Genomic DNA, 288,358 nt, shown 5'->3' with positions numbered 1-288,358 from the left:
GGAAGAGGAAGGGTGGTTGGTAGCTTTCAGGTGACATTTAGATGATGTAGAAGGTTCTCAGAGGTTACAATGGGACATAGATACGATGCAGGGCTGAGCTGAGCTTCAATCCAGAAAAGTGTGAAGTGATTGACTTTGGAAGGTTGAACTTGAAGGCAGAATACAGAGTTAATGACCGGATTCTGAGCAGAGTGGAGGAACAGAGGGATTTTGGGGTTCACGTTCATAGATCCTTCAAAGTTGCCATGCAAGTTGATAAGGTGGTTAAGAAGTCGTACGGTGTGTTGGTCTTCATTAGCTGCTGGGGTTGAGTTCAAGAGGTAATGCTGCAGCTCAATAAAACTCTGGTAAGCACACTTGGAGTATTGTGTTCAGTCTGGTCACATCGTTATAGGAAGGATGTAGAAGCTTTAGAGAGAGTACAGAGGAGATTTACCAGGATGCTGCCTGGATTAGAGAGCATGTCTCATGAGAAAAGACTGAGCAAGCCTGGGCTTTCTCTTTTCAAAGACGAGTGAGAAGTGATCAAGATGAACAGAGACATACAGTAGGTAGAGTGGACAGCCTGCACTTTTCTCCCAGGGCAGCAATGCTTAATATCAGAGGCCAAACTTTTAAACTGAGTGGAGGAAAGTATAGGGGAGGATGTCAGAGGTAGTTTTCTTTTTACACAGAGAGTGGTTGGTATGTGGAATGCACTGCTGTGGATGGTGGTTGAGGCTGATATATTACAGGCATTTAAGAGGCTCAGACTGGCACACGAATAAAAGAAAATTGAGGGCTTTGGGTTGTGGAGGAAGGAAGAGTGGATTGATCTTAGATTAGGTGGGCTGAAGGGCCTGTACTGTATGGTATTGTTCGATGTTCTAAGAGCTTTCTTCAGCATGTACTTGTATTCCGAGGTCTCTCTTATTCTACAACACTTGCAAAGGCCTGCCATCCACTGTAACTTCCCAAAGGTTATCTGGGATTGAGGAGCTTGCCCAGGTGGGTTGGAGGAAGACACTGGCAGTGATGACGGCAGAGGAGAGATGGCCGAAGTTTCTGGGAATAGTTCACAAGCCGCAGGATAGTTGTGCCTTATAGAGGAAGATGTTCTCAAATGGCAGGGATAGGCAACTGTGGCTGACGAGGGAAGTTAAGGGCTGCATAAAAGCCAAGGTAAGGCATAGAAGGTAACAAATGTGAGTGGGAAGTTGGATGATTTGGAAGCTTTTAAATTCCAACAAAAGGCAACTAAAAAGTTATAAGAAGGGAAAAGATTAAATACGAGGGCAGACTAACCAATAATATAAAGCAGGATACCAAAAGTTTTTTCAGTTATATAAAGAGTAAAAAGGAGATGAGAGTTGATATTGGACCACTGGTGAGGTAGTAATGGGGGACAAAGAAATGGCAGATGAACTTACTGGGTACTTTGCATCAGTCTGCACTGTGGAAGACAGTAGCAGTATGCCAGAGGTCTGTGATTGTCAAGGAGTAAGTGCCATTCCTATTACAAAGGAAAAAGTGTTAGGCAAACTGAAAGCTCTTGAGGTGGATAAGTCACCTGGCCCAGATGAATTACATCCCAGAGTGCTGAGAGAGGTTGCTGAAGAGATAACAGATGCGTTGGTCATGATCTTTCAAGAATCACTTGATTCTGGCATGGTCACGCAAGACTGGAAGATTGTAAATGTCACTCCACTCTTTAAGAAGGGAGGAAGGCAAAAGAAAGGAAATTATAAACCAGTTAGCCTAACCTCAGTGGTTGGGAAAGTGTTGGAGTCTATTATTAAGGATGAGCTTTCGGGGTACTTGGAGACTAATGATAAAATAAGTCAAACCAGGCGTTGTTTCTGTAAAGGGTAATCTTGCTTGACAAATCAGAATTCTTCGAGGAAGTAACAAGCAGGGTGGACAAAGGAGAGGTAGTGGATGTCATTTACTTGGATTTTCAGAAGGCATTTGATAAGGTGCCACACATAAGGCTGCGTAACAAGATAAAATCCTATGGCGTTACAGGAAAGATATTGGCATGGACAGAGGAATAGCTGAAGGCCAGGAGGCAGCGAGTGGGAATAAAAGGGCCCTTTTCTGGTTGGCTGCCAGTGACTAGTGGTGTTCCTCAGGGCTCAGTAATGGGACTGCTATGTTTCACATTGTTTGTCAATAATTTAGATAGTGGAATTTATGGCTTTGTAGCAAAGTTTGCAGATGATATGAAGATAAGTGGAGGGGTAGGTAGTGCTGAGGAAGCAATGCGATTGCAGCAGGACTTAGACAAATTGGAAGGATGGACAAAATTGTGGGAGATGGAATATAGTATTGGGAAATGTATGACAACGCATTTTGATAAAAGGAAATATTATCAAAAGAAGTGTAGACTATTATCTAAATGGGGAGAAGGTTCAAACATCAGAGGTGCAGAGGTTCTGAGGAGTCCTCATGCAAGACTCCCAGAAGGTTAATTTACAGATTGAGTCTGTGATAAAGAAAGCAAATGCAATGTTGGCATTTTATTTCAAGGTGAATAGAATATAAAAGCAAGGAGATAATGCTGAAGCTTTATAAGACACTATTCAGGCTGCACTTGGAGTATTGTCAACAGTTTTGGACCCAATATCTCAGAAAGGATGTGTTGTCATTTGAGAGAGTCCAGAGCAGGCTCACAAGGATGATTGTGGGAGTGAAGGGGTTAACATACGAGGAGCTTTTGGTAGCTTTGGGCCGACACTCACTAGAATTTAGAAGAATGCGGGAGAGAGTGATCTCATTGAAACCTACAGAATGTTGAAAGGACTAGATAGGGTGGATGTAGAGAGGGTGTTTCCTATGGCGGGGGTAACCAGAACTAGAGGGCACAGCCTCAAAATTGAGGGGCAACCCTTTAGAAGTGGTGAATCTGTGGAATGCTCTGCCACAAACTGCAGTGGAGACCATGTCCATGGGTATATTTAAAGCGGAAGTTGAGTGTTCCCTGATCGGTCAAGGCTTCAAAGCATATGGCAAGAAGACTGATGTGTGGGGTTGAGTGAGATCTGGGATAAGCCATGATGGAATGCTGGAGCAGACTCGATGGGCTGAATAGCCTAATTCTGTATATTTCAAGGTAATTAGGCAGAGAGATAAAGATATGCAGAAATTAAGAATCTAAGTTGAAGAAAATACCATTTCAATATCATAAATGAGACTGAGGGAAACTATTTGCAGGTGTTTCTGTTAAAATGAAAAGACCAGTAAGTCAAAGAAATTCTGAATGATTATGAGGACTCGCAGTCCCCTCTTATTGTTATTTAGTAATGCACGCATTAAGAAATGATAAAAATGTTTTTCCAGAATGATATCACGAAAACACATGACAAACCGACTTAAAAACTAACAAAAACCACATAATTATATCATATAGTTACAACAGTACAAAGCAATACCGTAATTTGATAAGAACAGACCATGGCACAGTAAAAATCTCAAAGTCTCTCGGAAGTCCCATCATCTCACGCAGACGGTAAACCTCCAGCGCCGCAAACTTGCCAATGCAGCATCCCGGAAGCATCCGACCACAGTCTGACTCCGAGTCCGTCCGAATACTCCCATCCTCCGACCAGCTCTCCGACACCGAGCACCATCTCTGCCGAGTGCTTCAACCCCGGCCCTGGCAACAGGCGATACACAAAGCTGAGGATTTGGGGCCTTCGTCTCCGGAGATTCTCGATCGCACGGTAGCAGCGACAGCGAAGCAGGCATTTCAGAAGTTTCTCCAGATGTTCCTCTGCGCTTCACGGCTGTCTCCATCAAATCCAGATTGATGCACGGCCCCTAGTTACAGATATCGATATTCATTCAGAATGGCCGTGCGCGCTGCGTCGCGCCGCCATCTTCTCCTCCCTCCTACAGAATGTCAAAGAAATAGAGGATTTCAAGTTCAAATTTCCAAGTAAATTTATTATCAAAGTTCATATATGTCACCATTTACAATCCTGAGATTCATTTTCTTGCAGGCAATCACAGTAAATACAGGAAAAACGGTAGAATCAATGAAAGACTGCACCCAGCAAACAACTAATGTGCAGAAGACAACCAACTGTGCAAATACAAATAAAAATTAATAATATTAAATAAATAAGTAATAACTATTGAGAACATGAGATGAAGAATCCTTGAAAGTGAGTCCATAGGTTTTGGAACACTTCGGTGTTTGAGTGAAGTTGAGTGAAGTTATCCCTTCTAGTTCAAGAGCCTGATGGTTGAGGGCTAATAACTGTTCCTAAACCTGGTGGTTTGGGTCCTGAGGCTCCCGTACTTTCTTCCTGATGGCAGCAGTGAGAAGAGAGCATGAACTGGGTGGTGGGGGGCCCTGATGATGGATGCCGCTTTCCTGTGATAAAGCTCCATATAGATGTGCTCAATGGTGGGGGGAGCTTTTCCTGTGATGGACTGGGCAGTATTACACTATTTTCTGCAGGATTTTCCATCCAAGGGCATTAGTTTTTCCATACTAGACCATGATACAGCCAGTCAATATATTTTCCACCACACGTCTATAATCAAAGTTGTAGATGTCATGCCAAATCTCCGCAAAGTTCTAAGAAAGTAAATACACTGCCATGCTTTCTTTGTAATTGTACTTACGTTTTGGGTCCTGGACAGATCCGCTGAAATGATAACACCGAGGAACTTAAAGTTGCTGACCCTCTCCACCTCTGATCAGGGACCTCCAGTTTCCTTCTCCTGAAGTCAATAATCAGCTCCTTGGTCCTGCTGAAATAGAATGGGAGGTTGGTGTGGTTGTGGCACCACTCAGCCAGATTTTCAATCTCCCTCCTATATACTGATTCGGCATAACAGTGCTGATGGAGACCGTGGAGGAGTGTTGTTGCCAATCCAAACTGACTGGCATCTGCAAGTCAAGGACAATTGCACAAGGTGGTATTGAGGCCAAGGTCTAGGAGCTTATTGATTAGTTTTGAGGGGATGATGGCATTGAATGCTGAGCTGTGTTCGATAAAGATCATCCTGATGTATGCATCTTTGCTGTCCAGATGTTGCAGGGCTGAGTGAAGAGCCAATGAAATGGCATCTGCTGCGGACTTCTTGTGCCAGTAGGCAAATTGGAGTGAAACCAAGTCACCTCTCAAGCAGGAGTTGACATGTTTCATCACCAACCTCTCAAAACACTTCATCACTACGGGACAGTAGTCATTGAGACAGGATACCACCGTCTTCTTAGGCCTGTTTAAGAAGAAATGAAGCCTGCTTGAAACAGGTGGGAATCTCAGACTGTCCAAGCAAGAGGTTAAAGATATTGGTGGACATTCTAGCCAGCTGATCAGCACAGATCTATAGTACTCCATCTTGGCAGGATGCATTTTGTGGATTCATGCTCCTGAAGGATGCCCTCATGTCAGCCTCAGAGACTGAAATCATAGGGTCACCAGGGCACTGTGGAGTTTGTGATATCTCCTGCATATTTTGATGGTCAAAGTGTGCATAGAAGGCATTGAGCTCATCTGAAAGCCAAGCCCTGTTGTCACCTATATCACTTAGTTTTACTTTTTAAGAGGTGACAGCATTAAAGCCCTGCCCCAGCTGTCGAGCATGCTTCAGTGATTTAAGTTTAGTCCAGAATTGCCACATCACCTATCAGTTGGTTTTCCGGAGATCACACCTGGACCTCTTGGTCACCGGACTTGAATGTCTCTGATCCGGCCCTCAGCAGATTGTGGATCTCATGGTTCATCCAGGGCTTCTGATTGAGGAGGACTCTGAATGATTTTGTGGGAACACACTTGTCTTTGATTTGATGAAGGAACAAAAGTAATCACATGGTACATAGGGAAATCTGATAACAGGGAAGACCCTTAAAGAAAATAGATCATACAATTTTGTAAAATGGTAAGCAAGAGGGGACAGACAAGATTGAGGAAAATTTTTAAATTATTTAAAATGTATTAAGTGCAAGAGAGTGACAGATCTCATTAATGGCTAAATTTCTTTGCTAAAAAGCCAAAGGACATTGGTGAGCTCGCGAGTGAAAAATTCTTATCTGTATTCGCTAAGATGAAGGGCCCTGTAGTTGGAGACTACAGAGAGGGAGATGATGAAATTCGAGAGTAAATAATTAAAAAAGAGAAGGTGTTAGGTGCATTAGTGAGCTTAAGTTGGATAAGTACCAAGGGTCTGATGGGATGCATTGGTAAGACTGGCAAGACAATGGTAGATGGAATTTAATTTTGATAAGTGATAAGTAGCCCGTAATTTAAATCTGAATTTCTCCTTGCAGAGGGTAGTGAACCTCTGGATTTCTCTGCCCTGGGAGGGAAGGTGAGTCATTAGAAGCACTTACAGTGGAGGTGGATATATCTTTAATAGACTGAGAAACAGGGAAGTATGGAGAAATGGCCAGAGTAGGTCTGCCATGATTAAGGTGGGGCCCATTTGAGGCATCTAACGGTCTACACCAGCTCTTATTTTCTTCTATTTTTGGTTTTCTTATGTTCTTTGATGCACTTGGAGGGAATTAATAAAGGTAGTATATTCATAGTAGATGGCAAGCCTAGAAGCCTTGAGGAACAGAGGGATCTTGGTGTACAAGGATCCCTAAAGATGGAGATGAGGTGGATCAGGTGGTGAAGAAAGCATCTGGATTACTTGCCATGACTTAGCATGACCAGAGATGCCGCAGTGAAATGTTCTGAAACACTGTTAAAGTCACAGGTGGAGTACCGTGTACAACTCTGATTGCCACACTGTACAAAGATGTGATTGCATTGGAGAGGCTGCAGAGGAGAATCACCAGGATGTTGACTGGGAAGGAAATCTTCAATTATGGGGAGAGATAGAGGGTTTGGATTTGCTTTAATTGTAGTGGAGGAGGCGGGGGTGGAGGGAGTGTTACTAAATGAGGTGCACAAAATTATAGGATCATAGGCATAGATAGGGAAATCAGGAAGACGTAATATTTAAGAAGAACCTAAATGAACCAGGACAGAGAAGGCTACCGAATAGTGGAGGTAAATAGTATTAATCTGGATGCTCACTTCACGTTTACACCTTGGGCCAGAGGGCCTGACTCGGAGCTTAATGATTCTTGGAAGTATTGGATGAAATCTGATGTCTTCCATGACCAAAGGTGGGTGGGGTTTGGAGACTCACTTACAAAAGATCTTGGATAAAATGCAGGTGTGTTTCCTGGGTGGGAAAAGAACCTCTTGGGAAGGGAAGGGCAATTGTCAGTGTTAAAGCTGAGAAAGAACAAGAGACATTTTACTGTGAGGCGCTCTATAGGATTGAGAGGAATTTGTGACATTGAGCCTACATTGTAAAACAGAATGTTCTCAAATTCATTATGAACAATGTGACAGAATATTCACTAATATAATATATATATTGTTTAAATTCAAAATTAAACATTGAAGTGGGAATTACTTTCAAAATATCCAACATATTTTCACCATACACTCAGAAATTCAGTTAATAAAGTGGAATAGCCCACAATCACAGCACATTTTCTTAAAGTGTTTCCATAATTTTTCTAATATGAAGGGAAGATATATCAGAAGAATTGTACCAGGCAACGATATCCACCAGCGCTCTCTTGCATAACTGAGGCTCAGATAACAGGCAATTAACATTCGGTTGTTTGCTGAAAACTGCTCTTTGGTTCCTTTATTTCTTTCTTCTCACTTTTTGTTCAGTTCATGCAAAAAAAAACTTTTAAAACACCATTGCTGGCTGATTTAAGAATCTTTTTAATGAAAGGTAATGTTTACTTTTTTTTAAATCCTTAAAAGTCTAGTATAAAAGATTAACTTCTACTGTCTTTCAGATGAATGGAATACCATTTGAGGTCGCGTGATAGTAAAATCATTTTTTGAAACTGAATCTTGAGAAGATGTTTGCAGGCCTGAAGGCACTATAATTAAAAGTTGTTAATACTTTCAGTATTGTTGGTGAAATAGCACCAGCTTTACAATCCAATCTGTGCCCCAGGTCACGACATATAATAGTTGTAAGTTTGCCTTAAAACCAAAATAAACATGATACATGTTGTGTGGAAAACTACGATACGATGATTATATAAAAATGCTAAAGATTAAGAATGGAAAGTAAGTTCTTACAGATAATGTTATTGAAAATTTAATTAAAACTGGATACCAGAATATTCTGTACTATATTGGTTAGTCAATAGAACTCTTGACTGCAGTTGCTGGTCAGGTAGAGGGGTACTGTGAGATTGTATCAATGTGCAAGTATACTGTACGTTTATCTTTGGCTGCCTCTGATAATACTATCTGGCAATGAGAACTTTTACAGACAGGTTCTCCCGAGGGCTCTGACAATAAATGTAGATTTCCAAATCACTCCAGTTAATTCCCTGCAGGCAATTTGTTAGCTGCCACCAAGGGCAGCACTCATTCAGAGCCACAATCAGGTTTAAAATGTCGTGAAATTTGTAAACTTAGCAGCAGCAGTACAATGCAATACATGCTAATCTAGAGCAAAAAAAATTAAAAATTAAAAATTAGAAATAAATAAGCAAATCAGTAAATCATTACAGTAAGTATATATATGTGTGTATATTAAATAGTTAAATTAAAAATAGGGTGAAAACAGAAATAATATAAAAAAATTTAAAAAGTGTGAGGTAGTGTTCATGAGTTCAATGTCCAGTTAGTCATTCCAGGAAACCATAAGATTCAAAGTATACATTTTATCAAAGTGTGTATGAGGTATACAACCCTGAGATTCCTCTTCACGTCAGGATCTGTGGTCCTCAACTCTGCAAAGTACTGAATTTTGTTAGAAACTGCAGCTATCTGGATGACAAGTGAGCCAGAATCGGGCCTGGAATGTCACACATTGCCAAAATCATCATGACACTCAAAACTCAAGATTATTTAATGTCATAGATGGAGTGATGTAGCATGGAGGCAGTCCATTGAACTCATGATATCTGTGCTGACCTATCTGTATTAATCCCATCTTCCAGCACTTGGCCTCAAGGCTTCCTGCGCTTGGTCAGTTTCCATGCTCTGCTACACACTCAAGTGTTGTCAGTGACACTGCTTCCATAGTCTGACAGTACTTCTTGTGAAAACTTCAACATGAACAAGTTTAGAGACTTTGTTCAACAATCTATGTTCATTTTGAAATCATAATGGCAGGAAAGTCACACTCAGAATGTCCACTATTCAAAGGTCATTTAAACAGTACCCATAGCTCCTGATCTTCACTCTCATTGTTACAGGAGTGAAGGTTCTCTCCCCTGCAGTGAGAGAGGACCTGTTGAGATACCGTAGTGCTGGGTTATGGACTGGAGCTTCTGATGCACTCTAGATCCAGATCTCCTTGCTGTGCTTTTGCTATTGTTTGCATGGTGGCGAGGGGGTTCAGTGATTCTGCTGGTGCTTGCACGTGGGAATGGGAGGGGGGCTTTGGGGTTCTGGTGTTACTATCAATCATTCTTGTTTCTTGGATGTCTGTGAAGAGTAAATAAATAGGCATCCGTTAGTCTCGTGAGACCATGGATTTGCACCTTGGAAGGTTTCCAGGGCGCAGGCCTGGGCAAGGTTGTATGGAAGACCAGCAGTTGCCCATGCTGCAAGTCTCCCCTCTCCACGACACTGATGTTGTCCAAGGGAAGGGCATTAGGACCTATACAGCTTGGCACCAGTGTCGTCGCAGAGCAATGTGTGGTTAAGTGCCTTGCTTTAGGACACAACACGCTGCCTCAGCTGAGGCTCAAACTAGCGACCTTCAGATCACTAGACCAACGCCTTAACCACTTGGCCACGCGCCATCTGTGAAGAGTAAGAATTTCAAGTTGTATACTCTATACATTCACTGATATTAAATGGAACCATTTGAACTATTTGAAACATTATTGAAGATGCTCTTTAATTGAGATCATGGAAGTAATCGTTAAACACTGATCTGTGTCTTCAGTCATTCCTGGCAGAAAATCTGAAGGGTGGGGTGGGGCGGGCTGGGAAAATCAGGATCCATGTGTTTGGTCTTTAAATGAACTATGAATAGTGGACAATCTGAGAGTGACTCTTCTACTGTTATGATTTAAAAGTAAACATATATTGCTGACAGAGCATCTAATCTTGTTCATAACTACAAACGTGTATTTATGTAATATTTACAGTAGATAGCTGCAATGATAATTATGGACATAGTGGACTAATGGGTTGTGCTGGGCTTGACTCAAAAACTCTGTATTTTAAATCAAATTGAGGCAGTCGATCTATGGCACCATCTGTGATAATATTCTGGTGGTGGTGAGGGACGGAATTTACACATCAAAGTGTAGTTGCGGAGCTTGTTCTATCCCTGTCAAACACAAATGTCAACTCTATTCCTCTTCAGAGATGCTGCCCGACTTGCTGAGTTCCTCCAGCATTTTGTGTGTGTTACTCTGGATTTCTAGCATCTGCAGAACATTTTGTGATCTTCAAGTAGAAAGTTTCCATTGGCAATGTAATTTGCTTCCTCCAAACCACAAGAGTACAACAGACACTCTTCATCTCATATTCTCAATATTCATTTCTTATTTATTGATATTCTTTTTCACTCTCTTTTTGTACTTTCACAATTTTTTTGTTTCTTCTTTGCATATTGGATGTTATATGACATGTTGGGTGTGGCCTTTCAATGATTCTATTGTGTTTCTTGGATTTATTGTGAATGCCCACGAGAAAATGAATCTCAGAGATGTATGTGGTGACATATAGATACTTCGATAATAAAGTTTTTTTGAAGAGGTGGCATATAAAATGAATAGAATTTGTAGAATTTCACAAAGTGTATAGAATGTTGCTAAATGTAATAAGACAATAGACCATAAGACGTAGGAGCAGAATTAGGCCATTTGCCACAGAGTCTACTACACCATTCAATCATAACCGATCCTTTCATTTCCCTCCTCAGCTCTACTCCGCGTCCTTCTCCCTATAACCTTTGATGCCGTGGCCATCAAGAACTTAACAATCTCTGCTTAAATACGCTCAATGACCTGGCCTCCACAGCTGCCTGTGGTAACAAATTCCACAAATTCACCACCCTCTGGCAAAAGGAATTTCTCTGCATCTCTGTTTTAAATGGGCACTCCTCTATCCTGAGGCTGTGCCATCTTGTCCTGGACTCCACCACTATGGGAAACATCCTTTTCACCTCTACTAAAGACATCTACCTTTCAACATTCGAAAGGTTTCAATGAGATCCTCCTCATCCTTCTAAATTCCAGCGAGTACAGACCCAGAGCTATCAAACATTACTCGTATAATAATCCTTTAATTCCCGAAGTCATCGTTGTGAACCTCCTCTGAAACCTCTCCAATGCCAGCCCATCTTTTCTTAGATATGGAGCCCAAAATTGCTCACAATACTCAAGGTGAGGCCTCACCAGTGCCTTATAAAGCCTCAGCATCACATCCCAGCTCTTGTATTCTAGGCCTCTTGAAGTGAATGCTAACATTGCATTTGCCTTCCTCACCACTGACTCTACCTGCAAATTAACCTTTAGGGTGTTCTGCACAAGGACTATCAATTCCCTTTGCATCTCAGATTTTTGGATTTTCTCCCTGTTTAGAAAATAGTCTGCATATTTATTTTTTTGTACTGATGTGTATGACCATGCATTTTCCATCATTGTATTTCATTTGCCACTGCCTTGCCCATTCTCCTAATCTGTCTAAGTCCTTCTGCAGCCTACCTGTTTCCTCAACACTACCTGCCCCTCCACCAACCTTCATATCATCTGCAAACCTGGCAACAAAACCAACTATTCCGTCATTTAAATCATTGATATACAGCATAAAAAAAAGCAGTCCCAACTCCGACCCCTGTGGGACACCACTAGCCACAGGCCAACCAGAAAAGGATCCTTTTATTTCCACTTGCTGCCTCCTATTATTTGGCCAATGCTCTAAACATGCTTGTAACTTTCCATGGGCTCTTAATTTAGTAAGTAGCCTCATGTGTGGTACCTTGTCAGAGACCTTTTGAAAATCTAGGTACACAACATCCACCAGTTCACCTTTGTCTATCCTGCCTGTTATTCCTTCAAAGAATTACAACAGGTTCGTCAGGCAAGATTTTCTCTCAAGGAAACCGTGCTGATTTTGTCCTGTCTTGTCCTGTGTCACCAAGTATTCCATAACTTCATCCTGAACAATTGACTCCAACATCTCCCCAACCACTGAGGTTAGGCTAACTAGTCTATAATGTCCTTTCTGCTGTCTCCCTCCTTTCTTAAAAAGTGGAGTGACATTTGCAATTTTGCAGTCCTCCAGAACCATGCCAGAGTCCAATGTTTCTTGAGAAATTATTACTAATGCCTGCACAATCTCTAAAGCTACCTTTTTCAGAACCCTTGGGTGCAGTTCATCTGGTCCGGGTGACTTATGTACCTTTAGGTCTTTCAGCTTTTTGACCACCTTCTCCCTTGTAATAGTAACTGCACTCACTTCTCTTCCCTCACACCCTTCAACATCTGACACACTGTGAGTGTCTTCCACAGTGAAAACTGGTGCCAAATACTCATTTAGTTCATCAGCCATCTCCTTGTCCCGTTATTATTTCTCTGGCCTCAGTTTCCAGTGGTCCTGTATCCACTTTCATCTTTCTTTTCTTTTTATACCAGGGGTGATTGATAAGTTTGTAGCCTAAGGTAGAAGGAGATGAGTTATACAGCTCTCGTTACATGCACGTGCAGTTCAACTCTTTGAGTGAAAATGCAGAAAGTTTGAAGTTTCTCCTCATCTCCTTCTACTTCAGGCCACGAACTTATCAATCACCCCTGCTGTGGACCACTTTCTGGAGGTCCAAGATGCCGACTTCTACAAAGAAGGGGTCCGTATGCTTCACGACTGCTGGACTAAGTGTGTAAATGTAGGAAAAATAAATGTGCTAGGTTTTCTAAAATTGACTCCGTCTACCTTAGGCCACGAACTTATCAATCACCCCTCATATACTTCAAAAAGCTTTTATTATGCACTTTGGTATTGTTTGTTACCTTGATTTCATATTTAATTTTTTCCCTCCTAATAATTCTTTTAGTTGCTTTCTGTAGGTTTTTATAAGCTTCCAAATCCTCTATCTTTCCACTAATTTTTGCTTTATTGTATGCCTTCTCTTTTGCTTTTACATTAGCTTTGACTTCCCTTGTCAGCTGCGGTTGTACTATTTTGACATTTGAGTATTTCTTTGTCTTTGGAAAACATTTATCCTGCACCTTCCTCATTTTTCCCAAAAACTCTCACCATTGCTGCTCTGCTGTCATCCCTGCCAGCATCTCCTTCCAATTTACTTTGGCCAAATCCTCTCTCAAATCACTGTAATTTCCTTTACTCTACTGAAATACTGCTACATCAGACTTTACTTTCTCCCTATCAGATTTCAAGTTGAACTCAATCATATTGCGATTGCTGTCTCCTAAGGGTTCCTTTACCTTAAACTCCCTGATCACCTCTGGTTCAATACATAACACCCAATCCAGAATACTTGATCCCCTAGTATTGTGAAAGACAAACTGTTTTACGAAGATATCTCATAGGCATTTGACAGATTCACTCCCTTGGGATCCATTACCAACCTGATTTTCCCAATCTACCTACATGTTAAAATTTCCCATGTCTATCATAACACAGTCCTTTTGACATGCCTTTTCTATTTCCTGTTATAATCTGTAGTCCACATCCCAGCTCCTGTTGGGAGGCCTGTATATAACTGCCATCAGGGTCCTTTTACCCTTGCATTTTCTTAACTCAACCCACGAGGATTCAACGTGTTCTGATCTTTCTACTGATTTGATGCCATTCTTTACCAGCAGGGCCACGCCAACCCCTCTGCCTACCTTGCTATTCCTCCAATATAACATGTAACCTTGGACATTGAGCTCCCAACCATCCTTCAGCCACAATTCATTGATTGCCACAATATCATACCTGACAATCTGTACAAGTATAACAAGATTATCCACCTTATTTCTTATATTCCGATACATTGAGATACAACACTTTGATACTGAATTTGCTACCCTTTTTGATTCTGCATCCCCAATGCACTGATACTCACCCTGCTGGACTGCAAGTTTGTCCTATCAACTGCCCGCCCTTTCTGACAGTCTGACAGTCTGACAGCCTATAATCTTAGTTTTTTTACCATCTGTCCTATCCTGAGTCCCTTCACTATGGCTCCCATCCCCCTGCCGAATTAGTTTAAACCCTCCCCAACAGCTCCAACAAACCTTCCTGTGAGAATATTGGCCCCGTGAGAATATTGGTCTCCCCTGGTTTCAGGTGCAACTAGTCTCTTTTGTACTTGTCCCACCTCCCCCAGAAGAGATCCCAATGATCCAAGAACCTGAAGCCCTGCCCATTGCACCAGCTTCTCAGCCATGCATTAATCTACCAAATCGTCCTGTTTCTACCCTCACTGGTGCATGGCATAGGCAACAATCCAGAAATTTCTATCCGGAAGGTCCTGCTTCTCAGCTTTCTACCTAGCTCTCTAAATTCTCTCTTGAGGGCCTCTTTGCTTCTCCTTCCTATGTTATTGGTACCAACATGTACCAAGACATCTGGCTGCTCTCCCTCCCCCTCCAAAATGCTGTGGATGCAATCTGATATGCCCCTGACCCTGGCACCAGGGAGGTAACATACCATCCAGGTGTCTCATTCATGTCCACAGAATCTCCTGTCTGTTCCTGTGACTATTGAGTCCCCTATCATTTCTGCTCTCCTCTTCTCCCTCTTTCCCTTCTGTACCACAGATCCCTGCTCAATGCCAGTAACCTGGTCTCCATGGCATTCCCCTGGGAGATCATCCCCCACAACAGAGTACACAACGGTATACTCATTACTGAGGGGAATGGCCACGGGGTGCCTGTTCACCGTCTCATTCCTTCTCCTGACAGTCACCCAGGATATATCACTGAGGTCGAAGGTTGCTAAATATAATCCAACATGAATGTCAAAAATACCACACACAACTTCACAGTAAGGACGCCGTAAAAATCTTTAAAAAGTGTTGCTATCCACTCAGATAAAAGCAAGCAATTAAAGGGAGGCACGGTGGTGTAGTGGTCAGCACAACCCTTTACAGGACAGCTGACCAGGGCACAATTCCCATAATTGCCTGTTAGGGTTTGTATGTTCTCCCAGTGAACACGTGGATTTCCTCCGGGTGCTCCAGTTTCCTCCCACAGTCCAAAGACGTACCGGTTGATGGGTTAATTGGTCACTGTAAATGGTCCTGTGATTAGGCCCGGGTTAAATGGGTGGATTGCTGGGCAATGTGGCATGAAGGGCTGGAAGAGCCTGTTCTGTGCTGCATCTCAATAAATACAAATTAAATATATTTCTGTTCCAAGGTCCATTTGGGCAGAACATAAATGTTCATTTCATGTAATTGTTCTGCACAACACCCCGACTTTATGACAACGCTTCTTTTAAAAAAAAAATCTGCTTCCGAATATGAAGCTATAAACTTATGAAATTGGACAGGAAAGTCATGAGTTTAAAGCAGTGACACCTACTTTACTGTATTTTTGACGTGTCTAGGGTATCATTCGGCATAGCTTTGTCAGGAAGGAGGGTGTAAGAGATAATGTACGTGTTAAGATGGATAAAATCCCTAGGTCTTTCCTGATAAACTATGTGAGGCAAGGGAAGAGATTGCAGGGGTCCTGATGAAGTATTGTATCTCCATTAACCATAGGCGGGGTGCCACAGACTGGAGTATAGTCAATGTTGTTCCCTTCTTCAACAGGAAGAGTAGGGATAAGTGAGGAAGCTACAGGCCAGCGAACCCTACACCCTTAGCAGTGAGAGCCTTGCAAACAATTCTAAAGGACAGGGTTTTGTTCACTTGGAACAGTGGGGACTGATTGGATGGAATCTGCAGTGTTTTGTGCAGGGAAACCTTGTCTCACAAATTTGAGGAGTTAATTAATTAAGAAACAGATGAAGGGAGTACTGAAGATGAAGTTTACCTCAACACAGATGGGCTTTTGACAAAGTACCTCACGGGAAGTTAGGCTCTAAGGTACGTTGGCAAACTGGATTGAAAATTGAAAATAGGTACAGAGGAGGTGTCAGGGTAAGTTTTTTACACAGAGAGTGGTGAGTGCGTGGAATGGGCTGCTGGCAGCGGTGGTGGAGGTAGAAATGATAGGGTCTTTTAAGAGACTCCTGGATGGATACATGGAGCTTAGAAAAATAGAGGGCTATGGGTAAGCCTAGGTAGTTCTAAGGTAAGGACATGTTCGACACAGTTTTGTGGGCCGAAGGGCCTGTATTGTGCTGTAAGTTTTCTATGCTTCTATGTTTCTAAAATTGGCTAAGGGATCAGAGGCAGATGGTGGTGGTTAAGGAATGTTTTCTAACAGCAAGTCTGTAGTTAGAGGATTAGGAAGCTTTTAAAAACCACCAGGAGGCAACTAAAAAAGGCATGAAGATGGAGAAGATGGAATACAAAGGCAACTTAACTAATAATATTAAAGAGGATATCAGAAGCTTGTTCAAATGTATTGAGAGTTAGAGAGTTGAGAGTAGATATTGGACTTCTGGAAACTGATACAGCTGTACAAAACTCTGGTGAGATTGGACTCAATGTATTGTATATGGTTTTGGTCACCACAATACAGGAAGCATGTTGCAGCAGTAGAGAGAATGCAGGAAATACTCTCCAGGATTTTCCCTGGAATGGAGGTCTGCGGTATTATGAGAGATACTAGCATGGACAGAAGATTGGCTAACTGGCAGGACACAAAGAGTGGGAATAAATGGAGTCTTTTCTGATTGACTGCCGGTAACTCATGATGTTCTGAAGGAGTCTGTGTGATGTCTGCTAGTTTTATGTTATACACTAATGAACTGGATGATGGAATTGATGGCTTTGCAGCCAATTTCATGGATGATACAAGACAGTTGGAGGCACAGGTTGTGTTGAAGAAGCGGAGAGTCTGCAAAAGGACTTAGACAGATTAGGAGAATGGGCAAAGAAGTGGCAGAAGGAATTGTGTAGGGAAGCGTACGGTCATGCATTTTGGTAGAAGAATTAAAAGCATAGACTATTTTCTAATTGGAGAGAAAATTCAAAGATCTGAGGTGCAAAGGGGCTTGGGTGTCCTCATGCAAGATTCCCTAAAGGTTAATTTGCAGGTTGAGTTAATGGTGAGGAAGGCAAATGCACTGTTAGCATTGATTTTGAAAGGACTAGAATATAAAAGCAAGGATGCAATGCTGAGGCTTTATAAGGTACTGGTAAGGCCTCATGGAGTATTGTGAGCAGTTTTGGGTCTCTTGTCTAAGAAAAGATGTGCTGACATTGGAGAGTGTTCAGAGGAGGTTCACAAGAATTATTCCAGGAATGAAAAGCTTATCATATGGGGAGTGTTTGATGGCTCTGGCCCTGTACTCACTGAAATTCAGAAGAATGAGAGGGGATCTCTTTGAAACCTCTTGAATGTTGAAAGGCCTTGATAGAGTAGATGTGGAGAGGATGTTTTCTGTGCGCTGGGAGTCTAGGACCAGAGGGCACAACCTCAGAATAGAGGGACATCCATTTGGAACAGAGATGAGGAGGAATTTCTTTAGCCAGAGGGTGGTGAATCTGTGGAATTCGTTGCCATAGATGGCTGTGGAGGTCAAGTCATTGGATATATTTAAAGCAGAAATTGATAGATTCTTGATTAGTCAGTGCATAAAGGGTTAAGGGGAGAAGACAGGAGATTGGGGCTGAGGGGGAAAATGGATTAGCCGTGATGAAATGGCGGAGCAGATACGATGGGTCAAATGTCCTAATTCTGCTCCTGCATCTTATAGTTTTATTGGCCAAATGTTTTTGAAAATTTCCAGCACATCCTCTTTCTTGACGTTGGTACATTGTGGCATATCAGTCTGTTTACACAGTCCTCACAAATGTAAAGGTCCCTCTCACTGGTGAATACTGAAACAAAGTATTCATTAAGGTCCTCCCCTGTCTCCTCCAGATCTCCTCCAAATCCAGGCACATGATTCATCTTCTATCCCTGATTGGTGCCACCCTCATTCCCTAGTCATCCTCCTCTTCTTCACATCTTCACCAGGCAATGCCTCAAAAATGTGACATCTATCGTGAATCACTCAGGACATGAACTCCTCTCACTGCTACCATCAGGGAGGAGGAACACGCACTCAGTGATTCAGCAACAGCTTCTTCCTGCTGCCGTCAGATTTCTGGATGGACAATGAACCCACAAACACTACCTCACTATTCTTCCTCTCTTTTTGCCCTTCTTATTTAATTTAATTTTCTTTTTTATATGTACTTATTGTAATTTATAGTTTTTTAATTATTATGTATTGCAATGTACTGCAGACACAAAACACCGAATTTCACGACATATTACTGTGATATTAAACCTGATTCTGAGTCTGACCTCAGTTCCATGTTCATTATTCCCAAAATAACTCTCCACGCTTACTCTTAAAGAATCTATCCGCCTGTTTACAAGTCTGCTTTATATAACTGGACAGATAACAAGGATGTTTTCTCTCATCTGAAAGACAGTTTAACATTTTTTCTGAAATACCTCATATCTGAGAATGCAGAACTCAGAGACTGCTTTCATGATGTACCATCTTGGATTATTAAATTGGGTAGAGAGAGCCCACTTGCTGCCAGCTGGGGCTTCCTGTTGATTGATGTGTAACTCTTGTGGGATTCTCTGATTCCCAGGGTGAATCAAACCCCAGAATAAACAACAGAGAAACTTCAATAGAGTAATCAAATTTAAACCAGCTGCTGCAAGTCACTCACTCAGTGCTAAATGGTTTTCTCTCATCTGACAAACGTTTCTCTTCCAAGAAGGCCTTCAGCATTTACCCACTTTTTCTTTGCTACAAAGGCTACAAAATAAGAAATCTTGCATTTCATTTTGTCTGTTCCTAGTACAAGTAATCCCTGTGCAACATCTTCAATTGGAGAGTTCATGATACCACAGAATAAAGCTCAGTATTTGTAAGGTCAGTGATGTTGTGGGGATGGAACTAGACTCTCTCACGGTGGTGTTTGAAAAGAGGATGCTGTCAAAGTTGCATGCCATCTTGGACAATGTCTCCCATCCACTACATAATGTACTGGGTGGGCACAGGAGTACATTCAGCCAGAGACTCATTCCACCGAGATGCAGCACAGAGCGTCATAGGAAGTCATTCCTGCCTGTGGCCATCAAACTTTACAACTCCTCCCTTGGAAGGTCAAACATCCTGAGCCAATAGGCTGGTCCTGGACTTATTTCATAATTTCCTGGCATAATTTACATATTACTATTTAACTATTTATGGTTCTATTACTATTTATTATTTATGGTGCAACTGTAACGAAAACCAATTTCCCCCGGGATCAATAAAGTATGACTAAAGGCCACTTAATAATGCTGAGGCTTTATAAGCATTGGTCAGACCACATTTAGAGTATATGGAGCAGTTTCGGGCCTCTTATGTAAGGAAGGAAGTGCTGGCGTTGGAGTGGGTCCAGAAGATGTTCATGAGAATGATTTCAGGAATTAAAGGGTTAAGGTATGAGGAGAGTTTGATGGCTCTGGGCCTGTACTCCCTGGAGCTTAGAAGAATGAGAGGGGATTTTATGGAAACCTATTGGATATTGGAAGGTCTGGATAGAGTGGATGTAGGGAGGATATTTCCTATGGTAAGGGAGTCTAGGACCAGAGGGACACAGCCTCAGAATAAAGGAACGTCCATTTGGAACAGAGATGAGGAGGAATTTCTTTAGCCAGAGGTGATGAATTTGTGGAATTCATTGCAACAAATGGCTGTGGAGGCTAAGTCACTGGGTATATTTAAAATGGAGTTTGATAGTTTCTGGATTAGTCAGGGTTCAAAGGTTACAGGGAGAAGCCAAGAAAATGGGTTTGAGAGGAATAATAAGTCAGCCCTGATGGAATGGTGGAGCAGAGTTGATGGGGTCAATGGCCCAATTCTATTCTTATGCTTTATGGTCTTATGGTCTAATTCTTTACCCTGACTGGCTGGGGAGATTCATTTGCATTCCAAACAGATTTTAAAGGAATCAAGAGATTCAGTTTAGAAGATCAGTGGTGATTTTGTTGACTTGCAGAGTAGGCTGGAGGGTTAATTGCTCTTTTCCTGGTTCAAAGTTCAAAGTAAATTTATTATATATGTCACTAAATACAACTCTGAGATTAATTTTACAGTGGGAAATCACAGTAAATTCAAGAAACACAATAGAATCAATGCACCCAACAGGACAGGTGACAACCAACGTGCAAAAAAACAAACAAACTGTGCAAATACAAATGAAAGAGAGAAAAAGAGAAATAATAATAAATAAATAAACAATAAATATTGAGAATATAAAATAAATCCTGACTTGAAGACATCCCAGAGTCTACATAGTAGTGTGTATCACGCATCAAAGTTGCTGGTGAACGCAGCAGGCCAGGCAGCATCTCTAGGAAGAGGTACAGTCGACGGTTCGGGCCGAGGCCCTTCGTCAGGACTAACTGAAGGAAGAGCTAGTAAGAGATTCTCGGTACTTAATGCCTCTCACGCTTTCTACATTGCAATAGTGACAATATCTCCAAAGTGCTTGCATCAGGACTGCTGAATGGTCTCTTATTAGCTCTTCCTTCAGTTAGTCCTGACGAGGAGTCCCGGCCTGAAACACCGACTGTACCTCTTCCTAGAGATGCTGCCTGGCCTGCTGCGTTCACCAGCAACTTTGGTGTGTGTTGCTTGAATTTCCAGCATCTGCAGAATTCCTCGTGTAGTAGTGTGTATGTTCATATTATGTATGTTTCCTTCCTGAAGAATATTATGATAATCTGTTTGTTTAATGTTTACCATTACTGACCCTAGCTTTTTATTCTTTATTTATTTACTTGATTTTAAATATCTCAGCTGCCTTTGCATGATTTGAATTGATGTTTCTATATCAATAGTCCAGTTATCAGCATCATGGCTGAGTACTAGTGTAGTAGAGACTGTTTCTGATGTTGTACTCTATCGCAAGATGTGTGTGTGATATCTTCTCAGATCTTGGTAGCACTTGATTCTTTGAATATTATATGATGTGAAATTTCCATTTCAATAACACTGTCATAAAGCATGAGGGTAGATCGATAGTTTCTTCACAAATTCCGCATCTGTATAGGTTTTACACATCTCAGGGTTATGGGAACAGCAGAACTTGTTTGCTAAACACATCATTGCAGGAAGCAATGACTTCATTTTTATATTTATTTTTGTAAGCTTTTGTGTGTTAATAGGGGAGGTTTCAATACACTTTTTAAAAAGCATCTGTTCATCTCAGCATTAAAAGTTTACAGATTTGCAGACTTTAAGTTATTTTTGAATGACGATTCAATGACATTTGCTTGATATTTAATCAATTGTTGGATTTCCTTCAGACTTCTAGGGTAACTCTGCATTGTTATTTTTATCTAAAACGTATCAAAAAATCTCTGCAGTAGAATCAGCAATCTGTGCCTGAACGTTAGAGTTTCATGGCCACCCTGATACTCCAATATAATGCTGAAGGAATCAATCTACGTCAGTAAAAATAGAGTAACTCCTCATAATTGATCAGGTAATCCTACGTTATTATTTTATCTAACACATGTTAAAATCTCTCTGTAGTAGAGTTGGTAGTCTGAATCTAAACATTAGGGTTTTATGGCCACCCTCATGCTCCAATATAATGTTGAGAGAATCAATCCATGGCAATAAAATGTGGTTATTATCATGTTACATTTCATGAGTTCACGCTCGGTACTAAATGCCTCTCACGCCTCCTACATTGCAATAGTGACAATATCTCCAAAGTGCTTGCATCAGGACTGCTGAATGGCCTCGGCCTGAAAAGTCGACTGTACTCTTTTCCACAGATGCTGCCTGGCCTGCTGAGTTCCTCCAGCATTTTGTGTGTGTTGCTTGGATTTCCAGCATCGGCAGATTTTCTCTTGTTTGTCTCTAAAGTGCTTAATCAGTTATGAATCACATTCAAATGATTGGTGATGTCCGAATGCCAGTCATTTTGCACTGGTCTGATTATTGCTATTTATTAGTAAGTGTCAAAAAAAAGGAACGAGAGCTCCATGTGGAGGGGAAGATGGACGAGAAAGGGTTTTGAACAAGAATTCCAAGGTGTGCCTGGAAACATTGTCACCATTTGGAAAATATATTAAGAAGGGTTGAATAAGAGGCAAAAATCAGAGAGGAGCTTAAATTTATAATGGTTTTGTTGATGCACTGCAAAAGCTTCTTTTTACAATGTAGAACTAAAGCCACTAATTCCCTACTGCTATAGGCTGAACATGTTCAGAGAAAACCTACAAGGACTTTGCTGGGACTGGAGGACCTGAGTTATAAGGAAAGATTGAGGAGATGTGATAGAGGTATACAAAATGATGAGGAGTATTGATAAGGTAAATGTAAGCAGACTTTTTCCACTGTGGTTGGGTGGGACTACAACTAGAGGTCATGGGTTAAGGGTGAATGGTGAAAAATTTAAGGGGAACATGTGGGAAAACTTCTTCACTCAGAAGGTGGTGAAAGTGTGGAACGAGCTGCCAGTGCAAATGGTCCATGCAAGCTCAATTTCAATGTTTAGCAAGAGTTTGGATAAGTACATGGATAGTAGGGATATGAAGGACTATGGTCCAGGTGCTGGTTGATGGGAGTAGGCAGTTTAATGGCTCAGCATGGACTAGATGGGCCAAAGGACCTGTTTCTGCTGCTATACTTTTCTGTGACTATATTTCCTTTACAGGGAGTGCAGCTAAATCTGAGGCTGCAGGGTTCCGTTCCTGAGAACTCAAGTAGTTCACCAGCAGGAAGTGGTAGCTGCATTTTATTTAAATAAAAACCTGGGCCAAGCAAGGTCAATGTGTAGTAAAACCATGACGGATAATTCAACCATTTGGATATTGAATCAAACCCAGTTCCCACATAGCAGAAGATGCCTGTTGTCCTCTGCAAGTGGACAATCAATACCCCTGTTTCCCAAATGCTCGTTCGTATGTAGGGCATGTTTATAAGCTGGACAGCCATAACCAGGAGAGGATTTGTAGTTACCAGAAGTGCCATAATGGTTGTCACCCATGGTAGTTCAGTTTCCTTCCCATCTCCAACAGACATGCTGTTTCTTAAGACAATTGAATGCTTTCAATCATCCTAATCTAGGTGGTAGTGCAAGATCTTCTTCTTCTCAAGCCCTGGGGCATAGGACACCAACAGCAGCTCACCAGAGTCCTCTGTCCTGGGCCAGTCTTTCAGTCTCAGAAGGTGTAGCCTATTGAAGGTCCTTCTTCTCCCAGGGATGAGATCTTTGGAGCTTCTATTTGTGTTTCTGTAGCTCTGGGTTTTAATGGGATGGGGTTGCTAGCCCCACGTCCTTTTTCTTTCACAGCCAGGCTTGGGGCCGTCCAATGTGGAGCTGGTGGAAGTTCAGATGGGGATTATTGGACAAGTTTGAGAGAGAGGCTTCCTAGAGATAAGTAAGGAACTGGAATGATCTGAGAGCTATTTAAAGACTCAGTGAGCTGGATGACCTCATTGTAGGACAACAGAACCATATCATAAACCATATCTGTAGTATTCTTGACCAGGAAAGCAGTACAGGATTTCCAGCATCTGCAGACTTTCTCATGTTTATATTTCTCATTAAACCGTTAAGAGGTGACTGAGGTCCACGTTGAAAGGCAAAGATTGATCAGGGATCCTGAGCACGGCTTTGTGCTGTGGAGTTTCTGCCTCACCAATTTGATGAGATTATCTTGAAGGGGTAACCGAGAAGAGTAATGAAGGAGAAAACTTTAGGGTGCATTATTACTTCTCACTTTGCTAGTTACCGCCACATTGGTGTATTTGATAGATGAATCCAAAATTGAAAGAGCTGACTATTACTAACTATTGTTTTTAGCTATGGGTTAAGTGGGGTTTCAGACTGTGGAGTTCGAACCTGGTCATTGTTGAGATTTGGAGCAGACCGGCAACACTGTACGGTGTTGTCTCTGTGATTTACCTCAATTTTTTTTCCATCCATAACAATCATCTCCTTCTGAGCGTAGCTGCACCATTTCCTGCAAATATAAAACATGAACTGTGGTTTGCAGAATAAATCTCAAACTGAAATCGAATTGCATTAATTTTTAAAGTTCTTTCACTAACAGCAGGGCCATGTAAAGTATTTTATGTAATTGTGCCAACTGATACTTTACACAATTTGTATAGTTCTCAGTAAATGCAGTCCCCAGGATGCATTATGGCAGTTGGATTATCAGTCTCCTAGTTCTGTAGAAGTATTTGCAAATTTAATGTATCCCAAGCAATCCTGAACTCATCTCCCACTCAATGACCCCACAAGACTAAATTCAATGATGAAACTCTTCGATGTGTGAGTGCAGGGTTTGTCCCAGATGCTTTACCTTCTGACAGCAGTGAATTCTGTTCAGTTATGTTCCTGAGACATGAACAATCTGTAGCAGCCATTCCTGAAGAGATACCTCTAACTCTGTTCCCACTAAATCCTCCCAATCCACTTGTAGAATAAATTAACCAACGTAATTATTCTCTCCCAAACCAGTTCCAAGCACCAAGGCCCTCTTTACCCCTAATCTGCTCTAAAAAGTATTCAGCATTATTTGCCTGTCCCAAAACAGACATGGATGTCTGCGAAATGAAACCCCCTCATTAGCCGGGGATGGTCTGTACTTTAGATAGATTTTCATATTGTTCTGGGCATCTGTGAGCTATAAGAATCGGCAGCAACGTCTTGATGACACCGTATAAGTTTACCATGGTGGGTAACAGTAATTCTCAGCAGTGTCCCAAGTTGAGGTTTCCCTCTGGATTTCACGACTGTGTAGGTTTGACACACCTTGAGTTATGGGGACAGCAGGAATTGTTGGCTAAACACCACACTGAGTAAACAGTGCTCCTGTTTCTGCATTTTTTATAAAGTATAGAGCACAGATAAATAAAAAGGCTTTTATGCATCTGTCACAACTATCCAAAATGTACAGAAGTAACACATTTATTTATGCATCTTACCAAATATGTAAAGTTTAAATCGTTAATTTAAATCAGGGGTTCCCATCCATTTTTATGCCATGGACTCCTACCACTAACCGAGCCCAGGTTGAGAACACCTGATTTAACTGCATCTTTACTTGAACTGAACTTGTGCATTTGCTTTAGAGTAATTGATGAGCTGAAAATAAAGAGTTTTCAATATTCTTGAATTATATTGTGAAAACTTTCATTGGTACTAAACTGAAATGTAATTTAACTTATTGGAATTGCACGTAAATCATATTGCGACAAAAATTGATTGAAAGCTGAGTGTATCACATAGACCGCTAAGCTGAAACATTCATGACCAACCTCGACCAACAGGGGGTCTGTCAAGAAACATGAATCGGGAGTTCTCTGGAATTTCTAATGTTCCACTTCAGGTTTAGTTCTATTAATTTAATTAATACCAGGTAAATATTCAGATCATCACATCTGCAAACTACAAAAAAGAGCTTCTATTCTGTTTTGAAACTTGCATGCTAAAGTGACTGAAGAATTAAGAGGAGAAAAGAATGTAATTGAAATCTTGCTTCTTTGAACAAGCTAATGTTTACACGCTCCTGCTAATTTACAATTTTCTGTCGTTGACACTAATTTATCCTCAATTAAACTTCAAATTACATGTAGATTTTGAAGGCACACACCACTTTAAGCATGTAGGAGATTGAAGGAAGATTTGATAGAGGTATACAAAATTATGAGGGGTAATGCAAGCTGGCTTTTTTCACTGAAGTTGGGTGGGACTGCAACTAGAGGTCATGGGTTAAAGGTGAAAGGTGAAAAAGTGAAAAGTTTAAGGGGAATATGAGGGGAAACTTCTTCACTCAGAGGGTCATGAGAGCATGGTGCATGTGAGCTTGATTTCAATGTTTAAGAGAAGTTTGGATAGGTGCATGGATGGTAGGGGTATGGAGGGTAATGGTCCTGGTCCTGGTCGCTGGGGGTGGGCAGTTTAAATGATTTGACATGGACTTGGTGGACCGAAGTGCCTGCTTCTGTGCTGTGTTTGACTCTATGACTCCACTGTTGCAGAAACTTAAGTAATTAACCGAGTAATTGTTGGGATTATTCCAAAGGAACTGTGGAGAATGTGCTTGTCTGATACAATAATTTGAAATCAATATAAAAATGTTGTTATTCCTCTTGCTGTGTATTTAATATTTCAGCAGTATTTGAGTAATCTTGTACAGGTAAATATATTGCTTTATTAAGGATTCCTGTTCATTTAAATAATCACATGTTATATGTAAAAATACATGAATTGCATATGTAATCATACTACCATACATGCGCACTTCAGTTCAAGTGTACACGAAGCTAGACCTGCATTTCGGATCCCCGTGTCTTCCTTCATATTAGTTTAATGTTTTGAAGTTACAAAACATAACATCTCTGCTTTCATGTTGTCTGGGAAGTTGTTGAAAAACAGGGAATTGATTAGCTGCCAGTCTTTAATATATGCATTGGCCATTTGTGATAGATGTTTTCCACATGTCACCCTTCATGTAACAAATTCAATCTGAATAGAAAACTACTTTCTAAGAAATTTGTGAGTGGCTCTATGCTGCTTCATAGCTCTCTGAACAACATGGGTGAAATTCAAATCACAACAGTTTGGTTTTGGCTTTTTATTTAATTTCAAACTGTAATTTTCAGTTTTATACCTTCACCAGGTCTCTGATACTACACACATATTTTCAAAATTGAACATAACTCTTGTACATAAAAGCACAAGGAAACAGAAAGTAGGACAACCCCCCCCCCACCAAGCCTGCCCTTCTATTTAATACAAAAGGTCCAGATGAAGAGACTCAGCCAGTAGTGTTGACTGATTACTCTTCTCCAGAGATGCTGCCTGACCTGCCAATTTTCTCCGGCATTTTGTGTGTGTCGCTTTGGATTTCCAGCATCTGCAGAGTTTCTCATGTTTGTGATACTTCCATTCAATGTGATCAAAGTTGATCTACTCTGCCCTCAACTCCTTGTCCAAATTAGTTCCCCATAGTCCTCAATTACACAATCTTTCAAATATTTATCCACCTCCACTTTAAATACTTAATGATCCAGCTTCCACAACTCTCTGGTGTAGAGAACTCCAGAGATTCACCAGACTTTAAAAGAAAAAAAATATATACACCTTAGATTTAAACAATTGGGCCTAGACTTAAAATTGTTCCTCATTCCCTAACCCTAACCCAGCAGTGAAAATGTCCCTATATCTAATCTGTCATTCCTGCTTAGGATCTAACTTGTTAAACTCCAGAGAAGATAGAGCAGGTTGGGTAAACAAGGATTACATTCCAAGTGCTTTTGAGTAGATAGTTCCAGGGTTGATACTAAGAGATGATAAAGGAGCAGCAGCTTATTTTCAGGTCATCATGATGTGTGACTTGGAGGATACCCTGCAGGTGGTGTAGTTACCATGTGAAGTTACCCTTGAATTCATTCATGGCAGAGATCAAGGATTACCAGAACATTTTGTGCTGCTCAGTGGTCATCCTTTCCAACATAAAATTAGCTGGTGCTCAATGACACAGTCCTCCAATCTATGTTGGATACCACCAATGTAGAGGAAGTCACATCAGGAACACCGGATACAGTAGCTGACCCCAGCAGACTCAAGTGAAGATTTGCCTAATCTGGAAGGACTGTTTGGGACCATGAAAACCGTTGAGGTAGGGGCAGATGGGGCATTTTTCATGCTTACAGGGATAAGTATTGGGACAAAAATAAGTGGGGAGGGACAAACAGGTAAGGGAGTCATGTAGAGAGCCATCTTTGCAGAAGGTAGAGAATGGGGAGAAGAGAAAGATATGCTTAATGGTCGGATCCCATTTTTTCCTTAAAGTTGTCATTGCTGGGAGAGGTAGTGGGGATAAGTTCCCACTACTTATCAAAATGATCCCAATGGTGTGCACCTCAAATAGCCTCTGACAACCAAGTTCAGCTCCAGGCCTTCACACATGGCTTAGTTACTAAGCTCAGTGGAATTGCTTCTACTGTCAGGAAAAGGGGCAAAGGCTGGCTACTAGCTCCTTAAGATCAATTGTTCTGGGCAGATGGGGCTCATCAGCTATTGTTGATAGATCATCTAGGAGAAGGAAAAACTCTGATCTCAAACCTCTGCTGCCTTGCAGCTATACTCACTCATGGAGGAGGCTTCAGGGGTAAATCCCAAGGAAAAACCCTAATTTAACCCTAAACTATTCATGGATCAATTTACAATGACCAATTAACCTAGCTGGTACATCTTTGGACTGTGGGAAGAAACCGGAGGACACAGGAGAAACACCCACATTCCACTTGGAGAACGTAGAGCAGCTCCTTATGGAGGTTGTCGGGATTGAATCCTGAATTCCAACTGTAATAGCATCGCGCAAAGTTCGGATAGGAATGTGGAAGAGAGAGGTATGGAGGGCTATGGCCCAGATGCGGGTAGATGGGTCTAGGCTTAAAAACGGACTGGTTTGGCCAGAGGACCTGGTTCTGTCGTGTACTGCTCTATGACATGATGACTCTCAGAGGAGAGAAGACATCGGCAGTTCTGCAATCACCATCTTGAATGAAGGTTAGAGGAACAGAGGGATCATGGGGTGCAAGTCCATTGATCTCCCAAAGTTGCCAACAGTGATTAAGAAGACGTAGGGAGTGTCAGCCTTCATTAGTTGGGGAGGGGGGTGAGACTGAGTTTAAGAGTCAAGAGGTAATGTTGAAGCTCTATAATACTCTAATTGGACCATGTTTGAAGTATTGTGTTTAGTTCTGGTCATCCCACTATAGAAAGGATGTGGAAGCTTTGGAGAAGGCGTAGAGAAGATTTACCAGGATGCTGCCTGGATTAGACAGTATGCTTTATAAGGTTGACTGTGATATGGAGTGAAGGAGGATGAAAGGTGATTTGATAGAGGCGTATATGATGGTAAGAGGCACAGACAGAATGAATAGCCAGTGCCTTTTCCCCAGGACAGCAATAGATAACCTTTTAAGATAATTGGAGGAAAGTTTAAGAGACATATCAGTGATAGTTTTTTTTACACATGGGTGCATGGAACACACTGCTGGAGGGGGTGGTAGAGGCAGATACATTAGAGACATTTAAGAGAATTTTAGATAGGCAGATGGAAGAAAGAAAAGAGCGCTAAGGAGTTTTTAAGAGGGAAAGGTTAGATTGACCGTGGAGTGGATAAAAGGAAGGCACAGCACTGACGGGTTGAAGGGGTCATACTGTGCTGAACTGTTCTATGTTCTATATTCGAGGTGGGCAGGGTGGTTTATAACTGCTCTATTTTTCTTATACACTTCTGTCGTTGCTATAACTGCGCTGGAATAACGCGATCGGAGTTGGAAAATACACCTGGATTGAGACAGCACTGTTCTGGAGACAAATAATTGCCATTGCTTCATACTTTGTTGAGTCAATATGATGGATTTGATTGGAAGTTACTTTGAGATTTTAAATTGCCATTGTTGTAATTAACACTGCACAATGGAAAAGTTGCTATTTCTGTTAGATCATAACACCTGGAAGCATCAGGAGCATCAGGGCAGCTCTGAGACATTTCTGAGAGACCAATTACCAAAGGTGACATCACACTGGGCATCATGTGTGTTGTTGCTAAGAGTGGGAATTGATAAATGGAGCCTGAACTCTAATAGTGAGGCCTTCTCAGGAAGCTCATGTAAGTCATGAAACGCTATCAAAGGAAAATTAACACTTCCAATGACAGCATAAAAATATTTCACTATAGTGAATTATTTTAATTATGTTGGGGTATTCCCAAGAAACTATTTAATGTATTGTCCAAAAATGATTGACAAAAATAAATTTTTATGTCTTGTTTCTATATAGCCCCCCCCCACCCCCGCACAACTTGTAATGTGCAACAGTTTTTTAATCAATGTGCTTTCAGTTCCCTGGCTCTGATCACCATATTTTCACAAAAGACACCAGTCCCTAGACACTTCCATCCACCATCAGCAAGGCCTTAAAACTCTCTGGTTTTTCCTGGGCAACAGATTTAACCAGCTCCCCTCCACCACCTCCCAGCTCCATTCAACCTCTAACTTCTACCCACCCATCAATTTAACTTGGTCCATCTCCAACACATCCCTTCCTCTTCTTCATCAGTCTTGTTTCATCTACAGGGACAGATTATAAACTGACACCTTTTATAAACTCACTTCTCCTACAGTTACGCGGACTACATCTCTTCCCAGCCAGTCGCTTGTGAGGATGCCATTCCCTTCTCTCAGTTCCACCGTCTCTGTTGCACCTGTTCCTGTGATGAAGCTTTCTATTCCAGGATGTCTACGATGCCCTCTTTTTTCCAGAAAAAAGTGCTTAGCCTACATTGATATCATTGTAACCCTCAACCACATCTCCTCCATTTCCCTCATCGATGACTCCTGCCATTATAATAGGGGTAAGGTTCTGTTCTCCTTACCAACCACCCTATGAGCCTCCATTCCAGCACATCATTCTCTCTAACTTCAGCCATCTCGAATATGATCCTACCGCTAGCACAGCTTCTCTTCCCCCACCCACCACATGGCTTTCTGTAGGATCGTTCTCTATGTGACTCCCTTGTCCGCTCATCCTTCCCCACTGATCTCCTTCATAGTGTCATAGAACACTACAGTGTAGAAACAGGTCCTTTGGCCCATCTAGTCCATGCCAAACCATTAATCTACCTAGTCTCATCGACCAGCACCTGCACCACAGCCCTCCAAACTCCTCCCACCATGAACCTAGCCAAATTTCTCTTAAATGTTGAAATCAAATCTGCATCTACCACTTCTGCATCTCACCACCCTCTGAGTGAAGAAGATCCCTCCCATGCTTCCCTTAAACATTTCACCTTTCACCCTTAAACTCATGATCTCTAGTTCAAGTCTCACCCAATCCTCAGTGGAAAAAGCCTGCTTTCATTTATCTTATCTATACTCCCAGATAATTTTGTATACCTCCATCAAATCTCCCTTCATTCTCCTACACTCCAGGAAATAAAGTCCTAACATTTTCAACCTTTCCCTATAACTCAGGTTCTTGTCCCGGCAACATCCTTGTAAAGTTTCTCTGCACTCTTTCAATCTTATTTACATCTTTCCTGTAGGTAGGTGACCAGAACTGCTCACAATACTCCAAATTATACCTCACCCGTGTCTTATTCAATTTCAACATAACATCCCAACTGCTGTACTCAATACTTAGATTTATGAAGGCCAATGTGCTGAAAGCTTTCTTAATGGCCCTATCTACCAGTGACATACTTTCAAGGAATTATGGATCTGTGTTCCAAGATCCCTCTATTCTACCACTCAGTGCCATATCCTGGCTGATCCTACCAAAGTGCAACACCTCACACTTCTCTGCATTAAATTCCATCTGTCATTTTTCAGTCCATTTTTCCAGCTGGTTTAGATCCTGCTGCAAGCTTTGATAGCCTTCCTTACTGTCCACTACACTCCCAATCTATGTATTATCTACAAATTTGCTGATCCAATTAACCACATCATCATCCAGATCATTGATACAGATGACAAACAACAAAGGATCCAGCACCTGTCCCTGTGGAACACGACTTATCACAGGCCTCCAGACAGAGGGGCAACCATCCACTGCTACTCGCTGTCTTCTCCCACAAAGCCAATGTCTATTCCAATTTACTACCTCATCTTGAATGCCAAACATTGGACCTTGTCAAAGACCTTGCTAAAGTCCATGCAGACAACATCCACTGCCCTCCTTTCATCAATTTTCTTGGTAACTTCCTCGAAAAACTCAATAAATTTGATTAGACATGACTTACCACACACAAAACCATGTTGACTATTCCTAATCAGTACCTATCTATCCAAATACATATATATCCGGTCCCTTAGAATACCTTCTAATGACTTTTCACTACTGACGTCAGGCTCACAGGCCTATAATTTCCAAGCTTATTCTTAGACCCTTTCTTAAGCAATGGAACAACATTAGCAATCCCCAAATTTTGCGGCACCTCACCCACGGTAAGTTTGTTTTAAATATCTCCGCTAGAGCCCCTGCAATTTCTGCACTAGCCTCCCACAGGGTCCAAGGGGACATCTTGTCAGGCACTGGAGATTTATCCGTTCCTAATTTGCCTCAAGACAGCAAACACCTCCTCTGTCATCTGTATAGGGTCCATGAACTCGATGCTGCTTTGTCTCACTTTTGCAGACACTGTGTCCAACTCCCGAGTAAATACAGATGCAAAAAAATCCATTTAAGATCTCCCCCATCTCTTTTGGCACCTTGCTAGGATTATTACTCTGATCTTCCTGAGAATGAGTTTTGTCCCTTGCTATCCATTTGTTCTTAATGTATCTGTAGAATACCTTAGGATTCTCCTTCACCTTGTTTGCTAGAAAAACCTCATACCTTCTTTTAGACCTTCTGACTTCTTTCTTAAGTGTTCTCTTGCATTTCTTGTACTCCTCAAGTACCTCATTTGTTTCTACTTGCCTATATCTATATCTCTCAAAAACCAAGTTTCCTTAAACTGTTATCCTTGCCTGTTATTTTGACAGGCACGTATAAACTTTGTACTCTCAAAATTCCACTTTTGAAGGACTCCCATTTACCAAGTACATCTTTGCCAGAATACAACCTGTCCCAATCCACGCTTGCCAGATCCTTTCTGATACTGTCAAAATTTGCCTTTCTCCAATTTAGAAACTCAACCCAAGGACCAGATCCATCTTTTTCCATAATAACCTTGAAACTAATGCCATTATAATCACTAGATGTAAAGTGTTCCCCTACACAAACTTCTGTCACCTGATCTGTCTCATTCTCTAACAGCAGATCTAGTACAGTATCGCTCTCTCTCTAGTTGAGACTTTTATGTACTGATTAAGGAAGCTTTCCTGAACACATTGGACAAGTTCTCCCCCATCCAACCCTTTTACAGTATGGGAGTCCCAGTCAATATGTGGAATGTTTAAGTCACCTAATATCACAAGTTTATGTTTCTTGCAGCAGTCTTTGATCTCTCTACAAATTTGCTCCTCTAAATCCCATGGACTGTTGAGTGTTCTATAATATAATCCCATTAATGTGGACATACCTTTCTTATTGCTCAGTTCTACCCACTAAGCCTTACTTGACGAACTCTCCAGTCTGTCCTGACTGAGCACCACTATGATATTTTCCCTGACTAGTAATGTAACCCCACCTCCTTTAATCCCTCCCACTCTATCATGTCTAAAACTCACTAAAATGCCCCTTCTGCAACCAAGTCTCACAAATGGCTGTGATACCATAATTCCACATGTCAGTCCATGCCCTAAGCTGATCTGACTGTCCTACAATAATCTTTCCATTGAAATATACACATCTCAGAACATTAGTCCCACATGCTTGACCTTTTGAATCCTGACTTTGTATGTAGGTTTAATAACACCTTTCTCCACAACCACCCCTTTATCTGCCCTTGTGCACTGGTTCCCACCCTTCTGTAACTCTAGTTTAAACACACCCTCTCCCCCCACCCCCCGTCCCATGCAGCACTAGCAAACATTTCCACAAGAATATTAGCCCCCTCCAGTTCAGGTGCAAACCGTCCCTTTTGTGCAGGTCGCACCGCCCCTGGAAGAGGGCCTTCCCACCTCATCATTTCCTCGGCAGTATTAAGCTGTATGCTCCTTCTGTTTCTGGCCTTGGTAGCACCTGACAAAGGTAGCATCCTAACATCACCACCCTGGAGGTCTTGTCCCTTAACTTAGCACCTAACTCCCCGAACTTACTTTGCAGGACCTCGTCACTCATCCTACCCATCTTGTTGGTAACAACGTGGGCCGTGACCTCGTGCTGCTCACCTTCCCACTTAGGAATGCGATGGAGTCGATCTGTGCTGTCCCTGCCCCTGGCACCCAGGAGGGAACTAACCTGGCACTTATGCCTACAGGTGCCACAGGTACAACACCAGCCCCACAGACTGGAGACCACTTCATCAAGCACCTTCACTCTGTGCACCACAAAAGGCAGGATCTCCCAGTGGCCACCCACTTCAATTCAACTTCCCATTCCCATTCTGGTATGTTGGTCCATGGCCTCTTCTACCCAAACTCACGTTGAAGGAGCTACACCTCATATTCTGTCTGGGTAGCCCCCAAACTGATGACATGAGCATCAATTTCTCTAATTTCCAGTAGTCACTGCACTGGCTCCAACCCCTCAAACATCAGGCTCTTGAACCAAAAGGGATAACTTCACTTGCCCCGTCATTGAAATCTTCCCACAACCTATGGTCCCACTTTCAAGGACTCTTCATCTCATGTTCTCGATACTTATTGTTTATTTATTTATTATTATTGTTTCTTCTCTTGTATTTGCACAGCTTGTTGTCTCCTGCACTCTGGTTGAACGCCCTAGTTGGGAGGTCTTTCATTGACTCTGTTATGGTTATTTTTTATCGAGTATGCCCGCAGGAAAATTAATCTCAGGGTTATATATGATGATGTATATGTACTTTGATGTTAACAGTCCATGATTCACACATAAGATGCCCCAGACTTGTTACAAATTTGAGTTTCTATGAGATCCTCTCATAAACTTATAAAGTAGAGTCAATATGAACCCAATTTACCCCGTCTCTCTGCATTGTAAGATTGAACAGTCTGGTAAACCTTTCTTGAATTTTTCATGGTAAGAAAATTCTTCCTCAGATAAGGAGACCAAACTTCACACAATGCCCTGTACAATTGCAACACATTTTCAAAAGGGTCCTGAGGGGCAGTGTTTCCACACAGAGGGTGATGGAAATATGGAATGAGGTTCTGGAGGAGACTCTAGAGGAGTGGGCAATTACAATGTTTAAAAGGCATTTGGAAAGGTACATGGATCGAAGGGAAATAGGCTTATTTCAGGTAGATGGGACAAACTCAGGTAGACAACTTACTCAGCAATGGGCTTGTTTCCATGTTGTTTGACTCTGTGACTCTATAAGAAACAAAATTAATGGGGCATATTGGTGATAAACCAATAGTAAAAGTCACAAGATTATATAGTCTGTAGCAATTTAAGGTACATCATGCTCCAGTGATGAATAATGTTTTTCTTTTCTTTCAAATGCTAATACTGTGCTGGCTAAGCCAGGATGATAGAAGAGGATGGACTGAGCTACGTGAGACATTTCATAAGATCAGACAGGCTCAATAAAGAGAAAAAAAATAATTAGAAAAGCACAGAAACTGCAGATGTTGAATATCTGAAAAAATAACAGAACATTCTGGAAATACCCAGCAGGTCAGGAAGATTGAATGCTTTATAATATGAAGAGTGTTTGATGGCTCTGGGCCTGTATTCATTAAAATTCAAAAGAATGAGGGGTGACCTCATTGAAACCTATCAAATGGTGAAAGGGGTTGATAGAGTGGATGTGAAGAGGATGATTCCTGTGGTGGGAGAGTCCAAGACCAGAGGACACCGACTCAGAATAGAAGGGTATCCTTTGAGAATGGAGATGAGAAGGAATTTCTGTAGCCAGAGAGTGGTGAATCTATGGAATTCTTTGCCACAGGCAGCTTTGGAGGCCAAGTCTTTGGGCATATTGAAGGCAGAGGTTAATAGATTCTTGATTGGTCAGAGCATGAAGGGATATGGGGAGAAGGCAGGAGACTGGGGCTGTGAGGAAAATTGGTTCAGCCATAATGAAATGGTGAAGCAGATTCGATGAGCCAAATGGCCTAATTTTACTCCAATATCTTTCTTATGGTCTTTCGGAGTGGAGTAGTCATTCAGGGCTGAAGACTGGACAGTGAAAGCCTGGAATTATCTATGGGAAGAGAAAGATTTGAGCGGCAGGTCAAATTGGAAAGGTCAGGTACAGGCTGACTTGAGGTGGCAGGGTCCAGGCCCGAGAGCATATTGAAGTGACAGAACACGATGTTTGGATGATGATTTCAGCATCAGGCCAGATTGAAAAAGGTCAGGGTGTCGGGGCCTGTGGCGAGTGACAGGTTCTTTTGGATTTCTTTGTTTTATGGCTGCCTGTAAGGAGACAATTTGAACTTTGAACTTTGATATTTTCTTATAGACAAAGCACTTTGGGACTATAGAAACAGACAAATCAGTTATGATCTATTTAACTTGAAGGGTCAGGCAAAGGGGAAATAACAGCACTGTACCTTTTCAGATTGTGAAACATCAATGCCCTAGAATGAAAAATCCTACAAAAAGTAGTGGATACGGCCCAGTCCATCACAGGTAAAGCACTCCCAACTATTGAGCACATCTACATGAAACGTTGTCACAGGAAAGCAGCATCCATCATCAGAGACCCCCACCACCCAGGTCATGCTGCCGTCTCACTGGGGCCATCAGGAAGGAGGTACAGGAGCTTCAGGACCCACACCACCAGGTTCAGGAAGTTATTACCCCTCAACCATCAAGCTCTTGAACCAAAGGGGATAATCTAACTCCATCATTGAACTGTTCTCATAACCTATGGACTCACTTTCAAGGATTCTTCAACTCATGTTCTCAATATATATATATTGTTTGTTTGTTTGTTTGTTTATTTATTTATTATTTGTTTCTTTTTGTATTTGCACAGTTTGCTGCCTTCTGCGCTCTAGTTGAACACCCAAGCTAAGCAGTCTTTCATTGATTCTGTTATGGTTATTATTCTATAGACTTATTGAGTATGCCCACAAGAAAATAGATCTCAGGGTGACATATATGAAATTTGTTAATAAATTTACTTCGAGCTTTGATGGCTTCATAAAGTCAGAAAAAAACCCTTCAGTGGTAAATGAGTTATTAGCTGGTTCGCTGATTTCTAGGTGAATTATGACGAACCCCCACCTGCATGGTAGGTGAAGGTAACTGGTGGAATTATCCTACATCAGTGGGACGCAAACTGTTGGAGAGCATTCTGTGAGAGAGGATCTGTGAGCATTTGGCGAAGCATAGTTTGATTAGGGATAATCACCATGGCTTTGTGAGGGCAGGATATACCTCACGAGCCTGATTGAATTCTTTGAGGAAGTGATAAAACACATAGATGAAGGTAGAGCAGTCGATGTGGTGTATATGAATTTTGGTAAGAATTCAGCAAGTTTCTGTAGTCAGGAGGGAAACAAGGCTGTGTGGATTCAGAATGGCAGACGGTGGTTGTAGATGCAATGTTTTCCGTCTGGAGGTTGGTGACCAGTGGCGTCCTGCTAGAATCTGTTCTGGGACCTCCGTTCTTTGTGATTTTTATAAATTACTTGGATGAGGAAGTGGAAGGGTGGGATAGTAAGTCTGCAGATTTACGAAGGTTGGTGGTGGTGTGGATAATGTAGAAGGTTGTCGGAGTTTAAACTGGGACATTGATAGGATGCAGAACTGGGTTGAGAAGTGGCAGATGGAGTTCAGTCCAGAGACTCACTTTGAAAGGTCGAGTTTAAAGGCGGAGTAGAAAGTTAATGGTAGGATTCGTAGCAGTGTGGAAGAACAGAGGGAACAGAGTCTGAGGGACTCTGCCTTCAGACTCCACAGATCCCTCAAAGTTGCTGCGCGAGCTGATAGGATTAGAACATAGAACATAGAACATAGAAAACATACAGCACAATACAGGCGCTTTGGCTCACAAAGCTGTGCCGAACATGTCCCTACCTTAGAACTACCTAGCATTTACCCATAGTCCTCTGTTTTTCTAAGCTCCACGTAGCCATCCAGGAGTCTCTTAAAAGACCCTATCGGTTTTGCCTCCATCACAGTTGCCGGCAGCTCACTCCACGCACTCACCACTCTCTGCGTAAAAAACTTCCTTCCTATAGTGACGTGACCAGAATTGAACACAGTACTCCAAGTGGGGTCTGACCAGGGTCCTATATACCTGCAACATTACCTCTTGGCTTTTAAACTCAATCTCACGATTGATGAAGGCCAATACACCGTATGCCTTCTTAGCCACAGAGTCAACCTGCGTAGCAGCTTTGAGTGTCCCATGGACTCGGACCCCAAGATCCCTCTGATTCTCCACACTGCCAAGAGTCTTACCATTAATACTATATTCTGCCATCATATTTGACCTACCAAAATGAACCATCTGGGTTGAACTCCATCTGCCACTTCTCAGCCCAGTTTTCCATCCTATCAATGTCCCGCTGTAACCTCTGACAGCCCTCCACACTATCCACAACACCCCCAACCTTTTGTGTCATCAGCAAGTTTACTAACCCATCCCTCCACTTCCTCATCCAGGTCATTTATAAAAATCACAAAGAATAAGGGTCCCAGAACAGATCCCTGAGGCACACCACTGGTCAGCAGCTTCCATGCAGAATATGACCCATCTACAACCACTCCTTGCCATCTGTGGGCAAGCCAGTTCTGGATCCACAAAGCAATGTCCCCTTGGACTCCATGCCTCCTCACTTTCTCAATAAGCCTTGCAGATTGTTAAGAAGATGTGCAGTTTGTTAACCTTCATTAGTCAGGGGATTGAGTTCAAAAGCCATGAGGTAATGCTGCAGCGCTGTAATACTCAGGTTAGAGCAGACTTGGAGTAATGCATTCAGTTCTGGTTGCCTCATTATATGGAGAATGTGGAAGCTTTAGAGAGAGTTGCAGAGGAGATTTACCAGGATGCTGCCTGGATTAGAGAGCGTGTCTTATGAGGACAGGTTGAACGAGCTGGGGCTTTTCTTCTTGGAGCGAAAGAGGATGACAGGTGACTTGGTAGAGATGTACAAGATGATAAGAGGCTTAAACTGAGTGAACAGCCCATTTTTCCCATACTTCCCATTTTTCTATTTTCTATTTATGATTTATAATTTAAATTTTTAATATTTACTAATATTGACTATTTTTAATATTTAATATTTGTAATCCAGGGAGTGTGAAGCACAGAATCAAATATTGCTGTGATGATTGTACGTTCTAGTACCAATTGTTTGACGACAATGAAGTATAAAGTATAAAGTATTATATTATAGTCCACGGGATTTAGAGGAGCAAATTCATAGAGAGATTGAAAATGGTTGCAGGAAACATAAGGTTGTTACAGTAGGTGATATTAACTTTCCACATATTGACTGGGACTCCCATGATGTAAAAGGGCTGGATGAGAAAGAGTTTGTTAAATGTGTTCAGGAAAGTTTCCCTAATCAGTACATAGAAGTCCGAAATAGAGATCGTGCAATACCAGATCTCCCATCAGGGAATGGGACAGGGCAGGTGACAGAAGTTTGTGTAGGGAGATACTTTGCACCTAGTGATCATAATGCCACTAATTTCAAGGTAATTATGGAAAATGATAGATCTGGGCCTCGGGCGTTCTGGAAGAAGGAGAAAGGCAAATTTTGACGGTATCAGAAAAGACCGGGCAAGTGTGAATTGGGATAAGTTGTTTTCTGGCAAAGGTGTACTTGGTAAATGGGAGTCCTTCAAAAGTGAAATTTTGAGACTAGAGTTTTTATGTTCTTGTCAAAATAAAAGGCAAAGATAGCAGGTTTATGGAACCTTAGTTTTTCAAAAGATATTGAGGTTTAGAAAAAGGAGGTACATAGTGGGTATATGAAAGCTGGAACACAGGAGGTACTTGAGGAGTATAAAAAATGTAAGAGAACACTTAAGAAGGAGACCAGGAGGGCTAAAAGAAGGCATGAGGTTGCTCTAGCAGACAAAGTGAAGGAGAATCCTAAAGGATTCTACAGATATGTTAAGAGCAAAAGGACACAAGGGACAAAATTGGTCCTTTGGAACATCTGTTGGAGCCAAAAGAGATGGGGGACATCTTAAATGGAATTTTTGCATCTGTATTTACTCAGAAGACAGGCACGGAGCCTATGGAAATGAGGGACTGCAGCAAAGAGGTCATGGGTCATGTACAGATCACAGAGGAGGAGGTGTTTGCTGTCTTGAGGCAAATTAACATGTATAAATCCCCAGAGTGTGACAGGGCATTCCCTCAGACCCTGTGGGAGGCAAGTGCAGAAATTGATGTGTCACTAATAGAGATATTTAAATCATCCTTAACCATAGGTGAGGTGCTGGAGTATTGGATAAGAGAAAGGCTCTAAGAATAAGCCAGGAAATTATAGACTGGTGAGCCTGCCATGAGTAGTGGGAAAGTTATTGGAAGGTATTCTAAGGGACCAGATATATGCAGTAAGTATTTGGATACACAGGGACTGATTAGGGATAGTCAACATGACTATGTGGGTGGTAAGTCAGATCTAATTAATCTAACAGAGTTTCTCAAGGAAGTTACCAGGAAAGTTGATGAAGGCAAGGCAATAGATGTTGTCTACATGGACTTTAGCAAGGCCTTTGATAATGTCTCATCTGAGATGTTGGTCAAGAAGTTCCTGTTGCGTAGCATTCAAGATAAGATGGTAAATTGAGTCAGACGTTGGTTTTGTGGGAGAACCAGAGAGTGGTAGTAGATGATTGCCTGTCTGACTGAAGGCCTGTGACTAGTTGAGTGCTAAAGGAATTGGTCCTGGGGCTGTTGTTGTTTGTCGTCTATCTCAACGATCTGGATGATGATCCGGGTTAACTGGATCAACAAATTTGCAGATGACATCAAGATAGAGGGGTAGTGGACAGCGAGGAAGACTATCAAAGCTTGCAATGGTATCTGGACTAGCTAGAAAAATGCGCCATATAACTCTTGTCCCTCCATCCAATTCTTGTAAAAATATGTTAATATAGAACTCGTGCGTGAAAAAATCACATCTGAACTCGTGCGTGAAAAAATTGACGCATGGAATGTAAAAGGTTGGCCACCCTTGGTTTAGGTGATGGAATAGATGACTCTGTTGCCAAGTTTGCAGATGATATGAAGATTGGTGAAGGGGCAGGCAGTATTGACGAAGTAAGAGGGCTGCAGAAGGACTTAGAAAAATTAGGAGAATGGGCAAGAAAGTGGCAAATGAATTACAATATTGAAAAATGCATGGTCATGAACTTTGGTAGTAGAAATAAATGTGCAAACTATTTTTTAAATGGGGAGAAAATCCAAAAATCTGAGATGCAGAGGGACTTGGGAATCCTTGTGCAGATCAGCCTAAAGGTTAACTTGCAGGTTGAGTCCGTGGTGAAGAAGGCAAATGCAATGTTAGCGTTCATTTCATGATGTCCAGAATATAAGAGCAGGGATGTATGCTGAGGCTTTGTAAAACACTGGTGAGGCCTCACCTTGAGTATTGTGAACAGTTTTGGGCTCCTTATCTTAGGAAAAGATGTGCTAGCATTGGAGAGGGTCCAGAAGAGGTTCACAAGGACAATTCTGGAATTGAAAGGGTTATCGTATGAGGAATGTTTGATGGCTCTGGTTCTGTACTCACTGGAATTTAAAAGGATGAGGGGGGATCTTACTGAAATACTTTGAATGTTGAAGGGCCTAGACAGAGTAGATGTGGAAAGGATGTTTCCCATGGTGTGAGAGTCTAGGACAAGAGGGCACAGCCTCAGGATAGAGGGTGTCCATTTAATACTGAGATGCGGAGAAATTTCTTTAGCCAGAGGGTGATGAATTTGTAGAATTTGTTACCATGGGCAGCTGTGGAGTCCAGGTCATTGGATGTATTTAAAGTGGAGATTGATAGGTTCTTGACTGGCCACACCATCAAAGGATATGGGGCTGAGGAGGGAGAAAAAAAGGATCAGCCATGATTAAATGGTGGAGAAGACTCGATGGGCCAAATGGTCTAATTAAGCAGTTGGATCCAACACTGGCAACACTACACTTGGAGTATTGTTAAATTTTGGTTGTCTTGCTATAGCAAAGATGGAAATAATATAGAAAAATCAGCAGCATACGGTGATGAGACGTTTGCAAGTAAATTGCCAAGATCAGAGAATAACTCAATTAGACCACAACAGTGATGTTATTAAACTAGAAAGATGTAGAAAAGGTTAACAAAGGTGCAGCCAGGACCTGAGGAACTCAATTATAGAGAGAGGCTGGACAGGCTAGGCTTCACTTTGTTCCTTAGAGTTCAGGCAAGACTCAGAGATGATCTTACAGATGAGTATAAAATCATGAGGGGCATAGAGAGGGTTAATGAACTCAGGTGTGTTCCCAGAATTGGAGATCAAAAACAAGAAAGTTCACTTATAAGTTGATAGGGGAAAGATTGAAGAGGAACTTGAGGGACAGCATTTTTTTTACACAAAGGTTGGTATCCATGTGAAATGATCTGCCAGAGAAGTGGTTGAGGCAGGTACAATAACAATGCTTAGAAGCGAGTTGGACAGGTACATGGATTGGAAAAGTTTAGAAGATTATGGGCCAAACATGAGTTAATGGAACTGCTTTGGATGGGGCATCCTGATTGGCATTGATCATATGAGCCTGTTTCTGTGCTGTGTATCTCTATGAGACCAGAACTAGTTGTGTCAATGAGAAGACTTGGCCATTGGCCAAGTTTTCTGCCACGCCTTCTCATCCACCAATAACTGAATGCTTCCTGATATCCCCAGTGCTTAGAAACATACAAAAATGATGGAAAGTTGATTATTTAATTTTAATTGTTAAAATTTTAAACTCATAAAATAGCAAACCACTTTAAAACAAGTTCAGTTAATGAAACCAAATGTAAGTTCTGCTTCTTCGCACCTTGCCCATTCAAATGAGCAGCTTTGGAGTGTCCAACCCTGATATAACCTGTGTATGTTCAGGGGGCAGATTGCTCAGGAATCACATTCTCTTTCTCATTATTGGAGCACAGCCGGAATTTTGTCAGGGAGCCACACCCAGAAGGTTGTTTCTTGTCGAAATCTTGAACCTTCTGACACATGATATAAATCGGATAGTTTGAGGCAGGCCTCCCAGCAGATTCCGGTCAAGTTAGCTTAAGGAACGTAAACTTCTGGCACAACTAACTGTTCTTCAGCCTTCACCTCTGAGATTGCTGTTAATTGCAGAACCACGGCTTGAGAAGCAGTCAAGGTAACCACTGAGAGAATCCCAAATGACATCATGGACCAGAGGGTCTGCTTCTGTGCTCTGTTGTTCTAATGTTTCAAAATTAACCAGCCTATTGCAGAAACTTGGATCACATACTGTATATTGCTGTTGACTGTTTGAAGCACTTTATCTTCTATCTCCACAGACTGTTTTGCTGGCACCTTAGCTTAAACATTGTGTGGATTTGATGTTGTTACTGAAGTCCTAATCCAATGATGTCCTTCCTTGTCAAACGAGTTATGCCAGGACTTTACTGTATTTGCATTGTATTTTTTTCATGACCTAAGACTGACAGTAGGTACAGCTTATCTCACGCTAAGAATCATATTACAAACACACCTATTTCACATTTTTTCTGTTAACGTATTTGTGAATGTCAGCAGCACTTGAGTTTCTGAGCTACACATCATATAATTAGAAAACTGCCCGAGGGGACTGACTCCAGACTCTGGAATGACAGATGTTGAAATCTGCCCTACTCTGAAGAAGAGTTGAGTGTTACATACATGGGTGTGACACATTTAAAATCAGTTAATGGGTGTGTTGCTTTGTTCTTAACAATTCAGATTTTTTTTTAGAAGCCTCTGTTGATTTTTTAAACTTGGATCACCTACTGTGCAGTTTCAACAATATAGGCATTGAAACATGAAGGTTGCTTTCTTACCAATTTTAGCAGCTCTTACATTTAAAAAAAAAGATGATTCTTTAAAAATTATTTAAATAATCCTTGACTGCTCTGAAATATCTGTTTTAATTTAAAAATGTTTGAGTGGACCACAGATTCTGAGGACGGGGAGTGGTGCAAGTTTGAGGGTTTTTGGCATTTAGTCAGTGGATTCCTAGGATAAGTAGGGAGGAGGTTGCTTGGAAACTCAGCCAGTCTATCCAGGTTGGAATTTTGGCAGGAAAGGCAACCATACTGAGTTCCAGACAGGTGGACTATACTGAGAACAGTTGGACCATGCAGACAGACTGAGCCATACGGAGATCCAGATAGTTGGACCATACTAAGAAACTGAGAACAGTTGGACGATACAGTCAGACTGAGCAATACTAAGATCCAGACAGTTGGAGCTGGAGTGACATTTGGGACCCTAACCATATTTTGACACCGTCAGGAGAGTGTTGTAGCAGAGGGGAATTGCATTGATGGTAAACACCAAGGAAATTGAGCTTTCCTGCTACCTCAGACTAGAGCAGGGCAAGTTGGACTCCTTTAACTAAAGCCAAGGCACATTTCAGCTCATCAGTGTGGCTTTCTCTAAGGTGAAATGTCCATATTGTTCTTCAGTCTCCAATGTGCAAATGAATCAGGATAAGCTACATAGGACAGAGAACAGCAACGGGCCTATCAACCCACCACATCTATTCCACGTGATGTCAGCTTAAACTATTCCTATCTGCCTGTACTGTGCCTTGCCCATTTGTGGCATAAATGCCACTCTCATATTGATTTCTACCACCACTCCTGGCTACATGTTCTAGGTACTTCCTACTTTCTGTGCATAAAGCTTGAAAATTTCCTTTAAATATCACCCCTCTCACTTTAAACCTATGTTCTGTAGTACTTCTATCCAGGGGAAAATTCTGACTATCTTCCCTCTCTATGTCTTTCATAATCTTGTTTACTTTTAGTAGGATGTACAAAAAGTAGCAAATTTGTAGATGACACCATGATTAGGTGTGTAGTGGACAGTGAAGATGATTATCAAAGTTTGCCACAGGACCTGAATCAGCTGGAGAAATGGGCTGAAAAATGGCAGATGAAATTTAATGCAGGCAAGTGTGAAATGTTTCATTTTCAGAGGACAAACTAGGGCAGAATTTACACAATGAAAAGGTAGGGCACTGATGAGCGTGGTGGAACAAAGGAAATACAAGTCTATAATTCATTGAAAGTGGTGACACAGATAGGTAAGGTCATAACAAGAGCTTTTGACACATTGGTTTTCATAAATCAGATTATTAATTGCTGGAGTTGGGATGCTATGTTGAAGTAATCTAGTTTGAAGTATTGTGTCCAGTTCTGGTCACCTACCTATAGGAAAGACATAAATAAGATTAAAGGAGTACTGAGAAAATTTACAGTTGCGTTGCTGTGACTTGAGGACCTGAGTTAACGGGAAAGATTGAATAGGTTATGACTTCATTCCCTGGAGCATAGGAGAATGAGTGGCGATTTGATAGCGATAATTACAATTATGAGGGGTATAGTTAGGGTAAATGAAAGCAGGCTTTTTTCACTGAAGTTGGGTGACACTAGAACTAGAGGTTATGGGTAAAGTGTGAAAGATGAAATGTATAAGGGGACCATGAAAGAGAATTTCTTCACTAAGAGTGTGGTGAAAGTGTGGAATGAGCTGCCAGTGGAAGCAGTGGATGCAGGTTCAATTTATATAATTAAGTGAAATGTGGATAGGTACGTGGATGAGATGGGTATGGAGGGCTATGGATGATGGGACAAAGCAGATAAGTAACTCAACACAGACTAGGTGAGCTGAAGGACCTGTCTCTGTGCTGACTATGACTCTGAAGAGACAGATTTAATTAGGGAGCTTAAAGTAAAGGATCACTTTGGAGGCACCCTACAGTTTGAGACCGAGAAGTTGAAGTCAGATGTATCAGTATTACAGTGGAGTAAAGGGAATCACAGAGGCATGAGAAAGGAGCTGGCCAAAGTTGATTGCAAGGGGACACTGGCAGGGATGATGGCAGAGCAGCAATGGCTGGAGTTTTTGGGAGCAATTTAGAAGGTGCAGGATTGAAACATCCCAAAGATGAAGAAGTATTCTGAAGGGAGGATGAAACAACTGTGGTAGACAAGGGAAGCCAAAGTCAGCATAAAAGCAAAAAAGAGGGCATATAATAGAAAAAAAAACCTAGTGGAAAGTTACAGGATTGGGAAGCTTTTAAAAAAACAACAGAAGGCAACTAAAAAAGCCATAAAGAGGGAAAGGATGAACTATGAAGGCAAGCTGCCCGATAATACAAAAGAGTATGCAGAAAATTTTTAAAGATATGATGCTGGAGAGGTAGTAATGGGGGACAAGGAAATGGCAGATGAAGTTAATAAGTATTTTGCATCAACCTTCACTGTGGCAGGTACGAGCAGTATGCCAGAAACTTGAGAGTGTAAGGGGCACAAGTGAGTTTAGTTGCTGTTACTAAGGAGAAGGTGCTCGGGAAGCTGAAAAGTCTGAAGGTAGACAAGTCATCTAGGCCAGATGGACTACGCCCCAGGGTTTTGCAAGAGATAGCTGAAGTAATTGTGTAGAGGCATTAGTAGTGATAATTCAAGAATCACTAGATTCTGGAATGATTTGTGGGGACTGGAAAATTGCAAATGTCACTCCACTCTTTAAGAAGGGAGGGAGGCAGAGGAAAGCAAATTATAGCCCAGTTAGCCTGACTAGTGGCTGAGAAGACCTTGGGGTCCATTATTCACCATGAGATTTCAGAGTACTTACAGGTGCGTTATAAAGTATGCCAAATCACCTTGGTTTCCTTGAGGGGAAAACTTGCTTGACAAATCTGTTGGAATTCTTTGAGCAAATAACAAGCAGGATAGACAAAGGAGAATTGATGGATGTTCAAACAACACACATAAAAGTTGCTGGTGAACACAGCAGGCCAGGCAGCATCTCTAGGAAGAGGTACAGTCGACGTTTCGGGCCGAGACCCTTCGTCAGGACTAACCGAAAGAAGATTTCATTGGACCGGTGCAGTTACAGTGAAAACGTGGATGTTTTGATGGATCGATGGATGTTGCTTACTTGGATTTTCAGAAGGCCTTTGACAAGTTGCCTCACATGAGGGTGCTGAACAAGATAAGAGCCCATGGTATTACAGGAAATATACTAGCGTGGTATAAAGGGAGCCTTTTCTGGCTGGTTGCCAGTGACTAGTGGTGTTCTGGAGGAATCAGTGTTAGGACTACTTCTTTTCTCATTAAATATGAATGATTTGAAAGATAGAATTGATGACTTTATGTCCAAGTTTGTGGATGATACAAAGATAGGTGGAGGGGCAGGTAGTATTGAGGAATCAGGAGAGATGAGGAGAATGGACAAAGAAGTGATAGATGGAATGTTGTGTAGGGAAGTGTTTGGTCATGCACTTTGGTAGAAAGCAGGAGAATGGGGATAAGAGGATAGTAAATCAGCTATGATTGAATGGCAGAACAGACTCAATGGGCTGAATGGGCTAATTCTGCTCCCATGTCAGAGGTCCATCGACCCCAGGTTGGAACACAACATATGGCCTTCCTCATAGCCAAAAACCTCTAATCCAGACAGTGTCTGTCTGAACCTGTTCTGTACCCTCTCTAAAGCCTCCACATCCTTCCGGTACTGTAATGACCAGAAATGCACACGATATTCCAAATGTGCCTAAGAGCTGGGAAGTTATGTTGCAGCTTTATAAAACTCTAGTTAGGGCACATCTGGTGTATTGCATACAGTTCTTCTCACCTCATTATAGGAAGGATATTGAAGCCTTGGAGAAGGAGCAGAAGAAATTTACCAGGGTGCTGCCTGGATTACAGGGGATATGCTATAAGATGAGGCTGGAAAATCTTGGGTTGCTTTCTATGGAGTTGTAGTAGCTGAGCGGAGTTCCGATAGAGGTTTATAAGATTATGAGAACTGATGTAGACAGTCTATATCTTTGACATGGGATTGACTAGGGGACATGCATTTAAAGTGAGAGGAGATGTGCAGGACAAGTGTTTTACAACGTTGTGGGTGCCTGAAATACGTTGCTGGGTTGGTGATGGAGTCAAATATGATAAGAGGCATTCCAGAGGCACATGAAACTGTAGTGTTGGGTACTGTGTAGGCAGAAGAGATTATTGGACATTTGATTACTAATTGAGTTTGCCACAGTATTGTGGGTCAAATGCCCAATTCCTGTGTGGTACTGGTCCGTGTTCTATAGACTTTCAATGGATTCACTTGCTGTGAGTCCACTTTCCCGAAAACCGAGCCTGCAATCCACTGGGTCCTCGTGACCTGTCCACCTTTACTGCTAGCCCCACCACCAATGAGTTTCTCCAATAGTTCTTCCCTTGTAATTGTAAATTCTACCAGGCTACTTGAAATTAGCCTGTCTAATGCCTTAAGGATAACAGCAACACCTTCCAGGTAAAGACTGATGCCAAAAAAAAATCAACATTCCTGGCATTTCTCCATCTTACCTTTCTAAAACACCATAACTGGGAAACTCCACATTTATTTAGTTGCCCAGTTCTTATTGAAGTGTCCATAGAAGCTTTTACAGATTGTTTTTTTATATGTTTTCTCTCAAATTTCCCCTTTTCCCTTACAAGCTTTTTTACTCATTTGTTGCTGGATCGTAAGAAATTCCAGGTTCTCTGGTCTACCACCAGCATTTGCTACTTTGTGTATATCCTTGTTAACCACAGTCTGTGCCTCACTGAATCTCCCTTTTTGAATGGGGTATTCATTGTTTGACCCGGCTGGTGGCGTAGTGGCATCAGCGTCGGACTTCAGGACGAAAGGTCTCGGGTTCGAATCCAGCTGGCTCCCCTGCACGCTTTCTATCCGTGCTGGGTTACGAGCTGGTGATCTCTTTGGTAACTCACCCGGCAGAAGGCAATGGCGAACCACTGCTGTAACTTGCCTCGTACGCAATTCACCACTGCATCTGAGAGACATGGAGGGAAATCATCTACTAACCAGAGAAACTCCCGATGTGACGTACCTTTCCTTATTCATTGTTTAGTATTAGAGACCATCCATTTGAATATCTGCTACTGTGGGTCTGCTGACCTGTCTTTTAGCTTGTCTATCCAGTCTATCTATACAACTCCATCTTCCTTCCTCATACCATTATAATTCCCACACCCCATCCCACAATCTGTGGACTCACTTTCAAAGATTCTTCATCTCATGTTCTCGATATTTATTGCTTGAAGAAGATGGGACCTGAAGAAGGGTCTTGCCTCGAAACATTGACTGTTTACTCTTTTCCATAGATGCTGCCTGACCTGCCGAGTTCCTCCAGCACTTTGTGTGTGTTGCTATTGCTTACTTATTTCTGTCCATTTCCTTTTCAAAGTTTGTAAAGTTTGCAAAGTTTGTTGTTTTTTTTCATATTAGTTATTCTACATTTGTACACTGGCTGAGTGTGGTCTTCCATTGATTCTATTGTTTTTCTTGTATTTACTGTGATTGCTCGCAAGAAAATGAATCTCAGGATTGTATATGGTGACTTTGAGAATGAATTTACTTTGAACTTTGAAGTTTGAATTGCTCTTATTTAAATAAGACATGAGCGATGGACCTGTGGGGTTCATTCTCAAACTGCAGTTGGCATCCTGTCCTATTGTGCTCACTATGTCCTTGGGGATCTTTAACCACAAGATCCCTTATTAATCCTTCCTCATTACGTAAGAAAAAATTAAAATAGACTGTTATAACTTGCTAATGTACTGTTATAAAATAGTCTCATTATATCCCAAGAAGCTCTTGCAAAAAATAGCCATGCCTGTCTAAGTGCAATATTTCATGTAAATACAAGATTAGTTGGGTTGAATAACAAGGAAATAAGTGCTTGAACTGACTTCTCTACAGAAATTTATTGAAGTTAGATATACCCGGAACTACAATAACCTTGCAACTACTGAAATGTGATTGATTGCTCACAGCATGATTGATGGGGGTCAACCATGGATGATGTGTCCTAGCTGTCTATGTGAAACGCAAGCCTGGGCTATACAATATGGAGGGCAAGCTGTTATCTATACAGCAGGCTCCCCCTCTCCACACAGCTCATGAATCAATGAAACAGCAGAGCCTAATCCAGTTTGGCACCAGCAGCATCGCGGGAGTTGCCAGTCAGCGTTGAACTCAATGTAGGACTTCCTTAGAGATTCCAGCTCGAGGTTTCTCCTCAGGGTTTACTCCTGAAACCTTCCCCATGAGTGGGTATAGGCACAAGGCACCAGAGGTTTGAAATCAGAGTTTTCCTTCTTCTAGAAGAGCTTCCAGCCACGGCAGCTGGTTTTAAGGCACCGGTCACCTGTCTTTGCCCCTTCTCCTGTCAGTAGAAATGGTTCCGCCGAGCCTAGTAGCTAAGCCACATGTGAAGGCCTGGAGCTGGATTGGGTTGTCAGAGGCTATTTGAAACACACACCATTGGAAGCATTTAATAGATTGTGGGAGTTTATCACCGTTATCACAACGCACCCGCCCCGCCCCCCCCCCAATATAACAACCTTAAAGAGTGTCTCTCAACATATATTGTAGCAAACAGCTGATTCAAGTAGCAAAACAGGAAAAGGGAAGAGAGATGGATGAGACCAGCCAAATACTTCATGAGATCGATGATGAATAATGTTCACAGATTTTAACTTTTCAGCCCCAAACATGACATAACTTTTCACTGGAAGTCATGGTATGGGGCAGTCATAACACAGTGGACAGTGGCAAAAGTTGTTTAATGTAATTTTGATTGATCAGGGCATGAAAGGATATGGAGAGAAGGCAGGAGATTGGGTCTGAGTGGAAAATGTTGAAATGGCGGAGCAGACTCAATGGGCCAAATGGCCTTATTCTGCTCCTATATCTAATTGTTTATAGTTACAACAGGATATGCTTTGACAGGACAGAATTTGTTAGGTGCTTCAGAGAGTTTCTTGACATAATATGTACAAAGTTCAACCAAGGGAGGGCCCTTAACCTTCACACTCTTGAACCAGAGGAGATAACTTCACTCACCCCATCACTGAACTGTTCCCACAACAACGGACTTGCTTTCAAGAACTCTTCATTTCATGTTTTCAGTGTTTATTGCTGTTTATTTATTATTATTATTTTTTGTATTTTCTTTTGCACTTGCACAGTTTGCCTGTTGGGTGCGGTCTTTCATTGTGTTTCTTGGATTTACTGAGTAAATTCACAAGAAAATGAATCTTAGGATTTCATGTATGTACTTCTTTAGTATATTAACCTTGAATTTTGAACCTTCTCAAGTTTGTATTGGGAAATGAGAATGGCCACATCATCACTGGAAGAGCATTTTGGGAACAGTGATCAAAAACTTTGTAAGTTTTCAGATAGTTACGGATAAGAATACGATTAAAAGTTGGCGAAAAGTGCTCAGTTGGGAAAATTTTGGCAGTATCAGGCAAGAGCTGGAGAGAATAGATTAAGAGTGGCTGCTAGTGATTAGAGAAGATACCTAGGCATAGGATCTACTCTTATCTGGACAGCATTGAGTTTTATGGACAGTCAACGTGACTTTGTGCATCAGATAGTCATAGTCATAGTCATACTTTATTGATCCCGAAGGAAATTGGTTAAAAAAAAGGTTCAATATCCGGGCTACAAACACGTTCCTTGACCATAATATGACCAGGATTGCACCATCTGTTGTTAACCAGAACAGCAAGTCCCCCTCCTTTACGCTTACCGCTCTCAGTGCAATTCCGGTCAGCCCAAACAGTCTGGAAGCCCTCTATGGAAACGTTTTGATCGGGTATGTCCTCGTGCAGCCACGTTTCAGTAAAACACATAACGCTGCTTAGGTTATATGATTAGGTTCTTGAGGAAGTGATGTAGATAATTGATGAGTGTACAGCAGTGGATGTTGTCTACACTGACGTTTGTAAAATGAATGACAACATCCCTCGTGGTAGGCTGATTCAGAAGATAAGGGCAGATGGAATACACAGATTGCTGGATTGGAATCAATAATGGTTTGGATGTAGAAGAAAAATAGTAAAGTGTAGGATGGTATTCTTGCCACAAATGTGTGACCAGTGGTGCCATGCAAGGGTCAGTGCTGGGACCTTTCTTGTTTGCGAAATATATCAATGATTTGGACAAACATGTAGGTGGGCTGATTAGTAAGTTAGCAAATGACACAAAAATCAGAGTTGTGGATACAGAGGAAGGTTTGTCAAAGTATACAACATGATATAAATCGAAGTTCAAAGTCAATTTCTTTTCAAAGTATGTAGTCTATACACAACCTTGAGATTCATCAGTTGCAGATATGGGCAGAGACATGGCAGATGGAGTTTAATCCAAATGAGTTTGAGGAGTTGCATTTTGGGAGGTCAAATGTAAGAAGAATATAAATACAGAAAATGGCAAGATTCTTAGAAGCAATGATGTAGAGTATAGAGAGAACTTGAGGATTAAGTGGCAGCACAAGACAAAAGGACGGTAAAGGGGGTGGGTAGCATACAATTCTGGTTCAAACAAGATGCTGGAAATCCAACCAGCACATACAAAATGCCGGAGGAGCCCAGCAGACCAAGCAGGATCTATGGAAAGAGTAAACATCGACTGTACTCTTTTCCATAGCTGGCCTGCTGAGTTGCTCTGGCATTTTGTGTGTGTTGCTTAGAATTCTGGTTGTTGCATTACAGGAATGATATGTTCACGAGGATCAACCATCATCCTGCTGGAGGAACTAAGCAGATCAAGCTGCATCTGTGTGAGGAAAATTTATTTTGTTCAAGTGGTTCTTTCCTCCCACAGAGGCAGTTCAGCTCCCTGAGTTCCTCCAGCATATTTTTAGCTGCTCCCAATTCCAACGTTTGCCCTCTCCTCTATCTCCAGTTTCACCAAGCCATTGTTTCAGTTAGAGAGCTGTACCTATAAAGACAGGTTAGACAAATGTGGATTGATTTTTTTGCCTCTGGAGCTTCAGTGGCCAAAGAATGACATGATAGAAGGAAAATTCTGAGAGGCATAGATAAGGTGCATTGAACCTCCATGAGTTATACTGAGAGACTGGATAGGCTGGGGCTTTCTTCCTTGGGGTAAGGGAGATGGAAGTGTGGCCTAATGGAGATATATACTCCGTGGTTGCTTTATTAGTTACCTCCTTATGTTCGTGGTCTTCGGCTGCTCTAGCCCATCACTTCAAGGTTTGACATGGTCTGGGTTCAGAGAAGCTCATCACTGTTGTAACACGTGGTTATTTGTGTTCCTGTCAGCTTGAACCAGTCTGGCCACTCTCCTCTGACCTCTCTCATGTACAAGGTGTTTTCACCCACACAACTGCAATTCTTTTAAACTCTAGAGACTGTTGTGCGTGAAAATCCCAGGAGATGAACGGTTTCAATTGTCTCGATTTCTGTCTGTTCCCCCAGCTGCTTTACTTGGAGAGGGTGAAGAAGAGGCATCAAAAGTACTGCCAAATTAACTCAACTCCTCCAGCTGCATCCTCCAACTCCCTCCACTCCTTGCTCATACATGTGCCTGTCGAAGCAGCTCTTCCAGGTACCTTGTGCTCTCTGTGTATAAAACCTGCCCCATTTTGGCACCAGTGGCTTCACAGGAGTTGCCAATTAGCATTGAGCTCGACAATGGACTGCCTTAGGGACTCCAGCTCTGGAATTTTTCCTTGGAATTTACTCCCGAAGCCTTCCCCATGTGTGGGTACAGCAGAAGTTTGAGATCAGAGATTTCCTTCTCTGAGATGAGCTGCCAACCCCGGCTGATGAGCCCAATCTGCCCGAAGTGACTGGTTTTAGGGTGCCAGTGACCCGCCTTTGTCAGTAGAACTGCTTCGGCCAGGCTTAGTAGTACACATTAAGGCCAGGAGCTGGACTCGGTAGTCAGCAACTGTTTGAGATGCACGCCACTGGAAGCATATAATAGGTAGAGAGAGCTCATCCCCACAATGCCCATCTCAGCTATGATAAGCTTAAGGAACCCTAACTTATTTATGCCTCTCATTATTCTGTAAGTTTCTGTCAGGTCTCCTCACCCCACTGCCCCAGCCTCTGAATCTACGGAGAAATCTGTCCCAGTCAGTCCAACTTCTGCTTATGGCTCCTACTCTCAAATGAATACAGGGTGGCGGGGTAAAGATATGTCTTTAGGTGTAGGAGGTGTAAAGCGTTCCTTCCCTCCGCTAGCCTGCAGGTCACCCTTGGGCAAGGTGTAGCACCTGCTTAGCCCCCCCAATCAGGGTGATGTGAAACCATGGGAGCGGTTGGTGGATGGTCATATGAGCAGCCGGTCCATATCACAAGTCCTGGTTATGTGACCACTGACGCCAGGTAGGCAATCTTTGAGGAGTATTGATAATGGCTGGGGTCACCTGTTTTGTAAAGACAGTGCCCAGAAGAAGGCAATGGCAAACCACTTCAGCAGTAAAATTTGCCAAGAACAATTATGGTCATGGATAGAGAACAGAATAATAACAACAATGTCTTCCCCACTGTGGGGGTCTTCCTCACAGGCAACAATCAAATTAAGGACAGGTGGAAGGCCATGATCTCTCCCACATCATGCAACACGAGACATGGTGATGCTGATACTAGTGAATTTCTTATGTGCCCTGTCCAAAGACTTCATGTACTTCCTGTGCTGAGGTGACCAAAACTGCACACAATATCCAAATATGGCCTAACTAAAGTTTTATCCATCTCCAGCATGAATTGCTGACTGTGGTATTCAATACTGTGGTGTGTGAAGTTCAGCTTTATTTACCACCCAATCTACTTGTGTTCCTACTTCCAGGGATCCCAAAAGCTATGATTAAATAAGGAAGATGAAATTTAACTTCAACCCCTGATTGTAATGATTCCCTCTTCTTGACGTGTCTTTATACGGATGCTGGGTTATAGCAGAATCAGTTTGACTGTGGTGCCCATCTCCTGAGTATGACCTTCCTGAAGATATAAAGTTTACACATGTAAAATGGCCATTTGTTATGGCACACAAATTGGAAAAACATGTTCAAAAGATGGGAGAAAAACTGGCAACTTCCATTTAATTTTGTTTTCTCTTCGCTTTTGTACCGCACACAGAAATAGATGGTAAACAAAACTGGCAAGGCACCTGCTCTCCACCGTGGAAAATATGTTTGCATCATTGGGGTGTTGCAAGAAAATATTCTATTCACTGAATTTTGCTACTGTATAAAAATGACCAAATCTACAAGAAAAGATTATGTATGCTAATTACCATAAACTCTATTTGTGAAATTGTTTGTGAGACTATTCATGACATGTAGCACTTCATCTCTGGTGCTGTCCAGATACATGATTTTATATTAAAATAAATCCATGTTAATTATAATGAAATGGGTGAAAAGGGCAAATAGCTCTGGTGTGCCAAATATTGAATTTTCTCTGCTGTTGTGTGCTCAACCTCCCAGCTCCTTTTGTATTCAGCTGACTGAACCCTTTACTGTTGAGATAAGAGCTAGTTTAATTCAAGGGACCCACCTTTGTTTTACCAGTATGCTAATTAATATAGCTGAAGTTTCATTGTAATGTTCTATCTTTCATTTGAAACTTCATCATGACTTCTGCAGCAACAAAGCATCGTTAGTTTGCAATAAACTTCATTAGTGCCAGGAAAATTACAAACAGATTAATGTCTGGAAGTACACAGACAGCCATTTTATTCCAGGAAGCAGTTTGGCAACTGCAAACAAGCACAGTTGTTTCAAACATCGCATTTATGGTATAAAATGCTAGTTAAATCTTTGAGATTAAAGATCACAGTTCCTGTTTCGGTGACCTGTCTGAACTTGTCATCATGGAAGGTTATTGAAAGCATGAAATAATAGTGTTCTTATGCATATACTAATGGTCATCTCTTAACTTGGATATCAAGTTTTATAGAAAGAGTGTAACAAGGGAAAAGATAAATTGACTTCCTACAAAATATAGAATCCAAGTCAAGAGAATTAAATTAATAAATTTTTGACGGACCGACAAGCATCTTCAATTATACAGTTTCATACCTCATTGATAAACTTAATAGACTACATTTGTACACCTTGACTCACATCTTCAAATACTTATAGCATATTCTGCCTCATTCTAGAAGCAATTATTCTTAAAGTACAAACTAAAGATTCGAGAACTGTGTTTAAAAATGTCTTTTTGTTTTACCTATTTAGAAATATTTCAGGTACTATTAGTATTCAACAAATAAGTATCTGTGTACTTTTAACAAAGGTTGCATCAAATGTCATACAGAATGCTCCGAAAATATCCCTTTCCAGTTTTCATGCTTTTCTGGTAAGTCGGTAAGGTGTCTGGAATTTCTGCACTTGAGACTCATTCTCACGATATCCGTGCAATCATCACGCAAATGAAATTTGTTTTTAACCTATCACGGTGCCGAAAGGCACACCTGTCAACGGCCAAAGGCAAAGCAGATTGGTCTGAAGTAAAGAAAGCACCTGCGCAGGGGAGGGGTGGGAGCTGCATGTAAGTAGAAACTCCTTCGACGTTCTCTGTCTCTTTGCTTCTTCACCTCACCGCAGTCCAGTCACTTTGACAGACTCTGAGTTTCTGTATGTTAAAGAGCCAATGGTAGCCTTTATTACTTTTATTTTTTAAACAGCTTTAAATGAAGGGAAATCTTACTTTCTTATTGCTAGCTTGTTGCTTTTGATAGAATTCATCAAAGGAGACCTTCCTGGTCATCAAGAGGAGACATCAGACTACAAAGAAAATCATCTGTACTACGTCGTGAAGCCATGGCTTGTGAAAGTTTTCAGTATTTGAAGCAATTGTGGAGTGAAAGTTTAAAATGTTTGCAGGCACAGAATTAATCCGTACTGTTTCACCATCTTGCCGACCTTGAGGAACAGGTATATTGGTTAAAAAAAGAAGGTGGTTGGGAAACAGAAATAAGAGTACTTAGCTTTGTATTAGCTCAGCATTAAGTGCTATTTGGTAACTGGAAAGACATAATATAGATGGTGTCAGTTTCTGTTAGATTGGAAGGGCCAGCACATGAATTGAAACGTGCCACTTCCAACCAGTTTAACCAGTTGGGGCAGGTCAAGACAGCACGGAGAAAGCTGAGGATGGGGAACTGAAAGCCTTTGAAGTCGACAGTTTGAAGAACGGCCTTCTTTATAAAGTTGCATTGTTTAAAGTCATCTCAAAGTGAGGTTTGGATTATTGTTTTAACAACTTCTTTTAAAAAATGCAAAACAGAAAATATTTAAAGGAAAGTTAACATGCTGAAAATATAGATGAGATTGTACAATGATTATTAAATTAGAACTTTTGGTTAATTTTGAAACATAAATCTAGAGCATTATAAATATTTTTGAGAAGTGGCATTTAATATTGGCTAATTTGTTAATAAGACGTAAGTACGTAGTTAAGTCTAGTGTGTTTTTGGATTTTAAAGTGTGTATTCAAGGCCGTACAAAAACTTTGTACCTTTGTAGTTTCGCAAGTATCGGGTATGGTTCTAAAGATGGCAAGAAACTGCCACCTTTTTGCTTAGCCATGGAATGCTGCATGATATTTATGATTAGAAATGATACCAAGCACAGAGAATCAATTCTTTCATTTAGCTTCACAACTGGGGAACAACGTTTCATTTACTCGATACAAACATTTTAGCTTCTTTCTACCTCGTTGCGCTGAAGTGCTGAACTAAGATAATGAACAGAGTAATGCGTTCTTCAAACATTGGCCATTTTGCAATAGCTCCAGTTCTGTGGGTTTTTAAAAAAATAAAATCTGAATCCTTTAATTTATTAATTAGACAAATTTTCATTTTAGCTCAGTGAAAATCTTGATAATAATCCAGGTAGATTGAGGTGTTTATGTATTTTAACTTTTGACAATAATCATCTTAAAGTTATAGAGAATAACTTACTACCTCACAACAAAGTGTTACAAGGTTAGAAATCTGAGTGATTGGTTCAGCCATGTGCTGAAATTTTTAAATTTAAAATAATTTGATAATTAAAATTAATTTATTGTTTGTAATTTATTATGTTCCATTGGTTTGGCATCTCTATTGTCAAACAAAATTGAATTTTTAATTTAAACTAATTATAATTTCTTTCATTTTCTTATCAGTTGTGTAAAATATACCATGACTGAAAATTTGAAGTTTTGTAAACACTAAAAAAATTAACCATTTAGTTGAATTTAACAACTTAAGTACTGACAAAGTACAAATTTGTCCCTGAAAACTGAATTATCAGCTTGTTAGAAATCATTCACTTAACTAACAGCAGAGGAAAGTCCTTCAACCTTTGAATAGTCATCTAAAATTCCAGGCAGTTACAATTAAACAGTGAAAAGAAGATTTGTTCAGGAACTTTTTTAAAAAGAAGTTCAATTGGTATTAGATACTTAATTGTGCTGCATAACTGCTCATGTTATTGACTAATCTGTAAAATAACAGTGTTCTGGAAAGTGGATCCTTTGTTCCAAAGCTGGATGAATCAGTGCAGATCTAGTCCAATGTAACGCTTGCTACACACTAAACTCAGAATCATTATTTGAAACAGATCTGTCTTTATTAAGGAAGTTATGATTTGGTTACAAGTTCCTTCTCAAAGATTAGCGAGTAGTTTCTACCTGCACCTGCTGAGGGTAGAACTGATATATATATATATATATATATATATATATATATATATATATATATATTAACTGTTTTTAAAATTGTAGAAAGAAATCTAAAGTGTAGAAAGCTGATGAACTAAGTAGGTGAGACTGAGAGCACCATTTTGTGAAAGTGCTTTCGCTTACAATGTTTTAATGCATATGTGGAAAAAAAATAGAATTTGTTAACAAGTTCTCAATCAGTAAAACCCAACTTCTAACTGAGAGAATTGGTGTAACATCGTGTTTGTAAAACAAAATGCTATTAGTTAAACAGTGTTCTTTAAGGATGTAGAAAATAGGAGCATGCGAAGGCCATTGGACCGTTTTGCCAGATCGGACATTCAATATGATCATGAGGAATCTTTTATTTTAGTGTATTTTCCTCCACTAATTCCTTGATTTATTTGATAGATGGATATCTTTTGACCTTTTCGTTAGATTGTATCACCCTCAGGCTCCAGCACTGTGAACTTTAATAATGAGATTAAATTGCGCTGGAGTTAAATTTCAGTAGAAGAATTTAAATGTGTTTGTTAGGAAAACTTTGATTAGTGATACCATTGTTTAATTAAAAATCACCCACTTGGGCAAATATACTGCTCAACTGTAGATTTTATATTCCACAAAAACATTTTCTCTAATTTAATTTCAACATCTTAGACTTCAGTAATGAAGTTTATATAACTTTGTTATTGCATGAAGTAATTTGAATGGCTTTTGTAACGTCAACATTAGACATTCGTAAATTGTAAATCTTTCTTCTGTAAAACCTTTGTTCTTTCATTGATAAAGTGTGAAGAGTGTAAGTTCCTTTCTACCTTCATTCCCAAAATAGCACCTCAACTTGTTCAACAAGGGGAAATATAATCTTTTATGTCCCCCTGGACCCCAGGTAACCTTCTGGAGATCTGGCATTAGATAAGGTATAGTGTTTCATCTGACTTGTCCATTACACAATTGCTAACTATTGATTAAGATTCAGCCACAGTTAACTAACAAGTCAGTCTTCACATCAAAATTACATTCCACGGTGAAGCTGGAGATCTTTACACACAGTGGTAGGATTGCTTAAGATCCAGATTTAGAACGACCTAGACATTCTTGAATTCATCTGAACCTTGTCCAGGCGTTGGCTGAAAGGGGTGGGCACAGACGAAGGTAACACTGGTGGCTAATTGCTGGTATTACACAGGTGGGGAGCTGGTGTGTGCTTCGTTCTCTACATGTCTTATTCATAGTTTCCTTTCTTCCCAAGGCCTGCACATTGGTAATAATGCTGATGATTAACTAAATGAAGCCTGTAGCCAGGCAACCATTAGATGGGTTTTATATTTCAAGGGTTCAAAATGACCAGAGAAGCCACATTATTCACGAGTCGGGTAAACTGAGGGTTTCTCTTTGTGTTGCCTTTCTTGACGGTAAGATTACAGGTGTTACTTATTCCCATTCAAATTTTCTCCTTTTGCTTTCCTTGTACCCTCCCTAATTCTACTTTCCCATTCTAAAGAATTTTGTTTGGTATCTGCAGACTAAACTATGCTTCTTTTATGCCAACTATTTGCATATGATAAACATTCAAAACAGCTTTTTGTACATTCAAATCATTTACTTTGTTGAGAAAGTGTTTTGTTGGAGTAGTGAGTCACATTCAGGAACAAATTCCCTTCAGGATGTTTTATTAACCAAGTTGGATGTCTTTAATCTCTAGTTATTTTGTATAAATAAGTGAGAGAATAGTATCAGGGCACAGATTCAACTAACAAACTTTTCTCGTGTTTCTCCCCGTAATCCACATTTCTGTACTATCGCTGGTAAAGCTGGGAACATTTGTTACTAAACGGTAGAATGTTGTTAACATTTTTACACCAGTTAGACATTAATCAGAGCTTGAGAACTTGCGTGCTGCTAACATAGTCACTTTTGTTTTTTAATCATTTTAAAAAATTTATTTGAGTTCAAGAATATTCTTCCTAATTTGATGAATCTTGTGTAGTTCAAGGGTTAATACAGATGGGAGGTACTCTTTACCCTTTTATAGAACTAGGATTACAATGAAAAGCCAAGTACAGAAAGTTCCGGAATGAATTATTGCCCTCCGCAGTTCATCAAGCTGAACATGGCTTCCAAAACCAAAACTTTATGTGGCCTTTGTTTGAAACCTAGACAAATTCTGTTTAGTGCTGTTTGAAAAGGAAACCCATTTCCTTTTGATTTATAATTTTATTTTCTGCTAAAGCAATATGCAGAGTAGGGAAATTGCGAAAGTTATTGGGATATTCTGCAATAGAGTATATCCCCTCCAATTCTTCTGTTCCAGAAACCCTGATTATTGTTTGTTTAAAATAGACATTAAGTACCCTGAAAACAATCCAAATATTTAATTAATATAACGTAGAAATGACAGGAAAAAATAGGCACATTCAGTTACTGTTAGTAGTTATACAGTAACAGAGATGACATTGAACAACCTTCCTAAAGTGGACAGTACAAAGCAAGGCAACATCAGATTAATTTCTTTAAAGAAAGAAAAGATTTCAGAGAAATGTTTTTCTTTAGGGGGTGTTGCCAGATGGGTGGAAAACATCCTTTCTTTCTTTTACTTTAGTTTTCCAATGGTAACTGAACATTCGTGCATTTGGAGCCGTTGGTTTCCAACTTGTTCCTTTCATTTTCACTGAAGCAGTCAGTTTGCAGTTTTTTATAAAAATTGCTCATCTGTTTCATATCCTGGCTCTAGAATTATAGACAAAATATCTTCGTTCATACCTGGATCTTTGAAATGACCATTAGTGTAAATTTCTCCTTATTTGTTGAAGCTTGAATGAATTGTTATTGTTCCAAAGTTAATTAGTTTTCTTTGTGCAAAGATGCAAAGAAAATAAATGCAGAAATTGTGAAGAAAATGGATAAACTAGATTACTCAGGAATAGCTTTTTTGATGAGTCTGGATTACAGTCGCGTTTGTGATTACGTTTAATTTGTTCTGGGTAATACGTTGATATTAACTGGAAGTCGCCATGATCACAAATGTTAGATCAATTGATATGAATGTACAAATGCAGGATCAGGAAATGTAAGCCTAATCTAGTTTATTTGTTCTGAGTTCCTTAGCAGAGTTTAACAACTAACCATCATGTATAGTTTTGTTTTATCTCTGATATCAGTGACAGAGTTTTGTTTTGGTCAGTTGTGTCAGGAATTAGGACATCTTATTAAACATTACCCCATTCTAATTATGGAAATTATTTCTTACAGAAAAAAATAACACAATCTCTTTTCACAGCTTAACAAAATCGTATAATTTTAAATCATTGTTCTTCCAGTAAAATATGCTTGCAGGGGCTGTGTTACAAACAGTTGAGGGAATTTTTTAGTTTTTAAAGAAGGCAATCAAATGAATTCAGTTCTATGTTGCTTAAGTTGCTCTACTTTTGTCAGTTATGATATTTGAAGATGATGTGTCCGTGTTGCTGCGATGATATCTTCAAGTTTATTTTCATTACATCTATTGAGCTGTTTTTTTAGGACATTTTAGGTAATCCCCAAGTGTATATTTTATTAATATAAACATTGCTTACCTGAATATCTGGCTTATTTTTTAGATAAATCTCCAGCTCTATGACACTAACAAGCATTTTAATGAACCAATGTAGAAGTCTGCAGTTGCAGATTAGCCAGAATATTATGTTGAAGAACAGTTCTCACTCAGCTGACCACTTTGAAATAGATATTTTAAAACTATTTGAATCTTTCCAAAGGTGATTTTTAAGTTGGTGGAAGTACTTCTTTGTGTCAAAACTGGTTGTCAGACTGAATATTCTAAATGTCTTTTAAGAACTAAGTACTAATTTGTAATATCCATAGAGAGCATTTTATTGATTTGTATATGAAGAAGGTTTGAAACACATAAAAGTGGTCCTTTTAACAACCAGAATCAAACACATTTTATTGGTTATTTCTGATTAGATGCTCTGTTCGTCTGAATGTGACCCATAAATCAATAAAGGTTGAAAATGCTACAGACACACAACAGGTCCATCAGGGCTAGTGAGTAGATCAGACTTTCACCAGGGCTAAAAAAGGACAATAACTAACAGCTTGGAACTGAGTGTGATTGCGTTCTTGTTTGCATTTTAGCTTCCCTGAAAATCTTCAACTTTTCCTTCTATGCAACGTCTTTCAGTAATGCATCTGACAAGTTAGAACCAGTAATGTTGTGGGTTTTTTTTGGTCTGATAGTAGAGCTGCAGACTGAAAAGTCTTCATTAATTTGTGGTGTTCAGGAATACTGGAAGCCATTTTGCTGCTCCTTCCACAGCTGCCGTACAAAATGGTGGGATTAGCTCATGTCCCTGGAACCACAGGCAGCAGATGAAGTTTTTTCTTGTTTTTTTGCCTTTTTGCTTTAAGATTTAAAAGAGTTTGTATGAGAATGACTCTGCAAATTCTCCGTCGGTGGAAGCCTTTAGCATAGTATTTCATTCTAGGTTTTATGTTCACCTTTTCTGAGTGCTTTCATTTTCGACAGAAAACGAGTGATGTCACCTCCTGAGGCACCAAATCTCTGCCTATTTGGATCATGTGCAGTTACATAGCAAGTCAAAGCTTGAGTTTTAAATTCAGGCAGACTTTTCACAATGCAGCTACGAGTTTGTAAACCTTCATGGCTGAAGTTCCTGGTTTACTGAAAAAGAAGCTTCATAAATAGAGGTGCCAGTTTTTTTTCCTTAATAGAATAGGAAGGGGCTGTAGTAATCTATAGGATACATTGACTAACAGAATTTAAACTGTTTTAGAACAGCTTTTAAAAACTCATTGGCATATTATTAGTATACATTGGTAAGGACTCCTCACTTCATGTTCTCGATATTTATTGCTTATTTATTGTTGTTTTTTTTTCTTTTTGTACTTGCACGGTTCATTGTCTTTCGCACATTAGTTGCTTGTCCGTCCTATTGGATGTGGTCTTTCATTGATTCTATAGTGACTCTTTATTTACTGTGAATTCCTGCAAGAAAATGACTCTCAGGGTGGTGTATGCTGACATATGTGTACTTTGATAATAAGTTTACTTTGAACTTTCATAGTGGGTCAATAATGAAATTCAGAATAATACCACTTTTATATATTCAACCAGAAAGAATTACGTTTAAGTATCTGTGATATATCTGTATAGTATTGATCATTTTTCCTTTTGTAAGTGTGTTTGGATACGTAAAACTTTTCTGTGAAAGCACACTGATACTATAATTTATTTTGAACATTTTAATATCAAGATGGTTTATAAGAGAAATTGAACTTTTCACTCGTAGTGGGCGATGTCTGGTGGTAGAATTGTACCTATAAGACGGTGAGGGTGCTCAGTGGGAACTGTATCTGTACGATGGTGAAGATGTTCCTTCGCATGAATTTAGAAACCTCTATAACACGGGTTCCTAGACTTTTTTATGCCATGGACCCATACCATTAACCAAGGGGTCGGTTGGCCCCTGATCTATAAGGTCACTCCTAAACCTCCTATGCTGTAGGATAAAAGTCCAACCTCTTCACAGAACCCAAGCTTTCCAGTCCTGGTAACATCCTCATAAATCATTTTTACATCCTCCAGTTTAATGCTATTCTTCCTATAGCAGGACAGATAGAACTACATGCAGTTCCCTAAATGTGACCTTAGCAATATCTTGCAAAGCTGTAACGTAATGTCCTAACTCCTGAACTCAGTATTCTGAGTCACCACCCCATCTACCTGTGGTGCCTCTTTCAGGGAATAGTGTCCCTGTACCACTAGGTCTCCCTGTCCTACAGCATTCCCCAGGGCCCTGTCATGAGCCCTGCCTTATCTTATCAAATGCAACACCTTGCATTTATCTGAATTAAGCTAATTTGTTAACTTCATTTCACTGGGAACAGAGGATAAGGAGAGCTGAGTTTGTTTGAGGAACAGGGATGATAAATTTGGCATTCCCATAATGGACTGTCAACAGAAGCTTTTTAGTCAAAATGTAAAACTTTATGAAATAGTGATTGCAAGCAAAATGTGAATCCATGTCCAATAAAGACAAGGAAAATGTATACAATATCCAATAAATACAGTGAAAATTTAAACAAGAAACATAAAATTCACTTGAACCAAGTTATTTTTAACAAAAACTTGATTTAAATGATAAGAAAGTCAATGTACTTAATAAGAAACACAACAGTGTAACAGAAAGAAGAAAATGGCATATTTAGCAACTTAGAGCAGAAACGTGTAAGAAATGGACTTTGTTAGAAGTGAGGACAGTGATTAGAATACACTTTTATACCCTTGTTACCAGCAATTACTTTGAGAATGGTTGCTGGCAAAATGAGATTGAAAGAGTGCTGGGGAGTTATTGCCATCTTACTGGGCAGCATTGGATGTAACGTGTATTCTAATACTGCCTGGTAATGATGACGATGGCTTTCTGATTTCATCGGAGAAGAATTCAGTACAAACAGAAGAATAGAAGTTTCTGGCTAACAGACTCAGGGGGACCAGGTAAAACTCAGCAGTTGGTTTGAAAGTTGAAAGAATTGACCATTTATTATTTCATTCTTATGATAGATTTTCCTTAATGAAGGGGCGATGAGTGTACTTGTTTCACGTCTTTGCATGATCTCTGTAATGTTGCATTGATTTTCAGAGTACTGTCTCGGTAGTTCTTCAGCTGAGTGGCACTGTTAACACTGCTTCCTTTCACAGCAAACTCTCCCCAGCCAATAGGAAGTGAAAATGAAGTCATTACTTGCATTCGTAAGGTAGGGCATATTTTAGCAAGTTTTGTAGACTATCATAAGGCTACCTTTCTGTGCTAAAACAAACTTATTAGTAAAATAACAGAACATGTTTTCATTTTGTCAGCTTACAGCTGAAAGGAGAAATTGCTCGGATTTTTTCACTGGGATGATCTTTCATTCAGACCATCCACTGATCTTTGTTTCAATTCAGAATCAGAATCCGGTTTATTATCACCAGCAAGCTTTTATTTTGGATTTATACAACGAGAAAAATAAAGTTGAGAGGTTAGGATTACTCAGGAAGTGCAATTAATAAGATGCAATTGAACATAATCTAATTTATCCAGAAGAATAGCTAGCTTTTATCGCTAAAAGCAGGGCACAAATCCAAATTACTCAGGCAGAAAGAAGGTGATAATGAGGAGAAGAGGAAATGATGAGCAGGTGATACTGAGGAAAATTAATGAATGCAATCGTGAATTCCTGGAATAATATTTTCTATTGTGGCTCCACAAAATTGCAATTTCAACCAAATCGTTGCAATCGCTGTATTTTGGAGGAAACATCATAGGGCTGAGGTAATATCCCATACGAAATGAAGTTGCTGACTACTTCCTTGTACAAGTAGAACATCACAGTACAGGCCCTTCAGCCCATAATATGAATTCTGCTCTCAGTCTATGTCACTCACTCTTGTGTCCTTGACTACACAGTTCAGTTTCTCTCCCAGATGATATCAAAGGAAGAATAGGAGATCTGTTTTTGCTTTAAAGATATTATTTGAAATCATTGTAATTATGGACAGGTTGTAAAGAAGAACTTGCATTTTTCTAATACACTTTTCATTTCCTGGTTATAGCATTTCAAGCAGTGAGGGATCTTTTGGGTACGTGTTGGAACGTAGGCAATGATACAGCCAACTTGGAGATAGTAATCCAGCATCAAGCCGATGCTGCCTGAACCATCGAGTCCAGTGTTTTGTTTCTTGCTGGGGATTATATATTTATTTATTGAGATACTGCTCAGAGCAGGCTCTTCCAGCCCGTTGAGCCACGTCGCCCAGCAATACCCTGATTTAACACTAGCCGAATCACAGGACAATTTACAAGGTCCAATTAACCTGGTAACCGGTACTTGCTTGGAACTGAAACACCAGGAGGAAACCCACACAATGACGGGGAGAACATTCAAACTCCTTACAGGCACAGCAGGAAATGAACCCAGGTTGCTGGTACTGTAAAGCGTTGTGCTAATTACGACACTACCACGTCACCCCCAGCAGTATTATGTACACAACAATAACACGATGAATTTTTTGGAGATTTGTGTTGGGAGGTGACCATTGTTGGGATTCCTCAACTCCTCAAGATAGTGGCAAAAAATTCATCTGTTCCACCTAACTGAGCAGGCAGGATCTTTGTCAAACATGTCACCTGATACACAGCAATCTCTCAGCTGCTCCAGTGTGACAATGTGCTGGCATGGAACTAGAATTTACAACCTTTGCACAATGGAGCAGAATGGAGCATCTAGCCCATCATTCTACATGATTATGGTGAACCTACACTAGGCCTCCACACCTCTGCTACGCTCCTTCCCCATTTCCTCAACTCCCTGATCTTTCAGAATGTTATCTGCCTCCTCACTGTGATCTACCCTCTGACTTCTAGGATAGAAAATTCCAGAATTTCTCTGCCATCTGCAATTAAGATATTCCTATTCACCTCTGTTTTAAATCCCATCCCTTACCTTGTAACTATATCCTGTCATTCAAATCTCTCACATGGCTGGCCAGCAAGTCCTTTTTTATGTAAGGGGACCAAAATGTAGAAAGTTTTCCATCAACACTTGTACTATACTTCTCTGTTTCTGGACTCCAACCGCTTTGTAATAACAGCTAGTTAGTATACCTGCCTGCTGATGTTTAGTGAACCATCCATACGAATATGTCTATCTCCCAGTATTCATGGAGACAAATCTAACATTTTCTAATTAATAAATTCTGCATGTGTCTTCACTGGAATTTGAGTATTGACGTTTAATTGGTATCAGAACATGAAATATAAAGATTAAAATAGGCTATTAAATTGTACCCTAAGACTATGACAGATCTTTGAACCACTTCCTTGCTTTAACACCATGCCCCTTGATACCCTGAAATCCAAATATCCATTGATCTCTGCCTCGATGACTGTGACATCAGAGTGCTCTCGGACTCTGCATGGAGAAATTTCTTCTCTTTTATGTCCTGAAAGGCCCACCCTTATTCCAGATACCTCAGGGAAGGTTAGAATCAATTTTGCATTACCCCTCAACACAATTTTGTACATTTCAGTGAAATCACTTAAGGATTGTTTAACCTTTCTTCGTATGACAAACTTGCTATCCCAGGGATCAAACCAGTGAACATTCGCTGCACGTTCTTTATCACAACTACATCCATAAGACATAGGAGTGGAATTAAGCAAACAATCCATAGGATCGCCACGAATCAACGATGACTCGATGGAACTCAACAACAACTGCTGAACTTACCTTCCATTTTCAGTCATCTATACATTTTCTCACTGCTCAGACCGGCAAGACTATCTTTTGGTAAACTGACCAACTTTCACACAATATTCCAGATGTTAGAAACTTTGAAGAGTCCAGTCAACTTCAAGATCGAACAACACCGGAAACTAAATTTAGCTGCTCTAGCTGCTGCAGGCATCTTCATTAAATTAAATCTCTGTCATGGTTAGCACAACAATGTACAGTACAGAAGACCCAGGTTCAAATCCCGCCGCTGTCTGTAAGGAATTTGTACCTTCTCCCATGACCATGTGGGTTTCCTCCAGGTGCTCCAGTTTCCTCCCACAGTCCAAAGACGTAGCACTTGAAAGATTTGCACTATTTCTCCTGTTCCCATCTTTCCCCATATTTTACAATCTTTGCTATTTCATAGAACTTCCTTGTGTCTATAAACACAGACAAGATGCTTGACTCTGCATTGTGGAATTATTCTTTGAGTTGGTAAATGATTAGAGGAAAGATGAGGGGGAATTATTTCCTCCAGAGAGCTGTAGAGATCTGGAATTTACCATCTTCAAGGGAATACTTAAAAATGCTTCAATGTATATTTGAAAAGGCATGATTTACAGACAAAGTGCTGGCAGAAAGGATCTCTTTCCAGCTGACACAGCTACAATCGCCTTGTTGAATTTTCTTATTTTCTTTAATTAAATAATTTTAGGAGTTCAAAACCGTAATTTTTTTGTTCTCCGTTACGTAGAAGATCCAGGTCAGTAGCTACACCATTACATTGATGAAGATCATACAATGCAAAACAACACAAAGCAAAAATATTGAACTAGTTTTTCTTTTTAAATTACAGTCAGTAACAATACATTGGAAAGCATAATTTTATCAGAGGAATTATACGTGTACGAATTGTGAGACATGTTGTTTTAAGACTTTGAAATTACATATCTTGCTCCATTACATTAGAACAGGGTTCGCAAACTGGGGCCCATGGACCCCTCGGTTGATAGTATTGGTCCATGGCATAGAAAAGGTTGGGAAGCCCTGGTTTAGAATGAACAATAGTTGTTCAATTTAGTAAAATAATTCCTAAAAAAGATAGAGTATTATGACGCTAATGAAATACAATGAAGATATTGCGTCTCACAGTCCCAATCTTTACCTTCGCATATTTTGAGTTTGCTTTTTAAAGTTAGCCTCTGCAACTATCACTAAATTGAGAAGTGCAGTGTTACAAATGGTAATGGTTAGAGCATCACTGTTACAGCTTGGGGTATTGGAGTTCCAAGTTCAATTCTGGTGTCCTCTGTAAGGAGTTTGTACATTCTCCCCATGATCTTGTGGGTTTCCTCCCACATTCCAAAGATGTACTGGTTAGAAGGCTAACTAGTCATTGTAAAATTATCCAGTGATTAGAGCAGGGTTAAATCGGTGGGTTGCTAGCAGTGAGGCTCGAAGGGCCTGGTTCACACTGTACCTCTAAATAAAAATACAATTACAGAGAAGAAAGACGTTCCTCTGGTTCTGGTCGAATGCTGGTCCTCTGTGAGCATCTTACTAGGCAGTGCTGGATTGCATTGCTAGGTTCTAACACTGTCTGGTAACGATGTTTAAAGAGTGTGCCACAGTCAACAGCCAATGAATATAATTTATACATTGATGGTAGCAAAATCTTTGGATACTGGGATTAATTTCTAGACCTGTTGAAATACTCAAAATATTCGTACTGAAAGTCACACTATGTGCTGTAATCTGTGAGGTGAGACAAAGGTGCTCAGGAACACATCAGAATTTTTAAAAATAATTAATGCAAGATCTGCTGTTCTCAGTTCTGCAAATATAACTTTCTAAAGAATTTTCTGCACTTGCATTTCAATATACTGGAGTTCTGTTAAAGCGTGTTTGAAGACAGCAGTGTTAATGATTTTCTAGCACTTTCTGACAACCTTAATTTGTGGAAATGAATGTTCCCTGAAGCCTATAGACTTCTGGTAGTCTTATTTGAGTTTCTTGTTATAGGACCTCGGGATGGTGTTCCTGAGGACTCTCGGTCCCTCAGTATTTGAGTTTCTTGTTATAGGACATCGGGATGGTGTTCCTGTCACTGAGGACTCTCAATCTATACCATATCTATGGATGACTCGTTTCATACCCCACCCTCAGGTCACTTTTAAGACTTTCCCCCTTTATTGTAAACCAATGCCCTCTAGAATTAGACTCTCCTACCCTGTGAAAAAGACTGATTATGAATGTCTATAAAGTCACTGCTCAGCCATCTTCACTCAAGAGGATCCAGCCCCAGCCTGCCAAGCTGCTTCTCATAACTCTAGGCCTCCATCCTGGCAATGCCCCTGTTATTGAAGTACAGGCTTGACCAGTTATTTGATTTGCTGTAGGAAGGTAAGGGTTTGTCAGGAAATAGAAAAGTAATTCTGGGGTTTTCCATGAGGAACCTTATCTACATTTCCCCCATGAAAGACTCACCGATCTCTTCATCATCTGAAATAAGACCAAATCTTCCAGACCAGAAGGACCACTATTCCCTTCATTGTAGACATTACACAAACATTGCTTCATAATCATTTTAAAAGAGTTGTAGAGAAGTAATACTGGCTAATACTTAAACCATCTCCCCTCTTTTATCATTGCACCACTCATCCAAGAACCTGCCTTCTAGGAATCAAGAGGCTGAGTGAGTACGATTTAAGTTCCATGCATCTGATGTTACTTGGGTGCCGCATGAAATTCCTTCTTTTTGTTCATCAAAAATTTGTGAGCCAATAATAAAATACTGTTCACAGTTTGACCAACTGTAAAATATTATATATTTTGTTTGTAAGACGAACAAATTAGTAAACTACTGGTTCAATTCCTCATCACAGAATGCTTAAAAAAAGACGTGATACTTCCCTTGAAGCCCACTGCACACCAGTGTCCAACAATAATAGGTGAATTACAGCTGGCTTTTTCTTTTCTAGTCTAAACCCTGCAAATCTAGACCGGAAAGAACAAGCAGGTAGAGAAGTTTGTCTTGAGAAATATATATTTCTCCATATAAATGGTGCTGTAAATTAAGATATCTGGAATTATTAATGGTTATTAATGGCTAAAACTATTTAGTTATGATGTGAAATTATTAATGGTTATTCGTGACGCTGAACTATTTTGATTTGTTTGAAAGGTAATGAGGGATGAAAAGTAATTTTTCAGTAAAACATTTGAATTCTTTAGCACTAATTTCTGGAATGAAAGGAAAAGAAATGTGTAATATCAGGAAATGATATCGGAAGTGTTGTACACTGAGGTATTCTCTTATTCAGATTATAATTGCTAGTTGACGTAGCCAGTGGCTGGTTAATTCTTACCTGAAGCATTTCAAAGGGATTGTTGTCTCAAGGTGAACACAGGAGACATTAAACAGGTGAAGGTGACTAATACATAGAATGATTACCAATAAATTGAAGTTTATTATCAGATAATAGGGAATTTAATACTATTACTTTTTATTCTACAATAAATCTGCCACGGTAAGATTGGAGAAGCAATTCATCACTGGAATATTGAAATTTCACCCCAGTGGTGAATTTGTATGGGATAAGAACTGCAACTGACTTTCTAAGGCAAGAAAGTTATTTTTCCAAAGCGCTATATTGCAGGATCAGTCAGTATAAAGTGCCCAAACTTGTCCTCACTTTTTAATTGAAAAGAACAATATTCTTTCCACAGGAGACTCCACCTGTTGTTAAATTGTGAGAAATTAATAATCTGCATGAAGATAAAAGATTAACTTGTCTACTACATTATTTGTTAAGGACATAAGAACATAAGATATAGGAGCAGAATAAGGCCATTTGGCCCATTGAGTCTGCTCTGCCATTTCATCATGGCTGATCCATTTCCTTCTCAACCGCAGTCTCCAACCTTCTCCCCATATCCCTTCATGCCCTGACAAATCAAGAATCTATTAACCTCGCCTTAAATATACCCAATGACTTGGCCTCCAGAACCACCTGTGACAACAAACTGCACAGATTCACCACCTTCTATTTCAAGAAATTCCTCCTCATCTCTGTTCTAAATGGACATCCTTCTGTTCTGAGTCTGTGCCCTCCGATCCTAGACTCCCTCACTGTAGGAAACGTCTTCTTCACATCCACTCTATCTAGGACTTTTCAACATTCGATAAGTTTCAATGAGCTCCCCCCGCCCCCCCCATTCTTCTACTCACACAAGCCAACGTCTTGCAGTAGGGAGAAGGACGGGTGCTGAACAGCAGGTGTAAATATCCATGGAGAGGAAGGGGACCATTAAAAAAGCAGTTAGAGTGCGTTTGGATGGAAGCAGAAAAGCAAATGAGATGTGGCAGAGAATTCAAAAGTGCATAGTTAAAGTGAGCAGATTTCTGATCAGTGAACAGTGAAGTGGAGATAAGCACATTTACAATTGTTTTTCCTTACTAACTAAACAGGGGTGATCGCCAGCACTGGCAATTAGCAACAATAAGCCCTTAATCTGATTTTAAACTCCAAGCAGAAATTTACTCCCATTCTGTAATGGTGAATTCCTGAAGGGGGTCCAATTGCAAGGCCATACGGAGCAGGGAGTGGGGCTGATTAGACAGAATGTTCAAAGGGGCCTGCACAGGCACAAAACAATGAGAGGTCATGGAATCCTATTCCTGGAACAGTGGAGCGGAGAAAAGTGCCCTTTCAATTACCCCAGCCCCCAAACGCCTTTAAAATGGTGTCATTGAATTTTGTCTCTACCCCCACCCCCAGCAGTTTATCACCGATAACCACAGTCCTCCATCTCGAAAATCCTACCCTTCTGATCTCCTTCAAATTTCTCCATTCTCACTTTAAACGTGTGACAGCTAGTTTTATACGCCATTGCGCTGGGAAAACGATTCTTAACTATCTCTCCTATCCACACTCACACAATTTTATAAACCTCTATCAGATCTTCCCTCTGCCTCATCCATCATAGTGAGAGAAAGCTCAGCCCATGTAATCGGTCCTTACATTTACAGCCCTCCATCCCAGGCAATGTGCTATTGAGTCTCTTCTGCACTCTCCCGAGTTTGCTACCACATCTTCTCCTAAATCCATTACTCATGAGAATGGAATTAAACCATTCTGCTCTGCCATTCCATCATGGCTGATTTATTATCCCTCTCAACCCCATTCTCCTGCCTTCTTCCCGTAACCTTTGGCACCCTGACTAATCAAGGATCTATCACCTCCGCTTTAAATATACCCAGTGACTTGGCCTCCACAGCCATCTGTGCAATGAATTCCATGGATTCACCACCCCCTGGGTAAAGAAATTCATCCTCATCTCCATTCTTAAAGGACGTCCCTCTATCCTGAGGCTACTCTGTGTCGTCTAACAAAAAGTTTTGGATGCTGACAACATGGTGTCCTAAATCATGTGTGGTATTGTTTTAGAAATTTAAATGTTGTAGTTTCTATTTACATTTTATACAGGATCTCAGTAACAGAAGAAATATTAAATAATTTAAGTGACCACAATCAATTAATTTTGATTAACTGTATATATACTAATTTAGGCGTTTAAATCCCCTGCCTTTCCATTTTGAAATTCTGTGTTGTTTGTGTGAGGCCAGTTGCTCTCACACTAACCAGAGTGATAGTACCTCCAACTTCGAATTCTATTTCCCATTCTAACCAGAGTGATGGTACATCCAGCCACCAGTTCTAATTCCCATTTAAAAGTGCATCAGCTACCTAGCATCTCAAATGGAATAGTTTCTTAGACTATTGTAATGTCACCATTATAAAGAGGGAGGGTTTTTAAAATTTGTAGTTTAAAATTTTAAAAAATGAGGTAATTAAAGGTCTAATGTTGCTACAGTTCACTTCTTCAGGAACTGAAGGAGGGTATATGAACATAATTCCATTGGAGAGGTGTATTTATAAATGGTGTGGGGAAAACTGAGCAGTGAAATGTGTTCATTGTAAATTGCAAAGTTTTTCTGTTGTAGGTTTCTTTTATAGTTCAAATATCATGGTTTTGTTTGAGCAAAACTGCAACAAATTTCATGTGAATTAGAAAAAGCAATTGTTCTCTTTTACATTCATATAGTTTTAGACTAACCGCATAGGATTTTATTAAATGTGATTTATTGAAATGCATTCGAACTACATATGCTTGAATCTACAGGATTAATTAGTATTGTGTTAATACATTAGTAAGCAAAATGCCTCCTGACATCCACTGTGAAAATGGAATGATTATAATCCTCATTAGGACCACCCTGTTTCAGCACAAGGTCGGGGTCACAAAACACCCAGTGGTTAGATGGATGCTCGGGGTAAACAGAAAAATAGCAAGGGAAATGTTTGAAAAGTTAAAGCACATTGTTGGAAAAGAGAAATCATTCCATTTGCACACGTAATGTCAGAAAGGAGGACAGAGCTTTGTGGCATTGGGATTCAGGCAAAGATGACTGTGTTCAAGCTAATGGGTTAGCTTGTTAGCTTTACTAAGATGAGACTTTACCCCACCCTCAATCAATGTTGATAAAGAGTCCTGAGTAAACTGACTACAAAAGGCCTGGCTGATTCATGAAGTAAATGTGATCACCGTTTGTGCCAGTAATGTAAAGCTGAATATTACCCCTGTATTGTGCAGTTATGCCCTTTCAGTTATTTATTTCAGGTGGGATTTATTGTGGTTAACATCACAATGGAAGCCAATATTAACCAAGCTGATATCAGATGTCGCAGGCTGCACTGCCTCGCTTTTCCCAGAATGCCTGTGCTTATCTGTGCTTGGTTACTGGGTGTACCTATTGCGTGAGAAGTGCCTAATCCTTTGTTTAATATTAACTGAACATGCAAACAAAGCCCGCAGTCCATGCTGAATGAGAGTACTGGTCTGTCATGGAGTGAAATGCTGATATCTAACTCAAAATGAAATAAGTAAAAACTGGCCTTAGTTTCTTAACCTGGGTTTATCAGTAAAATGAGCTGTTAAATTGCCTTGGAATTTTACCTTGGCAGGGAGAAGTAACCCTTGGAATATGGGATCCTCTTGTGGAATTCTTTCTATATTGCAGATACAGTTTCTTACAGATGTACACAAGTAGACAACTAATTTTTTTTGACAACCTATTTCATAAAAGAAATCCAGATATTATATTTAAGCCAGAAGAGAGTAGTTTCCTGATAAGAATTGTGATTTTTTTAGTAGAGATTATTATCAACTATGGGAAGAACAGCCTTTCAACAACTGAGGTAATAATTGCTTCAACTAATTTTGAGATATGATTGTTCAACAACTATTTTGCTAAAAGAAGTATGCAAACCAAGTTATTACATGATTTATTATCTTTATCAATGTGAAGGAAGGCTAAAACTTAATAGAAAATTTCACATACCAGAAGGGTTTGGTGAAGAGAAGGTGAAGGATTCTGCATTATAAAACTGATCACATTTATAAAAGATTCCTTAATATATTTATTATAAATGTAAGTCCTTTCTTCCCAGATGTTTAAAGAGTCTATAGCTTTTAAAGTGACTTGGAAGAAGCTAGATTAATAAGATTCTGAATTCTGAATAATATTGTTCACAAGTAAAATGGATTTTGGATTAAAACGACCACTTGATTTTGCCGATTTGTAGCATCTGGCCGTGCAGTGTGTCTGTTACAGTACAAGGTATCAGTACACGGAGATCATTCTTTGAGAAGGCAACTGCGTATTAGTTTGAATGGAGTTTACTATGGGTTTTTTGCCTCGTTCGATTATAATATTTACTCACAGGGAAGTGACAGTGAACTTCTGAATTATTGCACATGGTAGGATTATTGCATGCGGTAAAATTACTGCAATTTTCTCCAAGCATTTTCCAATTAGAAGTTATTGCAGAAAAAAATAATTTGCCTTCTTGGTTTTGACATTTTTGGCCTTAGTTTCTGAAGAACAGACTCTTGGAAAATGAGCCTGACTCTGCTGGTTACATTTTCAGTATAAATCAGGGGTTACTGATTGCGTGTTGATTGACGTCTTACCAGGCAAGGTTAGATATAGCTACTTCAGTCTAATACTGTCTGGTAATGCCGTTGATCTCATGTCACACGTTCTTCGAGCTGTGGGAGGAATTCCAGCAGACCTAGCTATCAATTCCATTTTTGTAGATGAGGCCAGAGCAGGGGTTAAGCTATGGGCTGTGCACTGCTGTTTGGGCGTGTCTCTGAAGTCCACTCGAGTGTAGCAGTTCAAAGTGCAACTTTAATACGTCTGGCCTGTTAATATCTAACAGCTTTATTCTGCAAAAAAAAGAGACCCATACTACCACTTCTCAGAATTTATGCCCAATTATCTTGTAAAGGAACCAAGGCTACTGATTAACAGTTGCTCACCTGTACCACACAAAGATACTCGTCCAGTGTTGCTGAAATTCTCTTCTGCAATTTTAGATGACGCAACACTTCTATCCTATATACTGACCAAAGTTTAATCTGATGGATTACTAAAATTCATCCATATCTCCTTTGTTTATTTTTTATCCAAGCATGTTTTTATTTTACAACACAGGTTTGAAAAAGGACCAATGTATACTTAAACAGAGAGTTTGAGAAGTTTATGCAAGCTTAAAAAACTATTTTCTGTCATTATGTTTAACAAGAATTGTAACAATTTTTTGATACCTTCATAAATCTCAAGCTGGCATGCAGTTTATGGTTGGTTAATGCCTTCTCAATGTCATATTGATGAAATATGTGTTTATTGCTGTCAGAATGGAATTAAAAGAAGTGAACGTTATCGCATCACTGAAAGGTATTCCTTTACCCTATGATTTTGTTATTTAGATTTAGAAATGGACTATTCAACTATAGGTGTTCTTTTGGTTGACATAATGCATTTTATTTTAATAAAGTTTTATAAAATTTCAATTGTTGCACTTTAAAATACTAAAACAATTTTGTCAAATTCATAATCTTTAATATTTCATAATACCAGATATATAGAATTGATTGTGCAATATCTAGACAAGGTTTTGCACAGCTGAATCTTTATATCAGGTGAGACTGGCAGGACTGAGAAGGAGCGATTGGATATAAGATCATAAGACATAGGAGCAGAATTAGGCCATTTGTCCCATTGAGTCCATTCTGCCATTTCATCATGCCTGATCCATTCTTCTTCCCAGTCCCAATCTTTTGCCTTCACCCCGTATCCCTTCATGCCCTAACCAATCAAGAATCTATTAACCTCTGCCTTTAATAAATATAAAGACTTGGCCTCCACAGCTGCATGTGGCAAAGAATTCCACACCTCTGTCTGTCTAAAGAAACTCCTCCTTATCTCGGTTCTAAAGGGACACCCCTCTATTTTGAGGCTGTGTCCTCTGGTCTTAGACTCTCCAACAATAGGAAACATTCTCTCCACATCCACTCTGTCAAGGCCTTTCACCATTCAATAGGTTTCAACGAGGTCACCTCTCATTCTTCTGAACTCTAGTGAATACAGGGCCAGCGCCATCAAACACTCTTCACATGACAAGCCATTCAACCCTGGGATCACTCTCATGAACCTCCTTTGAACCCTCTCCAGTTTCAGCACATCCTTTCTGAGATAAGGGGCCCAAAACTGCTCACAACACGCCAAATGAGGCCTCACCAGTACCTTATAAAGTCTCAACATTACTTTTACATTCTAGTCCTCCTAAAATGAAAGCTAACATTGTATTTGCCTTCCTCACCACAGACTCAGCCTGCAAATCAAATACGTAAATCTCCACTTGTAAATCTTGTATATCTTATTTTTAAGGCAACTCATTTTTTTATTCTTTCTTACTTCTCATCTAATATTTGTACACTTGCAATGCACTGTGACACTGTAAGTATCTATCTATCTATCTTAACTTTCAGGGAATCCTGCACAAGGACTCTAAATCCCTCTGCACCTCAGTTTTTTGTATTTTCTCTCTATTTAGAAAGTAGTCGACCCTTTCATTTCTTCTATCAGAGTGCATGATCACACACTTCCTGACACTGTATTCCATTTGCCATTTCTTTGCCCATTCTCCAGGACTGAGAAGGAGCGATTGGATACAAGATCATAAGACCATAAGATATAGGAGCAAAATTAGGCCATTTGTCCCATCGAGTCTGCTCCGCCATTTCATCATGGCTGATCCAATTTTCCTCTCAGCCCCAATCTCCTGTCTTCTCCCCGTAACCTTTGACGCCCTGACTAACCGAGATCCTATCAATCTCTGCTTTAAATATACTCAATAACTTGGGCTCAAAGCCATCTATGGCAATGAATTCCACAGATTCACCAACTTCTGGCTAAAGAAATTTCTTCTCATCTCTGTTTTAAATGGATGTCCCTCTATTCTGAGACTGTGCCCTCTGGTCCTGGACCCTCCCACCATAGGAAACATACTCTCCACATCCACTCTCAGTAGGCCTTTCAATATTTGATAGATTCCAATGAGATTCTCCCCCCCCCCATTCTTCTAAACTTCAGCAACTACAGGCTCAGAGCCATCAAACACCTTAGACATTAACCTTTTCATTCCCAGAATCAATTTTGTGAACCTCCTCTGAATCCTCTCCAATGCCAGCATATAATTTCTTAGATAAGTAGCCTAAAGGTGCTCACAATATTCCAAGTTTGACCAATCCCTTAAAAAGCCTCAGCATTACATCCTTGCTCTTATATTCTAGTCCTCTTGAGATGAATGCTAACATTGCATTTGCCTTCCTCACCTCTGACTCAAGCTGTCCTTTTATACCAGACATTGAATTGTCCCTCAGGTGCACATCATTCTGACTTTCTAATGAAGAGTGATTGCTGGACAAACTTGTCATAATTCTGTTCACACGAGAGGATATCTGGGTCCTCTGGTATCAATGTTTCCAGTCTCTCAATCTGCTTTTCTATTCTTCTGTCCATCTACCACGTTCTTGCTCCTCACTCGATCCTCCTCGATCCTCCTCGCAGGCTTCTTTGTTTCTTCACAGCTTTACTTTCCCATCCAGCTCTGGATGCTGGAAGTTGGAAATAAAAGGAGAAAATACTGGAGATACTCAGCAGGTCAATCACCTTCCATGTTTTGGTTCTAAGGATGTTTTATTCTCCATAGATCCTCTTTAACCTTCCCAGTATATCCAATATTTTATGTAGATCCACATGGCCATATCTGAACCATTTGTATAAATTATAAATGGCTAAGGTCTAATTTCAGATTATTGCAATATTCTACTTGTTATATGTTGCCAACCCGTTTTCTATGTGTTAATCAATCATTGGTCCCAGCTGACACAACATTTCCCCAATCTGATGAACCTGAATTTAATTTAGTGCCTGAATACGACATGTTATCAAATGCTCCTTGGAAATTGGAATGGACTATATTGGTCAGTTTTCAAAAATCAGATTTGCTTGTAATATTTCACATGCATAAATTAGTGCTGACTCTGTCTGGGCAGATGTGCCTGTTGTTTAATTTTAATTGTCATTTTCTTTGCTCTTCAACAATTCTCTGCTTGTCTTTTAAGTAGCCTTTATATGCCTCCTTTCTATTTCTGTCTGTCTGTCTGTATCTTGTTTTACGGCGGTTGGCATCCAGCTTAATGGTGCATTACCGCCACCCTCTGCTCCAGAATGTGCACTAGACATACATTCTAAATCCACACACATATATATATATATATACACACACAAACCTACACTTCACCCTCCCATCTTTGACCATCCTAGTATCCTATTCCTGTTTATTCGTCATATTCTATAAAAAAACCCTGTACCCCTTAAAAACGCTAAAAATACCCGGACTTGTGCTCTCTCACCCATGCCCAGCAACCCTTTTAATGTGAATTCCTGCATCCCCAACTCCCTTAATTTATTTCTCATCATCTCTCTCTGTATCCCATACTTCCTGCAACACAAAACTACATGTTCTACTGACTCCTCTTCCTGACATTCCTCACACAATCCTGTCTGGTGTTTCCCTACCATTTTCAATGTTTTGTTTAATGCACAGTACCTCAGCCTTAACCTAGTCCACACAATTTCCTCTCTTCTATTTCTACCACCTACCCTAGTAACTGCAACACTCTTTTCTATTTGATATAAATGCCTCCCTTTCCCCTCCCTGTCCCATCTTTCTTGCCACATTCGGTTGACTTTTTCCCAGATTCCTTTCTATTTCATTAAATGAATGAGTGTTTTCTCATTGGTTAATTTTTGCTGCAATATTGAATAAGTATTTTCTAATTGGTTATCTCTTATCTATGGATTTGAATGGAATTTCTTTTATCTTGGGGTATAAATGTAGCTGTTTTACACTAGGGACTATCTTTCTTCAAGAAAACATGACCCCATCACTGTTCTGTACCTGTTGTCTTTGTTCTATCAACTCTTAATAAAATGATCATGAAGCAACAAGTTTTATGTCTCGTTCCTGACTTCTAAAAGAACCTCTATTTTGAACACCAGAATCAAGTATTGCTTTCATAGTCTGAATGTTAGATTCTTGCATTTTCCCTGCTGTTGTCTGTAAACTAACTGGCCTGTGATTCTCTATTGGCATTGTTCCAACGTACCTTAATCTGCCGACATTGTCTTCTCCTGGAAGATAAAACCAGTGACTGAAGTAGTGGACAGCGAGGAAGGTTACAGGAGGATCTTGATCAGCTGAATAAATGGGCCAAGGAATGGCAAATGGAGTTTAATTCTGATAAACATGAGATGTTGAAACTTAAATCACGGTTCGATTTTCAGAGTACTATCGGATCTTGGGAAATGTAGTGGAACAGAGGGATCTTTGAGTTCAAGTACACGATTCCCTAAAAGTGGAATCACAGTGATGAGAAAAGGTTTTTACATACTGGCCTTTATCAGTCAGGGCAGAGTATAGAAGCTGAGAGGTGCTGCTTCCGTTGTACAGGATGCTGGTGAGACTATACTTGGAGTACTGTGTTCAGTTTTGGTGGGCCTGCTATTGGAAAGATGGTAGTAAGCTGGCAAGAGTGCAGAAAATATTTGCAAGTATGTTGCTAGGGCTTGAGCAGTTTAGTTAGGGGAGAAGTTGGACTTGCTAAGACTATTTGGAATGTAGGATACTGAGAGTTGATCTTACTGAGGCATATAAAATCAGGAGGGGCATAGAAAGGGAGAATGTACTCAGTTTTTCCCCCAGAGTTTGAGAATCAAGAACAAGAGGGCATAAGTTTATTTTGAGATGGGAACAATTTCACAGGAACCTGAGGACAAACACTTTTTACTCAGAGTGTGGAATGTATTTGGAACGAGCTGCCAGAGGAAACGCTGAGGCGGGTAAAATAAAAACATTTAAAAGACGGTTTTATAGGCTCGAGGTTTAGAATCGTTTTGAAGGTGATGGCCAAATTCCATGTTGAACTAACCTGTACCTCTGTTCCCAGCGATCCCTTCATACCTCGACTACTTTTAGAATGGCATCCTTCACTTTGTATACCCTCTCTTCGTTCAGCCTCTCAAAATGCTTCTCTCACTTCACATTACATTTTATCTGCCAGGCATTCCGGTATCCTGTTTAAATTCTACTACGGTTTATTTCTAGCTCCTTCGTAGTTCACAACACCAACATGTTTTGTGTCAGCAGTTAGAAAATGCAGCTTTCACCCACAAACTTCAATCAAACAAAAAAGCAAAAGCCCTGGCCCACAGAAGTGCTTGTGTTCACCTTTCTCCCGTCCTTTCACCACGAGCCTCTGTTGTCTGTCACATGGCCAACTTGCTGTCCTGCTACTGGTAGCAGTTTCTGCCACGTGTTTCAACTTCGATGATAAGCCTGTTATGCAGCACATAATCAAAGGTCCTCTGCGACCCCCATGTGCACCACAGTGACTGCATTATCCTCATCAACTCTACATATTAAATAATCATAAATATTATATCAAATTGTTTCAACATAAAGCCACAAGGCCATAAGATATAGGAGAAGAATTATGTCATTTGGTCCATTGCATCTGCTCTGCCATTTCATCATGGCTGATCCAATTTTCCTCTCAGGCCCAATATCTTGCCTTCTCCCCATATCCCTTCATGCCTGACTAATCAAGAATCTATCAACCTCTGCCTTAAATACAGTATACATAAAGACTTGGCCTCCATAACTGACTGTGGCAAAGAATTCCACAGATTCACCACTCTCTGGCTAAAGAAACATCATCTGGCCTTAACAAGTCTGTTCTGCCCTGCCTTAGTTCATCCATTTCCTCCATGTATTTTGCTAATGCAGAAGAACAAGTGGCTCATCAAGTCTATGCAGTTCTTAGTGCACAACCAACAATCCCCCTGTAACCTATCCTTTGCACGCATCTACAAATTCCCATTCAAAATGCTGGGGGAGCTAAGGTCGGGCAACATCTATGGAAATGAATGAGCAGTTGACGTTTCGGGCCAAGATCATTCATCAAGTCTCAGCCCGAAACATGGACTGTTTATTCATTTCCATAGACACTGCCCGACCTGCTGAGCTCCTCCAGAATTATGCGTGCGTTACTAGGGATTTCCAGTATCTGCACCATTTCTCATGTTTACTAATTCCCATTGTTCCTTTTGGACTCAACCAGTCCAGGGGCAATCAAACACCAGCTCACTTATGTAGTTATAGTGCAGGATACACCCTTCCAGTCACCCCACCCCAGCATCCCAATGATTTAACCCTAACCTAATAACGGGACAATTTACAGAGCCAATTAACCTACTAACCTGCATGTCTTTGGCATGTGGGAGGAAACTCCTCACAGAAGACGTCTGAACTGATCTCTGAATTCCAACACCCGAGCTGTGATAGTGTTGCACGAACCACTCTGTTACTGTAATGCCCGTCACTGGGAAGAAACCACAGACACCAGGGCTAACTATTACACGCACGAAGGAAAACGTGCAAACTCAATACAGACGCAACGCCACCCAAGATCAGGACTGAACCTGAGTTACTGGAGTAGCGAGACAGGACCATGTCTACCGTGCTACGTTTCACTGAACCAAGACTCTTTGGGTTGATGTGAAACAATTTAACACTATTTTGAAAATCAGGAGATTCTTTCTTTTGCTTATTGACCTAGCTAATATTTATCCATCTCCAAAATCTGAAAGAGTGCAGCACAGGAAGAGGTCCTTCGGCCAATAATGTCATAGACAGAAGACTCTGTGGATGCTGTAATCTGGAGCAAAGATCAAACTGTTGGAGGAAGTCATTGTGGAGAGAGAGGAGTGGATCCTGTATGCTTATTATTATTTAGTACATTTTCTATCGGACCTGATGCAGAATTTCAACTGGAAGCATTGACCATCCCTCTATCTCCACAGATGCTGACAGACCAGCTGAGAACCTCCTGCCTTTTGTTCATTTAAATAGATGGTTCAGCATGACTGACCCTTACTTTTCAATATTGAAATCAAAATGAAAATCTTGGTTTTAAAGCAAAATGTTTGTACTGTGTGACAATTGATCACTAATTACTGTTGAAAATGGGCATTTGAACGTGATCATTTTTTAAAAGTTTAGTCCAAGGTTTATAGCTTTTCGTGGGACAGAAAAGCTATAGTGTGGTTGAGAACTGTACATGTACAGGTATGTTCCATCGGGATTCAGTGTTCCCACAAATCTTCACAGGTTTCAGGCATGTCATCCAAGGTTAGCTTTGAACGCGTGTCTGATTACCTTTGTAAACTGTGTGATAGATGCAGCAGGAGAGACTGGAAATGATGCCAATGATACCAAACTAAGACTGAATCTGGTTGTCTCAAAATAATCATTTAATTACTTAAGTTATTTCATAGATTGTGGCTATTTGAAATCTATTTCTGCTGACAGTGAAAAAGATTTATACATACTTGAAACAAAAAAAAAGAAAAACTCTTTCTTACATAGAGGTATTGATTAATGTTTTGGTCATTGATTGTGCCAAAGGGTCTGGGTCAATGTTATGTAAATTTTAATATATTTTCTATCATTGTATGTTTTTATATTTCTTGGTAACAATTCAACTATGGAGCAATGTATGTAAGAAATATGTAAATTTAATCCATCTAACATTCACAATTAAAAAATAAACAATTAAATTGTACTCTGCCTTTTCCTCTCCGGATGTTGTGAACGTGAACATGTTTTGCAGGATGGATGAATTTCAAATTCAGATGTGTCAGTCAGAATTTTGAAGCCTCCAACCTGTCAAATTCAATTTATTACACAACTGACACAGCCCAACTCTGAATAATTCAGTTTAAATGTGACAACATTAATGTTGAAATGGTTTAGACACGTTACATTTAGCAAAGGAGAAAGTATCTTGCTGTACGCGTGGGGTGAGGGGACATGCAGTGGGGAGAGTGGAAATATGATGGGGGAGATGGGGGAGTGATGCACGGTGGGGAGAGTGTTGAAATGATAAATATTTGAAATATCCAAATTTACTCACAATATTTGCAACCTGTAATTGGGTTTGAGATTCTCCCAACTGATTGAAGTACAGCAGCGTTTAGAATTACTCTGAATGCTTCCATCCCGACAGCTACTAAAACTCAATCAGATGATCTGTGCAGAACTGATCATCTCCATTTTGCATTTTAACATCTAATAATATGAAGGTATCCGGTGAGGATGGGATCATTCTTTTAAGATGATGCCCACATGATCTATAGAGAGTTTATTTGATTTATTTGAGCCCAGTCCATCATGGGTAAAGCCCTCCCCACCACTGAGTACATTTATACGGAGTGCTGTTGCAGAAAAGCAGCATCCATCATCAGCACATGCTCTCTTCTCAGTATTGTCCTAAGGCCAGAGTCAGGCTTCACACCAGCATATACAGGAACAGTACAACCAAAGTGGATAACTTCACTCCCCACAAATCGCCAATATGGGGTACAAACATAAGATTGACCTATGTGGGCTGAACTCTGGGTTAGTTAACTTTGTTTTGACAGATTTCAGTTGGTTTTGTTTTTTATCCCCCTATTACATGCTGCTACATCACACTTAAACTACCAGGTACAGTTTTGGACACCCTGTTATAGGAAGGTGTTATTAAGCTAGAAAGAGTGCAGAAAAAAACAATTATTGGAATGTTGCCTGGACTTAGGGTTCTGGGTTACAGGAGAGGTTGCATAGACTATGACATTATTTCCCGGAACGTAGGAGATTGAAGGGTGACCTGATGGTGGTATGTGTGGCGTGTGGCCAAGTGGTTAGGGCATTGGACTAGCAATCTGAAGGTCATGGGTTTGAGCCTCGGCCGAGGCTGCATGTGTGTCCTTGAGCAAGGCACTTAACCACACAATGCTCCAGCCTACCCAGCTAAAAACGGGTACCGGCAAAAAACGCTGGGGGTTAACCTCGCAATAGACTGGCCTCCTATCCGGGGGAAGTCTTGTACTCTCAGTTGCTTCACGCCATGGAAACTGGCATAAACACCAGCCACAAGGCTCATGACATACTTTAATCTGATGGTGGTATACAGGATCCTGAGGGGCACAGCCAGAGTGAAATTACATCATCTTTTTCCTAGCGAAGGAGTATGATGAACATAGGCTTGACATTCGAGGTGAGAGATTGAAAAGGGACATTAGGGGCAGTTTCTTCACACAAAGGCAGGTATGTATTTGGAATGAGCTGCCAGAACTACTAGTTGAGGCGGGCAGATTTGCAACATTTCAAAAACAAGTAATGATAAGTTCATAGATAAGAGAGGTTTAGAGGACTGCAGGTAGGTGGGACCAGCTCACTGAATAACAAACTCAGGTAAAGAAAAGATACCATTCAGCTGGAAGGAGTGCAGAGAAGATTTACAAGGACCCTTGGGGATTGAGTTATGGAGAGAGATTTAGCAGGTTAAGACTTTTATTCCTTGGTGCATAGGAGACTGGGAGGTATCTTACAGAGGTGTATACAACCATGAGGCATAGGTCTGAGGTGAAAGTGGAAAGATTTAATGGGAACCTGAGCAGCAATGTCTTTTCACCGAGGGTGGTCAGTTTATGGAATGAACTGTTAAGGCAGGTACATTCTTCTTCTTCATGTGCCTTGTGTGTTACACGCTTGGGTGATCATGGCTCTCCACATGGAATGATCCCTCACAGCGTCAACGATATCTCGCACACTTAGCTCTGTTAGTTCTTTCACAGTGTCCGTATATTTTCTTCTTTGCCTTCCTCTTCTGCGTTTCCCAGGCTACGGCCTTGTAATGTAAGGCATTCTATTTCTCCCTTTCTGATGACATGGCCCAGGAATTTAAGTTTCCTCTCATTTAATGTTCTCATTAAAGATCTTTTTGTATGGGCATGTTGGAGTACTGTCTCATTAGTTACCCATCTCTAGATGATATTTTCAGCATTCTTCTAAGAAACCACATTTCTGTTGCTTCTAAGTTTCTCTGGCGTTCTGGTGTTATAGTCCATGTTTCGGAAGCATACAGCAAGATTGACCAGATGTAACATTTTAGTAGCCTAAGCCTTGTTGTCATAGAAATGTGTCTGTTGGTAAAAATGGGTTTCATTTTTTGGAAGTTGGTTTTGGCACATTACATTAACAACATTTAAAAGATGCTTGGATAGGAACATTGATAGGGAAGCTTCAGACATTTGAACAGGGACATGGATAGGGAAGGGTTGGACAATTGGACAGGGACGTAGATAGGGATCAGAGGCACAGATAGGGAAGGTTTAGATACTTGGACAGGGATGTGGATAGGGCAGGTTTAGACACTGACAGGAAAGGTTTAGAAGGAAATTGACCAAATGCAGACATATAGAACTGGTTTAGATGGAAATCACATCTGAATGACCAGTTCGGCCGAAGGGCCTGTTGCCAAGCCCTTGACACTGTTCCCATTGTCATCTACTCTTGGAAAAAGTCTGTGACCACCCATTTTATCAGCCCGTTATGATTTAAGATTCCTTTGTGTGGTCACCCCACCCCCCAGACTCTTACCCTCCAGTCTATCCTGTCTGTCCTCAGTACTCAAGCTCTCCAATCCTGGCAACATCCTCGTGAATCTCCTGATTAATAACATCCTCCTGTGGTTGGTTAACCAGCACTGTGCACTGAAATCTAAGTGTGGTCGAAACAATAACATAAAATTCCAGCTCCTGCACTCAAATAATTGTGTTTCTGGTGAAGATACTCCCAGTAATGCTGTTTGGAAAGATAACACCAGAGTTCGGAACAAGAGGAGAATTACCTTCAGTTCTTAGCTACAGGTGAAGTGGGGATAGGCTCCCACTATCTATTAAATGCTCCCAGTGGCACGTATCTCAAATAGCCTCTGACAAGCAAGTCTAGCTCCTGGTTGTCCTGTCACATGTTTCTTAGGGACTAAGCCTGGCTGAACCATTTCTACTGACAGGAGAAAGGGCAAAGGTGGGTTACTGGTGCCTTAAAACCAGTCACTTCGGGCAGATGGGGCTCATCAGCTGAGGTAGGCAGCTCATCTAGGAGAAGGAAAACTCTGATCTCAAACCTCCACTGCTTGTGTCTACACCCACTCATGGGGAAGGTTTAGGGAGTAAGTCCCAAGGAAAATCTGGAGCTGAAGTCCCTGAGGCAGTTCTACATCGTTCAACACTGACTGGCAACTCTGGCGACACCACTGATGCCAAACTGTATTGGTCTCTGCCATTCATCAGCAGTGGGCAGGGGGGAACCTGCTGCATGGGTGACAGCTTGCTCCCAATATTGTACCACTCCAGCTTGCAAATCACACAGTCAGCTGGTACACAACATCCTTGGCCAACCCCAACCAACACAGGGCCTCAGTATGGTCTGTGACATGTTGGACAATCATTTCCCCATGTCCTGACAGAGGTCACAATTTGAAAGGTTCTGTCAGAGAACCCAAGGCAACTAACCACAGTGCATTTTGTAAATGTTGTACCTACATTGGAGTACAGTGCACAGACGTTGGATAAAGTGAATGATTGGGATTGTGGTTGGATTATCAAAAGGGTAGAGTTTTCTCTCAGATAGTTTTGAGCTTCTTGATGGGACAGCACTCACTCAAACAAGAGCAGGGTTATCCCATCACACTCCCAATGATGTAAAAGATGATGTCTTTGTGAACCACCTACTGAAGAACTCCCAGCCTCTCAGTTAATCCTGTAGCTATGGTACTTCTGACGGCTCCTGTTGTATTTGTGCTCAAAGGAGACCCTCAGGCCATTGATGGGTGGGGACTCTATGAGATGCTTGTACCTGTCTGGTCTTATCATCAAGATATCAGAAGAGGCATCAACTTGGCACTTCAGAATTAGAACTTTTCAATTTAATTGATAGATTTTTTGCCACAATTAAAACAACTGATTTTTAATCATTCCATTTAACTTTAATTTCAAGTTTCATATGAAAATCAATTTTATATTTTCAGAGTGGAAAATTTATAATCACCTTTTGTCCTTCATCAGCTGATAACAACATTATGAAGGGAAACCAACATAAAGCCAAATAAATTATTCAGAGGCTCAGTGCAGACAGTGTATAAACTGCGATGAACGAGTCCTCACATGTGAACAGGGTGCTTTGAAATAAAGTATTTTCTTTCTGAAAGAAAATGCCTGAAGTTGTTATCTTTGGCACAAAACTTCTTGCTGCTCATTTTGTTATTTGTTCATTTTTGTTGTGACTCGCAAACCAACATGGTTTTTAGCTGGAGTTTCCTGGGTGCAAGATGTTCATAGTTGTCAAACTGATCTTTGAATTTGAAAATCTGCATTCTTCTTGAGCGGAAGTTATTTGATGTGTAAGGATAAATTAAGTGACATTAATTTGAATATTTATAATTTGAATACTACTATGTGTCCATAGAACATGATATGGAGCAGGAACAGGCTATTCACCCTGTGATGTTTGTGGCAACCATAATGCCTGATTAAACTATATCTATCTGCCTGCACGTGATCCATATCCCCAACAACCCCACAAATTTTGTTTGTGTTTGATGTGTTTAGTCAATAAAACTACACCAGCCCAGAGAGAAGGGATTAAAATGGTGAACCTGGGGTTGCCCTTGGTCTGAAGAAGTGTGAGAGGGGATTTAACAAGAGTATACATGATCATGAAATATTCAAACTGGGTAGACTCGAGGGAATCTGTGCCCATTGGTGGATGGTTCAAGGACAGGAAAACAAATCCAACTGGAAGGGCAAAGGCACAGGAACTGTGAGTAACATTGTGCTGTGCAATAATAGAAATGATGTTGTTCAGGGATTTCCAAGGACATGTTTGGCACAGCTTTGGGGACCGAAGGGCCTGTATTATTCTGCAGGTTTTCTATGTTTCTAAGTGGGCAGGTAATTGAAAGCAAGTGACTTCTAGGGACTATAAGGAAAGAGGAGCAGAGATAAGCCTCTTGGCCCTACAAACTGTCTCATCTCCTCTTCATGGAACCATAGAATCACAAAGCACAAAACCAGTCTTTCAGACCACTTCATCAATGCTAACTGTAAATCCGATCTACTCTAATTGTATATCTGCATTAGACTCATAATCCCTCTGTCAGTACCTGTCGATGTGCCTTTTAAATGTTGTATTTATATCGGTCTCCACCACTTCTCTAGCACCTACTTCCAGATAAACATCATTCTATTTGTGACAATTTGCCCCTCAAATCTCCTTTAGGCACCAGGCCTTGGACTCGCCTGGTCTGGAAAAGAGTTCGGACTATCTATCCTATCTGAGCGCCTCAGTTTTATAAACCTGACTTCCAGGGGGGAAAACGTACCCTATCCAATCTCTACATAAAACTGCAGAGCATAGGAGCAGAATTAGACTATTCACCCCATCGAGTTTGCTCTAGCATTCTATCATGACTGATTTATTCTCCCTCTCAACCCCATTCTCCTGTCTTTTCCCCTTAACTTTTGACACCTTGACTAATCAAGAACCTATCAATCTTTATTTTAAATATACCCAGTGACTTAGCCTCCACAGCCATCTGTGGCAATGAATTCCACAGATTCATCACCTTCCGGATAAAGGAGTTCCTTTTCATCTCCTTCCTTCTGTTGGTATGCAACAAATAATGAAATCGCTCCACATCCATTCTATTTTGACCTTTCAATATTTGGCAGGATTCAGTGAGATCCCCCTTATCCTTCTAAATCTCAGTGAGTACAGGTCCAGAGTCATCAAATGCTCCTCGTTTGTTAACCCTTTCATTCCTGGGATCGTTCTCATGAACCTCCTCTGGACCCTCTCCAATGCCAGCACATTAGATATATGGCCCAGAACTGATCATAATACTCCAAATGCGGTCTGACCAATGACTTAAAGACCCAGCATTACCTTCTTACTGTTATATTCTAGTCCTCTCAAAATGAATACTAACATTCGCCTTCCTTACTAACGGCTCAACCTGCAAATAAACCTTTAGGGAACCCTGCACAAGGACTTCAAAGTCCATTTGTACCACTGATTGTTGAATTCGTTCCCCATTTAGAAGATAGTTTACAGCTTTATTTCTTCTACCAAGGTGCATGACCATACACTTCCCAGCACTGTATTCCATCGGCTATTTCTTTGCCCATTCTACAAATCTGTCTAAGTCCTTCTGTAGCCTGGTTGCTTTCTCAACACTACCTGCCCCTCCACCCATCTTGTATCATTTGTGAACTTGGCCACAAAGCCATCAATTCCATCATCCATAAAACTAGCAAACACAACACCAACCCCTGCGGCACATCACGAGTCACCGGCAGCCGACAGAAAAAGCCCCCTTTTTGCCCCTCTTTATGTCCTGCCAGTTAGCCAATCTTCTGTCCATGCGAGTACCTCTCATAATTCCAATCCTGGCAAATTCCTGGAGATTATTACCTGCACTCTCTGCTGTTACAATATTTTCCCTGTATTGTGGCACATTACATTGAGTCCAATCTCACCAGAGTTTTGTACAATTGTAACTTGAGATTTGAGTCTGATACTCAATCTGACCCCGATGACGGGTCTTGGCCTGAAACGTCGACTGTCATTTCTATAGATGCTGCCTGACCTGCTGAGTTCCTCCAGTATTTTGAGTGTTGTTCTAGATTTCCAGCCTCTGCAGAATCTCTTGTGTTTCTGATACTCAATGCATCAGTTTCTGAAGGCAAGCTTATCAAAAGCCTTTTCACTACCCTATCTACCTCTGTTATCACTTTGAGCAAGCTATGGACTTTCAGTCCAAGGTTCCATGTACATCAAAGCTCCCAAGGTCCTGCTACTTCTCTATTGTCCCTCCCAAATTCCATTAATCCATTAATTCCATTAATGTGATTCCATTAATCACACTAGGAAGGAACAGTACAACATAGATCAGTCACTTCAGCCCATGTCAATCCAGACTAATCCCAGATACCTGCACATGGTCCATATCCCACAATCCCCTGCTTTTTCATGTATTTGTCTAAATGTCCCTTAGGTAAAATCATAGAAACACAGAAAACCTACAACACAATACAGGCTCTTCGGTCCACAATGTTGTGCCAAAAATGTCCTTACCTTAGAACTACCTCGGCTTACCCATAGCCCTCTATTTTTCTAAGCTCCATGTATCCATCCAGGAGTCTCTTAAAAGACCCTATCATTTCCACCTCCATCATTGCCGCTGGCAGCCTATTCCACGCACTCATCATTCTCTGTGTAAAAAACTTACCCCTGACATCTCCTCTATACCTTCTTCCAGGCATTTTAAAACTGTGCCCTCTCATGCTAGCCATTTCAGCCCTGGGAAAAAAACCTCTGACTATCAACACGATCAATGCCTCTCATCATCTTACACACCTCTATCAGGTCACCTCTCATCCTCTGTCACTCCAAGGAGAAAAGGCCGAGTTCACTCAACCTATTCTCATAAGACATGCTCCCCAATCCAGGCAACATCCTTGTAAATCTCCTCTGCACCCTTTCTATGGTTTCCACATCCTTCCTGTAGTGAGGTGACCAGAACTGAGCACAGTACTCCAAGTGGGGTCTGACCAGGGTCCTATATAGCTGCAGCATTACCTCTCGTCTCTTAAACTCAATCTCATGATTGATGAAGGCCAATGCACCGTATGAAACATAGAAACATAGAAAATAGGTGCAGGAGTAGGCCATTCGGCCCTTCAAGCCTGCACCACCATTCAGTATGATCATGGCTCATCATCCAACTCAGAACCCTGTACCAGCCTTCCCTCCATACCCCCTGATCCCTTTAGCCACAAGGGCCATATCTAACTCCCTCTTAAGTATAGCCAATGAACTGGCCTCAACTGTTTCCTGTGGCAGAGAATTCCACAGATTCACCACTCTCTGTGTGAAGAAGTTTTTCCTCATCTCGGTTCTAAAAGGCTTCCCCTTTATCCTCAAACTGTGACCCCTCGTTCTGGACTTCCCCAACATTGGGAACAACTTTCCTGCATCTAGCCTGCCCAATCCCTTTAGAATTTTATACGTTTCAATGAGATCCCCCCTCAATCTTCTAAATTCCAACGAGTATAAGCCTAGTTGATCCAGTCTTTCATCATATGAACGTCCTGCTATCCCAGGAATCAATCTGGTGAACCTTCTTTGTACTCCCTCTATGGCAAGGATGTCTTTCCTCAGATTAGGGGACCAAAACTGCACACAATACTCCAGGTGTGGTCTCACCAAGGCCTTGTACAACTGCAGTGGTAGTTCCCTGCTCTTGTACTCGAATCCTCTTACTATGAATGCCAGCATACCATTCGCCTTTTTCACTGCCTGCTGTACCTGCATGCCCACTTTCAATGACTGGTGTATAATGACACCCAGGTCTCGTTGCACCTCCCCTTTTCCTAATCAGCCACTATTCAAATAATAATCTGTTTTCCTGTTTTTGCCACCTAAGTGGATAACCTCACATTTATCCACATTAAATTGCATCTGCCATGAATTTGCCCACTCACCTGACCTATCCAAGTCACCCTGCATCCTCTTAGCATCCTCCTCACAGCTAACACTGCTGCCCAGCTTCGTGTCATCCGCAAACTTGGAGATTCTGCATTTAATTCCCACATCTAAGTCATTAATATATATTGTAAACAACTGGGGTCCCAGCACTGAGCCTTGGGGTACCCCACTAGTCACTGCCTGCCATTCTGAAAAGGTCCCATTTATTCCCACTCTTTGCTTCCTGTCTGCCAACCAATTCTCTATCCACATCAATACCTTACCCCCAATACCGTGTGCTTTAAGTTTGCACGCTCATCTCCTTGTGTGGGGCCTTGTCAAAAGCCTTTTGAAAATCCAAATATACCACATCCACTGGTTCTCCCCTATCCACGCTACTAGTTACATCCTCAAAAATGCTTTCTTAACCGCAGAGTCAACCTGCATAACAGCTTTGAGTGTCCTATGGATTCGGACCCCAAGATCCCTCTGATCCTCCACACTGCCAAGAGTCTTGCCATTAATGCTGTATTCTGCCATCATATTTGACCTACCAAAATGAACCACTTCACACTCACCTGGGTTGAAATCCATCTGCCACTTCTCAGCCCAGTTTTGCATCCTATCAACGTCCTGCTGTAACCTCTGACAGCCCCCCACACTATCCACAACACCCCCAACCTTCGTGTCGTCAGCAGATTTACTAATCAGGTATAACTAATATTGCTGGCATATGTCATGAAATTTGTTGTTTTGTAACAGCAGTACATTGTAATACATAATAAAAAAACTACAAATTACAATAAGGAAAAAATATATAATTAAATAAATAAATAAGAGCAAAAAAAAAGAAAAATAGTGAGGTTCTGTTCATGGGTTCATTGTCCATTGTGAAATCAGATGGTGCAGGGAAGAAACTGTTCCTGCAACATTGAGTGTGTGTTTTCAGGCTCCTGTCCCTCCTCCCCGATGGTAGCAGTGAGAAGAGGACATGTCCTGGGTGGTGGGGGTCCTTAATGAGAGATCGCTCTCATATCTGCTTGCACCACATGCCCTGGCACATACAACTATCTTGTGTGAGACAGAAAACTTGCCTCATAAATCTCCACTAAACTTTCCCCCACTGTGTATCCTCTTTAGTATATGAGAAAAAAAGACTGCACCTCTCCTTGCAGATGACACCAAGACCGGAGGTGTAGTGGACAGTGAGGAAGACTATTGGAGACTGCAGTGGGATCTGGACCAGCTGAACAATGGCAGATGGAATATAATGCAGACATGTGTGAGGTGCTGCACTTCCATGGGACCAGCCAGGGTAGGACTTACGCTGTGAGCAGTAGGACACTGAGGAATGTGGTAGAACAGAGTGATCTGGAAATTCCTTGAACCTGGCGTCACAGGTATACAGGGTTGTAAAGAGAGCTTTTGGCACATTAGCCTTTGTAAACCAAAGTATTGAGTACATGAGATGGATGTTACGTTGTTGTACAAGACGTTGGTGATGCCTAATTTGGAGTATTGTTTGCAGTTCTGGTCACCTACCTACAGGAAAGATATCAAAAAGATTGAAAGATTGCAGAGAAAATCTACAAGGATGCTTCCAGGACTAGAAGACCCGAGTTACTGTGTAGAGAAAGATCGAATAGGTTAGGATCTTATTCCCTAGAATGTAGAATACTGAGGGAAGATTTGATAGAGGCATGTAGACAGGGTAAATGCAAGCAGGCTTTTCTGCTGAGGTTCAGTGATACTGGAACTAGAGGTCATGGGTTAAGGGTAGAAGGTGAAATGTTTAAGGCAGGGGTTCCCGACCGTATTTTTATTCCATGGACCAATATCATTAGCCAAGGGGTCCGTGGACCTCAGAGTGGGAATCCCTGATTTAAGGGGAACCTGAGGTGAAGCATCTTCACTCAGAGGTGAGAGTGTGGTGTGAGCTGCCAGAGCAAGTGGTAGATGTCGGTTCGATTTCAATGTTTAAGAGTAATTTGGATAGGTACATGAATGGGAGGCTATGGAGGGATATGGGCCAGGTGTAGATCGATGGGACTAGACAGATTAATAGGTCAGCATAGACTAGATGGGCCGAACAGCCTTTTTCTTTGCTGTAGTTTCTATGAATTCTGGCTCCACTCCAATTATGCCTCAGTTTTACAAACTTCTTTCCAGAATCCCCTCAGCCTCAGACACTCCACAGATAACTTCACTCAACTTCACTCGCCCTATCATTGAACGTTCCCACAACCTATAGACACACTTTCGAGATTCATCTCACGCTCTTGAAACTTACCGCTTCTTTCTCTTTCTTTTTGTATTTGCACAGTTTGTTGCTGGTTGCCTGCCCTGTTGTGTGTGGTCTTTCAATGGTTCTATTATGGTTAATGAATTTATTTATTGAGTATGCCCACAAGAAAATGAATCTTAGGGTTGTATATGGTGACATATATGTACTTTGATAATAAATTTACTTTGATCTTTGACCCTTTACTTCTTCCACCTTTCATCTCACAGCTTCTCATATCATTCCTTTCATTCTCCTGCCCCACTCACCTGCCTTCCCTCTCACCTGTACTCACCTGCCTTCCCTCTCACCTGTACTCACCTATCTTCCCTCTTACCTGTACTCACCTACCTTCCCTCTCACTTGTACTCACCTACCTTCCCTCCCACCTGTACTCACTTACCCTCCCTCTCACCTGTACTCACCTGCCTTCCCTCTCACCTGTACTCACTTACCTTCCCTCTCACCTGTACTCACCTACCTTCCCTCTCACCTGTACTCACCTACCTTCCCTCTCACCTGTACTCACCTGCCTTCCCTCTCACCAGTACTCACTGCCTTCTCTCTCACCTGTACTCACCTACCTTCCCTCCCACCTGTACTCACTTACCCTCCCTCTCACCTATACTCATGTACCTTCCCTCTCACCTGTACTCACCTACCTTCTCTCTCACCTGTACTCACCTACCTTCCCTCCCAGCTGTACTCACTTACCCTCCCTCTCACCTGTACTCACCCGCCTTCCCTCTCACCTGTACTCACCCGCCTTCTCTCTCACCTGTACTCACCCACCTTCCCTCTCACCTGTACTCACCTACCTTCCCTCTCACCTGTACTCACCTGCCTTCCCTCTCACCAGTACTCACCTACCTTCTCTCTCACTTGCACTCACCTACCTTCCCTCTCACCTGTACTCACTTACCTTCCATCTCACCTGTACTCACCTACTTTCCCTCTCACCTGTACTCACCTACCTTCTCTCTCACTTGTACTCACCTACCTTCCCTCCCACCTGTACTCACTTACCCTCCCTCTCACCTGTAATCACCTGCCTTCTCTCTCACCTGTACTCACCTACCTTCCCTCTCACCTGTACTCACATATTTCCAGCCAGCTTCCACTCCTCCCTCCTTCCCCACCTTTTATTCCAGCTCTGCCCCCTTCCTTTGTAGTTTTGATGAAGGGTTTTAGCCCAAAGTATCAATTGTTACTCCCACTCCTCAGTCTAAATACGCCACCGTGCAGCTGGGTGCTGGAATTCAGACAGGCAGGATGCGCAGTCTCTCCACACCAGTGCCCTCCAGGGCTGTGTGCTGTGCCCACTGCTCTACACGACTCACACACAACTGCACAGCCGGACACCCAAGTAACCACATTGTCAAGGTCGCCAATGACGCGACAGTGGTGGTGCTCATCACCAATAGTGATGGAATGACCTACCGAGAGGAAGTGGAAGAGCTCAAGACTTGGTGCCAGGCAAATACTTCTTCCTCAATGAAGCAAGACAAAAGAGATATGTATCAAATTCAGGAGAACTCACACCATTCTCACCTTCCTTTAAATTCCAGAAAGCTCACCAGTGCTGAAGAGAGCTGGACCATGCACGTCAGTTCTCACAACCTTCTACCGATGTCCAGTATCATGAGAAGCTGTGTCAGTGCATGGTACTGAAACTGCCCAAAGCATTACTATAGATAGCAAGGACATACAATCTATAAAGAAAGGTGCTGGAAAAGGGCCAGTAACATCATGAAGGATCCCACCCACCCGGTTCATGGGCTGTTTATCCCACTCCCATCAGGGAGGAGGCTACGTAGCATCCACACCAGGACCACCAGACTCAAAAACAGTTACTTTCCCCAAACAGTAAATCTGATTAGGACTTCACGTGTGGTTTAGCTACTAAGCCCAGTGGAACCAATTCTACTGACAGGAGAACGGGCAAAGGTGGGCTATTGGGTTACAGTCACTTTGGGCAGTTGGGTTTGTCAGCTCAGCTAAGAGAAGGAAAATTCTGATCTTAAACCTCCTTTGCCTAGTGGCTATACCCACTCATGGGGAAGGCTTCAGGAGTAAACCCTGAGGAAAAATCCAGAGCTGGAGTCATTCGGGTGTTGAGTTCAATATTGACCGGCAGCTCCTGCAGCTCCACTGGTGCCAGACTGTTTCGGTCTCTGCCATTCTTTTAGGTTCGTCAGCAGGGTGGAGAGCAGGAGCTAGTTGCATGGGCAACATATTGTACTGCTCTGATTTATGCATCATGAAGAAAGCACAGACAAAATATCCATGATCAACCCTGAACAACAGAGGGCCTCAAGGCTGAACAAAACCTCCACCCACAAACCCACTCCTCCACACCCCTCCACACCCCCCACACCCCCCACACCCTCCACAACCCCTACACCCTCCACAACCCCCACACCCCACACCCTCTACACCCCCCACACCCTCTACACCCCCCACACTCCCCACACCCTCCACAACCCCCACACCCCTCCACAACCCCCACACCCCACACCCTCTACACCCCCCACACCCTCTACACCCCCCACACTCCCCACACCCTCCACAACCCCCACACCCCTCCACAACCCCCACACTCTCCACACCCCCCACACTCTCCACACTCCCCACACCCTCCACAACCCCTACACCCTCCACACCCCTCCACAACCCCCACACTCTCCACACCCCCCACACCCTCCACAACCCCTACACCCTCAACCCCTACACCCTCCACACCCCTCCACAACCCCCACACCCCCTACACCCCCACACCCTCTACACCCCCCACACTCCCCACACCCTCCACAACCCCCACACCCCCCACAACCCCCACACCCCTCCACAACCCCCACACTCTCCACACCCCCCACACCCTCCACAACCCCACACCCCCACACCCCTACACCCCCCACACCCCTCCACAACCCCCACACTCTCCACACCCCCCACACTCTCCACACCCTACCACATCCCCCTCACCATCCACACCCCCCACACCCCCCACCCCGCCACACCCCCACACCCCCTACACCCCCCACACCCCTCCACAACCCCACACCCTCCACAACCCCACACCCCTCCACAACCCCCACACTCTCCACACCCCCCACACTCCCCACACCCTCCACAACCCCACACCCCCACACCCCTACACCCCCCACACCCCTCCACAACCCCCACACTCTCCACACCCCCCACACTCTCCACACCCTACCACATCCCCCTCACCATCCACACCCCCCACACCCCCCACACCGCCACACCCCCACACCCCCACACCCCCTACACCCCCCACACCCCTCCACAACCCCACACCCTCCACAACCCCACACCCTCCACAACCCCTACACCCTCCACACCCCTCCACAACCCCCACACCCCCACACCCTCCACAACCCCTACACCCTCCACAACCCCCACACCCCCACACCCTCTACACCCCCCACACCCTCTACACCCCCACACCCCTCCACAACCCCCACACTCTCCACACCCCCCACACTCCCCACACCCTCCACAACCCCCACACCCCCACACCCTGTACACCCCACACACCCCTCCACAACCCCCACACTCTCCACACCCCCCACACCATCCACACCCCCCACACCATCCACACCCCCCACACCCTCCCGCACCCCCTCACCCCCACACCCCCTCACAATGCACACCCCTCCACACCCCCCACACCCTCTACACCCCCAACACACCTCACACTCCCCTCATCCCCCACACCCCAAACACCCCCACACCCCTCCACAACCCCCACACCCCCCACCACCACTACTTTATCATTTCCTGTCAATCTCCTTATATACAGACGCTCCTGAGCCTAGCGTCACTTTATGGACATACAATCAATGAAAATTAGCTATCTAGTGTGTTTATATTTGCTTTTCATTATTGTATTCATGGTTTTAGTGTTGTTTTATATGCTGCAGTCAATCTGGAATAATAATTCTCTCATTCTCATTCACACTTGTGTACTGGAAATGACATTAAACAACCTTGAAACTTGTTTATTCCCCTCCATAGATGCTGCCTGGCCTTTGAATTCCTCCAGCATTTTCTGTGTGTTGTTCAGTTTCAAGATGCTTCTCCTGGGGGATTTATTTCCTCAATTTATAGAAAGTACCCCAAAAAGAAACATTCCAGCTAACAAATTAGTTTTCATTTTTACTTAATTTATTTCTCCCCTTCTTACACAAGTTCACCCAGTTTGAGAAAGGTTGCTGCTCTCAGAAAGCCCCTCAATTTATGAATTAATTTAGGCAGTGGGATGAACTTTTGAGCAGTTTGGAAATCTTGCCTGTGGTTATTAACTTGTGAAGCAGGTCTTGGCTTATGTCAACGCTTTGTTTTGGTATTTCCATAGCATTTTTATAATTAGCATTTGATAACTATGTATTTACATACTCCCTTTCAAACCACTTTTCAAAGAACGTGTCTCAGCCCAAAATGTCGACTCTTTATGCATTTTCATAGACCTGCTGCAATTCTCCAGCATTTTGTGGGTAATACTTTTAAATGCTTTGGTTTTGTGAAAATGTGGATCCTCTGTAAAACTGGTTTGTACTGTTTGGGCTACTGCATATGTAATCCTAGCATTTCAGAGTCTTCAATCATCCCTGTCCCTACATTGTCAATTACACAACTGATGCCGCATCGCTGTTCAGGAACTAGTTCCGCCTGCCTGTTTAAAAATGAGCCGAGACTGAAACTTGGACTCAGACCATTCCACCTCAGATCACAATAAGCTGAAAAAAAATATTAGTTGAACTATTTTGGAATAATGTATTAACTTTATGTTTAACTTTTCACATAAAGCATACAGGTGCTAATTGTGTAACTTTGAAAAACCTGTACTCTTAGGGTCTCTTAGAACCTCCAATGACCAATCAAAACTTTTCATTTTCCGAGATCTGCTGATGTCAGTCATATCATGATCATGAAATTAAATTTGCTGACGACATGACACTGATTGACCTAATCTCAAATAACGAGGTGGCCTACAGGGAAGAAGTTATCTCTCTGACACAGTGGTGTCAAGAAAACAACCTCTCCCTCAATGTTGCAAGAACAAAGGAGCTGGTTGTGGATTACAGGAGGAATGGAGATAGGCTAATCCCTATTGACATCAATGGATCTGGGGTTGAGAGAGTAAACAGTTTTAAATTAGCAATCTCGGGATTACTGCCTGTGCCACGCGACAGTGAGTATAGGAACAGAGTGCGATGGAGGATAAATGCGTGGCTGAGGGATTGAAACAGGGGGCAGGGATTCAGATTTATGGATCATGGGGACCCCTTTTGGGACAGGTGTGACCTGTACAAAAAGGACAGGTTGCACTTGAATCCAAGGGAGACCAATATCCTGGCAGGAAGGATGGCTAAGGCTATTGGGGAGAGTTTAAACTAGAATTGCTGGGGGCGGGGGGGAGTGTTGGGAACAGAACTGAAGAGATGGAGGAAGGGGTGGTTGGCTCACAATTAGAGAAAGCTCGTAGACAGTGCGAGAAGGAAGATAGGCAGGTGATAGAGAAGGAATATGTTCAAACCGATGGTTTGGTGTGTGTCTATATTAACGCAAAAAGCATCATGAACAAAGCAGATGAGTTTAGAGCATGGATCAGTACTTGGAGCTATGATGTTGTGGCCATTACAGAGACTTGGATGGCTCAGGGGCAGGAATGATTACTTAGAGTGCCAGGCTTTAGATGTTTCAGAAAGGACAGGGAGGGAGGCAAAAGAGATGGGTGTGTGGCACTGCTGATCAGAGATAGTGTCACGGCTGCAGAAAAGGAGGAAGTCATGGAGGGATTGTGTACTGAGTCTTTGTGGGTAGAAGTTAGGAACAGGATGGAGCCAATAACTATACTGGGTGTTTTTTATAGACCACCCAATAGTAACAGGGACATTGAGAAGCAGATAAGGAGACAGATTCTGAAAAGGTGTAATAATAACAGAGTTGTCGTGGTGGGAGATTTTAGTTTCCCAAATATTGATTGGCATCTCCATAAAGCAAAGGGTTTAGATGGGGTGGAGTTTGTTAGGTGTGTTCAGGAAGGTTTCCTGACACAATATGTAGATAAGCCTACAAGAGGAGAGGCTGTACTTGATCTGGTATTGGGAAATGAACCTGGTCAGGTGTCAGGTCTCTCAGTGGGAGAGCATTTTGGAGATAGTGATCATAATTCTATCTCACCATAGTACTGGAGAAAGATAGGAACAGACAAGTTAGGAAAGCGTTTAATTGGAGTAAGGGGAAATAAGAAGCTATCAGGCAGGAACTTGGAATCATAAATTGAGAGCAGATGATTTCAGGGAAATGTATGGCAGAAATGTGGCAAGTGTTCGGGGGATATTTGCGTGACATTCTTCATACGTTTCAATGAGACATGGAAAGGATGGCAGGATACAGGAACCGTGGTGTACAAAAGCTGTTGTAAATCTAGTCAAGAAGAACTTACGAAATGTTCAAAAACCTAGGTAATGATGGCGATATAGAAGATTATAAGACTAGCAGGAAGGAGCTTAAGAATGAAATTCGGAGAGCCAGAAGGGGCCATGAGAAGGCCTTGGTGGACAGGATTAAGGAAAACCCCAAGGCATTCTACAAGTATGTGAAGAGCAAGAGGATAAGATGTGAGAAAATAGGACCAATCAAGTGTAACAGTGGAAAAGTGTGTATGGAACCAGAGGAGATAGCAGAGATATTTAATGAATAATTTGCTTCGGTATTCACTACAGAAAAGGATCTTGACAATTGTTGGGATGATTTACAGTGGACTGAAAAGCTTGAGCATATAGATATTAAGAAAGAAGATGTGCTGGAGCTTTTGGAAAGCATCAAATTGGATAAGTCTCCAGGACCAGACGAGATGTACCCCAGGCTACTGCGGGAGGTGAAGGAGGAGATTGCTGAGCCTCTGGCAATGATCTTTACATCATCACTGTGGATGGGTTCCAGAGGATTGGAAGGTTGCAGACGTTGTTCTCTTATTCAAGAAAGGGAGTAGAGATAGCCCAGGAAATTATAGATATGTGAGTCTTACTTCAGTGGTTGGTAAGTTGATGGAAAAGATCCTGAGAGGCAGTATTTATGAACTTTTGGAGAGGTATAATATGATTAAGAATAGTCAGCATGGCTTTGTCAAAGGCAGGTCGTGCCTTATGAGCCTGATTGAATTTTTTGAGGATGTGATTAAACATGTTGATGAAGGTAGAGCAGTAGATCTAGTGTATATGGATTTCAGCAAGGCATTTGATGAGGTACCCCATGCAAGGCTTATTAAGATAGTAAGGAGGCATAGGATCCAAGGGGATCTTGCTTTGTGGATCCAGAACTGGCTTGCCCACAGAAGGCAGAATGGTTGTAGACAGGTTGTATTCTGCATGAGGTCCGTGACCAGTGGTGTGCCTCAGTGATCTGTTCTGAGACCCCTTCTCTTCATGACTTTTATAAATGACCTGGATGAGGAAGTGGAGGGATGGGTTAGTAAATTTGCTGATGACACAAAGGTTGGGGGTGTTGTGAATAGTGTGGAGGGCTGTCAGAGGTTACAGTGGGACATCGATAGGATGCAAAACTGGGCTGAGAAGTGGCAGATGGAGTTCAACCCAGATAAGTGTGAGGTGGTTCATTTTGGTAGGTCAGATATGATGGCAGAATATAGTATTAATGGTAAGATTCTTGGCAGTGTGGAGGATCAGAGGGATCTTGGGGTTGAAGTCAATAGGAAACTCAAAGCTGCTGTGCAGGTTGACTCTGTGTTTAAGAAAGCATACGATGCATTGGCCTTCATCGATCGTGGCATTGAGTTTAAAGAGCCGAGAGGTAATGTTGCAGCTTTATAGGACCCTGGGCAGACCCCACTTGGAGTACTGAGCTCAGTTCTGGTTACCTCACTACAGGAAGAATGTGGAAACTATAGAAAGGGTGCAGAGGAGATTTACAAGGATGTTGCCTGGTTTGGGGAGCATGCCTTATGAGAATAGGCTGAGTGAACTCGGCCTTTTCTCCTTGGAGCGGCGGAGGATGAGAGGTGACCTGATAAAGATGTATAGGATGATGAGAGGCATTGATCATGTGGGTGGTCAGAGGCCTTTTCCCAGGCCTGAAATGGCTAGCACGAGAGGGCATAGTTCTAAGGTGCTTGGAAGTAGGTACAGAGATGTCAGGGGTAAGTTTTTTTATACAGAGAGTGGTGAGCGCGTGTAATGGGCTGCCCGCGACGGTAGTGGAAGCAGATACAATAGGGTCTTTTAAGAGACTCCCAAATAGGTACATGGAGCTTAGAAAAATAGATGGCTATGGGTAACCCCAGGTATTTCTAAAGTACATGTTCGGCACAGCATTGTAGGCCAAAGGGCTTGTATTGTGCTGTAGGTTTTCTATGTTTCTCTGTACCCAGGTGTACATCAAGGCCTATGGCCCCCCACACACATGCCCATATGCCCAAGGGTATATCAAGATAATCTCATTTCTCAGCACTTGGCCTAATCTCTCTGTAAACTTGTCATCTATGTACCTTTCCACAACCGTCTTAAACTTATTTAATGTACTAGCGTCATGCTCCCTGCTGGCAACTGGCTCCCTGCTGCATAAAATAGGTACCCCTCAGATTATTATCGCATCTTTCACCTTTAACCTTAGAGTGATGTCATCTAGTTTGATTCCCCAAGCCTGGAAAATAAAGTCTATTGACCCTATCAATGTCCCTCATGGTTTTCTATATCTCCAGGACAGCACTCATACTCTCTCTGGCAGCTGGTTCTCTATATGTACTGCGTGGTGGAGTGGGGACACACCTCTACCAAAGGAGGTGTAAGGCACTCCTTCCTTCCGCTAGCCTGCAGGTCACCTTTGGAAAAGGTGTAGCACCCGCTTAGCACCCCAACCCCCCCGCCCTTGATCCGGGTCACGTGAAGCCGTGGGATCGGGTGGTGGGTGGTCGTACGAGCAGCTGGTGCGTATCACAAATCCTGGTTATGTGACCACTGACGCCAGGCAGACAATCGTTGAAGACTATTGATAATGGCAGGTATGACCCAATTTGTAGAGACACTGCCTAGAAGGCAATGGCAAACCACTTCTGTGGAAAAATTTGCCAAGAACAATCATGGGCATGAGACCATAATCACCCACGACATATGACACGGCACAAAATGATGATGATGAGAACACACCTCAGTCCCTTACACTCCAAAGAGTAAAGGTCCAGCCTATCTAACCTCTCCCTATAACCCATTCCCTCGAATCCTGGCAACTTCATTGTAAATCTTTTTGGCACTCTCCAGTTTAATCACAGCTTCTCTATAACAGGGCATCAAAACTGAACTGAATACTCTGTGTGGCCTCACCAATGTCTTGTATAATGGAAACATAACCTCCAAACTTTGACATTGTGTGCCCTGACTGACAAAGGTCAGTATGCCAAGAACTCTCTTCACTGCTCCGTATACCAGTGACTATGCACCCGTACCCCAAGGTCCCTATCCTGTATCAGGGCCCTTCTGTTCAATGTAAAATTCCTACCTTAAGTTGTCCTTCCAATATCATTAATAGACGTTATCATCTACTTACTACCTACTCAGACATTCAAGATCCCACTGCAATTCTTCATATTTCCCTTCACACAAACCATTTTGGTGCCATCTGTAAACTTACTAATGGTTCCTTCGGACTCCAGAATGAAATATCAGCTTGGTTTCTCTCATCGTTGCCGCCTGAATTGATGAGTGCAAAAGGCAGGCTTAAACTTGGAATCTTGGCTGCATGATCAGTGGTCACTGACCTCCAGGCAGAATATACTTTATCTACTGATATGAGAGTACTGTTTCTTTAATTTTTCATGCGATGCGGGGGTGGGGGAGTTGATGTCTTTTCTTTCATCAAATTCCATGGTCTTTCTGTATTTCATGGCTATCTGGAGAAGACAACTATCAGAATTGTATTATATGTGCTTACTTTGACAGTAAAATGAGGCTTTGAAACTTTGCTCTGCTTTCTTTGGACAAGCCAATTCTGAATTCACACAGCCAGGTTTCCCTGGATCGCAAGCCTCCAGATTTTCTGAATGAGGCTACCACAGGGAACCTCGTCAAATGCCGTACTAAAATCCATGTGCACCACATCCATTGCTCTACCTTCATCCATTTGTTTCATCACATCCTCAAAGAATTCAATCAGGCTCGTGAGGCATGACCTGCACCACATGAAGCCCTGTCGACTAACCCTACTCAGACTATGTTCTCCAAATGCTCATAAATCCTCTCCCTAAGAATCCTCTCCAATAGTTAGCATGGCACTTCACTTGTCTATAATTCGCAGGATTACCCGATTATCTTTCTTGAACAAAGGAATATTATTTACAATAATATATCATGCCTCTTGGGTCTGTGCTGATGCTGGAACAGAGAGAGCTTGGGATAGTGATGGCCTGGTCTGGCATGTACTGTGCTGGTGTGGCAGGATCAGGTGCATCTCCATATTTTCTCATCGGGAGGTGTTTGCAATGTCAAATTAGCTGGATGTGACTTTGGCATCTTTACTTTAGTGCCTGGGTGGATTCAGTCTTTCTAGTTTTACTATTTAGTTTTGAGATACTGTTTTTGATGCATTGGTGACCATAATGCCATAAGATCTTTACAAAGAGCAGTTAAGAGCTCAACATGATGTTGTGATCAGAAGTCATAGATCAATAAAACAGGGAAAAGTGGCAGATTTTCTTCTGTTAATGATACTGGTGAATCATCAACTTAATGGCATTTTAATGACGAGGATTTCTTCAGCGTGTAATGTCAACGTATCTATTATTTTAATTGTGTAATGAATTCTTAGCTACACCACACCCAGAAAACCCTTCTGCTTTAATACTTCTTGACTAAACAGGTTGAACCAGCATTGACATTTTAATTGTTTAGTAACTATCGCTGCAGTATACACTTCCCTTTGAGCATCACATCTGAACCCACTCCTACTGCCTTTGGTAGTAACTACGTTAAACTTAGTACAGAGTTCCGTAAATTCAGGAACTCACTGTCTGGATTTTCAGTTAATGGAATCATTTTGTTCTCTACCAGCATTGTGTCAATCAAAGGTATGAATGGCTTGTCTTTAATCCAAGGGTCTACCCTCCTGCCCTGTCCAGGGAGGTACCAAACCTCATTTTAAGCATCAAGGAGCCAATCCTAAACTACAGAGTAACATACATGAGATGCTGGAGGAACTCAGCAGGTCAGGCAGCACCTGTGGAAATGAATAAGCTACCAGCCTTTTGGGCAGAGACCCTTCATCAGGACCGGAAATGTAGTAGGAAAGATGCCAGAATGAAAAGGTGGGGGGAGGGTGGAAAGAGAACTAGCTAGAAGGTGATAGATGAAGCCAGGTGGGTGGGGGGGGGGGGAGGCAAAGGGCTAGAGGAGAGGAGACTAAAGTACAAGATCATCTCTATATCTTCACCCTCTGCCTGCCTGTTGGTGAACAAGGGTCATGGTGCCTGATTTCTGGGCATGTGCTGACAAGTGTAAGAAGTTTCTACATACAGCCTATGACCATATGCATTTTGTAAAGACCATAAGATATAGGAGCAGAATTAGGCCATTTGGCCCATCGAGTCTGCTCTGCCATTTTATCATGGCTGATCCATTTTTCCTCTTAGCACCAATCTCCCGCCTTCTCCCCGTATCACTTCATACCCTGACCAATCAAGAATATATGCGCCTCTACCTTACATATATATAGACTTGGCCTCCACAGCTGCCTATGGAAACAAACTCCACAGATTCATCGCTCTCTGGCTAAAGAAATTCCTCTTCATCTCTGTTCTAAAAGGACACTCCTCTATTCTGAGGCTCTGCCCTCTGGGCTTAGACTCTCCAACTGCAGGAAACATCTATATCCACTCTTTTGAGGCCTTTCACCATTTGACAGGCTTCAATGAGGTCACCCCTCATTCTTCGGAATTCCACAGAATACAGGCCCAGAGCCATCAAACATTCCTCATATGACAAGCCATTTCATCCTGGAATCATTTTCATGAACTTCCTTTGAACAGTCTCCAGTTTCAGCACATCCTTTCTAAAATAAGAGGCCCAAAACTGCTCATAATACTCCAAGTGAGGCCTCACCGGTGTTTTATAAAGTCTCAACATTACACTCTTGCTTTTATATTCTAGACCTTTTGAAATGAATGCAAACATTGCATTTACCTTCCTCTCCACAGACTCAACCTGCACAAGGACTCCCAAGTCCCTTTGTGCCTCAGCTTTTCTTTTTGAATTTTCTCTCCATTTAGAAAATAGTCAGCCCTTTTATTTCATCTACCAAAGTGCCTGACCATACACTTCCCAACATTGTATTCTATCAGCAACTTCTTTGCCCATTCTCCACATCTAAGTCCTTCTGTAGCCTCTCTATATCCTCTGTGTCCTCAAAACTACCTGTCCCTCCACCTGTCTTTGTATCATCCTCAAACTTTGCAACAAAGTTATCAATTCTGTCATCCAAATCATTGACATATAACATAAAAAGCACTCCCAACACAGACTCCTGTGGACCACTAGTCACTGGCAGCCAACCAGAAAAGGCTCCCTTTATTCCCACTCTTTTCCTCCTGCCAATCAGCCAAAGCTTTATCCATGCTAATATCTTTCCTGTAATGACCATAAGATATAGAAGCAGAAGTAGGCCATTCGGCTCATCAAGTCTGCTCTGCCATTCAATCATGGGCTGATTCAATTCTTCCAGTCATCCCCACTCCCCTGCCTTCTCCCCATACCCTTTGATGCCCTGGCTAATCAAGAACCTATCTATCTCTACCTTAAATACACCCAATGACTTGAACTCCACAGCAGCTCGTGGCAACGAATTCCACAGATTTACCTAATATATAAAAGGCCACATACACCTGTGAGTCGACTGGGGTGATATACTGCGTCCGGTGCTCCCGATGTGGCCTTTTATATATTGGCGAGACCAGACGCAGACTGGGAGACCGCTTTGCTGAACATCTACGCTCTGTCCGCCAGAGAAAGCAGGATCTCCCAGTGGCCACACATTTTAATTCCACATCCCATTCCCATTCTGATATGTCTATCCACGGCCTCCTCTACTGTAAAGATGAAGCCACACTCAGGTTGGAGGAACAACACCTTATATTCCGTCTGGGTAGCCTCCAACCTAATGGTATGAACATCGACTTCTCTAACTTCCGCTAATGCCCCACCTCCCCCTCGTACCCCATCTGTTACTCATTTTTATGCACACATTCTTTCTCTCACTCTCCTTTTTCTCCCTCTGTCCCTCTGAATATACCTCTTGCCCATCCTCTGGGTCCCCCCCCCCCCGTCTTTCTTCCCGGACCTCCTGTCCCATGATCCTCTCGTATCCCTTTTGCCTATCACCTGTCCAGCTCTTGGCTCCATCCCTCTCCCTCTTGTCTTCTCCTATCATTTTGGATCTCCCCCTCCCCCTCCAACTTTCAAATCCCTTACTCACTCTTCCTTCAGTTAGTCCTGACGAAGGGTCTTGGCCTGAAACGTCGACTGCACCTCTTCCTAGAGATGCTGCCTGGCCTGCTGCGTTCACCAGCAACTTTGATGTGTGTTGCTTGAATTTCCAGCATCTGCAGAATTCCTGTTGTTTGCATCCAATTACACAACATCAACTGATTCTACTTTGCCTATCCTTCATGTTATTTCTTCAAATAATTCCAAATGGCTGGTTTCCTCTGGCTATTCCAGTTTCCCCCCACATTCTGAAGATGTATGGTTTTGGGTTAGTGATCTGTGGGCATGCTTTGTTGGGCCGGAAGCATGGCGACACTTGTGGTCTGTCCAGCACCAACCTCGCTGATTTGATTCAAAGGAAGCATTCCAGTGTATGTTTCAACATTTATGTGACAAACAAAGCAAACCTTTATCTTTAGCATTTATTTATCTTGTATGAACAAAGGGTTTTAATCATGCGATAAAAATGAATGTATCTGCACGTTAATAATGAAAACAAAAGTTAAATACTGCAGGTGCTGGAAATCCAAAATTTATTTGGTCGTTAAGAGGTTAATGATTGCAAGGTTGCTGTTTTTGTGTTGGTGTTAGTCACCTGCTCCACCTGGTTCCCAATCGGGTGGTAATGTGCTGAGTGTGGATCCCTCTGCGGTAAATCTTCATAGCAACCAGCTCACGTCACGCAGAGTGTCTCACAAAGGAGTGGAACTGCAAAAACAGGAAGCCCCATATGCAAATCTCACCTTATCCACACTTTGCAAATGATCACTGTGCAATTTAAACAAAACACCAGAGTGAATTTCACATTGAGATGGAATGACTGCTCAGTTTTAAAATCGTAAAATTATTTTTCTTTAAAAATGTTTTAAAGTCACACCCTTGTTGCAATAAAGTTTCTGAATTGGAACTTTCAACTTAATGTCAATGAATGTCTCTGTTGATAACATGCACTGCAGGCGAGAAAAAAATTACTGAAATATTTTACTGTAAACAAATTTATTTTGTTGGCCGTTACTAAGCTGTTGATCTTCAAATGGAACACTTTATTAACACGTTATTCCCCTCCATAGATGCTGCCTGACCTGCTGAGTTCCTCCAGCATTTTGTGCATGTTGCTCTGGGTTTCCAGTATCTACAGAATTTTGAGATTGTGTTATTTAAAAAGCAAGACTACAGCAGAATTCACATTAAAGAGTCTGCTGGACATTTGGGTTTTCAACAGCAATTCAATAACTTTATGGACACTCTACAGAAATCAGCTTTCATTTCCAAATTAAGTGAAAATGAATTGTGTTCGCTAACTATTCTAGTGACTTCTGAACTGGGAATCCTAATGTTACATTTCTACACGCATCCTGCAGATGCTGGGAATCCAGAGTAACACAAACAAAATGTTGGAGGGACTCTGCAGGTCAGGCAGCATCTATGCAGGGGGAGAATAAACAGCTGACATCTCAGGCAGAGACCTTTCATCAGGGCTGGAAAGGAAGGGAGCAGAAGCTGATAAAAGGTGGTGGGGTGGCAAGGAGTACAGGCTGGCAGGTGATATATGAAACCAGGTGAGATAGAAGGTGGGTGGGATGAAGTGAGAAGCTGGACAAGAATAGGTGGGAAAGGTCAAGGGGTAAAGTATAAATCTAATAGGAGAGGACAGTGTATCATTGAAGGAGAAGGAAGCCTACCAGAGGTGATGGACAAGTATGGATTACACCCCAAGTATGCTCCCTTCCTCTTCTTGACGAGATGTTCCACCTCTCTTGTCAACCATGGCTCCTTCACCTTACTATCCTTTTCTTGCCTCAATGTGACAAACGTATCCATAACCACAAGACATAAAAGCAGAATTAGGCCATTTGGCCCATCAAGTCTGCTCGGCCATTTAATCATGGTTGATCTTTTTTTCCCCTCCTCAACCCCACTCCCCAGCCTTCTCCCCATAACCTTTGAAGCCATGTCCAATCAAGAACCTGCTTTAAATACACCCAATGATCTGGCCTCCACAGCTGCCTGTGGTAATAAGTTCCACGAATTCACCACCCCCCGGCTAAAGAAATTTCTCTGCATCTCTATTTTAATTGGATAACCCTCTATCCTGAAGCTGTGCTCTCTTCTCCTAGACTCCCCCACCATGGGAAACATCCTTTCCAATTCTACTCTGTCTAGGCCTTTCAAATGTCGAAAGGTTTCAATGAGATCCCCCCCCCCATTCTTCTAAGTTCCAGTGAGTACAGACCCAGAGCCATCAAATGTTCCTCGTATGATAACCCTTTAATTCCTGGAATCATCCTTGTGAACCTCCTCTGAACCCTGTACAATGTCAGTACATCCTATCTTGCATGAGGAGCCCAGAACTGTTCACAATCCAATGTATATTTGGATTTTCAGAAGGCCTTTGACAAGGTGCCACACATGAGACTGTCAACCAAGTTAAGAGCTCATGGTATTACAGGAAAGATACTGGCATGGTAACAGTATTGGCTGATTGGTAGGAGGCAGCAAGTGGGAATAAAAGGATCCTTTTCTGGTTGGCTGCCAATAGTTAGAGTAGAGTGACATTTGCAATTTTCCAGTCCTCTGGCACCATGCCAGAGTCCAATGATTTTTGAAAGATCATTATTAATGCCTCCACAATCTCTACTGCTACATCTTTCAGAACCCTAGGGTGCAGTTTATCTGGTCCAGGTGACTTATGTACCCTTAGGTCTTTCAGCTTTTTGAGCACCTTCTCCCTTGTAATAGTAACTGCACTCTCTTCTCTTCCCTCACACCCTTCAACATCTGGCACTCTGCTAGTGTCTTCCACAGTGAAGGCTGAAGCAAAATACTCACTTAATTCATCTGCCGTCTCCTTGTCCCCTATTATTATTTCTCCAGCCTCATTTCCTAGCTGCCCGAAATCCACTCTCATCTCTTACTTATTTAACACAATTGAAAAAGCTTTATGATCTACTTTGATATTGTTTGCTAGCATGTTTCATATTCCATCTTTTCCCTCTTAATGATTCCTTTAGTTGCTTTCTGTAGGGTTGTAAAAGCTTCCGAAACCTGTCTCCCTGCTAATTTTTGCTTTGTTGTATGCCCTCTCTTTTGCTTTTACATTAGTTTTGACTTCCCTTGTCAGGCATCATTGTACTATTTTGTCATTTGAGTATTTCTTCATTTTTGGAATGCATCGATCCTGCGCCTTCCTCATTTTTCCCCAGAAATTCATGCCATTGCTGCTCTGCTGTTATCCCTGCAAGCATCTCCTTCCAATTCACTTTGGCCAACTCCTCTCTCATATCACCGTAATTTCATTTACTCCACTGAAATACTGCTACATCAGAGTTTACTTTCTCCCTCTCAAATTTCAAGTTGAACATCATATTGTGATCACTGCCTCCTGAGGGTTCTTTTACCTTAAGCTCCCTAATCACCTCCAGTTCATTACATAACTCTCAATCCAGTATAGCTGATCCCCTGGTTGGCTTAACAACAAACTGCTCTAAAATGCTATCTCTTAGGCATTCAACAAACTCACTCCCGAGTTCCATTTCCAATCCGATTTTCCCCAATCGACCTGCACGTTGAAATCTCCCATGACTACCATAACATTGCCCTTCTGACATGTCTTTTCTGATTCCTGTTGTAACCTGTGGTCCACCTCCCAGCCACTGTTTGGAGGCCTGTATATAACTGCCATCAACGTCCCTTTACCCTTCAAGTTTCTTAACTCAATCCACAAGGATTCAACATCTTTCAATTCTATGTCACATCTTTCTACTGATTTGATGCCATTCTTTACCAGTAGATCCACATCACCCCCTCTGCCTACCTTCCTATCCCTCTGATACAATGTGTAACCTTGGACATTCAGCTCCCAACTACAACCATCCTTCAGCCACAATTCAGTGATGGCCACAACACTATATCAGATAATCTGTAAAAAGTGCAACAAGATCATTCACCTTATTTCTTATACTCTGTGCACTGAGATATAACACTGAGTGCTGCATTTGCTATCCTCTATGATTCTGCATCCCTAATGCATTGATACTCACTGAGCTGCCTGTAATTTTGTCCTGTCATCGCCTGCCCTTCCTGACAGTCTGACTGCATGCTATCTTTCCTTTTTTACCATCCGTCCTATCCTGAGTCCCTTCATTCCAGTTCTCAACCCCCTGCCAAATTAGCTTAAACCCTCCCCAACAGCTCTAACAAACCTGCCCGCAAGAATATTAGTCCCCCTCGGGTTCAGATGCAACACATCTTTTTTTGTACAGGTCATACCTCCCCGAGAGAGATCCCAGTGATCCGAGAACCTGAAGCCCTGTCCCTTGCACCAGCTTCTCAGCCACACAATCTGCCAGATCATCCTGTTTCTGGTGCATGGCAATAGGCAGCAACCCAGCAATTACTACCCGGGAGGTCCTGCTTCTCAGCTCTCTAAATTCTCTCCTCAGGACCTCTTTGCTTCTCCTGTCCATGTCATTGGTACCAATTTGTACCAAGACATCCGGCTGCTCTCCCCTCCCAGTCCAAAATGTTGTGGACATGATCTGAGATGTCCCTGACCCTGGCACCTGAGAGGCAACAGACCATTCGGTTGTACCGTTCACATCCACAGAATCTGCTGTCTGCTCCCCTGACTAGAGTCCCCTATCACTACCACTCCCCTCGTCTCCCTCTTTCCTGCACCATGGACCGATGCTCAGTGCCAGTAACCCGGTCTCAGCGCATCCCCCGGGAGGTCATCCCCAAAGCAGTATCCAAAATTGTATAGTTATTATTGAGGGGGATGGCCATAGGGTGCTCTGCGTTAACTGCCTAATCCTGAACCCTATGCAAATGTTCTGGTAACTACCTCCGTATGTCTGTTAGGAACATCTATTCCCAATTTATGCCTCCAACTTCCTGCCTAATAACATCATAATTAGTTTTTCCCCAATTAAATACTTCCCAACCTATCTGTTCCTGGGCTATTGGACAAAGTCAGGGAGTTGTATGCACATCTCAGAAATGTTTGCCCACCAAGAGATCTGACCCCTGACCAAGATTAGTGCCTAATACGAGATCCATTAGGGCCTGTCCTCTAGTCAACCTGTCTACATACTCTGTCAGGAATCCTTCCTGAACACACCTAACTAATTCTGCCTTATATAAAATTTGTGTATTAAGGAGGTACCAGTCAATATTAGGGAAATTGAAGTCACCCATAGCAACAACCCTGCTTTTCTTGCATCGTTCCAAAATCTGCCTCCCTATCAGTTCCTCAGTGTCTCTGCTACTGGGCATCGAAGGTTACGGGTAGAAGACAGGAGAGTGGGGTTGAGGGGGAAAATAAATCAGCCATGATGGAATGGCAGAGCAGACTTGATGGGCCAAATGACCTAATTCTGCTCTTACATCTTGTAGTCTAACATCAAGTAGCCAATCCTGCCCTTGCAACAACCAAGTCTCCATATTTGCCAGAATATCATAATTCCATGTCCAAGTACAACTCCCTAATGCTTAACACGTTCACTAAACACATTTTAATCCAGCCAGCTGACTGCATTTATACCCTGTCCGCTCTTTATCCTTCTTCACTGTCCCTCTACGCATTTACGCCAATGGCTCCATCTTCTGACCCCCATCCCCCTGACAAACTAGTTTACACCCTCACTAATAGTTCTATCAAGCCTACCCACAAGGACATTGATCCCCCTCACACTCAGGTGTAACCCATCACTTTCATACAGGTCATCCTTCCCCCGAAGAGACTCCAATGGCTCACAAATCTGTGACACTGCACCAGCCCTCCAGCCACACACTCCTCCACTGCATCTTCCTTTTCTAAGTGGTGTGTGTCGCAGACAGCACTACAGAAGTTACTACCCTCCAGATCTTGCTTCTTAAACTTCCTCCCAGCTCCCTATATTCACTCACCGGGACCACACTGCTTTTTCTATCTATGTCACTCATTACTAGTGTGAATCACCGTCTCTGGCCGTCACCCTCTCAATAGTTCTGTGGGCTCTGTCCAAGATATCACTGACCCTGGCACCTGGAAGGCAACACACTCATTCTCATCCACAGAATTCCCTGTCTGATGAATCCTTTATCAGCACCAGTCTCCTCCTCCCCCAGCTTCCCCTCTGAGCCACAGTGCCAGGGACTTGTATGCTGCCGGCTTTTCCTGGTAGGTCCTCCCAGTATAGTCATAGTCATACTTTATTGATCCCGGGGGAAATTGGTTTTCATTATAGTTGCACCATAAATAATATAGTAATAAAACCATAAATAGTTAAATAGCAATATGTAAATTATGCCAGTAAATTATGAAATAATCCAGGACCAGCCTATTGGCTCAGTGCGTCTGACCCTCCAAGGGAGGAGTTGTAAAGTTTGATGGCCACAGGCAGGAATGACTTCCTATGACGCTCTGTGTTGCATCTCAGTGGAATGAGTATCTGGCTGAATGTACTCCTGTGCCTACCCAGTACATTATGTAGTGGATGGGAGACATTGTCCAAGATGGCATGCAACTTAGACAGCATCCTCTTTTCAGACACCACCGTGAGAGAGTCCAGTTCCATCCCCACAACACCACTGGCCTTACGAATGAGTTTGTTGATTCTGTTGGTGCCTGCTACCCTCAGCCTGCTGCCCCAGCACACAACAGCAAACATGATAGCACTGGCCACCACAAACTCATAGAACATCCTCAGCATCATCCAGGAGATGTTAAAGGACCTCAGTCTCCTCAGGAAATAGAGATGGCTCCAACTCCAAAGCAGTGTACTTGTTACTGAGGGGAACAGCTGCTGGTGTTATTACATATAATTCTCTCCACCTGACAGTCACCCAGCTACCTGCCTCCTGCAATTTAGGTCTGACTACCTCCCTGTAACTCTTGTCAATCAGCTCATCAGACTGATCTGGAGATCATCCCATTGCAGCTGCAATTCCCCAACCTATTCTGCAGGAGTCCATAGCCAGATACACTCCTCACCAGCACAGCCGCGAGGGGCACTGAAGGTCTCCCTGACTTCCCACATCATGTAAGATGAGCACATGATTGTTCTGGCTGCCATTCCCATGATCCTACCTGTGCAATTAGAAAGAAAGAGACCTTACCTGAAATTTGTCTCTGCACACCAGATACTCATCTCTCTATCCTAACATTGACCCACTCCAAACAGGCTGCAGTACCTGACCCTAACTTCCTTATATTTTTTTTTCTTTTCACAGTTTGTGGCATTTTTTGCCATTTCCTTAGCACTTGCCTGTTTTTTTGTGAGGCCAAGTTGTTAGCTCAACAATCAACCCAGCATCAATGGAAAGCGTGCAAGAAGCCAGCCAGATTCAGAACTCCAAACCATTTGCCTCAAAGTCCAGTGTTGATACAACTACATCACCAGCTGGCTTTCCTCATATTGGCAGTTGCAAATTAGTTAATTAGCCTATCAATTATTAACATAAGTCCCACATGTGCCTCTTTTAGGATCCTGTTCAGTGAAATTTACCAGCAGGACATGCCTTGTTTAAACTCTCCAGGTCCCGTATCCTGATAAGTGAGAATATTGCAGATTAGAGGAGCTAGGAGTGTAAGTACCTGGTTTCCTGAACCATCACAGATAGACCGGATGGGGAAGAAGGCTAATGGCACACTGGACTTTGTGAGTCAGGGCAATGAATATAAAAACTAGGATGTAAAAGAGGTTGGTGAGGCTGCATTTGGAATAAAGCATTCAGTTTTGGTCACCCTGCTATGGGAAAGATGCCAAGAAGCTGGATGAAGTACAGAGGAGATTTATACGGATATTGCTGGGATCTGAGGGGACTGAGTTACAGAAAGAAATTGAGGCTTTACTCACTGGAATATCGGAGAACAAGGGGTGATCATAGAGAGGCATAGATTGGGTCAATGTGCACAGTCTTTTCCCAGGGTTGGGAAATCAAGAACAAGAGGACAAGGTTTAAGGTGAGAGCGGAGAGATTTAATAGAAATCTGATGGGCAACCTTTGAGGCTGAGGCCGGGACATTTAGCAACCTTTAAGAGTTACATACCTAGGAAAGACTTAGAGATATATGGACCACGTGGTCTGGTTTAGATGGTAATCTGGGTTTGTATGGTCCTCAGCAGGCCAGGCAGCATCTATGGAAAAGAGTACAGTGGATGTTTGGGGCTGACAACCTTCATCAGGACCATAGAGGTCAGAGGAGTCTGAGTAAGAAGGTGGGAAGAGGGGAGGAAGAAACACAAGGTGCATTACCAGATGTTAGAGAAATCGATGTTCATGCCATCAGGTTGGAGGCTATCCAGGCAGATTATAAGGTGTTACTCCTCCAGTCTGAGTGTGGTTTCATTGCAACAGTAAAGGAGGCCATGGACTGACACATCGGAATGGGAATGGGAAGTGGAATTAAAATGGCTGGCCACTAGGAGATCCTGCTTTTTCTGGCATACAGAGCACAGGTGCTCGGTGAGGTGGTTTCTCAATCTATGACGGGTCGCGCTGATATACAGGAGGCCACACCGGGAGCACTGCATGCAATGGATGATCCCAACAGGCTCACAGGTGAAGTGTCATCTCACCTGGTAGGACTATTTGGGGCCCTGGTTGGTAGTGAGGTAGGAAGGGTAGGGGCAGGTGTAGCACTTGTTCCACTTGCAAGGATAAGTGCCAGGAGGGAGATCAGTGGAGAGGGACGAATGGACAAGGGAGCTGCTTAGGGAGCGATCCCTGCAGAAAGTGGGTGGGGGGAGGGTGGAAAATTATAGTTGGTGGTGGAATCCCACTGGAGATGGTGGAAGTTATGTAAAAGTTCGTGATGGATGCAGAGGCTGGTGGGATGGTAGGTGAGGACAAGTGAAACCCTATCCCTGGTGGGGTGACGGGAGGATGGGGTAAGAGCAGTGGGGTGACGGGAGGATGGGGTAAGAGCAGTGGGGTGGTGGGAGGATGGAGTAAGAGCAGTGGGGTGGCGGGAGGATGGGGTAAGAGCAGACGTGCATGAAGTGGAAGAGATTCGGTTGAGGCAGTGTTGATGGTGGAGGAAGGGAAGCTCCTCTCTTTGAAGAAGGAGGACACCTCCTTCGTTCTGGAATGAAAAGCCTCTTCCCGGGTGTGTTGTGGTGGAGTCGGAGGAATTGAGAGAGGGATGGCATTTTCACAAGTAACAGGATGGAAAGAGGGACAGGCTGTGAGAGCCCGTGGGTGTATGATAGACGTCAGTAGGTAAGCTGCCTCCAGAGGGTGGAGACAGAGAGATTGAGAAAGGGGAAGGACGTGTCTGAAATAGACCAGGTAAATTTGAGAGCAGGGTGGAAGCTGGAGGCAAAGTTGATGAAGTTGACAAGCAGCTTCTTACTTTGACTCCTCATCTTTTTTTCTCCAGTCCTGATGAAGGGTCTTGGCCCGAAACGTCGACTGTTCTCTTTTCCCATGGATGCTGCCTGGCCTGCTGAGTTCCTCCAGTATTTTGTGTGTGTTGCTTGGATTTCCAGCATCGGCAGATTTTTTCTTGTTTAGAACGGACTCGTTAGGCTGACGGAGCTATTTTCATGCTCTGTGACTGGATGACTAATTGCTAGGGAATAGCAGATGGAATTTAGCTCAGATGAGTGTGAGGTGATGCATTTTGGAAATTGCAAGCAGGGGAGGACAGTCACAATATCAGGGCTGAGGGCAGTGTGATTAAAAACGGGTACTGTACATGGTACGTACTGCAGTTCCCTGAAACAAATGCACAAAGATAAAGAGAATAGTGAGGAGGGCTGATGACAGACTTGTCTTAATATTGCCAAGACATTGCCTTTAAGAGTTGGGATGTCATTTCAGAGTTGTGCAAAGTATTGGTAAGGTTGCAGTTGGAATATTGAATGTAGATCTGCTTGCCACATTCTAAGCAGGATGTGGTCAATCTAGAGAGGGTGCAGCCTAGACTGGAGGGTTATAGTTACTCATTTATTTATATTATTTTGTGATACAGAGAGGAATAGGCCCTTCCATCCCTTTGACCAAAACCACCCGAACAACCCGTGACAAACTTGGTTAACCCTAACCTAACCACAGCACAATTTACAATGACCGATTAATCTATGAATCGGTATGTCTTTGGACTGTGGGAGGAAACTGGAGCATCCGGAGAAAGCCCATGCATTCCACAGACTGGACATATAGACGCCTTGCAGGTGGCGCTGGAATTGAACTCTGAACTCCAGGATGACCCGATCTGCAATAATACCGCACTAACTGCTACGCTACTGTGGTGCCCGAAAGCTATAAGGAGAGATTGCATCAGCTTTACATTGAGCTGAGGCTGAGTGGTGGATATGATGGAAGAGTATAAAATTATGTGAGGTATAGAGGGGGTAAACAGCCAGAGTTTGCAACCCATGTCAAGAACTAGAGGTCATTGGTTTAAAGTGAGAGGGAGGAAATTTAAAGGGAGTCTGAGGGGTACATATTTGACTGAAACAGCAGTTGGCACTAGGAAGCAATGAAGACAGGAACAGAAACAGCATTTAAGAGACGTATTGACAGGACATGAAAGGATGTGGAATTATTACTGACAAGTAAATTTGGTACAATTGGGTGTGATGTTTGGTGTAGAGGTGTGGCTCTATGACTATGACATAAGTGGCGTCACCAGCACTGAATTCCCTACTATTAACATCCTTAGGGTTACCATTGACAGGAAACTGAACTGGTCTAGCCATATAAACACCATGGTTACCAGAGCAGCTCAAAAGCTAGGAATCCTGTGGCGTGTAACTCACCTCCTGACTCCACAAAGCCTGTCCAGCATCTACAAGGCTCAGGTCAGGAGTGTAATGGAATACTCACCACTCGGCTGGATGAGTGCAGCTCCATCAACATTCAAGAAGCTCGACACCATCCAGTACGAGGCAGCCCACTTGACTGATACCCCTTCCACAAGCATCCAATCCCTCCACCATCGACAAACAGTTATAAGTGTGTACTATCTACAAGATGCATTGCAACAACACACCAAAGTTCCTAAGGCAGCACCTTCCAGACCCATGACCACTACCATCCATGACGAGAACAGCAGATACCTGGGAACACCACCACTTGGAAATCCCCCTCCAAGTCACTCACCATCCTGATTTGGAAATATATCACCATTCCTTCATTGTCACTGGGACAAAATCATGGAATTCCCTCCCTAACAGCACTGTGGGTGTACCTGCACCTCAGGGACTGCAGCTCATCACCACCTTCTCAAGGGTAACTAGGGATGGGCAATAAATGCCGGCTTAGCTTTTTTTAAAAAAGTGCTGGATATAGTTATCATCACCATTATGCACCGTGTCATTGAGCTGGTCAATCATGGTCTCTCCGTGACCATGATTGCTCTTGGCAAATTTTTCTACAGATGTGGTTTGCCTTCTTCTGGGCAGTGTCTTCACAAGACAGGTGACCCCAGCCATTATCAATACTCTTCAGAGATTGTCAGCCTGGCATCAGTGGTCGCATAACCAGGACTTGTGATCAGCACCGGCTGCTTGTATGACCATCCACCTCCTGCTGCCATGGTTTCACGTGATCCTGATCGGAGGGGTGGGCGGAGGTTCTCCACCCAATATACTTAGCAAATCAGACAAAAACCAGGTAAAGTGAGAAAGAGCTGTCAATAAAAGGTTAAAGACAGGCAACAGGAATCTCAGGGTTACTGCTACACACCAAACCCATGTTTTCTACAAAACAGACACCCAATCAACACTTGCTCTCTCCATTGTAGAGGAGGGCGTATTTTGGAAACCAAATGCAGAACACTAGATTGGAAGAACCGCACCTGGAGAGACTCCACTAGGGACTATTTTAGACTATAAAGCCATAAGACATGGGAGCAGAATTAGGCCATTTGTCCCATCGAGTGTGCTCTGTCATGGCTGATCCATGTCCCTGTCAAGCCCATTCTCCTGCCTTCTCCCTCTAACCTTTCATGCCCCGACTAATCAAGAAGCAACCAACCTCGCGATTAAATGCACCCAGTGACCCAGCCTCCACAGCTGTCTATGGTAACAAATTCCATAGATCTACCACCCTCTGGCTAAAGATATTTCTCCTCGTCTCTGTCCTAAATAGATGTCCCTCCAGTCTGAGTCAATGCTCCCTGGTCCTAGACTCCCCCACTATAGGAAACATCCACTCTACCTAGTATAATCCATAAGACCATAAGACAAAGGAGCAGAATTAGGCCATTCGGCCCATCGAGTCTGTGCCGCCATTTTATCATGCGCTGATTCATTTTATCCTATTTAGTCCCACTGCCCCGCCTTCTCACCATAACCTTTGATGCCCTGGCTACTCAAGATACCTATCAATCTCTGCCTTAAATACACCCAATGACTTGGCCTCCACTGCCGCCGGTGGCAACAAATTCCATAGATTCACCACCCTCTGACTAAAAAAATTTTTTCGCACTTCTGTTCTGAAAGGGCGCCCTTCAATCCTGAAGTCATGCCCTCTCGTACTAGACTCCTCCATCACGGGAAACAACTTTGCCACATCCACTCTGTCCATGCCTTTTAACATTCGAAATGTTTCTATGAGGTCCCCCCTCATTCTTCTAAACTCCAAGGAATACAGTCCAAGAGCGGACAAACATTCCTCATATGTTAACCCTCTCATTCCCGGAATCATTCTAGTGAATCTTCTCTGTACCTTCTCCAACGTCAGCACATCCTTTCTTAAATAAGGAGACCAAAACTGCCCACAGCACTCCAAGTGAGGTCTCACCAGCGCCTTATAGAGCCTCAACATCACATCCCTGCTCCTATACTCTATTCCCCTAGAAATGAATGCCAACATTGCATTCACCTTCTTCACCACCGACTCAACCTGGAGGTTAACTTTAAGGGAATCCTGTGCGAGGACTCCCAAGTCCCGTTGCATCTCAGAACTTTGAATTCTTTCCCCATTTAAATAATAGTCTGCCCGTTTATTTTTTCTGCCAAAGTGCATAACCATACACTTTCCAACATTATACTTCATTTACCACTTCTCTGCCCATTCTTCCAATCTATCCAGGTCTCTCTGCAGACTCTCCGTTTCCTCAGCACTACCGGCCCCTCCACCTATCTTTGTATCGTCAGCAAACTTAGCCACAAAACCATCTATTCCATAATCCAAATCATTGATGTACAATGTAAAAAGAAGCGGCCCCAACACTGATCCCTGCGGAACACCACTGGTAACCAGCAGCCAACCAGAATAGGATCCCTTTATTCCCACTCTCTGTTTCCTGCCAATCAGCCAATGCTCTATCCACGTATGTAACTTTCCTGTAATTCCATGGGCTCTTATCTTGTTAAGAAGCCTCATGTGTGGGACCTTGTCAAAGGCCTTCTGAAAATCCAAATATACAACATCCACTGCATCTCCCTTGTCTAGCCTACTTGTAATTTCCTCAAAAAAATGTAATAGGTTTGTCAGGCAGGATTTTCCTTTAAGGAATCCATGCTGAGTTCTGCCTATCTTGTCATATGCCTCCAGGTACTCCGTAACCTCATCCTTGACAATCGACTTCAATAAGTTTCAAAGAGGTCCCCCTCATTCTTTTAAATTTCAGCAAGTACAGGTGCAGAATTTTCAATTGCTGCTCATATGGTAAGCTTTTCATTTCAAGAATGATTCGTATGAACCTTCTCTGAACTCAATCCAATGTCAGCATATTCTTTCTTAAATAGGGGCCAATTTAGCTATTAAAACTTCATCAACATCTTCACTACACAGTCTAGTGGTTCAAGAAGAAAGGTGATTAGGGGTGGATTAGTAAGCAATCTTTGATTTTAAATCTCTTGCTTTCTGTATTTTACTTTCTTTTTGGTTTTTTCACTTCTCAAACTGAAACTATTGGCAGTTCCTTCCGAAGGCTGGAAATGGTATCTTACCGTTCAGTGGGATGATTCTATTGTTCATTGTCAAACTATTGCCAAAAAATTGTCTTGCTCTGTGCTGCTTCAGTGAGTTTGCTTGAAAATAATTATTTATTTGTGATTGACTTGTTAAAAATGTCTCTGTGTTGTTATTGTTCGTGTTACAAACCTGCCAGACGCTGAGAAGCTGTTAGGGTGAACCTGAGCCAAAATTGCTTGGCCAACAATCACAGTTAGCTTGGTTTAATCTGGAGTGAATTGCATTTGCAACTGTTTCCAGGGTAAATCAAACGGATTGTTCAATTTGACCAGGCTGGTAACGTTGTTCTCCAATCTTAACAACATATATTAGAACATAAATTCCTAGTGGGATCCTAAAAGGATATATCGAAATGGGATCATACGAGGATATATCATAGTGAGGTCATACGGGAATATACTGTAGTGGGGACATATAGTAATATACAGTACTGTAGTGGGGTTGTATATCACGAGACAGCCCCACTATAGTATATCCCCGTACGACCCCACTATAGTATAACCCCGCATGACCCCACTACGGTATATCCCTGTATGACCCCACTACAGTATATCCCAGTATGACCTATTACGTACCCCGTAACTGGGTTGCCAAACCAGCAGAAATGGATCACTCAGTTTGAGTCTGGATTACTAGAACTGAGAAAGTTTTATTAAAGTAACAAGCAACACAGTAATTGAAAGGATAATAAATGCAACAGTTCAGCAATGATAAACACACATGTGCACAGAATTAAGATAACAGGATCAATCAAGCTCTATCGTTGTCTAGGGGTAAAGGACCAATTTCAAAGTGACGCAAAGTTCAGTCCAATTTAGTTCAGTTCGCAGTAATCGTTGCCGTGGCAATGGACAATGTGGGGGGGGGAGGGAGAGAGAGAATGAGAACGACTGATCATTCAAAACGGCTTCCACACACAGACCGGCGATATTGCTCACAAGCAGCTTTCGGGCGAGTCCTTTGTGATGTCACCTGAGGTCACCGACTGTGACCCCTCCTCCAGATGTGGTCGATCCTCTGCAGTGAACCTGGCACCCAAGCGAGGGTGGACACACACCGGGTTCCCGCTGATCGTACCTTTCCACCCTGTGCGTCTATGGCTTGGTTCCGCAACCAGCCTTCCAAAACGACTCCTGCCGACTTGCGGGGGGGTACCACTTCCAGGGTCTCGTTACCTCGTGGTGTCGTGTGTGTCTTGCCTTAGCGAACCTGTCCCTTTTTATCCCCCTGCTGGGGTATCGCCTGTCCATCACTTCAAACAGTTCAGGGTTCGAAGGGGGAGCCGCTCTAGACAGCTCTCTCTCCCGTCCCTTCATTACACATCTCCAAATGCTGCTCCACTGTCTTCCTTATCTCTCTCTCTCCCGAAGACAGGTGGCAGACCACCTGCTGATCACACAGGACAGCTAACATCTATGTGTATTCTTGTCACACTTCCCCCCTTTAAGGATTTTTACCGGGGGGGTAAAAATTACGAACATGAACTCATTATTTGATACACACACAAATATACATCTTTATCAGCTATTTGGCTAATACAGTGAGTCTGAAGCTGTCAACACCTGACAGACAGTCAGCCATCACACTCTCCGTTCCCCTTACATGTGCCATTAATAATCCCTCAGACCAGGCTCCAACTTAGCAAACTTCACAGTGGCCAAAAACACTGATGAATTGCGATCAATGTAACCTCTCATTTGGTTTTGTCCCAGACCACAACAACAAGGGTCGTCCCATTCCAACTTAGTTTTCTCTCACGAGGGCTTAGTAGGAGGGGGAGGGGTAGTGACCGCAGAGTTATTGCCATACTTCCTACAGTACCCCACCATCTCCAAGAGCCTTCTGAGGGCCCTCTTGTCTGTCGGGGTTGGGAGGTCAGAGATAGCCTGCACTGTAGCTTGCATCGCTGCCAGCTGCCCCTGTGTCACCACAATTCCCAGGTAAGTGACCTTCGCGTGGCCGAACTCATTTTTTTCAAGGTTCACTATCAAGCTGGCTTCAGACAGCCATATTACATTGCCAATACACACCTCTGTATTCGTCAGCCCTTTAGTCACTGAATTACTCATTCCATATGGATATTGTTTACTAGGCTACCCTATTGTAACAGACACCACCCAACGTCCCAGTTCTTTGTATCGCCTCGGGACAATCAAACACACGGGTGCGAGTCGTTTAATTACTTCTCCTAAAGAGTCGCTTTGTTCGGGGATTAAGGGAGAGACCTTATCAGCAGACCTGGCCAAAACAATAGCCTTCTCCCATCTGATCGATACCATACTAATCTTTTCAAAATGGTTTTTTTCTTTTATCAGGGGGCCCCTCGCTTCATTGATTTCCGTGCTAACACCGACTAGGTTTGTTAGCATATCAAAAGCCTGTAACCGTCTCAGTTCGCGTCGGTCATAATCAATAACATCCTTCCCCCTGGGCAGCCGGTAAACCTCTTTCATGGTTCCACCAACTGTTCCCTCCAGTACCGCAAAACGTCCACCGGGGGGTACCTCGTGGGCCAGGTTAAAAATCTCATCCCCATAACTCTTTTGCACCACCCCCCATTCCTCATCTGCGGGCACGGTACTTGGTCTCCCTTGCTTCCTTAGCACTTCTTCCTCCACACAATAACCTACTAGTTCCCTTGTCAAGTCTGTGTCAGAGAGAGCTGTCTCTGCCAAAACCATCAGCCCCTCGTCTCGCTCCTGCATCTGCACAAATTCTTTCCTGGCTAATGCTAAGTCTGTCTCAGCTCCCTCACTACCTCTTGTTTCACTACACTCCTTCTTTTCATTTTCTACCCCCGTCTCGTACAAGACTGGCAGAAACGTCTCAGCTAAATTCACTATCGCGGTCCCGTGATGAACCTGTGAGTCCATGGGCGGGGCCTCAATGCTGGCAGGCTGACCTGTCAATCTCATGACTGGGAGCACAATTCCCCCGGCGATGTCATTACCGAGCAAGACTTCCACGCCTTTCATCGGTAATTCAGACCTCACCCTGATCGTGACTAGTCCAGAGACCAGGTTGCTTTGTAAGTGTATCTGGTGCAAAGGGACTGACTCTGTCCCTTCCCCAACACCTTTGACCTCTACCTCCCCAGTCTGGGTCTCTGAGTTAAACTCTAATACACTCTTCCGTATTAGTGACTGACACGCTCCCGTGTCTCTCCAGATCCGCACTGGAACTGGTTTTAACCCCTCCTTCACCGACACCAATCCAGCCGAGATAAACCTCTCGCGCCCTTCCTGAACTTTGGCAGACCTGTCCTTCCCTAGTGGTTCGTTTACCAGCTCGATACAGCCAGTCAAAATCGCTGTTTTCCCTTTTCCCGTCTCCTTCTTTGGGGCAAAGCACCTGGACGCAAAGTGTCCGACTTCCCCGCAATTATAACAGACGACCCCAGGAGACTTCCTACCAGACTGCTCCCGGTCTACCTTATCCTTCTCACTAGTCCCCGGCTTACTTTCTGACTTTTCCGGCGGACTCTCCCCGCCATCCTGACGTCCCTTCTGGTAGCCTTTACTCGGGGCAAACTTCATTTTATGCATCAACGCATACTCATCCGCTAACTTAGCAGTTGCGGCTAACGTGGCTGCCTCTTTCTCATCTAGGTAGGGTCTCATACCCTCAGGGACACAACCTTTAAACTGCTCAATCAGGATCAGCTGCAGCAGTCTGTCATAATCCCCCTCTACCCCCTTCGAGGCGCACCAACGCTCACAATATGTCTACATCTCACGGGTAAACTCTAAATACGTGCGGTCCCACTGCTTCCTCGCATTCCGGAACCTCTGCCGATATGCCTCCAACTCATTTAGGACCAACTCATAAATCCTGAGGATGGCCTCTTTCACCACCTCATACCTCTGGGCATCTTCCGCGGACAAAGCTGAGTAAGCTTCTTGGGCTTTCCCTTTCAGTACACTCTGAAGTAAAACAGCCCACTTATCCCTCGGCCAGTCCTGACTTATAGCCACTTTTTCGAAATGGAGGAAGTACCGATCCACGTCGGTATCGTCAAATGGGGGAACCAGCCTAACCTCCTGGGTCACCCGGAACCCTCCACCTTGGTTCGGCACGAGCCCCTGCTCGGCCCTTATCTTTAACTTCTCCAGCTCAAATTCCCTTTCCCTCTGTTTCTCCTCTCGCTCCAGCTGTCTCTCTCTCTCTCTTTCCTGCCTTTCTAACTGTTTCTCCTTCTCTTCTCGCTGTAACTGTCTGTCCCTCTCTTTCTCTTCTCGCTCCAACTGCCATACCCGGAACTCGTGCTCGAGTCTCAGTTTTTCAAGCTGCACCTGTACCGCGTCTCCAGCAGGTTTTTCAATAGACACCACCTCCAGCTCGCCTTGGGGAAACACACCCTTTGATACAAAGTGCTCTACGATAGCTCTGTGTATCTCCTCTCTCCTCATTGTCGACTTCCCCTTAGCAAGATTCAACCGTTTAGCCACAGCTACCAATTCCGATTTCCTGGCATCCTCTAATGCCTCCAAGATCGGCGCCTTTATAAATTCCTCAGCCTCCATTTCTGCTGTTTGTCTTTTCTTTCTTTCGGGAATTTTGACCCAATCAATTTACTCCATCCCAAATTTAGTGTTCAAAATCCCGGACGAGCCCCCACTTATGTTACATACCCTGTAACTGGGTTGCCAAACCAGCAGAAATGGATCACTCAGTTGGAGTCTGGATTACTAGAACTAAGAAAGTTTTATTAAAGAAACAAGCAACACAGTAATCGAAAGGATAATAAATGCAACAGTTCAGCAATGATAAACACACATGTGCACAGAATTAAGATAACAGGATCAATCAAGCTCTATCGTTGTCTAGGGGTAAAGGACCAATTTCAAAGTGACGCAAAGTTCAGTCCAATTTAGTTCAGTTCACAGTAATCGTTGCCGTGGCGATGGACAATGTGGGGGGGAAGGAGAGAGAGAACAAGAACGAATGATCATTCAAAACGGCTTCCACACACAGACCTGCGATATTGCTCACAAGCAGCTTTCGGGCGAGTCCTTTGTGATGTCACCTGAGGTCACCGACTGTGACCCCTCCTCCAGATGCGGTCGATCCTCTGCAGTGAACCTGGCACCCAAGCGAGGGTGGACACACACTGGGTTCCCGCTGATCGTACCTTTCCACCCTGTGCGTCTATGGCTTGGTTCCGCAACCAGCCTTCCAAAACGACTCCTGCTGACTTGCGGGGGGGCACCGCTTCCAGGGTCTCATTGCCTCGTGGTGACATGTGACCTGCCTTAGCGAACCTGTCCCTTTTTATCCCCCTGCTGGGGTATCGCCTGTCCATCACTTCAAACAGTTCAGGGTTCAAAGGGGGAGCCGCTCTAGACAGCTCTCTCTCCCGTCCCTTCATTACACATCTCCAAATGCTGCTCCATTGTCTTCCTTATCTCTCTCTCTCCCGAAGACAGGTGGCAGACCAACTGCTGATCACACAGGACAGCTAACATCTATGTGTATTCTTGTCACAGACCCCACTACAGTATATCCCTTTATGACCCCACTATAGTATATCCCCGTACGACCCCACTATAGTATATCTGAGTATGACCCCACTACGGTATATCCCTGTACGATCCCATTAAGGTATATCCCTGTACGGTCCCACTACAGTATATCCCTGTACAATCCCACTACGGTATATCCCTGTACGACCCCACTACAGTATAACCCTGTACGATCCCACTACGGTATAACCCCGTATGATCCCACTACGGTATAACCCCGTATGATCCCACTACAGTATAACCCTGTACGACCCCACTACAGTATAACCCTGTATGATCCCACTACAGTATATCCCTGTACGACCCCACTACAGTATAACCCTGTATGATCCCACTACGGTATAACTCCGTATGATCCCACTTCGGTATAACCCCGTACGACCCCACTATGGTATATCCCTGTACGATCCCACTACGGTATAACCCTGTACAATCCCAGTACAGTATAACCCCGTATGATCCCACTACAGTATATCCCTGTACAACCCCACTACGGTATATCCCTGTACAACCCCACTATGGTATATCCCTGTACGATCCCACTACAGTATATCCCTATATGATCCCACTACGGTATATCCCTGTACGATTCCATTAAGGTATATCCCTGTATGATCCTACTACGGTATAACCCCGTATGACCCCACTATGTTATATCCCTGTACGACCCCACTATGGTATATCCCTGTACAACCCCACTACAGTATATCCCCATATGGCCCCACTACGGTATATCCCTGTATGAACCCACTATGGTATATCCCTGTACAATCCCTCTACAGTATATCCCCATATGAACCCACTACAGTATATCCCCGTATGACCCCACTCCCAGCATATCCCTATATGACCCCACTACAGTATATCCCTGTATGACCCCAGTGTGGATATACTGTAGTGGGGTCATACGGGGATATACCGTGGTGGGGTCATACAGGGATATACTGTAGTGGGTTCATATGGGGATATACTGTAGTGCGATCGTATGGGGATATACTGTGGTGGGGTCATATAGGGATATACAGTGGTGGGGTCATATAGGGATATACCCTAGTGGGGTTATATGGGGATATACCATAGGAGGGGTCGTACAGGGATATACAGTGGTAGGGTCATATAGGGATATACCCTAGTGCGGTTATACGGGGATATACTGTAGTGGGGTCATACAGGGATATACAGTGGTGGGGTCATATAGGGATATACCCTAGTGGGGTTATACAGGGATATACTGTAGTGGGGTCGTACAGAGATGTGGCATACTTACAGACTTGATTGTGGGTGTTCTCAGATATCTGACAAATGAACCAATCCTACCTGAACTACAAACACAACGACACTCAGAAAGAACAGTTTAGCAAATACAAATACTGAACCCAACCACAACAAAGTTCTTCCCCTCCATAAAACCTTAGACATAGGGTCAGAATGAGACCATTTGGCCTACCGTGTCTGTTCCACCATTCCACCATGGTTGATTTATTCTCCCTCTCAAGCCTATTCTCCTGCCTTCTCCCCATAACCTTTGCTGCCCTGACTAACAAAGAACATTTTACCCTCTGGTTTATCTATACTCAATGTCCCGACCTACACAACTATCCGTGGCAATAAAATCCACAGATTCCCCATCCTCTGGATTAAAGCTCTGTTCCAGATGGACACCTCTCTCTCCTGAGGCTGTGTCCCCTGGACTATGCTCACCAGTTATAGGAAACATCCTCTCGATATCCACTCTATCTAGGTCTTTCAATGTTCGATGGGGTTCAGTAAAATCTCCCCCTCCTCATTCTTCTAAACTCCAGTGAGTACAGTCCTAGAGCCATCATATGCTCCTCGTACATTAACCCTTTCATTGCCGGAATCATTCTTGTGCCCTCCCCCTCACTCTGAACATATGGAAAGCACATCTGCTACCTAAGCAAAGCAGTGATTATAATCATTCAAAATGGAGAGGTAGAAAGGATTTAACAAGTTCATACTTTACTCATTCCATGATCTGCAAGCATACAATGATGCAAAGACTAGATTAATTGACACAACTATTTCTTCATTGTTGCTGCACAAGTCGTTCTGAATTAGAGAAGGGTGTGTTCAGTACTGCCCTGAGCTGATGTGATGGCCACGGCTGAGGTTCTTAGGGAAAGTGACATGTGAAACTGGAGATCCGTATGCAAAGGAGTACATTGAGGCAGGAATTGTGTGGAGATTTTGGGATCACCATGAATCTATGTTTGGGACAGAAGTTTTTCCTATACATATATGGTACCTAAATAAAATGCCCCTTAGAAAATTTACTTTGTAAGTTATGACTTACAGATTAAATTACAGAATATAGAAAATTACAGTTTTAATGTTTAATAAGTCAGGCAGCATAAGGATAGGAACAGAATTAAGCCATTTGACCCATCAAGTCTGCTCTGCCATTTCATCATAGCGATCCATTTTCCTCTCAGCCCCAATCTCCTACCTTCTCTTTGTATCCATTCATGCCCTGACTAATCAACTCTGCCTTAAAAATACCCAGTGACTTATCCGCCACAGACATCTGTGGCAATGAATTCCATAGATTTACCACCCTCTGGCTAAAGAAATTCCTCCTCATCTCTGTTCTAAATGGATGTCCCTCTATTCTGAGTTTGTGCCCTCTGGTCCTAGATTCCCCCACCATGGGAAACATCCTCTTCACAGAGAAGCACATTTAGTAATAGACTACGACAACTGTGCTGCTCCAAAGAGCACTATATGAGGTCATTCCTACCCTCGGCCATTAGGCTCTATAACGAGTCAACCTGTAGCTAGGGAAGTGACGACCCTCTCCTGTTACACTGTTTGAGGTAACTTGTTTTTTATAAAATTCTTTCTTACTTTTCTTCTAATATTTTTATATATGTATATCTGTGCACTTGTAATGCTACTGTGACACTGTAGCTTCCTATCTGAGAGGGATATTTTATAGATAGATCGATAAACTATCTATCTACCTATCTCTGGGTGGTTTAATGATCAAAAACCTGTGACCATTTGAATTGGCTGGGTGTCAGTGCTGAGGTCTGAGGCTGGGAAGGGATGTTGGGTGATTGGAAGCCAAGAGCAGGGACTCCAGAGGAATTGAAGAGCTGTATCTTGAGTTGAATATGCCAGGAGTGGAGAGATGAGGTGCAGGCAGAAGGGCAGTTTACCACAGGCATCGTGTGCTTATAAGGAATTCACAAAGGTAGGTAGAGTGAGGCCATGGAAAGTTTTAAATAATAAAATCAAGCATTGAATCAATTTCAAACTCAGTCAGAACACACTATAAATAACTAGGCACACTTGATCAGCACATTTACTTCTGCAGAAATTTTCCCACAAGAAAGCAGTGGATCCCCACCACCCAGACCATGGTCACTTCTTGCTGCTGCCATCAGGAAGATGATACAGGAGCTTCAGGTTCCACACCACCAGGCTGAGGAACAGTGTTTACCCCTCAACCATCAGGCTCTTGAACCAGAGGAGATAACTTCACTGAAATATTCCTACAACCTATGTATTCACTTTCATGGATTCTTCATCTCATGTTTTTGATATTTATTGCTTATTTAATTATTTCTAAAATTATTTTTCATCAGCTTAAGCTGGTTAAACCAAGGTACGGGTATAGTCGAGCACACTCATTTCTCAATTGCTAGGAACTTTCAGACTATTCTATTGGTGTTTAATATTATAGCTTTCTGGAGATCTACATAAATATTGCTGTACAGCCCTAATTGTTTAATGCTGTTGTGTAGTGCCTTTGGGATGATACCAGTTGTAGATATCACTATCGGGACAATGTATACCCTGTTCATGTTCCATAGTCTTTCAATTTCCTCTTTTAATTCAGCATATTTCTGGTGTTTTTCACTTATTGATTTCTGTAAGTTATGTGTGTTTGGAATGACTATATCTATTAAGTTGTCCTTGCTTGTTTATGCTGTAATATTATACCCAGATGGTTATTATGGATTGTCCTATTTGTAATAATAGATCAGTCATAAGATAATTTGTGGGACTTTCTGACTCTAAAACGACATCAGGCTTGTATTTATAGTAAGGTACTGTGTCTTTTATGAGTTTGTATTTTAAAGCAAGATTTTGGTGAATGATGTTTGCCGTTTGATTGTGCCTCTGTAAGTAATCAGATTGAATTAAAGTGCTGCAGGATCCTGGTATGTGCTGGATTGTTTCTGGTTTCTCTTGACATTTTCTGTATTTATCTTCTTGAACTCCCTGGTGTTTTATTATGCATTTTTGATAATTTTTTGTGTTAACCGCCTGGTCCTGTATTGCCACAAGAAACCCCTTTGTTTCTAGGAAGGTGTCTCCAACTCCAAGCCAGGCATTTGGCGTTTCCTTGTTGACATCTAGTCTGCTCAGTTCATGAGGATGCCCTCCATGGAGGACCATGCTCTTCCATTGGTTAACTTCTTCTTCTATAGTGATAACTTCTTCATTTTCTGGGTTATCATAATAATTATTACATTATCATTTCATTTTTTCTTTTTTTCTGTACTTGCAGTTTGTTTGTTTTTTGCACATTGGTTGTTTGTCCATCATGTTGGGTGTGGTTTTTCACGGATTCCATGGTAGTTCTTGGGTTTTTTGTGATTGCCCACTAGAAAAGAATCTCAGGGTTGTATAAGGTGATATATATGTACTTTGATAATAAATTTGCTTTGAACATTATTTACTTCACACTCATCTTATTGACATGGAAATAACCTTGCTGCCATCCTCACAGTGCACAGAGTTTGTGTGCCAATAGATGTACGTTTGCTGCAGGCAAATTTGCATGGACAACTTTAAATTATTAATGCCATCTTTAATTGTATGACTTAAAACTTTCAGATATGACCTTTGCTTCTAATGCTGGAGGAATATTATAAACGAAGTGATGAATGCAAATAAAAAGGGAAATTATAAGGAAGTTGCAGCCCTGTTTGCTTTGTGTAGCCACCTGTTTTGTATTGATTTTAATCCTGGTGAATTAGTTCAATCAAGTGTCAGTGGGAGAAGGGTTGGGGAACTAAATCACCTGGTAAAGTTTAGATTAATAAATGAGAGGGATGAGGAATGAGGCCAAATCAAAGCAGAATGTTTACATTGAAGGAGGCGAATCTTCAAGGCAATGAGAAGGGACTTTACCAGGATAGAGTGGGTCCAGATTTTAGCAGGCATGACAGTCAGTGATTGTTAAAGATCAGAAATGTGAGGTAGAGGCTGGGAACACTTCAGTAAGGTGAAATGCTGAGGAAACAGTAGACTTCCTGACAACTAAAGCGAAAAAAATGATGATTTAATAAAGATTTGTGATGCTCTACACTTAACAACTGTGTGGCTGTAATGCCATCTGTAAGTTTGCCACTGACATCACTGTCGGTGGTAGAATCTCAGATGCTGACAAGGCGACTTACAGAATTGGGACAGAATGGTTGGTTGAGTGGTGTCACAACAACCAGGCACTCAATGTCAGCAAGACCAAGAAACTGATTGAAACTTGAGGAAGGGGAAGTTGAGAAAGCACACACTATCATGGGTTTAATATTTCAATAATATTTGAGTTATCTTGTATATATAGTTTGTTTAAGTAGTTCATTATGGGTTTTATGTAAACATATGCATGTATCATCATGCAAACACATGATAATTGACGCCTTGCTGAAAGTAAAGACAAGGTACACCTGCATTTTGGAATGGACTCCCATCTATTCCTTTGAATTAGCTTAATGTTTTGAAGTTACAACATATAACACACACCAGTCCTCATAAGCTGTGGAAAGGGTGAGCAGCTTCAAGTTCTCAGCCGTCAGCCTCTCAGAGGATCTAACCTGGGCCCAACATATTGATGCACTCATGAAGAAGGGAAGCCAGTGGCTCTACATCATTAGGAGTTTGAGGAGATGAGAGATGTGACCATACACTCTCAAAAACATCTACGGGCATATGGAAAAGAGCATTCTATCAGGTTGCATCACTAGCTGATATAGAGACTTTGATATACAGGATTGGAGTTGGCACAACATTGTGGGCTGAATGGCCTGTAGTGTACTGTAGTGTTCTATGTCCTACATTCTAGGTTGTTAACTCAGTCAGCTCTATCAACAGCAAAGCCCTCCCCACCATCTTCAGGAGACAGTACCTCAAGAAGGCAGCATCTACTATGAAGGACCCTCACCATCTGGGACATCCCCTCATAAGGGATGAGGTAAGAGTCTGTAGACCCGCTGTCAATGTTTTAGGAAGAGTTCCTGGAAACCCATGAACACCACCTCATTATTCCCCTTTTGCAATGCATAGTAGTTACAATTTGCAGCAAAACAATTATACCAGTGAAAATAAACCCGATTCTGATTTGGCATCTTAAGTAACTAACGGGAACTAAAGGGATTATAGCCAGCTGAGAGAGCCGGTGTAGTGGTTAGTGCTACACTATTACAGTTTGTGCTGTCAGAATCTGTCAACCCTGGCATCCTCTATAGCGAGAACCAGGCTGAATATAGCCAGCTGAGAGAGCTGGTGTAGTGGTTAGTGTAATGTTTTTACAGCTTGGGGCATTGGGGTTCAGAGTTCAATTTCGGCATACTCTGCAATGAGAACCAGGCTGAATGTAGCCAGCTGAAAGACGAAGTAAAATAGAAAGTAAGGCGGACAACAGTTGGGACCAATTTGGGATAGAGGAGCTGTAAGGAGGCAAATGGCATGGATAGGATATTAAAACCTGCTCATTGGCCCTGCTTTCCACAAGTATCCTACAGTAGCAAATGTTTCCTGGTCACTTTGCACCCATAATGAGATTGGCTTAGGCACCACTCTATGCAAAGCCCTCAACGTTTGTAGGGTGTCCATCACCCTGTTAATGATGTCTTCATAACTATAGTGGCTATTATGTAATTACCAAACTCAGCTGAAGTGTGAAGCCGCATCCTGTGACCTTTCCTCATCAGACACACAAAAAGCAATGCTGAGAATAAAAGGACCTGCGTTGTCTGGACAGGCTTTGCCAGACTTGTTCCTCATTGTGGTTTCTGCAAGAGATACATTGAACGCCTTGTCACTGAGTGCCCCATTTCCGTAACTGGCCTCAGAGCAAGGCGTCTCTGTAGATAGTCATAGAGACAGAAGCTTAGGTGAGGGTGCAGAAGAGGTTTGCCATGACGCTGCCTTGATTAGAGATCATCATCATGGTGTGCCGTGTCATATGATGTAGGCAATTGCAGTCCCTAACTGTGACTGTTTTTGACAATTTTTTCTACAGAAGTGGTTTGCCATTGCCTTCTTCTGGGCAGTGTCTTTGCAAGACAGATAACACCAGCCATTATCAACACTCTTCGAGATAATCTACCTGGCTTCAGTGGTCGCATAACCAGGACTTGTGATATGCACTGGCTGCTCGTATGACCATCCACCACCTGCCCCCATAGCTTCACGTGACCCTGACCGTATGGGGTCTAAGCAGGTGCTACACCTCGCCCAAGGGTGACCTGCAGGCCAGCGGAGGAAAGGAGCGCCTTACACCTCCTTTGGTAGAGACATATTCCCCCCCCCCCGCCCATACCCGTTTCTCCACTCCATCACAGAACATAGAAAAGTGCAGCACAGGAACAAGTCCTTGGGGCCACGATGTGCCAATCTAAGTTAATGACATCTAATTACTTAGAGAGCAGAGGCTATAAGGAAAAGTTGGACAATGTTGGATTTGTTTTCTCTGGAATGACGGAGATTGGGAGGACTGGATAGAAGTTTACAAAATGATCACAGGTTTAGATAGATAGCCAGTATCTTTTTCCCATGGTCAAAATGTTTAATACTATTAGGGCATGCAATTAAGGTGGGGGGGGGTAGTTCAGAGGAGACTCAGGCAAGTATTTTACACGGAGAGTGATGGGTGCCTGGAATCTGTTGGTGGAAAAATTTAAGAACCTGTGAAATAGGCACATGAATATGTAGAGGATGGAGGGATATGGACCATCTGCAGGCAGAAGGGATTAGAGTAATTAGACATCATTAACTTAGTTTGACACTCCATCGTGGGCCCAGGGTTTTTTCCTGTGTTGCACTTTTCTATGTTCTATAATGCGATTCATAAGAGGAATACAAGACTGAAATGCATTAATTTTAATGCAAGAGTTCTGTCTAATGAACCAACAGCATTGTTCAGATGTGAAGTGTGGGCCTTGAATTTTCTTTGAGTTTACCTGACATTTGCTCTGCAAAAGTTGCAGATTGTTGTGAGCACAGCACAGTCCATCACAGCCTCCCCTCCAATAACTCCATTGACACTTCCCACTACCTCGGGAAAGCAGCGGATATATCAAGGACCCCTCCCACATGGTCATTTTCTCCTCTCCCCTCTGCCATCGGAGAGAAGATGCAGATGTTTCACAGCACATAGCACTGGGCTTCTAACCTGTTTTTATCAGACTCTTGAATGGTCCTCTCATACCCTATAAGATGATCTCTTGGACTCCCGATTCAACCTTGTTGTGGTCTTTGCACTTTCTCTACCTACCCTAAATTTCATCTGCAACTGTAACACTTTATTCTGCGACACGTTAGTTTGGCTTTTGTACAACTTACAGCAAAACTCTTAGGCACATATATATAACTATAGCTAGACTCTGCACAGTACCGTGTTTGTCAATGTGGAGCAGAGAGCAAGTTTGTAAATCTGGCGGGAGTAAAAGATATTTGTAATGGCAAGGGTGGAGCGCCATGGGAGGGGTGTGGGAAGGAGTGCCAAGGGTAGGGGGGTGGTGCGGCAAACTCATTTGATTTCAAAAATTGGTTTATTGATCATTACAGAATGTCTCTCTGGTCTTCTCGCTCCCTCCCTCTTCCTTCCCTTTTCCCAACCATGATTCCCCTCTCCCTGCCCCCTTCCCACTCTCAGTCCACAGTAGAGACCCAGATCAGAATCAGGTTAATCATCACTCAGATATATCAGGAAATTTGTTGTTTTTTTGTGGCAGCTGTACAGTACATAAAGTTACTACAGTACTTTGCAAAAGTCTTGGACACCCTAGCTATATGTATGGGAAGCAGACCGGGAACTGGGGTTGAGGAGGAGATAGAAAAGAAGGACCAGCCATGATTGAATGATGGAGCAGACTTGATGGGCCAGATGGCCTAATTCTGCTCCTGTCTTATGGTCTTATGTGCCTAAGACTTTTCCACAGTACTGTAGATATAATTATGCATGGAATGATCAGCCTGAAAGCATGAAAAGTGAAAACTTTTCACTGTATTTCTGCATTTAACTGCAATAAATCAATCCAATCTGTGTGTACGGTATCTCATTTAATTTCACCTCTACACTTCCTGTATTTTCATCGCTGCTCACCTGCACTCTCTCTCTCCTAACCTTTCCTTTCTGGCCATTTCTTACCCCTAAACACCTTGTCAAACAGGAGATGTAGATATTAAATACAAGAGATTTTGTAGGTGCTGGAAATCCAGAGAAACACACACAAAATGCTGGAGGAACTCAGCAAGTCAGGCAGCATCTGTGGAGAGGAAAAGATTCAAAAGATTCGATACTTTGGGCCAAGACCCTTCATCAGTTCCAACCTTTCCTCTTCATGAGAACTTGATTACCCTAAATCCCTTGAATATTCTTTTCAATCTCTGCATTGCTCTGAAAATAATTTATTGTTAAATAAGTATTATGAGTTAATTTTTGCTAAATAATTTCACATTCTCATAAATTTGGTCTTATTCCAGATTACTATTACATTGAGGCTCTTGGTTGCTTGGGGTCAACCATGGATGTTGTATCCCACCTGTCTATGTGATGCACAGGCCAATACGCAAGCCGGGGCAGTACAATATAGACTATGTGATGCACAGTTCGATACGCAAGCCGGGGCAGTACAATATGGACTATGTGATGCACAGGCCATTACACAAGCCGGGGCAGTACAATATTGTCTATGTGATGCACAGGCCAATACGCAAGCCGGGGCAGTACAATATTGTCTATGTGATGCACAGGCCAATACGCAAGCCAGGGCAGTACAATATAGACTATGTGATGCACAGTTCGATACGCAAGCCGGGGCAGTACAATATAGACTATGTGATGCACAGTTCGATACGCAAGCCGGGGCAGTACAATATAGACTATGTGATGCACAGGCCAATACACAAGCCGGGGCAGTACAATATAGACTATGTGATGCACAGGCCAATACGCAAGCCGGGGCAGTACAATATAGACTATGTGATGCACAGGGCAATACGCAAGCCGGGGCAGTACAATATGGACTATGTGATGCACAGTTCGATACGCAAGCCGGGGCAGTACAATATGGACTATGTGATGCACAGGGCAATACGCAAGCCGGGGCAGTACAATATGGACTATGTGATGCACAGGGCAATACGCAAGCCGGGGCAGTACAATATGGTGAACAAGGTGCTGGCTCAGCGGCAGGCTCCGTCTCCCCATGCAGCTGATAAACCCAAAGGAACAGTAGAGACCGATACAGTTTGGGATCAGTGGCATCGCAGGAGTTGCCGGTCAGCATTGCACTCAACATAGGGCTGCCTTACGAACTCCAGCTCTGGATTTTCCCTCGGGTTTTATTCCCGAAGCCCTCACCATGACTGGGTACAGCTGCAAGGCAGTGGAGCTTTGGGATCAAAGTTCTCCTTCTCCTAGGTGATGAGCCCCATCTGTCTGACTGACTGGTTTTAAGGCACAGTAACCTACTTTTGCTCCCTCTCCTGTCAGTAGAAACAGTTCTTTCTGCTAGGCTTAGTAGTTAAGGCACACATGAATGCCAGGAGCTGGATTTGGTCATCAGAGACTATTTGGGATGCACACCATTTGAGACATTTAATAAGTAGTGGGAGCTTATCCCCACTACTCCTCCTGTTATAACAACCTTAAGGAACCAACTATTATATAAACAAAGAGAAAACACTGGAGGTCCTGTTGGACCCTCCAGCCTCTCCACCTGCCCCTTACATCAGCTGCTCACCCCAGCTTCCTCCTCCATGCTGGGCTCTCTGTCACACACCAGGTTCTCAACCCCGAAGCATCGTGTGTTCCTCTGCCTCTATGGGCACCGCTTGGGTTGCCATTTCCCTCCAGTGGAGAGCCGAGGGGATGGTGTAGGGGTGGAGGAGGCTATAGAGACAGGAAGGATTGTAGAGACGGGGAGTGTATAGGGGCTGGAGGGGGGTTATAGAGACGGGAAGTGTATAGGGGCTTGAGGGGGTTTCAACCTTTGCATCCACCTTGACAGAAAGAGTAGATGTCTTGGTAAATTGGTATTCAGTATAAGTGAAAGTTAAAATGCAAGTGCAGCAATCAATTTGGAAGCATATTGTAGACAAGAGAACCTGCAGATACTGGAATCTGGAGATGTGAAAGCACAGAGGAACATCTGGAGAAATTTCTGAAATGCAGGTTTGCTGATGTTGTTACTGCACGATCTAGAATCTTCCGGAGGGAAGGCCTCAAAATCCTCGGCTTTGCCTGCTGTTGGTGACTGAGATTGAGGTCGAATCGTTCAGACAGAGACGGTGCTCGGGTACTTGGTGTCGGAGAGCTGATTGGAGGCTCGAAGTTTTCGGATGACTCAGAGTCGGACTGTGGTCGGGCATGGCAGGGAGAGTTTTTCTTCCTTCTCCCGTCTGCGTGAGATGTGGGACATTTGAGAGACTTTGAACTTTTTACTGTGCTCATGGACTTCTTCATCAAGTTATGGTATTGTTGCACTGTTGTCACTATATATTATAATTATGTGGTTTTGTTAGTTTTTTCAGTCTTGGTCTGTCCTGTGTTTTGTGATATCACACCGGAGGAAATATTGTATCATTTCTTAATGTATGCATTACTAAATGACAATAAAAGAGGACTGTGTGTCCTCATAATCTAAAAAAAATTTCAAACTGCACTGCCGGAGGAGCTCAGACTGAATGTTTGTTTTCACTGTAAAGGCTTTGAGTGGAGGAGTAGAGATCCCTCGCTCTGATATACAGTGATACTGGAAGTGACATCCTGTGAGCTGATATGGTTTCTTCAGCCCTGCAAGGACAAAGTCTGACAAAGACTCATGAGATTGATTTCTGAGACCCGTCATGCAATAAGAGATTAAGCAAATCAGTTTATATTCTCTTGAGTTTATACAAATGAAAGGTGATCTCACTGAAATTTACAAAATTCCTGTGGGGTTTACGTGATGTATTGGCTGTCTGCTTGCCCAGAAGGAGGGATCACAGTCTCAAAGAAAGGATCAAAATAGAGAAAAAAGGAGAGAGAGATTAGTTATAGTGAGAGGGGTCTGAGAGTCATAAAATCATCACAGGATTATACAGCATGGCGATCGGACCTTTGGCCCAAATCGTCCATAATGTCTATCCATCTGCCCTAAACCTGCTTGCCTTCTTCAGCTCTGTATCCCTCCACTACATTCCTGCCCAAACACCTTTTAAATGTTGTAATTGTATCTGCCTCCATCATCTCCTCTGGCATCTTGTTCCAGATATTTACCATTCTGTGTGAAACGCTTATCCCCCAGATTCTTCAATATTTTCCCCTCCACTTAGCTTGTCCCCACTCATCTTAGACTCCCTCACCCTTGGGGAATGGCTCTGACTATATTCCATCTCTGGCCCCCATCATGAAACTCTCCTAATAATAACATGTTGGTGAATCTCTGTGTGTGTGGCGAGGCACAGCTCAAACACTATCTATAAGTTTGCTGATGACACAACTACTGTTGGCAAGAATTTCAGATGGTGACGAGGAGGCGTACAGGAGCAAGGCAGATCAGCTGGTTGAGTGGTGTCGCAGCAACAACCTTGCAGTAAGACCAAGAAATTGATTGTGGTCTTCAGGAAGAGCAAGACAAGGGAACACATAGCCGTCCTCATCGAGGGATCATCAGTGGAAAGGGTGAGCAGTTTCAAGTTCTGGGTGTCAACATTTCTGAAGATCTATCCTGGGTCCAACATATTGAGGCAATTACAGAGAAGGAATGACAGCAACTATATTTCATTAGGACTTTAAGGAGAATCGGTACGTCACCAAAATCTCTCGCATATTTCTACAGATGTACTGTGGGGAGCATTCTAACTGGTTGCATCACCATCTGGCATGGAGGGGCCACTGCACAAGCTGCAGAAAGTTGTACACTCAGTCATGGGCACTAGACTCCTCAACTTCAAGGATATCTTCAAATGGTGATGCATCAATCAATTAATTCCCCAATCACCCAAGACATGCCCTCTTCTCATTGGTACCATCAAGGAGAAGGTACAAGTTCCTGAAGACCCACACTCAATGATTCAGGAACAGCTTTTTCCCCTCCGCCATCAGATTTCTGAATGAACAATGAACCCATGTACACTATCTCACTAATTTTCCCCTACCTTTTTGCTCTACATAATTAATTTAATTTACTTTTTCTATGTACACTTCTTATTGTTATTTATACTTTTTATTATTATGTATTGCTTCGTACTGCTGCCGCAAAAAAAAAAATTTCACAACGTTTTCTGGTGATATTAAACCATATTCTCATCCTGATCTTGATTTTGCTTCTAGTTCTGATTTTGATCCTGATCTACTCTCCCTAAAGTGACCACATCTTTCCCGTGGTGTGGTGACCAAAACTGTAACAGTACTCCATGTACTAATGTTTTGTACCGCTGAAACATGACTTCCGGTTCTATACTCAATGCAATAGCCTGTGAAGGCAGGCACACCAAACTCCTTCTTCATAACCCTAACAACCTGCATCAGCATCCTATCCAACTGGGTCAGGATTCTACCCACCTGAGTCACCACCTGATCCACCTGGAATAGCATACTCTCCACCTGTGTCACCTCTCTATCCACCTGTGTCACCCTCTATCCACCTGGGTCACTTCCCTGTTCACCTTATCCACCTGCGACACCATCCTATCCACCTGGGTCACCTCCTTATCCACCTAGGTCACCACCCTATCCATCCTATCCACCTGGATCATCACCCTATCCACCTGCGTCATCATCCTATCCACCTGGGTCACCTCCTAATCCACCTGGGTCAGCACCCTATCCACCTGGGTTATCACTCTATCCACCCATGTATCCACCATTATGGATTTACACTCCAAGGGTTGTCTACACTTCGACACTGCTGAAGTTTCTGCCATTTACTCTGCATGTCCTATCAGAATTTGAATTCTCAAAGTGCATTACCTCATAGATGTCCATATTAAATCCAAGCTGCCACTGCTCCAAAAAACCTTCCAGGTGGCCGGTGGCCTGCTGTATTCTTAGACGATCTTTTTTGCTCACTGTGGCTCCACTAATTCTTGAGTTGTCTGCACACTTACTCATCAGGGCACATTCATTCTCACCCAACCATCATACACCTACCCAGTGCTGGCCCTGCAGCCTATCACCAGACAATTTGAGATCCCGTTAGCAAATATTTCTTTCATGGGAAACAAAATTTATTTATCCAAAGAGTGGTGATTCAACCCAAGTTGTTTATGAGACTCAAGTCACTTGGTATGTTTAAAACACTATTTGTTATACTTAGATAGTATGAGCATTAAGTGATGTCGAGTAAGTGTGTGAAACTGACGTGGGGGTAAAAGAGGAAGCCTGGATTTATTGAATGGCAGAGTAGGCATGAGGGGCTATGGCCATCTCCTCCTTCTGTAATCAATAGCTGTACAGTTACTCACTTAAATCTGAGGCTCTAGTTCTTCTTTCACCAATAACAACAGTTTCTCTCTGTCTATTCTCTATTGTAGCTGTTTAATGTGAATTTTATAGCCACGTCCTCTTTCTTGACCTTCGCTTCCGTTGGGAGGCCAATCTTGACAAGTGAATCCTTTTAGCCCGGGTCTTTGGTTCCTTACAAATGAGGGGTGTACAGATCTGTCTCCATACTCCAGCTGTGGTCTGTAATAATCCAGGGTTGTGAGGTCATTTCAAGAATGTTGTGATTCTATTGTTGTCAGGACCCCCTAGTGTAGAGTATATGGCAAAGTTATGTGGCTCCAAAGTAACTAACTCCACATAGTTCGGCTGATGAATTGTGAAACTTGGTATCACTAGATGTTTGAAAACACCATAAGGAGCCATAGCGAAGATGATGAATGAAGATCATCTGGCTTCAGGAGTAAGTGTTGTTAGTCCTTTCAGAGAATCTGTGATAAGTTTCTTTGCAACAGGGAGCTACACAATTTATAGACCCAGAATTTAGTTTAAATAAACTCGTCTTTAGTTTCAGCAACACACATCAAAGTTGCTAGTGAACGCAGCAGGCCAGGCAGCATCTATAGGAAGAGGTACAGTCGACGTTTCAGGCCGAGACCCTTCGTCAGGACTCTGCGTCTTTAGTTTAATGGCAGGGTGGAGATGTCTCTACCAAATCTACCAAAGGAGGTGTAAGGCGTTCCTTTCCTCCATCTGACTACCCCCCACCCCCGATCAGGGTCATGTGAAGCCATGGGAGCAGGTGGGGGATAGTCGTATGAGCAGATGGTGCAAGCCACAAGTCTTGGTTATGTGACCACTGACTCCAGCAGACAATCTCTGAAGATTATTGCCAAGAACCAATCACAGTCATAAGACTATGATCACCCACATCATATTTGTGCATGGAAGGTCATGTTTGACAAATCTTATTGAATTTTTTGAAGAGGTTACAAGGGTAAAGCAGTGGATGTTGTCTATATGGACTTCAGTAAGGCCTTTGACAAGGTTCCACACGGAAGGTTAGTTAGGAAGGTTCAATCGTTAGGTATTAATATTGAAGGAGTAAAATGGATTCAGCAGTGGCTGGATGAGAGACGCCAGAGAGTAGTGGTGGATAACTGTTTGTCAGATTGGAGGCCGGTGACTAGTGGTGTGCCTCAGGGATCTGTACTGGGTCCAATGTTATTTGTCATATACATTAATGATCTGGATGATGGGGTGGTAAATTGGATGAGTAAGTATGCAGATGATACTAAGATAGGTGGCGTTGTGGATAATGAAGTAGGCTTTCAAAGCTTGCAGAGAGATTTAGGTCAGTTAGAAGAGTGGGCTGAAAGATGGCAGATGGAGTTTAATGCTGATAAGTGTGAGGTGCTACATTTTGGTAGGAATAATCAAAATAGGACATACATGGTAAATGGTAGGGCAATGAAGAATGCAATAGTTCAGAGGGATCTAGGAATAATGATGCATAGTTCCCTGAAGGTGGAATCTCATGTGGATAGGGTAGTGAAGAAAGCTTTTGGTATGCTGGCCTTTATAAATCAGAGCATTGAGTATAGGAGTTGGGATGTAATGTTAAAATTCTACAAGGCATTGATAAGGCCAAATTTGGAGTATTGTGTACAGTTCTGGTCACCAAATTATAGGAAAGATGTCAACAGAATTGAGAGAGTACAGAGAAGATTTACTGGAATGTTACCTGGGTTTCACCACCTAAGTTACAAAGAAAGGTTGAACAAGTTGGGTCTTTATTCTTTGGAGTGTAGAAAGTTGAGAGGGGACTTGATAAAGGTATTTGAAATCATGAGGGGGATAGATAGAGTTGATGTGGATAAGCTTTTTCCATTGAGAGAAGGGGAGATTCAAACAAGAGGACATGAGTTGAGATTTAGGGGGCAAAAGTTTAGGAGTAACACGAGGGGGATCTTCTTTACTCAGAGAGTGGTGGCTGTGTAGAATGAACTTCCAGTAGAAGTGGTAGAGGCAGGCTCAATATTGTCATTTAAAGTAAAATTGGATAGCTATATGGACAGGAAAGGAATGGAGGGTTATGGGCTGAGTGCAGGTCGGTGGGACTAGGTGAGAGTAAACATTTGGCATGGACTAGAAGGGCCGAGATGGCCTGTTTCCGTGCTGTAATTGACATATGGTTATATGGTTATAACACAACATAATGATGATGATGATGAATCTTCTGTGCTTGTGGTGAAGCTAGCCAGTCAAGACAATCACAACTGGTACTTTGGATTCTTTCTTCTAATCATCAAACAGAACAGCTGGAAAATGTGAACAACTCCTACAGAATCAGGAGTCAAGATTCAAAGAAGAGGCACAAGGTTAAGCAGACGCCAGTATCTGCAGCACAGAAGAAAAGTGATGGAAGAGCTCAGCAGATCGAGTAATATCTGCGAAAGGAACAGGAACAGAATTGTTGACGTTTCAATCTTTCCATCAGGATTGAGAGGGGAGTGAGAAGATTGTTCATTCCTTATGTGCCGTGTTGGTTGACATAGGCAATCATGATCTTTCTAACCTGCAGCAGTAGAGATATACCTTGGCCCAGACACATTGGAGGCAGTAGATAGCCAATATAAAAGGAGAGGAAGGGGCGCGACAGGAGGCAGCAGGTAATTGAGGGACTGTGGAATGGTGGAGGGTAACAGGCAGCAGGTAGTTGGGAGGTGTGGGGTAGGGAGACAAGTGGATCAGGTGGAGGGGTGTGGGTTGGGGAGACAGGAGAAACGAGTGGGGGTGTGGACTGGTGAGGCAAGTGGATCAGGTGGGTGAGATGAGGAGAGGTGGATCAGGTGTGGGGAGGAAACACAGATAGATCAGGTGGGGATGTGGGAATGGGAAAAATTGAAACAGATATGGGGTGGGGTTATGATGATCATGGGGGGATGTGGTGTGGGGACAGGTGGATCAGTTAGGGGGTGGGGGAAGGTGGATCAGATGGGGAGTGGAGGGGCAACTTGATCAGGTAGGTGGGGTTGGGGAGACGTTGATCAGGTGGGGGAATATGGGGTGGGGAGACAGGTGGATCAGGTGGGAGGTGGGGAGACAGAAGAATCAAGTGGTGTAGGTGGAGAGACAGGTAGATCAGGTGTGGAGATGGGGAGACGTTGATCAGGTGGGGGAATATGGGGTGGGGAGATGGGTGGATCAGGTGGGATGTTGAAGAGACAGGTGGGTCATTTGGGAGGTAGGTTAGTGAGACAGGTGGATCAGGTGGGGATGTGGATCAGTTAGGGGGTGGAAGACAGGTGGATCAGGTGGGGTGTTTGAGAGAGAAGTGGGTCAGGTGGGGGGAAGGTTGGCGAGGCATTTGGGTCAGGTGGGGGATCAAGTGAGAGACAGATGGATCAGGTGAGGTGTTGGAGAGACAGGTGGATCAGGTGAGGGATCGGTTGAAGACAAGTGGATCAGTTAGGGGGTGAGGGTGTGGGGGGACAGATGGATCAGGTGGGTGTGAGGTGGGAAGACAGGTGAGTTATAGATGGTATCAGGCAATGAGACAAAGACAGATGGAGAAGGGGAGAGTGAAGGTTGTGAAGCTGCTGAGGGAAGTTTTGTGACACAAATTTCCCGATGCTGGAACCCAATAAATACGGATAGTGATAGTGGAACAAAAAGGGGGAGAAATGAAGGGCACTGGGACCAAAGGGAACTATACTTACTGCGGGCAGATAAAGATATCATCACTTTATCAATAGTATAGCTTATACGACAGTATGTTCAGGGGCTGTTCTACACCTGGATTAACCCTTTACTCTCAAACACAATTTTGCACATGTTCCTCAGATTGTCGTTGCATATTTAACAGGGAAATTTTGTAAAACCCTCAGGAATTTTGCTCAGCATTGCTTTGTTTAACACTTTGTTTAAAACAAGAGAAGTTATTCACTTAAACAATCATTAAGCGAAGGCTAATCACCATTCACACGTCAAATGTTAGATATTCAGCAATCTATCATTACCTGGTGTTGGGTACTGAGCCTGGCCAGGTGACTGACCTTTCAGTGGGTGAACGGTTGGGGAACAGTGACTGCAACTCCTTAACTTTCAGGACATCTCTCAATAACGGTAGGAATGGTCCTTGTGGGAGAGTTTTAAATTAGAGTAGGGAAAATTATATGGGCATTAGATAAGAACTAAGAAGTGTTGATTGGGGCCACCCTTTCACTGGCAAGTCCATATCAGACAAGTGGAGGGCGTTTCAAGATCAATTGCACAGAGAACAGGAAAGGTATGTTCCTGTTAGAAGGAAGGAAGGGAATGGAAAGATAAGAGTACCTTGGATGTCCAGAGAGATAATGAATTTAGTCAAGAAGGAAAAGGAAAAGTATGTAAAACTTTGGAGGTCGGGAACAAATGAAGCACGTGAGGATTATAAAGAGCTAAAGAGGGGATTGGGAAAGCTGGGACGGGCCATGAAAAGTCCTTGGCAAGTAGCATGAAGGTGAATCCCAGGGTATTCTATACTTACATCAAGAGAATAAGAGGATAACTAGGGAAAGATGGGGCCATATGACATAGAAATTTACACCATATTACAGGCCCTTCGGCCCACAGTGTTGTGCCCATGATGTAATCTACTCTCGAGACTGCCTAGAATTTCCCTAGCACATAGACCTCTATTTTTTTAAGCTCCGTACACCTATCTAAGAGGTTCTTAAAAGACCCTATTGTATTCACTTCCACCAACCCTGCTGGCAGTGCATTCCACACACCCACCACTCTGTGTGAAAAACTTACCCCTGACATCCCCTCGGTACTTATTTCCAGGCACCTTAAAACTGTGCCCTCTCATGTTAGCCATTTCAGCCCTGGGAAAAAGCCTCTGGCTATCCACACGATCAATGCTCCTCATCAACTTACACACGTCTGTCAGGTCACCTCCCATCCTCCATCGCTCCAAGAAGAAAAGGCCAAGTTCACTCAATCTATTCTCATAAGGTACGGCCTCCAATCCAGGCAAAATCCTTGTCAATCTCCTCTGCACTCTCTCTATGCTATCCACATCCTTCCTGTAGTGAGGTAAACAGAACTGAATACAGTACTTCAAGCAGGGTCTGACCAAGATTTTATATAGCTGTAACATTACCTCACAGCTCTTGAACTCAGTCAACCTGAGCAACAGCTTTAAGTGTCATATCGACACAGACCCCAAGATCTCTCAGATCCTTCACACTACTAAGAGTCTTACCATTCATTTTATATTCTGTCTTCAAATTTGACCTACCAAAACAAACCACTTCACCCTTGTCTGGGTTGAACTCCATCTGCCACTTCTCAGCTCGGTTCTGCATCCTATCGATTCCCACTGCAACCTCTGACAACCCTCCAGACTATCCACAACACTCCCAAGTTTGTTTTGTGTCATCAGCAAACTTACTAACCCACCTTTCTACTTCTTAAGGTCAGACCACTCAAGGATAAAGAGGGCAACATTTGGGTTGGATGCAGAGGATGTGAGTGAGATACTGAATGAGTCCTTTGTTTCAGTATTTGCCAAGGAAAAAGGGATAGGGGACCAGGGAGATCAGTGCTGAGTGTATAATACGTTAGGACATTTAGAGGTCAAGGAGGAGAAATTGTTGAGCCTCTTAATGAGTATTAAAGTGGTTAAGTCTGTAGGGCCCGATGGAGTTTACCCCGGGTTATTGAAGGAGGCAAGAGAAGAGACTGCTGGGCCCTTTTTGTGTCCTCATTAGCCACAGGCAAGGTCCCAGAGGACTGTCGAGGGGCTAATGTTGCACCTCTGTTTAAGATAGGAGCAAGGGAAAATCCTGGAAACTAGAGACTGGTGAGTCTCATGTTAGTTGTAGGGAAAATGCTGGGGAAAATTCTTACGGGTAGGATATATGAGCATTTGGAAACCCATGACCTAATTAAGGAGAGACAGCATGGCTTTGTGACATAGACATAGACATACTTTATTGCTCCCGAGGGAAAATTGAGTTTCATTACAGCTGCACCAACCAAGAATAGAGCATAAATATAGCAATACAAAAACCACAAACTATCAAACAACGATATGCAAACTATGCCAGATGGAAATAAGTCCGGGACCAGCCTATTGGCTCAGGGTGTCTGACCCTCCACCGGAGGAGCTGCAAAGTTCGATGGCCACAGGCAGGAACAACCTCCCATGATGCCCAGTGTTGTATCTCGGTGGAATATGGCTGGAGTCCAACAGCAAAAAGTTCAATATCCGAGCTATAAACACGTTCCTCGATTGTTCCTCGACCAGGATTGCACCGTCTGTTGTTAACCAGAACAGCAAGCCCCCAACTCCTTTACGCTTACCGCTCTCAGTGCACCTCCGGTCAACCTGAACGGTCTGGAAGCCCTCCATGGAAAAGTTTTGGTCGGGTATGTCCACGTACAGCCACATTTCAGTAAAACACATAACATTGCTCTCCAGAAATGTTCTCTGACTCCTGGCTAGCGCCATCAACTCGTCCATTTTATTACCCACCGAACTCCTCTTCTCCATAAGTCTCTGTTGTCTCAACCCGATCCTCTTTCCTCGCCTTTTTGATCCCCAGGGCAGGTTGTGCCTTACCAACTTGATTTGGTTTTTTTTTGACCAGGTGATGAGAGAGATTGAAAAGGGTAGTGCAGTGGATGTTGTCTCCAAGGACTTTAGTCAGGAGTTTGACAAATTGCCTCATTAGAGGCTAATCCAACAGATGAAGATGCAAGAGGTCCTTGGCAAGTTGACTGTTTGGATTCAGAACTAGCTTGAGCAGAGAAACCAGAGGGTGGTGGTTGAAGGGACTTATTCAAGCTGAAGGTCTGTAATTAGTGGAGTTCTGCAAGGATCTCTGCTGGGACTTCTGCTGTTTGTGAACATGACCTGGATGAAAACATAGAATGGTGGGTTAGTAAATTTGTGGATGATACCAAGATTGGTAGAGTTGTGAATAGACTGGTTAAGAATACAGCACAATACAGACATGGGCTGAGACCTGACAGATGGAGTTTAACCCAGATAAGCGGGAGGTTGTGCCTCAATATGGCAAATGCAAGGAGATAGTACACTGTTAAGGGCAGGTCCTTAACTGATTTGATTAACAGAGAGATCTTGGGATCCAAGTTCATAGGTCCTTGAAGGTGACTACGCAGGTCGCTAGGGCAGTTAAGGAGGCTTATGGAATGCTTACTTTTATTAGTCGAGGCACTGAGTTCAAAAGTCAGGAGGCTACATTGCAACTTTATAGAACTCTGGTTGTGTACCGTTCTGGTCACCCCACTATAGGAAAGATGTTGAGGCTTTGGAGAGGCTGCAGAAAAGGTTTACCAGGATGCTGCCTGGTTGAGAGATCATGCGCCATCACAAGAAGCTGCATAAACTTGGGTTGGTTTCTCTGGAGTGGCGGCGGCTGAGTGGAGATCTTTCAGAGGTTTACGAGATTATGAGAGGCACAGATAGAGTGGACAGAGAGTGGCTGTTTCCCAGCGTTGACAAAGTCTAATACCAGAGGGCATGCATTGAAGAAGAGAAGGATAGGTTCAAGGGAGATGTGAGGGGAAAGTTTTTTTTATCAGAGAGTGGTGGGTGCCTGGAATGGTGGTAGAAGCAAATACATTGGAGGCTTTTAAGAGACATTTGGATATGTTCATGGATGTCAGGAAGATGGGGGGATATGGACATGGTGTAGGTAGGAGGGATTAGTGTCTAGGTGTTTTTGATTTGCTTTTTAGCTGGTTCAGCACAATATTGTGGGCTGAATGGCCTGATCCTGTGCTGTACTGTTCTATGTTCTATGTACTGGACAATGGTGCGGGGACACCTATTCACTAACTGGCGCTGGAATTTATAATGTTTTCCCTACCCAGCAGCTGTTGCCTCGTAACATGTTGTTTACAGTTCATTTTTGGGTTTGAGAGTTTATACACTCCGAGCAGAATGTTGGACTGCTTTCTGAAACATTCACCTAACTTTAGCTGCAATAAGTAACCTCCAGTTCTTTGTGGACTGGGTGTGTCAGAGTCAGTAATCGGTTTGCCAAAGGGTAGAGCAAGATTTGAGCAGATGTGGGTGGAGAAGTGGCAGGTGGAATTTAATTGTGGCAAGTGTGAGGTATTATATTTTAGGAAATCAGATGTAAAGAGGAAGTGCACGGACTGTGGAAGGAGCTTTAATCATGCAGTTATACAGAGGGATCCTGGGTCCAAGTTCATAGATCCCTGAAGCTCGATAGGGTTGTAGCGAAGGCAATGGCAGGCTTGCCTTTGTTAGTTGAGGAATTGGGTTTTAATTAGAAAGTTACACTGCAGTTTAATAAAACTGGTCAGGCTACATCTTGAGTATTGTATTCCCCTTCATAGGAAGGGCTTGGAAGCTTTGTTGACATTGGAAATGGGTTGATAGATTAATTGTCAGCAATTTTCAGAGTGAACCCATCCCTGGCGAGGACAGTCAGAATTACTTACAAATGAATTGTTTCTTTCTCAGGTAAAAACAGGGTAAGGAAGAAACAGAGAGATGGGAGCAGTGGAGGTGCTGACCAGTTCCTGTGTCATCACCTGGAGCGAGTGATGCAAAATCCAAAGGTGAAGCCAAGGAAGGCAGGAATGGGAGAAAACTCAGTGGAGAAGAAAAGGAACAAGCAGACACTGTATCGGGCAGGTCAGGCTGCCCGGCATCGGCTGGGAAGGTCTCCGGCATCCAATCCATTCATTACAGGTGTGCTTACTGTTAGGTGTAGGCAGAACATAGTTCCTGTACAGGTGACACCCACATTACAACTGTTCGGGCAACAGAAATATGCCTTTCAGAATTCACAATTACTACCCAAATATTTGAGATACATAATATAATTCACTTTTACTGAATTTATCTGATAAAGAAGCCTATCAAGTTCATAGGACATGATCTTCCACGTTCAAAGCCGTGCTCCCTACACAGAAGCAACCTCTTCATTCCGGATGTATGTATTGTATACCTTATCCGCCAGAATCCACTAGAGTAACTTACTAACCTCAGATGGTAGACTTGCTGGTCTATAGCTGCCAGAATTTTCTTTACCACCCTTCTTAAATAAAGGCACAACATACATTAACCTCCAGTCTACCAACATCTCGCTTATCACTAATATTGGTACAAATGTTTCTCTAAATAAAAAAAAATAAAGTATCTCAGCAGGGCTCCCACAAGTTATTTTCTAGCTTCCTGCTAAGTTCTTGGATAGACACGGTCTGGCCCCGCAGAATTACCTTTCCGGGCTTGTTCAGAAGAGGTAACTGAAAGGCTGAACAGGGCCTCAGATGCCAAAAGCCAAAAGTAACACAAAGGATGGAAATATGAAATAAGAAAATGCTGAAGATACTCAGCAGGTCAGGCAGCATCTGTGGAGAGAGAAAACAGAGTCAGTATTTCAGGATGGCCCTCCTTCATCAGCACTTTCTGATTGACCTGAAATGTTGCATCTTTCAGTCTCACGGATGTCAGCTAATGAGAGGGATAGTCCATTATTAGTGGTTTATCACAGCTGGACTACCACATTGGTTGCCGTATTCTGTATTACAAACTTACAAATGATCCAAGGAAACTCAAAGAACGACTATCTATGCAAAAACAACTGAGTGATAAAAGATATTAATTACCCAAATATAAACTGAGATAACATTTTCACCCAGAGAGTGGTGGATATATGGAATGCTCTGCCCCAGAAGGCTGTGGAGGCCAAGTCTCTGGATGTTTTCAAGAAAGAGATGGATAGAGCTCTTAAAGATAGCGGAATCAAAGGTTATGGGGATAAGGCAGGAACGATACTGATTGTGGATGATCAGCCATGATCACAGTGAATGGCGGTGCTGGCTCGAAGGGCCAAATGGCGTACTCCTGCATCTATTGTCTATTGTCTTTTGTCTATTGTCTATAACATCAGTGCAAGCATGCTCAGATTTCCAAAACTGCCGACAGGAGTGACAGCAGAGGACTGAGGGAAGCATGGATCAGCCGTGAGCGAAGTGAATGTGGGCAACCTCCAGGGACAAGACTTAGAGTCATTTGGAACCACTGGGCCTAATTCGGAGGAGTCAACATAGGATATATTCTGCACAAAACTATCTCACAAATCTGACTGATTTTTTTGAAGAGATGACTAATAAAATCGATGAAATCTAGGAAATGGACATGGTTTACATGGATTTTAGCAAAGCTCTTGACAAAATCCTATTTGGTAGGCTGGTCCATATGGTTAGGGTACCTGGGATCCAAGGTGTATAGGCAAACAAGACCCAAAATGATTTGGCATTAGGAGGAATAGGGTAATAGTTGAGGTTTTCTGATGAGAAATCTATGACCGGGGTATACTTCAGGGATCATTGCTGGGTCGTTTGTTGCTTGTATATACATGACTGGATGAGAATGCTGATGGGTTCATTAGGAAGTTGCTGAGTGGACAAAAGGTGGTGGAGTGCTGGATCGCAATGAAAGTTGTGAAGGGATACAGAGAGATCCTACCCAACTGGCCTCACCTATCACCTTCCAGCTATCCTCCTTCCCCTCCATGCCCACCTTTTTATTCTGGCATCTTCCTCATTCCTTTCCAGACCTGAAGAAGCATCTCTGCCTGAAACTTCGACTGTTTATTCTCCTCCATAGACGCTGCCTGACCTGCTGAGTTCCTCCAGCATTTTGTGTGCGTTGCTACAAGAGACATAGTTCATTTGGAATTCTGGGCAGCACGGTGAAAGGTGAAATTTAATCCAGAGGCAATGCATTTTGGGACATCATAAACTAACAGATTTAATACAGCCAGGACCTCAGGAGAGATGGTGGACAGAGGGATACTGGGGTAAAAATTCATAATTCCCTGAAAATGTGGATGGACAGGGGAGTGAAGAAGACATTTGACATGTTTGTCTTCATCAGTTAGGGGGTCACGTTGCAGTTGTACAAAACAATGGTTACTTTGCACAGGGACTATGGTCTAGAGTTCCTGTCACTGCATTAGAGTGTGTATTAGCTTTAGAAGAAATGCAGAAGAGTTTCACTGGGGTGTTGCCTGGAACGGCGAGATTGGATAGGTTAAGTTTATTCTCACTGAGAATGGACATGGCTCAGAGGTGACCTTTAAGAGATTTATAAAAACGATGAGGGATAGAGGGTAGATAGGATCTGTTTTCCCAGGATGGGGATGTTTAATACATGAGGTCACAAGTGTAAGGTGAGAGGAGAGAATATTAAAGGAGATCTGTGGGACACATTCTCACACTTTGTTATATGGAACAAACAGCCAAAGTAAATGGTCGAAACAGGTATAGGTGTTTGGGCAGGTACTTGGATAGGAAGGGTGTGGAGGAATATGGCCTAATGCAGGCTAATGTGATTAGTGTAAACAGGCTTCCTGGTTGGTGTGGGTGAGTTAGGTTGAAGGGCCTGTTTCTGTGGTGTGTAACTATGACTACGGCACTGCCACAACCTATTTATTCAAATACAGTAACAGTGGCTAATCAAATTATTCCAAGTAATCCCTTTATTATCAGAGGAGGAAGTGCTGGATTAAATCATATAACACGAGCCTTCACTAGCCAGTTTTTCCACTGTTTTGGCATTACAATAGTGTAAATTCTAACTACAGAGAGCAGTCTTACGTCATATGAGAGCAACTTTTAAAATGCCCCATATCCCTTTGGTCCTGTGTTGGTGTTTTATGGACTGCCTTTGGTACAACATAATAACAATGCATTTGTGTTAGAACATAGAACAGCCCTCAATGTTGCACTGGCCTTTTAACCTATTCTAAAATCAACGTCCAACCCTATGTCCCCTTCGTGAAAAATAGGAATGGGTGTAACCCTTTCATTGCAGTATGTAATTTACCAGGTTCGTTAGCTAACTCTGGCTAACAGCCAAGTGACTCAGTATTGCATGGGTAATGGTGAGAAGACCACTTTCAATTAGCAAAACAGGTCTAGGGTTGGTATGATTCGGTTTGAACCAAGCAGGAAAATGGAATGTTCTGATTAGGGATCATTAATTGTAGTGTGTAAACACTGCCCATGAAAAGATATTGTTCAGCAGGAAATAACAGGCCTTACACCAGCATAAAATTAAAGTTAGAAGTATATTTACCAATATTTCAACTTCAACAAACAGTAAATAGAAGTATAAAAGAAAAATAGCCCATTACAGTTAAACAGGGCTAAATGTGCACACAAACATTGGAGCTCGTTTCTGAAGTAGTTGGGTGTATCGCTTTACTCACGGTGCTGAATTCCAACACCAACTACAGGTCGAACTTTCCCTGAAGAATATCCCAAACAAACTGGCAAAATCAGAAGAAATGGCACTTCCTCCTTGGAACCATTCATCAGAACAAAGCACTCCTTGCGAAAGGGTCTCCCTTTCAGGTGAGATCCTCCAAGTGTCTTCCCTCGTGCTCTTCTCCACACCGCCTTCTCTTCAAACATCTCCCAACCAAAGAGACAAACCCGGACCACCGTCCCTCAGAAATCTGATCCCGCCCAGCTCTCTCGGATGTTCCATGGCAGCCCACTGGACTGAATGTTACAGAACCCTACCAAGACAAACCCAACTGGCTGACACAAGTTGAGCAAATGGCTCCTTATCTTAGCCAAAGCCAAAACACGAGCTTAGCTAACAGAACACACTACGTTTGCAGAAAAGCAGCTTAAATAAAATACCTAACAGCATAGCAGTACAAAAACATGTCCTTAACCAGGGCATTACACGGGTAAGGCTGACCAACAGGGCTCTGGTGAAGCTGTGTTTGACAATCCCCTGTACAGTGGACACAAAAGATTGTAGAAATGTTGATGAAGTCCAACCATACCATCGACTGCAGAGGACAATGGAGATGGGAAGTCATCGATGGCCTACGCTCCACTTAGAAGCTAAGGGCCTAAGGAAGGGAGGAAAATCAATCTACCCTTCCCTCTCATAAAGCCCTCCAGTTTTCAATCGTCCACATACCTATCTAAGAGCCTCTTAAATGACTCAAGTGTATCTGCCTCTATCATCCCACACCTGGCAGGATGTTCGGACACCCATCACTCTCTGTGTATAAAAAACCTGCCCTTGACATCCCCCCTATAATTTCCTCCAATCACCTTAAAAACATTCCACTCTTGTTAGCCATTACCACTCTGGGAAAAAGGTGCTGGCTGTCCAGTTCTATCTATAACTCATATCATACATCTCTATCAGGTCACCTCTCATCCTTCCCCACTACAAAGAGAAAAGCTCTTGCTCCCTCTTTTCTCACAGGACCTGCTCTCCAATCGAGGCAAATCTCCTCCCAACCCTCTCTAAAGCTTCCACATCCTCCCTATAATGTGGCAACCAGAACTGAACACAATACTCCATGTGGTCTAACCAGAGTTTTATAGAGCTGTGGAACTAAATCCCTGACTAATAATGGCCAACATTCCATTTACCTTCCTAACCATCCCATCACCAGTGCAGGAACCTTGAGCTTCTGACTTCATTCCACGCGCCCACCATCACCACGCCACCTACTCACACACATTCCACTTCAGCAGGTTCCACCTATAACCTTCTAGTTTACGCTCTTCCCTCCCCCTTCCACCTTCTTTTTCTGGCCTCAGACTCCTTCCTTTGTAGTCCCGATGGTCTCAGCTTGAAACGTCAACTAGTTATTCCCTTCCGTAGATGCTGCCCGGCCTGCTGAGTTCCTCCAGCATTCTGTGTCTTGCTCAAGATTTCCGACATCTGCAGAGCCTCTTGAGTTTATAGTGTGGATAGTTGGTTGGTTGGTGAATAGGAAACAGACGGTAGATGTAAGCAGGTTATTTTTTGCTTGACAGAATGGAATCAGTGGTGGGAGCAGCAGAGAGAGGAGTAAGTAAGAGTACAGAAAGGACAAACGGGGTGGCCTTTGTCGGAGTGGGCCACTGGTGAGAGTGGGAGTGTCTGGCTTTGGCTCGAAGGAGGCTTCATCTAGAAAGAGGAGTTCGCTCTGGGTATGTTGTCTGGCTAAGTTTCTGTTAAGTTTCCCTTTTCTCTTACTGTGTCAGGGGTTCTTAGTGTAGTTTAAATGGATGTTGGAGTCCTGGGAGACCCAGTGTCTGTGTGAAGTGCATCCGGCTGCAGTTCCTTAAAGACCATGTTTGGGATTTGGAGCATTAGCTAGATGACCTCAGGTTTATACGGAAGAGTGAGCAGATCATCAATTGAGGTTCCAGGGAAGTAGTCACCTTTTAGTAGCAGGAGGCAGGTAGCTGGGTGACTGTCAGGAGATGGAATGGAAATGTGAATAGGCATTTAGTGCAGAGCACCCCGAAGGCCATTCCCTTCAATGATAAGTATACCGTTTTGTATACGGTTGTGGGGGATGACCTCCCAGGGGAAACCCACGCGACCAGGATATTGGCACTGAGCATGGATCCATGGTGCAGAGGGGAAAGAGGGAGAAGAGGGGAGCAGTAGTGATGGAGGACTCAGTAGTCACAGGAACAGACCGGAGATTCTGTGGACATGAACGGGACACCTTTTCTGGTTGGCTGCCAGTGACTAGTGGTGTTCCGCAGGGGTCGATGTTGGGACCTCTTCTTTTTATGCCCTATATGAATGGTTTAGATGATGGAATAGATGGCTTTGTTGCCAAGTTTGCAGACGATACGAAGATTGGTGGAGGGGCAGGTAGTTTTGAAGAAACAGGTAGGATGCAGAAGGACTTAGACGGATGAGGAGAATGGGCAAGAAAGCAGCAATGAAATACAATGTTGGAAAATTGATGGTGACACGGTTTGGTAGAAGAAATAAATGTTCAGACTATTTTCTAAACAGGATGGGCGAAGTGCCCTAAATTCTGCTCCTATGTCTTAAGGTCTATGGTCCTATGGTAATTAGTGTGGTTGCCATGGGGATCAGTGGTGGGCATTTGATGTAAATGACTGAAGATACAGAAGACCATAAGATACAGGGAAGAATTAGACCATTTGGCCCATTGAATCTGCTCCATTGCAACATAGCTGATCCAATTTTCCTTTCAGCCCCAATTTCCTAACTTCTCCCCATATCCGATCATGTGCTGACCAATCAAGAATCTATCAAACTCTGACTTAAATATAGATAATGACTTGAATTCCACAGCTGCCTGTGGCAAAGAATTCCACAGATTCACCACTCTCTGGCTAAAGAAATTCCTCCTGATGTCTGTTCTAAAGGGTTGCCGCTCTATTCTGAAGCTGTCTCTTCTGGTCTTGGATTCTACTGTCATAGGAACTATCTTCTCCACTTCGACCCTATCAAGGCCTTTCAGCATTCGATAGGTTTCAATGAGTTCGCCCCTTATTGTTCTGAATACCCAAGAATACCAAATTTACTGTTACTAAATTTGCTAACAACCCAAAGAATACTAGGAAAAAGAGTTATAAAGAGGACTTTTGGAGGCAGTGATCTACACAGGTTGGTAAGGGCAGTGATCGATACAGGTTGGTAAGGGCAGTGATCTACAAAAGTTGGTAAGGGCAGTGATCTATACAGGTTGGTAAGGGCAGTGATCTACAAAAGTTGGTAAGGGCAGTGATCTATACAGGTTGGTAAGGGCAGTGATCTACAAAGGTTGGTAAGGCAGTGATCTATACAGGTTGGTAAGGGCAGTGATCTACAAAGGTTGGTAAGGGCAGTGATCTATACAGGTTGGTAAGGGCAGTGATCTACACAGGTTGGTAAGGGCAGTGATCGATACAGGTTGGTAAGGGCAGTGATCTACAAAGGTTGGTAAGGGCAGTGATCTATACAGGTTGGTAGGGGCAGAGACCTGTCTGACACTTCCAAGAAGCCACATTCATTTCTTATGTCTTGCACTGTGTATGTGGAGCTTGCTAATTCTCCCTGTTACTGCATGTGTTGTCACTGGGGGTCTCTCTGTCTATCCCATATCCCAAATCTATGCTGATCAGTCAGTTCATCTCCCCCACAGCAAGTGGCTGTTAGAAATCAGGGGGTAGCTAATGGGCAATAGACAATACCTGTAGGTGTGTGAATGGTGAAAGGGCTTGCATAGACCAGATGAGCTAAGGTGCCTCCTTTACTGCCTTAAAGGAAGATGAAAAGTAAGGTGGGGTGGGAAATTATGAAATGATCCACTTTGGCAGGAAATGATGAAATGGCAGACCCAAAAAAGAAGAAGATCTGGCGTGCTGGTACATCTCCCTCTGTATGCTGTATATTGTCATAGGTTATTACATAGAGTGCTGGTACATCTCCCTCCCTCTGTATGCTGTATATTGTCATAGGTTATTACATAGAGTGCTGGTACATCTCCCTCCCTCTGTATGCTGTATATTGTCATAGGTTACTACATAGAGTGCTGGTACATCTCCCTCCCTCTGTATGCTGTATATTGTCGTAGGTTATTACATAGAGTGCTGGTACATCTCCGTCTCTCTGTATGCTGTATATTGTCGTAGGTTACTACATAGAGTACAGAAACAGGCCTCTCAGCCCATCCAGTCCATGCTGAACCATTACTCTGCCTTGTCCCACCAACCTGCACCTGGATCAAAGCCCTCTTAATATCTTTTAAATGTTGAAATCAAACCTGCCTTCACTTCTTCCACTGGCAGCTCATTCAATACTTTCACCACCCTCGGAGTGAAGAAGTTGCTCCTCATTTTCCCCTTCAACAAATCAGCTTTCAACCTTAACCCATGACCTCTAGTTGTCGTCTCACCAACGCTTAGTTGAAAAAATCTGCTTGCATTTACCCTATCTACACCCCTTTAATTTTGTATACCGCCATCAAATCTCCCCACAATCTTCCACGTTCGAGAGAATAAAGACCGAACCTATTCAACCTTTCCTTGTAACTGAGGTCCTCAAGTTCTGTGCTCTTTCAACCTTATTTACATCTTTCCTGTAGGTCGGTTACCAAAACTGCACACAGTACTCCAAGCTGGGCCTCACCAACATCTTATACAATTTCAACATAACATCCCAAATTACGTTGCAATAATGGATGTCAGTTATACAACGACTACAGATGTGATCTCTCCTCCAATCCAACAAAGGCCATGGGCCTCTCAGGCATTGTGCTGTCTCACGGCATGCAGGTCTGCCAGGTGGTATTGGTTGCTGTCAGTAACGGCTGCGTTGGCAGACATGAATTCAGCAGCAGCCTAACAAAACTAAATAAACTTCCTAACAACGAGATACTATCTTCACCTTTGTCCATTACGGTGTACAGCTGGGGCACTGAAAACAAAAGTCAGGACGTTATACTCTGGTCGTATAGGTCGCTGGTGAATACTGTGGTAGTGTGGTGGTCAATACCATGCTATTACAGCTCGTGATGTCGGAGTTCAGAGTTCTGTCCCGGTGACCTCTGTAAGGAGTCCCTGTACGTCCTCCCCGTGGAATGTGTGGGATTATTCCAGGTCCTCTGGTTTCCACCCACAGTCCAAAAGCATACAGATGTCGTTAATTGGACTTTGTAAATTGTCCTGTGATTAGATAAGGTTAAATCGGGGGTTGTTGGGAGTTGCTGGGTGGGGCCTCTTCTGCACGGCATCTCCAAATAAATAAATAAATAGAACATGGAACACAAAACATAGAACTGTTTGTCAGTACAGGAACAGGCCCTTTGGCCCTCAATGTTGTGACAGACTAATTAAACTGATAATTAAATGTCTAACCAAACTAATTCCCTCTACCCACACAATGACTATATTTCTCCATTCTCTGCACAATCATGAGATTCTTAAACGCCTCCATCGTTATTTGCCTCCACCACCAACCCCTGGCAATCCGGGTCCTCACTGTTCTCTCCATAAAAGATTTGGCTCACACATCTCCTTTGAATTTATACCCTCTCACCTTAAATGCACTCTATTTAGTACTAGACATTGTGAGACTGGGAAAAAGATATTGTCTCTCTTCTCTATTTATGCCTCCCATAACCTTATAAACCTCTATCAGATCTCCCTCAGCCTCCGCCACTCCAGAGAAAACAACCCACATTTGTCCAAACTCTGCTTTTACACATACCCTCCCCAACCACCACACCATAAGCCACTCGACCCATCAATCTGTTCTGCCACTCAATCATGGCTGATTTAGTCCTTAGTCTCTTAGAAGCATTCCAACCTCCCTGTTTCTCCAATTCAGGTCTCCTATGATCGCCTAAATTTAATCCATCTGGGCTTGGAATTCTTTCCCTAAAAATCACTAGCTCCCCTCCACCTTCATATTCTGGCTTCTGCCCCCTTCCTTTCCAGTCCTGATGAAGGGTGTCAATCCAAAACATCAACTATTTACTCCATAGATGCTGCCTGGCCTGCTGAGTTCCTCCAACATCTTGAGTATCTTGTTATTGATTTTTGAATGGTTTTAAGCAGCAAATGAGATTCATCTAGCTCCCGGTTGGGTTCGAGCATTTCATTATGAGGAGAGAATGGATAGGTCCTAGAATGGAGGAGGCTGAGGGGAGAGGTGGTTGAGGTGTACATATTTATGAAGGACATAGACAATACACAGAGTGCGGTGCATAGACAGTGTAGATAGGGAGAAACTTCTCCCCAACTCTTCCTCTGCTGCATTGATGACTGCATTGGTGCTGCTTCATGCACCCATGCTGAGCTCAACAATTTCATTAACTTTGCCTCCAACGTCCACCCTGTTGCTAAGTACTGACACCTCCCTCCCCTTCTCAATATCTCTGATCCCATCTCTGGAGACAAACTGTCAACTGATATCTTTTATAATCCTACCAATTCCTACATCTGTCTTGACTATACTTCTTCCCACCCTGTCTCCTGTAAAAATCCAATTGTCTTCTCCCAGTTCCTTTGTCTCTAGGATGTGGCTTTCCTTTCCAGATCATCAGAGATGTCCTTCTTCAAAGAATGGTGTCTTCCTTTACCCACCATTGATAATGCCCTCATCTGCATCTCCTCCATTTCCCAGACATCCACGCTCGCCCCAGGTTCCCCCTGCCTTACCAATGATAAAGTTCCTCGACCTTACCTACCCCCCCCCACGAGGCTCCACATCCAACACATCATTCGCTATAATTTCTGCCATCTACAAAGAGAAACTACCACCGAGAACATCTTTACTCCTAGACCACTCTCCGCAGGGATCACTCCCTCTGTGGTTCCCTTGTACATTTGTCCCTGCTCACTAATCTCCCTCCCAGCACGTGGCCAAAGTGCTACACCTGCCCATTCACCTCCATTCAGAACCCCAAACAGTCCTTCCAGGTGAGGGGACAATTCACCTGCGAATTTACTGGGGGCCATCTATTGTATCCAGTGCTCCCGATGTGGCTGGTTCTACGGTGATGAGACCAATCAAAAATTGAGAGACCGCTTCACTGAGCGCCTCCGTCTCTTTAAGGTCACCTCTCCATTCACCCAAAGCGGAACTTCCCGGTGGCCAAACATTTTAATTGTGATTCCCATTCCCATTCCAACATGTCGGTCCATGGCCTCCTCTTGTGTCAAGATGAGGCTACCCACAGAGTGGAGGAGCAACACCTTATATTCTCCAACCTGACGCCATGAATAGTGATTTCTCCTTCTGGTGAAATAAATTCCCTCTCCCTCCCCTCTTCTTGCACTCCTTACTCTGTCCTCACCTGCCTCTCACCTCCCCTGATGCATCTCCTCCTTCCCTTTCTCCTGTGGTCCACTCTCCCCTCCTATCAGATTCCTTCTTTACCTTCCCCGCTCACCCGACTTCACCAATCACCTTCTAGCTGTCCTCCTTCCCCTCCCCCCAACTTTTATTCTCGGCATCTTCCCCCTTCATTTCCAGTCCTGATGAAGGGTCTCGGCCCAAAACATCGACTATTTATTCATTTCCATAGATGCTGCCTGACCTGCTGAGTTCCTCCAGTACTTTGTGTGTGTTGAACTGCCTAATACCACCTTTTCTGGCTGCTCAGTCTAGGCAGCCACAATCCTCAGAGGTTTCTCCAGCGTTTTCTCTACCGATGTTTATAGCTCATCAGTCTTTTGTTTGCAGCCCATCACTCTCCCCAGCCCCCCCCCTCCACCCCCCCCCCCCACACACACACACATTCTTGCTATGGAGCGGAGGTAGGGAATGTAACAAAGGCTGCTGTTTCTAGGGAGCAGGAGGAATGGTGTCCTTAGGCCCATATTCACGAGGGGATCGCACAGAGACCTCTAACACACTAATCCCAATATATGGAGAGTCTAGAACCAGGGGGTCATGTGATACAACATCTAGGAAAAGATAAGGATAAATTTCACTTCATTCATTATGTGCCATGTCATATGACGTGAGCAATCATGATCTAGACCAGGGGTAGCCAACCTTTGACATTCCATGCGTCAATTGTTTCACTCACGGGTTCAGATGCGTCATACAACTCCTGTACTCCCATTCAATTCTTGTAAAAATATGTTAATATAGAACTTGTGCGCGAAAAAAATCGCATCTGAACTCGTGCGTGAAAAAATTGACGCATGGAATGTAAAAGGTTGGCCACCCCTGGACTAGACAATGATTTTTCTTGGCAAATTTTTCTACAGAAGTGGTTTGCCATTGCTTTCTTCTGAGCAGTGTCTTTACAAGATGGGTGACCCAGGATATTTTCAGAGTTTGTCTGCCTGGCGTCAGTGGTCACATAACTAGGGCTTGTGATTTGCACTAGCTGCTCATACGAACATCCACCACCTGCTCCCATGGCTTTACGTGACCCTGATCGGGGGCTAATCAGGTGCTACACCTTGTCCAAGGGTGACTGCAGGCTAGCGGAGGGAAGAAGTGTCTTACACCTCCTTTGGTAGAGACGTATTTCCACCCCGTCACCCAATAACAAAGGCTAAACTGACATTGAACAAAACGTGAATAAATGCAGAAACTGGGAATCTGAAATAAAAACACAGGAAAGAAACTGGAAATACCCAGTGGGACATCACAAAATGCTGGAGAGACTCAACATCTATGGAGAGAAATAAAGTCAATGTTTGGAGCTGAGACCATTCATTGGGACCTGGGAGATCCATCAACAGAGAACTTCTGAGATCAACAACTCTGCTGAGAGTCTCCGCTCTTTCTGTTTTTGTTTCAAGCTTTCAGCATCTAAGCGATTTTTTGCTTTTAGGGCCAGTGACCATTCAGGGTGGCTGTTACTATTTGAGAAATTTATAAAAAAACAATTGTGACTTGGACTGTGCGCTGTACAGCAGTGTCAGAGAACGACTGGAACCCGTAATCTCACTGTGCAGACTGTGTGACCTGAAGGATTACCATGTGCTGGATCCCACAGAACAGAAGAAAGCATTCATATCTCCAAGAGCTATCCAACTCCCCCATTCTCCCCACCCTCTCACTGCCTTCCCCCCACTGATTTTGCAAAAGTTTCAAGTACATATCCAATTTCAAATTGAATTAAAACTGCTTCCAAGACCCTTGAGTCAGTGCTCACCAAATAGCAACTGACTTCTTTAAATATAAATTCTCCTCATCTCCCATCTTGCACTTTTGTCGAAAATGTTACCTTTTTTCATTGAATCTTTACCTTCTAACCAATGGGAATTTCTCTCCACATCAAGCAGACTGTGCTCTGATTTAAACACAGTTTTAGGAAAGATGTCATTAAGCTGGTAAGAAGAGTTACGAGAATATTGCCAGGATTTGGGCGCCTAAGTTATAGGGAGAGATGGGGCATGCTGAGGATGGATGACCTTACAGAGGTGTACAGAACTATGAGGGGCATAGATAGAGTGAATGCACATAGAGTAATCATTTTCCTGGGTTTCAGGTGAGAGGGGGAGAGGAAACCTGAGGAACAATTTCTTCACACCAAGGGTGGTGAGCATATGGAAGTGATTGAGACAGGTGTTTGAACAGGTACATAGACAGGAAAGGTTTAGAGGCAGATGGGCCAAATGCAGATAGATGAATCTGGCCCAGATGGTATTCTTGGTCGGTATGGACAAGATGGGCCGAATGGCCTGTTTCTGTGCTGTATGACTCCATGGGTATTTGAGTCTATGTAATGAGAGGTGTGAGACAGGGATTCTGTGAGGTGTGTGTTAGGCTTTCAACATCTTTCAATTCATATAAATTATTGAGGTAAAGATATTGTTGCTAAACTGACACGACAAGAATAGGTAGGTAAGTGAATCATGAAGAGGAAGTAATGAGGACAAAAAAGGATATAAATACAATAATAAGTGGTTTAAAATCTGGTAGTGGAATACAATGTGGGGAACTTAGGCAGGAAAAAAAATTTAAACGGAACATGTTTTCTAAATGGTGATAGATTACCAAGCTCTGGGGTGCAGAAGGAGCCAAAGTGGCCTTGTGTGCAGGTATTTATTGATTGGGCATTGAAGGTTATACACAAGTTGTACTGGGTATTGGTGAGACCACATCTGAGCTACTGTGTACACTGTTGGATTTTTTTAATCAGAAAAATGATGTTAGTATGTACATTGAAAGTTTCACAGAGAAGGTTGATAAGGTTGCCTTCTCTGGAAAGTTTGGACAGACTAGGCTTGTGTTTGCTGGAGTGAAAAGTGAGGTGATTAAAGCATTTAAAATGCTGAAGGACACACACAAGGGAGATTCTGCCTGACCTGCTGAACTCCTCCACCATTTGTGTATGTTCCTCTGGATTTTCAGCATCTGCAGAATCTCTTGTGTTTAACAGGGTGCTAGTAGAGAGGGTGTTTGCTCTTGTGGAAGAACCTAGAGCTAGGATTACTGTTCAAAAATAGGGCTCTCCCGTTTATGACGAAGACGGGGTGGTGATTTTTTGGGACTCCCTTTCTTAAGGGGCAGTGGAAGCAAAGCTTTTAAATGTACAGACGGTTGACGCAGGTGGATATTTGTTAACAATGAAATAAGGGGGTGGAAAGGAGCAAGGATTTGAATCTACATTCAAATCAACCATGATCTTTCCAACTGGCCAAGCAGGGTGTTGGGGCAAGTAATGAGTTCCACGGTCGCGTGACATTTATCCTCACGCTACTGCAGTTCGGGGCGTCAGAGTTTGCAGCTCAATCCTGGCGTACTCTGTAAGGGGTCTGTACATCCTTCTCGTAGAATGCGTGGGCTTTCTCCGGGTTCTCTGGTTTCCTCCCAAAGTCCAAAGACATACCGGGTAGGTCCATTGGTCATTGTTAAATTGTCCCTTGATTACATTAAAGTTAAATTGGGGGTTGCTGGGCAGTGTGCTTGAAGGGTCAGATGGCTTATTCCGTGATGTGTCTCTAAATAAATAAGCTTCTAATTCCACACAGCTCTTAAAAATGCAAAGTTCAGTACCTTCTGAATAGCACAAGTTTAAACCGACCTTTGATAAGAAATGCACTTAGAATCCTAATCATTTCCACACGCTGTCATCAGCTCAGCTCCACTGCAGGAACTGAACCAATAATTTAGCCTGACAACTGAATGTGGTTCTGATAAAGAGCTACAAAGTTAGATCATTCAATTTGATGGGAAATCTTGAATCTTGAATATGTGGAGAATTGGTTTCAGGGAAAATTAATGGGGCAATTGCTTTGCCCTGTGGACTAGCATATGTTCAATGGGCTGAACAGTTTCCTTTTACATGTAAGGAAATAAATCATGTCTTCAGGTAGAAGCAATGTGTGAAAAACATGTCCTGCACATCTCCTTTGAACTTAACCCCTCTCACCTTAAATGCGTGCTCTCTGGTATTAGACATTTCAACCTTAGGAATAAGATATTGTCTGTCTGCTCTGTCCTTGCTTCTCAAAATCTTATAAGCCTCCACTGAGCCTCTACCACTCCAGAGCAAACAACCCACGTTTGTCCAACCTCTCATGATAGCACATGCCCTCTAATCCAGGCAACATCCTGGTAACCCTCTCCTGCACCCTCTCCAAAGCCTCCACACCCTTCCTATAGTGGGGTGACCAGAACTGAATGCAATACTCCAGATGCAGCCTAACTGGAGTTTTATAAAACTGAAGCTTAACTTCCCTACTTTCAAACTCACTGCCTCAACTGATAAAGGCGAACATTCCATATGAACTTGGACCCTGAGATCCCTCTGTTCATCAACACTGTTAAGGGTCTTGCTGTTAACCGTTTACTGTCTCTTCACATTTGAATTCCCAAGGTGAAATACTTCAAGGTTAAACCCCATCTACCATTTCTTCACCCATATCTGCATCTAGTCTACAGCCTGTTGTAAACTTTGTCAGTCTTCTTCACTATTCACAACACCACTAATCTTGGTATCATATACAAACTTACTACCCCACCCAGGTTGTTAACATACATCATAATCTGCAGAGGTCCATATGGAATACCGCTAGTTACTGACCTCCAAACAGAATGAGTTCCTTCGACCACTACCCTCCATCTCCTATGGGAAGCTGAACGTTAGGGTTAGGGTTAGGGTATTGAATGTTTATTTTGGAAAAGCATGACTGCACCAACTTCCTCACATCTACCTCCCAACTTGCCAAACAGGAAGATCTGGCACAAGACAGCCCAAGCATAGAAAGCAAGTTGGTCATGCAAATCAAAAGGAAGAAGACAAGCCAAACACTGGCGGGAAACAGGAGGACAGTAAAGGACAAGGTCCTTTCTTCTACGTTGGAGGCACAAGTGGAACTTCATTGTATGTATAAAGTCATTTCCTTTCTGACAGTCTCTGGGATTGAGGGTACTTGTTTTGTGAGCTCTAAGTTGGCTGATGAGGCAACATTTCATCACTGAAGTTGTATAAGATGTTATATCATTCTTTTTCTGAGTCTTGGAAATGATTTAATGTGAGGCAACCTTTTCACAGATGGGATAGGTGGTTCAAAGTAAATTTGTTGTAAAAGTACGTATCTGTCACAATATACAACCCTGAGATTCGTTTTCTTGCAGGCACACTCAATACATAATAGAATAATAACTATAACAGAATCATTGAAAGACCGCACCAATTTGGACATTCAACTAGTGTACAAAAGACAACAAGCTGAGCAAATGCAAAATCAAATAAATAACAATAATAGTAAATAAGAAATAAATATCGAGAACATAATATGAAGACTCCTTGAAAGTGAGTCAGTAAATACAATAGCCATAATAGAATTGATCAAAGACTGCACTAAATTGGACATTCAACCAGTGTGCAAATGACAACAAGAAGTATTGTATGCAGCCTGCAGAACATCACCATGGTTCACCAACACCATCTTGGTGGGCAGTGAATAGTGTAGCTTGTGAGGTGGTGGTAGGGTTAAGAGTGGAGAATTAAAAATGTTACACATTTTTAAGATGGGTAAAGAGGCGGAGTAAGACCATAAGATATTAGAGCAGAATTAGGCCATTTGGCCCATCGAGTCTGCTCCACCATTTCATCACGGTTGATTCAATTTTCCTCTAAGCCCCATTCTCTTGCCTTCTTCCCATTTCCCTTCATGCCTGACTAATCAAGAATCTATCAACCTCTACCTTAGATATACATAAATGATTGGTCTCCACAGCTGCCTATGGCAGAGAATTCCACAGATTCACTACGCTCTGGCTAAAGCAATTCCTCATCTTCTCCATTCTAAAAGGACACCCCTCTATTCTGAGGCTGTGTCCTTTGGTCTTAGACTCTCCCACCATAGGAAACATCCTCTCCACATCCACTCTATCAACAACTTTCGATAGGTTTCAATGAGGCCATCTCTCATTCTTCTGAATTCTAGTGGATACAGGCCCAGAGCCATTAGACGCTCTTCATACGACAAGCCATTCAATCCTGAAATCATTTTTGTGAACCTCCTTTGAACCCTCTCCATTTCCAGCACATTCTTTCTAAGATAAGGGGCCCAAACTTGCTCACAATACTCCAAGTGAGGCCTCACCAAGTGCTTTATAAAGTCTCAGCATTTCATCCTTGCTTTTATATTCTAGTCCTCTTGAAAGGAATGCTAACATCACTTTGCCTCCCTCACCACAGTAGGTGGTTGATGGTTGTTTGTTAATATTTGATGTGGATTCATTGGGGGCCAAAGGACCTGGTTCTGTCTATGACTCTGATTTCAAGTCTGTTTGCATTAAATGCAATGGCGTGCATGCTTTGGTAAATCTCTTCGTTGACTAACAGATATGTATTGAAACTTTATATTCTGCTTTGTTAACACAGAATTGCCGCCTTCTGCAGGGACAAGGGCTGGAAGCAAATTCTGGACAGCGACCGAAATGACTGCTACTTTAAATGGTCTGATGCTAAAATAGTTTCCAACTACCAAAACTTTCAAGAAGGTAATAAGTAGAATCGAAATGGCGCAGATCAGTCAGAATCTGCCATAAATTACTATGTCAAAACAGTGGGCTTTTAGTTGGCTACAACCTGGAGTAAGTTCATTATTCAGTTCTGAGAGTTAGAGACTGCAAGTCACTGTATCTTGCAAAGAGGGTTCTGCAATATCAACCAGACAGACACGCAGGGTTCAGGGAGAAATTGTAAATCCACGGAATTGTCTCCACCCATCCATCCAACATCCTCTTTGACTTTCTACCATCAGGCAGGAGACTCCGATGCATGGAGACAAGAACGGTCAGGATGGGAAACAGTCTCTCCCTTCAGGCCATTTAGCTTCTAAGTCCCTGCCACATCACATTTGAAGTGTCACCGGATAATTTGTACCGCACCCTACAATATTTAATTTATGCACTTCCCTTTGTTTATTTATGTGTAATTCAAATGTAAATTTAATTCTTACTTTCCTAAGTTATTGTGTGCTATATGTGTGTTAAATGTACTACTGTGCTTTACTCCCTGGTCTGGGGAAATGTTGCCTTGTTTGGCAGTATACATACATGTATATAGTTAAATGGTAATAAACTTGACTCGTCTTGATATCCATGGGTGCTTGACCACTGAGTCTGTTCAAGGCCAAAGCTGAAGGACTTTTGGACATGAATGAACATGGACTGCTCAAGAAAGTGGAGGTAAGTAAGAAAATCATTCACAATAGTACCTGGAGAAGATCTACTCTTCCATTGCTTGTGCCTTAAGCTTCTGAGTGACGTGTTTGATTTTGTCTGTGCTACATAAGCACATACTATGAACATCTACATTAAGTACTCCCATATGACATAGTTTAGTTCAGAGTTAAGCCCTCGCTGCTTTGCATGTCCATGTTGTAATCTGTTTTTCTTTGTCCACTACAACTTAGATTTATCAAACACAACATTATCCCAGGATCGTTTTGCTCTACAAAGCACGTACGTGGATAGGAAAGGTTTAGAGGGTTACAGGCCAAATGCAAGCATGCGAAGCTTGCTGAGTTGGATTCTTGCTCAGCATAGACTGTTTGGACCGAAGGGCCTGATTCTGTGCTGTATGACTCCATGATTCTATTAAGATGAAATATACATCCAGTCAAAAACAGTAGGGCAGCTTTGTTGATCAAAACTGTGGTCAAAGATATAGGTTTTGAGACGGGTTATAAGAAGGGAGATATGTTGTGAGTGATCCTGGAGTCAGCCTCAGCTGAAAGGACCTAAACGTATTCTGAATTTCATATGGAGAATTCAGTAGGATCTGGTAGGGACTGTTTTTTTTAATGCTGTCCAGGACATGATTTACACCAGTACCTTCCTACTTAACCTAGAGCTTCTGGAACATTGAAATGTTTCTGATGTTGGATGAGGAGCTAGAAGCTGGGCCCATCCTGAATCACCCTTCACATGGGCAATTAATGCAGCCTAACCAATGAAGCTCATGCTCCAGAAATAAAGACAATATAAAAGATGTGCTGTAAAGGGCAAAGATACCCACTCAATACGAGTCAACAGTATTTCACACTTTAGGGGTGCCACTGTAGAGTAGAGGTAAGTGCGACACTGTTACAACTCAGAGTGATCTAAAGTTCAGAGTTCAAATCTGGTGCCATTCTATTAGGAGTCTATGTACAGCCTCCCTGTAGAATGTGTGGCTTTTCCCCAGGTGCTCTGGTTTCCTCCCAGAGACCAAAGGTGTACTAGGTAGGTTAATTAGTCATTGTAAATTATCCTGTGATTATGTTAGGGTTAATCAGGTTTGTGGAGTTACATAGAAACATAGAAAATAGGTGCAGGAGTAGGCCATTCGGCCCTTCAAGCCTGCACCGCCATTTATTATGATCATGGCTGATCATCCAACTCAGAACCCAGCCTTCCCTCCATACCCCCTGACCCCTGTAGCCACAAGGGCCATATCTAACTTCCTTTTAAACATAGCTAATGAACTGGCCTCAACAGTTTGCTATGGCAGAGAATTCCACAGATTCACCACTCTCTGTGTGAAGAAGTTTTTCCTAATCTCGGTCCTAAAAGGCTTCCCCTCTATCCTCAAACTGTGACCCCTCGTTCTGGACCTCCCCAACATCGGGAACAATCTTCCCGCATCTAGCCTGTCCAATCCCTTTAGGATCTTATACGTTTCAATCAGATCCCCCCTCAATCTTCTAAATTCCAACGAGTACAAGCCCAGTTCATCCAGTCTTTCTTCATATGAAAGACCTGCCATCCCAGGAATCAATCTGGTGAACCTTCTTTGTACTCCCTCTATGGCAAAGATGTCTTTCCTCAGATTAGGGGACCAAAACTGCACACAATACTCCAGGTGTGGTCTCACCAAGGCCTTGTACAACTGCAGTAGTACCTCCCTGCTCCTGTACTCGAATCCTCTCGCTATAAATGCCAGCATACCGTTCGCCTTTTTCACCGCCTGCTGTACCTGCATGCCCACTTTCAATGACTGGTGTATAATGACACCCAGGTCTCGTTGCACCTCCCCTTTTCCTAATCGGCCACCATTCAGATAATAATCTGTTTTCCTATTTTTAGTTGCTGGGACAATGTGGCTCGAAGGGCCAGAAGGGCCTAATGTCACAATGTGTGCTGACAGATGACTGAACCTAGGTGCGGAGAAACAACAGCCTCCCACATAGCGACAGAAGCACGAGTTTCTTCACGGGAATTCCAACTGAACATCGATGGCTTGACTGAGCAACGCCATGAGATGAGTCATTCTCAAAACACAAAGACCCTGCAGCAAGTGCTGACTGGGAGTACACTTTAAATAATCACAGTACGCTGTAAACCCGTGCCAGTCAAAATAAACTAGACAAGGTTAAACAGAATGCTCAAGAGCCTAACAACGCTAGTTAAAACAACTATTAACATATACAGGTGCACAGGCCCGCAGGACTCATGACATCTAATCCACACTCTATCACTCAATAAAATAAAGATAAATAAATAAAATAATGTGCAGTGATATTAACTTTGCCAATATTTGTGCCTTTGCCTTGTTGTTCTAAAAGGTAAACAGATGGTGAATCAAATCCCAAACAACAGTGTCCTGACCAGCAAGTTTGGCCTCTGTTCTTCACTCAAAAACAACGAACGTATAATGAATAAATATGGCAGGATAACATTTGCGAGGTAAGTGTGCTTCCCCTTTGCGTTCAGAAATTTGGCAGAGGTTTGACTAAAACAAGATTAGAAGGACCCTGGTTACTTGAGCCTTACCAATTGCATTAGACGGGTACAGACTTGGAATGGCCATGTTTAAATCAAACTGCAAACCAAAAGGACAAATAAGTTCAAGTTCAAGTTTAATGATCACTCAACCATACATGAATATAGCCAAGCGAAACAGTGTTCGTCTGGGGCCAAGGTGCAAGACACTTCACCAACAGCATACTGCACATAGCACACAACACAAATGGAACATCTTCAGAAAAAACAGTCACAAAGAAGAAAAAAAAATACAGCCCATGTCCCTGAGTAGAGACCATAAGACCATTAGACATAGGAGCAGAATTAGGCTATTTGACCCATCAAGACTGTTCCATCATTCAGTCATGGCTGATCCTTTTTCTCCCTCCTCAGCCCCATTCTCCGATCTTCTCCCCGTAACCTTTGCTGCCGTGTCCATTCAAGAACCTATCAAGCTCTGCCTTAAATAGTCCCAATGACCCGACCTCCACAGCTACCTATGGTAATAAATTCCACAAATTCACCATCCTCTAGCTAAAAGAATTCCTCCACATCTCTGTTTTAAATGGACGCCCCTCTATCCTGAGGTTGTGCCCTCTTGTCCTAGACTCCCCCACCATGGGAAACATCCTTTCCACATCTGCTCTGTCTAGGCTTTTCAGCATTCGAAGGATTTCAATGAGATCTCCCCTTATCCTTCTGAATTCAAGTAAATACAGACCCAAAGCTATCAAACATTCCTCATATTAAATTAAATTAAAGAGGCTGGGCGTGAGGAGGTTAGTTCACAACAGGGGGATGGGAACCAGTGCAGAGAGACAGAGGGGTGTAAAGTGAGGGTAGAAGCAAAAAGTACTAAGGAGAAAAGTGAAAGTGGCAGGCCGACAAATCCAGGGCAAGCATTAAAAAGGGCCACTTTTCAACATAATTGTATAAGGGCTAAGAGAGTTGTAAAAGAGCGCCTGAAAGCTTTGTGTGTCAATGCAAGGAGCATTCGTAATAAGGTGGATGAATTGAAAGTGCAGATTGTTATTAATGATTATGATATAGTTGGGATCACAGAGACATGGCTCCAGGGTGACCAAGGATGGGAGCTCAACGTTCAGGGATATTCAATATTCAGGAGGGATAGACATGAAGGAAGGGGAGGTGGGGTGGCGTTGCTGGTTAAAGAAGAGATTAACGCAATAGAAAGGAAGGACATAAGCCGGGAAGATGTGGAATCGATATGGGTAGAGCTGCGTAACACTAAGGGGCAGAAGACGCTGGTGGGAGTTGTGTACAGGCCACCTAACAATAGTAGTGAGGTCAGAGATGGTATTAAACAGGAAATTAGAAATGTGTGCAATAAAGGAACAGCAGTTATATTGGGTGACTTCAATCTACATGTAGATTGGGTGAACCAAATTGGTAAAGGTGCTGAGGAAGAGGATTTCTTGGAATGTATGCGGGATGGTTTTTTGAACCAACTTGTCGAGGAACCAACTAGAGAGCAGGCTATTCTGGACTGGGTTTTGAGCAATGAGGAAGGGTTAATTAGCAATCTTGTCATGAGAGGCCCCTTGGGTAAGAGTGACCATAATATGGTGGAATTCTTCATTAAGATGGAGAGTGACATAGTTAATTCAGAAACAAAGGTTCTGAACTTAAAGAGGGGTAACTTTGAAGGTATGAGACGTGAATTAGCTAAGATAGACTGGCAAATGACACTTAAAGGATTGATGGTGGATATGCAATGGCAAGCATTTAAAGCTTGCATGGATGAACTACAACAATTGTTCATCCCAGTTTGGCAAAAGAATAAATCAAGGAAGGTAGTGCACCCGTGGCTGACAAGAGAAATTAGGGATAGTATCAATTCCAAAGAAGAAGCATACAAATTAGCCAGAAAAAGTGGCTCACCTGAGGACTGGGAGAAATTCAGAGTTCAGCAGAGGAGGACAAAGGGCTTAATTAGGAAGGGGAAAAAAAATTATGAGAGAAAACTGGCAGGGAACATAAAAACGGACTGCAAAAGCTTTTATAGATATGTAAAAAGGAAAAGACTGGTAAAGACAAATGTAGGTCCCCTACAGACAGAAACAGGTGAATTGATTATGGGGAGCAAGGACATGGCAGACCAATTGAATAATTACTTTGGTTCTGTCTTCACTAAGGAGGACATAAATAATCTTCCAGAAATAGTAGGGGACAGAGGGTCCAGTGAGATGGAGGAACTGAGCGAAATACATGTTAGTAGGGAAGTGGTGTTAGGTAAATTGAAGGGATTGAAGGCAGATAAATCCCCAGGGCCAGATGGTCTGCATCCTAGAGTGCTTAAGGAAGTAGCCCAAAAAATAATGGATGCATTAGTGATAATTTTTCAAAACTCGTTAGATTCTGGACTAGTTCCTGAGGATTGGAGGGTGGCTAATGTAACCCTACTTTTTAAAAAAGGAGGGAGAGAGAAACCGGGGAATTATAGACCGGTTAGCCTAACGTCGGTGGTGGGGAAACTGCTGGAGTCAGTTATCAAGGATGTGATAACAGCACATTTGGAAAGCGGTGAAATGATCGGACAAAGTCAGCATGGATTTGTGAAAGGAAAATCATGTCTGACAAATCTCATAGAATTTTTTGAGGATGTAACTAGTAGAGTGGATAGGGGAGAACCAGTGGATGTGGGATATTTGGATTTTCAAAAGGCTTTTGACAAGGTCCCACACAGGAGATTAGTGTGCAAACTTAAAGCACACGGTATTGGGGGTAAGGTATTGATGTGGATAGAGAATTGGTTAGCAGACAGGAAGCAAGGAGTGGGAATAAATGGGACCTTTTCAGAATGGCAGGCGGTGACTAGTGGGGTGCCGCAAGGCTCAGTGCTGGGACCCCAGTTGTTTACAATATATATTAATGACTTGGATGAGGGAATTAAATGCAGCATCTCCAAGTTTGCGGATGACACAAAGCTGGGTGGCAGTGTTAGCTGTGAGGAGGATGCTAAGAGGATGCAGGGTGACTTGGATAGGTTGGGTGAGTGGGCAAATTCATGGCAGATACAATTTAATGTGGATAAATGTGAAGTTATCCACTTTGGTGGCAAAAATAGGAAAACAGATTATTATCTGAATGGTGGCCGATTAGGAAAAGGGGAGGTGCAACGAGACCTGGGTGTCATTATACACCAGTCATTGAAAGTGGGCATGCAGGTACAACAGGCGGTGAAAAAGGCGAATGGTATGCTGGCATTTATAGCGAGAGGATTCGAGTACAGGAGCAGGGAGGTACTACTGCAGTTGTACAAGGCCTTGGTGAGACCACACCTGGAGTATTGTGTGCAGTTTTGGTCCCCTAATCTGAGGAAAGACATTCTTGCCATAGAGGGAGTACAAAGAAGGTTCACCAGATTGATTCCTGGGATGGCAGGACTTTCATATGAAGAAAGACTGGATGAACTGGGCTTGTACTCGTTGGAATTTAGAAGATTGAGGGGGAATCTGATTGAAACGTATAAAATCCTAAAGGGATTGGACAGGCTAGATGCAGGAAGATTGTTCCCGATGTTGGGGAAGTCCAGAACAAGGGGCCACAGTTTGAAGATAAAGGGGAAGCCTTTTAGGACCGAGATTAGGAAAAACTTCTTCACACAGAGAGTGGTGAATCTGTGGAATTCTCTGCCACAGGAAACAGTTGAGGCCAGTTCATAGGCTATATTTAAGAAGGAGTTAGATATGGCCCTTGTGGCTACGGGGGTCAGGGGGTATGGAGGGAAGGCTGGGGCGGGGTTCTGAGTTGGATGATCAGCCATGATCATAATAAATGGCGGCGCAGGCTCGAAGGGCCGAATGGCCTACTCCTGCACCTATTTTCTATGTTATGTTTCTATGTATGATAACCCTTTCATTCCCAGAATCATTTTTGTGAACCTTCTCTGAACCCTGTCCAATGCCAGCACATCTTTTCTTAGATGAGGAGCCCAAAACTGTTCACAATACTCAAGGTGAGGTCTCACCAGGGCCTTATAAAGCCTCAGCATCACATCCCTGCTCTTGTATTCTAGACCTCTTGAAATGACAATAGACTTGATGGTAAATTGTCCTGCTCCAGCTTATTCCTCCACCAAATGAGGGCAACACCGATGGGAGAGGCCAGCCCCCAATCCAGTACTGATCTCAGTATGGGGCTCCCCCATAGTGATTGGATGTTTCCTCTGCTCGTCTGCTGTAAAAGGCAACCCCACGGCTTCAACCTAGCTCTTGCCATAACTGAGTCAATGCAGCTCCCCCGCCATCTGTCTCGTCAATGCACCAGTGAACCAGACTTGCAGTATTCTACTTTGCCAATGTCCAAACAGGGTCTTGCAATCACAATACAATACATCCAAAACAACCACTCGCACTGCATACCATCCAACAGTACGCAACAAGTCCAGGCAACAGCACAACAATGGCACAAAAATAAGTCCAGCTTCATCGCGACTGAGAAACTCGCTGATGGGATAGTCCAGCAGCACTTGATGTTCTTAGTATCTAGCAATCAGGAAAAAAGCTCACAAGATGAACCTTAATAGACCTGGAGTGACGATTTCATCCGAGCATGCTGCCATCTTACTGGAAGTCAGTTGGGCTCTGAAATCTTGGACCTTGCAGGAAAGAATAAGTTGAGAAATTGATACACAAGGAACTCAGAAGTATTCTCTGTTGATTGGAAATGAGATTCCTGTCCCTGGGCAGGGCGAAAAGCATTATCAGGGATGCATCTCACCCTAACCATGGACTTTTTACTCTCCTCCCATCCGGTAGGCGCTACAGGAGCCTCCGCTCCCGCACCAGCAGGCTCAGGAAGAGCTTCTTCCCTGAGGCTGTGACCCTGCTGAACCTCACATCACAGTGCTAAGCAGTATTGCATCCGTATTGTACTGTCTCAGTACTTTTATATTTGTGTGCTGTAGCACTTTTTTTATTCGCGGTTATTTTGTAAATAACACTATTCTTTGCATTTCTGGTCAGATGCTAAATGCATTTCATTGGCTTTGTACTCAGCACAATGACAATAAAGTTGAATCTAAATCGAAATCTAATTTTGGCAAAGATTAGATTAAATCTGGGTTGATCTGGCTCAGATGAATGTATTTGTTATCTGCTCCTCATGTGAAGATGGTTTCAAAATCAGACATCTTTTCCTGTTGATGACAGACACACCATTGGTTCCATATTTAACCTTTCTTTATTAATTGTGAAGATTCATGATAAAAATTATACCGTATGCTTCAATATTTGATCCTATAATGATGTCTTTAAAAGTGTTAAGCAATTGAAAATCAAGTAACAAGCAGCAAGAAGAGCAGTTCTTGGTTGGGAAGAGAAGGACCAGCAATACCATCACCAAGAACCACAACTTGTAGATATGTCTGTGTGGATGAGGGCGTGCCTTCGAGAACATATCAGACATACCCAAATGAAAAACTGTGGTTAAAGCAGGAGCTCATAGTCTGTTGAGGACTAGATCTGTGGCATTCGAGGCCAATGATCCGGAACTATACAAGAGATCTAGGTACGACAGTCTCCACCAGTACAGGTGCACCACAAAGCCCACTGCTCTGTTCACTTTACACTGATGACTGTGTGGCTAAGCACACCTCCAATGCTATATTCAAGTTTGCTGATGACACCACTGCCGTAGGCCAATTCAAAGGTGGTGACGAATCAGCATATAGGAGGGAGATTGAATATTTGGCTGAGCGGTGCCACAACAGCCTCTCACTCAATATCAGTAAAACCAAGGAGCTGATTATTACCTTCAGGAGGAAACGGGAGGTCCATGAGCCAGTCCTCATCAGAGGATCAGAGATGGAGAGGGTCAGCAACTTTCAATTCCTCTTTGTTCTCATTTCAGAGGATCCGTCCCGAGTCCAGCACATAAGTGCTATTACGAAGAAAGCACAGTAGCATCTCTCTTTCATTAGGGGTTTGCAAAGATTCAACATGACCTCTATAACTTTGACAAGCTTCTCTCGATGTGTGATGGAGAGTATATTGATTGGTTGTGTCACAGTCCGGTATGGAAACACCAATGCCCCCGAATGAAAAATCCCACAAAACGTAGTGGATCCGGTCCAATCCATCACTGGTACATCCATTCCACCATTGAGCACAGCTACATGGTGCCCTGTCGCAGGAAAATAGCATCCACATCAAGGACCCCCACCAGCCAGGTCATGCTCTCTTCTTGCTGCTGCCATCAGGAAGGAGGTATAGGAGCCTCAGGACCCACATCACCAGGCTCAGGAACAGTTATCCACCCCTCAACTATCGGGCCCTTCAACCAAAGGGGATAACTTCACTCAACTTCGCTTATCCCATCACTGAACTGTTCCCACTAAACTGGACTGACTTTCAAGGATTCATCATCTCATGTTCTCGATATTTATATTCCTTATTTATTTATTATTATTTATTTTTCTTTTGGTATTTGCACATTGATTATTTGTCCAACTTGTTGGGTGCGGTCTTTCATTGATTCTATTGTGTTTCTTGGATTTACTATGTATGCCCGCAAGAAAATGAACCTCAGGGTTTTACATGGTGAAATGTACCATGTACTTCGATTATAAATTTACTGATGAACTTTGAACTTCGAACCACTAGGGAAGGTTATTGAGGACTATTTCAGTTGTGGCTGGAGACAGAAGTGGATGCATGTCAGCTTTTGCAGAGTTTGCAGGCTATTACTTTCTACAAAGCAAAACCTATCATCACGAATGGCTGTGATGCTTCTCTCTCAGATAAACTGGACACCTTTTCTGCAGGCTGCGAAAGGGGAGGGGGTAAAACTACATCTGTGCGAATCCCTGCAGCATCTGGTGACCCTGTGATCTCTGTCTCGGAAGCTGACGTCAGAACATCCTTCAAGAAGGTGAACCCTCGCAAGGCGTAAAGCCCTGATGGTAGGGCTCTGAAAATCTCTCACTGCTACAGTCAAAGGTTTCCACCTGCTTCAAAGAGACAACAATCATACCAGTGCCCAGGAAGAGCACGGTGAGCTGTCTCAACAACTATCGTCCAGCAGCACTGACATCTGCTGTGATGAAGGGCTTTGAGAAGCTGGTTATGCCCAGAATCAGCTCCTGCCTTGGCGAGGACCTGGACCCCTGCAATTTGCCTGTTGCCACAATAATGCAATTTCACTGGCTCTACTCTCAGCTTTGAATCACCTGGACAATAGGAATACCTATGTCAGGCTGCTGTTTAATGATTACAGTTCAGCATTCAACACAATCATACACTCAGTTCTAAATCAACAGGCTCCAAAATCTAGGCCTCTGTACCTCCCTCTGCAACTGGATCATTGACTTCCTCACCAGGAGCCCACACTCTGTGCAGATCAATATAACATCTCTTTCTCGTTGACAGTCAACACTGGCACATCTCAAGGATGTGTGCTTAACCCACTGCTCTACTCTCTCTACACCCATGACTCAATGGCTAGGCACAGCTCAAATGCCATCTATAAATTTGATGATGACACAACTATTGTTGGCAGATGCTGGAGGGACTCAGCAGGTCAGGCAGCCCAACATATTGAATAAGTAGTTGACGTCTCAAGCCAAGACCCTTCTTCAGGACTGAGAGGAAGATGCCCGAGTGAAAGGTGAGGGGAGGGGAAGGAGGCTAGCTAGAAGGTGAAGCCGGGTGGGTGGGAAAGGTCAAGAGAAAAAAGATTCTGATAGGACATGAGAATGGACCATAGGAGAAAGGGAAACCGGGGGAAGAGATAGGCAGGTGAGAAGAAGTAAAAGGTCAGAGTGGGGAACAGAGCAAGAAGGGATGGGAGGGAGAAACTCTTTTTTACCAGAAAAAGGAATCGATATTCATGCCATCAGGTTGGAGGCTACCCAGGTGGAATATAAGGTGTTGCTCCTCCACCCTGAGGGTGGCCTCATTTGCCACAAGAAGAGGCCATGGACGGATATGTCATAATGGGAATGAGAGTCTGAATTAAAGAGGTTGGCCGCCAGGAAATTACACTTGTGACTGATGGAGGGGAGGTGCTTGATGAAGTAGTTCCCCAATTTACGACTGGACTCACCAATGTTGGCAGAATTTCAGATACTGATGAGGAGCCTTATGGGATAAATTAGCTGACCAAAGAATTGATTGTGGACTTCAGGAACAGGAAGTCAAGGGAACACACCTCTGAAGATCTATCCTGAGCCCAACATATTGATGCAATTACAAAGAAGGCACATCAGCAGCTACATTTCATTAGGAGTTTGAGAAGACTTGGTATGTCACCAATGACGCTTGTAAATTTCTACAAAGGTACTGTAGAGAGCATTCTAACTGGTTACATCACTGTCTGGTATGGGGGGGGGGTCATTGCACAGGATCAGAAAAAGCTGCAGAAAGTTGTAAACTCAGCCAGATCCATCATGGACACTAGCCTCCCCAACATCAAGGACATCCTCAAAAAGGCACCATCCATTAGTAAGGACCCCCATCACCCAATCTTCTCATTGATACTGTCCGGGAGGAGGTACAGGAGCTGCAGACACACATTCAACGATTCAGGGTTAGCTTCTTCCCCTCTGTCATCAGATTTCTGAATGGACATTGAACCCATGAATACTACCTCACTATTTATATTCATTCATTCATTCTGTGCAGTATCGTATGACATGGGCGATCATTGTCTCATGACCATGATTGTTCTTGGCAAATTCTTCTGCAGAACTGGTTTGCTGTTGCCTTCTTCTGGGCAGTGTCATTACAAGAGGGGTGACCCCAGACATTATTAATACTCTTCATAGATTGTCTGCCTGGTGTCAGTGGATTGAATTGAAATGACTTTATTACTTACATACTTCATATACATGAGGAGTAAAAATCTTTATGTTACATCTCCGTCAAAATGTGCAATGTACAATTTATAGTAATTTATAATAAATAGTATGTACAACAATGTAACATAGAAATGCAGTTGTGTCAGCATGAATTAATCAGTCTGATGGCCTGGTGGAAGAAGCTGTCCTGGCTTTTATGCTGAGATACCATTTCCTGGATGGTAGCAGCTGGAATAGATTGTAGTTGGAGTGACTTGGGTCCCCAAAGATCCTTTGGGCCCTTTTTACACACCTGTCTTTGAAAGTGTCCTGAATAGTGGGAAGAGACCTGTGATTGAGGGAAGTACAGTTCCCATACCAGGCAGTGATGCAGCCAGTCAGGATGCTCTCAATTGTGCCCCTGTAGAAACATAACCAGGACTTGTGATGGGCCCCAACTGTTCATACGACCATCCACCGCCTGTTCCCGTGGCTTCACGTGACCCTGCTCGATGGGAGGTGTGGGGATGGGGGCTAAGCAGGTGCTACACCTTTCCCAAGGGTGACCTGCAGGCTAGTGGAGGGAAGGGGCGCCTCACACTGCCTTTGGTAGAAGCGTCTCTCCACCCCACCACTAGATATATATACACAGAATTATTGTAATTTAGAGTTTTTAATATTATGTTTTGCAATATTCTGCTGCTACAAAATTCGTGACATACATCAGTGGTAATACACCTGATTCTGATGCCATTTGTGGAGGTCTCTGACTCGGGACCCATCCTTGAACACCACTCTGTAGTGCACGCAATGCTAGCATCAGGGGGGCCTGCCACTCTGCTGCTGAACGCTTAATACTGACTATCAAACGTCCAAATCAAATTTTATAAAGATTGCCTTCAGAAAACTTTGATTACAGAAAAGGTAATATGTACCCTACAGACAGTAGAAATTTTGCAACAGCAGCTGTGGAGATAAGAAAATTGACACAGCAGGGCCTGGCGTTGGAACATGTTTATGAGTGTACTTATACCGGCTGCACCTTTACTGTGCCCTTCAGACTGTCCCAGTTACAAACTCATTGTGTCATCGTCAGGAAATTGTGGTTGTACAAACCTTCTGCCCACCTTGTTCCTGCTGGCCACTGAGTGCCCTTCAGTGCCAATCCCATTTGCCAGTGCTTGGTCCATTGTCTACTCAGTTCACAGTTCAAAGTAAATTTATTATCAAGGTACATATATGTCATTAGATACAACCCTGAGATTCATTCTTCTGCGGGCACTCACAGTGAATCTATAGAAAATAACCATAACAGAATCAATCAAAGACCGCACCAACTTGGGCGTTCAATCAGTTTGTAAAAGACAACAAACTGCAAATACAAAAAAGAAAGAAAGAAAGAAGTAAGTATGAGAACATGAGATGAAAAGTCCTTAAAAGGTTGTGGGAATATTTCAGTGATGGAGCAAGTGAAGTTGAGTGAAGTTACTCTTTTGGTTCAAGAGCTTGATGGTTGAAGGGTAACAACTGTTCCTGAAACTAATGGTGTGGATCTTAAGGCTCCTATACCTTCTTCCTGATGGTAGAGCAGTGAATTTATACTGAGTACAGAAAGGTCTCAACTCATTTCCCATGATTGTGTTTTCCAGATTCATGCAACTAGACGAATTTTACCCTGAGACGTATCGAATGGTTATAAAAAGTGAACGTTATGCTTTCTACCGAGCTTTCCAAGGCAAGGTGTTTCTTCTCAAATATTAAATAGCTACTGTATATAATTCTTGTCTCCTTACAGCTTCTCATTCAGGAGGAGGTGTTGCCTCCCCTTTATCGAACCCTTCCTTCAGCAATGCATTTGATTTGATAGCATTGATTCACTACCTCATTTATTTTACTTTCCTCTATGGAGTAATTCCCTGAGATTTTTGGAAATGATTGAGAATGGGGACCTACAGGTTGGCTTTAGGAAAGCAGTGAGTTGAATAAATTAAAGTTGCTGGTGAACACAGCAGGCCAGGCAGCATCTCTAGGAAGAGGTACAGGCGACGTTTCGGGCCGAGACCCTTCGTCAGGACTAACTGAAGGAAGAGCTAGTAAGAGATTTGAAAGTGGGAGGGGGAGGGGGAGATCCAAAATGATAGGAGAAGACAGGAGGGGGAGGGATGGAGCCAAGAGCTGGACAGGTGATCCTCTCATACCCCTTTTGCCAATCACCTGTCCAGCTCTTGGCTCCATCCCTCCCCCTCCTGTCTTCTCCTATCATTTTGGATCTCCCCCTCCCCCTCCCACTTTCAAATCTCTTTCTAGCTCTTCCTTCAGTTAGTCCTGACGAAGGGTCTCGGCCCGAAACGTCCACTGTACCTCTTCCTAGAGATGCTGCCTGGCCTGCTGCGTTCACCAGCAACTTTGATGTGTGTTGCTCGAATTTCCAGCATCTGCAGAATTCCTCGTGTTTGAGTTGAATAAATTCCACAGATTCACTACCCTCCGGCTAAAGAAATTCCTCTTCACCTCTGATCTCAATGGATGTCCCTCTATTCTTGATTGATTTGATACATACTGGAGACGTTTGGATGTGAGAAGCGTGGCTTTAGGAAATAAGTAGCCGTAGATGTGACTGTCAAATTAAAACCATAATCATTCGATTAGGATTAACAGAAACACTGATTCAGACAGCAACAGACAACATTCAAATCTGCTTCTTCCACATCAGATGTGCCCTCCCCACTGACCTCTTTGGCTGTAGAGAATCTCATCTTTTCAAAGAACATAGAAATGGGTTGGCAAAGGGAGTTGGTTCTCCTTGGTCTGAATGCCAGTGAAAATGACCCAGTCTCATGGTGGAAACCTGATGGCCAAGGTTAGCAGCTGATGTTATATTTTCCCTCCTATTTGAAGCACTGATGATGAGGAGATCCTTTTTTGAAGGAAAGAGTACGTTTGGTAGTTATGATCTCTGAAATGTGTTTCAGTACCTAAATTATGTTTTTGATCAAATATAATTTTCATTAGCCAATCTCCTAATGTCCTTACCATGGCAAGTGTGATATGACTTTCATCTGAATTGAATTCAGCCTTACTCCTGCTCTATAACCTCCCTCAAGGGACTTGCCATTGTATATCTGCTCAGACTTTCAACTTCTGGATGATTCGTTTCTGACTTTACAACTTTCTCACGGACTGCTGCCCAGCTTGTGGTTGGCCAGTGAGATGACTGCACCATCTTACATACTTTTTTTTATCCATTAGATCTTGATTGGAAGATGAGTCCATTATGTTTCCAGGGAATTTAATGTCTTGTCTATGCTGATCTGAAGCGAGGACATCATTGATATGATTAGCCTTGACAGTCTACTCAGATCCCCTAAGCAGCTTAGAGATACCAGTGCACTTAGAGAGTTCAGTTTCTTCAGCTGGAAGATACCTTCCATGTACCTTGAGTCATTCTGCAATGGGATGTCCTGCAATGGCTCAGAAACATACTTGGTGGCACATAATGACTCAAATAGGATCTGCATAAATAAAGTTTGTCTGCACTCTGACTGGAGAATATTAGTTCTGAGTTTTGTTCACTCTTGTTTCTCTGTGTAGAAGGCCAGATTTGGATATCCAAACCAGCAGAATCATCTCAGGGAAAAGGAATCTTCCTGTTGAAGACACTCGATGATCTAAAAGCATTTCATGAAAAATTGGAAAGCACGGAAGAGAATCCCTATGTCAGAATGTGTTTCTACAATTCTCCTATTAATAGAATTGTGCAAAGGTGATGGGTAGGAAAATTAAAACTATAAATAAAATTGCAATTTACTTGCCTAGATGAACACAATAACTGCCATCTTTGACCATACTATCACAATACGGCTTACAGGTCTTGGTTTAAAGTGAGAGGGGAGTGTAGGAATGAGGACCTGTGGGATCGATTTTTACGATATTAGTGGTGGATGTGTGTAACAAGCTGTGAGAGGAAGTGGTAGAAGCAAGTTGAATAACAAAATTACAAAGGCATTTAGACATGTACAAGGATTGGAAAGGTTTAGAAGGACGCATGAAAACAGGACTAGCTCATTTAGATACTTTGGCATGGACCAGATGGGTCAGTGTAGCTGTTTCCTTGTTGAACAACTCCATGATTTTCTCAAGAAGGAGAGTGATTGGGATATCTCCATCTCCAGAACAGGTGCTTTCTACCAATGTCCATACTATCTCCATCTCCAGAACAGGTGCTTTCTACCAATGTCCATACTATCTCCATCTCTAGGACAGGTGTTTTCTACCAATGTCCATACTATCTCCATCTCTAGAACAGGTGCTGCCAAGGACGGGTGCTTTATACCCCAATGTCTATACTGTCTCCTTCTGTAGGATAGTTGATTTATACCAATGTCCATACTGTCTCCATCTCTATTTCAGGGACATTATACCAATGTCCAAGGACCATAAGACATAGGAGCAGAATTAGTCCATTTTGCCCATCTAGTCTGCTCTGCATTCCATCATGGCTGATCCCGGATCTCACTCAACCCCAAACACCTGCCCTATTGTAATAAGCTTTGATGCCCTGACCAATCAGGAAACAATCAATTTTCATTTTAAATATACGTACAGACTTGGCCACCACCACAGTCTGTGGCAAAGTATTCTACAGATTCACTACTCCTTAGCTAAAATAATTCCTTCTTACCTCTGTTCTAAAGAGTCACCCCTGGGATGTAATGTTGAAATTGTATAAGGCAATTGTGAGGCCAAATTTGCAGTATTGTGTACAGTTTTGGTCACCGAATTATAGGAAAGATGTCAACAAAATCAAGAGAGGTCAGAGAAGATTTACTAGAACGTTACCAGGGTTTCATCACCTAAGTTACTGAGAAAGGTTGAACAAGTTGGGTCTTTATTCTTTAGAGCGTAGAAGGTTGAGGGGGGACTTGATAGAGGTATTTAAAAGTATGAGGGGGATAGATAGAGTTGACGTGGATAGGCTTTTTCCATTGTGAGTAGGGGAGATTCAAACAAGAGGACATGAGTTAGGAGTTAAAGGCCAAAAGTTTAGGGGTAACATGAGGGGGAACTTCTTTACTCAGAGAGTGGTAGCTGTGTGGAACGAGCTTCCAGCAGAAGTGGTTGAGGCAGGTTCGATTTTGTCATTTAAAGTTAAATTGGATTGCTATATGGACAGGAAAGGAATGGAGGGTCATGGGCTGAGTGCAGGTCAGTGGGACTAGGTGAGAGTAAGAGTTTGGCACGGATTAGAAGGGCTGAGATGGCCTGTTTCCGTGCTGTAATTGTTATATGGTTAATTTTGAGGCTGTGCCCTCTAGTTCTGTACACACTCAGCATAGGAAACATCTTCTGCACATCTACCTAATCTAGTCCTTTCAACATTCTTTTAAATTCCAGTGACTACAGGCCCAAAGCTGCCAAACGCTCTTTATGTTAACCCCTTCATTCCCAGAACCATCCTTGTGCACCTTCTCTGGACTCTTTCCAATGACAACACATCCTTTCTTAGATATGGGGCCCAAAATTGTTGACAATACTTCAAGTGTGGCCTGACTAGTGTCTTACAAAGCCTCAGCATTATCTCCTTGTTTTTATATTCTATTCCTCTTGAAATGAATGCCAATATTGCATTTGTCTTGTTTACCACAGACTCCACCTGTAAATTAACCTTGCGGGGGTCTTAACAAGGACTCCTAAGTCCTTTTGCACCTCTGATGTTTGAATGTTCTCTCCATTTAGATAATAGTCTGCACCTTTTAATAATAATAATAATAATAATAATAGTTTGTTTTACCAAAATGCATTATCATACATTTCCCAACACTGTATTCCATCTGCCACTTTTTTGCCCATTCTGTCCAAGTCTTTCTGCAATCTCATTGCTTCCTCAGCACTACCTATCCCTCTTCCTAACTTCCCATCTTCTGCAAGCTTTGCCACAAAGCCATTAATTCCGTTATCTAAATCATTGACAATCAAAGTGAAAAGTAGCAGTCCCAATACTGACCCAAGAGGAGCACCACTAGTCACTGGCAGACAACCAGGAAAGACCCCCTTTATTCCCACTCAATATCTCCTGCCTGTCAGCTATTCCTCTATCCATGCCATTATTTTTCCTGTAATGCATGGGCTTTTTAACTCATTAAGCAGCCTCGTACAAGGCACCTTATCAAATGCTTTCTGAAAATCCAAGTAACTGACTTCCACTACCTCTCCTTTGTCCACCCTGCTTGTTACTTCCTCAAAGAACTCTAACAGATTTGTCGGGCAAGATTTCCCTTTCCAGAAGCAATGCTGACTTTGACTTATTTTATCATTAGTCTACAATTACCCCAAAGCCTGATCCTTAATAATGAACTCCAGCAATTCCCCAACCACTGAGGCTAAGCTAACTGGCCTATAATTTTCTTTCTTTTGCCTTCCTCTCTTCTTAAAGAGTGGAATGACATTTACAATTTTCCAGTCCTCCGGAACCATTCTAGAATCAAGTGATTTTTGAAAGATCATGACCAATGCATCCATTATCTCTTCAGCAACCTCTCTCGGGAGTCTGGGATGTCATCCATCTGGTCCAGGCGACTTATTCACCTTAAGACCTTTCAGCTTGTCTCGCGCTTTTTCCTGGCGCTCACTTCTACTCACTGACTCTCATGGACCTTTGGCACACATGCTAGTGTCTTCCACAGTGAAGACAGATGCAAAGTACCCATTAAGTTCATCCGCTATTTCCTTGTTCCCCATTACTACCTCCCCAGAAATATTTTACGGTGGTCCAATATCAACTCTCACCTCCCTTTTACTCTTTATATCACTGAAAAACTTTGAGTATCCTGCTTTATATTATTGGCTAGTTTTCCCTTATATTTCATTTTTTCCCTTCTTATGGCTTTTTTAATTGTCTTTTGTTAGATTTTCAAAGCTTCCCAATCTTCTAACCACCCACTCACTATTATATGCCCTTCCCTTGGCTTTTATACAGTCCTTAACTTCCCTTGTCAGCCACGGTTGCCTACCTCTGCCATTTGAGAACAACAACTTCTGTGGGACATATCTATTCTGCGCCTTGTGAACTATTCCCAGAAACATCAGCCATCTCTGCTCTGCCATCATCCCTGCCAGTATCCTCCTCCAACCCACCTGAGCAAGCTCCTCTCTCATGCCTCTGTAATTCCCTTTATTCCATTGTGATACTGATAGATTTGACTAATGTTTCTCCCTTTCAAATTGCACTATAAATTGAATCATAATATGATCATTGTCTCCTAAGGGTTCCTTTAGAAATTTAACCAATTTCCCCTGGGATCAATAAAGTATGACTATGACTATGAATATGACTATGACTACATTATGCTCCCAAATAAGATCTGGGTTATTACACAACACCCACTCTAAGATAGCCTTTCCCTGAGTAGGATCAAGCACAAGCTGCTCTAAAAAACCATCTTGTAGGCATTTAACAAATTCCCTCTCTTGTGATCTGACACCAAGTTGACTTTCCCAACCCCTTGGCTTATTGAAGTCCCCCATTACAATTGTGTCATTACCCTTATTACATGCCCTTTCCAGCTCCCTTTGCAATCTAAACCCCACATCTTGGCTACTATTTAGAAGCCTATATATGATTCCCATAATGTGTTTTTCACTCCTTGCAGTTTCTTAACTCCACCCACAAAGATTCAGTATTCTCTGACCCTCTGTCACCTCTTTCTAAAGATGTAATTCCATCTCTTACCAACAGAGCCACACACTGCCAATGCCTTCCTGCCTGTCCTTTTGATACAAAGTATTTCCTTTGATGTTCAGCTCCCAACTATGGCCTTCTGTCAGCCACGACTCAGTGATGCCCACAACATCGTACTGACCAATCTCCAAATGCACCATGAGTTTATCCACCTTATTCCAAATGCTACCTGCATTTAAATACGGCACCTTTAGACCTGCATTCTTTGCCGATTTGAATTTTGCCTCTGTGGTACAATTTAACTCTTTGGACTGTCTGCATTCGTACCCAATCACTTGGTCGTCCTTCCTTACATTCATGTTACACCCATCAACAACTTATAAACCAGCTGGCTCATCCTCAGCTCTATCATACCGGTTCCCATCCCCCTGTCATATTAGCTTAAACCACTGCCAACAGCTTTAGCAAACCTACCCGCAAGAATACTGGTCCCCCTCGGATTCAAGTGCAAACCATCTATTCTGTACAGGTCACACCTGCCCCTGAAGAGGTCCCAATGATCCAGAAATCTGAATTCCTGCCCCCTGCTCCAATTTTACTAACTCCATCTCCAGGACTGGTGCTTTATACCAATGTCTATACTATTGCCATCTGTATGATAGATGCTTTATATCAATGTCCATACTGTCTCCATCTCCAGTACAGTTGTTTAATACCAATGTCCATACTGTCTCCATCTCCAGGACAGGTGCTTTATGCCAATTTCCATACATTCCTTTCAATGCAAACATCTTGCAATGGAGTGCAAGGTTTACCAGTGGTGGCAACAGAAGCTGATTTATTACCTCTGACATATGATGTGAAGTTTGTAGATTTGTGACAGCCTTACAGAGCATAGGCATAAAAATCGATAAATTATGGAAATAAATCAGCTAAAAACAAAATCCCCAAACCTGATGATGTGGAAACCTGTGAGAAGGAAATGAAAGTTCAGAAGCTTAAATTCCTTTTGGATTAATTCATCTGTTATGATGGAATTCATTCTGTTATATTAGCTGAGGAGGATCTGTGGAAAATGTGACAGCTAAACTTCATTCGGTGTGACTTAAACTATCAGGTGGTAAAAGCAGAGTGGAGGCTGGTTACTGGCCGAATCATTCTGCTACTAACGGTCAGGTCCTGGGAGATGAGGGCTCATGTGGGAAGGAGGCTGCAGTTTCTGGATGTGGTGCACACAACCCTATGCCCGGACATTGTACTGTGGTCAACAGAAGACAAGAAAATAATTCTGGTTGAGTTGACTGTGCCATGGAAGGAGGGATGGGAAGAGGCCCATGAGAGAAAGGCCTTGAAGTACCAGCCCTTACTGCAGGAGTGTAAAGACAAGGGATGGCAGGCATGGTTGTTCCCTGTGGAGATCGGCTGCAGAGGTTTCCCAGCCAAATCAGCATGGCGGTTGTTGTCAGATCTGGGCCTGGACGAAAGGAGCAAAAAACAAGCAGCTCGTAGGATGGGGGAAGAGGCAGAACGAGCTTCTTGTTGGATTTGGAGTAGGCGAGAGGAGGGGAGCTGGAAGCCAGGAGCAGACGGGCAGTGATTTGGCCACCACTGCCGGCCCACCAACTGGAGAGTGTCGTGGTTAAGGGTCGAAACACTCGGTGAAGGTTGGGAACCACCTGATGACATCTGCTCCTGGCTGAAGGCTACGGATACCTTATAAGGTAACTGGAGAAAGCACCCTAACAGGTGTTTGTAACAAGCACGACAGCACCATCCATGACTACGGCACTGGTCGCAGACTTCCGAACAGAGAAACATCCTTCTACCAGAGTAGGACTTACATGGTGAGCAGGAGGTCACTGAGAAGTGCGGTAGAACAGAGGGATCTGTCTCTATGCTGTAGTGTTCCAGAACTCTGCCACCAACCTCTGTCTCTAGTTTTTAGATGTGTTCCACGTCCGTCTGTCTTTCCCTCCACTGATTCCTGGAAATCCAGAGCATGCTCTCAGCTGGCAGTAATAAACTCTCCCATAACTGATAAGAATTAAGTTACTATTTGAACCAGTTATCAGTAGGGCTCCATAAACTCAATTACTTCCTCAATTTCCACAATGCTTCATATTGTTACACAATCAGTTCGTAAGTGAAGCAGTAACTCAAAGTTCAAAGTAGATTTATTATCAAAGTACTGATACTGTATGTCACCATAAACAATCCTGAGATTCATTTTCTTGTGGGCATTCATGGTAAATACAAGAAACACAGTAGAATCAATGAACAACCTCACCCAACAGGATCGACAAATGATCAGTGTGCAAACGACAACAAATTGTGCAAATACTAATAATAATAAAAAATAAATAAGTGATAAATATTGAGAACATGAGATGAAGAGTCCTTGAAAGTGAGTCCATAGGGTGTGGGAACATTTCAGTGATCGGGCAAGTGAAGTTATCCCCTTTGGTTCAAGAGCCTGATGGTTGAGGGATAACAACTGTTCCTGAACCTAATGATGTAAGTCCTGAGGCTCCTGTACCTCCTTCCTGATGGCAGCGGTGAGAAAGGAGCATGGTCTGGTTGGTGGGGGTCCTTGATGATGGCTATGACAGCACCCCATTTAGATATCCACAATTGTGGGGAGGGCTTTACCTGTGAGGGACTGGGCCATATCCACTACTTTTTGTAGGATTTTTCATTCAATTGACCTCTGTGAAGAGAAACACACCTGTCTGACTATAACTTCAACCCTGCAGCAGTGAAGACCCCAAATGTCAGTGTATGACCTCTAATTGCACAATCTAACTCTTCATTGTGTAGAACAGTAACAAGCCACAGGGCAGGGCAGAGCTCTTCTGGCAGAGTGGGTAAGTGGTAGACATTAGCAAAGAGAATGAGGGACGTTGACGAGTAACAGACACAATTCTGAATGGTGTCCTGAAGGGATGGGTTTTGGCCTGAAATGTCAACTGTTTATTCATTTCCATGGATACTACCTGTTCTGCTGAGTTCCTCCTGCATTTTGTGTGTGTTGCTCTGAATGGTGTGCAGTAGCAAGACACCTGAACATACAAGTGGATAAATCCTTGATAAATGAGAGAGAAGTTTGTGATTGAAGGCTTCATATAGAGAGGCATGGAATACAAAGGTTACGTTAAAGCTGTACAAACACCACTAAGGCCACAATAGATAAAAGTATCCTGATTTCAGAAAAAGGGTTCAGAGAGTAGCTACTAGAGTGGTTCTGGCAATCAGGGACTTCAGATCCTAGGTTAAATTGGAGATGCTGAAGTTGTTCTCAAAGCACATTTATTATCAAAGTGTGTATACTTTATACAACTTTGAGATTCGTCTCCTTACAGGCAGCCATAAAACAAAGAACCCCAACTGAATCCATTATAAACAAAAAACTATCAAGCACAGCACTGTGCAGAGAGAAAAACTGTGCAAACAATAAAAGGAAGCAAACAGCAAAAGGAAGCAAACAGCATTCAGAACTGAAGTTCATAACACAGGGTATCAGTGCAGCCGATCCGGACATCTGCGAGTTGCAGGCCACCGTCTCAGTCCAGCACAGGATTGAGCAAACCCTGCAGAGCTGCGAGCCAAACCAGCCCATCTCTCATCTCTGACCCCAACACGCTGTCTGTTTCAATCTGTGCCAGTGCTTAAATCTGCAAAAATGCCGGGTCGTACAGGTGATTCAATTTAACTCTGACAAGGAAGCCTCAGGCCTCTGTTAGCAGCGATCATTCACCACAATGTGTGAAGCACAAAGTTTCACTGGCCAGCAAGAAGTAGTCGCCGGGCTTCACCACCACCATCTTAAACTAGAAGATTCATTTTGATAGAATAAGTAGGAAAGTTGTTCCAATTAACTGATGGTTTCAGGACGTCAGGGCACAGATTTAAAATTTTGTACAAATTTTGGAAGAGATTGGTGTTGATCTGGAATGCTGATCTCTTTCGAACTCATGAATTACAGCTTGTCAGCCTAAAAATTGTCTGCTTATTCCTACTTCCTATTTTCTGTCCATTAATCAATCCTCTGTTTAATATATCACCTGATAACTATAAACCCAAAAACTGTGTGACAAGCTTTGAGCTGGCATGCTGTTGGATACCATTTGATTCCTTAGTCAGTAATCTTCGAATCCCAACACATTTCTTACCACAGATAATTACACTTACAGTACACTGGATGAACTCAGCAGGTCGGGCAGCATCAGTGGAAACGATGAGTCGACGTTTTGGGCCGGAACCCTTTGTCAGGGCTGAAGAATGAAGAAGGTGGAAGGATTTGAAGAATGCTTGTAGGTTCAGTTGAAAGACCAGTAATTTGAAAGACAAAGAGGTGGGGGAGGGGAAGCATCAACGTCATAGGCAGGAAAACAATGGGTAGTAGAAGAAGGAGGCAGAACCATGAGGGAGGTGATAGGCAGCTGGGGGAGGGGCAGAGTGAAATAGGGATGGGAGAAGGGAGGGGGAGGGAATTACCGGAAGTTGGAGAATTCTATGTTCATACCAAGGGGCTGGAGACCACCTAGACGGTATATGAGGTGTTGCTCCTTCAACCTGAGTTTAGCCTCATTATGGCAGTAGAGGAGGCCATGTATGGACATATCTGAATGGGAGTGGGAAGCAGAGTTGAAGTGGGTGGCTACCGGGAGATCCTGTCTGTTGTGGTGGACGGAGTGGAGATGCTCGACGAAGCGGTCCCCCAATCTGCGTGGGGTTTCACCGATGTAGAGGAGGCCCAGCCCCTTGGTATGAACATAGAATTCTCCAACTTCCGGTAATTCCCTCCCCCTCCCTTTCTCTATCCCTATTTCACTCTGCCCCCTCCCCCAGCTGCCTTTCACCTCCCTCATGGTTCCGCCTCCTTCTTCTACTACCCATTGTTTTCCTACCTATGACGTCGATGCTTCCCCTCCCCCACCCCTTTGTCTTCCAAATTACTGGTCTTTCAACTGAACCTACAAGCATTCTTCAAATCCTTCCGCCTCCTTCATTCTTCAGTCCTGACGAAGGGTTCCAGCCCGAAACGTCGGCTTATCATTTCCACTGATGCTGCCCGGCCTGCTGAGTTCATCCAGCGTACTGTAGGTGTTGCTTTGGTCACAGCATCTGCAGATTATTTTGTAGATAATTACATTTGTTGGCCATGAAGGAATTAAAATATGAAAGAAAATATCAAACTCGAATGAGTCAAGGATAGTGCAAGTAGACAAACCAGATGTCGTTGTTCTTGCCATGTGCTTGAAAGAATTGGGGCTACCATTTTGTGAAGCTGCTCTGTAACCTCCATTTTGTGAACTGTTTGATGAACTGATTCTTGCTTAGGGATAGCTTAGAGCAATTGAACATGGCACAAGGAGTTCCTGCTAATGATCTGCTAAACCTGAGGCCCTTCTCAGTTAAGCAGTTTATTGTATACAATGGCAGATTTACAGAAATTGTAGGTTTACGCAAATACTACTAAGTGAGGTGTTTTTCTGTTTAACAAAACCCATAACACATTTTATTGAACTTCAAAACCTACACAACCAAAGCACACTAAAAATCCTTACATAACAAGGCCATCACAATGCCGTGCACAATTCTGATTTGATGGAGGCAGACCTGAGAAGCACAGAGGAACATCTGGAGAAACTTCTGAAATGCCCGGTTCACTACTGCTGCTACTGTGCCATCAAGAATCTCTGGAGGGAAGGCCCCAAAATCCCCAGCTTTGCCTGCTGCTGGCGACAGGGGCTGGGGTCGAAGCGTACTGCAGAGATGGTGCTCGGTACTTGGTGTCGGAGGGCTGGTCGGAGGCTCAAAGTTTTCGGACGACTCAGAGTTGGACTGTGGTCAGGCATGGCAGGGAGAGTTTTCTTCCTTCTCCCGTCTGCGTGAGATGTGGGACTTTCGAGAGACTTTGAGCTTTTTTTACTGGGCCCATGCCCTGTTCTTCATCAAGTTATGGTATTGTTTGCACTGTTGTAACTATATGTTATAATTATGTGGTTTTTATTAGTTTTTCAGTCTTGGTCTGTCCTGTGTTTCTGTGATACCACACCGGAGGAATATTGTATCACTTCTTAATGCATGCATTACTAAATGACAATAAAAGAGGACTGCGTGTCCTCATAATCTAATCTAATCTAATCACTTCAGACCAGCCTCTTAAAGTAAAACCCCAAGTCAATTTGGGTGGTTGTGAACTATGTACTTTCTCCCATTTATGTTACCCTACAAAGTCATCTCGTTACCTCAGTCCAGTGTCTGGGTAACCTGGTTTGACTGGTTTGAACCAGAGTCAAATAGAACAAAAGGAGTCACCTAAGGCAGGAAGTTGTGTAGCCCCTGGACTATATCCAACGGGAATCTGACACAGGTCAGTCAAATGACCTCGAACCAATGAGATTGAAATGCAGCATTTGAACTGATAAGGAAAGGGTATAAGAATAAGGGACTTCAAATGCGAGCACTCTGGAGGCTAGCAATCACAAGGAAGACCCCCATGCCAGCGGCTGGGAGGAGGAGGATTAATTGTTTGGCCAAAGGGAGATTATCTATACCGGTGTTATAAATTGGAGCAGTATTGGTACAGAGGGAGCAGTCGAACTCATGTTGAAGTTGTTGGCCAGGGGTCAACATAGTTATGTTGTTGTTGTGGAGAGACAATAAAGTGCGAGCTTTGATTAATTAAGAGTGTGTAGTGAATTGCCTAACCGAGACTAGTTGACAACTAGTCAACACATCTTTTTGGGGAAAAGTAGAGGCATTGAAATTAGAGAGAGGTACAAACTATCAGCAGAGACTGGATTACAGGATTAGTTTTGTTGTGTTCTTATGCCGTGAAATTTTAGCTAGATGGGACAGATAGTCTAATTTTCATCACTGCCTTCTTCGTGGGTGCAATCTCACAATTTATGGTGATGTCCATATAGCTTAGTGGGTTCTGAGGTGACCGGTGTGAGACCTGCAGACTCTGCTGCAGATGGGGCAGAAGGTGGCCTGATGAATTAGGTATGTAAGATTGTCATGTGACACACACCTGCCTTTTATTCTGGGCTTTTCTCAACTCTAAATGCACAACTTGACACCTTAATGCCAACTTGAGTGTCCCCTTGCCTCTTTCAGTGAACTTTGAGCACATCGTCAAACCTTTTCCCCTGTCTGGCTGCTAATTCTCTTCCCAGAGACGTTCACCTCCAGCAGAATCTTAAAGCATGTCCATTCCAGAAGACCACAGCTCGGCAAACAAATGTCATGTACCTCAGATGGAAATAACTGTATGCTGGGGATATCGGCACTGATGTTGGTTTGCTTATCCTTTTGGAGGATTTTATAAAAATCTTGTTAATTCTATCCTTCTAATGCTCTCGCAATGCCTGCTGTAGGTGGTCTACATTTCAGAAAGACATATGAGGTGGGAATCAGGGCTGCCTAATGAACCATGAGCTTTGTGGTAGGTTTGAGGCTTCAAATACCCTTTTCCCTCAACTGACCACAATCTGTGCTGCTGTACTGAGGGAGTGGAGAATTTCTTCAGTGACACACTGTGAGTTGTTCCCTGAGATACTAGTCCATGTTTCTAGGGCTTCTGTTTGGAAAGCGGCATTATACAGTGGGACAGGTTGGAAGAGGACTTACCCTTGTGGACATTGAGTGCAAGACCCATAATTTCATAATCTTCAAAGAATAAATTGGTGTTTGGCCTCCAAGCACACCCTTAATGAGTCTCTACTGCACATGGTAGCCTGAGTACTGAGATTCATTAGACTGAGGTCTGGAGCATGGTCATTGTAGGGTAAACACCACCCATCACATCTGAAAGTTAGCTCCAATCCTGAGGGAAGTTGATTAATATGAAGCATTGTAATGAGAACTGTATCTGTGTAGCCTTTATTTCCATCACTCTTTAAGAACAAAACTATAGTGTCATAGTGGACTGAATTTTTTTTTGAATTTAAAGGAACTGAAAAACTAAAAAAAATTGCAACTGTTGGGAACCTGCAAATACTGGGGTGCATGCTTTAACATTAAAGGAGAATGTTGGCTATTAGGTCTTCACATGTTCTCATCGATCCCACTCTCTATAAACTGAAAACTTGCTCATGCTTGCCTTTATTCATCAAGGCATTAAGTTCAAAAGTCAGGAAGTTATGTTACAATAGACTGTATCTGGAGTATTGCATATAGTTCTGGTCACCCCATTATAGAAAGGACGTCAAGGCTTTGGAGATGGTGCAGAAGATGTTTACCAGCGTGTGTTGATCAAGGCTTTGGAGATGGTGCAGAAGACGTTTACCAGTGTGTGTTGATCAAGGTTTTGGAGATGGTGCAGAAGACGTTTACCAGCGTGTGTTGATCAAGGCTTTGGAGATGGTGCAGAAGACGTTTACCAGCGTGTGTTGATCAAGGCTTTGGAGATGGTGTAGAAGACGTTTACCAGCGTGTGTTGCCTGGATAAGAGGCCATGTGCTATAATGAAAGGTTGAACAAGCGAGAGCTGTTTTCTCTAGAGCAGCGGAGGCTGAGGGGAGCTCTGATAGAGGTTTATTAGACCATAATATATAGGAGCAGAATTAGGCCATTTGGCCCATCGAGTCTGCTCCACCATTTCATCATGGCTGATCCTATTTTCCTCTCAGTCCCAATCTCCTGCCTTCTCCCATATCACTTCATACCTTAACCATTTACAAATCTAACATAACCTAAGAATAACATAACATCCTCTACCTTAAATATACATAAAGACTTGACCTCCACAGCTGCCTGTGGCAAAGAATTCCACAAATTCACCACTCTTTGGCTGAAGAAGTTCCTCCTCATCTCCATTCTAAAAGAACGCTTCTCTATTATGAGGCTACGTCCTCTGATCTAAGATTCTCCCACCATAGGAAACATCCTCTCCACATTCTCTCTATCAAGGCCTTTCACCATTCAATAGGTTTCAATGAGGTCATCCCTCATTCTTCGGAATTCTAGTGAATAAAGGCTCAGAACCATCTAACACTCTTCACATGAACCTCCTTTGAACACTCTCCAGTTTCAGCACATTCTTTCTAAGATAAGGAGCACAAATCTCCTCATAATACTCCATCTGAGGCTTCACTAGTGCTTCATAAAGTCTCAATATCACATCCTTGCTTTTATATTCTAGTACTTTTGAAATGAGTGTTAACATTACATTTGCCTTCCTCACCACTGACTCAACCTGCAAATTTACCTTTAAGGAATCCTGCACAAGGACTCCCAAGTCCCTTTGTGCCTCTGTTTTTTTTTGTATTTACTCTCCATTTAGAAATTAGTCAACCCTTTTATTTCTTCTACCAAAGTACATAACCATACATTTCCCGACATTGTATTCCATCAGCCATTTCTTTGCCCATTCTCCTAATCTTTCTAAGTCCTTCTGCACCCTCTCTACTTCCTCAAAACTACCTGCCCCTCCACCTATCTTCATATTGTCTGCAAACCTTTCAACAAAGCAATCAGTTCCATCATCCAAATCATAATAATGTAAATAGAATCCTTCCCCACACAGACCCCTGTGGAACACCACTAGTCACCAGCCACAAAAGGCTCTCTTTATTCCCACTCTTTGCCTCCTGCCAGTCAGCCACGGCCGATCCATGGAATCATACGCAGCCTCATGTGTGGCACCTTGTCAAAGGCCTTCTGAAAATCCAAGTACACAACATCAACCAATTCTCCATTATCTATCCTGTTTGTTATTTCTTCAAAGAATTCCAACAGATTTGTCAGATCAGATTTTCCCTTGAGGAAACCATGCTGACTACGCCCTATTTTGTCATGTGCCTCCAAGTACCCTGAGACCTCATCCTTAATAATTGACTCCAACATCTTCCCAACTACTGACATCATACTAACTGGCCTATAGTTTCCTTTTTTCAGCCTCTCTCCCTTCTTGAAGAGTGGAGTAAGATTTCCAATTTTCCAGTCTTCTAGAACCATTCCAGAATCTAGTGATTCTTGAAAAGATTAGTGCTAAGGCTTCCACAATCTCTTCAGCTGCCTCTTTCAGAACTCTGTGGTGTACACCATCTGGTCCAGGTGACTTATCTACTGTCAGACCTTTCAGTTTTCTGAGAACCTTCCCTCTAGTAATGGTATAGTCACCCAGTTCATGATCCCTGACACCAGGAACTTCTGCCATACTGCTGGTGTCTTCCACAGTGAAGACTGACACAAAATACTTATTCAGTTCATCTGCCATTTTGTTGTCCCCCATTACTACCTCTTCAGCATTGTTTTCCAGCAGTCCGATATCCACTCTCATCCTTCTTTTACACTTTATGTATCTGAAGAAACTTTTGGTATCCTCTTTAATGTTATTGTCTAGCTTACTTTCGTATTCAATCTTTACCTTTTTAGTTGCCTTCTGTTGGTTTTTAAAAGCTTCCCAATCCTCTAACTTCCCACTAATCTTTGCTCTATTATATGCCCTCTCTTTGGCTTCTATGTTGCCTTTGACCTCTCTTGTTAGCCGCGGTTGTGCCATCTTCCTTTAGAATACTACTTCCTCTTTGGAATGCATATATCCTGTGCCTTCAGAATTGCTTCCAGAAATTCCAGCCATTGCTGTTCTGCTGTCATCCCTGCCAGTGTTCTTTACCAATCAATTCTGTCCAACTCCTCTCTCGTTCATCTGTAATTCCCTTCACTCCACTGTAATACTGATACATCTGACTTTAGCTTCTCCTTCTCAAATTTCAGGGTGAATTCGATCATATTATGATCAATTTCCCCGAAGGGTTCTTTTACCTTAAGCTTCCTAATTAATTCTGGTTTATTGCACAGTAATATAATGAGAGGCATAGATAGAGTAGATAGACAGTATTTTTTTCCCAGGGTTGAAATGTCTGATACCAGAGGGCGTGCATTTAACGTGATAGGAGGTAATTTCAAAGAAGTTGGGAGGGGTAAGTATTTTTACAGAGTGGTGGGCATCTGGAATGCAGTGCCTAGGCTGGTGGTAGTGGCATTAGAGATACTTAAGAGACATTTAGATAAGCACGTGGTTGTAAGGAAATTGGAAGGATATGGATATTGTATTGGCCATTTGATTAATTTATTTGTTTCAGCACAGCATTGTGAGCTGAAAGTCCTGTTCCTGTAATGTACTGTTCTCTGTTCTATGTTGTAAAACACTGGAAATGCTCATCAGATGGACCGTTGACATTCCCTCTCCCTTCATAAATGATGCATGACCTGCTGGGAGTTCTTAACGTGTTGTTTTTTATTTCTTATCTTAATTGGATTCTCTGAGTTCCAAAAGGAAAAAAAGGAAAACAGCAGAAGACCTGAGGAAAATAGAATAGTCAAAAAGTAGAGGGAGGAGAAGGAATATCTACTGTTTGTGACAGAGGTGAAACTCTCCATGAATGGAGTTATCAATAAACTTGACATTTAGATAAATCCTTAACTTTGAGAAAACCAGTTAGTTAAGTGCCTCCATCTTTTTCTCAAGCAGATACATTGATGAGCCCTTGCTCTTGGAAGGCAGGAAATTTGATGTCCGCTCCTACTTCCTAATCGCCTGCAGTTCACCCTTTGTGACTTTTTTTCGCCATGGTTATGCCAAGCTGACCTGTAATGAATACAATCCAAATTCTGACGATCTGACAGATCACTTGACCAATCAGGTAAAGGAAGTCTGAGCCAACAGTTTTCCCGCCTTGTTCTGGTGACGATGGGTTTTCTGGTGTTAGCTCTGATCATCTCCGTGCTGGAATATGACTGGTGATACTCTACTGGCTGTGTACCACAACACCCGCAGAATCTCTTGTGTTTAGGTGTTAGCCGCGTTGCCTGTGGCACAGTTATCCCATTCGACACATTCATCCCATTAAGCATTCAGATACTGCACAGTCTCGACTCTGATTACACCCAGCCCTTGATATGCTTGCCCTGTTATATACTCCATCTGGAACTCACCCTACCCATTACAAACACTGTTGGTTACATAATCTGCCCTTCGCATGGTTGTTCTGCTGCAGATTCTGCATTTTGTACAAGCTATTTGTTACATGCACATTTCTCTCTCCATTAGACTCTTACACATTTGCCCCATTGTTCATGGTCAGTTACATAGTCTAGCCCTGCACCTTTTGCATGTTACACATTCATCCACCACCCACCGGAGATACATCACCCTCAGCAGGAAGATAGTTCTACCCCTCTGTTGTAGTTCTCCAGCCCCTTATCTCATTGCTATGTGCCCTTATTCGAGGCTCTCCCATCAGTGGAAACATTACAACATCTACTTTGTCAAGTGCCCCTTAAGATCTTATATCTTTGAATGAGGTCACTCCTCATTCTCTACTGTCCAAGACCCAAACAACTTCATCTCTCTTGTTAGGATGAGCATCTCATTCCAGGAATTAGCCTGGTGACTCCCCTCTGATGCTAGCAGCTCTGTTTATAGGTGGGAAACATAACCTGTGTACAATATTCCAGCTGTGGTCTCACCAACATCGGTTAACAACTGGAATAACCCTTCCCTAGTTTAAATTCCAAACTCTTTGCCATTTGCCTTCTTAAATATTTGTGGGACTGCCAGCTAACTTCTTGATTCCTCTGAATTTCACTCACTTGCACTTTCTTTCTCCATTAAGAAAATAATCTCCTTTGACTTCACTTACCTCACACTTCCCCACAGTAAACTCCATTTGGCAGTCTTTTGCCCACTCGACCTGTTTACCCAGTCCACCTTGAGGACATGACCAATTAACCTACTAACTGCTACATCTTTGGAATGTGGGAGGAAAGCAGAGGAGACATTAGTGATGGACTTTTCTGTGACTCCGTGACTGTATGACCTGTGATGCTCATCCCCAAGGTACATTTGGCACTCTAACATGTTGTGCTCACAACCCCCAGGGGGTCTTTAACCACAAGATCCCTTAATAATCCTTCTTCATTGCATGAGACCATATCTAGAGTAGTAGTTAGCATGATGCTATTACAGCTTGGGGAGTTGGAGTTCAGAGTTCAGTTCTGATGTCGTCTGTACGGAGTCTGTATCCCTCTCGAATTCAAGGGTTTTCTCTGTGTCCTCTGCTTTCCTCCCACATTCCAAAGATGTAGCAGTTAGTAGGTTAATTGGTCAATGTAAATTGTCCTGTGATTAGGCTCAGGTTACAACAGAGGCTGCTGGGCAGTGTGGCTTAAAGAGCCACATACTAAATGTATCACTGTATCACTAAATAAAATAAAATATGGTACTGTGCAAAAATCTTAGGCACAAACAGTATACATAGCTAGGGAGTCTAAGGCTTTTGCACAATACGGTATTTGTCAACGTGGAGCGGGGAGCCCATTTGTAAATCTGGCGTGAGCAAAGGATTTTGGGAATGGCAAGAGTGGAACGCCGCGGGAGGAGTGTGGGACAGCTGGCAGAGAAGGAATGCTGGGAGGGTGGCAGTGTGGGTGCTAACACGACCAGCCCTGGGACACTAGGCAAGGTAGTTTGATTCCAAGCAATTGGTTTATTGATCATTACAGAATATCTCTCTGGTGGTTCCTACTCCCTCCACTCTCCCTTCCCCTTTGCCCAACCATGATTCCCCTCTCCCTGTCCCCTTCCCAATCTCAGTCCACAATAGAGACCCATATCAGAATCAGGTTTATCATCACTCACATACTTTACTTTACTTTATTGTCACCAAACAATTGATACTAGAGCGTACAATCATCACAGCGATATTTGATTCTGCGCTTCGTGCTTCCTGCAGTAAGAATCGATAGTAAATATTAAAAATTTAAATTATTTATCATAAATAGAAAATAGAAAAGGGAAAGTAAGGTAATGCAAAAAAACCAAGAGGCAGGTCTGGATATTTGAAGGGTACGGCCCAGATTCGGGTCAGGATCCGTTCAGCAGTCTTATCACAGTTGGAAAGAAGCTGTTCCCAAATCTGGCCGTATGAGTCTTCAAGCTCCTGAACTTTCTCCCGGAGGGAGGAGGGACAAAAAATGTGTTGGCTGGGTGGGTCGTGTCCTTGATTATCCTGGCAGCACTGCTCCGACAGCGTGCGGTGTAAAGTGAGTCCAAGGACGGAAGATTGGTTTCTGTGATGTGCTGCGCCGTGTTCACGATCTTCTGCAGCTTCTTTTGGTCTTGGACAGGACAACTTCCATACCAGGTTGTGATGCACCCTAGAAGAATGCTTTCTACGGTGCATCTATAGAAGTTACTGAGGGTTTTAGGGGACAGGCCAAATTTCTTTAGTTTTCTCAGGAAGTAAAGGCGCTGGTGGGCATTCTTGGCAGTGAACTCTGCTTGGTTATGTCATGAAATTAGTTTTTTTTGCAGCAGTAGTACAGTGCAATACATAAAGTTACTACAGTACTATGCAAAAATCTTAGGCACCCAGCTATAAATATATATGTATGTATATGTGTCTAAGACTTTTGCATAGTACTGTAAAATAAAATAAACTAGACCATTCTGGACCAAGCAGTACATGCACCGCTCTAACATCAATCCCTGAATTGCTCAAATTTCTTTTCTATGATACCTTGCCAGTTTGGCTCCTCCAGTCAATATGCAGTTCAAAATCTGAGGGCAACTGGTAATTTCACTCTGGGACATCACAACAGCTCACTCAGTGAGGGCAGCTCATGTCCCTTCTGGATTCTGTCGAGGATGTACGTGCATGGTCAGAGCCAAGCAGAGGGAGAGACCATAAGGCAAAGGGAGCAGAATTATGCCATTCGTCTAATTCAACTCAGCTACACAAGGAAGGGTGAGGGAGTAACAGTTAGGGGGTCTGGATGGCACTTCTGTGACTCCAGCTTGCTAGGGCCAAACATCTTCTCCTGTTTCCTTTGTTCTTGTGACATCAATAACCTTCTGCCAGAATTGTGATAATCAAAACATTGAAACAACAAACCTGTGTCAAAAATGGCCTAAATCCCCAGACCAATTATAAGATATAAAGAATCCAAACTCCACAAGAGGGTATACAGCATTTCATTATTTTGTGTGAATCATTGGACTGGAACTGACAATTGTCTTCTGGGTATTTCTCTGTTGTTTGTGCGTGTCTCTGCAGCGCACGGGGAATTGTGCAGCTGAGACTGGGGCAGCCCAGCTCAATTCAGGGCAGGTGTTCATTAGCACCGAACCAATTACCCAGCAGCCCCAGAGAGGGGCCGAAAATACCCACATCAACTCCAGTCAACAACTGTCCCAAGTCCCGATCCCTCCTCTCTCATCCTGCTGTCTCAGTCCTGAGTCTACTCGTTCTTGCTTCATAGGCTGTTGTAAAATCTCTCCTCTTCACATTATTAACTCTCAAATTGTTGTTGTTACAAGATTACCCAATTTCTGATCAGTCAAGTATTGTGAAACTGCTTGTTCAGGCAGGGTTGATGCTCATGACCTCAGGTTTCTGTGATCCCTGTAATGTTCAGTATTGAATCCAGTCAGAATGAATATCTGTTTAAATTTGGTAAATTTGTAAATTGTTTTTTTTTGTCACGTACCAACGTACAGTGAAAACCTTTGTCTTGCATACTGTTCATACAGATCAATTCATTACAACGGTGCATTGAGGTAGAACAAGGTAAAACAATAACAGAATTCATTTCCACAGACGCTGCCTGACCTGCTGAATTCCTCCAGCATTTTGTGTGTGTTGCTCGGATTTCCAGCGTCTGCAGAATCTTTTGTTTTATGGAAAGGTTAGATCTGTGTTCCTTGGAGTGAATGAAGCTGAGGTGAAGTGAAGTGACAAAATTGGTTTATTTTTGTTGTATGTACCGAGGTTTCGAGAAAAGGTTTTGTCTTGCACAGTGTTCATACAGACCAGATGGTCGCCTGCAGTTCATACAGATCAATTCTTGCAACAGAGCAGTGAGGTTGTATGGGGTTAGACAAGAATGGAACGCAGTTAGAGAAAGGGCAGTGCAGGGAGACACGGGGTGCAAGGTCACAGCAAGGTAGCTTGCGAGCTCGAGACTTCAGCTTATACTACAGGAACATTCAATTGTCTTATAACAGTGGGTTAGATGTCGTCCTTTAAACCTGAGGATATGCACCTTCGAGCTTTCGTTCTTCTGCCTGATGGCAGGGGGGTGAAGAGAGAATGTCTGGGATTGGAGGGTCTTTGGTTACTGAGACAGCGAGAAGCTTAGATAGAAGGGGCCGTGAGAATGTAAACTGATAAACCAGTAATAGTCCCAAAAGCGTCTTTGTGAATGCGGTTTTATTATTTATTATGTATTGGCGAAAGTCACAAATAAACCATGAGTGGTAATGTGTCATGGATCAGCCTGGTAGCGTAGTGGTTAGCATGATGCTCTGCAGTACCAGTGGCCCGGGTTCAATTCCCGTCTCTGTCTGTAAGCAGTTTGTACGTTCTCCCCATGACGGCGTGCGTTTCCTCCGGGTGCTCTGGTTTCCTCCTACACTCCAAGGACGTACCAGTTGATAGTTAACTGGCCGTTGTAAATTGTCCTGTGATTAGGCTAGCGTTAAATCAGGGGTTGCTGGGCGATGCGGCTCGAAGGGCCAGAAGGGCCTGTTCCACAACGTATCTCAATAAAAATAATCTGATCAGTTTTCTGTAAAATCTGGTTGCTTCTCCTGGACCAGTGATCGTGTTGTACCCATTTCCTTCCACCTACCACAGACAACCATGACAAGATCAGCCAACCAGCAGAGGAGAGATCCTTACTTCAAAACTCCCTCTTTCAGGGAGGTGGTACTGACCTACCTTCAGGACTTGTTGCCTCCTAGGGAAGAATTTTTCTTGAAATCTTGATTTCTAAAGGTACTTTTTTAATTGTTCAGCTTTTGTTTTCAAGTTCAATGTTCAGCCAACAAACTGCTTTCACTCAAAAGACATTTTTAAGCAAATTAGCAGGTAACTCTAACAGAATCAGAATGAGATTTACTGTATTATCACTGACCGCTGACATGAAATTTAGTGCTTTGTGGCAGGAGAGCAGTGCAAAGACTTAAAATTTCTATAATATACTCAAATAAATAGTCCAAAAAAAAAGTAACAAGGTAGTGTCACAGATTCATGGACTGTTCAGAAATCTGATGACAGAGGGGAAGAAGCTGTTACTGAAAAGTTAAGTGCGTGTCTTCAGATTCCTTTACCCACTCCCTGATGGTAGAGATGTAAGAGGACATGTCTTGCACCCCTCCCTGATGTAAGAGGGCATGTCCTGGATGACGAAGGTCTTTAATGATGGTAAATGTCACCTTCTTGAGGCCCTACTAAAACAATTATTGCTGAATATCCTTTTAAAACAAATCTATACAAGTTTTTCTAATCAAATGACAATGGCATTGAAATGTCTAAATTCATTCTTTGATTATTGCACACTTGTTGTTTCACTTCTCTGTCCTTCAGTTTAAGCTGTAACTTTGTTGTAACTGGTCCTTCACTGATCTCTCCATTGTATCCACCCAGGATATTCATCCAGCTGCTCCCCTTCCCCACCCCTCAGGAGACGGAGATTTACTCCAGCAATTGCAGCTTTGAAATTTCTTCCCCACAGGCCGTCCAGAAGAAGAACCCCAGGTATAGTGGCATGAAGGAGGACACGGTGTGGTCGATGGAACACCTGAACGACTACATTAATGAGAAGTACAGGGAAGCAAAGCAGCTCCCCAAGGACTGGGTCTTCACTGATTTTACAGTGAGTGTATGCGTGCTGTTCCTAATTGAGGGAATAAGGCAGAGGGAGAAGTTTATATCACTGGAGGACTGAGATACTCAAAGCCCACTGACTGGAACTGTCAATGTGACCCTTTATTTCATCAAAGTTGCTGGTGAACGCAGCAGGCCAGGCAGCATCTCTAGGAAGAGGTACAGTCGACGTTTCAGGCCGAGACCCTTCGTCAGGACTAACTGAAGGAAGAGCTAGTAAGAGATTTGAAAGTGGGACCGGGAGGGGGAGATCCAAAATGATAGGAGAAGACAGGAGGGGGAGGGATGGAGCCAAGAGCTGGACAGGTGATTGGCAAAAGGGATACGAGAGGATCATGGGACAGGAGGCCCAGGGAGAAAGAAAAGGTGGGGGGATCCCAGAGGATGGGCAAGGGGTATAGTCAGAGGGACAGAGGGAGAAAAAGGAGAGAGAGAGAAAGAATGTGTGTATATAAATAAATAATGGATGGGTTACGAGGGGGAAGTGGGGCATTAGCGGAAGTTAGAGAAGTCAATGTTCAAGACTGTTGCTTGAATTTCCAGCATCTGCAGAATTCTTCGTGTTTACCTTTATTTCATTGTGGCTTTCATTACTGACAGGCGTTCACATCGGAATCAGATTCAGGTCTAACGTCACCAGCGTATGTGTGAAATTTGTTGCTTTGCAGCAACAGTACGTTACAATATATAATCAGAGAGAAAGCTGTGAATCATAATAAGTATTGCAAAATTAAGTAAGTAGTGCAAAAATAGAAATTAAAAAGTAGTGGGGTGGTGTTCATGGGTTCACTGTTCGTTCAGTAACCAGGTGGCGGAGGGGAAGAAGCTGTTCCTGAATCACTGAGTGTGTGCCTTCAGGCTCCTGTACTTACTTCCTGATGGTAACAGTGAGAAGAGGACGTGTCCTGGGTGATGGGGTCCTTAATGATAGACACCACCTTTTTGAAGCATCGCTCCTTGAAGATGTCCTGGATACTACAGAGGCTAGTTGGATTCTGTGCAGTGCCCCCACCCCCATACCTGATGGCGATGCAGCCAGTTAGAATGCTGTCCATGGTACATCTGTAGAAATTTACAAGTGTCTTTGGTGACATACCAAATCTCCTCAAGCTTCTAACGAGATATAGCCGTTGTCGTGTGTCCTTTGTAACTGCATCAATATGTTGAGTTCAGGGGAGATCCTCAGAGATATTGACACCCAGGAATATGAAATTTCTCAATCTTTCCACTTCTGATCCCGCTATGAGGTTTAGTGTATATTTCCTCGTCTTACCCTTTTTGAAGTCCACAATCAGTTCTTTGCATAGAGTCTGTAGTAGTGATGGTGTTAATATCAGAAATCTCCAAAACTGAATCACTTAACTAACTGGCGAGGAACGTTCACTAACCTTATTAATGGAAAACTACAAATCAGTGCAACTTTAATTGAAAGATTCTTTTATTGATCTTAATCAGTTGATTTTTATCAAAAGTTTCTCACTGTTTTCTGTAATTTCTGCAAGAGGTTGTGACTTTGCCTGTTATTTGCCTTTCCTGGGCAGAGATATCATCTCCTGGGTGCCAGAGAGAGGACTCTCTGAGTGTTCACTTCTCTGAATGTCAAATTCAACTTGAAAGTCAAGTTGGACAGGTACCTGTGTGCACAGGTGCAATGAAAAACTTGCCTGCAGCAACATCACCACTGTGGAGCATCAGATTATCAGTATTCACATGAGAACTATAAATTACAAAGAAATTATACACAATTTTTACAAGAAAGATCACAGTTAGAACAAAAAGTTAATTTGAAGTTTAAACTTTGAAGGCAACGTGATGAAAATGGCCTGGTGATCACGGTTGTAAGGAAGTAGCTGTTCCTGGATCTGGTGGCATGGCACCTCAGGCTTCTGTACCTCCTGGAGGCTACAAGACGATGATGCGGCCTGGATGACAGGGATCTTTTATCATTCTTGAGACAGTTCCTCCTGTAGATAATGATGGGGATTGCTGCTTCTGTTATGTACCAGGCAGAGTCAAACACTTTCTGCAGCCTCTTGCGTTCCTCCACATTTCAATTGCTCTGATGCAACCTCTCAGGACACGTTCAACAGTAGAAACATAGAAGCGTAGAAACATAGAAAACCTACAACACAATACAGGCCCTTTAGCCCACAAAGCTGTGCTGAACATGTCCTTACCTTAGAACTACCTAGGCTTACCCATAGCCCTCTATTTTTCTAAGCTCCATGTATCCATCCAGGAGTCTCTTAAAAGACCCTGTCGTATCTGCCTCCACCACCATCACCGGCAGCCCATTCCACACACTCACCACTATGAGGGAATTAAATGCGGCATCTCCAAGTTTGCGGATGACACGAAGCTGGGTGGCAGTGTTAGCAGTGAGGAGGATGCTAAGAGGATGCAGGGTGACTTGGATAGGTTGGGTGAGTGGGCAAACTCATGGCAGATGCAATTTAATGTGGATAAATGTGAAGTTATCCACTTTGGTGGCAAAAATAGGAAAACAGATTATTATCTGAATGGTGGCCGATTAGGAAAAGGGGAGGTGCAACGAGACCTGGGTGTCATTATACACCAGTCATTGAAAGTGGGCATGCAGGTACAGCAGGCGGTGAAAAAGGCGAACGGTATGCTGGCATTTATAGCGAGAGGATTCGAGTACAGGAGCAGGGAGGTACTACTGCAGTTGTACAAGGCTTTGGTGAGACCACACCTGGAGTATTGTGTGCAGTTTTGGTCCCCTAATCTGGGGAAAGACATCTTTGCCATAGAGGGAGTACAAAGAAGGTTCACCAGATTGATTCCTGGGATGGCAGGTCTTTCATATGAAGAAAGACTGGATGAACTGGCTTGTACTCGTTGGAATTTAGAAGATTGAGGGGGGATCTGATTGAAACGTATAAGATCCTAAAGGGATTGGACAGGCTAGATGCAGGAAGATTGTTCCCGATGTTGGGGAGGTCTAGAACGAGGGGTCACAGTTTGAGGATAGAGGGGAAGCCTTTTAGGACCGAGGTTAGGAAAAACTTCTTCACACAGAGAGTGGTGAATCTGTGGAATTCTCTGCCACAGCAAACTGTTGAGGCCAGTTCATTAGCTATGTTTAAAAGGAAGTTAGATATGGCCCTTGTGGCTACAGGGGTCAGGGGGTATGGAGGGAAGGCTGGGTTCTGAGTTGGATGATCAGCCATGATCATAATAAATGGCGGTGCAGGCTCGAAGGGCCGAATGGCCTACTCCTGCACCTATTTTCTATGTTTCTATGTTTCTATGCGTAAAAAAACTTACCCCTGACATCTCTGTACCTAAGAGTGCATCTGTCAAAATTTGTTAGCGTGTTCAGTGACAAGCCAGACATTCTCAAGCTCCTCAGAAAGTAAAGATGCAGCTTGCCTTCCTTGTAGCCTCCAACCTGACGGCTTGAGCATCAATTTCTCCTTCCGGTAATTTTTTCCACTCCCACTTCCGTCTTCTTCTGTTCCCCACTCTGGCCGCTTACTTCTTCTCCTCACCTGCCTGTCACCTCCTCCTTCCTTTCCTCCCATAGTCCCCTCCCCTTTCCTATCAGATTCCTTCTTCTGCAGCCCTGTCACCCGGCTCCACCTATCACCTGTTAACTAGTCCTCCATCCGCTCCCCAGCTCCTTTTTAATCTGGCATCTTCCCCCTTCCTTTCCAGTCCTGGTGAAGGGTCTTGACCTGAAATATTGACTGTTTATTCCCCTCCATAGACGCTGCCTGACCTGCAAGTTTGTCTTGTATTTTGCATGTTTTCCTCTGGGTTTCCAGCATCTGTAGAATCTCTTGTGATTATGAGTTTATTTTTCTTCCTCCTTTATATCTGCTGGGTTAGGACAGTCGAGATGCCAGGCAGGATAGTGGAATGCTCCTCTTGCGGGATGTGGGAAGGCAGGGAGAACTCCAGTGACCCTGACCTCTACATCTGCGAGAAGTGCATCCAGCTGCAGCTCCTAACAATGCGCACTAAGGGGCTGGAGCTGGAACTGGATGAACTCTGGATCATTTGTGAGGCTGAGGGTGTGATAGATAGGACAGAGAGAGAGGTGGTTACACCCAAGGTAGAGAACACAGGAAACTGGGTGACAGTCAGGAAAGGGGAAAGGGCTTAAGGAAACAGTGCAGAGTACCCCTGTGGCCATCCCTCTCAACAGCAGGTATATCGCTTTGGATCCTCTGGGGGAGATGACCTAACAGAGGAAAGTCACAGCAGTCAGATCTCTGGCACTGAGTCTGACTCAGAAGGGAAGAGGGGCACTGTGGTAACAGGGGATTTGTTAGTTAGGGGAACAGAAAGGAGGTTCTGTGGACAAGAACGAGATTCCCAATGGTATGTTCTCTCCCAGTGCCAGGGTCTGGTATATATTGGATTGAGACCTCAGCATTCTTAAGTGGGGGGGAGGGGGTGAACAGCCAGAGGTCATGGTCCATGTAGGTACCACTGACATGGGTAGGAAGAGTAATCAGGTTCTTCAAAGTGAATTCAGAGAGTTAGGTGCTAAGTTAAAGGGCAGGACCTCCAGAGTTGTGATCTCAGGATTGCTACCTGTGCCATGTGCTAGTGAGGCCAGAACTAGGAAGATTATACAGCTTAATGCATGGCTAAGGAGTTGGTGTAGGAGTGATTGCAAAAGGCAAATTGATCCTCCAGAAGATCAGAATGGTAATCCATGCATGAAACAAAAAGAGATGGGGGAGATCTTAAATGGATTTTTTGCACCTGTATTTACTCAGGAGACGGACACAGAGTCTACAGAAGTGAGGCAAAGCAGCATCAACTTCATGGACCCTATGCAGATTACAGAGGAGGAGTTGTTCGCTGCCTTGAGGTAAATTAGTGTTGTAGGCCTGACAAGGTGTTCCCTTGGACACTGTGGGAGGCACATGCAGAATTTGCTGGGGCCCAGACATAGATATTTGCGTCATCCTTAGTGACAGGTGAGGTACCACAGGATTAGAGAATAGCTAATGTTGTTCCGCTGTTTAAGAAAAGCTCTAAAAATAAGCCAGGAATTTATAGGCCAGCGAGCCTGATATCAGTAGTGAGAAAGTTATTGGAAGGTATTCTAAGGGAAAAAAATATATGAGTATTTGGATAAACATGGGCTGATTAGAGATAGTCAGCATGGCTTCGTGCGTGGTAGGCCGAGTCTAGCTAATCTTATAGTTTTTTGAGAAAGTTACCAGGAAAGTTGGTAAAGGCAATTCAGTGGATGTTGCCTACATGGACTTCAGCAAAGCATTTGACAAGGTCCCCCAAGAAAAGTTGGTCAAGAAGGTTCAGTCACTCTGCATTCAAGATGAAGTAGTAAATTTGTGAGAAAAGCCAGAGAGTGGTAGTAGATGGTTGCCTCTCTGACTGGAGGCCTGTGACTAGTGGAATGCCTCAGGGATCAGTGCTTGATCTGTTGTTGTTTGTCATCTATATCAATGATCTGGATGATACTGTGGTTAACTGGATCAGCATATTTGTGGATGACACCAAGATTGGAGGTGTAGTGGACAGCGAGAAAGACTATCATGGCTTGCAGTGGGATCTGGACCAGCTGGAAAAATGGGCTGAAAAATGGCAGATGAAATTTAATGCAGACAAGTGCAAGGAGGTGCACTTGTAGCACCATGTAGCACTATGGTCCTGAAAAATGTTGTCTCGTTTTTACTGTGACCTGTACCAGCAGTTATGGTCGAAATGACAATAAAAAGTGACTTGACTTGACTTGACTTTGAATGGTGCACAGTGGATGGTAGGGCATTGAGTAGTGCTGTAGAACAAAGGGATCTGGGAATACGTGCCCATAATCCATTGAAAGTAGTGTCACAGGTAGATAGGGTCATAAAGAAAGCTTTCGGCTCATTGACCGTCATAAATCAAAGTAATGAGTACATGAGATGTGATGTTATGTTGAATTTGTATAAGACATTGGTGAGGCATAATTTGGAGTATTGTGTGTAATTTTGGTCACCTACCTACAAGAAAGATGTAAATAAGGTGAAAGAGGACAGAGAAAATTTACAAGGATATTGCAAGGAGCACCTGAGTTATGAGGAAAGATTGAATAGGTTTGGAATGTAGAAAATTGAGGAACGATTTGATAGAGGTATGCAAAATTATGAAGGTATATAAAGGGTAAATGCAAGGATTTTTCCACTGAGGTTGGGTGGGACTAAGTCATGGGTTAAGGGTGAAAAGTGAAAGGTTTAAGGGGAAGATGAGAAGAAACATTTTCAATCAGAGGGTGGTGAGAATGTGGAATGAGCTACCAGCGTAAGTGGTGCATGCAAGCTCGATTTCAATGTTTAAGAGAGGTTTGGATAGGTATATGGATAGTAGTGATATGGAGGTCTATGATCCCGATGCAGGTCGATGGGAGGAGACCGTTTCAATGGTTGGCATGGACTAGGTGGACCAAAGGGCCAGTTTTTGAACTGTACTTTTCTGACTCTGTATGACTCTTCCTTGTGCAAGACCCAGGGCAGGTCATTCAGTTTGTTAATGCCAAGGAATTTAAGGCTGCTGCTCACCCAGTGTAGTCTGGTGCTGTTCACCCGCTCCCTCCTTCCTGAATTCAGCCATCAGCTGTGCAGTTTTTCTGATGTTGGGTAGCAGCACTAAAGGAGGTGTCCTATCTTGCTCATTGACACCTGTGATCAGTCCAACATCAGTGGTGTCATCACTGACTTTGTAGACGGAATTGGGTTATGTGTATATAGAGAGTAGAGCAAGCGACTAAACATGCAGCTTTAAGATGCGGCAGTGTTGATTTTCGAATACACGTAACAAGCCCACCTCTCACCCACCAACGCTATTCACTGCAGTGCTACACAGCTCTCTTATCAAGTTCCTGCTGAGTTCCTCAGGCAATTTGTGTATTTGTCTCTTACCAAATTCCCTCTCTATAACTCAGGGCGGCACTTAACTGCTGTAGAGTCATACAGTTTAGAAGCATGCCATTCGGCCCATAATCTCTGTGGCAGCCATCAGGAAACTGTCTATTTTAATTCTATAGTCAGTCAACACATAACCCCGTCTACCCTGGTGCACATCTCAATGCTTTATAAATACAGAGAATTCCTCTTAATTGGGCCATTGGTTAATTAGGGCAGCCAATTACTAGGGACAACTCTTAAAGAACACAACCTAACCAAGAAAATAGTTGAGATTACCTTCATTTATATGGGACTCTATGCCACTTAGTTGGGACAGGAGACAGTTGCCGTGCTTAGAGTGAACAGTTTTAAAATAGCGTCATTTAGTGCATGTTTGTGTTCAAAAAGCAGTGATTTTTTTCACCAATAGTATCAGAATCAGGTTTATTATCACTGTGTGACGTGAAATTTGTTAACTTAGCCGCAGCAGTTCAACGCAATACATAATATAGAAGAAAAAATAATAATAATAAACAAATAAATAAATCAATTACAGTATACATAGTGAATAGATTAAAAATTGTGCAAAAAACAGAAATACCATATATTAAAAAAGTGAGGTAATGTCCAATGTCCATTTAGAAATCGGATGGCAGAGGAGAAGAAGCTGTTCCTGAATAGTGATTGTGTGCCTTCAGGCTTCTGTACCTCCTACCTGATGGTAACAGTGAGAAAAGGGCATGCCCTGGGTGCTGGAGGTCCTTAATAATGGACGCTGACTTTCTGAGACACCACTCCTTGAAGATGTCCATACTCAATAAATCCAATACCCCTCTTGGACCAGAGGGATAACTTCACTGAACTTCACTCACCCCAACACTGAACTGCTTTCACAACCTATGGACTCACTTTCAAGGTCCCTTAATCCCATGTTCTCGATATTTATTTTTTAAATAATATTTTCTTTTTGTATTTGCAGTTTTTTGGCTTCTGCACATTGTTTTTTCTGTTAGGTTGGGTGCAATCTTTCATTGATCCTATTATGGTTATTAGATTTATTGAGTATGCACACAAGAAAATTAATCTCAGAATTGTATATAATGACATATATGTGCTTTGATAATAAATTTACTTTGCATTTTGAACTTTGAATTCTATTTTACTAATGGCCAGTCTACCCACCATCAAGGACATATATACAGAAAGGTTCAAAGGTTCATTTATTATCAAAATATTTATACATATACAACATCTCCAGATAGCCATGAAACAAAGAAAACCATGGAAATCAGTGCAAAGAGAAACAGCAAACCCACCCCCCCAGCTTAAAAAAATGGCAACACAGTCATCAACCCCCAAAACACCCTGCCCCCGTACAAAAAAAAACAAGAAAGAACAGGCAAAAACACAGATTATAAAGACCATAAGACCATAAGGTGCAGAAAAGGGCCAGTAACATCATAAAGGGTTCTCCTTCACACTAATCATTTAACAATCTTGACATTATATAATCTGGACATTAAACAATCATGAATCTTGAATTTAGTATAAGGTGCATTTACAAGTTAAAAAGTACACAGTATAATAAAGCTACTGGCACTTCATATGTGATGAGACCTGTGTGGTGGGAGGGAGTTCAGTCGTCTCACGACCTGGGGGGGGAGTGGTGGTGGGAAGAAACTGTTTCCCATCCTAACAGTTCATGGGTGGAAATATGAACATCAAACCTTTCCCACTTGTTTTAAAACTGGCAAACCTTATTGACATGGATTGGCATCCGTGAGCAAGTTCCCCAGTTTTCAAAGTTCAAAGTAAATTTATTATTGAAGTACATATGTGTCATCAGAAACAAACCTGAGATTTATCTTTTTGTGGGCATACAAATAAATCCAGAGTAGAATAATAGCCATAATAGAATCAAGGAACTTGGGCATTCAACCTGTGAGCAAAGGACAACAATATGCAAATACAAAAAGAAAGAAATACTAATAAATAAATAAGCAATAAATATCGAGAACATGAGATAAGATGAAGTGTCCTCGAAAGTGAGTCCATAGGTTGTAGGAAGATTTCAATGCTGGGGCAGGTGAAGTTGAGTGAAATTATCCCCTTTGGTTCAAGAGCCTGATGGTTGAAGGGTAGTAGCTGTTCCTGAACCTGGTGGTGTGGGTCATAAGACTCCTGTACCTTCTTCCTGATGGCAGCAGTGAGAAGAGAGGATGGCCTGAGTGGTGGGGGTCCCTGATGATGGATGCTGCTCTCCTGTGACAACGTTTCATGTAGATGTGCTCAATGTAAGGAAGGCTTTAACTGTGACTGATTGGGCCGTATTCACTACTGGATGGTTGAGCATGGTCCTGATGGGCTGAAGGGCCTGTTTCTTGGCCTGTCCGTGTACTGGAGACAGAAGTAACTGCAGATAGTTGAATATGGAGCAATGAGCAATCTGCTGGCGAAGATCAGTGGATCAGTCAGATCTGTGGGGAAAATAATTGTTGATGTTCCAGATTGAGACATTTAACCTATTTGAGTTGTGAGCAGGATCTTAACGCAAAATATTAACAATCCCTCTCCCCTCACAGATCCCACAGATGCCATTCAACTGTTGAGTTCCACCAGAAGATTGTTTGTGGCTCCTGTTTTATATTTAATACAACACATCCTCATAATTAATTGTACGTCTCCTTTAGATAGTCTGAATAGCCAGTTCAGAGTCGTGCTATTCAATATTCTGTGTTCTGTGTTCAGTTTTCAATCATCCTTTTCTGATTTCTAAAATGTTCTCAGTCTTCTGGCATGAAACTGGCATGAATGGCAATTGATGCCCCCGTTAGCTTCAGTCCCAGCCTCTGGTGCTCCCTTCTCAGAGAGTTTCTCCATGGGGTTACAAGGAGGGCAGCAGTGAGGAGAGAAATGCTTGTGCGTAGCTGAACTTCCAGGAAGGTGTGAAGTGATTCAGCTAGAAGGTCAAATTTGAAGCAGAATACATGTTTACTGGCAATATTCTAGACCGTGTGGAGGAATGGAGAAATCGAAGGTTTCAGGTTCATCGATTCTTCAAAGTTTCCACGCAAGTTGTTAGAGTGGGTAAAAATGTCCATAGTGTAATGCCATCCATTAGTTGAAAGGATTGAGCTCAAGACCACAAGGTAATGTTGCAGCTCTATAAAATCCTGGTCAGTCAGACCAGACTTGAGATATTGTGTTCAGTTCCGCTCGCCTGATTACAGGAAAGATGAGGATACATTAGAGGGGTGACAGTAAGACATAGGAGCTGAATTAGGCCATTCAGCCCATCAAGTCTGCTCCACCATTCCATCATGACTGATCCCAGATCCCACTCAACCCCAAACACCTGCCTCCTCACCATATCCTTTGATGCCCTGACTGATCAGGAAACTATCAACTTCCACCTTATATATACCAACAGACTTGACCCCCACCACAATCTGTGGCAGAGCATTCCACAGATTCACTACTCTCCGGTTAAAAAAATTCCTCCTTACCTCTGTTCTAAAAGGTCGTCTCTCAATTTTGAGGCTGTGCCCTCTAGTTCTGGATACCCCACCATAGGAAACTTCCTCTCCACATCCACCTTATCTAGTCCTTCCAACATTCAGTAGGTTTCAATGAGATCCCCACACATACTTCTAATTTCCAGTGAATACAGGCCCAAAGCTGCCAAACATTCCTCCTATGTTAACCCCTTCATTCCCGGAATCATCCTTGTGAACCTCCTCTGGACTCTCTCCAATGATAACACATCCTTTCTGAGATACAGGGCCCAAAACTGTTGACAATACTCCAAGTACAGTGTGACCAGTGTCTTATAAAGCCTCAGGATTATCTCCTTGCTTTTATATTCTATTCCCTTTGTAATAAATGCCAATATTGCATTTGTCTTCTTTACCACAGACTCAACCTGTAAATTAACCTTCTGGGAGTCTTGCACAAGGACTCCTAAGTCCCTCTGCATCTCTGATGTTTGAATTTTCTCCCTATTTAGATAATTTTCTGCACTATTGTTCCTTTTACCAAAATGCATTATCATACATTTCCCAGCACTGTATTCAACCTACCAATTTTTTGCCAATTATTCTAATTTGTCTAAGTCCTTCTGCAATTCCATTGTTTCCTCAGCACTACCTACCTCTCCACCTACCTTCGTATCATCTGCAAACTTTGACACAAAGCCATCAATTCCATTATCCAAATTATTGACAAACAATGTGAAAAGTAGCAGTCCCAATACTGACGCCTGAGGTACACCACTAGTCACTGGCAGCCAACCAGAAAAGGTCCCCTTTATTCCCATTCACTGCCTCCTGCCTGTCAGCCATACCTCTATCCACACCAATATCTTTCCTGTAATGCCATAGCATTTTATCTTGTTAAGCAGCCTTATGTGTGGCACCTTATCAAATGCCTTCCAAAATTCCAAGTAAATGACATCCACTTCCTCTTCTTTGTCCACCCTGCTTGTTACTTCCTTGAAGAACTCTAACAGATTTGTCAGGCAAGATTTCCCTTCACAGAAACCAGGCTGACTTTATTTATTTATCATTCGTTTCCAAGAACCCCAAAATCTCATCCTTAATAATAGACTTTGGTAACCTCTGAGGTTAGGCTAACTGGCATATAATTTTCTTTCTTTTGCCTTCCTCCCTTCTTAAAAAGCAGAGTGACATTTGTAACCTTCCAGTCCTCCGGGACCATGCCAGAATCAATTGATTCTTGAAGGATCATGACTAATGCATCTGTTTTCTCTTCAGCAAAGTCTCTCAAGACTCTGGGATGTCATCTATCTGGTCCAGGTGACTTATCCACCTTAAGGCCTTTCAGTTTGCCTAACACCTTTTCCTTTGTAATAGCAATGGCACTCACTCCTTCTCCCTGACACTCACAGACATCTGCTTGTGTATTCCACAGTGAAGACTGATGCAAAATACCCATCAAGTTCATCCGCTATTTCTTTGTCTACTTCACCAGCAAAATTTTTCCAGTGGTCCAATATCAATACTCAACTCCCCTTACTCTTTATATAACCGAAAAACTTTTATCATTTTGCTTTATATTTTTGGCTAGTTTGCCCTCATATTTCATAATTTCCATTATAGCTTTTTAGTTGCTTTTTGTTGGATTTTATGAGCTTCCCAATCATCCAACTTCCCACTCACTTTTGCCACCTTATATGCCCTTTCCTTGGCTTTTATGTTGTCCTTAACTTCCCTGTCATTTGCAAACTTCTTCATCTGTGGGACATATCTATCCTGTGCCTTGAGAACTATTCCCAGAAACTTCAGCCATCTCTGCTCTGCCAACATCCCTGCCAGTATCCTCCTCCAATCCATCTGAGCAAGCTCTTCTCTCATGTCTCTGCAATTCCCTTTATTCCATTGTGATACTGATACATTTGACTAATGCTTCTCCCTTTCAAATTGCACTATAAATTCAATCATATTATGATCACTGCCTCCTAAAGGTTCCTTTTCATTAAGTTCCCAAATAAATTCTGGGTTATTCCATAACACCCAATCTAAGAAAACGCTTCCCCGAGTAGGCTCAAGCACAAGCTGCTCTAAAAAGCCATCTTGTAGGCATTCAACAAATTCCCTCTCTTGCAATCCAACACCTACCTGATTTTCCAATCCCTTTGCATATTAAGTCCCCCATCACAATTGTGTCATTACCCTTATTACATGCCTTTTCCAGTTCCCTTTGCAATCTCAACCCCACTTCTTGGGAACTATTTGGAGGCCTATATATGACTCCCATAATGTCTTTTTTCACCCTTGCAATTTCTTAATTCCACCCACAAAGATTCAAAATTCGCAGACTCCATGTCACCTCTTTCTAAAGATTTAATTGGGCCTCTTACCAACAGAGCCACACACTGCCAATGTCTTCATGTCCCTTCTTTTGATACAAAGTATATCCTTTGATGTTAAGCTCCCAACTATGGCCTTCTTTCAGCACGACTCAGTGATGCCCACAACGTCATACCGGCCAATCTCTGATTGTGCCACGAGTTCATCCACCTGATTCCAAATGCTACGTGCACTTAACCGCAGCATCTTTAGTCCTGCTTTCTTTGGCCATTTGAATTTTGCCTCTGTGGTACAATTTAACTCTTTGGTCTGTCAGCATTCGTACCCAATCATTGCCCTGGCCTTCCTTAGATTCATGTTACACACATCATCTACTTGTAAACCTGCTGGTTCATCCTCAGCTCTATCATACTGATTCCCATCCCCGCCATATTAGTTTAAACCACCCCCAACAGCTCTAGTAAACCTGCCCGCAAGAATATTGGTCCTCCTCAGATTCAAGTACAAACCTTCCCTTTTGTACAGGTCACACCTGCCCCAGAAGAGGTCCCGGAAATCTGAAATCTGAAAACCCTGCCCTCTGCTCCAATTCTTCAGCCACGCATTTATCTGCCACCTCATTCTATTCCTGTCCTCACTGTCACATGGCACAGGCAGCAATCCCAAGATTACTACCCTTGAGGTCCTGCTTCTTAGCTTCCTTCCTAACTCCCTGTATTCTGGTTTCAGGACCTCCTCCCATTTTCTACCTTTGTCATTAGTACCACACGAGTTCTGGCTGGTCACCCTCCCATTTCAGGACATTGTAGACCTATTCAGAAACATTGCAGGCCCTGACACCTGGGAGGCAAACTACCATCCATTTGGGTGCAGAGGAGATTTACCAGGATGCTGCCTGGATTAGAGAGCGTGTCTTATGAGGATAGGTTGAGTGAGCTCGGCCTTTTCTCTTTGGAGTGAATGAGGATGAGATGTGACTTGATAGAGGTGTACAAGATGATAAGAGGCATAGATTGAGTGGACATCCAGAGACTTTCCCAGGACAGAAACAGCTAATGTGAGGGCTATCATTTTAAGGTTTCTGGAGGAAAGTATGGGAGGAACGTCAGAAGTAGGTTTTTTTACACAGACAGTGAAACGCACTGCCAGTGTGGTGGTAGAGGCAGATACATTCGGGATATTTAAGAGACTCTTAGATAGGCACATGGATGATAGGAAAATGGAGGGTTATATGCGAAGGAAGAGTTAGATTGTTCTTAGAGTAAGTTAAAAGGTCAGCACAACATTGTAGTCTAAAGGGCCTGTACTGTGCTGTCCTGATGAAGGGTCACGGCCTGAAACGTTGACTGTTTATCCATTTCCATAGATGCTGCCTGACCTGCTGAGTTCCTCCAGCATTGTGTGTGTTGCTTTGGATTTCCAATTATCTGCAGAATCTCTTGTGTCTGTACCCTGCTGTAATGTTCTATGGCTATGTTCAAATGAATGCAGAACTGCAGACTGTGCTTTAAACATAATTAACAGTTTTGATATTTTCTTACAGAAACGGATACAGCAGATCATTACCCAGTGTTTCCTTGCCAGCAAGGCCAGGCTGGGTAGTAAACTGGGCTATTTTGACCTTTTCGGTTGCGACATCATGATTGATCAGAATTTCAAGGTGATGGTATTTATTAATTAATTCTTCTTGGCAATTTTGATAAGGTTTACTGTCTCTGAGTTGTTCTTAGATTTTTCTAATACAGAATTGGACATTGGTCACATGGGGTTTACATCAACAGTGATCCCAGCTACACAGTTTAAGAAGTTTTATTCATTTCTAAAAACAATTCTGGAGTGAAATATGAGCACCAGCTCCAGTCTTGGACAATGCGTCAATGAGTCTGCTGAGCCAATGAGATTAACTGAGAGGATCAATAAAGCAAACTTTCCACCAATCACAGCAAAAGGTGAAAATTTTGAGGAATACCCTGAATGAGTGATATACAGATAACTAATGAACACTGAGATGCCTCAAAGTTTCTGTGCAAGTTGTTTGGGTGGAAAAGAAGGTGTATGGTTTGTTAGTCAGGGGATTGAGTTGAAGAGGCGTGAGGTAATGTTACAGCTCTATAAAACTCTGGCTAGACCATACTTGGAATATGGTATTCCATTCTGGTCACCTCATTGAAAGGATGTGGAAGCTTTAGAGAGGGTGCAGAGATACTGCCTAAACTAGAGAGCATGTCGTCTGAGGATAGGCTGAGCAAAATCGAGCTTTTTTCTTCGGAGTAAGGAGCAGGAGAGGTGATTTGACAGAGGTGTACAAGATGATAACAGGCATGGGTAGAGTGGACAGTCAGAAACCTTTTCCCAGGTCAGTGAAGCTAATACAAGAAGGCATAACTTTACGGTGATGGGTGGAAGGTATAGCAGGGGATATCAGAGGTAGGTTTCTGACACAGAGAGTGGTGTGTGTGTGTGTGTGCGGAACACACTGCTGGGCTGCTGGCGGAGGCAGATACATTAGAAACATTTCAGAAATTCTTAGGTGGACACGTAGTTGGCAGAAGAATGGTAGGCGGAGTTGGCATCCATCAGTCTGTCACACAGATGGTGTCGGCATCTGTCAGACTGTCACACAGACAGTGTCGGTATCTGTCAGACCGTCACACAGACGGTGTTGGCATCCATCAGACTGCCACACAGATGGTGTTGGCATCCATCAGTCTGTCACACAGACAGTGTTGGCATCCATCAGACTATCACACAGACAGTGTTGGCATCTGTCAGACTGTCACACAGACGGTGTCTGTCTCTGTCAAACTATCACACAGACAGTGCTCGGCCTCATTGGGACAGGCAGAGAAACAAGTCAGTGCCTAACAGGCAGACAAAGTAGTAGTAGCCCTCACTTGATCAGGGTCAGCCAGGGATGTTGCATCCGCGATATTTAGATACACAAGCCTGGGCAGTACGATATGGAGAGCAAGCTGTTGTCCGTACAGCAGGCTCCACCTCTCCACACAGCTGATGAATCCAAGGGAACGGCAGAAACCGATACAGTTTGGCACCGAAGGCATGGCGGATATTGCCGCTGAATGTAGGACTGCCCTCGGATGTCCAGCTCCCGATTTTTCCTCGGGGTTTACTCCCAAAACCTTCCCCAAGAGTGGGTATTGCCGCATGGCAGCGGAGGTTTCAGATCAGAGTTTTCCTTCTCCTAGATGAGCTGACGAGTCTCATCTGCCTGAAGCGACTGGTTTTAAGGCGCCAGTAACCCGCCTTTGCCCCTTCTCCTGTCAGTGGAAACGGTTCCACCAGGTTCAGTAACTAAGCCACTCATGAAGGCCAGGAAGGAGCTGGACTCGGTTGTCACAGGCTATTTGAGACGCACACCACTGGGAGCATTTAGTAGGTAGTGGGAGCTTATCCCCCAGCTGTAACAACCTTAAGGCAGACAAGGCATTCAGAATTAGAACACCTTATAAACAGGAGAGATTCTGCAGGTGCTGGAAATCCAGAGCAACACACACAAAGTGCTGGAGGAGCTCAGTAGGTCAGGCAGCATCTATGAAGAGGAATAAACAGTCGTTGTTTTGGGCCAAGACCTTTCATCAGGACTGGAAAGGAAGGGAGAAGATGTGAGAATAAGAAATTGGGGAAGAAGAAGGAGAGCACTTTCACTGCCCCTGTAGAACCCAGCCACGTCCTTTTGACCGAGGCCTGTGGAGAGCTGTCCCACAGCTCATCACCAGGTGAATGCAGTGATATGGAACTGTTTCTGCCTTCCTGTTCATTGTAACCTTGCCTAAACTTAGCCTGCAAAACCAGGCATCAATCTTTTGTGCTCCCCCCCCCACTTTTACTGGAAGGCAGACAAATTATTAATCAAACAATAGGTTAATCTCAGTCCTTCAATTCAGAACTGGGAGTGCTGAAAAGCAAATGGAGGAAGAAAGTCCTTTAATTAATGAAAAGGATGTTTGAATGCACAGGTATGAGATCCTGCATTGTGTTCGGTGATTACTCACTGTGCAGGATTTACAAACCATTGGCTCAGCAGCAATTTACTGAAACACGAGAGGGCTCCATTTCCAATTCACAGACATTTGCTTTCTTCCCATTCAATGACACAACAAGACGTTACATTGTGCAGTGCTTTGCATGCATTAATGCAATCCAAATATATCACGGCTGTACCAGTACAGTGTTACACACTGCCATCTATATGGTTTTGATTGGTCTAGCCACTGCTAAGCAACGGGTTTAAAACGGCCAAAAATTCCACTGTGACCAACGCAAGCTATTATTTTCTTTTCAGAACAAGTCCTTTGATAAAGGCTTGATAGCCGATATGTTCTGTGGCAGCTAACTATTAACAACATATTACACAAGCTCATTAAAGCCGACTATGATAATTATGTAATCTGGGATCATTTCGGTTGGGTCACTTATACCAACACTGGGCCAACGGTGTAAACAGCCAATACACAGAGAGCCAGCAGGAAGTTAGCAGCTGGAAATGTGCCCTTAAAATAAATAGAGACACAACTAAACACAAACCCCGATCAAATTTTCAGCTCAGAGAGAAAGACGGTTAACCTGGGTCATACATCACACAACAGGGACTCATGTAGCAAACCAGTTTCTTCAAGATTTCTTGCCCCTTACCACCATGGCCATGCCCTCTTCTCGCTTTACCATCAGGACAAGGCTACAGGAGCCTCAGAACTCACACCACCAGGTTCAGGAACAGTTATTACCCTTCATCCATCAAGTTCTTCAACCAGAGGGAAAACTTCACTCAACTTCACTCACCCCAACACTGAACTGTTCCCACAACCTATGGACTCACTCTCAAGGACTCCTATCTCATATCCCGATATTTATTGCTTATTTATTTATTACTTTTTTTCTTTTGTTTTGTATTTGCACAGTTTGTTGGCTGTTAGTCTGTGCTGTTGGGTAGAGCTTTCCATTGATTCTATTGTGTTTCTTTGTGCCTGAAAGGAAATTAATCCCAGGGTTGTATATGGTGACACATACGTGCTTTGATGATAAATTTACTTTGTATTTGACGTACACATTCACAGGCAGTGAGCGGTGTGCACACTCGTGTCAACACCACTTACACAAAGCACACACACACTAGGCTGTCAAAGTGAGGCACAGCTTATCGGCAGGGATGAGCACGACTTCAATATTCCACTGTGCACAACTCCACTGTTATCAGGCCTCACCAAACATCGCCCAGTTTCCTTCCTTCCCTCCTCTCTCTCTCCCTCTCCTTCCCCCCTCTCTCTCTCTCCCTCCCCCCTCTCCCTCTCTCCCTCCCCCTCTCTCTCTCCCTACCCCTCTCCCTCTCTCCCTCCCCCCTGTCTCTCTTAAAGCACTGTACAGACCCTTCAGCCCACAATGTTGTGCTGACCTTTTAAACTCCTCTAAGATCAGTCGAATCCTTCCCTCCCCCATGTCTCTCCATTTTTCTATCATCCATGCGCATATCTAAGAGTGTAAATGTCCCTCATGTACCTGTCTCTACCGCCACCCCGAGCAGTGCATCCCACACACCAGCCACTTCCTGTGCAAAAAAAAACTTACCGCTAATAACCCCACTATACTTTCCTCCAATCACCTTCAAATTATGCCCGCTTGTATTAGCTATTTTTGCCCTGGAAAAGAAGTCTCTGGCTGTCCACTCGATCTATGCCTTTTATCATCTGGTCCACCTCTATCAAGTCACCTCTCATCCTCCTTCCTAGCCCTAGCTCACTCAACCTATCCTCATAAAAAACTCTCTCTCTCTAATCCAAGCAACATCTTGGTGAATCTCCTCTGCACCCTCTTTAAAGTTTCCACGCCCCTCCTGTAATGAAGCAACCAGAACTGAATTTCCCCACCATTCTCTCTCCACTTATGATTCACCCACTCATGTGATTTCCCCATCTCTGTGATTCCCCTCACAATCCCCAATGATTTCCTAATGATCTCTCTCCTTCCCTACTTCCTCCTGTGCTGGCTAGTCTTAAACAGGTATGAACAGGTGCTTACAGGTGTGTACAGGTGTATACAGATCTGTTCGGATCTGTGCAGAGGTGGACAGATCGCACTGTTACTGTGAGAGGAAGAATTTAAACTCCATGGGTTTTACAGATGCTGCTGTTCTTACTATGCCATCTGCTGGATCTTGAACATTTGAACAATGGGGAAAAAACCGCAGTTGTTTGTCTAGTAACCAAGAATTAGCTTCAATCCTCCTAGTTCCTCTGTTAGCTAAAAGGTGGAGAGGCCTGTGATGAAACTCCCTTCACAGGTGTTAGGCAATTTAATTCCCGAATACAAAGGAACAACATTAACGTTTAAGCAAAAAAGCTTCACAGACCCACAATTCAGAAATGTTAAAGTTTGAATGGAATGCAGTCCACTATGGTCAGAGGTCAGTCACTGTAATCACTGCAGTCAGAGGTCAGTCATGGTAATCACTGTGGTCAGAAGTCAGTCACTGCAATCACTGTGGTCAGAGGTCAGTCACTGCAATCACTGTGGTCAGAGGTCAGTCACTGTAATCACTGTGGTCAGAGGTCAGTCACTGTAATCACTGTGGTCAGAGGTCAGTCACCTTGTAATTTCTTGAGAAACAGTAAGTTTGTAAGAGAAACTGAATAGTACAGTCCTCGGCCCACTGCCCTGCCCTGTGCTCGCCATGATGCTGATCCATACACCTCTGTCCCCAGCATGTCCACTTGTCCGTCTAAATGCCTCTCAGCTGATTTTATCATCTTTGCTTCTGCCACATCTCCTGGCAACATGTCCCCGACACCCACTATTCTCTGTGTAGAAAAATGTTGCCTTGCACATCTCGTTTAAACCTTCCCCTTTCACCTCGGCTCTTTGCTATTTGAAATGTCCACCCTGGGGAAATGAGTCTGACTGATCAATGTCTCTGATGAAGTCACATACGCCCATCAGGCCTCTCCTCAGCCTACGGCTGATCTCCCCTCTGCCTCTGATAATAGAAAACCTTCAGCACATTACAGGCCCTTCGGCCCACAATGTTCTGCCCACCACATGGCCTACTCTAGAAACTGCCTGGAACTTCCCTCCCGCATAGCCCTTTACTTTTCCAAGTTCCATGTACCTATCTAAGAGTCTCTTAAAGGATCCTATCATAACTGCCTCTGCATTCCACACACTCAGCACTCTCTGTATGAGAAACTAACCTCTGACATCCCTCTTGTACCTACTTCCAAGCACCTTAAAACTATGCCCCCTCATGTTAACCATTTCAGCCCTGGGGAAAAGCCTCTGGCTATTCACACGATCATCTTATACATCTCGATCAGGTCACCTCCCATCCTCCATCGCTCCAAGGAGAAAAGGCCGAGTTCACTCAACCTATTCTCATAAGGTACGCCCTCCAATCCAGGCAACATCCTTGTAAATCTCCTCTGCACTCTCTCTATAGTATCCACATCCTTCCTGTAGTGAGGTGACCAGAACTGAACACAGTACTTCAAATGGGGTCTGACTAAGGTCTTGTATAGCTGTAATATTACCTCATGGCTCTTGAACTCAATCCCACGGTTGATGAATGCCAACACACCATATGCCTTCTTAACAACACTGTCAACCTGCACACCAGCTTTGAGTGTCCTATAGACACAGACTCCCAAGACCTCTCAGATCCTCCACACTGCCAAGAGTCTTACCATTTATATTACATTCTGTCTTCAAATTTGACCTACCATAATGAACCACTTCACACTTATCTGGGTTGAACTCCATCTGCCACTTCTCAGCCCAGTTCTGCATCCCATTGATGTCCCGCTGTAACGTCTGACAGCCCTCCACTCTGTCCACAACACCCCCAACCTTTGTGCCTCTGATAATTTTACAGACTCCTATCAGGTCTCCCCTCAGCCTCTGGCACACCAGAGTAAACAGGAGTGCACAGAATTGTACACGGTACTCCAAATGTTCCATACAGCAGAAACATGACTTTCTGACTTTTATGCTCAGTGCCCAGACTGACGAAGACAAGCATGCCATGTGCATCTTTACCATCCTGTCCACGGCAGCTGCCACTTTAGGAGTAATAGACTTCCAACCTGAGTATTATTATTAATGCATGCATTTCTAAGTGACAATAAACGAGGACTGAGTGCCCTCATAATCTAATCTAATCGAATCGAATTATTATCATTATTATTTATGTTATTTCTTGCATCCAAGGGAGTAAAAATCTCTATGTTGCATCTCCCTCTGTACATCTGAATGTCTAAGGTTTCTGCCTTTTACTTTCCTCCTACTTTTGACTTTCCCAACTGCAACGTCTCACATGTGTCTGGCTTAAACTCCACCTGCCATTTCTCTGCCCACATTTCAACTGAGCAAACCACCTCCGTCAAAAAGTTGCCCCTCAGGTCATTTTTAAAACCATCCCCTCTCACCCTAAGTCAATGCCCCCTAGTTTTAGAAACCCCTACCCTGGGGGTGCTGGGACTCAAGGGACTGAGCTACAGAGATAGATTGATTCTGATGTTGTGCCCTCTTGTCCTAGACTCCCCCACTATAGGGCGCATCCTCCCATATGTTCATAGTTTCTGCTTTCACAATTTGTGTGGTAAGCGTGACAGTGGTGAGAGTGCTGAGGGAATTGGAATTGGTTTATTATTGTCAAGTGTACCGAGATGCAGTGAAAAGTTTGCCTTGTCATATAGACCAATTCATTACACAGTGCATTGAGGTAGAACAAGATAAGACAATAACAGAATGCAGAATAAAGTGTAACAGCTACAGAGAAAGTGCAGTGCAGGTAAACAATGGAGTGGAAGGTCATAACGAGGTAGATTGTGAGGTCAAGAGTCCATTTTACTGTACCATGGAATTATTCAGAAGTCCTAGAACAGTGGGGTAGAAGCTGACCTTGAGACTGGAGGGACAAGAGAGAAGAGAAAATGTCCAGGGTTGGTGGGGGCTTTGATTTTGCTGTCTGCTTTACTGAGGCAGTGAGAAATGTGGGCAGAATCCATGGAGGAGAAGTTGGTTTCTGTGATGTGCTGAGCTGTGTCCACAGCTCTCTGCGGTTTCTTGTGGTCACGTGTAGAGCAGTTAATGTACCAAACTGTGATGCATCCAGATAGGATGCTTTCTAAAGTGCTTTGATGATATCAATGGGGACATACCAAATTTCCTCAGCCTCCTTCGGGAGGACAGGCTTTGGTGAGCTTTCTTGGCCATGACATCTACATAGTTGGTCTAGGACAGGCAACAGGTGATGTTCAATCCTGGGAACTTGAAGCTCTCAACACTCTCAGCACCATTGATGTAGACAGGAACATGTGTACCACACAGTGAACTCCCCCCCCCCCACCCACTTCCGCATTCCTGAAGTCAATGACCGGCTCTTTAGTTTTAGCTGACATTGAGGGAAAGGTTGTTGTCATGACAACATGTCACCAGGCTCTCTATCTTCCTGTACTCCAACTCATCATTATTTGATGAGGTGGGACTGAGGAAAAAGTGTGGTAGAAAGGGGGTGGACATAAATGGCAGAGGTAAGGGGATTGACAAGTTAGATTTTTCCCCTGTCTGGGGGAAGCTAAGTTAGTAAGCATTGTTTCTGGCCATTTAAATTGGAGATGAGCAGAATGTCTATCTCAATGGTGCTGGAGCACAGGATTCATGCGTTCCACTCCACGAGATTTGATAGTACTCAGTCCTATTAATTTACCAGCCATCAGCAATAATCACCATAGGAACCTTCAACCACACGTTCTGTGTTGTGAACTCAATATGAATGTGTCGAAAGGGATAACATGGTTTGATCTCCTCTGTAGGTATGGTTGCTGGAGATTAACTCAAACCCATCTTTACAGACAAACTGTGCAGTCCTCCAATCTGTCATCCCCAAAGTATTGAATGAAGCTCTTGGTAAGTTTGACATTCTTATCTTTATATTAATGTAGATTTAAAAAATCTCATTTGTACCAATTGATGATGTTTCAGCAGCACATTATAGAGTCTTAGAGATGTGCAGCATGGTAGCTGACCATTCGGACAGTGGGCACTCACTCACACTAATCCCATCTCCCAGCATAACTCTCTAAACATAATCAGTTCAATTGGTCATCCCCAGACTTCTCAAATTCTGCCAGTGACCTCAGATCCATCTCTCTTGGGCAGGATATTGCAGGTATTCCCCACCTTCTTCAGAGCGAAGAAGTCCCTCTCAGATTCCTCTCTGGTCCTAAGTTTAGGTCCTTTATACACCTCGATCATATTCCCTCTTGGTTTCTTGTACTCCTGAACTAGTTTCTGCAGTCTATCCATCCCAGGTAACCTATCAGCGAATCTCCTCTGTACCTCTCCAGTATAATCACATCTTCTCAATCAGGTGGTGTCCTAAACTGCACTCAGTACTCCAGCTAAGGCCCAACCAAAGCTGGAGCATAACTTCCATGCTTTTGCAGTCAATGGCCCAGATGGGATAACAGAATGGCTAACATCAACAGTAATGTTCTTCTCTTTCTCTCCATTAGATCTGGTGCTTGAAATATTCAAAAAAAGCAGCAGTGGACTGTACATCATGCCTCTTGAAGCACTGAAAGAATTTATCCTGTTGTATAATGGTTCCCCAAAAGAGCCATTTATGAAAACATTTAAAGACAGGACAACAGAGAGAGCAATGGTTCTTGAACGTCCTCAGCAATCTGAGAAGAGCTCTCAGATAAAGGTTGGATAAAATGAGAGAGGCGCAATAGAACAGCAGTTATTGTAATGCTACTACAGCACCAGCTATAAGATTTGGGTTCAAATCAAAGCGAGTTTAATCATCATTCGAACCATACATAGATACAGCTGACTGAGACAGTGCGCCTCTCAGTGCGCCAAGGTGCAAAACATTCAAAATAGCAAGCAAACATTCAAAAACAGTGAGAAACATAGTTCAAAATAGCAGGCAAAGAAGCATATTCACTCAAAATGAAAAAAACATATAGCCAAGACCCTGCTCGACAGTGTCCAGCAATCGATGATACAGTCTTCTGGCAGTGTACAGAAGCACACATTCTAACCTGTCATTCCACCACTCACACACACGAGACAGTATTGACGGGAGAGGCCAGGCCCCAGCCGACCTTAACCACGCTGTGAACGCATCTGCATCTCTCAACTGGTCTGCAGCAGCAGGCAAGCCCAAGTCTTGAGGCCTAGTTCTTGTTACAACTGAGGGTACACAGCTCCCATGTTGACTGTCCCTCCACCAGACAAGGGTAACAGGCCTGCAGCAACTTACATTATCACTGTCCAACAGGGTCTTGCAATCACAAGAGAAATATCCAAGACAATCTCCCACAGTTATACTGCACCAACTTCAATGCTTCCAAGTAGCAGGCAGCAACACGGTCTGTAGCCAAGTCAGTTCCTCTGAACCCAAACCGGCTCCTTCGACACATTGGTGGGCTCCTCCGATATCCTGACCAGCTCCTTTGACACCTCAGCTGGCCCTCTTGACAACTCGGGCGGGCTCCTTCAACACCTTGGGCTGGCACCGCCGCCAACACCAGTCCAGCTACTCTGACCAACGAGCAGCTCACTGATGGAGTAGCCCTGCAGTCCACAATGTTCTTGGAGTAGAATTGTCTTTGGATCATAAAAAAAACACATTTTATAAAGAAAAAAAGCACCTTTGGTTGGCCCCCTCCCCCGAAAGGCTGCTGTGTTCGCATACAGCACCATCTTGCTGGAAGATTCCCACTCCAGTCCGTAAAGAGTTTGCATGTTTGTCTTGTGACCACGTGGCCTCCTGGTACTCTGGTTTTCTCCCACATTACAAAGACAAGTAGGTTAAGGTGTGGGCACGTGGCCAAGTGGTTAAGGCAATGGACTAGCGATCTGAAGGTCGTGAGTTCGAGCCCCAGCCAAGGCAGCGTGTTGTGTCCTTGAGCAAGGCACTTAATCACACATTGCTCTGCGACGACACTGGTGCCAAGCTGTATGGGTCCTAATACCCTTCCCTTGGACAACATTGGTGTCGTGGAGAGGGGCAACTGCTGGTCTTCCATACAACCTTGCCCAGGCCTGCGCCCTGGAGAGTGAAGACATTCCGGGCGCAGATCCATGGTCTTGCAAGACTAACGGATGCCTTAAAAAATAGGTTAAGGTTAGTAAGTTTTGGGCATGATATAAGACCATAGACCATAAGATATAGGAGCAGAATTAGGCCATTTTCCCTATGGAGTCTGCTCTGCCATTTCATCATGGCTGATCCAGTTTTTCTCCCTGTATCCCTTCATGATCTGACTAATCAAGAATCTATCAACCTCTGCCTTAAGTATACTCAATGACTTGGCCTCCAAAGCTGCCTGTGGCAACAAATTTCACAGATTCACCACTCTCAGGCTAAAGAAATTCCTCCTCACCTCCATTCTAAAAGGACACCCCTCTATTCTGAGGCTGTGTCCTCTGGTCTTAGCCTCCCGCACCATAGGAAACATCTACTCCACATCCACTCCATCAAGTCCTTTCAAGATTCGATAGGTTTTCAATGAGGTCATCCCTTATCCTTCTGAATTCCAGTGAGGAGAGGCCCAGAGCCATTAAGTGCTCCTTGTATGACAAGCCTTTCAGTCCCAGAATCATTTTTGTGATGATTTTGTGATGATCATTTTCAATATATTGGTGCTGGAAGTGTGGTGACACTTATGGACCGCCCAATAAAATCCTCACTGATTTGATTTGATGCAAATTATGCACTTTGCGTATGTTTCCATGTACATGTGACAAATAAAGCTCATCTTTATCTTTAAGGCTGGAACGACGTTTGACCTAAAGTCAGCAGCAGAGCCTGCCTCAGTTCAGAGAAGACAGTCGCCCAGGATTAACACCCTCCTCCATCCAGGAACACTCCCAGAGATTTCGCTGGTACAACATCTATGTTCTGCCAGTACAGGGCACGACAGTAACCTTCAGTCCAGAAATCACTTAGCCATAGTCTCTTTGGATGAACGAGCTCTTCAGAATTATGCTCCAGAGTTTGGTCTTTCCAAGCAAAGGACGATGGACCCGTGTTTAAGGCTAGCACTCACCAAACGACATTCCTCCAGCCAACCCTTACATAAGAGTTTGCAGGACAACCTCTTCACATCTAATGCTTCCTTTCATTCCCTGATCATCACAAGGAATCACTTAGCTCCAAGAAAGTTGCATCCAAATCAGCTGAGACAAAGGTTGACTCCAAAGCAATCAGTACATGCCCTGACCTCCTAACTGTGCAAGGAGACATATTTTTACAGTCAATGTTGGAATTAAGCTATTGTTTTCATAAAAGTGCTCTAAATAATTAATTAGCCTGACCAGAGTTGAGTCAGAGATATTCAATGTCTGACAATGTGAAGTTAGTTACTCCGCTGTAATAAATAAAGTTAAAATGTTTGTGATACAGATATAACAAAGAATATATTATTATATTAGCTATTTGCTCCATTTTGTGGAATTATTGTCCTTTTTCTTATTCTTTAGTGTTCTACAGAAATGTCTGTCTTGTTAGGTTTTTGCCCTAATAACTTAATAGACAAAATGCAAATCAGCAAAGCTCTTTGCTGCGATGTAGAGGTTAAAAACAAAATATTGACTGAACAAAGCTGATGAAATAGTGTTAATCTTCCGTCAGATTCTGGGGGCATTTTAGATCTGTAACCTTGTGAGCTAATTTTCACAGTATCAATGGAATAAATTGGTAAATGATTATTACATTCACAAGAATGTCCATTCCAGTAATTATATCAGTTCACCTGGCTAGTTGTAAGACCATGAGACCGAGAAGAAAACTAGGCTATTCCGCCCATTGAGTCTGTCCTGCCGATCATGGCTGATTTATGATCCCTCTCAACCCCACCGTAATGAGAACGTTAAACAAGATTTATTGATACACAAACTAAAACTGGAAATTGTGGAGAGATTCATCAGGCAACTTAATCTTACTTAGGAGAGAAGAACAGTTGCATGGATTGCTGCACTAGGCACACGGGGATGTGTGTGTCTGTGTGTGTGTGTGTGTGTGTGTGTGTGTGTGTGTGTGTGTGTGTCTGTGTGTGTGTGTGTGTGTCTGTGTGTGTGTGTGTGTGTGTGTGTGTGTGTGTGTGTGTGTGTGTGTGTGTGTGTGTGTCTGTGTGTGTGTGTCTGTGTGTGTGTCTGTGTGTGTATGTGTGTGTGTGTGTGTCTGTGTGTGTGTGTCTGTGTGTGTGCGTGTGTGTGTGTGTGTGTCTGTCTGTCTGTCTGTATCGTGTTTGTGACAGGAATTCTCTGCCTGTGTACATGGATATGTGTGTGTGTGTGTGTGTGTGTGTGTGTGTGTGTGCGTGTGTGTCTGTCTGTCTGTCTCTCTGTATCGTGTTTGTGACAGGAATTCTCTGCCTGTGTACATGGATGTGTGTGTGTGTGTGTGTGTGTGTGTGTGTGTATACATTTGTGTCAGGGGTTCTCTGTTTGTGTATGTGTTTATGCCAACAGGAGATGGAAGACAGACCACACTCATTTCACAACACATTAAAAACTTGTTGAATGGTGAGCTCAGTGTGCAAATGGAAGTGTGCTTCCACCAAAACTGCCACATACATTCAAAACCGAGGAGGATTATTGTTATTTTCCCAGCTCGGAACGGCTGCAGCAGTCCTTTAGAAATATAGCAAAATAGTTGTGTTATTACATGTGCACAATATAAAGAACTCCAGTTCCCACTGGGTAATGCAGTCAGTTCATCCGGAACCGGAACCTTCGATGGTGATCTGGTCACGCGAGCTCAGTGTTGAATAAAATGTTCTAGCATTTACCCACAGCAAGTCTGTCTTTGTTAAGAACATAACATGGTGTCAGAAGTCGGCTTGAGGTCTAAACACAGAGATTAGAATAGGAACCATGTGTGACTGTGAAAGAGACATTAGCGATGAACAGAAGCTGGCCAGTGAACATGTCATGTCCCAAAGTTCACCAATTTCACCAAGAAATTCAGGTGAGAGGCCAAGTGTTTGGGTCATGGGTATCCTGACTCCTCTCTCACCTAACACACATCAAAGTTGCTGGTGAACGCAGCAGGCCAGGCAGCATCTCTAGGAAGAGGTACAGTCGACGTTTCGGGCCGAGACCCACTGATTGGGGGTTTCAGCATACAACTTCAAGCGCACATCACCCAAATTCTAATGGCCTAGCAGAGAGAGCGGTCGAGGTAGTGAAGAGCCTCATGAAGAAGACACAAGATGGATAAGAGGATTTCCACAAAAGTCTAATGATTTAGCAGACTGGCCTTTCAACAGCCCAGATGCTGAAGGGTCGACGCAGACACACTAACGTTCCAGTGCACAGAAACCTGCTGACACCGAAAAGAGCACACAAGGTCAAACTGGCTAAAGTGAAAGGGAAATTAAAACAGAAATAGTATCATGACGAGACTGCGAAAAGCCCACTGGAGATCAAGTACAAATCCGAGATCATGATTTTGGCACATGGTGCATGCAAGGATATGTGCAAGAGGAAGTTGCTTCACCTTCTTACCAGATGCAGATGGAGTGAGGAACACCTCAGAGAAGGAACCATGTGGATTTATGACCATAATCTCCAACCCATAGCTGTGACATGCCAGCTGTCAGTACACCAAAGGGGCCAGCATATGTAAAATACAGACATGTTGATCAGAGTTCTCAGAAAGACACAAATATCAATGCATCAAGTACAAGCAATACACCTACAGAAACAAGCAGCAGACAAAAAAGGACCATCAAACCACTTCAGAGACTGATTGAAAGTTACTGAGTAGATGAGGGACTGTATTTGCTCACTACAGTTGAAGTTAATGTCAATATCTTTGTTGGAAAGGATTATTGTTCCTTGCAGGTTTATGAGGATATAATATTGTGTTTGTTTTTCTTTAAAGGGGAAAAATGTGTTACTATGTGTGTGCATAGTAAAAAACTTCAATTCCCAGTGGGCAGTGCAGGTGATTCAGCCGGAACCGGAAGCTTCAATGATGACCTGGTTGTAAGTGCTCAGTGTTGAACAGTAACTTGGTAATAAAGTGTTCTAGCATTTACCCATGTCAAGTTTGTCTTTATTAAGAACAAACATAACAATAATCTTGCACACACAAAATTGATTTGTATATAATGTAGGAAACATCATCTAAAGTCATGTGTGATGTTAAAAATGACCAATTTACCAAGTATAGATATCAATCTCATTTTCTAGTCGACCTGTTACTGCCCTGCTCTATAAAGGCACTAAAGACTGGAAACTCCATTGTGTTTTCAAATTCCTTCCAAGCATTTTGGAATATAAAAGACAAATCTGATTTACAGAGACACATCCCGATGAGCTGCACCACTTGGATTCCTTCATGATGTAACCTCCAGATAAGAAGTGAGATCATTGTACTGTGCTCAATTCCATTGGTGAACCAGTCGCTGTCTGCATGCTGCACAACTGGCTGACATAAAATTAGGCCATTCAGCCCATCGAGTCTGCTCCTCCATTCCAGCATAGCAGATTTTTTATCCCTCTCAACCCTTTTCTCCTTCCTTCGCCCTGTAACCTTTGATGCCCTCACTAATCAAAAATGTATTAACTTCTGCTTTAAATACACCCAGTGACTTGGCTTCCAGTGCCATCTGTGACAATGAATTCATAGATTCACCACCATTTGGCTAAAGACTTCTCTCACCGTAGGAAACATTCTCCCCATGTTCACTCTAACTAGGCCTTTCAACATTCGATAGGTTTCAATGAGATCCGCCTCCCCCCCCCATTCTTCTAATCTCCACTGAGTACAGGCCCAGAGCCATCAAATACTTCTCAAATGTTATGATGATTATGAAGACACGTAGTCCTCTTTCATGCAACACACTTCAAAGTTGCTGCTGAATGCAGCAGGCCAGGCAGCATCTCTAGGAAGAAGTACAGTTGACGTTTCAGGCTGAGACCCTTCGTCAGGACTAACTGAAGGAAGAGTGAGTAAGAGATTTGAAAGTTGTAGGGGGAGGGGAGATCCAAAATGATAGGAGAAGACAGGAGGGGGAGGGATGGAGCCAAGAGCTGGACAGGTGATTGGCAAAAGGGATATGAGAGGATCATGGGACAGGAGGTCTGGGAAGAAAGACAAGGGGGTGGGGACCCAGAGGATGGGTAAGGGGTATATTCAGAGGGACAGAGGGAGAAAAAGGAGAGTGAGAGAAAGAATGTGTGTATAAAAATAAGTAACAGATGGGGTACGAGGGGGAGGTGGGGCATTAGCGGAAGTTAGAGAAGTCGATGTTCATGCCATTAGGTTGGAGGCTACCCAGACGGAATATAAGGTGTTGTTCCTCCAACCTGAGTGTGGCTTCATCTTTACAGTAGAGGAGGCCGTGGATAGACATGTCAGAATGGGAATGGGACGTGGAATTAAAATGTGTGGCCACTGGGAGATCCTGCTTTCTCTGGTGGACAGAGCGTAGGTGTTCAGCAAAGCGGTCTCCCAGTCTGCGTCGGGTCTCGCCAATATATAAAAGGCCACATCGGGAGCACCGGACGCAGTATATCACCCCAGCCGACTCACAGGTGAAGTGTTGCCTCACCTGGAAGGACTGTCTGGGGCCCTGAATGGTGGTAAGGGAGGAAGTGTAAGGGCATGTGTAGCACTTGTTCCGCTTACACAGATAAGTGCCAGGAGGGAGATCAGTGGGGAGGGATGGGGGGGACAAATAGACGAGGGAGTCGCATAGGGAGCGATCCCTGCGGAATGCAGAGGGGGGGGGAGGGAAAGATGTGCTTAGTGGTGGGATCCCTTTGGAGGTGGCGGAAGTTACGGAGAATAATACGTTGGACCCGGAGGCTGGTGGGGTGGTAGGTGAGGACCAGGGAAACCCTATTCCTAGTGGGGTGGCGGGAGGATGGAGTGAGAGCAGATGTATGTGAAATGGGGGAGATGCGTTTAAGAGCAGAGTTGATAGTGGAGGAAGGGAAGCCCCTTTCTTTAAAAAAGGAAGACATCTCCCTCGTCCTAGAATGAAAAGCCTCATCCTGAGAGCAGATGTGGCGGAGACGGAGGAATTGCAAGGAGGGGATGGCGTTTTTGCAAGAGACAGGGTGAGAAGAGGAATAGTCCAGATAGCTGTGAGAGTCAGTAGGCTTATAGTAGACATCAGTGGATAAGCTGTCTCCAGAGACAGAGACAGAAAGATCTAGAAAGGGGAGGGAGGTGTCGGAAATGGACCAGGTAAACTTGAGGGCAGGGTGAAAGTTGGAGGCAAAGTTAATAAAGTCAACGAGCTCTGCATGCGTGCAGGAAGCAGCGCCAATGCAGTCGTCGATGTAGCGAAGGAAAAGTGGGGGACAGATACCAGAATAGGCACAGAAAATAGATTGTTCCACAAAGCCAACAAAAAGGCAGGCATAGCTAGGACCCATACGGGTACCCATAGCTACACCTTTAGTTTGGAGGAAATGGGAGGAGCCAAAGGAGAAATTATTAAGAGTAAGGACTAATTCCGCTAGACGGAGCAGAGTGATGGTAGAGGGGAACTGATTAGGTCTGGAATCCAAAAAGAAGCTTAGAGCTTTGAGACCTTCCTGATGGGGCATGGAAGTATATAGGGACTGGACATCCATGGTGAAAATAAAGCGTTGGGGGCCAGGGAACTTAAAATCATCGAAAAGTTTAAGAGCATGAGAAGTGTCATGAACATAGGCCAGAAGGGATTGAACAAGGGGTGATAAAACCGTGTCGAGGTATGCAGAAACGAGTTCGGTGGGGCAGGAGCAAGCTGAGACAATAGGTCGGCCAGGACAGGCAGGTTTGTGGATCTTGGGTAGGAGGTAGAAACGGGAAGTGCGAGGAGTGGGAACTATAAGGTTGGTAGCAGTGGATGGGAGATCCCCTGAGCAGATAAAGTCGGTGATGGTGTGGGAGACAATGGCCTGGTGCTCCTTAGTGGGGTCACGATCGAGGGGTAAATAAGCGGAGGTATCCGTGAGTTGTCGCTGTGCCTCGGCAAAGTAGAGGTCAGTGCGCCAGACTACAACAGCACCCCCCATATTGCCGGGTTTAATAATAAGGTTAGGATTAGTGCGGAGGGAATGGAGAGCAGAGCGTTCCGAAGGAGTGAGGTTGGAATGGGGACAAGGTGCGGTGAAGTCGAGACAGTTGATGTCCCGTCGGCAGTTAGCGATAAAGAGATCCAGAGTAATAATAAGTTTAGGATTAGAGTGGAGGGAGTGTAATAATAAGGTTAGGATTAGTGCGGAGGGAGTGATTAGTCCTCTTTTATTGTCATTTAGTAATGCATGCATTAAGAAATGATACATTATTTCCTCCGGTGTGATATCACAAAACACAGGACAAACCAAGACTGAAAAAACTGACAAAACCACATAATTATAACATATAGTTACAAACAGTGTAACAATAACATAACTTGATGAAGAAGTCGGTGCGCACAGTGAACTTCAAAGTTTCTCAAATGTCCCACATCTCACACAGACGGGAGAAGGAAGAAAAACTCTCCCTGCCACGCTGACCACAGTCCAACTCTGAGTCATCCGAAAACTTCGAGCTCTGATCAGCTCTCCGACACCGAGTACTGAGCACTATCTCTGTCCGAACGATTCAACCTCCTTCTCGGTCGTCAAAAGCGGGCAAAGCGAGGATTTTGAGGCCTCCCCTCCGAAAGATTCCCAAACACACAGTAACGACAGCAGTGAACGGGCGTTTCAGAAATTTCTCCAGATGTTCCTCTGTGCTTTCACGTCCATCTCCATCAAATCAGAATTGTCCACTGCCCCTATCTAAGAAATGCGATATCATTTTCATTCGGAGGGCTGCGCACACGCAGGCGCGTCGCCATCTTCTCCTCCCGCCTTATTAAAAGGTGGTTCCTTTTAATCCCACCTGTTAAAATCTACATTCCAGGATCATTCTCATGAACCTCCTCTGGATGCTCTCTAATGCCAACATATTCGTTCTTAGATAAGGGGCCCAAAGCTGCTCACATTACTCCAAGCCTTGTAAAGCCTCAGGCATCACATCCCTGGTTTTATATTCTAGTCCTCTTGAAATGAATGCTAACATCACATTAGCCTTCCTCACCACAGACTCAACCTGCAAATTAACCTTTAGGGAATCGTGCACGAGGATTCCCAAGTCCCTTTCCAGCTCTGATTTCTGAATTTTCTCCCTGTTTAGAAAATGGTCTCCACCTTTATTCCATCTACCAAAGTGCATGACAATACACTTCCCAACATACAGTTCCCATTCTCCTAATCTATCTAAATCCTTTAGCAAATTAGCTGCCTCCTCAACACCATCTGCCCCCCCCCACTTATCTTTGTATCAGCTATAGACTTGTCCACAAAGCCATCAATTCCATCACACAAATCATTGACATATAACGTGAAAAGAAGAAACCCCCAATGCTGTCACCTATGGAACACCAGGCATCACCAGCAACCAACTGAAAAAAAGGCTCCCTTTATTCCTACTCTTTGCCTCCTGACAATCAACCAATGCTCTACTTATGCTAATATCTTTCCTCTAATACCATTGGTGCGGTAATGCACCATTAAGCTGGATGCCAACCGCCGTAAAACAAGATACTAATACCATTGGCTCTTGTTAAGCAGCCTCACTTGTGACACTTTATCAAAGGCCTTCTGAAAATCCAATTAAACAACATCCTTTGACTCTCTTTTGTCTTTGCTGCCTACTATTTTCTCAAAGAATTTTAACAGGCAAGATTTTCCCTTAAGGAAACGATACTGCCTTTGACCTATTTTATCATGGGCCTCCAAGTCCTCTGAAACTTAACCTTAATAATGGACTCCAACATCTTCCCAACCACTGAAGTCAGGCTAATTGGCCTATAATTTCCTTTTTTCTGCCCCTTTCCCTTCCTAAACAGTGGAGTTGATTATTAAGAATGAGTTCTCAGGGTACTTGGAGGCATGTGATAAAACAGGCTGGAGTCAGTATGGTTTCCTCAAGGGGAAATCTTATCTGACAAATCTGCTAGAATTCTTTGAAGAAATAACAAATTGGATATACAATGGAGAATAGGTTGATGTTGTGTGCTTGGATTTTCAGAAGGCCACAGAAGGTGCCACATATGAGGCTGTTTAACAAGCTACAGGCCCGTGGTATTACAGGAAAGATTCTAATATGGATAAGGCAGTGGCTAGTTGGCTGGAGGCAAAGAGTGGGAATAAAGGGAACCTTTTCTGGCTGGTTGCTGGTGAGTAGTGGTGTTCCACAGGGTCTATGTTGAGACCGATTCTTTTTACGTTATATTTCAATGATTTGGATGATGGAATTAATGGCTTCGTTGCAAAATTTGCAGACAACATGAGGATAAGTGGAAGGTAGTTTTGAGGAAGTAAGGAAGCCACAGAAGGACTTAGACAGATTAGGAGAACGGGCAAAGAAATGGCAGATGCAATACAAAGTCAGGAGCTGTATGGTCAAGCACTTTGGTAGAAGAAATGAAAGGGTTGACTATTTTCTAAATGGAGAGAAAATACAAAAAAACAGAGGCACAAAGGGACTTGGGAGTCCTTGTGCAGGATTCCCTAAAGGTTAATTTGCAGGTTGAGTCTCTGGTGAGGAAGGCAAATGTAATGTTAGCATTCATTTCCAGAGGACTAGAATATAAAAACAGGGGCCGGCTGGTGGAGCAATGACATCGGTGCCGGACCCGGGAGCGGAGGTTCCCGGGTTCGAACCCAGTCGGGTCCACTCCCAAGTACACTTTCCGTCCGTGCCGGGTTGAGTCTCGAGATCGCAACTTGACCTCGTAAAATAAAGGGAAAAATACTGTGAAAATGTCTGTGTGAAGAATGGTGTGTCACACAGTCTCTCTCTCTCGCTCTGCGTCTTGTAAAAGCCATGAAAAAGACATCATCACGGACGCACACACGGACACACGCACATGCACAGACTCGCACGCATGCAGGCTCACGCCAAAAAAAATGAAATGTACAAAAAAATAGAATATAAAAGCAAGGATGTAATGTTGAGACTTTATAAAACACTGGTGAGGCCTCACTTGGAGCATTGTGAACAGTTTTGGGCCTCTTATCTTAGAAAGGATGTGCTGAAACTGGAGAGGGTTCAAAGGAGGTTCACAAAAATGATTCCAGGATTGAACAGCTTGTTATATGAAGAGTGTTTGATGGCTCTGGGCCTGTATTCACTGGAATTCAGAAGAATGAGGGGTGACCTCATTGAAACATATCGAATGTGAAAGGCTTTGATAGAGTGCATGTGGACAGGATGTTTCCTCTGGTGGGAAAGTCTAAGACCAGAGGACACCGTCTCACAATGGAGGAGCGTCCTTTTAGAACAGAGATGAAGAGCAATTTCTTTAGCCAGAGAGTGGTAAATCCACAGAATTCTTTGCCATGGGCAGCTGTGAAGGCCAAGTCTTTATGTATATTTAGGGCACAGGTTGATAATTTTTCTATTGGTTAGGGCTTGAAGAAATTCAGGGAGAAGGCAGGAGATTGGGGCTGAGAGGAAAATTGGATCAGCCATGATGAAATGGCAGAGCAAATTCAATGGGCTAAATAACCTATTTCTGCTCCTGTATCTTATCGTCTTATGGTCCTAGCTTCTTACTTCATCCCCTCTCCGGCACTCACCCAACTTCCCCTCACCTGGGCTCAGTCATCAGCTGCCAGTTTGTACTCTCCCCCTCTCCCCAGCTTATGATTCCAGCTCCTTCCCCCTTCCTTTCCAGTCCTTCAGCCTGAAATTTTGACTGTTTACTCTTCCTCATAGATGCTGCCTGACTTGAGTTCCTCCAGCAATTTATGTATGTTACTGATTTTGTCTCTGTTTTATATAAGCAATCTCTCCACAGTTACAGACTAAAACAGATTCACCATTTAAAAGTTGTTAACTTTCGGGGACCACCCTCGCCTTCTTCCCAAAGTAGAGACAAGTTAGGCTTTGTTTTGTGAATGGTACTGTAATTACAATTCCCACTAGCTACCCAGCAGCAGTTGCCTGGTTACAGCTGTTGTTTACCGTGCTGTGGAAATGACCGTTCCTCATCAATTTGCAAACAACTATCTCCTGTGACAGCAGAACAAGTATTATAAGTTGTGATAGCAATCTAAATATGCAATTACATATGGCATGCTACAAACGTTGTGAGTATTTTAAGATGTTACGTGGGTGGGATGGACAGGGTATTAATGGGTTCACAGCTAGTTTGTGCAGAGTTATGCTCAGTATTTTAGTAGCTCTGTTGTGGATTACATTGGGTGCTGTTATTTCTGTTTCAAACACTTCTCATATTTCTTCATGTTCTGTGATGTTTACACTCAGATGCCTGGGAATCCCACAGTATTCTCAGCTCTGAGTGAGAAGTTTGTGTGTTCAAGACCCATTCATGGGACTTCAGGAGAAATCTAAGCAGGTTTCTGCAGTGGAGGCTGTGAGCGTTTTGCACTGTCTGCTTTGGAGTGAGGAATGTCCAGACTTTACTTTCTGTAACTGCGGGAGCTCTGGTCAGGCCCGAGTGAACAGCCCCTCCCGTCTTCCCTCCTGTCTCTCCACGCTGAATGGAGATTGATGGTCTGTCACCACTGACTGAGGATCCTGAACGGAGCTGGGGGGTGGACATCAAATACTCCCACATAAATCGTGCGTTTACAACTTCAGCTGTCTCAGGAAAACTTAAGGTTGGATGAATAAACTCTTCTCAGGCTTCCAGCCGGGTACAGGTATCAGTTTTAACCAACATTTCAATGACAAACTCTGCCATCTTCACCAGGGGTGATGCCTGTGCGTGCCTAGTCCGGTGGTTACATAAACTCCCATCGTCAGTCCCCCTCATCTAATTAGGTTTGCACTGCCCCACCTTGTTTACAATCGAATTCTAATTCTTACTTAGAGTGAGACCTTCATCTTTGTTAAAATATCTTTTCTCTAGTTTTATTTCAATGGCTTCCTTTGCCAGGCGGTCCCAAAAGCTATTGATCCATCACAGTACTTTTGTGCCGTTGAAGTCAATCCGATGGCCATTGTGAACGAATGCTGCCAATTTCTCTGGATAACCCAGACGGATACACACGCTGTAGCCCTTGGTGCGGATCTGACTGATATACACTGCTCCGTGTTCTCAGGGAATCCTGTAAACGCCAGCTGTCCTGAGACCCAGGTCAACTTTGACCGCACAAGCTGTGATTTGAGCTTCCTTACGGGTTTGTGGATGGTTTTAATCTGGGATTTTCTTCAGGATTTTGACAATCCGTGGAAATATCAGGAAGACAAGCGGTAGCAACGGGTTCCTTTTAAGGCCCCAATTGGTTTCTTTCTCCTTGTAGCCATTCTGTAGGAACATTGTGCGTAATTGTCTTATTTTCTCATGGAAGGCACTAGATCCTTTTTAAGGTTGGATATTATCATACTTTACATATAACTAGAGTTTGTTTATTTTCATACATTTAAAAATGCTTGAAATGGAAAATGTGTAAGGCTTTTTGCAGAAGTGGGAGGGAGTCTCGGATGAGGGCAAGAGACAAATTGGTCCCTTGGGCTTGGTTGCAAAGTTCTGAAGCACGGTGGGAATTATCACAGAGCTATCAGACTCAATACTAACTCACACTGTGAGACTCTATGATTATGGAAACCTGAGCCCATGGTGCATGCTTGAAGCACTCTTCATAAAACCCATCAGTAAAGGACATCCACGGACATGCTGCGAGTTCCACCGAGGGTTCTAGAGTCCATTCAACTTGTACCAGGTCTTCACAATGAATGTGTTTAAAGTGAATGGCTACCAACAGTGAGTCTGTTGCTGGGAAATTACCACTGAAGTGGATTTATAAAATAAAGATGAGCTTATATAAGATGGATGATAGGAATCTATTTGCCGTGACAGAGATGTCTAAATGTAGACGGCAGAGGTTTGGTGTAGCAGGTCGAAGGGGACCCGAAAGAGAACTTTTTCGTCTAGAGAATAGTTGAAATCCTCAATATGCATCTCAGTCCAGACTAAGGGTCTTGACCTGAAATGTCAACTGTCCATTTCCCTCCATGGATGCTGGTTGACCCACTGCGGTCCTCCAGCATTTTGTGTGTTGCTCCTGAACACACTGCCTGATGAGTGGTGGAGACAAAGAATCCCGCATTTATGTGCTATTTAGGGGAACACTTAAATGACCAAAGATTAGCAATTGATGGACCAAGTGCTGTTTCATGGATTAGTGGAGATGTGTACTTAGTGGGCCTTTCTCTGTGTTACGTGACACTGTGACTTTATGAGTTCAGGTCATCTTTAAGTAATGGAAGAGTAGAAACTAGAAATCTACAGCATATTACAGGCCCTTCGGCCTCAATGTTGTGCTGACCATGTAACCTTGGAGCTTTTTATTAATTGGAATTAATAAAATCCAATTGGAATCCGCTTGGAATTAAGTTGGATAAGTCACTGGGACCAGATGAGATGTGCCCCAGGCTACTGTGGGAAGCAAGGGAAGAGATTGCTGAGCCTCTGGCGATGATCTTTGCATCATCAATAGAGACAGGAGAAGTACCAGAGGATTGGAAGGTGGCAAACGTTGTCAGACACCAAGTGGGGTCTAACTAAGGTCTTGTGTAGCTGTAAAATTACCTCACACCTCTTGAAATTAATCCCACAGTTGATGAAGGCCAACACACCATATGCCTTGTTAACAACACTGTCAACCTGCAGAGCAGCTTTGACTGTCATATGGACATGCACCCCAAGATCTCGCTGATCCTCCACACTGCCAAGTCTTTCCATTAATATGCTAGTCCATCATTTCATCTCACCCTCACCAATTCTCCGCTGATCTCCATAAGACTATAAGGTAAAAGAACATGATCAGGCCATTCGGCCCATTGAGTCTGTTCTGCCATTCAATCATGGCTGAATTTTTTCAGTCTCATTCTCTCCAGAACCCAGAACTCCATTTAACCACCCACTACCCAACTGATGCTCAGCCTGACCGCTCTCATTCCCTCACCAACCCTGTATCACCAGACAGACCTCCCTGCATTTCAGCCCCCACCCGACCCCTTCCCCAGCACCATCACCCAGACTGAAGGCTGTAAAGGGACTGCCCTATACACCCATGGAAAAAAGGAAAGGCTTTTGGCCCTATACTTCAATACATGACACTTTACTGACATTATGCCAGTATAATACTCATTGACTTGCATTCAACAGATTAGGCAACATCTTCAGCCAGAGAAATGCCATCTAGTCAACACGTGCAATTTAATGCAGACAAGTGTGAGGTGTTGCACTTTGGACGGACAAAGAAGGGTTGGTCTTACACGGTGAGCGGTTGGACACTGAGGAATGTGGAAGAAGAGAGGAATCTGGAAATACAGATCAGTAATTCCTCGAAATTGACATCACAGTTAAACAGTCATTAAAAAAAGCTTCTGGCACGTTGGTCTTCATAAATCAAGGCACTGAGTACAGGAATTGGAGCGTTATGTTGGAGTTCCAATTCAACTGTATCAGTCTCTGTCATTCCTTTGGATTCATCAGCTGTGTGGAGAGGGGATCGTGCTGCGCGGGCAACAGCTTGCTCTCCGTATTGAACTGTGATGGCTTGCATTCTGGTTTGTGTATCATGTACACAGCCAGGACGCGATATCGATGATTGACCTCAACCAGTTGAGGGCCTCTAGCACTCCTTCGTACACTGGGTGGCAGACTAAATGACTCTGGAAAGTTGCTTGAAGCCACAAATATTTCCCCAGATATGAAAGCACTACGGCTGAAGCTAAGGCAAATTGAAGTGTGATTTCAGCCATTTTCTCTTATAGAAAAGTGTGTTAAAAGTTCACTTTGGTCTTCCAGCTTGCCAGCGTCTGCACTGAGCATCACTGGATTCCATCAAGTCACCTTCCAGGAAAAGTCACTTTTTTGAGAATGTGGCTGAGGAAGAGGTTCCAAACGGTAAGGTTATGGATGAAGAGATTTACATTGAAGGTCTAAGCTTCAGGGAAGATCAGGCACTCGAAAAGAAATCAGACAGAAGCTACAAATAGTAGCACGTGATTGTGGAAATGAGCGTTGACCAACCAGTCAAACAAACACAGCATGAAGTAAAGACAGTGAAACGACCTGACTCCACTGTCAGAACAACAGTGAACGGTGGGACCATGAGTGACAGTGTCCAAGATGAAATTTTTGAAGAACAAATTCCTCTGACCAACAATCCCAGGATAAGCAAGGAGCAAACGAATGGTGGTTCTGGAATGGAAAGGAACCAGCGTTTGCCTGATCTGGCCGGAGTATCTGGAGATAGACCTGTCCTGTGGGAGGATGAGGAGGAACCTGTAGCTGCAGATGTGCCAAATGAGAACACAAAACTTCTGAACCAAACAGTCCAAGCTCTGTTCTACCGATCAAAGAGGTTCTCCAATAAAGGTGAGGCTCGTTTCAGATTATTTGCAAGGAATTCCTGGGTAATCTCCGTCCATTAGCCCTTGTTTGTGCAAATCTGTGGACGCAACAGCAGGGTAACGGTGTAAGAGGACAGACCTGGCTACAGCAGCTGAAAGTCACAGCATGGTCTCTGTTGAGTGTAATCCATTGTCTCCTGTGGGAAAGTTTCGAGGGCTAAATGCAGGCAGTTTAGATGGGCATCATGGTTGGCATGGATGAGATGGACCAGTTTCCATAGTGTATGGCTCTAAACTTCGATCAGATCCCCACATCTTCACTTCCATGGAAAACATACCCAGTCCATCCAGACTTCCCATATAACCAAAGCATTCCATCCCAGGCAATATCTTGGAAAATCTCCACTGCACCCTCTCCACTTTCTACCTAAACCATGGAAAGTAGAACCATATCAATATTTCCACTTTGGCCAAAACAATTTGGACATTAACCTTACAGTAGTATCATCAAACAAAGGGGTTTGAAAACAGGCCACTCGGCCCACTTATCCATGTGGGACCCGTCCGTGATAATCCCATGGCCCAGTGCTTGGTCGTACTGCTCTTAACAAAGTATTTCAGGTTTTCATTTTCATCTGGATAGATCGTAAGCACTGTCACGATCCAGCTTCAAACACACTCTCCAACGGAGAATTTCACAATCTCACCACTCTCTGGGTGAAGAAGGTGGCTTTCAGACCTCCTCTAAAACGCTCTACACTAACTCTACATTCTCTAGTGCTGATAATGAAATGCTTCCTACAATCTACCCTCTCAATACACTTCGCAAATTTATGTACCTCAATCATGTCACCTACTCCTCCCCAGGGAGAACAGACCCAGCTTCTCCTCACAACCCAAATCATTTCCCCCATCCCAGTGAATCTCCCTGTACCGTCTTCCATCCCACCAACTACTTCCCCCATCCCAGTGAATCTCCTTGTACCCTCTCCAGTACCATCAGCTCCTTCCCCCATCCCAGTGAATCTCCCTGTACTGTCTCCCATCCTGTTAACTCCTTCCCCCATCCTAGTGAATCTCCCTGTAACCTCTCCAGTACCGCCAACTCCTTCCCCCATCCCAGGATTCCCTGTGAATGCGGAGCAGTGTATATCTGCCAGACAGGACATACGGTGGAAACCCGCGTCAAGGAGCACAGGAGATGTATCCGCTTGCGTTATCTGGAGATATTGTCAGTAGCAGAACCCTGCATCCGCAATAGCCATAGGATTGACCTCGAAGGCACAAAACTGCTGTGTCACACCAATGGCTTTTGGAACACCTGGTAAAGGAAGCCATTAAAATAAATCTAGAGGAAAAGAAATGTAACAAAGACCAAGGTATCGCTCTTAGTAAGAACTGGAAATTGATTGTAAACTAGATGGGAAACCTGATTGGATAAGGACTAACCAATCAGGAAGGATAGACTCAGGGGGTATGAATACCACTGAACTGGCAATGGCCAGGCATCTTCCCTGAAGAAAATGGCAGAGTTTGTCATTGAAATGTCGGTTATAAGCAATATCTGTACCTAGCTGGAAGCCCAAGAATTGATTATTGGACCAATGATAGCTTGGCACCGAGGTGGAATGGACCAATGCTAGCTTAGCATTGTGTTGCAATGAACCAATGATAGCAAGGCACTTTGATGCAATGGACCAATGATAGCTTAGCACTGTGCTGGAATTGACCTATGATAGCTTGGCCCTGGTGTGGAATGGACCAATGATAGCTTAGCACTGTGTTGGAATTGACCTATGATAGCTTGGCCCTGGTGTGGAATGGACCAATAATAGCTTGGTACTGTGTTGGAATTGACCCATGATAGCTTGGCCCTGATGTGGAATGGACCAATGATAGCTTAGCACTGTGTTGGAATTGACCTATGATAGCTTGGCCCTGATATGGAATGGACCAATGATAGCTGAGCACTGTGGCAGACTAACACTGAGATTGTTACTGTGACAGAAAAGCAGAATATGCTGCAAATCCCCAGCAGGTCAGGTCAGGCAGCCTCTGTGAAAAGTGAAGCCGATTTAACACCTCAGGCTGAATCCTTCACCAGATGGCCCACGCCTGCTCCTGTTTGTTGTGTTCCTCGTACAGGGACAGGATGTGATTGCTCTGCAGGGACACAGATGGGCGTTCCTGTAACACACTGCTACAGCAGCAGATTATGTGTGCTGTTGTGTGATGGATTACTCCAGTGACTGGCATTAGGACAGCTTGAGCTGAGGAGACATTATTATCATGTTCGATTGTCAGTGTGATGAGCTGTTTCTGTGAGGTTTAGCGTTGTGAGGAGTTGGCACAGTGTTGGCTTGGCACTCTGATTGATGCTTATTATGATGGACTGGAGCTGGGAGATAACTGTGTGGTGACTGTTAACATGATTGGCACAGGATAGACTGACACTGTACAGAATGCCTCTGGGTTACAGTTGACTGCTGTGATAGACAGGCATCGAAGATTAATAAAGTGACTGAACATGGGATTTGTTGGCACTGTTATTGTTTGAATCTGTAATCGTTTTGTACAGCAGGATGGTACTGAGATGGACTAGTACCATAATGGCTACCTACATAATGTTGTACTGTTATGGACTGTTGCAGAAATAAATTGGGAGGGTATCAGGAAATGTGCTGTTGTGTTCTGCATACATACTTTAGTAATAAATGTACTTTGAATCTTTCATTCTGTTTCTTGTTAGACAATGATCAGTGACAATCATTGAAAGTAGGGCACAGAGCAGTGCGGTAGAGCGAAGGGAACTGGCAGTACAGGTCCTTCGTTCATTGAAAGTGGCATCACAGGTTGATAGGGTTGACCTTCATAAATCAAAGTATTGAGTACAGGAGATGGGATGTTATGTTGAAGTTGTATAAGATGTTGGTGAGACCTAACTTGAAGTATTGCGTGCAGTTTTGGTCACCTGCCTACAGGGAAGATGTAAATTAGGTTTGAAAGATTACAGAGAACACTTACAAGGAGATTGCCAAGTCTGGAGAACCTGAGTTATAAAAAAAGATTGAATAGGTTAGAATTTCATTCCTTGGAATGTAGAAAATTGAGAAGAGCTTTGATAGAGGGGTATAGAAAGCAAGCAAGCTTTATCCACTGAGTTTGGGTGAGACTACAACTAGAGGTCATGGATTAAGGGTGAAATATGAAATGTTTAAGGGGAATATGAGGGGAAACTTCATTCAGAGGGTCATGAAAGTGCGGAATGTGTGGCCAGCGCAAGTGGTGCATGTGAGCTTAATTTCAACATTTAACAGAAGTTTGGATAGGTAGATGGTAGGGGTATAGAAGGCTATGGTCTTGGTGCAGGGTGATGGGAGTAGGCAGCTTAAATGGCTAGGCATGGACTAGATGGGCCAAAGGGCCTGTTTCTATGCTGTACAGTTCTATAATTGCCCCAAGTTACATGGGATGCCAGCAAGTACATCTGTGGTTCTTATGCATTTGTGTCCATGCTTGAACACTTCCTGGGACTGTGGGATAATGTGATTAGAATGTCCTGCTGAGAGAGACACTGATGCATCACCTTGAGAAGATGAATCTCAAGGTTGTATATGATATACATACTTTGATAATAAATGCACTTTGAACTTTGACCCTCATAAGTTGGTGTCTTATTCAATTAGTTTCCCTGTTCTGCAGTTCACGTGCACACTAGGCTCGGATGTCTAAATATCTGAGTAGTAAGCAAGAATTAGTGAAGAATTTTAACCCTGCTGTTAGAGAAAAATTGACAGGTTCAGCAACACCATTTTAAGGAAGATCACCATCACCATTAGCATCACAACGCATCACAGGGAGAATGCAAGACCTATTACATCTTCAGAAAGAGTTATAAGCTACCTTTCCATTACAATAGAGTTGAAAGCTAACGTCCTTAGCAATACAACAGGTCCCAAGACCCTTCCTGGAAAGGTCAATGGTTAAAGGTCATTTATTATCAAAAGGTACAACTCTGAAATTGTTCTTCTCCAGATAGCCACAAAACCAAGAATGAAAAAAGAATGGCAGCATAATCATCAACCCCCAAATCCAGCGCCCCCCCGTACAAAAAAAATGAACAAAAATGGAACAGGCACTTCGGCCCCCAAATCCCACGCCCCCCCCGTGCAAAAAATGAACAAAAACGGAACAGGCACTTCGGTCCCCAAATCCCACCCCCCACACAAAAAAATGAGAATAATCAGGTGAAAAACACAGAATACAAAACACTATAAGACTGAGAAAAAAATCTATAGTCCAAGTCCACATCCAAAATGCAGAAAACCTGGGCAGGTGTCCAGCAATTTTTCAGGTTGGTCTCTTACATTTATTTCACAGAATTTTATCAAACATGTTTGCAAACTGTGAGAATCCAACCGTTGAGTCCCTACTCAATCCACACTCACCCCGGTTAAAAACTGACAAAGGGAAGTTCAACAATTCACCTTTGGCATGTGGGAATATCAGCCTCAAAAAGTTTGTCAACTCTTAATATTTAACGTTCTCACACAGGCTCACTGCACAGAGCAAATTTCATCCTCGGATGCTGTCTGACCTGGTAAGTTCCTCCAGCACATTGGTTGTGGCCAAGACATAGAAGGATATGGAAGTAATGTGGGCCAAATGTGCAGGTGGGCAGGAAAGGTCGACATGGGCAGAATGGGCGAAGGGCCTGGTGCTTGGTTGGATAGCTCTATGATTCTATACTGTACTTGTGGCGTTTTTGAAGAGATGTCCTTCATCTCCACCACCATACTGTCCTTTTGTCCCTGCAGGAACTGACGCTGCTCAAACTAAACCTGAAAATGCAAAACCTTGCCATGGGACTCCTCTCCAGAAACCAAAGGCCTCCGTAACACCCAAGGCCCCCAGACCCAGGAGGGAAGAGGACTGCCAGCCAAGCTTCTATGTTTCTGGAACAAATGGGACTGACTTGTAGGTATTGAGGTAGTTTCATTAGAAGTTATCCATAATACTGTCTTTTTCACAGATGGCTCAGTTATTTAGAAAGGGATTTTATTGTGGCAAATTGGAGAGGCTGGATGAAAAATGTTATAAGTGTTCTGGAATAATATCACACGTACAATATGCACAGAGCACAATGTTACAAGAGGGGTCTGTGTTCACGATGTCGGGGACAGGGTCGGCACACGCGATGTCAGGGACAGGGCCCGCGTCCACGATGTCAGGGACAGGGCCCGCACACGCGATGTCAGGGACAGGGCCCGCACACGCGATGTCAGGGACAGATCCCGCACACGCGATGTCAGGGACAGGGTCCGCATCCGCGATGTCAGGGACAGGGTCTAACTGAAACAGAAAACAAAGAGAAAACACATGGGGGATCTCTCTGCCACTGGCTCTGAGGGCAGGAGTCCAGGGACACCACCACAATCTCTCAGCAGCACTGAGGAAGATCTCACATCTGAATGCACTCAGAGACTTGTATGAGCTACAGGCTAGACACACACAATGGTCTCCATCAGCTCTCATCTTCTAAACTTCAACATAGTGAAGTCATACAGCATGGAGACAGGCCCCTCTGCACAACCGATCCATGCCAAGCACAGTGCCCGCCCAGCCATGTCCCAATATCCTGCCCAACCTCTCTTCAAAAGGTAATCTGCATATTAAATAATTAGATCAATAAGGTAAATCTAGTGAGCCTTCTCTGAACTGGTTTAATAGAGTAACACACTTCCTGACCAGTATTATAGGAGTGTTCCTTCTCTGGTCTCATCAGTGACTTACATAAATGAAACTTCCCCAGCCATACACAATGACACTCGGTTATTTTTCCTTTCTCTTTATGAATTGGGGCATGTTGATTTTTTCCAACCATCTCACAGAGCTATAATGTATCTTTCTGTAACCTCCTCAATTCTCCTTTACAATGGTCCTGGTAGGCCCATTATCTTTACCTACTCCTGCCCCACCGAACTCATGTCTGCATACCTCAACTCCATTCTATCCACCTTTGGTTCAGTCCCTTCCCACCTACATGTCACATGCTCTCAATCTCCTCAACAACTTTCAAATCCCTGGACATAACCTCTTCATTTTAACCATGGCTATTCAGTTGTTCAGTCCCTATACACTTCTACCCCCCCCCCCCCATCAAGAAGGCCTTAAAGCTCTCCGCTTCTTTCTCAACAAAAGACCTTATCAGTTCGCCTCCACCACCACCCTCCCCCATCTGCAGAACTGGTTCTCACCCTCAACAAATTCCTCCTTCAGCTCCTCCACTTTCTCCAAACAGAAGTGGTAGCCATTTCCACTCACAAGGACCCCAGCTATGCCTGCCTTTTCGCTAGCTACATAGAACAGGCCAAGTTCCAAGCCTTCCCTGGCAATGCTCCCCAACTCTTCCTACACTACATCAAAGACTACACCAGTGATGCTTCCTGCACCCATGCTGAACTCGTCAATTTCATCAACTTTGCCTCCAACTTCCACCCTGCCCTTAAATTCACGTGATCCATTTATGACACCTCCCTCCCCTTTCTTGATCTCTGGAGACAAACTGTCAACCAACATTTTACATAAACCTGCCGATTCCCATGGTTAGCTTGACAGTACCTCTTCCCACCCTGGCTCCTATAAAAATGCAATTCCTTTTTCTCAGTTGCATCCCTACCGCATCTTTTCCCAAAATGACATTTTTCCAGGACATCTGGAGATGTCCTCCTTCTTCAAAGAACGGGGGTTTCTTCCTTCACCGTTGTTGCTGGCCTCACTCGGAAGACTCCTTTTTCTCCAGCCCTTTACCGTTCCCACTCACCTGGCTTCACCTATCACTTCCAAGCTGGTCCTCCTTCCCCTCTCCTCTCGTTTTCATTCTGTCATCCTCCCCTTTCTTTTCCCGTCCTGATGAAGGGTCTCGGCCCGAAACCCTGACAGTTTATTTCTTTTCATAGATGCTGTATTCCTCCAGCATTTTGTGTGTGTTGCTTCTATACAATTTACAATTGGCCTCTTCCCTGTTTTAGTGTCATTAACAAATTTAGCATCTACACCTTCAGTGCCAGTAGCAATGTTACAGAGGAGAAGCAGGCCTTCGGCCCACACTGTCCGTTCCAGCCGTCCTACTTATCAATACTTGACCTACCCATCTGCAGATGGGCCACAGTCTTCCAGTTCTTGGTGAACCAAATGATTCATTAACAGTATGTCATGAAAATACCTGCCTCCTCCACCACCTCAGGTAGCACCCTCCAGACTCCAGTCACTCCCTGTGTGAAAATATTCAACCTCAGGTCTCCTCTAAACCTCCCTCCTTCCAGCTTATCAGCACTGCCTCTTGTTTCAAGGTCCATCAGCGTGGGGAAATGCCTCTAACTATCTTCCATTTGTCATTTTGTGACCTCTCAGGTTACCCCTCATACCCTCTGGCGCAGAGGAAACAAACCCATTTTATCCAGTCTCTCTTTATAATTATCGGGTGCTAGTGCCACCTGGCAAATGTTTCCCAGGTAGTCGACAACCAGGGCCATTGACTGGAGGCAGGACTCCGCACCCACACCGTGTATATCGGCCGTATCGAGCAGCTGGGGAGCATTTTTCAGGAAGGCATTAATCACTGGGCTTCAGGAATCAGAATCAGGTTTAATATCACTGGCATATGTCATGAAATTTGTTGTCTTTGCATCAGCAGTACATTGCAATATATAATAATAGAAAAAACATGAATTACAGTAACTATATACATATTAAATAGTCAAAATAAGTAAGCAGTGCAAATATTAAAAAAATTAAAGTAGTGAGGTCATGTTCATGAGTTCAATATCCATTCAGAAATCAGATGGATGAGGGGATGAAGCTGGTCCTGAATCATCAAGTGTGTGCCTTCAGGCTCCTGTAGCTCCTTCCTGATGCCAGCAATGAGAAGAAGGCATGTCCTGGGTGATGGGGGTCCTTAGTGAAGGATGCTGCCTTTTTGAGGCATCGCTCCTTGAAGGTGTTCTGGGTACTACAGAGGCTGGTGCTCACGATGGAGCTACCTGTTTACAACTCTCTGCTGTTTACTTTGATCCTATGCAGTAGCTAACCGCCACCCCCCCCCACATGCCAGACAATGATACAACCAGTTAGTACTCTCCCCATGGTAACCTGTGGAAATCTGAGAATGTCCTTAGTGACAAGCCAGTCATGTACGGTCAGGAAACACAAGGAAAATGGGTTTATTGGGTTGGTTCAGCATTCACTCTTGCACATTAAGATGTAAAACTATTTCTTTTTAACACAGAGTTGTCAGCTTTTGTGAGAGCAGGGGTTGGAAGAGAATAAACGACAATAACAGATGTGACTACTTGTTAAAGTGGTGTGAAGTCAATGTATCGTCCAACTTCCAATACTTCCAAGAAGGTAAAGGCCCTTTGCAAGTAACCTACTACAGGCGGGAAGACGATCTCAGATCTCGAATGGATTGTTTTGTTTCACTGCTGAGGGGAGAGTACACTGCTCTCTAACTCCAGTAATATCTAAGAATGAAGATTTGTTCATCTTTCATTGTTTCCCTTCCCTTCATGCAGTGATAAAGTGCACCTTGCACATTCTCTTTACAAACCGTGAATCGCATCTCACTGCCCCGTCCAGTTGCAGAGCCTTCTTGTCTGCCTCAGTGCAGTTTCCATGCCATGCAGTGACGGAGCATCCTAACAGGCTGCATTATGGAACCTGCACTGCGGTGGACAGGGAGGCTCAAAAATGGACAGTCAAAACTGCCCAGTGCCTCACCAGCACCAGCCTACCCACCATCAAGGACAAGTATACAGAAAGGTGCTGGAAAAGGGCCAGTAACATCATGAAGGATCCCACCCACCCTGCTCATGGACTGTTTGTCCCACTCCCATCAGGGAGGAGGCTACATTGCATCCACCCCAGGACCACCAGACTCAAAAACAGTTACTTTCCCCAAGCAGTAAGGCTGATCAACACCTCCACCCACTAACTCGACCACTACTTTATTACATCTTGTCAGTCACCTTATGTACAGCCTACCATCACCTTATGCACATAGTATCAATCTACATACATATGCTATCTTATGTATTTATATTTATCATGATTTTTATTTTTGTGTTCTTTATCTTACTTTTTTTTGTGTTGCATTGGATCTGGAGTAACAATTATTTTGATCTCCTTACACTTGTGTGTTGGAAATGACGTTAAACAATCTTGAATCTTGTCTGAAGCCAGTGGACGCAGGGCTTCAGCACAGTGTGTCCTTGTTCCATCGTCTGGACGTGGGTTTAGATGTTACTACAGTTATCAGTGCCTTTGTGTATACTGATTATCCGGTATCTAGCCATGCGGTTTCCAGTAATCGGAGGTGAATCAGTACAGCCAGTTCTGCATTCACTCAGGCTCATTGTGATACATCCACACAACTGTGGACCATCCCCTACAAACTGAGCACGAGTACGGGTCTCTGTCCACCAGCCTGTTGTTCTTCACACGCCTTCAGCAGATGTTTAATCACTTTATGGACATATGATCAATGTATGTACAGTATATACGCTATCTCATGTATTCATATTTATTGTGGTGTTTTTTATGCTGCATCGGATCTGGAGTAACAATTATTTCATTCTCCTTTACACTCGTGTACTGGAAATGACATTAAATAATCTTAAATCTTAAAGAATTTAAAAAGTCACTTATTTAGGGTTAGGATTTGGGTGGTATAGTTGACTGGTGGTATGAGGCAGTGGTTAAGTTTAAGTTTAGAGTTTAACGTTAGGGGTTTGGGTAGTCTAAAGGGCTATTTAGAGGAGTAAATCTGCTGTCCGTCACCAGCCTAGCCTATGTGTCTCCAGCCACACCTAACCACTGCATTACACCAGCATCCCCTAGACCACCCAAACCCTGAGGGGATGTGAGGGAATAATAATTGTCTACTCCGTGGAGGGAAACAAGGGAGGGTTAATAAATGGTGGCGTAGCCTCTGACATCCGTCAGGAGATAACGAGATACTGCGTTATCAGAGCATTGGTGCTGTCTGACCTGTGTTTGTACACCAAACATGTGAGAATGGACAGAAACCACTAACATGACAGGTTTGAGGTTGGTCAACATTGGCTGTTTCCAAAAACTACATTTGACATTGTTGTGATGTTTCATTGATGATTATAATATTCTGCATCTATTAATCTGACAGGTAAGCAGCTTTTAAACCAGATCCCAAACAATAAGCTACTCACCACCAAAGTTGGCCTCTCTTCTGTCCTAAAGAACTACCAACAGGCAGTATCCAAATATGGAACAATTATGAATCCAAGGTAAATCATCTCCTTCTTCTAATTTTCTGCCAGAGTGGTTGTTCACATGGCCAGGGAGAAGCATTTCACAGCCCAGAGTAAAGATGTGCTGAACTTTGATCCTTGCACAAACTGTTTAGTGACTGGGATAGGGCTCCTGCTGGAACCCAGAAGGGAAGAATTGTGAGCAGTTTTGGGCCCCATATCTGAGAAAAGACATGCTGGCATTGGAGAGGGTCCAGAGGAGGTTCTTATGAATGATCCCAGGAATGAAAGAGTTAATGTATGAGGAGAGTTTGATGGCTCGGGACCTGTACTCACTGTAGTTTACAAGAATGAGGAGGGGATCTCATTGAAACCTACTGAACATTGAGAGGCTTACATAAAGTGGATGTGGAGAGGATGTTTCCTGTAGTGGAGGAGTCTAGGACCAGCGGGCACAGCCTCAGATTAGAGGGACATCCATTTAGAACAGAGGTGAGGAGGAATTTCTTTAGCCAGAGGGTGGGAATTGGGGATCTGTAGAATTCATTGCTACAGACAGCTATGGAGGACAAGTCGTTGCATATATTTAAGGCAGAGGTTGATCGGTTCTTGATTAGTCAGGGCATCAAGGTTATAGGGGAAAGACAGGAGAATGAGGTTGATAGGGATAATAAATCAACCATGATGGAATGGCAGAACAGACTCCATGGGCTGAATGGCCTAATTCTGCTCCTAGGTCTTATGGTCTTATTGTCTTATTGTCTTGACGATGAACTATCTGACTGGACAGTTGAGCAGACACTGTTGACCACTACCCGAGACAAACTTCCACCACATTCATTCACATTACTATTCCTAGTCACCTGAACCAGCACGTTGGTCCTATAGCTCTGAAAATTCTTTGCAGTTCAGTCCTTCTGCGTTTGTACAGTCCGATGAGCTGGTCTCCTCTGCTCCTTCAGGTGATGCACAGCAAACCACAACACATCCCTGGGTGGGAACGGTACTCCTGAGAGCACCTCTAATTGTCATGCTTGTTTCTGTCGTGGCGTGCACTGGCAACAACCAAACCCAGGTGCGGAGTGATGGCAGACTCCCATGTAGAAATGGAAACAAGAGATTATGCATAGAATATCGGTGGATCGACTGAGCGACCCCACAAGACAAAACTTTCTCAGAACAAGGATCCCGTGATAAGCACAAATCAGAAGTCCACTTTAACTAATCACAGTATATGGAAAACCCATGCCAGTCAAAAGAAACTTGAGAAGATTACCCAGAAAGCAGAAGGGGTTCTCTGAGGCCTCCGTCAGTCAGGGTTGACCTTGGATATTGCATCCTAGCTGACTAGATATGCAAGTCTGGGCAGTACGATATGGAGAGCAAGCTGTTGCCCATGTAGCAAGCTCCCCCTCTCCATGCATCTGATGAACCCAAAGGAACGGCAGAGACCGATACAGTTTGGTACCAGCAGCTTTGCAGGAGTTGCCAGTCAGCATTGAACTCAATGTTGCCTTAAGGACTCCAGCTCCGGATTTTTCCCTCGGGGTTTACTCCCAAAGCCTTCCCTATGAGTGGGTACAGCTACAAGGCCGTGGAGGTTCGAGATCAGAGTTTTTCTTCTCCTGGATGAGCTGCCAACCACAGATGATGAGCCCAAAGTGACTGGTTTTACAGCAACGGTAATCTGCCTTTGCCCCTTCAATAGAAACGGTTCTGCCAGGCGTAGTAGTTAAACCACGCGTGAAGGCCAGGAGCTGGACGTGGTTGTCAGAGGCTATTCGCAGTACACACCATTGGGAGCATTTAATAGGTAGTGGGAGCTTGTCCAGCTATGACAGCCTTAGGGAACCAAATGGGGTTAACAACTGAAAATAAGACAATTAACAGATACAAGTGTTCTAGAAACGTAGGAACCCCACACTCTGCAGCTCACCACACGGGCCAGCAGGGCTCATGACTAGTTCTTATTATCTGTGTCATTTGGTTACCAACCCTCTCAGCAGCAGAAAATCTTTTACCCTCTTTTAAAATCTTCAGAATTTTGAATACCTCCATGAATCTTCTGGTAAATAAATTAGCAAGGAGATAAATTGGTTCATTATTGTCCAATGCGGAGTGGTGGGGTAAAGGTATGTCTCTACCAAAGGAGGTATAAGGTGCTCCTTCCCTCCGCTAGCCTGCAGGTCACCCTTGGGCAAGGGGTAGCACCTGTTTATTACCCCATCGCCGATCAGGGTCATGTGAAGCCATGGGAGCAGGTGCTGCATGGTCGTATGAGCGGCTGGTGCATATCACAAGGCCTGGTTATGCGAGCACTGACACCAGGCAGACAATCTCTGTAGAGCATTGATAATGGCTGGGGTCATCTGTCTTGTGAGGACACTGTCCAGAAGCAGGCAACGACAAACCATTTCTGCAGAAAAATTTGCCAAGAGCAATTATGGTCAAAGACATGACACATAATGATGATGATGATTGTCAAATGTACTAAAGCCTGGTGAAAATAACTTGTCTTGCATACCATCCATACAGATCAGATCGTAACACAGTGCATTGAGGTAGAACAAGGTAAAACAATAACAGAATGCAGAATAAAGTGTAACAGCTGCAGAGAAAGTGCAGTGCAGGCCTCAGTGGGGTAGACTGTGAGGTCAAGAGCCTATCTTGTCATACTAGGGAACCATTTAATAGTCTGAAAACAGGGGGTGAGAAGCTGTCTTTGTGCCTAGTGGTATATACTTTCAGGCTTTTGTAACTTTTGCCTGATGGGAGAGGGGAGAAGAGAGGAGGATGTCCGGGTGGATGGGAGCTCCTATTATGCTGGCTACTTTCATTGTGGAGACCTACAGAATACATAAACACTAACTTTTGTTTCCAGGATCTTGAAGGTGGAAGAATTTTATCCTGAAACATATCGCATGGATGTGAAAAGTGAACGTCTGGCTTTCCTGGAAATTATGGGAGGTATTATTTCTTCCCAGCCTATTGGAATATTACCTTCATCAGGCAGGCATTGAATATTAAGGTTGAGAAGTTTTGTTACAAGTTTTAAAAAACACTTGTTAACCACACAACAAGGTGCATTTCTGGTCACCACACTGTAGAAAGGATGTGATTCCACCAGAGAAAGTGAAAAGGCCCCAGGACATTATTCCCTACAGCACGAGGCAATGATGAAAGATTTGATAGAAGTATACAAAATTATGAGGGGTATAGATAGGGTAAATGCAAGCAGGCTTTTTCCAATGAGCTTGGGTGAGACTAGAACAAGAGGGAGTTCATAGGTTAAGGGTGAAAGGTGAAAAGCTTAAGGGGAACACGAGGGGAAACATAGAAACATAGAAAATAGGTGCAGGAGTAGGCCATTCAGCCCTTCGAGTCTGCACCACCATTCAGTATGATCATGGCTGATCATCCAACTCAGAACCCTGTACCTGCCTTCTCTCCATACCCCCTGATACCTTTAGCCACAAGGGCCATATCTAACTCCCTCTTAAATATAGCCAATGAACTGGCCTCAACTCTTTCCTGTGGCAGAGAATTCCACAGATTCACCACTCTCTGTGTGAAGAAGTATTTCCTCATCTCGGTTCTAGAAGGCTTCCCCTTTATCCTTAAACTGTGACCCCTCGTTCTTGACTTCCCCAACATCGGGAACAATCTTCCTGCATCTAGCCTGTCCAATCCCTTTAGGATTTTATACGTTTCAATCAGATCCCCCCTCAATCTTCTGAATTCCAACGAGTATAAGCCTAGTTCATCCAGTCTTTCATCATATGAAAGTCCTGCCATCCCAGGAATCAATCTGGTGAACCTTCTTTGTACTCCCTCTATGGCAAGGATGTCTTTCCTCAGATTAGGGGACCAAAACTGCACACAATACTCCAGGTGTGGTCTCACCAAGGCCTTGTACAACTGCAGTAGTACCTCCCTGCTCCTGTACTCGAATCCTCTTGCTATAAATGCCAGCATACCGTTCGCCTTTTTCACCGCCTGCTGTACCTGCATGCCCACTTTCAATGACTGGTGTATAATGACACCCAGGTCTCGTCGCACCTCCCCTTTTCCTAATGGGCCACCATTCAGATAATAATCTGTTTTCCTGTTTTTGCCACCAAAGTGGATAACCTCACATTTATCACATTCAACTTCTTCACTCAGAGGGTGATGAGAGAGTGGAATAAGCTGCCAATGCAATTGGTGCCTGCGATTTTGATTTCAGCTTTGAAGATAAGTTTCCATAGGTACATGGATGATAGGGGTATGGAGGGCTACGGTCTGGGTGTAGATCGTTGGGAGTAGCCCCGTAACTTTGATTGATAATTTCCTCATTCTCCCGTACAAACCAAAGGTCATCCAGCTGCTGCTCCAGATCCCTAAAATGGGTTCAAGGAGCTGCAGCCGGATGCACTTCATGCAGATGTAGTTCCCTGGGAGAATCTGGGTTTCCCAGGTCTCCAACATCTGGCATGAAGGACACACAATGGCCATTTAAACTACACTAAGTACCCCGATACAGTAAATTTAACAGAAACTTACCCGGACAACTTACCCAGAGCCAACGTCTCTTCCGAGCTGAAGACTCCTTTGAGCCAAAGCCTGACACTCCCACTCCCACCTCTGGCCCACTCCCAATGATCTGACAGCAGAGATAATGGATGGGATGAAGACTGATGAGGAAGAGGTGTTGTCCTAACCAAAGAGAAATGTTCGATCACATCGCTTGTACATGAAGGGATATCAACATGACATTACTATCCCAATAGATTTCATGTCCAGCAAGGATGAGAAGGTGCAGCTTTGAAAAATGTACATAATCAGTCAGTGAATGTATGGACAAATCTCCACAAGTGGCAGGGAATTCTTCCACACAGAGAGTGGCAGATTCCTGGAATGAACCACTGGGTAAAGTGTGGAAGCAGATACAAGGGGGGCATTAAAAAGGTTTTCAGATCGATGTAGGAATATGCAGGGAATGGAGGTATATGGATCATTGAGTAGGCAGACAGAATTAGTTTAATTTGTCATCATACTCAGTACAGATATGATGGACCAAACAACAACAGTCTGCCAGTGTCACTGGGGATTAGTCTCCGATACCATGACCAGTAGAGGTAGGGTTGGAGTGTTGATGTTGTTAGCCCTTTCCTCTGGCTCTACAATAATCTGTGAAATTAAATCAACTTTATAATTTCTAGGATGGGTTATTTCCTTCTGCCAAAGGAATGTTATCCTTGTTTCTGTTCACACAGATGGATCAGTCTGGATTTCCAAACCTGGTGGATCAAACCTGGGTCGAGGCATCTTCCTGCTAAAGTGTCCAGAAGACTTGTTGGACTTCCGTAGAAAGGTAGAGAGCGTGCAGCTGGACGCTAACGGCAGGATGAGTTACAGCAGTTTACCCTTCAACAGAATCGTGCAAAGGTAGAATCAGACTGTCAGGGAGCCTGAAACGTATACAAAACACACCAAGGTACAATCAGACTGTCAGGTAACCTGAACTCTATACAATACACACCAAGATAAATCAGACTATTAGACAACCTGAACCCTGTACAGTACACACCAAGGTACAATCGGACTGTCAGACAACTAGAACCCTGTACAACACATACCAAGGTACAATAGGACTCTCAGGCAACCTGAGACCTGTACAATACACACCAAGATACAATCAAACTGTCAGACAACCTGAACCATAGAACCATAGAAACTACAGCACAGAAACAGGCCCTTTGGCCCTTCTTGGCTGTGCCGAACCATTTTCTGCCTAGTCCCACTGACCTGCACACAGACCATATCCCTCCATACACCTCCCATCCATGTATCTGTCCAATTTATTCTTATATGTTAAAAAAGAACCCGCATTTACCACCTCGTCTGGCAGCTCATTCCATACTCCCACCACTCTCTGTGTGAAGAAGCCCTCCCTAATGTTCCCTTTAAACTTTTCCCCCCTCACCCTTAACCCATGTCCTCTGGTTTTTTTCTCCCCTTGCCTCAGTGGAAAAAGCCTGCTTGCATTCACTCTATCTATACCCATCATAATTTTATATACCTCTATCAAATCTCCCCTCATTCTTCTACGCTCCAGGGAATAAAGTCCTAACCTATTCAACCTTTCTCTGTAACTGAGTTTCTCAAGTCCCGGCAACATCCTTGTAAACCTTCTCTACACTCTTTCAACCTTATTTATATCCTTCCTGTAATTTGGTGACCAAAACTGAACACAATATTCCAGATTTGGCCTCACCAATGCCTTATACAACCTCATCATAACATTCCAGTTCTTATACTCAATACTTCGATTAATAAAGCCCAATGTACCAAAAGCTCTCTTTACGACCCTATCTACCTGTGACGACACTTTTAGGGAATCTTGTATCTGTATTCCCAGATCCCTCTGTTCCACTGCACTCCTCAGTGCCTTACCATTAACCCTGTATGTTCTACGTTGGTTTGTCCTTCCAACGTGCAATACCTCACACTTGTCAGTATTAAACTCCATCTGCCATTTTTCAGTCCATTTTTCCAGCAGGTCCAAGTCCCTCTGCAGGCTCTGAAAACCTTCCTCACTGTCTACTACACCTCCAATCTTTGTATCATCAGCAAACTTGCTGATCCAATTTACCACATTATCATCCAGATCATTGATATAGATGACAAATAACAATGGACCCAGCACTGATCCCTGTGGCACACCATTAGTCACAGGCCTCCACTCAGAGAAGCAATTCTCTACCACCTGTGCACTGTGCACAATACACACCAAGGTACAATCAGACTGTCAGGCAACCTGAAACCTGTACAATACACACCAAGGTACAATTGGACTATCAGACAACTGGAACCCTGTACAATACACACCAAGATACAATCATACTATCAGACAACCTGAACCATGTACAGTACACACCGAGATACAATCAGACTGTCAGGCAACCTGAGACCTGTACAATACACACCAAGAATCAGATCACAGACAGTGTAGTGTACATTATTGTGTGGCACACGTCTGGGTGAAAGGTTTTAGGTTCAGGACCCCCTGCCATTGTCTGTCCCTCCTGTACACTGCAGCCTCAGAAACTCAGACATGACTGTAAGCATTTCTCACAGAAACGCAGAAGATCTTGTGAAAAGTTTTCAAAGGACAGCAGTGGTTCTCCCCCAATATTCATCCCTCCGCTGATATGCCATCGTTGTGTCCGGAGGTCACTTTGCACCCATTTGCTGCCACATTTGCTTGTCAGTGTTGGCTCTTTGGCCAATCAGAAATCTGTATCCTCAAACTACCACCTGCCCTCCCTCAAGAAATCACTTTGGATAGACTGTAGACACATCCAGCTGTAACAGGCCTCACAGCCCATTGTATTCTTGCCCAGTAGCTGGTCCATTGTTCTGTAGGTCACAGGTCTGATCTTCTCCAGGGACTGTGTAATTATGCTGAGAGTTAATCTCAATTAATTCTCTATCAATGACCTGAATCCATATCCCCTGATATCTGATTTCTCTTTCAAGGGAAACTCATCCCTTCTGTTTGTCCTATCTTGTGATGTCATAATCCAGCTAACTGACTCCTCAGTCGTCTTCCGTTCCCACCTGGCCCGTCTCTCCTTGCCAACAGGATTCCTCAATCCTTGGAGTTTAGAAGAATGCGAGGGAAACCTTTTTCAAACACATAGGACCTAAGGGTGATGGATGGGTGGGGGTTGATGACCTAAGGGTGATGGATGGGTGGGGTTGATGACCTAAGGGTAATGGATGGGTGGGGTTGATGACCTAAGGGTGATACATGGATGGGGGTTGGGGACCTAAGGGTGATACATGGGTGGGGTTTGGGGACCTAAGGGTGATGGATGGGTGGGGGTTGATGACCTAAGGGTGATGGATGGGTGGGGTTGATGACCTAAGGGTAATGGATGGGTGGGGTTGATGACCTAAGGGTGATACATGGATGGGGGTTGGGGACCTAAGGGTGATACATGGGTGGGGTTTGGGGACCTAAGGGTGATGGATGGGTGGGGTTAGGGGGTTAACAGGGAGATGTACAGATGTTTTCACCATTGGGAGAGACACAGGAACAGTACAGTAGTAGCACTGAAGTGTAGTGGTTAGCAGAACACTTTACAGAACCAGCAACCCAGGTTCAATTCCCGCTGCTGTCTGTAAGGAATTTGTACGTTCTCCCCGTGACCGTGTGGGTTTTCTCCGGGTGCTCTGGTTTCCTCCCACAGTCCAAAGACATACCGGTTGATAGGTTAGTTGGTCATTGTAAATTGTCCTGTGATTAGACTCGGGTTAAATTGGGGGATTTCTGGGCAGCACGACTCAAAGGGCCAGAGGGCTCTGTTCCTCGCTCTATCTCAAAAATAAGTAAATAAGTACAGAGTTGGTCATTTAAAATGGGTCTGCAGAAATGCCTTCCCTCAGAGGGAGTTAATTTTCTGGAATTCTCTATTGCCCAGGGTGATGGAGGCAGTGTCATTAGGCGGGAATGGATAAGCCCTTAATGAATCGAGGAACTGAGGGTGACGGGGAGTTGACTCCTGTATCAATCAGCCTTGATCATAATGAATAGTGGGGCGGCACTGATGGGCCGAGTGGCCTCCTCCTGCTCCTTTTTATTTGAGACACTGAGGGATGTTCCTGTGGGACGGTGGGCAGTGTCTGTTCCAGCGGAGGTTGCTCCCTCTCTGCAGATTGGTTTGAGAACTGAAGATGAAATCTCTGCTGCTGACACGAGTGGAGTCGGGAAGTGACGAAGCACTCACTCCTCTCATCCTGTGGGTTCCAACTACACTGATTTCATTTCTCACTGACAGATACCTGGACAAACCGCTGCTCCTGGACGGGCGGAAGTTTGATGTCCGCTCCTTCTTCCTGATCGCCTGCACCTCCCCTTACATGATCTTCTTCTGTCATGGTTATGTGAAATTGTCCTGTAATAAATACGATCTGCTCTCCGATGATCTGACAAGTCACCTGACTAATCAGGTGGGTTGAACAAGTAGAAAATATCTTCTGGCATTTTCCCTTCTGAATGATAACATTGATAAATCAGAAGTGTGTAGATAGTTCTGTAGATGCTACAGCATGAAGTATTGATAACTGGACATGTGGCAGTGTTAATGCAGGAGGACAAAGTGCAGACAGATTTACGCAAGGGAGTTTGACAAATCTACAGGAGATAATTGGCTGTGTAACTGATAGAATGGAGAAGGGACAACTAGTGTATGTGGTGGATTTAAACCCTTAGAAGGTCCTTGTTAAAATCCCACACAAGCGATTATTCTGTAACATTAAGGCACGTGGGACTGGGAGCAACGTGCTGGCATAGATGGAGAGTTGTTGAACAGCTGGTAGGAGAGAGTGGGAATAAAGGGGACGCAGTCAGTGACCAGTGGGATACTGCAGGGAGCAGAGGCTGGCACAAGGGTCGGTTTGTCTGGATGAGGGGAACAAATGCAATCTACCTGAGTTTGCTGATGACACAAAGTGGGTTGGAACTGTGAACAGTGAGAACACAGAGGGGTTTCAGGGCGCTTTAGACAATCTGAGTGCACAGAATCCCCACCACATTCACGTTAAGGTTGATCTTCTTCAGTAGAAAATAACAAGAACGCAGAGTAAACATGAAAGTGTATGAAGTGTTCATGCACAAGGATTTCTTTGTACAGCAGTCAGTGCTGTAGCAACAGGCAGGTACAGCGAGCAGTTAATAAGACATTAAGACAGGTATGTGGATAGGAAAGTCTCAGACAGAGGCAAACAGGGCAGGATCAGGTGAGCAGCAGGGTAAACTGGGCTGAATGGCCTGTTTCACACAAAGGTTTATAATCACTGACATCAGTTGTGAAATGTGTCATTGTTACAGTAAACCTGGTTCTGATTCTGACTCTGTTCTGTGTAACCACACAGCTCTAAATAATAATTTACCAGGTGACAGTAAGAGACTTGAAAATCATCCGATCCGTCTCAGTTCTAAGTGTAAATAACCAAGCTACGTTTCATGCCAATTATCATTTCAAATAATACAAACTATTACATTATCAAGCTAATTTGTAATGAATCAAATGACATCAAAGTGATTATTAGTTACATACATTCCCGTATTAACTTCAGCTCTGCCTTGCCCGTGTTCTGTAACCCTCTATCCCCATTGCAAGGGACCAGCTCTTCTCCTCAATTAAATTCCCTTTAAGTCAGAAAGAGACTAACCACAAAATCCCTATCACATCATTCACTCATTACAGACGCTGTCATTCTAACAGGAAACCTCACTGTCTGCTATGGGGGAGGCGGGGTGTGGGGGTGGCTACCGAAATAAACGGCAGAAAGCTGTGAACTCAGCCAGCTCCACCATGGACAATAGCCCCCCCAGCAGCCAGGACATCCTCAAGGAGCGATGCCTCATAAAGATGCCATCCATCAGTCAGGACCCCATCACCCAGGACATGCCCTCTTCTCATTGCTACCATCAGGGAGGAGGTACAGGAGTCTGAAGACCCACACTCAACGATTCAGGAACAGCTTCTTCCCCTCCGCCATCAGATTTCTGAATGGACAATGAACCCATGAACACTATCTCAATTTTTTTCCCCTCTGTTGTTGCACTATTTATTTAACTTTTTTAATATATATACCTACTGTAATTTACAATTATTATTATTATGTATTGCAATGAACCGCTGCCGCATAACAACAAATTTCACGACATACGATATTAAACCTGATTCTGACTCTGTGTAGAGAGAGCGGAGATTGATGAGGGAGGCTGTGTTTTTTTTCTCCCCACCTGATTTTCATTGCCGCACAAACCAAACCCTTCTCTATACCAGGAATTGAAAGGAGTTTGTAGATTCTCTGTTGTTTGTGCGTGTCTCTGCAGCGCACAGGGGAATTGTGCAGCTGAGACTGGGGCAGCCCAGCTCAATTCAGGGCAGGTGTTCATTAGCACCGAACCAACTACCCAGCAGCCCCAGAGAGGGGCCAAAAATACCCACATCAACAGCTTTCCCAAACCCTCTCAGTATGACCACCTCTCCACCCTTTCAATTGATCCTCTGGTAATTTTCATTGAAGATTATGAAGCAATTGTCCTGGTTTGTAAAGAACCTGAGTCTGAACAACTCCTGTCGGAATTTCAATCCCTTAAGACACAGGCTCGGGCAGAGCAGTTTGAATATGTCCCATAGCCATGCTGATTATTGCTCACATTCACTCATGTTTCCATTCAACAATAAAGGACATTTTTGTTGGTTACTCAATATTGGCTTACCTAGTAAACCTTGTGCTCCACCCAAGACTGTTTACCCTAGTAAACCTCGTCATCTGCCCAAGAATGCCCTGAACTACCAGATGTTTGCCTGACGTTTCCTGGCACTGGTTGTCTGCAAACACACCAACTCGAAATTTGCCCTTTGCCCAATGAGCGAGTTATTGGTCAATGAAAGGAGTGGGTTTCAACAAGCGTGGTTTACCGCATCGCACATTCTTGCAGAAAGCAGGCAATATAGCTGTGACCATCAGTAAGGAGGTAAACCTTCAAGAGGATTATACCTCCTAAATTCAGAACAAAAATTGTTGTGATTGAAGCAAACAGAGTCATAGTTATAGAATCATAGATCACTACAGCAATGAAAAAGGCCCTTCAAAGTTCAAAGTAAACTTATTATCAAAATACATATATGTCAGCATATACAACCCTGAGATTCATTTTCTTGTGGGTATACACAATAAATCTACAGAATAAAAATCATAATAGATCAATAAAAGACTTTCTAGTCCATGCCATACTGTTAAACTGCCTAATCCCACCGACCTGTACACAGACCATAGCCCTCAATACCCCTCCCATCAGTGTAAGTGTCCAAACTTCCCTTAAATGTTGAACTCAGACCCACATCCACCATTTCCACTGGCAGCTCGTTCCACACTCTCACCATCCTCTGAGTGAAGATGTTGCCTCTCTGGTTCACCCAGTTTTTGGTTGAGAGAAGCGAACATTCACCAGCAGTGAGGGAAGCACGTCAAAGGAAATTCATTTTGTAAGATGTCCAAAGGTGCTTTATAGGACCATTATCAAACAAAATCATGCGATTCAGAGTTGCCCAACATATTGTGATAGAAAGGGAACAATGTGGTCAGAGAGCCACCAGCTGCATTTGGATACAGACACACGGATGAGAGGGATCAGAGTTTTGCCACTGCTCCAACACCCGATGTACTTATATAACCATATAATAATTACAGCACGGAAACAGGCCATCTCGGCCCTTCTAGTCCATGCCGAACTCTTACCCAATCCTATTCCCACTGACCTGCACTCAGCCCATAACCCTCCATTCCTTTCCTGTCCATATATCTATCCAATTTAACTTTAGACGACAACGTCGAACCTGCCTCAACCACTTCTGCTGGAAGCTCGTTCCACACAGCTACCACTCTCTGAGTAAAGAGGTTCCCCCTCATGTTACCCCTAAACTTTTGCCCTTTAACTCTCAACTCATATCCTCTTGTTTGAATCTCCCCCATGGATACAGACACACGGATGAGAGGGATCAGAGATTTGCCACTGCTCCAACACCCGATGCACTTGGGAACAGACACACGGATGAGAAGATTCAGACAGACTGGAGATTCGCCAGTGCCCCAACACTGGTTTTCCAGTGCTCAGTCGCTGGCAGAATAAGTGGGGTGGTCACACCAACAACAAAGAGCTTTCCTCTGGCCCAGGAGGAACGGCCTGTATCTTTGTAACCTAACCTGTTCCTCGCTGAGGTACAGTTTCTATCCCCAGACCCCTTACTGTCTGTCCATCGCTGCCACAACCACAGCCTGAGATGCCCTCCTGCCTCTGCCATTGGATGGTTCACCTTGTACTTTCCAGAAGATCTGCTGGTCCCCTGCCGCTCTGAAGAAGCAATTTGATTTCACTAGTTTCCGTCTTGTGATTTTTGTTTCACCCACAGGCCATCCAGAAAAAGAACCCCAGGTATAGTGACATGAAGGAGGACACGGTGTGGTCGATGGAACACCTGAACGACTACATTAATGAGAAGTACAGGGAAGCAAAAGGTCTTCCAAAGGACTGGGTCTTCACTGTGTTTGCTGTAAGTGTGTGTTCCCTACCTGCTGCTCTCACCGGATAGTGCTCTGTAATCATATCTACATACGCTGGCCTTTACTGATCCAGGAATGAAAGGGTTAATGTATAACGAGTCTTCGATAGCTCGGAGCCTGTACTCACTGGTGCATAGAAGAATGAGGGGGGATCTCACTGAAATCTATCGAATATTGAAAGGCCTAGATAGAGTGGATGTGGAGAGAATGTTTCCTATAGTGGGACCAGAATGAAGGAACATCCATTTAGAGCAGAGATGAGGAGGAATTTCGAAAGCCAGGGGGTAGTGAATCTGTGCAATTCAATGCCATAGATAGCTGTGGAGGCTATGACATTGAGTATATTTAAAGCAGAGGTTGTTAGGTCCTTGATTAGCTAGGGCGTCAAAAGTTGTGGGGAGAAGGCAGGAGAACGGGTTGAGTGGGAAAATAAATCAGGCATGATGGAATGGAGGAGCAGAATCGATGGGCCAAGTGGCCCTAATACTGCTCCTGTGTCTTATGGTCTAACTGGATTGGGTTGTGCTCTCTAGGCTGGCTTTGGGAATTGGTCCCATGATCTTTTTAAATATTGTCGGATGGAACCATTGAACAAACTAGGAAAAGTTGTTCCAGATGTGAGTGAGGCCACCTCCTGACTCTGGGTCAGTGATGGTTTCCATGGCAACATGTGCTGCCCCCGGCCTCTTGGCCAGTCAGACAATTGTTTTCTCACTCAGGCTGCGAGTTATCTGTGCTTCATGCTGAATAGAAGCACTGATTCAATGGTTTTATTGATTTATTTAGAGATACAGTGTGGAATAGACCCTCTGGCCCAACGAGCCCCACTGCCCAGCAACCCCCAAGAACCCCAATTTGACCCAAATCTAATCACGGGACAATTTACAATGACCAATTAACCTACCCGGCAAGGCTTTGGACTGTGGAGCACCCCAGGGAAAACCCCGTATGGCACGAGGAGGACAGAGGCTCCTCACAGAGGATGCTGGGATCCGATGCCTCCAGCTGTAGTAGAGCCGTGTCAACCGCTACGGTGTTGGGGATGAGAAGCGCTTGTCACCGAGCTTCGGGTTAGGCCTGTGGCTCCTTGATGTATAAAGTTCACCAATTCTGTTAGACCTAAGTGCGCCTTTGGGTGCTGAGGTACCCTTCACTTCCTACCTCCGAGGATCGGAGAGCTTCTCTGTGTGACCTGCTGCCTCGGGTGCACACAGGATCAAGGATCAACTTTATTCACCATTCACGCTCATGTGGATTAGGAATTTGCTGTGGTGTGTCGTTACGGCGTGCAACGAAAACAACATTTAACAATTATAAAGAATTACATGAAAATAAAGTCAGAGGGTAAAGTATAGACATGGAATACAGTGTGCATAGATACATAAATCCTGGCATGTATTTACAATGTAAACAGCTTTATATTACAATGTAAACGCAGCATCTCCAAGTTTGCGGATGACACGAAGCTGGGTGGCAGTGTTAGCTGCGAGGAGGATGCTAAGAGGATGCAGGGTGACTTGGATAGGTTGGGTGAGTGGGCAAATTCATGTGGATAAATGTGAGATTATCCACTTTGGTGGCAAGAACAGGAAAACAGTTTATTATCTGAATGGTGGCCGATTAGGAAAAGGGGAGGTGCAACGAGACCTGGGTGTCATTATACACCAGTCATTGAAAGTGGGCATGCAGGTACAGCAGGCGGTGAAAAAGGCGAATGGTATGCTGGCATTCATAGCAAGAGGATTTGAGTACAGGGGCAGGGAGGTACTACTGCAGTTGTACAAGGCCTTGGTGAGACCACACCTAGAGTACTGTGTGCAGTTTTGGTCCCCTGATCTGAGGAAAGACATTCTTGCCATAGAGGGGGTACAAAGAAGGTTCACCAGATTGATTCCTGGGATGGCAGGACTTTCATATGATGAAAGACTGGATTGGCTAGGCTTATGCTCTCTGGAATTTAAAAGATTAAGGGGGGGATCTGATTGAAACGTATAAAATTCTAAAGGGATTGGACAGGCTAGATGCAGGAAGATTGTTCCCGATGTTGGGGAAGTCCAGAAAAACGAGGGGTCACAGTTTAAGGGTAAAGAGGAAGCCTTTTAGGACCGAGATGAGGAAAAACTTCTTCACACAGAGAGTGGTGAATCTGTGGAATTCTCTGCCACAGGAAACAGTTGAGGCCAGTTCATTGGCTATATTTAAGAGGGAGTCAGATATGGCCCTTGTGGCTAAAGGGATCAGGGGATATGGAGAGAGGGCAGGTACAGGGTTCTGAGTTGGATGATCAGCCATGATCATACTGAATGGTGGTGCAGGCTCGAAGGGCCGAACAGCCTACTCCTGCACCTATTTTCTATGTTTCTATAAATAGTGGTTTAAAGTGTTTTACAGAGTATTGCAGTGACTGGGGTAATGGATGGAGGGGCTGGGGTAAGGGGGTTAACTAGTGTGGAGCACTACCCGGAGAATTCGTAATAGCCCACGAACGGGTCAGGCACTACCTGACTTCTGAATCTGAGAGGTGGATCAGGGATCTCAATCCAGATAGATGTGGACTTTTCATAGTCTCAGGACTTGCCGAGGTACTTTACAGACTGCACAGTGTTTTAGAAGAGCAGTCATTGTTGTAACAAAGGGAAAAGTACAATTAATTAACACATGGCAATGTCTGGCAAACCATAACATAAACAGATCAGATAACCTGTGGTAGAAAAACATTGGCCAGAACTTCAAGAAAATCCCTTTGTTTTTCTGAAGACTGCTGCAGAATTAGGACGTGGTCCCAGGGTAACCACTGGGATCTTCTACATTCTTTGTGAAGAACGGACAGTTTAATGCCTTATCCAATGGACCCCACGTTGAAGTGTAGCACCCTCAGGACCGCAGTAGGTCAGTCAGTCTGGAATTGGATCTCGTTTCTGGCATGATAATTATACTTACAGCCTCTAGTTATTTCATCTTCAGCCTGACCTAGAACGGGTTCCAAGACCCATCAGCAGGGAGTTGGATAAGTAACTGCAGTCAAAGACTTTGCAAGGCTGCGGAATGGTGGAATCAGTGAGCTGCTCAGGTAAAAGTTGTCACAGACAAGGTGAGCCAAAAGGGGTTCTCCTGACCCCTAATGCTCTGTGATTCTATCACTCCAGGGGGGAGTAGGAATGTTGTGGGGCGGGGGGGTGATGGTGGGAAAGTGTATGAGTGCTCTCCTTTGGAAATAAGATCGGGAGACTGAATGAAAAAGTGCTACTGAAAACTCTGCCCCTTCCTTGCAGAAGAGAATGCAGCAAATCATGGCGCAGTGTTTCTCTGCTGTCAAAGGGAGACTGGAATGTAAACTTGGCTTATTCGATCTGTTGGGCTGCGACTTTATCATTGATCACGACTTCAAGGTAACGTCCTGGTTCCTTCTTCTCTGTCACCAGCTTTGGTTCATTATCGAAGTCAGGGCATTTAATCAAAATCAGGATCAGGTTTAACATCTCTGGCATATGTTGTGACTTTTGTCGTTGCAGCAATAATAAAAAAATTGTAAATGGTGAAGAGATTTATAAATTAAATTAAGTAAAAAGAGAACAAAACAATATTCAGATAGTGTTCATGGGTTCAATGTCCATTCAGAAATCTGATGGCAGAAGGGAAGAAGCTGTTCCTGAATCGATGAGTGTGTGTCTTCAGGCTTCTGTACCTCCTCCCTGATGGTAGCAATGAGAAGAGGGCATGTCCTGGGTGATTGGGGACCTCAATGATAGATGCCGCCTTTTGGAGGCATCATCTTTTGAAGATGTCCTCGATGGTGGGGAGGCTAGTGACCATGGTGGATCTGGCTGAGTTTACAACTTTCTGCAGCTTTTTCCGATCCTGTGCAGTGGCCCCTCCACACCAGATGGAGATGTAACCAGTTAGAATGCTCTCCACAGCTCATTGTGTACACAACATGGAGGGAACTTTGGCTGGTTCGAAAGCCCAATGCGTGCTGCACCTCCACTCATCACATTTAGTTGTACTTTGTAGTGTGAAATCCTTTATGTGGCAGCTGATTCCACACCCCCATCCCCTTCAGCATGGTCTTCCACCGTGGTCCCTTCAGACTCACACTGCCTATTCCAGCTCCCAGAATGCCCGCTTTTCAGATCTCAGGGAAGTATATGGTAACATATACCTACTTTGAAAATAAATTTACTTTGCACTTTGAACTTTTTAACCTTGAAACAGTTGGCTGCTGGCCTGTGGTGAGGAGTATGTCACATCACACCCACTCCCCAACTACAAATTTGACTATTCTCCTCCCCTTCCCATCCAAAATCTCCAGTGGCCAACCCTTAACCTGCCCCTTCTCCATCACCTCGATCCTACTCCTAACCCTTGACTTCTGACCCCTGACATTTCTTCTTGAACATTACACATACCACAATACAACCAGAACCAAGTCCCTAAGGTGCCTGGGACAGTTCAGATCATCTTGGAGCTGCAGGAAGGGGGGTGGTTTTCCCACTGACCAGGGTGGCCTTGGAGACCCCAACATCCTGGGTACAGATCGCATGAAAACATTGGGTTCACTGGGATGGAAACGGCCTTGCTTTCTAGGCTTAATTATCCTGCTGACGTCCTCATTTGCCCAAGATAAAGAAGGTAATGGCACTTTCCTGGGATCTTCACCCCGGCTGACAGGCAGTTGCCAGGTAACCAGTGCTTGAGTGACAGCTCAGCTGTGGCTCCTTTGGTTGGTTTGTGAGACAGTTCCTGCGTGGGAAACAGTGACCTCTAGTGGAGATGGTGGTGAAGCTCATGCTGGAAGCAGTGACCAACCAGACCCACAGTGCCCACCTCTCAGAGCCACGGAGCCACATGCAGAATACTGTAGGGACAGGGAGTTCAGTAAATGACCAGAGTACGATCAGGTTTATTATCACTCGCATTCTGTATCTCGTGAGATTTGTCGCTTTGCAGCAGCTGTACAGTGCAATGCATCAACCTGCATTGTGGCATTGACCTCCCACATCATGAAGACCCTGGAGAGACTTGTTCTGGAGCTGCTCCAACCTATGGTCAGGCCACACTTAGATCCCCTCCAGTTCGCCTACCAGCCCCGACTAGGAGTTGAGGATGCCATTGTCTACCTGCTGAACCGTGTCTACACCCACCTGGACAGGCCAGCGAGCACTGTGAGGGTCATGTTTTTTGACTTCTCCAGTGCATTCAACACCATCCGCCCTGCTCTACTGGGGGAGAAGCTGACAGCGATGCAGGTGGATGCTTTCCTGGTGTCATGGATTCTTGATTACCTGAATGGCAGACCACAGTACGTGTGCTTGCAACACTGTGTGTCCGACAGAGTGATCAGCAGCACTGGGGCTCCACAGGGGACTGTCTTGTCTCCCTTTCTCTTCACCATTTACACCTCGAACTTCAACTACTGCACAGAGTCTTGTCATCTTCAGAAGTTTTCGGATGACTCTGCCATAGTTGGATGCATCAGCAAGGGAGATGAGGCTGAGTACAGGGCTACGTTAGGAAACTTTGTCACATGGTGTGAGCAGAATTATCTGCAGCTTAATGTGAAAAAGACTAAGGAGCTGGTGGTAGACCTGAGGAGAGTTAAGGTGCCGGTGACCCCTGTTTCCATCCAGGGGGTCAGTGTGGACATGGTGGAGGATTACAGATACCTGGGGATACGAATTGACAATAAACTGGACTGGTCAAAGAACACTGAGGCTGTCTACAAGAAGGGTCAGAACCGTCTCTATTTCCTGAGGAGACTGAGGTCCTTTAACATCTGCCAGACGATGCTGAGGATGTTCTACGAGTCTGTGGTGGCCAGTGCGATCATGTTTGCTGTTGTGTGCTGGGGCAGCAGGCTGAGGGTAGCAGACACCAACAGAATCAACAAACTCATTCGTAAGGCCAGTGATGTTGTGGGGATGGAACTGGACTCTCTGACGGTGGTGTCTGAAAAGAGGATGCTGTCCAAGTTGCATGCCATCTTGGGCAATGTCTCCCATCCACTACATAATGTACTGGGTGGTCACAGGAGTACAGTCAGCCAGAGATTCATTCCACCGAGATGCAGCACAGAGCGTCATAGGAAGTCATTCCTGCCTGTGGCCATCAAACTTTACAACTCCTCCCTTGGAGGGTCAGACACCCTGAGCCAATAGGCTGGTCCTGGACTTATTTCATAATTTACTGGCATAATTTACATATTACTATTTAACTATTTCTGGTTCTATTGCTATTTATTATTTATGGAGCAACTGTAACGAAAACCAATTTTCCCCGGGATTAATAAAGTATGACTATGACAGAATTACTACAAGTTACACATGTAAATAAATAGTGTAAAAGACAGATAATAAGATAGTGTACGTGGGTTCAGGACCATTCATAAATCTGATGGTGGAAGGCAAGATGCTGTTCCTAAATTATTGAGTGTGATTCTTCAGGCTCCTGTACCGCCTCCCTGATGGTAGTAATGAGAAGAGGGCATGTCTCAAATCAGAATCAGATTCGAGTTTATTATCACCGACCTATCATCCTTAATAACGATGCCTCCCTCTTGGGCATGGCCTAATGAGGATGCCCTTGATGGCAGGGAAGGTTGTTCCCACGGTGGGGCTGGCTCTAGTGGAGGTTCACTGGAATGAGTCCTCATACTGTATATGAGGAGCGTTTGACATCCCGGACCTGTATTCGAAGGACTCCAGAAGGATGGGGGTGGCGGGGGGGGGGAGGCAAGTCTCGCTGAAAGGCCTGGATAAAGTGATCAGGGATATATTGTTGCCATCAGTACGAGAGTCGAGGATCCAATGGCACAGCCTCAGGATAAAGGGATGTCCCTTTAGAACTGAGCTGAAGAGGAATTTACTCAGTCAGAGGGTAGTAAATCTGTGGCATTCTTTCCTACAAAGGGAGGGTTGTAGAGGCCATCATTGAGCGTATTTAGGGCAGAGATTCTTGATTGATCACAAACCATAGAAATCTGCAGCACATTACAGGCCATTTGGCCCACAATGTTGTGCTGACCACGTAACCTGCCTAGAATTTCCCCGCTGCATAGCCCTCTATTTTTCTAATCTCTATGTACCTACCTAAGACTCTCTTAAAAGACCCTATTGTATCTGCCACTACCACCTTCACTAGCAGTGCATTCTACACACCCACCACTTTGTGTAAAAATCTTATTGATTAAGGTGTTAAGGCAGGAGAATGTGTTAGAAACAAAAGTCAGCAATGATTGAATAGTAGAGTGAACTTGATGGGCCAAATGGTCTAATTCTGCTCCAATATCTTCTGTTCTTTCATCCTAAAGCCTGACAGATACTTCTCCATCAACCAGCAACAACAGCTGTACCTGTCAGTCCCAACGTTTATCACCGGGCTACCTCCTTAATCAGCAGAGATTACCAAAACACTAATTCATTAGGAATGTCATCACCCTTGGAAAGTTTTCATCCTGCTGGGTCAGCAACAATTATTCATCTCACACATAGAGTCAGAGAGTCATTGAAAAGTACAGCACAGGAACAGGTGCTTTGGCCCATTTAGTCCGTGCCAAACCATTTAAACTGCTAAGTCCCATCAACCTGCACTTGGCTAATAGCCTCCCTTTCCTCCGTCACTTCAGTTCGGTTCCCACCGCCCAGCAATTCTAGTTTAAACTCTCCCCAACAGCCTTAGCAAACCTCCCTGCCAGGATATTGGTCCCCTGGGATTCAAGTGCAACCCGTCCTTTTTGTACAGGTCACACCTGCCCCAAAAGAGGTCCCAATGATCCAGAAATCTGAATCCCTGCCCCGTGCTCCAATCCCTCAGCCACGTATTTACCCTCCACCTCATCCTATTCCTATATTCACTGTCACGTGGCACAGGCAGTAATCCCGAGATTACTACCTTTGCGGTCCTGCTTCTCAACTTCCTTCCTAACTCTCTGTAGTCTTTTTTCAGGACCTCTTCCCTTTTCCTACCTATGTCATTGGTACCAATATGTACCACGACCTCTGGCTGTTCTCCTTCCCACTTCAAGATATTGTGGACGCCATCAGAAACACCATGGACCCTGGAACCCGGGAGGCAAACTACCTGCGGCATTTCTTTCCTGCGTCCACAGAATCGCCTGTCTGACCCCCTGACTATAGAGTCCCCTATCACTACTGCCATCCTCTTCCTTTCCCTACCCTTCTGAGCCACAGGGCCAGACTCTGTGCCAGAGACACAGCCACTGTTGCTTCCCTCAGGCAGGCCATCCCCCCCCCCCAACAGTACTCAAGCAGGAGTACTTATTGTCAAGGGGTACAGCCACTGGGGTACTCTCTAGCACTTGCTTCTTGCCCTTCCCTCTCCTGACTGTTAACCACTTCTCTTTCTCCTGTGGTCTCGGGGTGACTACCTGCCTATAGTTCCTCTCAATCACCTCCTCACTCTCCCTGACCGGATGAAGGTCATCGAGCTGCAGTTCCAGTTCCCTAACGCGGTCCCTAAGGAGCTGCAGCTCAACGCACCTGGTGCGAATTTGGTCTTCCGGGAGGCTGGGAGTCTCCAGGACCTCCCACATCTGACACCGAGCACAGAACACTGGCCTCACATACTGTCTTTATTTTAAACAGATAACCTACCTCGCCTCGACCCTTTATCACTGAAGCCCCGTTGAGCCAAAGCCTCCCTACTCTGTCTCCCACTACTGTGTCTCCCATTCCTCCGACACCCGCTCTGTAAATCTGTCTTCCTTTTTAACTCTTCCTGCTGTTCTCACTGGACGACCTCCATGCGCTTGCGCAGTCGTGCCCCGTTCAAACCGCTGAACAAAATAACAGAATGCAGAATCTAGAGCAACGTGTGCAAAATGCTGGAGGAACACAACAGGTCAGGCAGCATCAGTGGAGAGGAATAAACAGTTGTGTTTCGGGTCGGCACCCTTCATCAGAATCTCGTGTTCAGTTACAGAGAGTATGCAGTGCAGGTAGACAATAAGTTGCATATAAGAATTAATACAGATTGTGAAAATCCTCGACAGAGAAATAGAAAGGTTACTCTGCAAAGTATGAACTAGACAGAGGTGGAAGGTGGTTTTTCCGTCTCTACCCAATCCTGGCTGTGTGAGATGGGAAGGTGAGCAAGCTAACTGCTAACCCTGTATTTGATGTATTCCAGGTCTGGTTGGTGGAGATGAATGCTAATCCATCTCTGCAGAGACACTGTGCAGTTCTCAAAACCGTCATTCCTAAAGTCGTCTACGAGGCTCTTGGTAAGATGATTATTGCTTTGATCGTTCTGCTGTAGAAATAGATTGTGGCATAGGTAATTTTCCAAGCAGTGCAGGACTGATTTTATAAACTGAAGGAACAGAGGATCTTAAAGACCACGTCCACAGATCCCTCAAAATTGCTGTGTTAGTTGATAGGGTTGTTGAGAAGGTGTATGGTGTGATGGCTCTTCATTAGTCAGGAGACGGAGTGCAAGAGCCGTAAGATAATGTTGCAGCTCTATAAAATCTTGCTTAGACCACACTTGGAGTATTCAGTTCATTATAGGAAGGCTGGGGAAGTTGCAGAGAGGCTGCTGAGGAGGTTTACTAGGATGCTACATGGATTAGAGAGCATATGCTGTGAGGATAGGTTCAACAAGCCAGGGCTCCTCTCTTTGGAGAGAAGGAAGCTGAGAGATGACAGCTCCATAAAGTCACCCCTCATCCTCCTTTGCCAGAGCTGCACAAGTTGTCAAGAAGCACAGATCGAGTGGACAGCCAGAGAGTTTTTACCAGGGCAGGAAAAGCTAATAGGAGATGACATAATTTTAAGGTGATTATATCAAATCTCAAGAAGAGTGGCAGTCTGCAGATGCTGGAAATCCAAGCAACACACACAGGAAAGTGTAAGAGGGATGTCACAAGTAGGTTTTCTTACACAGTGGTGGGTGTGTGGAACAGGGGTGGTGGTAGAGGCAGATACATTAGGGACATTTATGAAACTCTTGGATAGGCATGTGGATGATAGAAAAATGAAGGCCTAAGTGAGAGGGATGGGTTACACAGATCTTAGGTTAAAAGGTTAGCACTACTGTGGGCCGAAGGGCCTGGTCTGTGCTATAATGTTCTCTGTTCTATGTTAAATGATCACATTGGTGTATTCAATAATGTTCTTCGCTTTATTTTCAGATTTGGTAGTTGAGATATTCAGGAAATGCAATAAAGGACTAAAAGTCTTGCCACTCCAGTCCCAGAAAGACTTTGTCTTGTTGCATAACGGTAATCATCGAGGAAAGCTCACAAGATCCAAGCCAGTCGTTACCGAAAGGAACACATCCCCTGCAGCTCTAAAGCAACCTCTGTGCCCTTTGAACCGAGCTGCTAACAAGCATGTGAAGAAGGTGTCTCCCTCGCCAGCCTCTGTAGCTGCTCCTGCAAAGATTCTGAGAAGCACAGTTTCGCTGGTCTCCTATAGGAAGCTGCCAGCTATACAACTCAGTCTAAACCTGTGCACAGAGAGACACGACCACCTAACCAAAGGGCAGCTCCGAGTCAGCAGAAACTTGGAACCTCTCAGACCAATGCCTTCTGTTCGGCAAATAAAACCCTTGCGCAGTAGAAGCCCCTTCATGAACTCCCAGCAAAGTCCCAGGCCCCAGGCCATCTCTTTGATGAGGAATACCTTTCACCCTGCTCACTTCAACAAGGTGGCTGCCAAAGCATTTGAGCTCAAGGGAAGGAATGGCATCAGGTGAAGCCGCCTAGCAAGGCGTGGCTCTCTGAATAGTTCATTCACAAGAAGGGCCACCTCAGCTCTTCTTTACAAATCTTTATTGCTGCAACATAGGAGTATTTCTCTCAGAAAGATCCACAAACCCATGGGAGTGTTGTAATGTCCATTAATTGTTCAGTATAATAGAAAAATATTATCCTGAAATTCTGTTTCTTCATAAACATCCATGAAAATAGAGGAGTGACCTAAAGAATGAATGACAGTTAAATGTTAGAACCCCAAAGTCCCTCCCAGCTTCCTCCTCCCACGCATAAGCTGTAGCAAAGCGATGACACCCCCCCCCCAAAGACCCACCAGCAAAAATGCATTGGCACCCACCACCAAGCACTCAAGCATGCAGCAAAGCATCAATAAAGACGCAAACTTGCAGTACCCCAAAGACTACTCGTTCACCCGGTATTCGACATACCACAGGCTCTCTCTCTCTCCCTAATAAGGGAAAAAGAAGTGTCCCCGTTTCACAGCGAGAGGGGAGACATAACAAAACAACTTGTCAAGTTATGGTGTTAAAAGTCTGTTGTGTCGCTTTTTACCAAGTTCTGTGCCCAAAGAACTCTGGGCACGCAGCCAGCTCGCTGCTTTTGATCTGCCACGTACACCCACGACACATCAGGTAGCAGCACTGACCTCGAATCCGCCCGCCTCCAGAGCCTCGAAAATCCAGCACCCTCAAGGTGCACTAGTCTTCCAGGCCGTGTCCTTGACATATCGAAAAGTGGCTGGTCATAAGGCCCTGAGAGTGGGTCCCATTTCTGCAAAGAACCAAAATCAGCGTGTAACTCCAGGTCAGGGTCTTCAAAAGAACCCTGAAAACAAAAAAAAAGAGATATTAAAGATAGAAATAGAGCTGTTTCCAAAGATGCAAACAAAGGAGTCACCAATAGGCACCATCATCCCAAGCTCCACCTCCTCAGATGAGGTACTCGTGCAGTATAAAAAATGCAAGGGAACACTGAAGAAAGAAATCAGGAAGGTTAAAAGAAGGCATGACAAGGTGAAGGAGAATCCTAAGGGATTCTACAGATATGTTAAGATCAAAAGGATTGCAAGGAACAAAATTGGTCCTCTGGGAGATCAGAACAGTGACCAGTGGAGTGCCTCAGGATCTGTTCTGGGACCCTTACTCTTCATTATTTTTATAAATGACCTCGATGAAGAAGTGGAGCGATGGGTTAGTAAATTTGCTGATGACACAAAGGTTGGGGGTGTTGTGGATAGTGTGGAGGGCTGTCAGGGGTTACAGCAGGACATTGATAGGATGCAAAACTGGGCTGAGAAGTGGCAGATGGAGTTCAACCCAGGTAAGTCTGAGGTGGTTCATTTTGGTAGGTCAAATATGATGGCAGAATATAGTATTAATGGTAAGACTCTTGGCAGTGTGGAGGATCAGAGGGATCTTGGGGTCTGTGTCCATAGGACACTCAAAGTTGCTGTGCAGGTTGACTCTGTGGTTAAGAAGGCATATGGTGCATTGGCCTTCATCAATCGTTGGATTCAGTTCAAGAGCTGAGAGGTAATGTTACAGCTATATAGGACCCTGGTCAGATCCCACTTGGAGTACTGTGCTCATTTCTGGTCACCTCACTACAGGAAGGATGTGGAAACCATAGAAAGGGTGCAGAGGAGATTTACAAGGATGTTGCCTGGATTGGGGAGCATGCCTTATGAGAATAGGTTGAGTGAATTCGGCCTTTTCTCCTTGGAGCGACGGAGGATGGGTCTTTATTCTTTGGAGCGTAGAAGGTTGAGGGGGGACTTGATAGGGGTATTTAAAAGTATGAGGGGGATAGATAGAGTTGACGTGGATAGGCTTTTTCCATTGAGAGTGGGGAGATTCAAACAAGAGGACATGAGTTGAGAGTTAAAGGGCAAAAGTTTAGGGGTAACATGAGGGGGAACTTCTTTACTCAGAGAGTGGTGGCTGTGTGGAACGAGCTTCCAGCAGAAGTGGTTGAGGCAGGTTCGATGTTGTCATTTAAAGTTAAATTGGATAGATATATGGACAGGAAAGGAACGGAGGATTACAGGCTGAGTGCAGGTCGGTGGGACTGGGTGAGAGTAAGAGTTTGGCACGGACTAGAGGGGCCAAGATGGCCTGTTTCCGTGCTGTAATTGTTATATGGTTATATGGATGAGAGGTGACCTGACAGAGGTGTATAAGATGATGAGAGGCATTGATCGTGTGGATAGTCAGAGGCTTTTCCCCAGGGCTGAAATGGCTAGCACAAGAGGGCACAGTTTTATGGTGCTTAGAAGTAAGTACAGAGGGGATGTCAGGGGTAAGTTTTTTACGCGAAGACTGGTAAGTGCGTGGAATGGGCTATCAGTGACTGTTGTGGAGGTGGATACGATAGGGTCTTTTAAGAGACTCCTGGATAGGTACATGGAGCTTAGAAAAACAGAGAGCTATGGGTAACCCTAGGGAATTTCTAAAGTAAGTACATGTTCCGCACAGCATTGTGGGCCGAAGGGCCTGTATTGTGCTGTAGGTTTTCTATGTTTCTAATATCAACAGAAAATGTCCCTATTTGGATGGTATCAGATATTTTGTGGAATAAAGCAAATCTTTCTTTATCTTGTTGCCTCCCTCATTCTATTTCAGCACTATGGTGGCATTTCTCAGTTGCAAAGATCACAGAATTCACTTGTAGGAATCGACCTGTTTCAGAGCACAGGGTCACTGAGATTCATTAGGAAATTAATTAGTAAATTGTGACCTGGTTTATTATTGTCACATGAACCAAGGTAGAGTGGGAAAACTTTGTCTTGCCTACTGTCTGTCCAGATCAAGTGCACTAGGGTGGAACCAGGTGAAACAATAAAAAATTGGAGGAAAGTACAGGCAGCCTGTCAGTGGTGGGACTTTTTACACAGAGAGTGGTGGATGTGTGGAAACGCTGGCGGGGTGGTGGGAGAGGCAGCGACGTTAGAGATATTTAAGAAACTCTTAGATAGGCACTTGGATAAAAGAAAAATAGACAGCTGTGTGGGAGGCAACACTTCACCTGTGAGTCGGCTGGGGTGATATACTGCGTCCGGTGCTCCCAATGCGGCCTTTTATATATTGGCGAGACCTGACGCAGGCTGGGAGATCGTTTCACTGAACACCTACGCTCTGTCCACCAGAGAAAGCAGGGTCTCCCAATGGCCACACATTTTAATTCCACGTCCCATTCCCATTCTGATATGTCTATCCACGGCCTCCTCTACTGTCAAGATTAAGCCACACTCAGGTTGGAGGAACAACACCTTATATTCTGTCTGGCTAGCCTCCAACCTGATGGCATGAACATTGACTTCTCTAACTTCCGTTAATCCCCTTCGTACCCCATCCCTTATTTATTTATTATTATTATTTTTCTTTTTTCCTTTTCCCCCTTTTTTTCCTTTTTTTTCTCCCTCTGTCCCTCTCACTAGAACTCCTCCCCATCCTCTGGGCTCCTCCCTAGGCTTCCCGTCCCATGATCCTCTCCCTTCTCCAACCTCGTATCCCTTTTGCCAATCAACTTTCCAGCTCTTAGCTCCACCCCTCCCCCTCCTGTCTTTTCCTATCATTTCCGATCTTCCCCCTCCCCCTCCCCCTCCCACTTTCAAATCTCTTACTAGCTCTTCTTTCAGTTAGTCCTGACGAAGGGTCTCGACCCGAAACGTCAACTGTACCTCTTCCTAGAGATGCTGCCTGGCCTGCTGCATTCACCAGCAATTTTTGTGTGTGTAGCTATGTGGGATGCAAGGGTTAGGTTGATCTCAGAGAAGGTTAAAAAGTTGATAAAATATGGGCTGTGGGGCCTGACTGATACTGTATTGTGCTCTTCAATGGAGAATAAAGTATTACAGCTACAGAGAGAATAGCAGTGCTGGCAGGTGCAAGATCACAACAAGGTCAATTGTGAGGTCAGGAGTCCTTTTTATCATATTAGGGGTCCATTCAATGATCTTATAACAGGGGGATAGAAGCTGGCTTGAACCTGGTGGTTACATGCCATCAGGGAGAATGTCTGGGATGGATGAGGGCTTTGATTCTGCTGGCTTCTTTACCAAGGCAGCAAGAAGTATAGACAGAGACGATGGAGGGGAGTCTGGTTTCTCTGATGTGCTGATTTGTGTCTACAGCCCTCTGCAGTTTCACTTGCTCATGGGCAGTGCAGCTGCCGTACCAAGTTGTGATGCATCCAGATCAGATGATTTCTTTAGAGCTGGTGGGCACATGCTGAATTTGTTTAGCCTTCTGAAGAAGTAGAGGCATTGGAGAGATTTCTAGGCTCTGGATTCTATGTGGCTGGACCAGGAAAGGTCCAATTACGGTGATGTTCACTCCTAGGAACTTGAAGCTCTCAACCCTTCCAAACTCAACACCGTTGATGTGGACAGGAGCATGTGCACCCCTCCCCTCTTCCTGAGGTCAATGGCCAGCTCTTTTGTTTTGTTGACGTTGAGAGGAAAGGTTGTCGTTATGACAACATGTTACTAGGTTGACTATCTTCTTTCTGTACTGTAACTGATGGTTATTTGAGATGTGGCTCATTGTGATGGTATCACCTGCAAACTTGTAGATGGCACAGGAGCAGAATCTGACCACTCAGTCAAGAGTGTACAGGGAGCAGAGTAGGGGGCTGAGGACTCACTATTGTGGAATGCCAGTTTTTAGAATAATTGTGATGGTGTTTCTTCAGATAAATAAAGTGCAAACCAGAGGCAAGAGTGATATTGGACTGTTGGAAAATGATGGAGAGGTAGGTGATGGGACAATGAGATGACGGACGAACAATAGGTATTTGCATCAGTCTTCACTGTGGAAGACACTAGCAGTATGATGGAAGTTCCAGGTGTGGGGATCATGAAGTGCGTGAAGTTACCATTACTAGGAGAGATGGAAAACTGAGAGGTCTGAAGGTAAATACCTCACCTGGACTAGATGGCGTACACCCCAGGGTACTGAAAGAGAAGGCTGAAGAGATTATGGAGACATTAGTAATGGTCTTTGAAGAATCACTAGATCCCGCAATGCTTCTGGAAGACTGAAAATTGCAAATGTCACTCCACTCTTCATGAAGGGAGAGAGGCAGAAGAAAGGAAACGATAGGCCAGTTAGTCTGACATCAGTGGTTGGGAAGATGTTGGAGTTGATTAGTAAGGATGAGGTCTCAGGGTACTTGAAGGCACATGATAAAATAGGCCAAAGTCAGCACGGTTTCCTGAAGGGAAAATCTTGCCTGACAAAATTTGTTGGAATTCTTTGAAGAAATAACAAGCAGGATAGACAAAGGAGAATCTGTTGATGTTGTGTACTTGGATTTTCAGAAGGAATTTGACAAAGTGCCACACATGAGCCTGCTTAATAAGCTAACAGCCCATGGTATTACAGGAAAGATTCTAGCATGGATAAAGCAGTGGCTGATTGGCAGGTGGCAAAGAGTGGGAATAAAGGGAGTCTTTTCTGGTTGGCTGCCGGTGACTAGTGGTGTTCCACAGGGGTCTGTGTTGGGACCAATGCTTTTTATGTTATATGTCAATGATTTAGATGATGGAATTAATGGCTTTGTTGCAAAGTTTGCAGATGATATGAAGGTAGGCAGAGGGGCAGGTAGTTTTGAGGAAGTACAGAGGCTACAGAAGAACTTAGATTAGGAGTTTGGGCAAAGAAAAAGCAGGTGGAATATAGTGTCAGGAAGTGTATGATCATGCATTTTGGTAGAAGAAATGAAAGGGTTGACCATTTTCTAAAGAGAGAGAAAATACAAAAAGCAGAGGCACAAAGAGACTTGGGAGTCCTTGTGCAGGATTCCCTAAAGGCTAATTTTCAGGTTGAGTCTGTGGTGAGGAAGGTAAATGCGATGTTAGCATTCATTTCAAGAGGACTAGAATATAAAAGCAAGGATGTAATGCTTTGGACACCTTATCTTAGAAAGGATGTCCTGAAGCAGGAGATGGTTCAAAGGAGGTTCACGGAAATGATTTCAGGATTGAATGGCTTGTCATATGAAGAGCTTTTGATGACTTTGGGTCCGTATTCACCAGAATTCAGAAGAATGAAAGGGTGACCTCATTGAAACCTATCGAATGGTGAAATAGTGGAGAGGACGATTCCTATGGTGCAGGAGGCGAAGGCTAGAGGGGACAGCTTCAGAATAGAGGGACATCCTTTTAGACTGGAGATGAGGAGGAATTTCTTTAGCCAGAGAGTGGTGAATCTGTGGAATTCATCACCACAGGCAGCTGTGGAGGCCAAGTCTTTGTGTATATTTAAGGCAGAGGTTGATAGATCCTTGATTGGTCAGGGCATGAAGGGATACGGGGAGAAGGCAGGGGATTGGAGCTGAGAGGAAATTGAATCAGCCATGATGAAATGGATGAGCAGTCTCGATGGGTCAAATGGCCTGGTTCTGTTCCTATATCTTATGGTCTTAAGTTCTTGGCTGTTCTTTCTGATTGTTGTTTGTTGGTCAGGAAAAGGATGTAGCTGCAGAGAGGTGTTAAATCCAGTGGTTTTGAAATAATTTAAACACGTTGATGTTTTGGGTTGTATGAAGATGGATCTCACCAGAGCCTGGTGAGATGTAACCCAGGCTGCTGTAGGAATAAGGGAGGGGAAGTGAGAACCATTCTCAACATTGTCAATCTGCTTTCCATTTCTGCAATAATCCCTCGATTCTCCCCAACCCAACTCGATCGTGTTACTGGGTCACTGTAGAGGAAAGGACAGCCTCAGGTCTACATGAGATGTTCATGAGGCCTGGGTAGGGCAGTGAGGGAAGTCCAGAGAACTCCCTCAACATCAGTAAACCAGGTTCACGGCATTCAGCCTGGGGAAAGGAAAGAGACGGAATGCACATGTAGTTCCTAGTTTCGTAATTTCTTTCTGAAGCAGGGTGTCATCTTCTTTTATCTCAGCCTGTCAATAAAAATGAATAAATAGTCGGTGTTTAAGGCCAAGAGCCTTCAGCAGGACTCCGCCCAACAGGTCAGCTGTTCACTTCCATAGACGCTGCCTGACCTGCTGAGTTCCTCCAGCATTTTGTGTGTGTTGCTCTGGATTTCCAGCATCTGCAGAATCTCTTGTGCTTATAATATCTTCTTCTAACTTCCCTGAAATGGTGGCATGACCCAGGGAGAAGGATTCTGAGGAGTCAGTCCCACAACATCTGCAGCTGGGCCTGGTGGGCAAAGGCTCTGCAAGGAACTTCTCGATAGAATCTACCTCTTCCCCAATTGTGACATCATACAGTCAGCTTTGAGTGATGACATGACTGGAGATCTTGGATTCATGGAATGGTTTACTGGTGACATCACTTCATGGTTTGACACTGAAAGGCTGTGACATCACACATGGTGAGCTGCTCCTTCAGGAAGTTGTGGGTGATCACAAACAACTGGGAGACATCAGGGTGTCGATGGGCATCCTAATGCAACAGTATATATTGCTGAAATTCAGAATCTTTACAAGGTATCTAATCAGCAACCGGCTATTGGGTTTCATCACAAGGTTCTATCAAAAATTACTATCTTACACTGACTGTTGTACTTTCAGTTCCTGTGTCTTTTGTAGAACTTTGTTATCTACACACTGACACTGATAACAAGAGTTAAGGGTAATGTCTTTGTTTGCATTATTCACTTCTCACCAAAGGAGTGGACAGTCTGATGGCAGGGAGAGTGGACAATAATCATCACTTTCAGTGATTTTGTTCTTTTACATTTGCTCTGGTGTCAGTGCCCTGTGATTCTGCAAACCACAGTGGAGGGTAGGAGACGTGAAGCCACGGTGTAAGGTATGTGGATCTCAGGTAGGGAGGATCTCCTGGGGACAGGTGTGGATCAGCGAAAGCTGGTACCTGGCACGTTCGAACGGTGATGTTGAAGAAACTCGGCAGACAGCAGTATGACGTCAATGCAGAACAGGGAATTTCCAGCACCACAGCAGTGACTGCACTACATTATGACACCTACATATACAATGCAGGAACAGGCC

The 288,358-nt window shown here is 43.4% G+C and overlaps 2 protein-coding genes across 2 annotated transcripts; both read left to right on the top strand.

The window, feature by feature from the left end:
* The first annotated feature begins 59,771 nt into the window (after nucleotides 1–59,771).
* Nucleotides 59,772–232,458, top strand: LOC134337781 (protein polyglycylase TTLL10-like). Its single transcript, XM_063033018.1, has 13 exons — nucleotides 59,772–59,806; nucleotides 150,987–151,217; nucleotides 166,953–167,103; nucleotides 168,613–168,731; nucleotides 171,782–171,902; nucleotides 182,409–182,494; nucleotides 184,351–184,522; nucleotides 199,923–200,094; nucleotides 205,970–206,110; nucleotides 220,377–220,493; nucleotides 228,655–228,748; nucleotides 229,357–229,550; nucleotides 231,626–232,458. Exons 2-13 carry the CDS (start codon nucleotides 151,070–151,072, stop codon nucleotides 232,082–232,084), a joined length of 1,974 nt encoding a protein of 657 aa, XP_062889088.1. The 5' UTR covers nucleotides 59,772–59,806; nucleotides 150,987–151,069; the 3' UTR covers nucleotides 232,085–232,458.
* Nucleotides 232,459–251,795: 19,337 nt separating this feature from the next.
* On the top strand, nucleotides 251,796–280,351 carry LOC134337657 (protein polyglycylase TTLL10-like). The gene is made up of 10 exons (XM_063032849.1): nucleotides 251,796–251,887; nucleotides 254,515–254,633; nucleotides 256,429–256,549; nucleotides 259,395–259,480; nucleotides 261,769–261,940; nucleotides 265,339–265,510; nucleotides 269,488–269,628; nucleotides 272,911–273,027; nucleotides 278,783–278,876; nucleotides 279,786–280,351. The coding sequence occupies exons 1-10, from the start codon at nucleotides 251,796–251,798 to the stop codon at nucleotides 280,349–280,351; spliced, it is 1,680 nt and encodes a 559-aa protein (XP_062888919.1).
* Nucleotides 280,352–288,358: the final 8,007 nt, after the last annotated feature.

The sequence above is a fragment of the Mobula hypostoma genome, chromosome 25 (assembly GCF_963921235.1).
Source record: "Mobula hypostoma chromosome 25, sMobHyp1.1, whole genome shotgun sequence".
In the NCBI taxonomy this organism is placed as follows: domain Eukaryota; kingdom Metazoa; phylum Chordata; class Chondrichthyes; order Myliobatiformes; family Myliobatidae; genus Mobula; species Mobula hypostoma.
The sequence above is the reverse complement of the archived record's forward strand: the minus strand, read 5'-3'. Positions and strand labels throughout refer to the sequence as shown.

Coding starts and splice junctions, on each gene's coding strand:
- LOC134337781 (XM_063033018.1), top strand. CDS start 151,070: ATGCAAAATCCAAAGGTGAAGCCAAGGAAGGCAGGAATGGGAGAAAAC. Junction 151,218..166,952: donor ATCCAATCCATTCATTACAG/GTGTGCTTACTG, acceptor CTTGCCAAACAG/GAAGATCTGGCACAAGACAG. Junction 182,495..184,350: donor TTTCTACCGAGCTTTCCAAG/GCAAGGTGTTTC, acceptor TTCTCTGTGTAG/AAGGCCAGATTTGGATATCC.
- LOC134337657 (XM_063032849.1), top strand. CDS start 251,796: ATGGAGACAGGCCCCTCTGCACAACCGATCCATGCCAAGCACAGTGCC. Junction 259,481..261,768: donor TTTCCTGGAAATTATGGGAG/GTATTATTTCTT, acceptor CTGTTCACACAG/ATGGATCAGTCTGGATTTCC. Junction 261,941..265,338: donor TTCAACAGAATCGTGCAAAG/GTAGAATCAGAC, acceptor TCTCACTGACAG/ATACCTGGACAAACCGCTGC.